Source organism: Urtica dioica, chromosome 1, assembly GCF_054948205.1.
Source record: "Urtica dioica subsp. dioica isolate 48M chromosome 1, U.dioica_male_clone48M_v1_H2, whole genome shotgun sequence".
Classification (NCBI taxonomy): Eukaryota; Viridiplantae; Streptophyta; class Magnoliopsida; order Rosales; family Urticaceae; genus Urtica; species Urtica dioica.
The window spans coordinates 40,217,670-40,506,027 of record NC_142756.1 but is presented as its reverse complement, the minus strand read 5'-3'; the positions used below and the strand labels follow the sequence as shown (position 1 = coordinate 40,506,027).

At 44.8% G+C, this 288,358-nt stretch overlaps 1 protein-coding gene across 1 annotated transcript; it reads right to left on the bottom strand.

The window, feature by feature from the left end:
* Positions 1 to 132,314: 132,314 nt before the first annotated feature.
* SCPL25 (serine carboxypeptidase-like 25) lies at positions 132,315 to 136,802 on the bottom strand. Its single transcript, XM_089616129.1, has 8 exons — positions 136,364 to 136,802; positions 135,149 to 135,352; positions 134,853 to 135,037; positions 134,503 to 134,784; positions 133,995 to 134,128; positions 133,824 to 133,919; positions 133,623 to 133,728; positions 132,315 to 132,818 (listed from the first exon to the last, which is right to left on the bottom strand). The coding sequence occupies exons 1-8, from the start codon at positions 136,629 to 136,631 to the stop codon at positions 132,675 to 132,677; spliced, it is 1,419 nt and encodes a 472-aa protein (XP_089472255.1). The 5' UTR covers positions 136,632 to 136,802; the 3' UTR covers positions 132,315 to 132,674.
* Positions 136,803 to 288,358: the final 151,556 nt, after the last annotated feature.

Below are 288,358 nucleotides of genomic sequence, written 5' to 3'. Positions count from 1 at the left end.
TACATGTACTTGCACTTGTCTAGGTTAGTAAAAACTGTTTTACTTATAAAAGAAAATTTTTAAAATTCCGCCGCTTACCGAAGCGTTAATTATTTTCTCAAACCCTAGATCGATTCCAACAGAAGAGACCTTACAGGGCCGATAAAAAGAACTGTCCTGCCTATCTCAAAGCAAAGGAACATAGTATTGTACTAGTTACCGAAGCATGCTTAGTAGCTGATAATGTATCAATGTGGATTCTTGACTCCGCTGCTACTAACCATATTTGTTGTTCCTTGAATGTTTTCAAGAAAACCAAAAGCTTAGAGGAAGGCGAGTTCTGTTTCAAATGGGGTGATGGGAGCCTGGTGTCTGCGAAGGCTGTGGGATCCGTGACGCTGTCTTTTGAAGACCGCACTTTAAACTTGAATAATGTTTATTTTGTTCCTACATTTGGGAAGAACTTAATATCCGTTGCTCGTCTTCTTGAGCAAGAATATTGTTTAAAGTTCATTAAGAATGGAATTCGTATTTCGTTTCCTGATAATTGTTTTGTCACTGATGCATGTATGAAGAATTCTCTTTTCTACATCTATCCCACTCAACCTTCTCTTTTAGATACCGAAATAGATAATGATCTAATTAGGGAGCCAAAGAGGATCAAACTTTCTGAATCCTCCAATCTAACAAAATCAACATACCTCTGGCACTTGAGACTTGGTCATATCAGTCTAGATAGGATTAAGAGACTTGTGAGGGACGGTCCACTCCAAGCCTCTGCAATAGGTTCACTACCTACTTGTGAATCCTGCATAGAAGGAAAAATGACTAAGCGACCTTTCTCTGATAAGGGTCGAAGATCCACTGAGTTGCTGGAACTAGTACATTCTGATGTATGTGGTCCGCTCAGCCAACATGCACGTGGAGGATACGAATACTTCGTTACCTTCACCGATGATTACTCACGATATGGTTTTGTCTATTTGCTCAAACACAAATCCGAGACCTTTAACGTATTTAAGGTCTTTAGGGCTTTAGTGGAAAAGCAAACTGGCAAAGTGATCAAAACACTTCGATCTGATCGAGGTGGTGAGTATATGTCTGGAGAGTTCGATGACTTTCTTAAAGAAGAAGGAATCGCTTCTCAGCTTACCACACCTGGCACACCTCAACAAAACGAATTGTCAGAGAGAAGAAACCGAACTCTTATGGAGATGGTTAGATCAATGAGTTACTCATCACTCCCTCTTTCCTTTTGGGGATATGCCCTCGAAACAGCCGCTTATATTCTGAACCAAGTTCCGTCCAAGACAGTTCCTGGTACTCCTTATGAACGATGGACTGGCCGTAAAGTGAATCTTGGCCGCATCAGAATTTGGGGTTGCCCTGCACACGTGCTAAGGCAAAAGACTAGCAAGTTGGCTAGTAGGTCAGAATTATGCTTGTTTGTGGGATATCCAAAGGAAACAAAGGGTTTCATCTTCTATAGTCCCGAGGATGATAAGACTTTCGTTAGCACAAATTCTCGTTTCCTTGAGGAGGACTTTATGAAGGATGCAAAACCTAGAAGCAAAATTGTGCTTGAAGAAAAGTTGGGTGAGGAAGCTTCTACCTCATCTGTAAGAACTGTTCTTACCCCAACTTAAACACAACCTAACTCATCAGAATCTCGTCAAGTAGTACTTCGACGTAGTGGGAGGGCTACTCAAAACCCTGCCAGGTACATGTCTTATGGAGACTCTCTCGTAGCCGTCTCTGACATGGATGATCCTGTTTCCTATAGCCAAGCGATGGCTTTTTCTGAATCAAACCTTTGGCTTGACGCCATGAAAGTTGAAATGCACTCGATGTGTGTCAACAAAGTCTGGAAACTTGTAGACCTTCCTGAAGGGATTAAACCAGTAGGGTGTAAGTGGATATACAAGAAGAAAAGGGGTCCTGATGGGAACGTCGAGACGTTCAAAGCACGACTTGTGGCGAAGGGTTATACCCAACAAGAAGGGATTGACTATGAAGAAACCTTCTCGCCAGTCGCGATGCTTAAATCCATCCGCATACTCCTATCCATAGCTGCAGCTCTCGACTATGAGATCTGGCAAATGGATGTCAAGACAGCCTTTCTGAATGGCAGTCTTGACGAGCGCATTTACATGGCTTAACCAGATGGTTTCATGGAAGAAGGTCAAGAGACCAAGGTTTGTGAGTTGCTTAAGTCCATTTATGGATTAAAGCAAGCATCTAGGTCATGGAATATCAGATTCGATGAAACTGTGAAAAGCTTCGGCTTTGAACAGTCAATAGATGAGCCTTGTGTTTACAAGTTAATACACGAAGGCAAAGTTGTGTTTTTGGTGCTATATGTCGATGATATACTACTCATTGGTAATGACGTGGGTAAGTTATCTAAGGTTAAGGTCTGGCTGGAAAAGCAATTCGATATGAAGGATCTAGGAGAAGCCGCGTACATTCTAGGGATCCAAATCTTTCGAGATAGGGAAAACCGGACCCTGTCGCTCTCTCAAGCATCTTATATTGATAAGGTGATGGATCGCTTCTCGATGCAAGACTCCAAGAAGGGTCAAACACCCTTTAGGCATGGAGTTTCACTCTCTAAGGACCAGTCTCCCAAGACTGCACAAGAGATTAAAGACATGAGGAAAATTCCTTACGCCTCTGCCGTAGGAAGCCTTATGTATGATATGCTTTGCACTAGACCTGACATCTGTTTCGTCGTTGGCGTAGTTAGCCGTTTCCAATCCAACCCTGGACCCGAGCACTGGATTGCTGTTAAGCATGTTCTTAAGTATCTTCGAAGAACTAGGAACTTGATGCTTACATACTCAGGTACTGACCTGACTATGATGGGATATACCGACTCCGATTTTTAAGTGGATAAGGATTCCAGGAAATCCACTTCAGGATCTGTGCTCATCCTTAATGGTGCAGCTGTTGTGTGGAGAATTATTAAGCAATCTTGCATTGCTGACTCCACAATGGAAGCAGAATATGTGGCTGCTTGTGAAGCATCCAAAGAGGCTGTATGGCTTAGAAAATTCCTTAAGTATTTGGAAGTTGTTCCAAACGTCGACGAGCCCATGACCCTTTATTGTGATAATAGTGGGGCTGTCGCTAACTCGAAGGAACCTCGAAGCCATAAGCGCTCTAAGCATATTGAGAGGAAATACCATTTGATTATAGAGATCGTGCAGCGCGGAGACGTGGAAGTGAAGAAGATCTCAACGGTGGACAACCTAGAAGATCCATTCACAAAGGCCCTAGCGAACAAGGTCTTCGACCAACATCTAGAGGAATTAGGCATGAAAGACTACACACATCTTCGTTGAGTCAAGTGGGAGTTTGTTGTCAATGGTGCCCACAAGAAGAGTTGTAATCTTTATATTCTGCATTTGATGTAATAAAGTCTCATGAAGACTCTTGCTTGTAATGGCTTATTCATTAATAAAAAAGTTGAAACGTTCATTCAATCTTCCTTGTTTGAAGCTTTATGATAAAACCTTAGTCTTTAGTCCATAAACAAACTAAACAACTTACGAAGAGACAAATGTAGATTTGCATGAACAAACTCTTCGTAGTTTGCTTAAAACGATATATTCGCAATCTAAGGGTCAAATGACTATTGACCTCGGTATGATTGAGAGTTGGAGACTCTATAGTTCTTCTAGGTATCTTCCGAAGGTACTGAATTGACCAGTGCACTTCTAGAGACAATATAAGAACAAACCATTTAACCTCTTATGTCTCGAAGTCACTTCGTATGAATTGCATCGTGCTTACCTTAATCCTGAAATGAGACATGTCATTTCACACCTTAGTATTCTCATTTGAGAAAGTCAGAGTTCGGACTCACTATGTGATTCCGAACAAGGCCTATTGGTGAAGTACTAAGTTGTGAGAATGTCATGAGTAACTTTGTGAAGTTCTCATAGATATGGAATTCATGTACAAGATTGCTGAAATGCAATGTATATCACCTCGTGCTTTGTTCCTTGGAGTGTGAATAAATGAACTGGCCAGTGTCCAAATTGAGTCTTGACTCTTTTGGATGAAACAATGTGACTTGTTAGCTCCTCGTCAATACATTGTTTCTAACTTATTCACAAGCGACAAAGGAGTTGAGGAAATAACAGCTAGAAGGGTAAAATGGTAATTTTGTAAATCCCGACTAGCTGATGATATTCATGAAGGGTAAACACTGATAATATTCTGTGGATCCGCTCATTACAATTACGTTGAATTCTTGAGTAGAAAATAAATTCATTTGAACCGAGAGATTTTCAGTGTCAACTCTTTAGTGGAGTCAGTTGACATTAAGCTAAACTTGGAAAAGGTTTGAGAACTTTTGAGTCCAAGTATTTTAGCTCAAGCTTTGTTCATTTGGATCCATGAGGTCACTGTCACGAATCACATCGATTAGGAATAGTTAAACTGGAAGCTAAGTTAAAACAAGAACGAAAATTGTCAAAAGGGTATTTTTGTCTTTTGAGACATAGGATGAAATGGATGTCAATAAATTTTTTGACAAGTTCATTTGATGACTTAATGTCAGTCGGCCATATTTAAATAATGGGCCTTTCTCATGTTGTCATGAACAAATGAAGAAGCTTCTAGAAGCTCCTTCTAGAATGAGTTTGGGCGCCTACCCTATAGATAAATAGGAGATATTATTTTGTGCATAAATGTATCAAGAATTTCGGCCAAGTTGAGAAAAAGGCAAGGCATGGAACAAAAAAGGAAACAAATCCAAAGTGTCTCAAGAGAAAAAAGGGGAAATTGGCTCATGAATATGTGATATTCTATAGAAGAGGAAACTACCTTATTGAAGGTGAGACCTCTCCTATAAATAGGAGCCCCTTTCTTCACATTTCATTCATTACAAGTTTTAGAGATTTGAGAGACTCTCTCTCTAGAACCTTGGCCGATCCTCTCTCTCTCTCTCTCTCTCTCTCTCTTCAATTTCGTTTTATTGTTTTGGCACCTAGGTCCTCATTTGACCTAGAGTTTAGCTCTGCGACTTCAAGACTCGTTCTTAAGTCGTAGTGTTTAAAAGTGCCCACTCACTGATTCCTTTTATTTCGAGTGATTTAGTGATAGAAACTTTCGTGGTTGCTCGAGTCGCCGAGGAAAGAAAGAGAGACGTGCTGCGAGGGAGACGAGTGTTGCAACTTTCCAAAACTTTCTCAAAGTTCAAGCTTCAAGAAAGGTTAGTAAACTTCTAAGCTCATAATAGTTTTTATTTATATGTACTTGATCTTTCTCTAGGTTAGTAAAAACTGTTTTTACTTGAAAAGAAAATTTTTAAAATTCCGCCGCTTAACGAAGCGTTAAACTTTTTCTTAAACCCTAGATCAATTCCAACATCAACTAGAGTCACCTACGCGTCTAACACGCTAGTCGCGTACGCGATCTCCAAAGTTCTAAGACGTCGCTGAGGACTCCTCCGCGCCCGGTCTCATTCGTCGAGCACACTTCTCCACCAAGGCTCTGCGCCTCACGCTGCGTAACATACGCTTGAACTACGTTCTGACCTGATCCCACGCACGGGTACGTAGGCAGCCGACACCCAAGGTACGGTCACTCCTCCTGCTCACCCCTTCCCTCATCCGAGATTACCTAGCTCGAGACTTTCGAGTTCACACTTTTGGCCCGGGTGCGATCACTTGGTCCGGCCTTGGATCAAACCGCCCGAGGTATTCAATCGTTGTTCATTTTCGTGCAACAACATGCGGCACACAACCGAAACACTTCATCTTTGGCTTCATCACGAATGCGGACTTCATTCTCCCACAGTTCTTTCAGCTCTTCAACAATAGGTTGCAAGAAAACGTCCATATCTTTTCCTGGTGAATGAGGCCCCGGGATCAGAAGCGTGAGCATCAGGTACTCTTTCTTCATGCACAACCAAACGGGTTGAATCCATCCGCAGCTAGCCCAAGCTGCACGTTTCGAGGCTCTGCAGCAAAGCGTGGGTATCTCTCGTCCAAATTCTTCCACGCTGTACCATCCGCAGGATGTCGTAGAACACCAGCTTCCCTGACGCGATCTCTTTCGTGCCCTTGCATCTGAAGCGCCGTGTGTCGATATGCGTCCAGTCGTTTCAATCGATCTTTCAAGGGAAAATATCACAATATCTTTTGCGGTATCTTATTACCAGTTGGCTTCCATCTACTCTCGTTACATATCGGGCACACGTCGACGTTCGCGAGATGTTTTCGAAATAAGAAACAGTCATTAGTGCACCCGTTGATCATCTCGTATCCCATGCCGAAACGCTTCAGCTTTGCTTTTGCCTCGTAGTGCTTCTCCGGAATTTGATTATCGGCTCGATGAGACCTCCTTAAGATCTGCAACAATTCTGTGAACGACTTGTTCGTCCAATGGTTCGTGACTTTAAGGTGCATCAACTGAACCAAGAATGACAAAGACGAAAACTCCTTGCATCCAGGGTACAATTCCGCTTCCAACTCGGCGAACAAGTCTTCCACTTGCTCCACCGCACGCACCTCGCTCGGAGCCGACTCCGTAACACTTTCGTAATCCTCGTGATCTCTTATATCCTCCACAGCAGCATGTATTTCTCCTACTCCTCTCTAGGCTGTTTCTCCGATGAGGACTTCTTCAAGATGACAGACGGAACGCAGGACCTCGCCATGATGATACCATTCTGTGTAGCCCGGGGTAAACCCTTTGTTTAGTAGATGATGCCTTACAACCCCAATGTCCTGCCATCTCACGTTGTTGCAAGGCTTGTACGGACACCGATATTCGCCATTATCATTCGGAAATCTTCTTGCAGCACGAATAAACTCGTTAACTCCGATTTATACTGCAAGGACAACCGATTGTTGTCATTGATCCAATCTCTACCTGGATTCGAAATTGATTGTGCTAAACGAAAGGAAAAATTAACAGTTACTAAGAGTTATTGGTAAGGGACGAAGACGACTGAAATCGATTACTTATGTTGGCGCTGATGCCCAATAGTGCGGCTTAAGAGTTATTGCTAAGGGACGAAGAACTATGAAGGTGAAATTATGAATTTTATATTATCTAATGTCAAATTGAAAAAATTAGGGTTTTGAGAATAATTGGTTGGAAACTCTACCGAAATTTCGGCAGAATTTCCCCTATAATTCTAACAAACCAAAAACCTGCAAACTCATTTAAAATACATATACAAATCATCCAAAACTATGCTCATAATCAACCAAACCCTAAACCGAACCTCTGTGGCTCGATTACAACAAAAATTCAATAATATCAACTCATTTATAAAAAAATATGTAAACTAAAACTAAATTATACAATAACTTAACTAAATTCAATTTCATGATTAACAATTGAACAAATAACTTAAATTATATCATATTAACTTAAAAAATTACTAACTAAATTAATTTTAACTACATTAACAATTTTACCAATTTTACTAATTATATCAAATTAATTTCAATTACATGACTAACAATTTTAATAATTATATCAAATTAATTTCAATTACATAAACAATTTTACTAATTTTACTAATTATATCAAATTAATTTCAATTACATAATTAACAATTTTAATAATTATATCAAATTAATTTGAATTACATAATTAACAATTTTACCAATTTTACTAATTATATCATATTTACCAATTTTAATAATTATATCATATTTAAGATTTACAATTATCAAACTAACTACATTATTAATTAATACAGACACACACACACACACATATATATATATATATATATATATATATATATAACTAAACTATTTAATTACCTAACTAATTAACTACTAGACTAATTATACTAATTACAATTAATCTAAAGTAATTAAACATACATAATTAAAAGGGCTACGAGAGGCTAACCTACAGGGCGGGGCTTGAGCACGGCGAGGCTGCGAGAGGCAGGAGGGAGAGAGGGCTGCGAGGCGATCGATGGCAGAGTTGCAAGAGGCAAACCAGGGAGACGTTTAGGTGAACCAAACAGGCTGAAAATCGTTAAAGCCATCGAGTCATACATAATCTTAACTTCAACCAATCAATATTTTTAATTTATCCCTTCAATTAATCAGCATTCAAAGTTTGCTATCAAAAGCTTTAGTCAATGCTCAGCAATAAATGCAACCTAGTGTCATAGACAAAATCCAAATTCAATTCAAACCGACAAGCATCGCAACAACCTCAATAAATCCCATTCCCATATAACTCGTTAATCGCACAACACAAACCAAACAGCTTACTAAATAAATAAAATAAAAACCTAAATTGAGAGATAGGTATTTGACTAACTTCCAAGGCCGAGGCTTCGGATCGGAGCCGACGGTAGGGCTGTGAGAGGCAAACCAGGTCTACAGACCTACAACAAGAAATAGAGGGAGACAAAGTTAGAGAGAGAGTCGGACAGAGAGAAAAAGAGAGAAGAAGAGGAAACTCACCTGAGGTCTGATGGCGGCGGCGGGGTCTCAGCTTGGTGACACCGCTCCAACTCGCGGCCTCCTTGCTTCTTCGGGGTCACAGCTCGCGCACGGACAAGAGAAGAAGAAGATGGGAAAAGAGAGGCTGTTGTGGCTGGACGTTTGCTCGAAGAAAAGGAGGGTTTTGTTCGGTGGTTTTGCTGGGTTCTGCCGAGAAAAAACGAAGAAGACGAGATGGAATGAAGGAGCGAGGAACGGTGGAGGAGGTCGGAGTGGAGTGGTGGTGGTCGGAGATAACGTAGGAGATAACTCAGAGAGGGAGAGGCTTGGGTTTAGAAGTGCAGATTAAATGAAAAATGAAGTGCAGATTTGTTTTATATCATGACCTAGAATTTGGATGCGACTTTTCGCACCCAATGATCCGTGTCAGTAGTTTTGGGTGCGAAAAGTCGCACCCAATGATATTTCTTAAAAAGAGGGGGAAAATTTGACCCCGATAAAATTTAAGACATTGGGTGCGACTTTTTCCCACCCAATATTCTGTCTCGACACTTTTGGGTGCGACAAAGTCGCACCCAATGATCCGTTTTAATACTTTTAGAGGCGACAACGTCGCACCTAATAGTTTTTCACCAAAAATAGGGGGAAAAGTTGACCGCTCAAATGTTTTAAGACTATAGGTGCGACTAAGTCGCACCTAATAGTTTTGACGAAGCATAGGGTACGACTAAGTCGCACCCAAAAGTTTTGACGGACTTTTGGGTGCGAAAAGTCGCACCCAATGTTTAAAAAATCAGCGAAAATTTTTATATCCTTGTTTGAGTTTTGGGTGCAAAAAGTCGCACCTGAAAGACTCATTTGGTGCGAATTTTGGGTGTGAAAAGTCGCACCCGAATGTCTTCCGCACCGGAAAATAGTATTTGTAGTAGTGCATGTTGGCTTTGCACATAACTCCTCGAGTCAAGTTCGCTCCTCGAGTCGAGTCCTGATCCACGAGTCGACTGACTAGTCCTCGTGTCGGCTTTGCGCCTAACTCCTCGAGTCGAGTCCTGAGTCCACGATTCGACTAACTAGTCCTCGTGTCGAATCTATGCATAACTCCTTGAGTTGAGCTTGCTCCTCGAGGCGTGTCCCAAGTCCACGAGTCGACTGACTAGTCCTCGTGTCGACTTTGCGCATAACTCCTCGAGTCGAGTTCGCTCATCGAGTCGAGTCTCGATCCACGAGTCGACTGACTAGTCCTCGTGTCGACTGTTACCGGTCGTTTTCGGGACACCGGAAATTCAAAAACGATTCGAGGCCGGCTGGGCTTTGCCGGCCGGAAGCCCAACGGGCCCTGGCCCACCAAGCCCGAGCGCCCTGACGCACCCGCGCCCCGGCCTCCCGATCCGCGAGCGCACTCCCGCGCTTCCTGGCCTCCCGTCCTGCACACACCTCGGCCGAGTGTCTTTACCACCTCGGCCGAGTGTCCTTGCCACTTCGGCCACCTCGGCCGAGCGTCTTTGCCACCTCGGCCACCTCAGCCGAGCGTCCTTGCCACCTCGGCCACCTCGGCCGAGCGTCCTTGCCACCTCGTCCACCTCGGCCGAGCGTCTTTTCCACCTCGGCCACCTCGGCCGAGCCTCTTTGCCACCTCGGCCGAGCGTCCTTGCCACCTCGGCCATCTCGGCCATCTCGGCCGAGCATTCTTGCCACCTCGGTCGAGCACTCGTGCCGCCTCGGCCAGGCACGCCGCGCCTAGCCAAATCCCGCGCCTGGCACGCCCCGCGCCCATCCAGGCGACATGTCCCGCGCGCCCTGCACCCTCTTGGGGGTGAAGCCTCGCGCTCAGCTCCCGGCCACCCGGTGGGCCTCAAGGGGCCGGCCCAAGGCCTCTCTCCACAACTATAAATACCCCCCCTTGGGGAAGGAAAAATGATCCCGGGTTTTTAGAAACAACTTACATCCTGGTTGACGCCAACAACACTTCTCTTCTCTCGAGAACTCTCTCTCGCCCTCTTGTGACATTTCCAAGAGCGCACACTCCTCCTCCCTCGGCTCAGAAACACAAGGACCCCCCTCCACGAGAGGGAGCGCGCTCCTCTTCTGTGACCCGAGCTTCTGCGGTACACACCGCTCCCCCGCTTCTTAGCCCTTGAGCTAGAACTCCGAGCTACGAGCACGCGACCCCTCTAAAGCCTTCACTAGAAGCTACGAGCCGGGTCCTACTCTAAAGCTTCGGATTCCCAAAGCCGCTGAGCCCAAGATAGCCCCCAATACACAAATTGAACTACGTTCTGACCTGATCCCGACTAAAGTGTACGTAGGCAGCCAACCTTTGGCACGGTCACACCCCCCAAAACACACCTCAGGGTCTGGAGGGTGGGGCTCGGTCTACGAGCTCCCATTTTTGGCCCGGGCGCGATCACTTGGTCCGGCCTTGGATTGAACCGCCCGAGGTATTTAATTGTTGTTCATTTTCGTGCGACAACATTTTGGCGCTAGAAGGAGGGGACTTCCCGACTTACACAGCCCGAAATCCCTTCTACAGCTCGACCCCTTTCTTCTCGACTCGAGAAAGACATGAGTGGTCAACCACCCGTTCATTCTGAGGGCGTGAATAACCCCAAAAACGCAACCGTGGTGAAGAAATACTTCCTGCGCTCCCAGACGCAAGGCGACGAGGAGTCTCTCAATGACGAGAGCCACACTCCCTCGCCCCCTCCTCTTCAGGACAGTCGGGACGACCGCATCCTTGAAATGGAGGAGAAAATCCGCCAACTGAAGATAGCCAATGCAAGGTACCACCGCCAACTGGCGGGCAAGGCACCGGCACACGGCGCCCCCCACGGGGAATCTGAGGACCTCATGGACGAGGGACATGATTATGACCCCGACTATGAAGGCTTGGAAATTTCGGCAGACGTCGAGACTTCTCTCACCAAAGACGGGGAACTCCCTGTTGAGATCGAAGCCGGTCCGTCGAAAACAAAAGCAATACCGGTCTCCTCTCAAGAAGAGACCTCCCGACATTCAGCCCATGACCGACTCGGTCAAAGAGGCAATGTTAGGGAAGGTACAACGACTCGGCGAGTAAGGCGTGTGGCTCGAAGCTCACGCCCCCATACCGCGGGCCGGATCTTAGAGATCGACTTACCGCCCAACGGAACGACCGTGGCGAAGACCTCCGGGAGAGGCTGAGCGCTTGTAAGGGTCATAACCCTACGGCCCCAATCAATGGGGATCCTCACACGGCTCAAGGGTCGAACGAAAGGCGACAGGTGACTCATCCTGAACAAGGAGTGACCCCTAACACTGGCCTCGACGTCGTCACCATGATTCACAATCTTCGTAATGAGGTGCGTGACCTGCGTGAAGGCGGCTTGGCCGGTGATACATACGGGGTCGTGGAAGAACATTCCTCTCCCTTCACCACCCAAATCCTTGCTGAGGTGTGCACGGGAAACTTCAAACTCCCGAATCTCCCTCCATACAATGGGAAATCTGATCCCACGTATCACATCCAACATTACGAAACTTGGATGACGATGCAAGGCATCTCACCTGGGGCTCTATGCCAAGCTTTTAGTCTTACCCTCACCGGACCCGGTTTCGAGTGGTTTAAGAATTTAAGACCAGGAAGCGTCCAATCATTCAAAGACCTGAAGGACTTGTTCCTAGCACGATTTGCTACATCCATGGTCCAAAAGAAGACCTAGATGTACTTATGGTCGATCAGGCAAGAGAATAATGAGTCCTTGAGACAGTATCTCACCCGATTTAACGCAGAATCAAATAAGGTTGACCGCTTTGACGACAGTGACGCAATTACAGCCATCATCGAGGGCTTGCGCACCGGAGACTTCTTAAAGTCCGTCGTCGGCAGAGTCCCTTCTACGATGGCCGAGTTAATGAACCGAGCCAAAACCTTTATGGGGGTAGAAGATTACCTCGACGGCCGCAGGAGCGGCAGCCAAAGCTCCCGCCGTCGGGATGAGTCCGGCGACGAGCCTGGCAACCCCCGTAAGAGGATAAACAAGGGAGGAAAAGCTATCGATAGCTGACCCCCTATGTCTCAAAAGCCGCGTCTTGCGAGCAAGTTTAGAGACTACTCGGGTCACACTCCCTTGAACGCCCAGGTAGAGCAAATCTACGCTATGGCGCGTGACAAGTTCGTCGCTCCGGCTCCAATAAGGGGCAACCTCGCATCTCGCTACCGGTCCCGTTATTGCGAGTTCCACCGGGATTACGGTCACACGACCGCTCAATGCTTCCATCTTAGGAAACAAATTGAGACATTAATCCAGAAGGGAGAGCTCAAAGAGTTCATCCTTCGCTTGGTAGGAGCGGCAGCCCCCGCCGACAACAGGCCACAGCCTGAGAAAGGTGGAGGGACCAATACAAACACCGACCGCACAGCGGTCACAGCTATGGCTGATGCGCAACTCCACGTCGTCACCACCATACTAGGTGGCTTGCAAGACGGGGACTCAGCCCGGCAAAGGAAAAAGCTCCTCAGAGCTGCCTCTCAAGAAGGCCTTGCCGGGCAGGTTAACCTCACCTACGAGGAACGTTCGTCCGTACCTCACGAGACGATACAATTCACCAATGAAGAGGCCAAGCGAGTTGTGCACCCGCACAATGACGCTATAGTCCTCAAGGCCCAGGTGGCCAACAACTTGGTAAAATGAGTTCTTATTGATAACGGCAGCGCAGCCGATATAATCTTTAAGACCACCCTCGAGCGCATGAAGCTCGGGGGGCTCCGCCTTGTCCCGACTCAAACCCCTCTGTTTGGGTTCACGGGAGAAAAGGTCATGACTGAAGGAATCATTAATTTACCAGTCACCTTCGGAACTACCGGAGGCATCGAGGTCGTTCACATGGTCCCCTTTCTTGTGGTCGACCAGGAGTCGCCCTACAATGTTATCATTGGGCGACCCACGTTGAACAGACTAAGGGCTATCACGTCCACTTATCACCTGCTAGTGAAATTCCATACCGAAGAGGGCATTGGCGTCATGGCTGGTGATCGAACCCAAGCGAGGATATGCTATGTCCAAGGCGTGGACGGCAAGCCCGCTGAAAAAAGGGTTAACACGATCTAACAACTGGAAGATGACTACCTGTGTGATCAGAAAGACGCACGGCAACTCGGGGAATTAGACCCCCGCGATGATATCGAGAGGTTGAAAGTTGACACCCCCGATGATCTCACTTCGATCGTTCTCGACGAAGCTAAACCTGACCAGGTGGTGAAGATCGGTGCACAACTCCCTCTCGCCATCAAAACTCAACTCGCGTCCTTCCTTCGGGAGTTTAAGGATGTCTTTGCATGGACACATGCAGACATGCCCGGCATAGACCCCGATGTGATTGTGCACCGATTGAATGATGATAAAACTATCGCTGAAAAGGTACAAGCTAGACGTGCGTTCAACCCCGAACGATACCTAGCGATAAACGAGGAAGTCGAAAAACTTCTCTCCGCTGGTTTCATACGAAAAGCCAAGTACCCAAAGTGGGTGGCGAATGTGGTCATGGTCAAAAAGCCTAACGGGAAGTGGCGCATTTGCATATATTACAAAGATCTTAACAAAGCCTGCCCGAAAGACTGCTTTCCACTCCCACGGCAGTGGTCGACGCCACGGCAGGACATGATCTCCTAAGTTTCATGGACGCCTACTCGGGCTATAACCAGATACGAATGCACGAGCCCGATCAGATCAAGACAACCTTTGTCGCTTATCGCGGCCTCTACTGCTACAAGGTCATGCCTTTCGGCCTTAAGAATGCAGGAGCTACTTACCAACGATTGGTAAACCGGATCTTCGCCGACCTAATCGGCAAGACGATGGAAGTATACGTGGACGACATGCTCGTTAAAAGCCTACTGGCCACCAATCACGTAGACAACCTGAGGAAGATATTCTTAATCCTCCGCCGGTACAAAATGAAGCTCAACCCCAACAAATGCGTGTTCGGGGTCGAGTCCGGGAAGTTCCTAGGCTACATAGTTAGCCGTCGAGGTATCGAAGCGAACCCCGAGAAAATCAAGGCACTCCTTGACATGAAGTCTCCGCGACGTGTCAAGGAAGTCCAAAGTCTGACCGGTCGGATTGCCGCCCTCTCGCGTTTTGTGGCCAAAGCAACCGACAAGTGTCAACCGTTCTTCAAAGCAATTAAGAAGACGGACGGCTTTGAATGGACGGACGAGTGCAAAAAGGCCTTTCAAGAAATGAAGGCCTACTTCGGGACACCTCCGTTCCTCTCCAAGCCAAAAGATGGCGAGACGCTTTACATCTACCTCGCCGTCTCCGAACGCTATGCTGATCCGTGAAGAAGATAGGGCTCAATGGCCCATCTTCTAAGTAAGCAAAGCCCTACTTGACGCCGAAACGCGTTATACAGAGATAGAGAAGCTCTCTCTCGCTCTCATCGTAGCCGCCAAAAAGCTACGCCCCTACTTCCAGGCTCACCCAATTGTTGTCCGAACAGGACACCCCATCGGTAAAGCTCTTCAAAAGGGAACATCGACTCGCATGGTGATCTGGTCCCAAGAATTGAGCGAGTACGGGATTGAGTTTCATCCGTGGTAGAATTCTCCTACACTCCTGACATGGGAAGAGCAGAAGACGACCCGACCGACGACTTGTCGGCTCGAAAGGGAAAGGCCGACCCTACAGGTCCTATCTGGGAACTACACGTAGACGGAGCATCTAATGCCCAGGGAGCAGGCGCCGGTGTGATTCTAACAAATCCCGACCGGGAAAAGTTACGCTACGCCCTCCACTACGGATTCCAGGCCTCCAATAATGAGGCCGAGTACGAAGCCCTCATAGTAGGGCTAGAGCTCGCCCGAAAGCTCAACGTACAGAATTTACGAATACACTGTGACTCGCAGCGGATCGTAAATCATGTTAAAGGCGACTACGTTGCCAAAGAACCTAACATGATCGCCTACTGGGCAAAGACAAATTCCAAGCTAGATGCCTTCTCCTGGTTCGAGATCATCCAAATCCCACGAGAAGAGAACTCCGAGGCTGACGCCTTAGCTCGCCTCGGATCCGGTATCACCGAAGACGGGTTGGGAACTATCCCAATCGAGTCTCTCTCGCGACCATCCGTCTCACGTGACGAGGTTGGAACGATTGAGAGCGCCATCCATCCAACTTGGATGACTCCACTTACGGACTTCTTGCGAAGAGGGGTACTTCCCGAAGACCGCAAAGAAGCCGAAAGGCTAAAAGCCCTCGCATCCAAATACGTGTTGAGAGGCGAAGCCTTATACAAGCGCGGGTATTCAACCCCGCTGCTCCGATGTCTCAACAGCGTCGAGTCGACCAAGGTCCTCCGTGAGATCCACGAAGGCCTCTGTGGGAACCACGCCGCTGGGAGGTCCCTCGCGCTCAAAGCGCTTCGACAACACTATTTCTGGCCAACGATGAAAAAATACGCCTACGACTGGGCAAGAAAGTGCGTGCGACAAGTGTCAACGTTTCTCCAACGTTCCACATCAGCCGCCATCTCCCCTGAGCAGCATCGTTGTTCCACGCCGCTTCGCAAAATGGGGCGTAGACATTATCGGCAAGCTTCCCAAAGCCCCGAGGCAATACGAATACGCCATCGTCGCTATTGACTACTTCACTAAGTGGGTCGAAGCCGAGCCTCTGGCCAGGATCACCGAGGCCAACACTACAAACTTCATCTAGAAGTCCATAATATGCCGCCATGGCATCCCCGCGTCGATCGTGACCGATAACGGCGCGCAGTTCGACAATGCGAGGGTTAGAGATATCTGCACCCAATTAGGGATAAGCAAGACATTCTCATCCCCGCGACATCCACAGGCTAATGACCAAGTGGAAGCCGTCAACAAGACAATTAAAAGCAACCTCAAGAAAAAGCTCGAAGCCAAAAAAGGTGCCTGGGCTGAGGAATTGCCTTTCATCCTATGGGCCTATCGAACGACCGTTCGAAACGCCACCGGAGAGACCCCCTTCTCCCTAGCCTTTGGGATTGAAGCAGTGGTCCCCGTGGAAACGGAAGTCCCCACCTACCGGGTCGACACTTTCGACGAAAAAGAAAATGATGAGGCCATGCGCCTCGAACTGGATCTAATCGACGAGAAAAGATCCGAGGCCCTCACCAGACTCGCTGCACAAAAGCGAAAGGTTGAGAGATACTACAACGCCAAAGTCAAAAGGCGGATCTTCGCCGTCGGCAGCCTTGTACTCAGGCGCGTGTTCCAAAACACCCAAGTACAAGGCACCGGGGTCCTGGGCCCAATTTGGGAAGGACTATATAGAGTTCGACAAGTCATACACGACGGAACCTACTACATCGAACACACGGACGGAACTCCAATCCGGTACCCGTGGAACACCGAGCACTTGAGGCAGTACCACCAGTGACCAAGTCTCCCCATTTATTTCTCTGATTTCCCTTATTCAATAAGGCCTACGCGCCACTGTTCAAGGATGTTCTCTGTTAGCAAAACGTAATAAAAAATAAAGTTTGCGGCCTTTTCACCCACTTTATCACAGTTTTTAGTCATTATGGCACGACCTGTAAACAAAAAACTCGGGGGGCTATGGGTCCTGAGACGTACACTCGAGAAATTACGGCATATAAAAAAAACCCTTAAGCCCCCCACTCACGGGATACAAAGGCTTAAGAAGCTTGGGCCCCGACGGCTCATCAGGCATACGGGTCCGAGAAAAGACGTCGGCCTAACCCGATGAAAAAATTCGGTCTCTCAACCCACGAGCTCAAAGACGTCGGCCTAACCCGACGCAAAAGGCCTAAGTCCCCCACGGGGATACAGACTTAGGAAGCTCGGACCCCGACGGCCCTTCTTGCATACGGGTTCGAGTAAAACGTCGTCCTTCCCGGCGTGCCGTAAGACGCGTAAAGGCGCAGGTGAAAGACGTCTTCCGAGACACATGTAAGTCGCGTAAAGGCGCTGCCTCAAACCCGAAAAAGGCCAAATTTAAGCCAAACAAAGGTTCGCTAGCCTCAGGGCACGAACACCAAAAGACGCCGGCCTAACCCGGCGCAATATGGTTTGAGTAAAAGATGCCGGCCTAACCCGGCGCAACCGCGTTCGCTTGCTCCAGGGTGAGCGGGCCCAAAAGACGTCGGCCTAACCCGACGCACCTGCGTTCGCTCACTCCAGGGTGAACGGGCCCAAAAGACGTCGGCCTAACCCGACGCACCCGCGTTCGCTCACTCCAGGGTGAGCGGGCCCAAAAGACGTCGGCCTAACCCGACGCACCCGCGTTCGCTCACTCCAGGGTGAGCGGGCCCAAAAGACGTCGGCCTAACCCGACGCACCCGTGTTCGCTCACTCCAGGGTGAGCGGGTGTTGGAATTGATCTAGGGTTTAAGAAAAATTTTAACGCTTCGCAAAGCGGCGGAATTTTAAAAATTTTATTTTCGAGTAAAAACGGTTTTTACTAACCTAGACAAAGAGCAAGTACATGTAATTAAAAACTATTATGAGCATAAAAGTTTACTAACCTTTCTTGAAGCTTGAACTTTGAGAAGCTTTTGGAAAGTTGCAACGCTCGTCTCCCTCGCAGCACGTCTCTCTTGCTTTCCTCGCCAACTCGAGCAACCACGAAAGTTTCTATCACATGAATCACTCGAGAATAAAGGAATTAGTGAGTGGGCACTTTTAAACACGACGACTCGAGAACAAGTCTCAAAGTGGAAGAGCTAAAACCACTAGGTCAAATGAGGACCTAGGTGCCAAAACAAAAACAAAAATAACTAGAGAGAGAGAGAGGAGAAATCGGCCACAAGGTCTAGAGAGAGAGTCTCTCAATCTCTAACTTATGTGGAATGAATCAAATGAGAGGAATGAGGTGGGGTATTTATAGGAGGAGGATTACCTTCAAAAGGTAGTTTCCTCATACCCCTTGCACGTCCAAATGAGCTTCTAGAAGCCTTTGGATTTGTTTCCTCATTTGCTTTCTCTCTTATTGGCCGAAAATGCACTTTCCTTCTAAAGGAAATTTGTTTCCTCTTTTTCTTTTGGCAAGTATCTTCATACATCAATGCACAAAATAAACTCTCTTTTTCTCTATGGGGCTGCACGGAATTAGTCTCCCATTCTCTTGGGTTGGACGGCCAAAGGGCTTCCAGAAAGCCTTTCTAGATTTTTCTTTACTTGTTCATGACAACATAAGAAAAGCCCATTGAGAATTTTCAAGTAAAATTCTATGAAATGAAATTAATCCACAGGGCCCAATGAACACATCATGGCCAAGTGATCTAGGCCATCATATGACCATGTCAAAAAAATTTATTGACATTCATTTCATGCTATGTCCAAAAAGACAAATTTACCCTTTTGACAATTTTCGTAAAACTTGTCTCGTTCTTGTTTTGACTTAGCTTCTAGTTTAACTATTCCTACTCGATATGATTTGTGACAGTGACCTCATGGATCCAAATGAACAAAGCTTGAGCTAAACACTTGGACTCAAAAGTTCACAAACCTTTTCCAAGTTTAGCTTAATGCCAACTGACTCCACTAAAGAGTTGACACTGAAAATCTCTCGGTTCAAATGAATTTATTTTCTACTCAAGAATTCAACCTAATTATGATGAGCGGATCCACTGAATATTATCTATGCTACCCTTCATGAATGTCATCATCTAGTCGGGATTTACTAAATTACCATTTTACCCTTCTAGCTGTTATTTCCTCAACTCCTTTGTCGCTTGTGAATAAGTTAGAAACAATGTATTGACGAGGAGCTAACAAGTCACATTGTTTCATCCAAAAGAGTCAGGACTCAATTTGGACACTGGCCAGTTCATTTATTCACACTCCAAGGAACAAAGCATGAGGTGACATACATTGCATTTCAGCAATCTTGTACATGAATTCCATATCTATGAGAACTTCACAAAGTTACTCATGACAGACTCACAACTTAGTACTTCACCAATAGGCCTTGTTCGGAATCACATAGTGAGTCCGAACTTTGACTTTCTCAAATGAGAATACTAAGGTGTGAAATGGCATGTCTCATTTCAGGATTAAGGTAAGCATGATGCAATTCATACATAGTGACTTCGAGACATAAGAGGTTAAATGGTTTGTTCTTATATTGTCTCTAGAAGTGCACTGATCAATTCAGTACCTTCGGAAGATACCTAGAAGAACTATAGAGTCCCCAACTCTCAATGCCTCATAACCAGACATCATAGATTCTTCTAACAATCATACTGAGGTCAATAGTCCTTTGACCCTAAGATTGCGAATATATCGTTTTAAGCAAACTACGAAGAGTTCGTTCATGCAAATCTACATTTGTCTCTTCGTAAGTTGTTAAGTTTGTTTATGGACTAAAAGACTAAGGTTTTATCATAAAGCTTCAAACAAAGAAAGAATGAATGAACGTTTCAACTTTATTACTGAATGAATAGGCAATTACAAGCAAGAGTCTTCGTAAGACTATATGACATCAAATGTATATAAATACACACTACTACTCTTCTTGTGGGCACCATTGACAACAAACTTCCACTTGACTCAAAGAAGATGTGAGTAGTCCTTTATTCCTAATCCCTCTAGATGTTGGTCGAAGACCAGGTTCGCTAGGGCCTTGGTGAATGGATCTTCCAGAGATCTACTTCACCTCCACGTCTCCGCGTTGCGCGATCTCTCGAGTCAAATGGTATTTGCTCTCAATATGCTTAGAGCGCTTATGGCTTCTAGGTTCCTTTGAGTTAGCGACAGCCCCACTATTATCACAATAAAGGGTCATGGGCTCGTCGATGTTTGGAACAACTTCCAAATACTTAAGGAATTTTCTAAGCCATACAGCCTCTTTGGATGCTTCACAAGCAGCCACATATTCTGCTTCCATTGTGGAGTCAGCAATGCAAGATTGCTTAATACTTCTCCACACAACAGCTCCACCATTAAGGATGAACACAGATCCCGAAGTGGATTTCCTGGAATCCTTATCCGCTTGAAAATCGGAGTCGGTATATCCCGTCATAGTCAGGTCAGTACCTGAGTATGTAAGCATCAAGTTCCTAGTTCTTCGAAGATACTTAAGAACATGCTTAACAGCAATCCAGTGCTCGGGTCCAGGGTTGGATTGGAAACGGCTAACTACGCCAACGGCGAAATAGATGTCAGGTCTAGTGCAAAGCATAGCATACATGAGGCTTCCTACGGCAGAGGCGTATGGAATCTTCCTCATGTCTTCAATCTCTTGTGCAGTCTTGGGAGACTGGTCCTTAGAGAGTGAAACTCCATGCCTAAAGGGTGTTTGACCCTTCTTGGAGTCTTGCATCGAGAAGCGATCCATCACCTTATCAATATAAGATGCTTGAGAGATCGACAGGGTCCGGTTTTTCCTATCTCGAAAGATTTGGATCCCCAGAATGTACGTGGTTTCTCCTAGATCCTTCATATCGAATTGCTTTGCCAGCCAGACCTTAACCTCAGATAACTTACCCACGTCATTACCAATGAGTAGTATATCATCGACATATAATACCAGAAACACAACTTTGCCTTCGTGTATTAACTTGTAAACACAAGGCTCATCTATTGACTGTTCAAAGCCAAAGCTCTTTACAGTTTCATCGAATCTAATATTCCATAACCTAGATGCTTGCTTTAGTCCATAAATGGATTTAAGCAACTCACAAACCTTGGTCTCTTGACCTTTATCCACGAAACCGTCTGGTTGAGCCATGTAAATGCGCTCGTCAAGATTGCCATTCAGAAAGGCTGTCTTGACATCCATTTGCCAGGACTCATAGTCGAGAGCTGCAGCTATGGATAGGAGTATGCGGATGGATTTAAGCATCGCGACTGGCGAGAAGGTTTCTTCATAGTCAATCCCTTCTTGTTGGGTATAACCCTTCGCCACAAGTCGTGCTTTGAACGTCTCAATGTTCCCATCAGGACCCCTTTTCTTCTTGTATATCCACTTACACCCTACGGGTTTAATCCCTTCAGGAAGGTCTACAAGTTTCCAGACATTGTTGACATACATCGAGTGCATTTCAACTTTCATGGCGTCAAGCCAAAGGTTTGATTCAGAACAAGCCATCGCTTGGCTATAGGAAACAGGGTCATCCATGTCGGAGACAGCTACAAGAGAGTCTCCATAAGACATGTACCTGTCAGGCTTTTGCGTAGCCCTCCCACTACGTCTAAGTACTACTTGACGAGATTCTGATGACTTAGGTTGTGTTTCAGTTGGGGTAAGAACAGTTCTTACAGATGAGGTAGAAGCTTCCTCACCCAACTTTTCTTCAAGCACAAGTTTGCTTCTAGGTTTTGCATCTTTCATAAAGTCCTCCTCAAGGAAACGAGCATTCGTGCTAACGAAAGTCTTATCGTCCTCGGGACTATAGAAAGTAAAACCTTTGGTTTCCTTTGGATATCCCACAAACAGGCACAATTCTGACCTACTAGCCAACTTGCTAGTCTTTTGCCTCAGCACGTGTGCAGGGCAACCCCAAATTCGGATACGGCCAAGATTCACTTTACGACCAGTCCATCGTTCATAAGGAGTACCAGGAACCGTTTTGGACGGAACTTGGATCAGAATATAGGCGGCTGTTTCAAGGGCATATCCCCAAAAGGAAAGAGGGAGTGATGAGTAACTCATCATTGATCTAACCATCTCCATAAGAGTTCGGTTTCTTCTCTCTGACACTCCATTTTGTTGAGGTGTGCCAGGTGCGGTAAGCTGAGAAGCGATACCTTCTTCTTTAAGAAAGTCATCGAACTCTCCAGACACATACTCACCACCTCGATCAGATCGAAGGGTTTTGATCACTTTGCCAGTTTGCTTTTCCACTAAAGCCCTAACGACCTTAAATACGTTAAAGGTCTCGAATTTGTGTTTGAGCAAATAGACACACCCATATCGTGAGTAGTCATCAGTGAAGGTAACGAAGTATTCGTATCCTCCACGTGCCTGTTGGCCGAGCGGACCACATACATCAGAATGTATTAGTTCAAGCAACTCAGTGTCTCTTCGACCTTTATCAGAGAAAGGTCGCTTAGTCATTTTTCCTTCTATGCACGATTCACAAGTAGGTAGTGAACGTATTGCAGAGGCTTGGAGTGGACCATCCCTCACAAGTCTCTTAATCCTTTCTAGACTGATATGACCAAGTCTTAAGTGCCATAGGTGTGTTGATTTTGTTAGATCGGAGGATTCAGAAAGTTTGATCCTCTTTGGCTCCCTAATTAGATCATTATCTATTTCGGTGTCTAAAAGAAAAGGTTGAGTGGGATAGATGTAGAAAAGAGCATTCTTCATACATGCATCAGTGACAAAAGAATTACCAGGAAACGAAATACGAATTCCATTCTTAATGAACTTTAAACAATAATCTTGCTCACGAAGACGAGCAACGGATATTGAGTTCTTCCCAAAGGTAGGAACAAAATAAACATTATTCAAGTTTAAAGTGCGGTCTTCAAAAGACAGCGTCACGGATCCCACAGCCTTTGCAGACACCAGGCACCCATCACCCCATTTGAAACAGAACTCGCCTTCGTCTAAGCTTTTGGTTTTCTTGAAACCATTCAAGGAACAACAAATATGGTTAGTAGCAGCGGAGTCAAGAATCCACGTTGATACATTATCAGCTACTAAGCATGCTTCGGTAACTAGTACAATACTATGTTCCTTTGCTTTGAGATTGGCAGGATAGTTCTTTTTATCGGCCTTGCGAGGTCTCTTCTTAGTTCCAGAGGCGGAGGCACTTTGCTCAGTAGCATGTGCCTCTCCTTGATTCCTCTTTCTCTTAGTGAGACCTACAGCAGTGTGAAGTCTCTTCATAAGCTTGGTAACAGTGTACTCTAGCTTGTTTATGAAGTAGTTCATCTTGGAGGTATCAAGAGATGCGGGGAGAGTTTCTAAGATCATATCTATGATATTCTTCCCATCAATCTCAGGTCCTAGGATTTCCATTTTATTCAGAAAACTAATGATCAGTATCATGAAGTCTCCAACAGGAGTCCTAGCCTGCATATGACAGTTCATAAACTGTCGGACTGCTTGTAGCCTTGTTTGACGCCTTTGCCCTCCAAACATCTCAAGGAGATTGTAGAGCATGTCAGCGGCAGTCTCGATGTCACGATGTTGTTCTTTCAACATATTGTTCATAGATGCCAAGATATAGCACCTCACAATCTCATCGGATCGAAGCCTGGCCGCTAAGGCGTCATTGTCCTCTTGAGTTGAATCATCATTCGTCAGAGGAGGACACGGGGTGGTGAGTACCCATTTGTGCTTGTTAACGGTAGGTATTATCTCGAGGTTACGTTTCGAATCTATGTAGTTTTCGTTTTCGAGTTTGATCGAGGAAAGAAAAATAGAGAGATGGTTGAGAGACATATTGCCTATATAAGTTGAAACAAGTTTATGATTAGTCTTTGGTTTAGGATTTAAGTTTTATTAAGACTTTTATAAAATCCAAAGGTGTTATAAACCAAACGATAATTTACTCCCTCAAGAGAAGGCCGCAAAAAATCTCCCTCATTAATGCTAAGCCAAGATGTCAATACATCTATTTTGACTAGCCACCTTGTAAATTGGTTTGATCACTCACATCCTTTCGCAGGGCCTCGAGGGAGGATTACTAGGGATTGAGCCTAAGTGTGCAACCAACCACTTAGTCCAAAAGATCAACTTTGAAAAACAATCCCCCAAGGGGAGGCCTTGCCATCATCGTCTCACTCTCGGACGTAGCTCATTGAGCAATGATCAGAGCAAAGCGCCCTTGAGTACTCTCATTTAAGAGAGGGCCACGAGGGTGACTCTTAGTCCGGCGACACTTGCACTTTTCATTAGTGTTGGGGATCATGGGTTACAAACAACAAGTATAACCCTCCCACTTAGTTTTTGGAGTTGGTTCATCGACTCTTATAAGTTCGGAAACAAATTTCCTAGTTAGAGAGCGACAGAGCGGACAACTAGAAGAGAATCCTAGATCGACATGTTCAGAGTAGTATTAGTGCATAAAGGCACAAGGTACATACTCGATCTTTTCCTATTTTCTATTTCGGGAAAGTGCATGAGGGAAGTGTGAACTTCAACTCACTCGAACACTTGAAAGTTTGAGATTACACATCTTTTTATTTTTCGGCTTGTCTACAAAGAGACCTCCCACTCAAATTTTCAAGAGCATATAGATTTTGAACATATGTGATATAGATATAGTTTTGAAAACATTTTGAAAACTTATTTGATTTGGATGACAAAATATTTTCAAGTTTGAAAGTGAAAACGGTTTTTCAAAATTCAAACTAGTTTTGTAAAAATTCAATTTCAATTAAACTTCCAAAAATCAAAACATTTTAATCTTACACATCATGTTTATAATCATATGAAAAACATTTTTGCTCAAGAAAATTTTCTCATTAGAGTTCTATAACTCATGGTAGTGGGGTTTGAAAATCCGGATTTCTAAAAAAACTGGAGTTTCAGACAGCCGCGCACCTCGGAGTAAAATCGCCATATCTGGCGGCTCCGATGTCCTTTTGAGCCGAAACCGGTGGCATTGGACAGAGGACAGACAGAGATTTAATTTGATTCAAGAATCATTAAATTTAAATTTCTGAGCAGAGAGTTATGCCACTTTTAATGCGGGTTTACTCCAGCTCGAAGAAAAAGAAATAAATTAAAGCTTGGTCCTTTTTAAGTGCGAAAAAGAATCGAGTGTAACGGAACGTTTTAAGATGTTGTTTAAAGCTTTTATTTGTGTTTTATTAGCAAGGTAATAACATGATATAAAAGAAATAACAACAAGCATAAAACGAATACGGTAAATAAAAGAAACTAGAAAGACAAGATAACTAGTCACAAAATTTACCGAAATTTCTCAAACCTTTAAAACACGTTTTTCAATATAAAAAATTAAAAACTTTTAGAACTGATTCTAATGTGTTTTAATATCATCCCAAACTCATAGAAAATCAACATGGTTTTTAATTTAAAGACAAGACCAATAAATTAAAAAAAAATCTAAGATTACAATTCTAACTTGTCACAAAATTAGTAAACTTTCGAAAACGATTTTCAAGCTCATAATTTTTAAAAAACATGTACATGCTAATCTTTGACCATAGCTCTGATACCATTTGTTGGAATTGATCTAGGGTTTAAGAAAAATTTTAACGCTTCGCAAAGCGGCGGAATTTTAAAAATTTTCTTTTCGAGTAAAAACGGTTTTTACTAACCTAGACAAAGAGCAAGTACATGTAATTAAAAACTATTATGAGCATAAAAGTTTACTAACCTTTCTTGAAGCTTGAACTTTGAGAAGCTTTTGGAAAGTTGCAACGCTCGTCTCCCTCGCAGCACGTCTCTCTTGCTTTCCTCGCCAACTCGAGCAACCACGAAAGTTTCTATCACATGAATCACTCGAGAATAAAGGAATTAGTGAGTGGGCACTTTTAAACACGACGACTCGAGAACAAGTCTCAAAGTGGAAGAGCTAAAACCACTAGGTCAAATGAGGACCTAGGTGCCAAAACAAAAACAAAAATAACTAGAGAGAGAGAGAGGAGAAATCGGCCACAAGGTCTAGAGAGAGAGTCTCTCAATCTCTAACTTATGTGGAATGAATCAAATGAGAGGAATGAGGTGGGGTATTTATAGGAGGAGGATTACCTTCAAAAGGTAGTTTCCTCATACCCCTTGCACGTCCAAATGAGCTTCTAGAAGCCTTTGGATTTGTTTCCTCATTTGCTTTCTCTCTTATTGGCCGAAAATGCACTTTCCTTCTAAAGGAAATTTGTTTCCTCTTTTTCTTTTGGCAAGTATCTTCATACATCAATGCACAAAATAAACTCTCTTTTTCTCTATGGGGCTGCACGGAATTAGTCTCCCATTCTCTTGGGTTGGACGGCCAAAGGGCTTCCAGAAAGCCTTTCTAGATTTTTCTTTACTTGTTCATGACAACATAAGAAAAGCCCATTGAGAATTTTCAAGTAAAATTCTATGAAATGAAATTAATCCACAAGGCCCAATGAACACATCATGGCCAAGTGATCTAGGCCATCATATGACCATGTCAAAAAAATTTATTGACATTCATTTCATGCTATGTCCAAAAAGACAAATTTACCCTTTTGACAATTTTCGTAAAACTTGTCTCGTTCTTGTTTTGACTTAGCTTCTAGTTTAACTATTCCTACTCGATATGATTTGTGACAGTGACCTCATGGATCCAAATGAACAAAGCTTGAGCTAAACACTTGGACTCAAAAGTTCACAAACCTTTTCCAAGTTTAGCTTAATGCCAACTGACTCCACTAAAGAGTTGACACTGAAAATCTCTCGGTTCAAATGAATTTATTTTCTACTCAAGAATTCAACCTAATTATGATGAGCGGATCCACTGAATATTATCTATGCTACCCTTCATGAATGTCATCATCTAGTCGGGATTTACTAAATTACCATTTTACCCTTCTAGCTGTTATTTCCTCAACTCCTTTGTCGCTTGTGAATAAGTTAGAAACAATGTATTGACGAGGAGCTAACAAGTCACATTGTTTCATCCAAAAGAGTCAGGACTCAATTTGGACACTGGCCAGTTCATTTATTCACACTCCAAGGAACAAAGCATGAGGTGACATACATTGCATTTCAGCAATCTTGTACATGAATTCCATATCTATGAGAACTTCACAAAGTTACTCATGACAGACTCACAACTTAGTACTTCACCAATAGGCCTTGTTCGGAATCACATAGTGAGTCCGAACTTTGACTTTCTCAAATGAGAATACTAAGGTGTGAAATGGCATGTCTCATTTCAGGATTAAGGTAAGCATGATGCAATTCATACATAGTGACTTCGAGACATAAGAGGTTAAATGGTTTGTTCTTATATTGTCTCTAGAAGTGCACTGATCAATTCAGTACCTTCGGAAGATACCTAGAAGAACTATAGAGTCCCCAACTCTCAATGCCTCATAACCAGACATCATAGATTCTTCTAACAATCATACTGAGGTCAATAGTCCTTTGACCCTAAGATTGCGAATATATCGTTTTAAGCAAACTACGAAGAGTTCGTTCATGCAAATCTACATTTGTCTCTTCGTAAGTTGTTAAGTTTGTTTATGGACTAAAAGACTAAGGTTTTATCATAAAGCTTCAAACAAAGAAAGAATGAATGAACGTTTCAACTTTATTACTGAATGAATAGGCAATTACAAGCAAGAGTCTTCGTAAGACTATATGACATCAAATGTATATAAATACACACTACTACTCTTCTTGTGGGCACCATTGACAACAAACTTCCACTTGACTCAAAGAAGATGTGAGTAGTCCTTTATTCCTAATCCCTCTAGATGTTGGTCGAAGACCAGGTTCGCTAGGGCCTTGGTGAATGGATCTTCCAGAGATCTACTTCACCTCCACGTCTCCGCGTTGCGCGATCTCTCGAGTCAAATGGTATTTGCTCTCAATATGCTTAGAGCGCTTATGGCTTCTAGGTTCCTTTGAGTTAGCGACAGCCCCACTATTATCACAATAAAGGGTCATGGGCTCGTCGATGTTTGGAACAACTTCCAAATACTTAAGGAATTTTCTAAGCCATACAGCCTCTTTGGATGCTTCACAAGCAGCCACATATTCTGCTTCCATTGTGGAGTCAGCAATGCAAGATTGCTTAATACTTCTCCACACAACAGCTCCACCATTAAGGATGAACATAGATCCCGAAGTGGATTTCCTGGAATCCTTATCCGCTTGAAAATCGGAGTCGGTATATCCCGTCATAGTCAGGTCAGTACCTGAGTATGTAAGCATCAAGTTCCTAGTTCTTCGAAGATACTTAAGAACATGCTTAACAGCAATCCAGTGCTCGGGTCCAGGGTTGGATTGGAAACGGCTAACTACGCCAACGGCGAAACAGATGTCAGGTCTAGTGCAAAGCATAGCATACATGAGGCTTCCTACGGCAGAGGCGTATGGAATCTTCCTCATGTCTTCAATCTCTTGTGCAGTCTTGGGAGACTGGTCCTTAGAGAGTGAAACTCCATGCCTAAAGGGTGTTTGACCCTTCTTGGAGTCTTGCATCGAGAAGCGATCCATCACCTTATCAATATAAGTTGTTAAGTTTGTTTATGGACTAAAAGACTAAGGTTTTATCATAAAGCTTCAAACAAAGAAAGAATGAATGAACGTTTCAACTTTATTAATGAATGAATAGGCAATTACAAGCAAGAGTCTTCGTAAGACTATATGACATCAAATGTACATAAATACACACTAGTACTCTTCTTGTGGGCACCATTGACAACAGCGGGCCCAAAAGACGTCGGCCTAACCCGGCGCACCCGCGTTCGCTCACTCCAGGGTGAGCGGGCCCAAAAGACGTCGGCCTAACCCGACGCACCACCCGCGTTCGCTCACTCCAGGGTGAGCGGGCCAAAAAGACGTCGGCCTAACCCGACGCACCCGCGTTCGCTCACTCCAGGGTGAGCGGGCCCAAAAAAGAAGTCGGCCTAACCCGGCGCACCTACGTTCCGACGCTCAAGGGCGCGAACACTAAAAAGACGCCGGCCTAACCCGGCGCGCCTACGTTCCAACGCTCAAGGGCGCGAACACTAAAAAGACGCCGGCCTAACCCGGCGCACCTACGTTCCGACGCTCAAGGGCGCGAACACTAAAAAGACGCCGGCCTAACCCGGCGCACCTACGTTCCGACGCTCAAGGGCGCGAACACTAAAAAGACGCCGGCCTAACCCGGCGCACCTATGTTCTGACGCTCAAGGGCGCGAACACTAAAAAGACGGCGGCCTAACCCGGCGCGCCTACGTTCCGACGCTCATGGGCGCGAACACTAAAGAGATGACGGCCTAACCCAGCCCACCTACGTTCCGACGCTCCAGAGCGCGAACACTAAAAAGACGTCGGCCTAACCGGACGCAAAGCGCCTTCGCTTGCTTCAGGGCACGAACCCTAAAAAGGTCAGGATCAGCCGCGCACCATAAACGCTCGGTCACTCGACAACACGAGCTCAAAGACGCCGGCCTAACCCGGCGAGCTCGGTCGCTCAAACAGCGCGAGCTTGAAGACACCGGCCTAACCCGGCGAGCTCGGTCGCTCAACAGCGCGAGCTCAAAGACGCCGACCTGACCCGGCGAGCTCGGTCGCTCAAACAAAGCGAGCTCGAAGACTCCGGCCTAACCCGGCAACTCGGTCGCTCAAACAGCGCGAGCTCAAAGACGCCGGCCTAACCCGGCGAGCTCGGTCGCTCAAACAGCGTGAGCTCGAAGACGCCGGCCTAACCCGGCGAGCTCGTCGCTTAAAAGCACGGGCTCGCGCCGACATGCACGTCCAGTCGCCGAAGGCACGGACGCAGAGCCCCCGAGAACTACCCGGTACGACTTCTTCGATCGTCGGAAGGCACAAAGTGAAGTCGCTGGGCCACGGACACATTAGGCACGCTGAATCGTCGGCCTAACCCGACAGGCCGATACCACCCTTCAAACACGGGTCGGCCAATCGCCTAGGTGGCCACAAACACCCCCTCACATCGAATGTTTAAATGACGACGAGTCGTAACAACAAAATGGGCGGAGGACAAATCCGAGCTAGAGGCGCAGAACCTGCCAAAACTATTGGCAAGGATACAAGCCCTTCGGGCCACGATTAGCCCGCAAAGAAGGCATATACGAGTGAAAATTACTCGAAAAATGAGATAGGCATTCAACATGAAAGCAACAAAAATATCTCATAAATAAAAAGAGCCACGGCTCTGATAAACACGTACTGAACAAAATGTGCGTGAAAAATAAATAAAATCCTAGAAAAAGGAAAAGAAACCAAAGCTCTAAACATACGCGCTGAAAAAGAAAGCCACTCGGCTCAAGGAGCACCCTCATCCAGCAGGGGGAACAAGGTGTCGAAGAAGTCAAAAGTGACCCCCCGGGCCTCGTTCTCGGTCGCGGTCGCGTCTTGACATTCCACTGCTCCGGCCCGACGGGCTTCCTCGGTCCCTATGTCGTAGTCATCCTACAAGTGGGACGCTCTTCGCTCCGCTTCAGCAAGCTGGGATGAGAGGCGAGCGTTTTCCTCCGCCAGAGAGTCGCGCTCGCGCTCCGCCCGAACACTGTTGTCAATGGTGCCCACAAGAAGAGTAGTAGTATCTATTTATGTACATTTGATGTCATATAGTCTTACGAAGACTCTTGCTTGTAATTGCTTATTCATTAATAAAGTTGAAACGTTCATTCATTCTTTCTTTGTTTGAAGCTTTATGCACTACTACAAATGTTGGATTATACAACCCACTTTCTACAACGCTTAACATAAGCGTTGTAGAAACTAGGGATTCTACAACGCTTAACATAAGCGTTGTAAAAACATAGTGTTTCTACAACGCTTATGGCTAAGCGTTGTAGAATCTCAGTGTTTCTACAACGCTTATGCATAAGCGTTGTAGGATATGATAGTTTCTACAACGCTTAAAGCTAAGCGTTGTAGAAGTACATAAATTTCAAATTTTCCACAACGTTTAAACTATCCGTTGTAGAATCCTCGCCGCGGCACCACGTGATTTATGCCTCGGCGAGAACTTTCTACAACGCTTTGTAAAAGCGTTGTAGAAGGATGGGTCTCGCCGCGGCACAATTTAAACATCGCCGCGGCGACTCTTTCTACAACGCTTGTTACAAGCGTTGTAGATTCATGTCGCCGCGGCGATAACTATTTCTCGCCGCCGCGAGATAATTTCGCCGCGGCTAGAAATATCCTCCGCCGCGGCGAGGTGGATACCGTGGCCAAGCAGTTTTTTAAGAAACTGTATCGCCGCGGCGAGGGAGGAATCTCGCCGCGGCGACCCGTTCCTACAACGGATATTATAACTGTTGTAGGGACGTTTCGCCGCGGCGAGAATTTTTAGGTTTTCACTATAAAAGGCCGTTTTCAGTTTTTTTCTCATTTTTTCCAATACCCACACACGAGACAACCATTTTCGGCCGCTTCTCTCCAGTTTTTTTCTTTCAAAATCCCTCGCCACGTCCTCGCCGCCCCAAAATCTCGCCGTCGCCTTGTCCTCGCCGCAAACTCTCTCTCGCCTTGTCCTCGCCGTCAATTTTCTCTCGCCGAGTCCTCGCCGTGCTTCCTCTCGCGCCTCTCTCTCTCTCTCTTGCCGCGTCATTGTAAGGTATGATTTTAAAAGTTTTTTAAGGTGTATATTGATTTAATTTGGTGTTGTTGATATGGATTTCTTGTTGTTTACCCGAATTGCATATAGTTTGATTTTTTGAATTCACAAATTTAGGGTTTTGTTTGATTTTCTCTTATTAGAACAAGAAATTAGGGTTTGGGTTAGTGGAATTTGAATGAGTGAATTTAGGTTAGTGGAATTTGAATGAGTGAATTTGAATGAGAATTTGAGTTAAATTGAAATGTCCGGATTGTGTTTGACATATTGTTACATAGGTTAGTGGTTAAAATGGTTATGTATATTAATGTTGAGATTGAATTGTTTATGAATTGGTGATTGATCGAATTGTTCATGAATTTGTGATTGGTCGAATTGTTTATGAATTATTTGTGATTGTTGGAATTGTTTTAATTTGTCATGTACTTAAATATATATTCTTGGAATTGATATATAATTTGTTCTATGTTAATTGTAGAATTGTTTATGATTATGTTTTGTAGGAGCTTGAAAATGCCTCGAACTAAAAACACGGCCTCCAAGGCTCCGAGCTCTTCCAGAGGTCAGAGTAAAGTAAAAAGCAAGCGACCTCGTCAACAGTCTCCCGAAGAGGAATACAACTCGAGTATCTTTACTAGCAAGGTCGCAGAGGAACGCTACGACAAAATCTTGCCGCGTAACATTATCCATGAGAGAGGATTCAATGTAAGCAATACGTCGGATATAGGAAAGCAAATCCGCAACAGCATAGTTGGTCATGATTGGGGGAGGTATTGTGTTGTACCCGAGTTCGATTCGAACGTCAACTTCGTGTATGAATTCTACGCAAACTTGCCGGACTCCCAAGGTGATGTTGTGACGGTCCGTGGGAAACGGGTCGATATGAGTATCGAAGCTATCAACGATCTTCTTGGGACCCCAGATGTGCCTTTCGAGAACGAGGGCTATCGAGAATGGCTAAGAAGTTGTAGCCATGAGGAGATGTCACGGGTGTTGTGCATTCCGGGAGAGGATTGGGTCACTGAAAAAGGAAAAAGGGTACTCAAGCGTGACCAACTCACCAGGATCGCTAAAGCGTGGATTTACTTTGTTTGCGCTCGTCTCTATCCAATCAAGCACTTCACCACTCTCGACGAGGATCGTATCCAGGTGTTGTTCTTCATTGTTAAAGGCCTTTCCATTAACGTCGGTCGATTCATCTATAATTGGATGAAGAAACTCGACTATACTAATGAACGACACGGTTTGCCATATCCGGTGATCATTACCGGCCTTTGTACAAATGCGGGGGTACCACGCTCAAAAAGGGATACGATATACAGTTCAATGGGGCCTATTACGGATTCCATTATCGAGCGGTACAAGATTAGGGAGGATCCACAAGCGGAGGAAGAGGAAGAAGCGGAGGAAGAGGGTGAAGAGGGGGAAGCGGAGCCCCTATTGCGCTTACCAGCGCCTCCGGTAATCGACCCCGCCACCATCGACTACATTGCTCATTGCTCCAACTATCTCGTCGGCGGGTTCCAACACACGCAACAGTACATGCACCAACAAGCGGAGTATGGCGCCTCTCACATCAATCAGTTGAACGATCTCTACTCTCGGTGGGACATCAACCAAGAGAATCAGGTGTTATTTCCTCCATATCCTCAGTACTTCGACTATCCGTACGCACCACCACAGTGGCCACCGCATATGGCACCTCCTCAATATCCGGCGAACCCACCACCACCACCACCGAATGACGAGTAAATTTCAAGAACCAACAACACCAACTCTTCCATATAAATTTCAAACTCTTTTTAAATTTAAGTTTCAGTTTAAGACTCGCTTGGTGTGTTTTATTTGTGTGTTTGAGACTCGTTTGGTTTGTTTTATTTGTGTGTTTGAGACTCGTTTGGTTTGTTTTATTTATTGTAGAAATTTTAATTGAATGATCATTTTTAGTTGGAGAATTGGTTAAATATTGCAAAAAAGTGAATGAGTACCTGGTAGAGTGCTTCTTCGCCGCGGCTAGGTACCTTTCTCGCCGCGGCGTGACTATTCTCGCCGCGGCACAGTATATTTTCCGCCGCGGCGAGTGATCTACGCCGCGGCTAAAATATCACCTCGCCGCGGCGAGAGTTTGATTTTTTTTATACCGAGAGTCTGTATTTTTTAAGAACTTGTCTCGCCGCAGCGAGTTGATATTCCCGCCGCGGCGTAATGACCTCGCCGCGGCATGGAATATACGTTGCCGCGGCGAGGTTTCTACAACGCTTTATTTAAGCGTTGTAGAAGTGTCCTCGCCGCGGCAGGATTTGTATTTCGCCGTGGCGAGAAATTGATTTTTTTATACCGAGAGTCTGTGTTTTTTAAGAACTTGTCTCGCCGCGGCGAGTTGATATTCCCGCCGCGGCGTAATGACCTCGCCGCGGCATGGAATATACGTTGCCGCGGCGAGGTTTCTACAACAGTTTAGTTCGGCCAGGCGAGGGGAGCTGATGAGCTCGGCCGGGCGAGGCGAGCTGATGAGCTCGGCCGGGCGAGGCGAGCTGATGAGCTCGGCCAGGCGAGGCGAGCTGGTGAGCTCGGCTGGGCGAGGCGAGCTGATGAGCTCGGCCAGGCGAGGCGAGCTGGTGAGCTCGGCCAGGCGAGGCGAGTCAAGACATTGTCTCGCCGCGGCGAGGTAATATTCCCGCCGCGGCGGGATACCCTCGCCGCGGCATGTAATATACGTTGCCGCGGTGAGGGTTCTACAACGCCTGTTTAAGCGTTGTAGAAGGGTCCTCGCCGCGGCAGGATTTATATGTCGCCGCGGCGAGATTTTCATTTTTTTATACCGAGAGTCTGTGTTTTTTAAGATCTAGTCTCGCCGCGGCGAGGTAATATTCCCGCCGCGGCGTGATATCCTCGCCGCGGCATGGAATATACGTTGCCGCGGCGAGGTTTCTACAACGCTTGTTTAAGCGTTGTAGAAGGGTCCTCGCCGCGGCAGGATTTGTATTTCGCCGCGGCGAGATGATCCTGCCACGGCGAGAGTTGTACTCAGCCGCGGCGATGTCGGAGAAATGTAATGTTAATGTAAATGACATTGTATAGAGAAATTTTGAATGGAAAATAACGTTGTCTACAGGAGAATAACATCAAATCCAAAATGAAAATACATTATCTAAATGTTCAATATTAAACAAAAATAGGATCTATATCCTTACGAAGTAGATGTGAAACATCGTCATTATCAAGATCATCCACCTCTTGATCAATTGGCGGTAATCCTGATGTGAACGGAGGAATGCTAGACATGTCTTCGTCTTCTTCTTCGTTACCGTTTCTCGCTTTCATATGAACCACTAACGATAACTCAGGATTTGCTGGATCCGAAACATAAAACACTTGACTTGCTTGCGAAGCCAAAATAAATGAATCATTCTCGTAGCCAATCCGTCTAAAGTCGACAATTGTAACTCCGTCATTATCAACTTTAACGTGATTATTGTCTGCCCATTTGCACTGGAATAATGCGACTCGCAACCCGCAATAATCAAGTTCCCAAATATCTTCAATGTATCCGTAATACTTCATAAAAGCATGTTTTGGATTCTTATCCTTTGCCGACGAAACATGTAAAGCTTCCGCAAACAATGTAACACCACTATTTTGTACGGGATGCTTATTGTCTCGTTCCTTTGTGTAAAATGTAAAACCATTAACAGACCAAGTAGTGTACCTTGTAACCATTGAGGAAGGCCCGCCAGATAGTTTACTCAACGTAGATGAATGTCATGCCTCTTTAAATATGCGTTTTCCAAGCCAGTTTTGAAACAAACGGTTGTGCTCTTCTTGCAACCATTTTTCATTTCTACCCTTCTTTGGATTATTCACTCTCAACTCATTCAAATGAATATCAACAAATGGCTTGACCTCGGAAACGTTGTGTAGCACATGGAGACTTGCTTGCTCCCATTCTTTTCGGTTGACGATCGAATAAGTACCTATAATGATACAAATACTTAAAAATAATGTTCATATATAATTTAAATAAACAAATAAAGTGTTAAAAAAATACCTTTAGATAGAGGTTTTGAATCAAAATTGGTATTCTTGGGTAACCCAATTTCGTCTGTTTTAGCTAAATACTCAGAACAAAACTCAACCGACTCTTCTGCTATGTAATTTTCAACTATGCTTCCTTCCGGCCTATTGTAGTTCTTCACGTAGCTTTTCAACACTTTCATATAACGTTCGATTGGATACATCCACCGTAAAAATACGGGCCCTCCTAATTTCACTTCACGTACCAAGTGGACGGTTAAGTGGATCATTATGTCGAAAAATGAAGGTGGAAAGATCTTTTCGAGCAAGCACAGAGTTTTCACCAATTCTGACTGCATTAAATCCAATCGAGTTGGATCGATGACCTTCGAGAAAATCGAGTTAAAGAATACACATATCTTTGATATTGCAAACCTCACATCTTTTGGCACAATTCCTCGCAAAGCAAGAGGCAACATTTGTTGTAGCAGCACATGACAGTCGTGCGTCTTCATTCCAGTAAGCCTCAAATCTTTCAAAGACACGAACCTCTTATAGTTTGACGAATGACCTTCGGGGACTTTAATAGAAGCAAACCAGTTACACAATTTCTTCTTCTCCTTTCGATCTAGAGTGTACTTTGCCGGTGGTAATTTTGTTTTTTTCCCACCCCCCTCCTCGGGATGCAAAATGCTTCTTATATTCATCTCTTTGAGATCCAATCGAGATTGTATTCCGTCTTTCGATTTATTTGGATCATCAAGAAGTGTACCAATAAGCGATTCACAAACATTTTTCTCGATGTGCATAACATCCAGACAATGCCGGACGTAGTGTGTCTTCCAATAAGGAAGGTCGTAGAAAATCGATTTCTTCTTCCAAGGATTCTCTTTGAACGATTCTTTAGTACTAGCACTCCGCTTTCTTTTCCCAAGCACTTCATTAACGTTTTTAACCATCTCATAGACATCTTCACCAGAGAAAATTCTAGGAGGGGGTCGTTCTTCTGAATTTCCATCAAACGCTTGTTTCAATCTTCTATACGAGTGATCTCTTGGTAAGAATCTTCTATGACCCAGAAAAACAGTTTTCTTACCATGCTTCAAACGGATGGAAGATGTGTCTTTCATGCAAATCGGACAACCAATCGAGCATTTCACAGAGTATCCTGACAAGTTTCCATAGGCCGGAAAATCGTTAATAGTCCACATTAACATTGCCCTTAAGTTGAACGAATCTCCACGGTAAGCGTCTTTAACTTCCATCCCTTTCTCCCATAACATCTTCAAATCATCGACCAACGGTGCCAAATAGACATCAATATCATTTCCTGGTTGATTTGGTACTGAAATCAAAAGCGTTAACATCAAGAACTTTCTCTTCATACATAGCTTTGGAGGGAGATTGTAGTTCACAAGTATAACCGGCCAAACACTGTATTTACTACTCATCATGCTGAACGGGTTCATTCCATCAGAAGCTAAACCAAGGCGCAAATTTCGAGTATCAACACTGAAATCCTTATACTCTAAATCGAATGATTTCCACTGTGCAGCATCAGCAGGATGTCTCAACATACCATCATCGATACGTTTTTCGGAGTGCCAAACCATGTTCTTCGCGTGTTTGACACTATTAAACATTCGACGAAAGCGCGACATTGGAGGAATGTACCATAACGACTGAAATATATTTAATGAAAATCAGTAATAAATAATGAATATGAGCTACATGTATTTCCTAATCAAGTGATGAAAATGTACGTACCTTAACTGGAACTCCTTTAACCCCGTTACATGGAATTTTACCCTTCTTCCACCGTGACTCTTTGCACGTCGGACATTCATCTAGATCTTCATACTCGTGTCTATATAAAACACAATCATTTGGGCACGCATGGAATTTCTCGTACTTCATGCCTAATGTACCCAAAGTCTTCTTTGCTTCATACATACTTAAAGGTACTTTATTGTCTTTCGGAAATGCATCTTTCAGTGTTTCCAACAATAGAGTAAAACTAGTGTTTGTCCAACCCCCCGACGCCTTCAAATGAAATAATGTAACTAAAAATGACAACTTCGAATAGCTTGTACACCCTTCATATAATGGTGTCTTCGCATCATTCATCATGGACTCAAACAATTCCGGTCGCTCAACAAAATCGTTGATACGAGGTCATTATTCCATATGCAAACAAATGGGTCCGAACGACATCAATCGAAAAATGTCTATGATTTCCACATTTAATACAAGGACAACGAATAGATTTCAAATCTACCATGTTCTCTCTAGCAAAATCACAAAACTCATCTACACCTTTCCGATATATCTCATTCAATCTATTCTCCCACATCCACTTCCTCATATTCATAGAAAAACCCTAATTATACAAAAAATTACCAATTCTAATTAGTAAACTATCAAGAGAACAACAATTAGAAGAAGTTAAAGAAGAACTTACAAGATTTGAATGTGTAGATGAGACTAGTAAACGAGGACGCTCTAGAATGAGTAGAAAAGGTACTGGAAATATTTTTTCGAGTGAGGTTATGAGAGAGTTCAAAGTGAAAAAGACCAGAAATGAGAATTTATATCACCAGTCTCGTGTCACTCGCCGCGGCGAACTTTCTACTTCGCCGCGGCGAGACATTCTACAACGCTTACCATAAGCGTTGTAGAATGTCCTCGCCGCGGCAAAAATATGCGTTCGCCGCGGCGACATATCACGCCGCGGCGAGGTACAAATCCCGCCGCGGCAGGAGTCCTGTGCCGCGGCGGGAACAAGTCGTCGCCGCGGCGAAAAACTTACCGAGAGCACCATGTTCCAGACATATACTCTCGCCGCGGCATCATACAATTCCCGCCGCGGCGAATGTATTCCTCGCCGCGGCGGGAATTAGCCTTCGCCGCGGCGAGGCTTCTACAACGCTTACTTAAGCGTTGTAGAAAGGTCTCGCCGCGGCGGAAATTGTATATTGCCGCAGCGAGGACATCTAGGGTTACCTCGCCGCGGCGATGCCACATTTTCGCCGCGACGAGACGTTTCTGGGTAACTCTCGCCGCAGCGAGAATTTGGTTTCGCCGCGGCGAGGATCCTACAACGCTTATTCTAAGCGTTGTAGAATCATCTCGCCGCGGCGAGATCCTACAACGCTTAGAATAAGCGTTGTAGGAGCGTTAAAAAATCTGAAATTTTCAAATTTTTTTAACTACCCGCGCCCATTCATATCTATACTTAGCGTTTTTTTTCCCTCTCATTTCTCATTCTCATTTCTTCTCATCTCCACTACTATCTCTCTCGTCCTTCTCTCTCTCCGCCCGTCCCTCTCTCTCTCCGCCACTCTCTTGCCGCCCGTCCCTCTCTCTCTCCGCCACGCTCTCTTTCTCGGCCCCTCTCTCTCTCTCCGTCCCTCACTTCGCTGAACTACCGCGCCCTCCCGCGCGTTCTCTCGACCCTCAACTCCATCTCCTCGCCGTGCGCCGCGCCCACGCTGCCCTCTCTCACCTCGCCGTGCGCCCACGCCGCCCTCCCTCGCCGCGCGCCCTCACCTTGCTCGTGCCCACCCTCGCCGCGCGCCCTCACCTCGCCTCACCACCTTCTCTTCGCCGCCCTTGTGCTCGTCCAACTCCAGGTAATGTTTTTGAACATTTTTACATGAACTTATTTAGTGTGAATTCGATATTGATTTGAAATTAGGAGATATTGTATTGGATTTGAATTTATTGAATTGAAGTTTGATATTGATTTGATTTGAGAAATATATTTGATAGTAGATTGAATTGGGATTGAAATTGTGTTTTTGTTTAGAATCGGATTGGATTTGAGTTTATATTGTGATTAGAGTTGAGTTTATATTTGATTTTTGTTACATTTGAGTTGAAATTTTGATAACATTTGAGTTGAAAATTGAAATTATGATTTGAATTTTGTTTATTAGATTCAATGTCGTCCACTACTACTACTTCTAGCGGTAGTGGTAAAAGAAAAATTAGAAGACAACTAGCGCTTAACTCCGATGAACAAGGAAAACGAAGAAACACTCTTATGGGTCGGGCTAATAAGGCTAAAACACTTGGTAAAAAAATCCCGGTACAATTTGATGATAAAGGGCAACCAATAGGTAAAGAGGGTGATGAGTTGTCGAGTTACTTTGGCGTGTTAGCAAGAGAACACGTTCCACTTTCGATGCGTGATTGGAGATGTAAAGACAACGCCCAAATTAAAGAACGGATTTGGAACGAAATGCAAGAAGGATTTACGATTCCTATCGAACAAAAACACGATTGCCTTATGAGAGTCGGAGAAGCCGCAAGGTTATTTCGTCATGAGATATACAACGATCTACTCAAAGACATAATCAACGAACCAATCGCCTTAAAGAGACCGGCTTGTATTTTGAAATACTATACAAGTATCACCGAAGAAGATTGGATAGCATTTGTTGAGTATAGGCGAACCGAAATGTTCAAACAAACATCGGAACATGGGAAATCAAATATCGGAAAAAGTGTGTACAAATCTCGAACGGGCCGAAATGGATATCGAAAGCTTGATCAAGAAAAGGTTAGATTCATTTTTTTCTTTTAGTTATTTCAAATGTTGCAATTCTTTTACTAGCATGACGAAACGGGGGAATGGCCTACGAAAGAGGAACTTTGGATTGACTCGCGAATGAAAGACGTAGATAACTACAAGGATGAGAAAGACAAATTGATGGGAGAAAAAATCGTAAGTTCTTTACCTTTGTTATAACAATTAACCTTGTAATTTTATTTTCAAATAATTTTATGTGTAGGAAACGTTATCCCAACAAGCATCGCAAGGGACATGGTTGCCGGAATCGGGAAAGAGTGTTTTGCAAGAAGCTTTGGGAACGTCGCGAGTTTGCGGTCAATTCAAACACACGTCGCGTCTTAAGTATTTTGTTCCTCCAACGCCCAACGAAGAAGTAATGAAGATGCGTCGGGAAATGAGCGAGTTAAAGTCTTTGGTGATGAAGGCCTTCGGTGGAAATGGTAGCATTAATGTCGAGTCGCCTAGTGTCGAGCAAGTGGAAGGGAATCTCAACGCGAAGGTTGTTGATGATAAAGAGATGGCAAATGTTGAAGAACACGTCAATGAAGCGGTCTCTTTAGGTATGTTTAATTTTTTTTATCTATTTATTAAAGATAAATGTTTTGGTATTAAGTTATTGATAAAATTCTTGATTCGCTTAGAACACGACGATGTTGATGATCGTCCGAAGATCGATCCTATCATTGTTGATGATCGTCCGAAGATCGATCCTATTGTTGTGGAAAAACCCAATAGTGTTCGTGCTATTTTCTCTTTGAATCCAACCACGCCGGTGACACCGAGTTCGGATGAAAGCGTCGAGTGTCTTCTTTTCATTGATGACACCGAGTTTGGAGGCACAATTCATGTTGCAAATGGGCGAGCGTACATGAATGGAGGCGTAGTTCATTTCTCACCTTTGGAGGAAGGAAATTTACGCGTGGCCGTTTTGGGGGTTTTGATTAAAAAAGCAAAATTGCCAATTCCCACCGAAGAAGCTCAAACCGTTGAAGATGCTATAGGCGGGTTTGTCTCGTGGCCAAAGAGACTCATGGAAATGGACTCGGGAATAGAGAGTCGCGGTCCGGTTGTCAAACAACTCTCAAAGCTCGGTTTTGAGAGTGAAGCTAGCATCGATGATGCTAAGAAGATTCCGTACAAGGTGATTAATCCCAAGTATCGATTGCTCGCTCAACATGCCAACAAAGTAATGTTACCGGAAGGGGATGTGATTATGGTCGATGTTAGTCCAAGTCTCGCGGCTATCCCGATTCCTGTGTCATTTGAAGACATTTCCGATTTTTTGCAATACTTGGAAATTGGCGCGGGGAGCATAACGGTTTATATGGAGTAAGAGTTTTCTTTATATGCGTTTTTTAATATCAATATTCAATATTTAGTGTTTTGATCAACTAAATATTTGTTTGTCATAGCTATCTACGCTCGAGGCTAGAAAAGGCGAAGAAGACTCGAAATTATTGTTTTAAAATCCGAGCTTAAGTTCGTATATCGAAAATGACGACGAGGAGGCTTATTTGTCAAAACGAGTCAAGGACGTTGGAAACGTGGTACGAGATTGCAAATTTGGTGAATTAGTTTTGATGCCGTATAACAAAGGTGCGCATTGGATGCTCGTTGTCCTCGACCTTTGGAGAAATAGCGCTATGTTCTTTGACCCGTTGAGAAATAAAATCCCAATCGATTTAAATCGATTGATAAAAAGGTAATATTTTGATTTCTTAAATAATTTTCATTATAAATCGTTCTAGATGTTTTTTCTCTTATAATCTCCGTGTTATATAGGGTTCTTGTTGATTTCAAGCTTGAGCATCAAAACGCCCATAGTAACGGGCAATCAACGTTCATCAAGGCTTGGGATGCTCCGAGACAAACGGGAAACACGGAATGCGGGTATTTTGTCATTTCTTATATGCGTGATATAGTCGTAGGAGGTGTAGGAAAATTAGAAAATAAGAAATCCTATACAAAGGAGGATTTAGAGAGAGTTAGGGAAGAATGGGTAAGTTATGTACAAACATTTATTAACTGTGATGATTAGCTAGTTTTTTTGAAGATGTATATATTAGATTTTGAATGTTTTGAAGATGAGGATATTTGAAGATGAATGTATATATTAGATATTTTTTGTATTGAAGATTATTTTCAGGTGCTAGTATCGTGTAAAAAACAGATTCTGGATGGAAAATAAATGATTCTCGCCGCGGCGAACTTTTTTTCTCGCCGCGGCAAGTAATTCGAGCCGCGGCGGGAAATATTATTCGCCGCGGCGAGACAAGATACCAAGAGCAGGCAAATTAGAAATCTTAGTCTCGCCGCGGCGAGATTTTTTCTTCGCCGCGGCGAGTTTTTAAAAAAAAATTCATCCCCTTCCTACAATGCATGATAATCCGTTGTAGAATAATCTCGCCGCGGCTAAGATTTGACTTCGCCGCGGCGAATTTCTCGCCGCGGCGAAGTGTATTATTCGCCGCGGCGAGTTGATTCTACAACGGATTATTTTCCGTTGTAGAATGTTCTCGCCGCGGCGTGGAACGTACCTCGCCGCGGCAAATAACTCGCCGCGGCGACGTATATTTCGCGCCGCGGCGACGTGCTTCTACAACGGATTGAAGATCCGTTGTAGAATATGTCGCCGCGGCGCGAATTATACGTCGCCGCGGCGAGATGTTTGAAAATGTTTAAAAATTACACAATGGATTCAACCCGTTGTAGAAGCTTCTACAACGCTTAAGAATCCGTTGTAGAAGCTTAGTTTCTACAATGGATAATTAAGCGTTGTAGAAAGCTTTTGGATTCTACAACGGATTTTTAAGCGTTGTAGAAGCTTCTACAACGCAGGATTCTACAACGCTTAAGAAGTGTTGTAGAATCATTCTACAACTGTTTTTAAGCGTTGTAGAATCCTATTTTTGTAGTAGTGATGATAAAACCTTAGTCTTTTAGTCCATAAACAAACTTAACAACTTACGAAGAGACAAATGTAGATTTGCATGAACAAACTCTTCGTAGTTTGCTTAAAACGATATATTCGCAATCTTAGGGTCAAAGGACTATTGACCTCAGTATGATTGTTAGAAGAATCTATGATGTCTGGTTATGAGGCATTGAGAGTTGGGGACTCTATAGTTCTTCTAGGTATCTTCCGAAGGTACTGAATTGACCAGTGCACTTCTAGAGACAATATAAGAACAAACCATTTAACCTCTTATGTCTCGAAGTCACTATGTATGAATTGCATCATGCTTACCTTAATCCTGAAATGAGACATGCCATTTCACACCTTAGTATTCTCATTTGAGAAAGTCAGAGTTCGGACTCACTATGTCATTCCGAACAGGGCCTATTGGTGAAATACTAAGTTGTGAGTATGTCATGAGTAACTTTGTGAAGTTCTCATAGATATGGAATTCATGTACAAGATTGCTGAAATGCAATGTATGTCACCTCATTCTTTGTTCCTTGGAGTGTGAATAAATGAACTGGCCAGTGTCCAAATTGAGTCCTGACTCTTTTGGATGAAACAATGTGACTTGTTAGCTCCTCGTCAATACATTGTTTCTAACTTATTCACAAGCGACAAAGGAGTTGAGGAAATAACAGCTAGAAGGGTAAAATGGTAATTTAGTAAATCCCGACTAGCTGATGACATTCATGAAGGGTAAACATAGATAATATTCAGTGGATCCGCTCATCATAATTAGGTCGAATTCTTGAGTAGAAAATAAATTCATTTGAACCGAGAGATTTTCAGTGTCAGCTCTTTAGTGGAGTCAGTTGACATTAAGCTAAACTTGGAAAAGGTTTGTGAACTTTTGAGTCCAAGTGTTTAGCTCAAGCTTTGTTTATTTGGGTCCATGAGGTCACTGTCACGAATCACATCGATAGGAATAGTTAAACTGGAAGCTAAGTCAAAACAAGAACGAAAATTGTCGAAAGGGTATTTTTGTCTTTTGAGACATAAGGATGAAATGGATGTCAATAAATTTTGACAAGTTCATTTGATGACTTGATGTCACTCGGCCATAATATGATTAACTGGGCCTTGTGAATTAATTTCATTTCATGAGAATTTTATTGAAAATTCTTAATGGGCCTTTCTCATGTTGTCATGAACAAATGAAGAAGCTTCTAGAAGCTCCTTCTAGAGAGACTTGGGCGCCTACCCTAATAGAGAAATAGGAGAGTTTATTTTGTGCATAAATGTATTTAGATACTTGCCAAAAGAAAAAGAGGAAACAAATTTCCTCCAAGAGGAAAGTGGGAATCGGCCAAGTGAGAGACAAGGCAAGGCCTTGAACAAAATTGGAAACAAATCAAGGCTTCTAGAAGCCTTGAGTTGGCCGAGTGTCTCAAAGGGAAAAAAGAGGAAATTGCTCATGAATATGTGATATTCTATAGAAGAGGAAACTACCTTATTGAAGGTGAGACCTCTCCTATAAATAGGAGCCTCATTTCCTCACATTTCGATCATCCAAGTTTAAGAGATTTGAGAGACTCTCTCTCTAGAACTTGGCCGAAAATCCTCTCTCTCTCTCTAGTTTATTTTCGATTATTTCTTGTCTTGGCACCTAGGTCCTCACTCGACCTAGTGTTTAGCTCTGCGACTTCGAGACTCGTTCTTAAGTCGTAGTGTTTAAAAGTGCCCACTCACTTGTTGTCGCAGTTTTTCGGACAACGATTTAGGAGTCGCAGACGGTTAGACCCAAGGCCAGACCAAGTGGTCTCGTCTCGACTCGAGCGTGTCGGGCTTGGTATCCCAAGCCGTCCCTTAGCTGTCTGTGGTCTCTGTCTCGTTCAGGCACCTGAAAAGCAAGTAAAGAAGGTGTGAACTACAAAGGGGAAACAGAGGGGTTGCCTCTGTTTACCTCTCCGACGCTCAACATTAGTAGGATTGAGGTGGTTTGTAGAGGGTTTAGTGTTTAGAGGTCGAGACTTGAGAGAAACGAGCGAGGTACGAGTTCGACAGCGTTTCGGTACTCAAATTCGGATTACCTGGGTCGAGGGAGAGACCCTCATATTTATAGGCGGCCAAGAGGTGTTTGAGGAACCCCTTGGCCGAGGGCCGGCCTTGGAGAGCCGGCCTTGGAGCGCCGGCCGTGGAGAGCCGGCCTTGGAGCGCCGGCCTTGGAGAGCCGGCCCTGGAGCGCCGGCCTTGGAGAGCCGGCCTTGGAGCGCCGGCCGTGGAGAGCCGGCCTTGGAGCGCCGGCCGTGGAGAGCCGGCCTTGGAGCGCCGGGCGTGGAGAGCCGGCCTTGGAGCGCCGGCCTTGGAGAGCCGGCCCTGGAGCGCCGGCCTTGGAGAGCCGGCCTTGGAACGCCGGCCGTGGAGAGCTGGCCTTGGAGCGCCGGCCGTGGAGAGCCGGCCTTGGAGCGCCGGCCTTGGAGAGCCGGCCTTGGAGCGCCGGCCGTGAAGAGCCGGCCTTGGAGCGCCGGCCTTGGAGAGCCGGCCTTGGAGCGCCGGCCGTGAAGAGCCGGCCTTGGAGCGCCGAATTATACGTCGCCGCGGCGAGATGTTTGAAAATGTTTAAAAATTACACAATGGATTCAACCCGTTGTAGAAGCTTCTACAACGCTTAAGAATCCGTTGTAGAAGCTTAGTTTCTACAACGGATAATTAAGCGTTGTAGAAAGCTGTTGGATTCTACAACGGATTTTTAAGCGTTGTAGAAGCTTCTACAACGCAGGATTCTACAACCCTTAAGAAGCGTTGTAGAATCATTCTACAACTGTTTTTAAGCGTTGTAGAATCCTATTTTTGTAGTAGTGATGATAAAACCTTAGTCTTTTAGTCCATAAACAAACTTAACAACTTACGAAGAGACAAATGTAGATTTGCATGAACAAACTCTTCGTAGTTTGCTTAAAACGATATATTCGCAATCTTAGGGTCAAAGGACTATTGACCTCAGTATGATTGTTAGAAGAATCTATGATGTCTGGTTATGAGGCATTGAGAGTTGGGGACTCTATAGTTCTTCTAGGTATCTTCCGAAGGTACTGAATTGACCAGTGCACTTCTAGAGACAATATAAGAACAAACCATTTAACCTCTTATGTCTCGAAGTCACTATGTATGAATTGCATCATGCTTACCTTAATCCTGAAATGAGACATGCCATTTCACACCTTAGTATTCTCATTTGAGAAAGTCAGAGTTCGGACTCACTATGTCATTCCGAACAGGGCCTATTGGTGAAATACTAAGTTGTGAGTATGTCATGAGTAACTTTGTGAAGTTCTCATAGATATGGAATTCATGTACAAGATTGCTGAAATGCAATGTATGTCACCTCATTCTTTGTTCCTTGGAGTGTGAATAAATGAACTGGCCAGTGTCCAAATTGAGTCCTGACTCTTTTGGATGAAACAATGTGACTTGTTAGCTCCTCGTCAATACATTGTTTCTAACTTATTCACAAGCGACAAAGGAGTTGAGGAAATAACAGCTAGAAGGGTAAAATGGTAATTTAGTAAATCCCGACTAGCTGATGACATTCATGAAGGGTAAACATAGATAATATTCAGTGGATCCGCTCATCATAATTAGGTCGAATTCTTGAGTAGAAAATAAATTCATTTGAACCGAGAGATTTTCAGTGTCAGCTCTTTAGTGGAGTCAGTTGACATTAAGCTAAACTTGGAAAAAAGGTTTGTGAACTTTTGAGTCCAAGTGTTTAGCTCAAGCTTTGTTTATTTGGGTCCATGAGGTCACTGTCACGAATCACATCGATAGGAATAGTTAAACTGGAAGCTAAGTCAAAACAAGAACGAAAATTGTCGAAAGGGTATTTTTGTCTTTTGAGACATAAGGATGAAATGGATGTCAATAAATTTTGACAAGTTCATTTGATGACTTGATGTCACTCGGCCATAATATGATTAACTGGGCCTTGTGAATTAATTTCATTTCATGAGAATTTTATTGAAAATTCTTAATGGGCCTTTCTCATGTTGTCATGAACAAATGAAGAAGCTTCTAGAAGCTCCTTCTAGAGAGACTTGGGCGCCTACCCTAATAGAGAAATAGGAGAGTTTATTTTGTGCATAAATGTATTTAGATACTTGCCAAAAGAAAAAGAGGAAACAAATTTCCTCCAAGAGGAAAGTGGGAATCGGCCAAGTGAGAGACAAGGCAAGGCCTTGAACAAAATTGGAAACAAATCAAGGCTTCTAGAAGCCTTGAGTTGGCCGAGTGTCTCAAAGGGAAAAAAGAGGAAATTGCTCATGAATATGTGATATTCTATAGAAGAGGAAACTACCTTATTGAAGGTGAGACCTCTCCTATAAATAGGAGCCTCATTTCCTCACATTTCGATCATCCAAGTTTAAGAGATTTGAGAGACTCTCTCTCTAGAACTTGGCCGAAAATCCTCTCTCTCTCTCTCTAGTTTATTTTCGATTATTTCTTGTCTTGGCACCTAGGTCCTCACTCGACCCAGTGTTTAGCTCTGCGACTTCGAGACTCGTTCTTAAGTCGTAGTGTTTAAAAGTGCCCACTCACTTGTTGTCGCAGTTTTTCGGACAACGATTTAGGAGTCGCAGACGGTTAGACCCAAGGCCAGACCAAGTGGTCTCGTCTCGACTCGAGCGTGTCGGGCTTGGTATCCCAAGCCGTCCCTTAGCTGTCTGTGGTCTCTGTCTCGTTCAGGCACCTGAAAAGCAAGTAAAGAAGGTGTGAACTACAAAGGGGAAACAAAGGGGTTGCCTCTGTTTACCTCTCCGACGCTCAACATTAGTAGGATTGAGGTGGTTTGTAGAGGGTTTAGTGTTTAGAGGTCGAGACTTGAGAGAAACGAGCGAGGTACGAGTTCGACAGCGTTTCGGTACTCAAATTCGGATTACCTGGGTCGAGGGAGAGACCCTCATATTTATAGGCGGCCAAGAGGTGTTTGAGGAACCCCTTGGCCGAGGGCCGGCCTTGGAGAGCCGGCCTTGGAGCGCCGGCCGTGGAGAGCCGGCCTTGGAGCGCCGGCCTTGGAGAGCCGGCCCTGGAGCGCCGGCCTTGGAGAGCCGGCCTTGGAGCGCCGGCCGTGGAGAGCCGGCCTTGGAGCGCCGGCCGTGGAGAGCCGGCCTTGGAGCGCCGGCCGTGGAGAGCCGGCCTTGGAGCGCCGGCCTTGGAGAGCCGGCCCTGGAGCGCCGGCCTTGGAGAGCCGGCCTTGGAACGCCGGCCGTGGAGAGCCGGCCTTGGAGCGCCGGCCGTGGAGAGCCGGCCTTGGAGCGCCGGCCTTGGAGAGCCGGCCTTGGAGCGCCGGCCGTGAAGAGCCGGCCTTGGAGCGCCGGCCTTGGAGAGCCGGCCTTGGAGCGCCGGCCGTGAAGAGCCGGCCTTGGAGCGCCGAATTATACGTCGCCGCGGCGAGATGTTTGAAAATGTTTAAAAATTACACAATGGATTCAACCCGTTGTAGAAGCTTCTACAACGCTTAAGAATCCGTTGTAGAAGCTTAGTTTCTACAACGGATAATTAAGCGTTGTAGAAAGCTGTTGGATTCTACAACGGATTTTTAAGCGTTGTAGAAGCTTCTACAACGCAGGATTCTACAACGCTTAAGAAGTGTTGTAGAATCATTCTACAACTGTTTTTAAGCGTTGTAGAATCCTATTTTTGTAGTAGTGATGATAAAACCTTAGTCTTTTAGTCCATAAACAAACTTAACAACTTACGAAGAGACAAATGTAGATTTGCATGAACAAACTCTTCGTAGTTTGCTTAAAACGATATATTCGCAATCTTAGGGTCAAAGGACTATTGACCTCAGTATGATTGTTAGAAGAATCTATGATGTCTGGTTATGAGGCATTGAGAGTTGGGGACTCTATAGTTCTTCTAGGTATCTTCCGAAGGTACTGAATTGACCAGTGCACTTCTAGAGACAATATAAGAACAAACCATTTAACCTCTTATGTCTCGAAGTCACTATGTATGAATTGCATCATGCTTACCTTAATCCTGAAATGAGACATGCCATTTCACACCTTAGTATTCTCATTTGAGAAAGTCAGAGTTCGGACTCACTATGTCATTCCGAACAGGGCCTATTGGTGAAATACTTGTTGTCAATGGTGCCCACAAGAAGAGTAGTAGTGTCTATTTATGTACATTTGATGTCATATAGTCTTACGAAGACTCTTGCTTGTAATTGCTTATTCATTAATAAAAAAGTTGAAACGTTCATTCAATCTTCCTTGTCTGAAGCTTTATGATAAAACCATAGTCTTTTAGTCCATAAACAAACTTAACAACTTACGAAGAGACAAATGTAGATTTGCATGAACAAACTCTTCGTAGTTTGCTTAAAACGATATATTCGCAATCTTAGGGTCAAAGGACTATTGACCTCAGTATGATTGTTAGAAGAATCTATGATGTCTGGTTATGAGGCATTGAGAGTTGGGGACTCTATAGTTCTTCTAGGTATCTTCCGAAGGTACTGAATTGACCAGTGCACTTCTAGAGACAAGATAAGAACAAACCATTTAACCTCTTATGTCTCGAAGTCACTATGTATGAATTGCATCATGCTTACCTTAATCCTGAAATGAGACATGCCATTTCACACCTTAGTATTCTCATTTGAGAAAGTCAGAGTTCGGACTCACTATGTCATTCCGAACAGGGCCTATTGGTGAAATACTAAGTTGTGAGTATGTCATGAGTAACTTTGTGAAGTTCTCATAGATATGGAATTCATGTACAAGATTGCTGAAATGCAATGTATGTCACCTCATGCTTTGTTCCTTGGAGTGTGAATAAATGAACTGGCCAGTGTCCAAATTGAGTCCTGACTCTTTTGGATGAAACAATGTGACTTGTTAGCTCCTCGTCAATACATTGTTTCTAACTTATTCACAAGCGACAAAGGAGTTGAGGAAATAACAGCTAGAAGGGTAAAATGGTAATTTAGTAAATCCCGACTAGCTGATGACATTCATGAAGGGTAGCATAGATAATATTCAGTGGATCCGCTCATCATAATTAGGTCGAATTCTTGAGTAGAAAATAAATTCATTTGAACCGAGAGATTTTCAGTGTCAGCTCTTTAGTGGAGTCAGTTGGCATTAAGCTAAACTTGGAAAAGGTTTGTGAACTTTTGAGTCCAAGTGTTTAGCTCAAGCTTTGTTCATTTGGGTCCATGAGGTCACTGTCACGAATCACATCGATAGGAATAGTTAAACTGGAAGCTAAGTCAAAACAAGAACGAAAATAGTTAAAAGGGTATTTTTGTCTTTTGAGACAAAGGATGAAATGAATGTCAATAAATTTTTTGACAAGTTCATTTGATGACTTAATGTCACTCGGCCATGACTTGATCATTGGGCCTTGTGAATTAATTTCATTTCATAAGAATTTTATTGAAAATTCTTAATGGGCCTTTTTCATGTTGTCATGAACAAAATGGAAAAGCTTCTAGAAGCCCCTTCTAGAAGGTGATAGGCGCCCATAATACCCATAGGAAGAGAGAATATTTTGTGCATAAATGTATCAAGATACTTGCCAAAAGAAAAAGAGGAAACAAATTTCCCCTAAGAGGAAACATGGTGGGCGCCCAAATGTGGTCAAGAGAGAAGCAAACAAAAGAGGAAACAAATCCAAGGACTTACTTGTTTTGTCTTGGACGTGCACCTCTTTGAAGGAAAAGGGAAATTGGCTCATGAATATGTGATATTCTATAGAAGAGGAAACTACCTTATTGAAGGTGAGACCTCTCCTATAAATAGGAGCCTCATTCCACACTTTTCATTCATGCAAAGTTTTAGAGATTGAGAGCTTCTCTCTCTAGACTTGGCCGCCCCTTCCTCTCTCTCTCTCTAGTTTATATTTTCGATTTTTCTTGTCTTGGCACCTAGGTCCTCACTCGACCTAGTGTTTAGCTCTGCGACTTCGAGACTCGTTCTTAAGTCGTAGTGTTTAAAAGTGCCCACTCACTGATTCCTTCTTTTCGAGTGATTTAGTGATAGAAACTTTCGTGGTTGCTCGAGGTGCCGAGGAAAGAAAGAGAGACGTGCTGCGAGGGGAGACGAGCGTTGCAACTTTCCAAAAGCTTCTACAAGGTTCAAGCTTCAAGAAAGGTTAGTAACTTTAATAGCTCATATTAGTTTTTATTTACATGTACATGCTCTTGTCTAGGTTAGTAAAAACTAGTTTTACTTAAAAAGAAAATTTTTAAAATTCCGCCGCTTAACGAAGCGTTAAACTTTTTCTTAAACCCTAGATCGATTCCAACAAATGGTATCAGAGCTATGGTCAAAGGAATGCATGTGCATGTTTTTAAATTATGAGCTTGAAAATCGTTTTCGAAAGTTTACTAATTTTGTGACAAGTTAGAATTGTAATCTTAGATTTTTTTTTAATTTATTGCTCATGCCTTTAAATTAAAAACCATGTTGATTTTCTATGAGTTTGGGATGATGTTAAAACACATTAGAATCAGTTCTAAAAGTTTTTAATTTTTTATATTGAAAAACGTGTTTTAAAGGTTTGAGAATTTTTCGAGTAAAATTTTGTGACTAGTTTTGTTATCTTGCTAGTTTCTTATTTTTACTTGAATCGTTTTATGCATGTTGTTATTTCTTTTATTCTATGTTATTACCCTGCTAATAAAACACAAATAAAAGCTTTAAACAACTTCATAAAACGTTCCGTTACACTCGATTCTTTTTCGCACCTAAAAGGACAAAGCTTTAATTTATTTCTTTTTCTTCGAGCTGGAATGTAAACCCGCATTAAAAGCGGCATAACTCTCTGCTCAGAAATCGAAATTTAATGATTCTTGAATCAAATTAAAGCTCTGTCTGTCCTCTGTCCAATGCCACCGGTTTCGGCTCAAAAGGACATCGGAGCCGCCAGTTATGGCGATTTTACTCCGAGGTGCGCGGCTGTCTGAAACTCCAGTTTTTTAGAAATCCGGATTTTCAAACCCCACTACCATGAGTTATAGAACTCTAATGAGAAAACTTTCTTGAGCAAAAATGTTTTTCATATGATTATAAACATGATGTGTAAAGATTAAAAAGTTTTGATTTTTGAAAGATTAATTGAAATTGAATTTTTACAAAACTAGTTTGAATTTTGAAAAACCGTTTTCACTTTCAAACTTGAAAATATTTTGTCATCCAAATCAAATAAATTTTCAAAATGTTTTCAAAACTATATCTATATCACATATGTTCAAAATCTATATGCTCTTGAAATTTTGAGTGGGAGGTCTCTTTGTAGACAAAGCCGAAAAATAAAAAGATGTGTAATCTCAAACTTTCAAGTGTTCGAGTGAGTTGAAGTTCACACTTCCCTCACGCACTTTCCCGAAATAGAAAATAGGAAAAGATCGAGTATGTCCCTTGTGCCTTTATGCACTAATACTGCTCTGAACATGTCGATCTAGGATTCTCTTCTAGTTGTCCGCTCTGTCGCTCTCTAACTAGGAAATTTGTTTCCGAACTTATAAGAGTCGATGAACCAACTCCAAAAACTAAGTGGGAGGGTTATACTTGTTGTTTGTAACCCACGATCCCCAACACTAATGAAAAGTGCAAGTGTCGCCGGACTAAGAGTCACCCTCGTGGCCCTCTCTTAAATGAGAGTACTCAAGGGCGCTTTGCTCTGATCATTGCTCAATGAGCTACGTTTGAGAGTGAGACGATGATGACAAGACCTCCCCTCGGCGGATTGTTTTTCAAAGTCAATCTTTTGGACTAAGTGGTTGGTTACACACTTAGACTCAATCCCTAGTAATCCTCCCTCGAGGCCCTGCGAAAGGATGTGAGTGATCAAACCATTTTACAAGGTGGCTAGTCAAAATTGATGTATTGACATCTTGGCTATGCATTGATGATGAGTCATTTACTTATGAAAGGAGACTCGTTGCGGCCTTCCCTCGAAGGAGTAAAGTGTCATTTCGTTCATAACACCTTTGGATTTTATAAAGTCTTAATGAAACTTAAATCCTGAACCAAAGACTAATCATAAACTTGTTTCAACTTATATAGGCAATATGTCTCTCAACCCTCTCTCTATCTTTCTTTCCTCGAACCAACTCGAAAACGAAAACTACATAGATTCGAAACATAACCTCGACATAATACCTACCGTTAACAAGCACAAATGGGTACTCACCGCCCCGTGTCCTCCTCTGACGAATGATGATTCAACTCAAGAGGACAATGACGCCTTAGCGGCCTGGCTTCGATCCGATGAGATTGTGAGGTGCTATATCTTAGCATCTATGAACAATATGCTGAACAAGCAACATCGTGACATCGAGACTGCCGCTGACATGCTCTACAATCTCCTTGAGAGTTTTGGAGGGCAAAGGCGTCAAGCAAGGCAAAAAGCAGTCCGACAGTTTATGAACTGTCATATGAAGGCTAGGACTCCTGTTAGAGACTTTATGATACTGATCATTAGTTTTCTAAATAAAATGGAAATCCTAGGATCTGAGACTGATGGGAAGAATCTCATAGATATGATCTTAGAAACTCTCCCCGCGTCTCTTGATACCTCCAAGATGAACTACTCCATAAACAAGCTAGAGTACACTGCTACCAAGCTTATGGAGGAACTTCACACTGCTGTAGGTTTCACTAAGAGAAAGAGGAATCAAGGAGAGGCACATGCTACTGAGCAAAAAGCCTCCGCCTCTGAAACTGTGAAGAGACCTTACAAGGCCGATAAAAAGAACTGTCCCGCCTATCTCAAAGCAAAGGAACATAGTATTGTACTAGTTACCGAAGCATGCTTAGTAGCTGATAATGTATCAACGTGGATTCTTGACTCCGCTGCTACTAACCATATTTGCTGTTCCTTGAATGGTTTCAAGAAAACCAAAAGCTTAGAGGAAGGCGAGTTCTGTTTCAAATGGGGTGATGGGAGCCTGGTGTCTGCAAAGGCTGTGGGATCCGTGACGCTATCTTTTGAAGACCGCACTTTAAACTTGAATAATGTTTATTTTGTTCCTACCTTTGGGAAGAACTTAATATCCGTTGCTCGTCTTCGTGAGCAAGATTATTGTTTAAAGTTCATTAAGAATGGAATTCGTATTTCGTTTCCTGATAATTCTTTTGTCACTGACGCATGTATGAAGAATGCTCTTTTCTACATCTATCCCACTCAACCTTCTCTTTTAGACACCGAAATAGATAATGATCTTATTAGGGAGCCAAAGAGGATCAAACTTTCTGAATCCTCCGATCTAACAAAATCAACACACCTATGGCACTTAAGACTTGGTCATATCAGTCTAGAAAGGATTAAGAGACTTGTGAGGGATGGTCCACTCCAAGCCTCTGCAATAGGTTCACTACCTACTTGTGAATCCTGCATAGAAGGAAAAATGACTAAGCGACCTTTCTCTGATAAAGGTCGAAGAGCCACTGAGTTGCTGGAACTAATACATTCTGATGTATGTGGTCCGCTCAGCCAACAGGCGCGTGGAGGATACGAATACTTCGTTACCTTCACTGATGATTACTCAAGATATGGGTTTGTCTATTTGCTTAAACACAAATCCGAGACCTTTAACGTATTTAAGGTCTTTAGGGCTTTAGTGGAAAAGCAAACTGGCAAAGTGATCAAAACCCTTCGATCTGATCGAGGTGGTGAGTATATGTCTGGAGAGTTCGATGACTTTCTTAAAGAAGAAGGTATCGCTTCTCAGCTTACCGCACCTGGCACACCTCAACAAAACGGAGTGTCAGAGAGAAGGAACCGAACTCTAATGGAGATGGTTAGATCAATGATGAGTTACTCATCACTCCCGCTTTCCTTTTGGGGATATGCCCTCGAAACAGCCGCTTACATTCTGAACCAAGTTCCGTCTAAAACGGTTCCTGGTACTCCTTATGAAAGATGGACTGGCCGTAAAGTAAGTTTGGGCCACATCCGAATTTGGGGTTGCCCTGCACATGTGCTAAGGCAAAAGACTAGCAAGTTGGCTAGTAGGTCAGAATTGTGCCTGTTTGTAGGATATCCGAAGGAAACCAAAGGTTTTACTTTCTATAGTCCCGAGGACGATAAGACTTTCGTTAGCACGAATGCTCGTTTCCTTGAGGAGGACTTTATGAAGGATGCGAAACCTAGAAGCAAAATTGTGCTTGAAGAAAAGTTGGGTGAGGAAGCTTCTACCTCATCTGTAAGAACTGTTCTTACCCCAACTGAAACACAACCTAACTCATCAGAATCTCGTCAAGTAGTACTTCGACGTAGTGGGAGGGCTACTCAAAAGCCTGACAGGTACATGTCTTATGGAGACTCTCTTGTAGCCGTCTCCGACATGGATGATCCTGTTTCCTATAGCCAAGCAATGGCTTGTTCTGAATCAAACCTTTGGCTTGACGCCATGAAAGTTGAGATGCACTCGATGTATGTCAACAAAGTCTGGAAACTTGTAGACCTTCCTGAAGGGATTAAACCCGTAGGGTGTAAGTGGATATACAAGAAGAAAAGGGGTCCTGATGGGAACGTTGAGACGTTCAAAGCACGACTTGTGGCGAAGGGTTATACCCAACAAGAAGGGATTGACTATGAAGAAACCTTCTCGCCAGTCGCGATGCTTAAATCCATCCGCATACTCCTATCCATAGCTGCAGCTCTCGACTATGAGATCTGGCAAATGGATGTCAAGACAGCCTTTCTGAATGGCAATCTTGACGAGCGCATTTACATGGCTCAACCAGACGGTTTCGTGGATAAAGGTCAAGAGACCAAGGTTTGTGAGTTGCTTAAATCCATTTATGGACTAAAGCAAGCATCTAGGTCATGGAATATTAGATTCGATGAAACTGTAAAGAGCTTCGGCTTTGAACAGTCAATAGATGAGCCTTGTGTTTACAAGTTAATACACGAAGGCAAAGTTGTGTTTCTGGTACTATATGTCGATGATATACTACTCATTGGTAATGACGTGGGTAAGTTATCTGAGGTTAAGGTCTGGCTAGCAAAGCAATTCGATATGAAGGATCTAGGAGAAGCCGCGTACATTCTGGGAATCCAAATCTTTCGAGATAGGAAAAACCGGACCCTGTCGCTCTCTCAAGCATCTTATATTGATAAGGTGATGGATCGCTTCTCGATGCAAGACTGCAAGAGGGGTCAAACACCCTTTAGGCATGGAGTTTCACTCTCTAAGGACCAGTCTCCCAAGACTGCACAAGAGATTGAAGACATGAGGAAAATTCCTTACGCCTCTGCCGTAGGAAGCCTCATGTATGCTATGCTTTGCACCCGACCTGATATATGTTTCGCCGTTGGCGTAGTTAGTCGTTTACAATCCAACCCTGGACCCGAGCACTGGATTGCTGTTAAGCATGTTCTTAAGTATCTTCGAAGAACTAGGAACTTGATGCTTACATACTCAGGTACTGACCTGACTATGACGGGATATACCGACTCCGATTTTCAAGCGGATAAGGATTCCAGGAAATCCACTTCAGGATATGTGTTCATCCTTAATGGTGGAGCTGTTGTGTGGAGAAGTATTAAGCAATCTTGCATTGCTGACTCCACAATGGAAGCAGAATATGTGGCTGCTTGTGAAGCATCCAAAGAGGCTGTATGGCTTAGAAAATTCCTTAAGTATTTGGAAGTTGTTCCAAACGTCGACGAGCCCATGACCCTTTATTGTGATAATAGTGGGGCTGTCGCTAACTCAAAGGAACCTAGAAGCCATAAGCGCTCTAAGCATATTAAGAGGAAATACCATTTGATTCGAGAGATCGCGCAACGCGGAGACGTGGAGTGAAGTAGATCTCTGGAAGATCCATTCACCAAGGCCCTAGCGAACATGGTCTTCGACCAACTTCGAGAGGGATTAGGCATGTAGGACTACTCACATCTTCTTTGAGTCAAGTGGGAGTTTGTTGTCAATGGTGCCCACAAGAAGAGTAGTAGTGTCTATTTATGTACATTTGATGTCATATAGTCTTACGAAGACTCTTGCTTGTAATTGCTTATTCATTAATAAAAAAGTTGAAACGTTCATTCAATCTTCCTTGTCTGAAGCTTTATGATAAAACCATAGTCTTTTAGTCCATAAACAAACTTAACAACTTACGAAGAGACAAATGTAGATTTGCATGAACAAACTCTTCGTAGTTTGCTTAAAACGATATATTCGCAATCTTAGGGTCAAAGGACTATTGACCTCAGTATGATTGTTAGAAGAATCTATGATGTCTGGTTATGAGGCATTGAGAGTTGGGGACTCTATAGTTCTTCTAGGTATCTTCCGAAGGTACTGAATTGACCAGTGCACTTCTAGAGACAAGATAAGAACAAACCATTTAACCTCTTATGTCTCGAAGTCACTATGTATGAATTGCATCATGCTTACCTTAATCCTGAAATGAGACATGCCATTTCACACCTTAGTATTCTCATTTGAGAAAGTCAGAGTTCGGACTCACTATGTCATTCCGAACAGGGCCTATTGGTGAAATACTAAGTTGTGAGTATGTCATGAGTAACTTTGTGAAGTTCTCATAGATATGGAATTCATGTACAAGATTGCTGAAATGCAATGTATGTCACCTCATGCTTTGTTCCTTGGAGTGTGAATAAATGAACTGGCCAGTGTCCAAATTGAGTCCTGACTCTTTTGGATGAAACAATGTGACTTGTTAGCTCCTCGTCAATACATTGTTTCTAACTTATTCACAAGCGACAAAGGAGTTGAGGAAATAACAGCTAGAAGGGTAAAATGGTAATTTAGTAAATCCCGACTAGCTGATGACATTCATGAAGGGTAGCATAGATAATATTCAGTGGATCCGCTCATCATAATTAGGTCGAATTCTTGAGTAGAAAATAAATTCATTTGAACCGAGAGATTTTCAGTGTCAGCTCTTTAGTGGAGTCAGTTGGCATTAAGCTAAACTTGGAAAAGGTTTGTGAACTTTTGAGTCCAAGTGTTTAGCTCAAGCTTTGTTCATTTGGGTCCATGAGGTCACTGTCACGAATCACATCGATAGGAATAGTTAAACTGGAAGCTAAGTCAAAACAAGAACGAAAATAGTTAAAAGGGTATTTTTGTCTTTTGAGACAAAGGATGAAATGAATGTCAATAAATTTTTTGACAAGTTCATTTGATGACTTAATGTCACTCGGCCATGACTTGATCATTGGGCCTTGTGAATTAATTTCATTTCATAAGAATTTTATTGAAAATTCTTAATGGGCCTTTTTCATGTTGTCATGAACAAAATGGAAAAGCTTCTAGAAGCCCCTTCTAGAAGGTGATAGGCGCCCATAATACCCATAGGAAGAGAGAATATTTTGTGCATAAATGTATCAAGATACTTGCCAAAAGAAAAAGAGGAAACAAATTTCCCCTAAGAGGAAACATGGTGGGCGCCCAAATGTGGTCAAGAGAGAAGCAAACAAAAGAGGAAACAAATCCAAGGACTTACTTGTTTTGTCTTGGACGTGCACCTCTTTGAAGGAAAAGGGAAATTGGCTCATGAATATGTGATATTCTATAGAAGAGGAAACTACCTTATTGAAGGTGAGACCTCTCCTATAAATAGGAGCCTCATTCCACACTTTTCATTCATGCAAAGTTTTAGAGATTGAGAGCTTCTCTCTCTAGACTTGGCCGCCCCTTCCTCTCTCTCTCTCTAGTTTATATTTTCGATTTTTCTTGTCTTGGCACCTAGGTCCTCACTCGACCTAGTGTTTAGCTCTGCGACTTCGAGACTCGTTCTTAAGTCGTAGTGTTTAAAAGTGCCCACTCACTGATTCCTTCTTTTCGAGTGATTTAGTGATAGAAACTTTCGTGGTTGCTCGAGGTGCCGAGGAAAGAAAGAGAGACGTGCTGCGAGGGGAGACGAGCGTTGCAACTTTCCAAAAGCTTCTACAAGGTTCAAGCTTCAAGAAAGGTTAGTAACTTTAATAGCTCATATTAGTTTTTATTTACATGTACATGCTCTTGTCTAGGTTAGTAAAAACTAGTTTTACTTAAAAAGAAAATTTTTAAAATTCCGCCGCTTAACGAAGCGTTAAACTTTTTCTTAAACCCTAGATCGATTCCAACAATACTAAGTTGTGAGTATGTCATGAGTAACTTTGTGAAGTTCTCATAGATATGGAATTCATGTACAAGATTGCTGAAATGCAATGTATGTCACCTCATTCTTTGTTCCTTGGAGTGTGAATAAATGAACTGGCCAGTGTCCAAATTGAGTCCTGACTCTTTTGGATGAAACAATGTGACTTGTTAGCTCCTCGTCAATACATTGTTTCTAACTTATTCACAAGCGACAAAGGAGTTGAGGAAATAACAGCTAGAAGGGTAAAATGGTAATTTAGTAAATCCCGACTAGCTGATGACATTCATGAAGGGTAAACATAGATAATATTCAGTGGATCCGCTCATCATAATTAGGTCGAATTCTTGAGTAGAAAATAAATTCATTTGAACCGAGAGATTTTCAGTGTCAGCTCTTTAGTGGAGTCAGTTGACATTAAGCTAAACTTGGAAAAGGTTTGTGAACTTTTGAGTCCAAGTGTTTAGCTCAAGCTTTGTTTATTTGGGTCCATGAGGTCACTGTCACGAATCACATCGATAGGAATAGTTAAACTGGAAGCTAAGTCAAAACAAGAACGAAAATTGTCGAAAGGGTATTTTTGTCTTTTGAGACATAAGGATGAAATGGATGTCAATAAATTTTGACAAGTTCATTTGATGACTTGATGTCACTCGGCCATAATATGATTAACTGGGCCTTGTGAATTAATTTCATTTCATGAGAATTTTATTGAAAATTCTTAATGGGCCTTTCTCATGTTGTCATGAACAAATGAAGAAGCTTCTAGAAGCTCCTTCTAGAGAGACTTGGGCGCCTACCCTAATAGAGAAATAGGAGAGTTTATTTTGTGCATAAATGTATTTAGATACTTGCCAAAAGAAAAAGAGGAAACAAATTTCCTCCAAGAGGAAAGTGGGAATCGGCCAAGTGAGAGACAAGGCAAGGCCTTGAACAAAATTGGAAACAAATCAAGGCTTCTAGAAGCCTTGAGTTGGCCGAGTGTCTCAAAGGGAAAAAAGAGGAAATTGCTCATGAATATGTGATATTCTATAGAAGAGGAAACTACCTTATTGAAGGTGAGACCTCTCCTATAAATAGGAGCCTCATTTCCTCACATTTCGATCATCCAAGTTTAAGAGATTTGAGAGACTCTCTCTCTAGAACTTGGCCGAAAATCCTCTCTCTCTCTCTCTAGTTTATTTTCGATTATTTCTTGTCTTGGCACCTAGGTCCTCACTCGACCCAGTGTTTAGCTCTGCGACTTCGAGACTCGTTCTTAAGTCGTAGTGTTTAAAAGTGCCCACTCACTTGTTGTCGCAGTTTTTCGGACAACGATTTAGGAGTCGCAGACGGTTAGACCCAAGGCCAGACCAAGTGGTCTCGTCTCGACTCGAGCGTGTCGGGCTTGGTATCCCAAGCCGTCCCTTAGCTGTCTGTGGTCTCTGTCTCGTTCAGGCACCTGAAAAGCAAGTAAAGAAGGTGTGAACTACAAAGGGGAAACAGAGGGGTTGCCTCTGTTTACCTCTCCGACGCTCAACATTAGTAGGATTGAGGTGGTTTGTAGAGGGTTTAGTGTTTAGAGGTCGAGACTTGAGAGAAACGAGCGAGGTACGAGTTCGACAGCGTTTCGGTACTCAAATTCGGATTACCTGGGTCGAGGGAGAGACCCTCATATTTATAGGCGGCCAAGAGGTGTTTGAGGAACCCCTTGGCCGAGGGCCGGCCTTGGAGAGCCGGCCTTGGAGCGCCGGCCGTGGAGAGCCGGCCTTGGAGCGCCGGCCTTGGAGAGCCGGCCCTGGAGCGCCGGCCTTGGAGAGCCGGCCTTGGAGCGCCGGCCGTGGAGAGCCGGCCTTGGAGCGCCGGCCGTGGAGAGCCGGCCTTGGAGCGCCGGCCGTGGAGAGCCGGCCTTGGAGCGCCGGCCTTGGAGAGCCGGCCTTGGAACGCCGGCCGTGGAGAGCCGGCCTTGGAGCGCCGGCCGTGGAGAGCCGGCCTTGGAGCGCCGGCCTTGGAGAGCCGGCCTTGGAGCGCCGGCCGTGAAGAGCCGGCGTTGGAGCGCCGGCCTTGGAGAGCCGGCCTTGGAGCGCCGGCCGTGAAGAGCCGGCCTTGGAGCGCCGAATTATACGTCGCCGCGGCGAGATGTTTGAAAATGTTTAAAAATTACACAATGGATTCAACCCGTTGTAGAAGCTTCTACAACGCTTAAGAATCCGTTGTAGAAGCTTAGTTTCTACAACGGATAATTAAGCGTTGTAGAAAGCTGTTGGATTCTACAACGGATTTTTAAGCGTTGTAGAAGCTTCTACAACGCAGGATTCTACAACGCTTAAGAAGTGTTGTAGAATCATTCTACAACTGTTTTTAAGCGTTGTAGAATCCTATTTTTGTAGTAGTGATGATAAAACCTTAGTCTTTTAGTCCATAAACAAACTTAACAACTTACGAAGAGACAAATGTAGATTTGCATGAACAAACTCTTCGTAGTTTGCTTAAAACGATATATTCGCAATCTTAGGGTCAAAGGACTATTGACCTCAGTATGATTGTTAGAAGAATCTATGATGTCTGGTTATGAGGCATTGAGAGTTGGGGACTCTATAGTTCTTCTAGGTATCTTCCGAAGGTACTGAATTGACCAGTGCACTTCTAGAGACAATATAAGAACAAACCATTTAACCTCTTATGTCTCGAAGTCACTATGTATGAATTGCATCATGCTTACCTTAATCCTGAAATGAGACATGCCATTTCACACCTTAGTATTCTCATTTGAGAAAGTCAGAGTTCGGACTCACTATGTCATTCCCAACAGGGCCTATTGGTGAAATACTAAGTTGTGAGTATGTCATGAGTAACTTTGTGAAGTTCTCATAGATATGGAATTCATGTACAAGATTGCTAAAATGCAATGTATGTCACCTCATTCTTTGTTCCTTGGAGTGTGAATAAATGAACTGGCCTGTGTCCAAATTGAGTCCTGACTCTTTTGGATGAAACAATGTGACTTGTTAGCTCCTCGTCAATACATTGTTTCTAACTTATTCACAAGCGACAAAGGAGTTGAGGAAATAACAGCTAGAAGGGTAAAATGGTAATTTAGTAAATCCCGACTAGCTGATGACATTCATGAAGGGTAAACATAGATAATATTCAGTGGATCCGCTCATCATAATTAGGTCGAATTCTTGAGTAGAAAATAAATTCATTTGAACCGAGAGATTTTCAGTGTCAGCTCTTTAGTGGAGTCAGTTGACATTAAGCTAAACTTGGAAAAGGTTTGTGAACTTTTGAGTCCAAGTGTTTAGCTCAAGCTTTGTTTATTTGGGTCCATGAGGTCACTGTCACGAATCACATCGATAGGAATAGTTAAACTGGAAGCTAAGTCAAAACAAGAACGAAAATTGTCGAAAGGGTATTTTTGTCTTTTGAGACATAAGGATGAAATGGATGTCAATAAATTTTGACAAGTTCATTTGATGACTTGATGTCACTCGGCCATAATATGATTAACTGGGCCTTGTGAATTAATTTCATTTCATGAGAATTTTATTGAAAATTCTTAATGGGCCTTTTCTCATGTTGTCATGAACAAATGAAGAAGCTTCTAGAAGCTCCTTCTAGAGAGACTTGGGCGCCTACCCTAATAGAGAAATAGGAGAGTTTATTTTGTGCATAAATGTATTTAGATACTTGCCAAAAGAAAAAGAGGAAACAAATTTCCTCCAAGAGGAAAGTGGGAATCGGCCAAGTGAGAGACAAGGCAAGGCCTTGAACAAAATTGGAAACAAATCAAGGCTTCTAGAAGCCTTGAGTTGGCCGAGTGTCTCAAAGGGAAAAAAGAGGAAATTGCTCATGAATATGTGATATTCTATAGAAGAGGAAACTACCTTATTGAAGGTGAGACCTCTCCTATAAATAGGAGCCTCATTTCCTCACATTTCGATCATCCAAGTTTAAGAGATTTGAGAGACTCTCTCTCTAGAACTTGGCCGAAAATCCTCTCTCTCTCTCTCTAGTTTATTTTCGATTATTTCTTGTCTTGGCACCTAGGTCCTCACGCGACCTAGTGTTTAGCTCTGCGACTTCGAGACTCGTTCTTAAGTCGTAGTGTTTAAAAGTGCCCACTCACTTGTTGTCGCAGTTTTTCGGACAACGATTTAGGAGTCGCAGACGGTTAGACCCAAGGCCAGACCAAGTGGTCTCGTCTCGACTCGAGCGTGTCGGGCTTGGTATCCCAAGCCGTCCCTTAGCTGTCTGTGGTCTCTGTCTCGTTCAGGCACCTGAAAAGCAAGTAAAGAAGGTGTGAACTACAAAGGGGAAACAGAGGGGTTGCCTCTGTTTACCTCTCCGACGCTCAACATTAGTAGGATTGAGGTGGTTTGTAGAGGGTTTAGTGTTTAGAGGTCGAGACTTGAGAGAAACGAGCGAGGTACGAGTTCGACAGCGTTTCGGTACTCAAATTCGGATTACCTGGGTCGAGGGAGAGACCCTCATATTTATAGGCGGCCAAGAGGTGTTTGAGGAACCCCTTGGCCGAGGGCTGGCCTTGGAGAGCCGGCCTTGGAGCGCCGGCCGTGGAGAGCCGGCCTTGGAGCGCCGGCCTTGGAGAGCCGGCCCTGGAGAGCCGGCCTTGGAGCGCCGGCCGTGGAGAGCCGGCCTTGGAGCGCCGGCCATGGAGAGCCGGCCTTGGAGCGCCGGCCGTGGAGAGCCGGCCTTGGAGCGCCGGCCTTGGAGAGCCGGCCCTGGAGCGCCGGCCTTGGAGAGCCGGCCTTGGAACGCCGGCCGTGGAGAGCCGGCCTTGGAGCGCCGGCCGTGGAGAGCCGGCCTTGGAGCGCCGGCCTTGGAGAGCCGGCCTTGGAGCGCCGGCCGTGGAGAGCTGGCCTTGGAGCGCCGGCCTTGGAGAGCCGGCCTTGGAGCGCCGGCCGTGGAGAGCCGGCCTTGGAGCGCCGGACTTGGAGAGCCGGCCCTGGAACGCCGGCCGTGGAGAGCCGGCCTTGGAGCGCCGGCCGTGGAGAGCCGGCCTTGGAGCGCCGGCCGTGGAGAGCCGGCCCTGGAGCGCCGGCCTTGGAGAGCCGGCCCTGGAGCGCCGGCCGTGGAGAGCCGGCCCTGGAGCGCCGGCCTTGGAGAGCCGGCCTTGGAGCGCCGGCCGTGGAGAGCCGGCCTTGGAGCGCCGGCCTTGGAGAGCCGGTCCTGGAGGGCCGGCCTTGGAGAGCCGGCCGTGGAGAGCCGGCCACGGCGAGTGCCGGCCCCGGACGAGCGCCGGGCTTAGGACGGCCGCCAGCGTGGCCGTCGTCGATCTACCGGACCGAGACGGACCGGTAACATTAGCCCCCCGAGTTTATCATCGATTGTAAATCGCGTGGTAAACTCAAAGTCCAACGTTGGCCCATCGGAGAAGCCCGCCGTCAAGAGGTATGCTCCGACGTCCTTTCATATTATTTTTTTTTATTATATTTTTTGTCGATCTGCTCGCTTCGTTATTCGCGCCCATGGACCCCATTGACCACCTATCGGGATGTGGGACCGTTGACGACGGCTTACACGACTTGTTTGAGGAGAACCACGTGGATTTGGATGCTCTTTGGGCTCAATTTTCGCCCCCATCAACACCACCCGACACACGACACTCGTCGCATTCGTTCAACGTTATTGAGATGACCAGAGAGGATCTTTCACTAGTGGAAGCGTGGCTGGCCGACGAGGGTGAGGGCGCGCGTGCCGGAGACGGCCAGCGCCGGCAGGAGAACGCCGGCCTGATGGCACCAGCCGCCGGGGACAGCCGGGCCGACCAGCACGAGGCTGGCTTGGCCGAGGGACGCGCTATGGAGGTCGCGCGCGCAGGGCCGACCACCCAGGAGACCGGCGGCGATCCATCCAGCGCCGGGAGGGGCGCCCTCGTCGATTCTGGCGTCGGAGGAGGCGGGCCGGCCACGGGCGGCGCTGTGCAGGCCGTCGCCGACGCCGGGGGAGTCGCGCCTAGCTGGGTCGGCGCCGTCTGCGCTGGGCCCAGCCCCGGGATCGCGCCAGAAGAGTCGCGCGCGACGATCCCGACGCCGGCGTGGAGGAGGCCGAGCTCGGCCGAGTCGGCGCCGTCTGGGGCGCACCCAGACCTGGGGGAGACGTCCCTCGTCTCGGGAGGGCCGAGCCGGTCGTAGAGGACGCGGGCGACGCGTCTGGCGAGGCCGACGCCGGCGATGACGCGCTGGCGCAGAGGAGCGCCGCCCGGGGCGGCGTTGGCATCAGGGAGGACCCCACCCTCTCGGGTGGGGTTGTGTTGCAGGTGGTCGGCGGCCATGGGAGCCCAGGTGGGTCGGGCCCAGCCGGGTTGGAGCGCGTCTATGACGGGGGAGCGCCGCCGGCGGCGCCGGACAGGAGGAGTGCCAGCCGCCCAACGCCGGAGAGGGAGGAAGCCGACCGCCCACAGCCGGAGAGGAAGAGGCGGCCATCCTGGTTGCCCTGCAAACCCTAAGGCCCAATGGGCCGGGTCTAGGTGAGGAGACTGCAGCCGGCCGGGAGTCGGGCCGGGCCGATGCGCGCGAGGAGGGCCCAACCGGCCGAAGGCCGGACAGGGCCGCTGGGCGACAGGCGCGCGAGGAGGACACAGCAACCCGCGAGCTGGGCTGGGCCGGCGGGCTGGACGCGTCTGGGCTGAACGCCGGGACGCCCGGGCAGGCCTCAAGCGCCGGAGACCCGACTTGCCGAGAGCCGGGCCGGGCCAACGGGCCTGGCGCGCGCGCCGAAGGCCGGAGGTCGCCGGGGCCGCGCGTGGAGGTGCCACCTAGCCAGGAGACGGGCTGGGTCCTCGGGCTTGACGCGCACGCAGGAGGGGACGTTGCCGGCCACAGGACGAGCCGGCCCGATGGCAGTGACCCGGCCGGCCGGCAGCCGGTCGAGCGCTCAGGCACCGCCCCGGATTCCGGGCACTCCGACGACTCGTCGAGCCATCGTGCAGCACCCGCGGCGAGGGGACTCTCCTCTACTACGCAGGAGGAAACGCGGACCTCGTCCTTCCCGGTAGGAGAGTCAGCCGTGCGGGGTAACCTTGACTGCTCGGGCGTCGATGTCCCGAGCCTGATCTCCATTGTCAGCTTCAAGAGCCTCAGGAAGCGCTACAGCATCCCGGACTCCGTGTCAATCCTCAGACCGTTGCCTGACGATCTTCCGTCCCGCCCTCGAAGGGGGTACGCCGCGGTCCACGAGGCGAGCCTCCGCGGTGGGCTAAGGTTGCCTTTTCAGCCGGTTATCCAGGAGTTGCTAGTTCGACTGGGGGTGCACGCCTTACAGATGTCTCCGGCCTTCTATCGGGTGGTCGCAGCGTGCCACATGATGCTTTACCGGGCGAAGAAGAGGGCTGTCACCGCCGACGACATCCAGGACCTCATGACGATACGAGGGGTGCCTGGGAAGCCGGGCTTCTACCTAGCGCTACACCGTAAGCGCTTCGTCATTGTCAGCAACGTTAATTCGAAGCACCGATATCCTTGGATATGGGTGTCCGAATCAGCCTTCGGGGTCGCGCCTCTCTTCTTCGGTCTTGCGGCTGATTTTCCACCTATGGGCGATATCGAAGGCTCTGAGCTTCACGCGGTGATCAGGGCGCTTCCGGAATCGAGACGGCAAGGACCGCACTTCGAGTCCCCAGACCTAATGGCAAGGACTGGGTGGTTCGCGCCTGGAGACGACGCCCTTCCGAGCTCGGGCCTCGTCGCGGAGGCTACGGAGGACCCCGAATCAGAGGCGGGGGGCTCGTCTGCTCCTCCCCCTGACGTGGGGGGTACCAACCACACACAAGCTTCTAGTTAATGTATATTCCATTGTATTGCACTCTAACCTGTCACCTCTTCATCTTTTTCAGATACGATGACCCGACGACACCGACCACGCACGCAGGCACCGAGGGTGGCGCCCGACGCCGAGGCCGTGATCGCGGCTCAACCACAAGCTGAGACCCGCCATGGGGGGCTTCCAACGCGGGCGAGGGCCGAGGCAAACTCCTCGAATAAGCGACCGTCGTCGACGATCCTTCCCGGCTCGTCCTACGGCCACAAGCGCACTCATACGTCGGCGACGTCAGATGGCATGGAGTCGATGCTCCTGGCGGAGGCGGCGGAGCTGAGGGACCGATGCTCTCGGGGGATCCTTGAAACCTCTCTACGGGATTTCAAGAGTCTCCTGACGGTGAGCGACCTTGAGCATTTCCAGAGCGGGATCGGCGACGCCCGAAAGGTATGACTCGCTTGTTTGCCTCATTTGTGATTTGTTGTGCTTATTTCGATTGCATGTACGTTGTTTGTTTCCACAGATGCTCGCGCGCCAAGAACGGAGCGACCGCATTCTCCGGGACTTGCTACGTCGCATGCAGATCATGGAAAAAGACAAGGAGGATGCAGCGGCCGCCCATGCCGCTGCCTTGGCGGGGGTCCGCACCGTCCAAGAGTTCCAAGCGCTTGAGGAGGAACTAAAGCGAGCCCGTGAGAAGGCGGCGGCCGAGAAGGCATCTCGGGAGAAGGCTGAGCAGGCGGCCGATACTTTCTTAGGGGAGACCAAGAAACTCCAGGCGGCCCTCTCGAGCCGAGACGAAGAGTTGAACATCGTCCACGCCCGATTGTCGGCAAGCGAGATCTCTCGGGTCAAGGCCGAGAGGGAGAGGGAAACCCTGCGAACGGAGGTGCAGACCCTCATCGAGGAGAAGGATGACGCCGTGCGATCGAAGACAGAGTTGGAGGAGGACTGGGATCTCTCACTAGAGGTGGCCCGTTATGAGGCGGCCATGCGGGTCAAAGATGCGACTGCGGAGGAGAACGCGTCTCGAGGGATCACATTTTCCTTCTTCGACGCCATGTTCCCTCCCTTGGAGGACGAGTTGCCGGAGGACGACCTGCCTCCCGAAGTCCCTGCGGAGGCCGCCCAGTCGTCAAACTGTCGGTCCGGTGGAGGAACCGTTGGCGGGTCGGGCGCCCCTCACCTTGAGGACGACGAAGAGCAGGTCGATTATGGCTCGGAGTAGCCAAGTTTTCTTTGGTTTTTTCGCGCACTTGTTTAGCGCTCGCTTTATGCTTTCTTTCGGATTCTTGTTGTGTTTGGGTCGTTTGTGCAACATTGTTTTGCTTTGATTGAAGCTTTTATTTTCGTTATGCGTCTTATTTCCTCGATCTATCATGCTTAGTATATAGGTTTGCGCAATTTGAATGGTGCGTGTCTTACGAGCCCGGCTTGCTATGCTTAGCGCGACCGGTTGGCACGGCTTACTGCCGCATTTGGCGGCGAAGTTTCCCGCGGACGCCGGCTAGACCAGTCTCGTCCGACGGGTGCGATTTTCGGCCATCCATCCATGACTCGCCGCCTATCGGCGTGCGCGAGCTGGGTGGCCGTCGCGCTCATCCTTTGGCGAGTACGCTACCTGTCGGCGTGCGCGTCGGGACGAGTTTGCAGTTCCCAGTGAGCGTGGTACTTGTTGGTACGCGTGTCACGTTTTGGGTTTTGACTGCCTGGATCGACAATCCGGTGCGCGGACGTGATCCATCGATGCCTTGCTGCCTATCGGTGTGCAAGGTGCATCGTCGCTCGAGAGGGTCGCAGCAAAAGACGTGCAAAGTCGGAGGTCCGGTGCGCGGATCCAACCTGTCGACGTTTCGCTATCTCTCGGCGTACGGCCTCAACCCATGCGAGGAGGGTACGAAGTCGGAGGTCCGGTGCGCGGATCCGATTTATGGGTGTTTTGTTACCGCTTGGTGCGTGGAAAGTGGAGTAAGTGAGCTTGTTACTCTCGCCTTATCCCCCTTAGCCCCCCGAGTTTCTTGGGTGCTCGTAGAGGAGGCTAGAAACGAAGATACAATGTCTTGAAGTGAAATGTAATTCATTAAATTATTGAAATGGTTCAAAAAATTACATCCCAGGCCGTTGGCCAAACTTGAAATTTAAAAATGACTTTGCTAGAATCGAAAATTACATGAGAACAACAAAGCGTAAAAATGGACGAATGAACATCTATTGATAATATTGCCGGAGGTGCTCCGCATTCCACGGGTGTGTGAACACGAGTCCCTCCATGTTCTCGAGCTCGTATGTGCCATTGTGGATGGCTCGGCGCACACGGTACGGGCCTTCCCAGGTGGGGCCTAGAACTCCCGCACCTTGCACTTTGGTGTTTTGGAACACCCTTCGAAGAACGAGGCTCCCGTCGGCGAACTTCCGCAGCTTGATCTTTGAGTTGTAGTACTTCTCGACCTTCCTCTTTTGCGCAGCAAGCCGGGTGAGTGCGTCCGCCCTCCTTTCGTCTATGAGGTCTAGCTCGAGCCTGATCGCGTCGTCGTTGGCGGCTTCGTCGTACTCCTCGACGCGCAAGGTTGGCAGCTTGGTTTCGACGGGTACCACAGCCTCGACGCCGAACGCGAGAGCGAAAGGGGTTTCGCCGGTCGCGTTTCGAGCGGTGGTGCGATATGCCCATAAGACCATGGGGAGCTCGTCGGCCCAAGCCCCTTTTCTTGCCTCCAACTTCTTCTTCAGGTTCTCCTTGATCGTCTTGTTCACCGCCTCGACCTGACCGTTGGCTTGAGGATGGCGGGGAGAGGAGAAAGTCTTGCTAATGCCGAGCTGTTCGCACATTTCTCGGAGGCGCGCATTGTCGAATTGTTTTCCGTTGTCGGTTACAATTGACGCAGGGATCCCGAAGCGGCAGATGATGCTTTTCCAAATGAAGCTTGTCGTGTTCGCCTCGGTGATCTTTGCTAGCGGCTCAGCCTCTACCCACTTCGTGAAGTAATCGATAGCCACGATCGCGTGCTTGTATTGTCTCGGGGCCGTAGGTAGCTCGCCGACGAGGTCGATTCCCCACTTCGCGAAAGGTCGCGGCACGATAATCGGACACAAAGGGGCCGGTGCTTGGCGCGGAATGTGGGCGAACCTTTGGCACTTGTCACACTTCTTGGCCCACTCGTGGGAGTCCTTTTTCAAGGTCGGCCAGAAATATCCAAGTCTCAGCAGCTTCAATGCCAAAGATTGCCCGGCGGCGTGGTTATCGCACACCCCCTCGTGCACCTCGTGGAGTGCTTTCCTCGCCTCCACCTCGGTCAGGCAACGGAGAAGGGGCATGGAGTAGCCTCTCTTGAACAAGCTATCCTCCCTCATTGTGTACTTTGGGGCTAGGCTTCTCAGCTTTCTGGCTTCTTCTTTATCCTCGGGGACGATGTTGGAATCGATCTAGGGTTTAAGAAAAGGTTTAACGCTTCGTTAAGCGGCGGAATTTTAAAAATTTTCTTTTTAAGTAAAACTAGTTTTTACTAACCTAGACAAGAGCATGTGCATGTAAATAAAAACTAATATGAGCTATTAAAGTTACTAACCTTTCTTGAAGCTTGAACCTTGTAGAAGCTTTTGGAAAGTTGCAACGCTCGTCTCCCCTCGCAGCACGTCTCTCTTTCTTTCCTCGGCACCTCGAGCAACCACGAAAGTTTCTATCACTAAATCACTCGAAAAGAAGGAATCAGTGAGTGGGCACTTTTAAACACTACGACTTAAGAACGAGTCTCGAAGTCGCAGAGCTAAACACTAGGTCGGGTGAGGACCTAGGTGCCAAGACAAGAAAAATCGAAAATATAAACTAGAGAGAGAGAGAGGAAGGGGCGGCCAAGTCTAGAGAGAGAAGCTCTCAATCTCTAAAACTTTGGATGAATGAAAAGTGTGGAATGAGGCTCCTATTTATAGGAGAGGTCTCACCTTCAATAAGGTAGTTTCCTCTTCTATAGAATATCACATATTCATGAGCCAATTTCCCTTTTCCTTCAAAGAGGTGCACGTCCAAGACAAAACAAGTAAGTCCTTGGATTTGTTTCCTCTTTTGTTTGCTTCTCTCTTGATCCTTTTGGGCGCCTACCATGCTTTCCCCTTAGGGGAAATTTGTTTCCTCTTTTCTTTTGGCAAGTATCTTGATACATTTATGCACAAAATATTCTCTCTTCCTATGGGTATTATGGGCGCCTATCACCTTCTAGAAGGGGCTTCTAGAAGCTTTTCCATTTTGTTCATGACAACATGAAAAAGGCCCATTAAGAATTTTCAATAAAATTCTTATGAAATGAAATTAATCCACAAGGCCCAATTAATCATATTATGGCCGAGAGACATTAAGTCATCAAATGAACTTGTCAAAAAATTTATTGACATTCATTTCATCCTTTGTCTCAAAAGACAAAAATACCCTTTTGACTATTTTCGTTCTTGTTTTGACTTAGCTTCCAGTTTAACTATTCATATCGATGTGATTCGTGACAGTGACCTCATGGACCCAAATGAACAAAGCTTTAGCTAAACACTTGGACTCAAAAGTTCACAAACCTTTTCCAAGTTTAGCTTAATGCCAGCTGACTCCACTAAAGAGCTGACACTGAAAATCTCTCGGTTCAAATGAATTTGTTTTCTACTCAAGAATTCGACCTAATTATAATGAGCGGATCCACTGAATATTATCTATGCTACCCTTCATGAATGTCATCAGCTAGTCGGGATTTACTAAATTACCATTTTACCCTTCTAGTTGTTATTTCCTCAACTCCTTTGTCGCTTGTGAATAAGTTAGAAACAATGTATTGACGAGGAGCTAACAAGTCACATTGTTTCATCCAAAAGAGTCAGGACTCAATTTGGACACTGGCCAGTTCATTTATTCACACTGCAAGGAACAAAGCATGAGGTGACATACATTGCATTTCAGCAATCTTGTACATGAATTCCATATCTATGAGAACTTCACAAAGTTACTCATGACAGACTCACAACTTAGTACCTCACCAATAGGCCTTGTTCGGAATCACATAGTGAGTCCGAAATTTGACTTTCTCAAATGAGAATACTAAGGTGTGAAATGACATGTCTCATTTCAGGATTAAGGTAAGCATGATGCAATTCATACATAGTGACTTCGAGACATAAGAGGTTAAATGGTTTGTTCTTATATTGTCTCTAGAAGTGCACTGGTCAATTCAGTATCTTCGGAAGATACCTAGAAGAACTATAGAGTCCCAAACTCTCAATGCCTCATAACCAGACATCATAGATTCTTCAAACAATCATACTGAGGTCAATAGTCCTTTGACCCTTAGATTGCGAATATATCGTTTTAAGCAAACTACGAAGAGTTTGTTCATGCAAATCTACATTTGTCTCTTCGTAAGTTGTTTAGTTTGTTTATGGACTAAAAGACTATGGTTTTATCATAAAGCTTCAGACAAGGAAGATTGAATGAACGTTTCAACTTTTTATTAATGAATAAGCAATTACAAGCAAGAGTCTTCGTAAGACTATATGACATCAAATGTACATAAATAGACACTACTACTCTTCTTGTGGGCACCATTGACAACAAACTCCCACTTGACTCAAAGAAGATGTGAGTAGTCCTACATGCCTAATCCCTCTCGAAGTTGGTCGAAGACCATGTTCGCTAGGGCCTTGGTGAATGGATCTTCCAGAGATCTACTTCACCTCCACGTCTCCGCGTTGCGTGATCTCTCGAATCAAATGGTATTTCCTCTCAATATGTTTAGAGTGCTTATGGCTTCTAGGTTCCTTTGAGTTAGCGACAGCCCCACTATTATCACAATAAAGGGTCATGGGCTCGTCGACGTTTGGAACAACTTCCAAATACTTAAGGAACTTTCTAAGCCATACAGCCTCTTTGGATGCTTCACAAGCAGCCACATATTCTGCTTCCATTGTGGAGTCAGCAATGCAAGATTGCTTAATACTCCTCCACACAACAGCTCCACCATTAAGGATGAACACAGATCCTGAAGTGGATTTCCTGGAATCCTTATCCGCTTGAAAATCGGAGTCGGTATATCCCGTCATAGTCAGGTCAGTACCTGAGTATGTAAGCATCAAGTTCCTAGTTCTTCGAAGATACTTAAGAACATGCTTAACAGCAATCCAGTGCTCGGGTCCAGGGTTGGATTGGAAATGACTAACTACGCCAACGGCGAAACATATATCAGGTCGGGTGCAAAGCATAGCATACATGAGGCTTCCTACGGCAGAGGCGTAAGGAATTTTCCTCATGTCTTCAATCTCTTGTGCAGTCTTGGGAGACTGGTCCTTAGAGAGTGAAACTCCATGCCTAAAGGGTGTTTGACCCCTCTTGCAGTCTTGCATCGAGAAGCGATCCATCACCATATCAATATAAGATGCTTGAGAGAGCGACAGGGTCCGGTTTTTCCTATCTCGAAAGATTTGGATCCCCAGAATGTACGCGGCTTCTCCTAGATCCTTCATATCGAATTGTTTTGCCAGCCAGACCTTAACCTCAGATAACTTACCCACGTCATTACCAATGAGTAGTATATCATCGACATATAGTACCAGAAACACAACTTTACCTTCGTGTATTAACTTGTAAACACAAGGCTCATCTATCGACTGTTCAAAGCCAAAGCTTTTTACAGTTTCATCGAATCTAATATTCCATGACCTAGATGCTTGCTTTAGTCCATAAATGGATTTAAGCAACTCACAAACCTTGGCCTCTTGACCTTTATCCACGAAACCGTCTGGTTGAGCCATGTAAATGCGCTCGTCAAGATTGCCATTCAGAAAGGCTGTCTTGACATCCATTTGCCAGATCTCATAGTCGAGAGCTGCAGCTATGGATAGGAGTATGCGGATGGATTTAAGCATCGCGACTGGCGAGAAGGTTTCTTCATAGTCAATCCCTTCTTGTTGGGTATAACCCTTCGCCACAAGCGTGCTTTGAACGTCTCGACGTTCCCATCAGGACCCCTTTTCTTCTTGTATATCCACTTACACCCTACGGGTTTAATCCCTTCAGGAAGGTCTACAAGTTTCCAGACTTTGTTGACATACATCGAGTGCATTTCAACTTTCATGGCGTCAAGCCAAAGGTTTGATTCAGAACAAGCCATCGCTTGGCTATAGGAAACAGGGTCATCCATGTCGGAGACGGCTACAAGAGAGTCTCCATAAGACATGTACCTGTCAGGCTTTTGAGTAGCCCTCCCACTACGTCGAAGTACTACTTGATGAGATTCTGATGAGTTAGGTTGTGTTTCAGTTGGGGTAAGAACAGTTCTTACAGATGAGGTAGAAGCTTCCTCACCCAACTTTTCTTCAAGCACAATTTTGCTTCTAGGTTTCGCATCCTTCATGAAGTCCTCCTCAAGGAAACGAGCATTCGTGCTAACGAAAGTCTTATCGTCCTCGGGACTATAGAAAATGAAACCTTTGGTTTCCTTTGGATATCCCACAAACAGACACAATTCTGACCTACTAGCCAACTTGCTAGTCTTTTGCCTTAGCACATGTGCAGGGCAACCCCAAATTCGGATGTGGCCCAAACTTACTTTACGGCCAGTCCATCTTTCATAAGGAGTACCAGGAACCGTTTTAGACGGAACTTGGTTCAGAATGTAAGCGGCTGTTTCGAGGGCATATCCCCAAAAGGAAAGCGGGAGTGATGAGTAACTCATCATCGATCTAACCATCTCCATAAGAGTTCGGTTTCTTCTCTCTGACACTCCGTTTTGTTGAGGTGTGCCAGGTGCGGTAAGCTGAGAAGCGATACCTTCTTCTTTAAGAAAGTCATCGAACTCTCCAGACATATACTCACCACCTCGATCAGATCGAAGGGTTTTGATCACTTTGCCAGTTTGCTTTTCCACTAAAGCCCTGAAGACCTTAAATACGTTAAAGGTCTCGGATTTGTGTTTGAGCAAATAGACAAACCCATATCGTGAGTAATCATCAGTGAAGGTAACGAAGTATTCGTATCCTCCACGTGCCTGTTGGATGAGCGGACCACATACATCAGAATGTATTAGTTCCAGCAACTCAGTGGCTCTTCGACCTTTATCAGAGAAAGGTCGCTTAGTCATTTTTCCTTCTATGCAGGATTCACAAGTAGGTAGTGAACCTATTGCAGAGGCTTGGAGTGGACCATCCCTCACAAGTCTCTTAATCCTTTCTAGACTGATATGACCAAGTCTTAAGTGCCATAGGTGTGTTGATTTTGTTAGATCGGAGGATTCAGAAAGTTTGATCCTCTTTGGCTCCCTAATTAGATCATTATCTATTTCGGTGTCTAAAAGAGAAGGTTGAGTGGGATAGATGTAGAAAAGAGCATTCTTCATACATGCATCAGTGACAAAAGAATTATCAGGAAACGAAATACGAATTCCATTCTTAATGAACTTTAAACAATAATCTTGCTCAAGAAGACGAGCAACGGATATTAAGTTCTTACCAAAGGTAGGAACAAAATAAACATTATTCAAGTTTATAGTACGGTCTTCAAAAGACAATGTCACGGATCCCACAGCCTTCGTAGACACCAGGCTCCCATCACCCCATTTGAAACAGAACTCGCCTTCCTCTAAGCTTTTGGTTTTCTTGAAACCATTCAAGGAACAACAAATATGGTTAGTAGCAGCGGAGTCAAGAATCCACGTTGATACATTATCAGCTACTAAGCATGCTTCGGTAACTAGTACAATACTATGTTCCTTTGCTTTGAGATAGGCGGGACAGTTCTCTTTATCGGCCTTGTGAGGTCTCTTCTTAGTTCCAGAGGCGGAGGCCTTTTGCTCAATAGCATGTGCCTCTCCTTGATTCCTCTTTCTCTTATTGAGACCTACAGCAGTGTGAAGCTCCTTTATAAGCTCGGTAACAGTGTACTTTAGCTTTGTAATGGAGTAGTTCAGCATGAAGGTATCAAGAGACTCGGGGAGAGTTTCTAAGATCATATCTATGATATTCTTCCCATTAATCTCAGATCCTAGGATTTCCATCTTATTTAGAAAACTAATGATCAGTATCATAAAGTCTCTAACAGGAGTCCTAGCCTTCATATGACAGTTCATAAACTCTCGGACTGCTTGTTGCCTTGCTTGACGCCTTTGCCCTCCAAAACTCTCAAGGAGATTGTAGAGCATGTCAGCGGCAGTCTCGATGTCACGATGTTGCTTGTTCAGCATATTGTTCATAGATGCTAAGATATAGCACCTCACAATCTCATCGGATCGAAGCCAGGCCGCTAAGGCGTCATTGTCCTCTTGAGTTGAATCATCATTCGTCAGAGGAGGACACGGGGTGGTGAGTACCCATTTGTGCTTGTTAACGGTAGGTATTATGTCGAGGTTATGTTTCGAATCTATGTAGTTTTCGTTTTCGAGTTGGTTCGAGGAAAGAAAGATAGAGAGAAGGTTGAGAGACATATTGCCTATATAAGTTGAAACAAGTTTATGATTAGTCTTTGGTTTAGGATTTAAGTTTCATTAAGACTTTTGTAAAATCCAAAGGTGTTATGAACGAAATGACACTTTACTCCTTCGAGGGAAGGCCGCAACGAGTCTCCTTTCATAAGTAAATGACTCATCATTAATGCATAGCCAAGATGTCAATACATCAATTTTGACTAGCCACCTTGTAAATTGGTTTGATCACTCACATCCTTTCGCAGGGCCTCGAGGGAGGATTACTAGGGATTGAGTCTAAGTGTGTAACCAACCACTTAGTCCAAAAGATTGACTTTGAAAAACAATCCGCCGAGGGGAGGTCTTGTCATCATCGTCTCACTCTCGAACGTAGCTCATTGAGCAATGATCAGAGCAAAGCGCCCTTGAGTACTCTCATTTAAGAGAGGGCCACGAGGGTGACTCTTAGTCCGGCGACACTTGCACTTTTCATTAGTGTTGGGGATCGTGGGTTACAAACAACAAGTATAACCCTCCCACTTAGTTTTTGGAGATGGTTCATCGACTCTTTTAAGTTCGGAAACAAATTTCCTAGTTAGAGAGCGACAGAGCGGACAACTAGAAGAGAATCCTAGATCGACATGTTCAGAGCAGTATTAGTGCATAAAGGCACAAGGGACATACTCGATCTTTTCCTATTTTCTATTTCGGGAAAGTGCGTGAGGGAAGTGTGAACTTCAACTCACTCGAACACTTGAAAGTTTGAGATTACACATCTTTTTATTTTTCGGCTTTGTCTACAAAGAGACCTCCCACTCAAAATTTCAAGAGCATATAGATTTTGAACATATGTGATATAGATATAGTTTTGAAAACATTTTGAAAACTTATTTGATTTGGATGACAAAATATTTTCAAGTTTGAAAGTGAAAACGGTTTTTCAAAATTCAAACTAGTTTTGTAAAAATTCAATTTCAATTAAACTTTCAAAAAACAAAACATTTTAATCTTACACATCATGTTTATAATCATATGAAAAACATTTTTGCTCAAGAAAGTTTTCTCATTAGAGTTCTATATCTCATGGTAGTGGGGTTTGAAAATCCGGATTTCTAAAAAACTGGAGTTTCAGACAGCCGCGCACCTCGGAGTAAAATCGCCATATCTGGCGGCTCCGATGTCCTTTTGAGCCGAAACAGGTGGCATTGGACAGAGGACAGATAGAGCTTTAATTTGATTCAAGAATCATTAAATTTCGATTTCTGAGCAGAGAGTTATGCCGCTTTTAATGCGGGTTTACATTCCAGCTCGAAGAAAAAGAAATAAATTAAAGCTTCGTCCTTTTAGGTGCGAAAAAGAATCGAGTGTAACGGAACGTTTTAAGATGTTGTTTAAAGCTTTTATTTGTGTTTTATTAGCAGGGTAATAACATAGAATAAAAGAAATAACAACATGCATAAAACGATTCAAGTAAATAAACGAAACTAGCAAGAAAATAAAACTAGTCACAAAATTTACTCGAAAATTCTCAAACCTTTAAAACACGTTTTTCAATATAAAAAATTAAAAACTTTTAGAACTGATTCTAATGTGTTTTAACATCATCCCAAAATCATAGAAAAACAACATGGTTTTTAATTTAAAGGCATGAGCAATAAATTAAAACAAAATCTAAGATTACAATTCTAACTTGTCACAAAATTAGTAAACTTTCGAAAACGATTTTCAAGCTCATAATTTAAAAACATGCACATGCATTCCTTTGACCATAGCTCTGATACCATTTGTTGGAATCGATCTAGGGTTTAAGAAAAGGTTTAACGCTTCGTTAAGCGGTGGAATTTTAAAAATTTTCTTTTTAAGTAAAACTAGTTTTTACTAACCTAGACAAGAGCATGTGCATGTAAATAAAAACTAATATGAGCTATTAAAGTTACTAACCTTTCTTGAAGCTTGATCCTTGTAGAAGCTTTTGGAAAGTTGCAACGCTCGTCTCCCCTCGCAGCACGTCTCTCTTTCTTTCCTCGGCACCTCGAGCAACCACGAAAGTTTCTATCACTAAATCACTCGAAAAGAAGGAATCAGTGAGTGGGCACTTTTAAACACTACGACTTAAGAACGAGTCTCGAAGTCGCAGAGCTAAACACTAGGTCGAGTGAGGACCTAGGTGCCAAGACAAGAAAAATCGAAAATATAAACTAGAGAGAGAGAGGAAGGGGCGGCCAAGTCTAGAGAGAGAAGCTCTCAATCTCTAAAACTTTGGATGAATGAAAAGTGTGGAATGAGGCTCCTATTTATAGGAGAGGTCTCACCTTCAATAAGGTAGTTTCCTCTTCTATAGAATATCACATATTCATGAGCCAATTTCCCTTTTCCTTCAAAGAGGTGCACGTCCAAGACAAAACAAGTAAGTCCTTGGATTTGTTTCCTCTTTTGTTTGCTTCTCTCTTGATCCTTTTGGGCGCCTACCATGCTTTCCCCTTAGGGGAAATTTGTTTCCTCTTTTCTTTTGGCAAGTATCTTGATACATTTATGCACAAAATATTCTCTCTTCCTATGGGTATTATGGGCGCCTATCACCTTCTAGAAGGGGCTTCTAGAAGCTTTTCCATTTTGTTCATGACAACATGAAAAAGGCCCATTAAGAATTTTCAATAAAATTCTTATGAAATGAAATTAATCCACAAGGCCCAATTAATCATATTATGGCCGAGAGACATTAAGTCATCAAATGAACTTGTCAAAAAATTTATTGACATTCATTTCATCCTTTGTCTCAAAAGACAAAAATACCCTTTTGACTATTTTCGTTCTTGTTTTGACTTAGCTTCCAGTTTAACTATTCATATCGATGTGATTCGTGACAGTGACCTCATGGACCCAAATGAACAAAGCTTTAGCTAAACACTTGGACTCAAAAGTTCACAAACCTTTTCCAAGTTTAGCTTAATGCCAGCTGACTCCACTAAAGAGCTGACACTGAAAATCTCTCGGTTCAAATGAATTTGTTTTCTACTCAAGAATTCGACCTAATTATAATGAGCGGATCCACTGAATATTATCTATGCTACCCTTCATGAATGTCATCAGCTAGTCGGGATTTACTAAATTACCATTTTACCCTTCTAGCTGTTATTTCCTCAACTCCTTTGTCGCTTGTGAATAAGTTAGAAACAATGTATTGACGAGGAGCTAACAAGTCACATTGTTTCATCCAAAAGAGTCAGGACTCAATTTGGACACTGGCTAGTTCATTTATTCACACTCCAAGGAACAAAGCATGAGGTGACATACATTGCATTTCAGCAATCTTGTACATGAATTCCATATCTATGAGAACTTCACAAAGTTACTCATGACAGACTCACAACTTAGTACCTCACCAATAGGCCTTGTTCGGAATCACATAGTGAGTCCGAAATTTGACTTTCTCAAATGAGAATACTAAGGTGTGAAATGACATGTCTCATTTCAGGATTAAGGTAAGCATGATGCAATTCATACATAGTGACTTCGAGACATAAGAGGTTAAATGGTTTGTTCTTATATTGTCTCTAGAAGTGCACTGGTCAATTCAGTATCTTCGGAAGATACCTAGAAGAACTATAGAGTCCCAAACTCTCAATGCCTCATAACCAGACATCATAGATTCTTCTAACAATCATACTGAGGTCAATAGTCCTTTGACCCTTAGATTGCGAATATATCGTTTTAAGCAAACTACGAAGAGTTTGTTCATGCAAATCTACATTTGTCTCTTCGTAAGTTGTTTAGTTTGTTTATGGACTAAAAGACTATGGTTTTATCATAAAGCTTCAGACAAGGAAGATTGAATGAACGTTTCAACTTTTTATTAATGAATAAGCAATTACAAGCAAGAGTCTTCGTAAGACTATATGACATCAAATGTACATAAATAGACACTACTACTCTTCTTGTGGGCACCATTGACAACAGACGACTCCTCGTTTAAAGAATTCCACGAACGGGGTCATCCATGAGGGAGGCGGAGTCTCATCAATGACCCCTACGTCGCCTCTCAAGACGTAGGGTCGGGTCAACACTTCGATTGGGACGCTGCCCTCGCCCTCCCTGTCTATCCCAGACGCGAGGCGAGCTAGGGCGTCGGCGTCAATGTTCGCCTCTCGAGGAACCTGGACGATCTCGAACCACAACAGGGCCTCCAAGTTCTTTTGGGCCTTGGACAAGTAGGCGATCATGTGTGGCTCCTTTGCGGCGTAGTCGCCCTTAACCTGATTCACGATCAATTGCGAGTCGCAATGGATGCGCAGGTTTTGGGCGCCCAACTTGTTCGCTAGCTCCAAGCCAACAATCAGAGCCTCGTACTCTGCCTCGTTGTTGGAAGCCTTGAACTCGAACCGCAGGGCGTATCTCAGCTTTTCCCTATCGGGATTTGTGAGCACAACGCCGGTGCCAGCCCCCCGGGCGTTTGACGCGCCATCCACGTGCAAGTCCCAGACCGGCCCTATCGGGTCGTTGGTTCTCTTCTTTGACGACTCGCTATGGTCGTCCTCCTTGTCTTCCGTGGTCTTACTACTCTCGTCGCCCTCGTTGGTTGGGGGCGCGCTCGTGAACTCGGCGATGAAGTCAGCGAGGGCCTGACCCTTAATGGCGGTTCTCGGTTGGAACTCGACCCCGTATTCGCCCAACTCTTGGGACCATATCGCCATTCGAGAGAAGGTCCCTTTTTGAAGGGCCTTCTCGATGGGATGCCCCGAGCGGACCACGATGGGGTGCGCTTGGAAGTAGGGCCGGAGCTTTCTCGCGCTCATGACGAGGGCGAGGGACAGTCTCTCGATTTCGGGGTATCGGGTTTCGGCGTCGAGGAGCGCCTTGCTAACGTAGTAGACCGGCCATTGTACCTTGTCCTCTTCGCGTATGAGGACCGCGCTCACGGCCCTATCGGAAACCGCAAGGTAGAGGTATAGGGTTTTGCCATTCTTTGGCTTCGCGAGGAATGGGGGGGAGGTGAAATAGGCTTTCATATCTCGGAATGCTTCCTCGCACTCCTCCGTCCATACGAACCCGTCGGTCTTTTTCAGTGCCTTGAAGAACGGTTGGCACCTATCAGTGGCTTTGGAAACGAATCGCGTCAGGGCGGCGATCCTTCCCGTCAAGCTTTGAACTTCTTTGACCTTTTGTGGCGACCTCATCTCTAAGATCACCTTAATCTTCTCAGGATTGGCCTCGATCCCGCGGCGGCTCACCATGTAGCCCAGAAACTTTCCAGACTCGACCCCGAAAGCGCACTTGTTGGGGTTGAGCTTCATTTTGTAGCGTCGCAGGATCGTGAACATTTCCCTAAGGTCTCGAACGTGGTCGTCGGCTTTGAGGCTCTTGACAAGCATGTCGTCCACGTAGACCTCCATAGTCTTGCCAATTTGATTGGCGAACATGCGGTTCACCAACCTTTGATACGTTGCTCCCGCGTTTTTGAGGCCAAAGGGCATGACCTTGTAACAATAGAGTCCGCGGTTCGTAACAAAGGTGGTCTTGATCTGATCCGGCTCGTGCATGCGGATCTGGTTGTAGCCCGAATAGGCGTCCATGAAGCTCAGCAACTCGTGGCCCGCCGTGGCGTCCACGAGCTGCTCGATCCTCGGGAGAGGGAAGCTGTCTTTCGGGCAGGCTTTGTTGAGATCTTTGTAATCGATACAGATCCGCCACTTCCCGTTTGGCTTCTTGACCATCACCACGTTGGACACCCACTTGGGGTGCTCCGCCTCCCTGATGAAGTCGGCAGCGAGAAGTTTGTCAACCTCTTCACCAATGGCTTGGTACCTCTCCCAACTGAACGCTCGCCGCGGCTGGACGCGCTCGGCCACTCTCTTGTCGTCTTTGAGACGATGAACCATGATCTCGGGGTCGATCCCCGGCATGTCGGCGTGTGTCCATGCGAAGACATCTTTGTGCTCTCGGAGGAAAGCGGCGAGCTCGGTTCGGACTTCAGATGAGAGTTGGGCGCCTACCTTGACCACTTGGTCAGGCTTGGCGTCGTCTAACACGACGGGAACGAGGTCGTCCGATGTCTCCACCTTTCGACGCTCGACTTCGTCCCTTTGGTCTAGCTCTCCGAAGGTGCCTCCTTCCTCTAACTTGCACGGGAATTTGTCTCCGAGTTGGAAGACGGTGCTCACCATCTTCCCTTTCCCTTTTCCGTCCACGCCCTGGATGTAGCACATCCTCGCCATGGATTGGTCTCCCAACATCACGGCGATCCCTTTCTCGGTCGGGAACTTCATCATCATGTGGTACGTGGACGTTATGGCCTTCAACCGATTGAGAGTCGGGAGGCCGACGATGATGTTGTAAGCCGAGGGCTGATCCACCACTAGGAACGACACGATGTGGGTAACCTCGAGCCCCCCGGCATACCGAAGGTAACTGGGAGGTCGATAGTTCCCTCCGTCATAACCCTCTCCCCAGAGAAGCCGAAGAGCGGGGTTGAGATCGGGGTCGGTCTTACCCCGGATAGCTTCATCCTGTCCAACGCCGATTTGAAGATTATGTCGGCGGAGCTCCCATTGTCGATCAGGATTCTCCGGACGAGGTTGTTGGCGACCGGGGCAGAGACGACTATCGCGTCGTTGTGTGGATGGAGAACTCGCGCCGCTTCTTGTCCGGTGAAGAACATGGACTCGAAGGGGGCCGGAGGAGGGACCTCGTACGTATGGTTGATGTAGTGCGCTATTTTCCCTTGGGAAACTTCGCGCACGTACTTCTTCCTTTGCGTAGCCGAGTCTCCGAACTCCGGGCCACCCAAGATTGCACCCACGACGTGAAGTTGCGAGCTCTCCGGCTCTTCGTTTGTCGCGCGGTCCGTGACAGTCACCGTCGCCGGACCTTTCTTCCCTTGCCGCGGGCGACCTCCGTGCGCCGCGACCGTCCCGATAGTTCTCAGGACGTACTCTTTCAGCTTCCCATCTTGAATCAGGGCCTCAATCTGACGCTTGAGTTGATAGCATTCGGATGTCAGGTGCCCGTGATCTTGATGGTAGTCACAGTACTTGCTTTGATCCCTCTTGGCGGGATCCTTCGTGAGAGGGGTTGGGCTCCCCAACTGTCACGGTGCAGAGCTAGGATTTGCTCCGGCGGGGTGTTCAGAGGAGTGAATGGCGAGAACTTTCGGAAGCTGTCGACATGTGGCGGCCTCGGCCCGGGGGGGGGGGGGAACGGCCGTTAGGGGCCTGGCTTCCCTTATTCCTCCTCTTTCGGGGATCGGGACGATCTTCATCTCGATCGTCGCGGCGGCGACTCCCCTGCCCTCCTGACTTTCGGCCATCTCGGCCATCGAGATAGTCCTCGACTCCCATGTATGTGCGGGCTCTTGTCATCAGCTCCGCCATGTCACGCGGGACTTGGCCAACAATAGACTTGAGGAAGTCGCTCGTGCGCACTCCCTCGGTGATCGCCATGATGGCGTCCCTGTCGTCGAACCCTTCGACCTTGTGAGACTCCTCGGTGAAGCGAGCGAGGTATTGTCTCAACGTCTCGTCTCTTCCTTGTCGGATAGAGAGGAGGTGGGTCTTCGGCTTCTTTTGCGCCACGAGGGTGGCGAATCGGGCGAGGAAAGCCTCTCGCAAGGCCCGGAAAGACAGGATGCTTCCTGGCCTCAAGCTTCGGAACCATTCAAACCCCGAGCCTGTGAGGGTCAGGCTGAAGGCTTGGCAGAGGGTGGCGTCCGCCTGCCCTTGCATAGTCATCCACGTCTCATAGTGTTGGACGTGGAAGTGGGGGTCAGTACGTCCATCGTAGGGGGGGATGGACGGTAACTTGAAGTTCCCCACGCATGGTTGCGCGAGGATTTGCGCGGCGAAGGGAGAGTATGACTCCTCGATCCCTCCGTACGGCCTTTGCCTCCCCGACTCCCTCATTTCGATGATTTGATTCTGGAGGCTTTGAATCATCGTGACCATGTCGAGCCCGTTAGCGGGGCCGACCGTCGGGGCCACGGGAGTCACCGGTTGGCGTTCGTTGGACGCTTGGTCCACGACATTGGCCTGCGGCCGGCCGAGAGTTGCGGCGGGAAGCGCGTCCCTTCGAGAGTTTAGCCTTTGGCGGAGATCCTCCCCTCGGGAGTTTCTCTGCGCCGTCAAGCGCTCTCTAAGGTCCACACTCGGTGCGGGGCGAGGTGACGTCGCCCTTGGTCGGACCGTCCGGCGGGCGCTTCGGCTGTCGGCCCCATCATCTACCGGAGTCACTCTCTCCTCGGCGAGGGGCCGTGTCCGGCCGCCTCTTGAAACCGAGGGGGCGAGTCCCCGGGAATGTGACCGTGCCTGCTGCCGCGCTAGGTGCGACGGCCCGGCCAAAGCGTCGTTGGACCTCTCGGGCCGCGAAGGGGCGAGGCTAGGCGTTGCCTCGTTGGTCCTCGACTCCCCCACATATTCGGACTCGGAGTAGTCTTTGGCGGACCTATCTTCGATGTCATAGCCGAGGAGATTAGCTATGAGCGTACCGTCGACGCCGGGACGGTCAAGAAGCTCCGCAAGCCGCCGGGCCGTGTCCTCTCGGAGCTCGGCCTCGGGGTCATCCATCGGGTCTTGGGGCTGGCTCTCGCTATCGCGAGGTTGCCCTTCAAGACGATGTGCGAGGCGTCGAAGACCGTACCTCGAGCATGTCGCTCGGGTACCCGCGGAGGTAGTGGGAATGTGACTCATCTCTCGAGAGTCGTGAGAACAAAGGGAGAAAACTGGTAGAGGGAATGCATCGTCAAGGTCGAGAGATGCCCTCCTTCTAGCGCCAAAATGTTGTCGCAGTTTTTCGGACAACGATTTAGGAGTCGCAGACGGTTAGACCCAAGGCCAGACCAAGTGGTCTCGTCTCGACTCGAGCGTGTCGGGCTTGGTATCCCAAGCCGTCCCTTAGCTGTCTGTGGTCTCTGTCTCGTTCAGGCACCTGAAAAGCAAGTAAAGAAGGTGTGAACTACAAAGGGGAAACAGAGGGGTTGCCTCTGTTTACCTCTCCGACGCTCAACATTAGTAGGATTGAGGTGGTTTGTAGAGGGTTTAGTGTTTAGAGGTCGAGACTTGAGAGAAACGAGCGAGGTACGAGTTCGACAGCATTTCGGTACTCAAATTCGGATTACCTGGGTCGAGGGAGAGACCCTCATATTTATAGGCGGCCAAGAGGTGTTTGAGGAACCCCTTGGCCGAGGGCCGGCCTTGGAGAGCCGGCCTTGGAGCGCCGGCCGTGGAGAGCCGGCCTTGGAGCGCCGGCCTTGGAGAGCTGGCCCTGGAGCGCCGGCCTTGGAGAGCCGGCCTTGGAGCGCCGGCCGTGGAGAGCCGGCCTTGGAGAACCGGCCGTGGAGAGCCGGCCTTGGAGCGCCGGCCTTGGAGAGCCGGCCTTGGAACGCCGGCCGTGGAGAGCCGGCCTTGGAGCGCCGGCCGTGGAGAGCCGGCCTTGGAGCGCCGGCCTTGGAGAGCCGGCCTTGGAACGCCGGCCGTGGAGAGCCGGCCTTGGAGCGCCAGCCGTGGAGAGCCGGCCTTGGAGCGCCGGCCTTGGAGAGCTGGCCCTGGAGCGCCGGCCGTGGAGAGCCGGCCCTGGAGCGCCGGCCGTGGAGAGCCGGCCCTGGAGCGCCGGCCGTGGAGAGCCGGCCTTGGAGCGCCGGCCGTGGAGAGCCGGCCTTGGAGCGCCGGCCGTGGAGAGCCGGCCTTGGAGCGCCGGCCTTGGAGAGCCGGTCCTGGAGGGCCGGCCTTCGAGAGCCGGCCGTGGAGAGCCGGCCACGGCGAGTGCCGGCCCCGGACGAGCGCCGGGCTCAGGACGGCCGCCAGCGTTGCCGTCGTCGATCTACCGGACCGAGACGGACCGGTAACATCACTGATTCCTTCTTTTCGAGTGATTTAGTGATAGAAACTTTCGTGGTTGCTCGAGGTGCCGAGGAAAGGAAGAGAGACGTGCTGCGAGGGGAGACGAGCGTTGCAACTTTCCAAAAGCTTCTACAAGGTTCAAGCTTCAAGAAAGGTTAGTAAACTTCATAGCTCATATTGGTTTTTAATTACATGTACTTGCACTTGTCTAGGTTAGTAAAAACCGTTTTTACTTGTAAAAGAAAATTTTTAAAATTCCGCCGCTTACCGAAGCGTTAATTATTTTCTCAAACCCTAGATCGATTCCAACAAATGGTATCAGAGCTATGGTCAAAGATTAGCATGTACATGTTTTTAAAATTATGAGCTTGAAAATCGTTTTCGAAAGTTTACTAATTTTGTGACAAGTTAGATTTGTAATCTTAGATTTTTTTTTAATTTAATGCTCTTGTCTTTAAATTAAAAAGCATGTTGATTTTCTATGAGTTTGGGATGGTTTTAAAACACATTAGAATCAGTTCTAAAAGTTTTTAATTTTTTTTGAAAAACGTGTTTTAAAGGTTTGAGAAATTTCGGTAAATTTTGTGACTAGTTACTTTGTCTTTCTAGATTCTTTTATTTACCGTATTCGTTTTATGCTTGTTGTTATTTCTTTTATTCTATGTTATTACCCTGCTAATAAAACACAAATAAAAGCTTTAAACAACATCTTAAAACGTTCCGTTACACTTGATTCTTTTTCGCACCTAAAAAGGACCAAAGTTTTAATTTATTTCTTTTTCTTTGAGCTGGAGTAAACCCGCATTAAAAGTGGCATAACTCTCTGCGCAGAAATCTAAATTTAATGATTCTTGAATCAAATTAAAGCTCTGTCTGTCGTCTGTCCAATGCCACCGGTTTCGGCTCAAAAGGACATCGGAGCCGCCAGATATGGCGATTTTACGCCGAGGTGCGCGGCTGTCTGAAACTCCAGTTTTTTTTAGAAATCCGGATTTTCAAACCCCACTACCATATGAGTTATAGAACTCTAATGAGAAAATTTTCTTGAGCAAAAATGTTTTTCATATGATTATAAACATGATGTGTAAGATTAAAATGTTTTGATTTTTGAAAGTTTAATTGAAATTGAATTTTTTACAAAACTAGTTTGATTTTTGAAAAACCGTTTTCACTTTCAAACTTGAAAATATTTTGTCATCCAAATCAAATAAATTTTCAAAATGTTTTCAAAACTATATCTATATCACATATGTTCAAAATCTATATGCTCTTGAAAATTTGAGTGGGAGGTCTCCTTGTAGACAAGCCGAAAAATAAAAAGATGTGTAATCTCAAACTTTCAAGTGTTCGAGTGAGTTGAAGTTCACACTTCCCTCACGCACTTTCCCGAAATAGAAAATAGGAAAAGATCGAGTATGTACCTTGTGCCTTTATGCACTAATACTGCTCTGAACATGTCGATCTAGGATTCTCTTCTAGTTGTCCGCTCTGTCGCTCTCTAACTAGGAAATTTGTTTCCGAACTTATAAGAGTCGATGAACCAACTCCAAAAACTAAGTGGGAGGGTTATATTCGTTGTTTGTAACCCGCGATCCCCAACACTAGTGAAAGATGCAATAACGTGGGACTAAGAGCCGCTCTTACGACCCTCACTTAAATGTGAGTACTCCAAGGCGTTATTGCTTCGATCATTGCTCAATGAGCTACGTCCGAGAGTGATGCAATGATGGCAAGGCCTCCCCTTGGGGGATTGTTTTTCAAAGCTGATCTTTTGGACTAAGTGGTTGGTTGCACGCTTAGGCTCAATCCCTAGTATCCTCCCTTGAGGCTCTGCGAAAGGATGTGAGTGATCAAACCAATTTACAAGGTGGCTAGTCAAAATAGATGTATTGACATCTTGGCTTAGCATTAATGATGTGTCATTTACTTATAAATGGAGATTTTTTGCGGCCTTCTCTTGAGGGAGTAAATTATCGTTTGGTTTATAACACCTTTGGATTTTACAAAAGTCTTAATGAAACTTAAATCCTAAACCAAAGACTAATCATAAACTTGTTTCAACTTTTTATAGGCAATATGTCTCTCAACCCTCTCTCTACAATTCTTTCCTCGAATAAACTCGAAGGCGACAATTACGTCGACTGGAAACGTAACCTCGACATAGTCCTTACTGTCGACAAGCACAAATGGGTTCTCACCACCCCCTGTCCTCAAACGAATGATGATTCGACGCAAGAGGAGAAAGACGTCCTGGCGGCCTGGCTTCGATCCGATGAGATTGCGAGATGCTACATTTTGGCATCGATGAACAATGTGTTGCAACAACAACATCGTGATTATGAAACTGCCACCGATATGCTCTACAATCTCCATGAGATGTTTGGAGGGCAAGGACGTCAAGCTGGGCAACAAGCGGTCCGACAATTCATGAACTGTCGTATGAAGGCTGGAACTCCCGTTAGAGATCATATGATGCTGATCATTAGCTATCTCAACGAGATGGAGATTCTTGGATCTGAGATTGATGGGGAGACTAAAATAGATATGATCTTGGAAACTCTCCCCGAAACCTTTGATACCTTCAAGTTGAATTATTCCATGAACAAGCTAGAGTACACTGTTACCGAGCTCATGAAGGAACTTCAAACCGCTGAGGCACTCACTAAGAAAAAGAGGGCTCAAGGAGAAGTACATGCTACTGCCTCCAACTCTGGATCTAAGAAGAGACCTCGCAACGCCGAGAAGAAGAACCAACCTAAGGTTCAAACGAAGAAGAAGGCACCAAAGGCTCCGAAGGTGGACAAGTCTAAAGACAAGTGCCACCACTGCAACGAGCCTGGTCACTGGCGTAGGAACTGTCCTGCCTACGTCAAAACCAAAGCAAAAGGTATTGTACTTGTTACTGAAGCCTGTTTAGTAGCTGATAATGTATCATCGTGGATTATTGACTCCGCTGCTACTAACCATATTTGCTGCTCCTTGACTGGTTTTAGGAAAAGCAAAAGCTTAGAGGATGGCGACTTCTGCTTCAAGTGGGGTGATGAGAGCGTGGTGTCTGCGAAGGCTGTGGGATCCGTGACGCTATCTTTTGATGATCGAACTTTAAATTTGAATGATGTTTATTATGTTCCTTCCTTTGGGAAAAACCTAGTATCTGTTGCTCAACTTTTCGAGCAAGATTATTATTTAAAGTTTATAAAGAATGGAATTCGTATTTCTTTTTCTGATTCTTTCGTCAATGATGCATGTATGAAGAATGGTCTTTTTTACATCTATCCCACTCAACCTTCTCTTTTAGACACCGAAATAGATAACGATCTAATTAGGGACCAAAGAGGATCAAACTTTCTGAATCCTCCGATCTAACAAAATCAACATACCTCTGGCACTTCAGACTTGGTCATATCAGTCTAGATAGGATTAAGAGACTTGTGAGGGATGGTCCACTCCAAGCCTCTGCAATAGGCTCACTACCTACTTGTGAATCCTGTATAGAAGGAAAAATGACTAAGCGACCTTTCTCTGATAAGGGTCGAAGAGCCACTGAGTTGCTGGAACTAATACATTCTGATGTATGTGGTCCGCTCAACCAACAGGCACGTGGAGGATACGAATACTTCGTTACCTTCACTGATGATTACTCAAGATATGGGTTTGTCTATTTTCTTAAACACAAATCCGAGACCTTTAACGTATTTAAGGTCTTTAGGGCTTTAGTGGAAAAGCAAACTGGCAAAGTGATCAAAACCCTTCGATCTGATCGAGGTGGTGAGTATATGTCTGGAGAGTTCGATGACTTTCTTAAAGAAGAAGGTATCGCTTCTCAGCTTACCGCACCTGGCACACCTCAACAAAACGGAGTGTCAGAGAGAAGAAACCGAACTCTTATGGAGATGGTTAGATCGATGATGAGTTACTCATCACTCCCGCTTTCCTTTTGGGGATATGCCCTCGAAACAGCCGCTTACATTCTGAACCAAGTTCCATCTAAAAACAGTTCCTGGTACTCCTTATGAAAGATGGACTGGCCGTAAAGTAAGTTTGGGCCACATCCGAATTTTGGGTTGCCCTGCACATGTGCTAAGGCAAAAGACTAGCAAGTTGGCTAGTAGGTCAGAATTGTGCCTGTTTGTGGGATATCCAAAGGAAACCAAAGGTTTCATTTTCTATAGTCCCGAGGACGATAAGACTTTCGTTAGCACGAATGCTCGTTTCCTTGAGGAGGACTTCATGAAGGATGCGAAACCTATAAGCAAAATTGTGCTTGAAGAAAAGTTGGGTGAGGAAGCTTCTACCTCATCTGTAAGAACTGTTCTTACCCCAACTGAAACACAACCTAACTCATCAGAATCTCGTCAAGTAGTACTTAGACGTAGTGGGAGGGCTACTCAAAAGCCTGACAGGTACGTGTCTTATGGAGACTCTCTTGTAGCCGTCTCCGACATGGATGACCCTGTTTCCTATAGCCAAGCGATGGCTTGTTCTGAATCAAACCTTTGGCTTGACGCCATGAAAGTTGAAATGCACTCGATGTATGTCAACAATGTCTGGAAACTTGTAGACCTTCCTGAAGGGATTAAACCCGTAGGGTGTAAGTGGATATACAAGAAGAAAAGGGGTCCTGATGGGAACGTCGAGACGTTCAAAGCACGACTTGTGGCGAAGGGTTATACCCAACAAGAAGGGATTGACTATGAAGAAACCTTCTCGCCAGTCGCAATGCTTAAATCCATCCGCATACTCCTATCCATAGCTGCAGCTCTCGACTATGAGATCTGGCAAATGGATGTCAGGACAACCTTTCTGAACGGCAATCTTGACGAGCGTATTTACATGGCTCAACCAGACGGTTTCGTGGATAAAGGTCAAGAGACCAAGGTTTGTGAGTTGCTTAAATCCATTTATGGACTAAAGCAAGCATCTAGGTCATGGAATATTAGATTCGATGAAACTGTAAAGAGCTTCGGCTTTGAACAGTCAATAGATGAGCCTTGTGTTTACAAGTTAATACACGAAGGCAAAGTTGTGTTTCTGGTACTATATGTCGATGATATACTACTCATTGGTAATGACGTGGGTAAGTTATCTGAGGTTAAGGTCTGGCTAGCAAAGCAATTCGATATGAAGGATCTTGGAGATGCCGCGTACATTCTGGGAATCCAAATCTTTCGAGATAGGAAAAACCGGACCCCGTCGCTCTCTCAAGCATCTTATATTGATAAGGTGATGGATCGCTTCTCGATGCAAGACTACAAGAGGGGTCAAACACCCTCTAGGCATGGAGTTTCACTCTCTAAGGACCAGTCTCCCAAGACTGCACAAGAGATTGAAGACATGAGGAAGATTCCTTATGCCTCTGCCGTAGGAAGCCTCATGTATGCTATGCTTTGCACTAGACCTGATATATGTTTCGCCGTTGGCGTAGTTAGCCGTTTCCAATCCAACCCTGGACCCGAGCACTGGATTGCTGTTAAGCATGTTCTTAAGTATCTTCGAAGAACTAGGAACTTGATGCTTACATACTCAGGTACTGACCTGACTATGACGGGATATACCGACTCCGATTTTCAAGTGGATAAGGATTCCAGGAAATCCACTTCGGGATCTGTGTTCATCCTTAATGGTGGAGCTGTTGTGTGGAGAAGTATTAAGCAATCTTGCATTGCTGACTCCACAATGGAAGCAGAATATGTGGCTGCTTGTGAAGCATCCAAAGAGGCTGTATGGCTTAGAAAGTTCCTTAAGTATTTGGAAGTTGTTCCAAACATCGACGAGCCCATGACCCTTTATTGTGATAATAGTGGGGCTGTCGCTAACTCAAAGGAACCTAGAAGCCATTAGCGCTCTAAACATATTGAGAGGAAATACCATTTGATTCGAGAGATCGCGCAACGCGGAGACGTGGAGGTGAAGTAGATCTCTGGAAGATCCATTCACCAAGGCCCTAGCGAACATGGTCTTCGACCAACTTCGAGAGGGATTAGGCATGTAGGACTACTCACATCTTCTTTGAGTCAAGTGGGAGTTTTTTGTCAATGGTGCCCACAAGAAGAGTAGTAGTATCTATTTATGTACATTTGATGTCATATAGTCTTACGAAGACTCTTGCTTGTAATTGCTTATTCATTAATAAAGTTGAAACGTTCATTCATTCTTTCTTTGTTTGAAGCTTTATGATAAAACCTTAGTCTTTTAGTCCATAAACAAACTTAACAACTTACGAAGAGACAAATGTAGATTTGCATGAACAAACTCTTCGTAGTTTGCTTAAAACGATATATTCGCAATCTTAGGGTCAAAGGACTATTGACCTCAGTATGATTGTTAGAAGAATCTATGATGTCTGGTTATGAGGCATTGAGAGTTGGGGACTCTATAGTTCTTCTAGGTATCTTCCGAAGGTACTGAATTGACCAGTGCACTTCTAGAGACAATATAAGAACAAACCATTTAACCTCTTATGTCTTGAAGTCACTATGTATGAATTGCATCATGCTTACCTTAATCCTGAAATGAGACATGCCATTTCACACCTTAGTATTCTCATTTGAGAAAGTCAGAGTTCGGACTCACTATGTCATTCCGAACAGGGCCTATTGGTGAAATACTAAGTTGTGAGTATGTCATGAGTAACTTTGTGAAGTTCTCATAGATATGGAATTCATGTACAAGATTGCTGAAATGCAATGTATGTCACCTCATGCTTTGTTCCTTGGAGTGTGAATAAATGAACTGGCCAGTGTCCAAATTGAGTCCTGACTCTTTTGGATGAAACAATGTGACTTGTTAGCTCCTCGTCAATACATTGTTTCTAACTTATTCACAAGCGACAAAGGAGTTGAGGAAATAACAGCTAGAAGGGTAAAATGGTAATTTAGTAAATCCCGACTAGCTGATGACATTCATGAAGGGTAAACATAGATAATATTCAGTGGATCCGCTCATCATAATTAGGTCAAATTCTTGAGTAGAAAATAAATTCATTTGAACCGAGAGATTTTCAGTGTCAGCTCTTTAGTGGAGTCAGTTGACATTAAGCTAAACTTGGAAAAGGTTTGTGAACTTTTGAGTCCAAGTGTTTAGCTCAAGCTTTGTTCATTTGGGTCCATGAGGTCACTGTCACGAATCACATCGATAGGAATAGTTAAACTGGAAGCTAAGTCAAAACAAGAACGAAAATTGTCGAAAGGGTATTTTTGTCTTTTGAGACATAAGGATGAAATGGATGTCAATAAATTTTGACAAGTTCATTTGATGACTTGATGTCACTCGGCCATAATATGATTAACTGGGCCTTGTGAATTAATTTCATTTCATGAGAATTTTATTGAAAATTCTTAATGGGCCTTTCTCATGTTGTCATGAACAAATGAAGAAGCTTCTAGAAGCTCCTTCTAGAGAGACTTGGGCGCCTACCCTAATAGAGAAATAGGAGAGTTTATTTTGTGCATAAATGTATTTAGATACTTGCCAAAAGAAAAAGAGGAAACAAATTTCCTCCAAGAGGAAAGTGGGAATCGGCCAAGTGAGAGACAAGGCAAGGCCTTGAACAAAATTGGAAACAAATCAAGGCTTCTAGAAGCCTTGAGTTGGCCGAGTGTCTCAAAGGGAAAAAAGAGGAAATTGCTCATGAATATGTGATATTCTATAGAAGAGGAAACTACCTTATTGAAGGTGAGACCTCTCCTATAAATAGGAGCCTCATTTCCTCACATTTCGATCATCCAAGTTTAAGAGATTTGAGAGACTCTCTCTCTAGAACTTGGCCGAAAATCCTCTCTCTCTCTCTAGTTTATTTTCGATTATTTCTTGTCTTGGCACCTAGGTCCTCACTCGACCTAGTGTTTAGCTCTGCGACTTCGAGACTCGTTCTTAAGTCGTAGTGTTTAAAAGTGCCCACTCACTGATTCCTTCTTTTCGAGTGATTTAGTGATAGAAACTTTCGTGGTTGCTCGAGGTGCCGAGGAAAGGAAGAGAGACGTGCTGCGAGGGGAGACGAGCGTTGCAACTTTCCAAAAGCTTCTACAAGGTTCAAGCTTCAAGAAAGGTTAGTAAACTTCATAGCTCATATTGGTTTTTAATTACATGTACTTGCACTTGTCTAGGTTAGTAAAAACCGTTTTTACTTGTAAAAGAAAATTTTTAAAATTCCGCCGCTTACCGAAGCGTTAATTATTTTCTCAAACCCTAGATCGATTCCAACAAACACGCGCCGCTTCGCTCGAAGTAAGCTGGCGGTGCGACGTCTCCAAGGCATCGGATCGAGTATCCAGTTGCCTCCGAAGGTCGGTAACCTCAGTGCGACTGATACGGTCGCCACCTCGCAAGCTCTCCGTTCTTTGGTGAGCTCCCCCGCCATCTTGGCCACCGACAGTTGGGCTCCGTCACGCTGATCTGGTGCGATTTGGAGTTCCACCCTGGCCTCACGAAGCTGGTCTCGAAGAGTCTCGGTCTCCGCCCCCGGGTGCGAATCTCGCTCGACCTGAGCCAGCCTAGCCTTCGTCCGAGCGAGCTCCTCCTGAGATGCCCCTAAGTGTCGGATGAAGTCATGCAAAATCATGTCGCTTCGCACGGCCCTCGCATACGCCTGCGATGAAAAAGAAGCAAGGGTTAAAACTAAAACCTACACTTACAACAAAATAAACAGAAATACTGACCCTCTGAGCGTCGGTAACCCCCGCCTGGAAGAAAGCAATGTCGCCCTTCGACACCACGCCCTTCCACCAGGATAGTGGGGATCCCTCGAGGTGGATGAAACAATCCCCTCGTGCCTCAATCGCCTCCAGCTCCACCGCCGAGTTCGCCCTCTTGGGTTCGGAACGCTCATCGGGAGGTGCCGATGTTGAAGCCCTCTTCAAAGAAACCCGACACTCCGGTTCGACTAGACCGGCAGTCTCGACGCGCTCTCCCTTCGCCTTGCGGTCAGCGACCCTAGAGCGAATCTCCGCCATTGACTCAGGGTCCCGAGAAGCGAGGGCCAGCCTCCTAGCTCGCCTCTTTGCAGCTACACAAAACAAAGCAACGAAGGTCAGGTCCCTGTCAAAACAAAAAGTTTTACAAAACCGTAAAGTTACCTCGAGAAGCAGGAGCGACTGGTTGAGCCACGGGACTCGGGGGCCTGCTCGCCCGGAGCGCCTCCTCGGTGCCCGGAGCAAAGGGCGGGAACCACCCGCTGAGCGCCATCAGCTAGGGGGAACGGAACCGCTCGCCAGCCTTGCGGGCTTCCGACATCCCCGATATTTCTCTCACAAAGGGGAGCTCCGCTGCCCCCTCGTCCGCTGGAAAGTTGGCCAGACGGCCGAAGCGAAGGGGCGCCTCGCCAAAGGCGTCCAAGGTGACCCACACCCACGCTCGGCGGCTAGGCGGGTCACAATCTTCGACCAGCCTCACGTTGCCCCGAGCACGGGCCATATGAAATCCCGGCTGCCCCGGTGCCGGGAAGACGGCAACCAGATTGCGGAAGTCGTCCAGGGTCATGGCACGCTGGGTCTGGAAATGCCACTCCATGAAGCATGTAGCCAACAGGCGGTAGAACGCCGGGCTCATCTGGCACGCATGGACCCCTAGTCGGGTCAGAATCTGCTGAACGATCGTCGGAAACGGGAGGCGCAAACAACTGGCGAGACTCCCGACCGCCACAGCCACGTACCTGTCCCTTGGACGAGAGGGCCTGTCCTCGGGGGCAGGTCTAAGCAACCCCACCGAGGGAGGGATGTTATACGTCTCCCAGAGCGTTCTGAAGACTCGGGAGGTAAGCGTGCTCGCGGCATCAACCCCCATGCAGTCTAAGCCGACGGGGGCAGCAGAGTCGCCCACTCCGTACATGCGGGTCCTCTCCAAAGACCTCGCATAGGTATAGCCCGAAGCCTCCGTGGACTCGAGGGCTGGCCAAGTCGGCACCAACACCTTCCCATTGCGTTTCTCCTTCCCCCTCGCGGGAGGAGCCTCCAAATCCTCTTCAGGGCCCTCTGAGTCCGACCCTTGGGGATCGTCGGAATAAATATCGTCCAAAAAAGATTCGGACGGCACTATCGCAAGCTCAACACCCGAGGCGTCCAAGTTAGACGCCCGGGGGAGCTCGGCGCTCACCACCGCTTCACCTCGTTGCTCGAGAAAGGGGGGTCAAAGGACGCCTCGCGGGAGACCAGGTTGATCACCAACCGTGACGAACGCGGGTCCTTGGACCCTTCTTCCTCCCCTCCGGGGCCACACCTGGTAGGTGGGCTGCTCCCGGGCCCCGCCAGCTCGGCTATCGCTGCGGCGTCGGTCTCCAACTCCGCGAGCCATTTGTTGGCCGCGCTAGAGTCTTCCTCGACAAAGATGGGAATCACGTCGAGTTCCTCAAAGGGACCCTTGGCCGCCCCCCCAAAATTTGGGAGAGGTCAGGTAGGGTCAACCTTGGGATCATCAACGTGGGAAACAAGCTCACTCCCCATTAAAAAGGGAAAAAAGTCGGCTGCCCAGGGGAAATTTCAAACTCAAAGGAATTTTCTGATTACCCACATGCTGCCAGTGTGAACGGAAAGGGCGGGGTCTCTCCTATTTATAGGAGAGGAAGGAGCAAACCCTGCTCCTTCCCCCCCTGCGCGCGCGACGCAAGGCCCGGCCCGCGGGCCGGCCTCGCGCGCGCGCCAGTCTCCCAGCGCTAGGCCGCGCGCGGGTCTTGCTGCCCGGCCGGCCCGGTCCGGCCCCCAGGGGTCCGACCATTAAAAAAAAAGAGAAAAAGAGAAATATATGCGTGCGTACGGTCACGCGTGATCGAAGGTGAAATCACCTCAACGCCCTTTTCTTTTCTAAAGTTCACGACTTACGTCCCGTAAGCCGTAAACTTGGGGGACTAATGTTACCGGTCGTTTTCGGGACACCAGAAATTCAAAAATGATTCAAGGCCGACCGGGCTTTGCCGGCAGGAAGCCCAACGGGCCCTGGCCCACCAAGCCCGAGCGCCCTGACGCACCCGCGCCCCGGCCTCCCGGTTCGCGCGCGCACTCCCGTGCGCCCTGGCCTCCCGTCCTGCACACACCTCGGCCGAGTGTCTTTCCCACCTCGGCCACCTCGGCCGAGTGTCCTTGCCACTTCGGCCACCTCGGCCGAGCGTCTTTGCCACCTCGGCCGAGCGTCTTTACCACCTCGGCCACCTCGGCCGAGCGTCCTTGCCACCTCGGCCACCTCGGCCGAGCGTCCTTGCCACCTCGTCCACCTCGGCCGAGCGTCTTTTCCACCTCGGCCGAGCCTCTTTGCCACCTCGGCCACCTCGGCCGAGCGTCCTTGCCACCTCGGCCACCTCGGCCAAGCATTCTTGCCACCTTGGCCACCTCGGTCGAGCACTCGTGCCGCCTCGGCCAGGCACGCCCGCTGCCGAGCACGCCGGGCCTAGCCAAATCCCGCGCCCGGCACGCCCCGCGCCCATCCAGGCGACATGTCCCGCGCGCCCTGCGCCCTCTTGGGGGTGAAGCCTCGCGCGCCCCGCTCCCGGCCACCCGGTGGGCCTCAAGGGGCCGGCCCAAGGCCTCTCTCCACAACTATAAATACCCCTCCTTGGGGAAGGAAAAATGATCCCGGGTTTTTTGACACAACTTACATCCTGGTTGACGCCAACAACACTTCTCTTCTCTCGAGAACTCTCTCTCGCCCTCTTGTGACATTTCCAAGAGCGCACACTCCTCCTCCCTCGGCTCAGAAACACAAGGACCTCCCTCCACGAGAGGGAGCGCGCTCCTCTTCTGTGACCCGAGCTTCTGCGGTACACACCGCTCCCCCGCTTCTTGGCCCTTGAGCTAGAACTCCGAGCTACGAGCACGCGACCCCTCTAAAGCATTCACTAGAAGCTACGAGCCGGGTCCTACTCTAAAGCCTCGGATTCCCGAAGCCGGCTGAGCCCAAGATAGCCCCCAATACACAAATTGAACTACGTTCTGACCTGATCCCGACTAAAGGGTACGTAGGCAGCCAACCTTTGGCACGGTCACACCCCCCAAAACACACCTCAGGGTCTGGAGGGTGCAGCTCGGTCTACGAGCTCCCATTTTTGGCCCGGGCGCGATCACTTGGTCCGGCCTTGGATCGAACCGCCCGAGGTATTTTATCGTTGTTCATTTTCGTGCGACAACATCGACTTCGCGCATAACTCCTCGAGTTGAGTCCTGAGTCCACGAGTCGACTAACTAGTCCTCGTGTCGACTCTATGCATAACTCCTTGAGTTGAGCTTGCTCCTCGAGGCGAGTCCCAAGTCCACGACTCGACTGACTAGTCCTCGTGTCGACTTTGCGCATAACTCCTCGAGTCGAGTTCGCTCATCGAGTCGAGTCCCGATCCACGAGTCGACTGACTAGTCCTCGTGTCGACTTTGCGCATATCTCCTCGAGTTAGGTGCAAAATCGCACCCGAATGTCTTCCGCACAGGAAAATAGTATTCGTAGTAGTGCATGTTGGCTTTGCACATAACTCCTCGAGTCGAGTTCGCTCCTCGAGTCGAGTCCTGATCCACGAGTCAACTGACTAGTCCTCGTGTAGACTTTGCGCTTAACTCCTCGAGTCGAGTTCTGAGTCCACGAGTCGACTAACTAGTCCTCGTGTCGACTCTATGCATAACTCCCTGAGTTGAGCTTGCTCCTAGAGGCAAGTCCCAAGTCCACGAGTCGACTGACTAGTCCTCGTGTCGACTTTGCACATAACTCCTCGAGTCGAGTTCGCTCATCGAGTCGAGTCCCGATCCACGAGTCGACTGACTAGTCCTCGTGTCGACTTCGTGCATAACCCCTCGAGTTGAGCTCGCTCCTCGAGTAGAGTCCCGATCCACGAGTCGACTGACCAGTCCTCGTGTCGACTTTGCGCCTAACTCCTCGAGTTGAGTCCTGAGTCCACGAGTCGACTAACTAGTCCTCGTGTCGACTCTATGCATAAATCCTCGAGTTGAGCTTGCTCCTCAAGGCGAGTCCCAAGTACACGAGTCGAATGGCTAGTCCTCGTGTCGACTTTACGCATAACTCCTCGATTCGAGTTCGCTCCTCGAGTCGAGTCCCGATCCACGAGTCGACTGACTAGTCCTAATGTTGACTTTGCGCCTATCTCCTCGAGTTGAGTTCACTCCTTGAGTCGAGTCCTGAATCCATGAGTCGACTAACTAGTCCTCGTGTCGACTCTATGCATAACTCCCTGAGTTGAGCTTGCTCCTCGAGCCTAGTCCCAAGTCCACGAGTCGACTGGCTAGTCCTCGTGTCGACTTTGCACATAACTCCTCGAGTCGAGTTCGCTCATCGAGTCGAGTCCCGATCCACGAGTCGACTGACTAGTCTTCATGTCGACTTCGCGCATAACTCCTCGAGTTGAGCTAGCTCCTCGAGTCGAGTTCCGATCCACATGTCGACTGACTAGTCCTCGTGTCGACTTTGCGCCTAACTACTCGAGTCGAGTTCGCTCCTCGAGTCGAGTCCCGATCCACGAGTCGACTGACTAGTCCTCGTGTCGACTTTGCGCCTAACTCCTTCAGTTGATTTCACTCCTTGAGTCGAGTTCTGAGTCAACGAGTCGACTAACTAGTCCTCGTGTCGACTCTATGCATAACTCCTCGAGTTGAGCTCCTCCAGGCGAGTCCCAAGTCCACGAGTCGCATGGCTAGTCCTCATGTCGACTTTGCGCATAACTCCTCGAGTCGAGTCCCGATCCACGAGTCAACTGACTAGTCCTAATGTCGACTTTGGGCCTAACTCCTCGAGTTGAGTTCACTCCTCGAGTCGAGTCCTGAATCCATGAGTCGACTAACTAGTCCTCGTGTCGACTCTATGCATAACTCCTCGAGTTGAGCTTGCTCCTCGAGGCGAGTCCCAAGTCCACGAGTCGACTGGCTAGTCCTCGTGTCGACTTTGTGCATAACTCCTCGAGTCGAATTCGCTCATCGAGTCGAGTCCCGATCCATGAGTCCACTGACTAGTCCTCGTGTCAACTTCGCGCATAACTCCTCGAGTTGAGCTTGCTCCTCGAGTCAAGTCCCGATCCAAGAGTCGATTGACTAGTCCTCGTCTAGACTTTGCACCTAACTCCTCGAGTTGAGTTCATCCCTCGATTCGAGTCCTGAATCCACGAGTTCACCAACTAGTCCTCGTGTCGACTCTACGCATAACTCCTCGAGTTGAGCTTGCTCCTCGAGGCGAGTCCCAAGTCCACGAGTCGACAGGCTAGTCCTCGTGTCGGCTTTACGCATAACTCCTAGAGTCGAGTTCGCGCCTCGACTCTAGTCCCAATCCACGAGGCGACTGACTAGTCCTCGTGTGGACTTCGGGCGTAACTCCTCGAGTTAAGTTCACACCTCGAGTCTAGTCCCGAGTCCACGAATTGGCTGACAAGTCCTCATGTCGACTCTACGTATAACTCCTCGAGTTGAGTTCACTCCTCGAGTAGAGTTTCGATTCGCGAGTCGATTGACAAGTCTTTGCGTCGATTTTACGCGTAACTCTTCAAGTTGAGTTCACTCCTCAAGTCGAGACCTGAATCCACGAGTCGACTAACTAGTCCTCGTGTCGACTTCGCGCATAACTCCTCGAGTCGAGTCCCGATCCACGAGTCGACTGACTAGTCCTCGTGTCGACTTTGCGCCTAACTCCTCGAGTTGAGTCCTGAGTCGACGAGAGTCGACTAACTAGTCCTCGTGTCGACTCTATGCATAACTCCTCGAGTTGAGCTTGTTCCTCAAGGCGAGTCCCAAGTCCACGAGTCGAATGGCTAGTCCTCGTGTCGACTTTACGCATAACTCCTCGAGTCGAGTTCGCTGTTCGAGTCAAGTCCCGATCCACGAGTAGACTGACTAGTCCTAATGTTGACTTTGTGCGTAACTCCTCGAGTTGAGTTCACTCCTTGAGTCGAGTCCTGAATCCATGAGTCGACTAACTAGTCCTCGTTTCGACTCTATGCATAACTCCTCGAGTTGAGCTTGCTCCTCGAGCCTAGTCCCAAGTCCACGAGTCGACTGACTAGTCCTCGTGTCGACTTTGCACATAACTCCTCGAGTCGAGTTCGCTCATCGAGTCGAGTCCCGATCCACGAGTCGACTGACTAGTCCTCGTGTCGACTTCGTGCATAACTCCTCGAGTTGAGCTAGCTCCTCGAGTCGAGTTCCGATCCACGAGTCGACTGACTAGTCCTCATGTCGACTTTGCGCCTAACCCCTCAAGTCGAGTTCGCTCCTCGAGTCGAGTCCCGATCCACGAATCGACTGACTAGTCCTCGTGTCGACTTTGCGCCTAACTCCTTGAGTTGATTTCACTCCTCGAGTCGAGTCCTGAGTCCACGAGTCGACTAACTAGTCCTCGTGTCGACTCTATGCATAACTCCTCGAGTTGAGCTTGCTCCTCGAGGTGAGTCCCAAGTCCACGAGTCGAATGGCTAGTCCTTGTGTCGACTTTGCGCATAACTCCTCGAGTCGAGTCCCGATCCACGAGTCGACTGACTAGTCCTAATGTTGACTTTGGGCCTAACTCCTCGAGTTGAGTTCACTCCTCGAGTCGAGTCCTGAATCCATGAGTCGACTAACTAGTCTTCGTGTCGACTCTATGCATAACTCCTCGAGTTGAGCTTGCTCCTCGAGGCGAGTCCCAAGTCCACGAGTCGACTGGCTAGTCCTCGTGTCGACTTTGTGCATAACTCCTCGAGTCGAGTTCGCTCATCGAGTCGAGTCCCGATTCACGAGTCGACTGACTAGTCCTCGTGTCAACTTCGCACATAATTCCTCGAGTTAAGCTTGCCCCTCGAGTCAAGTCTCGATCCATTAGTCAACTGAGTAGTCCTCGTGTCGACTTTGCTCCTAACTCCTCGAGTTGAGTTCATCCCTCGAGTCGAGTCCTGAATCCACAAGTTGACTAACTAGTCCTCGTGTCGACTCTACGCATAACTCCTCGAGTTGAGCTTGCTCCTCGAGGCGAGTCCCAAGTCCACGAGTCGACAGGCTAGTCCTCGTGTCGGGTTTTTGCATAACTCCTCGAGTCGAGTTCGCTCCTCAACTCGAGTCCCGCTCCACGAGGCGATTGACCTGTCCTCGTGTGGACTTCGTGCGTAACTCCTCGAGTTGAGTTCACACCTCGAGTCTAGTCCCGAGTCCAGGAATTGGCTGACAAGTCCTCGTGTCGACTCTACGCATAACTCCTCGAGTTGAGTTCACTCCTCGAGTTGAGTTTCGATTCGCGAGTCGACTGACATGTCTTTGCGTCGACTTTACGCGTAACTCTTCGAGTTCAGTTCATTCCTCAAGTCGAGTCCTGAATCCACGAGTCGGCTAACTAGTCCTCGTGTCGACTCTACGCATAACTCCTTGAGTTGAGCTTGCTCCTCGAGGCGAGTCCCAAGTCCACGAGTCGACTGGCTAGTCCTCGTGTCACTTTTGCGCATAATTCCTCTAGTCGAGTTCGCTCCTCGAGTCTAGTCCTGATCCATGAGTCGATGACTAGTCCTCGTGTCGCTTTTGCGCATAATTCCTCTAGTCGAGTTCGCTCCTCGAGTCTAGTCCTGATCCATGAGTCGGCTGACTAGTCCTCGTGTGAACTTCACGCGTAACTCCTTGAGTTGAGGTCACTCCTCGAGTCTAGTCCCGAGTCCACGAATCGGCTGACAAGTCCTCGTGTCGACTCTACGCATAACTCCTCGAGTTGAGTTCACTCCTCGAGTTGAGTTTGGATTCACGAGTCGACTGACAAGTCCTTGCGTCGACTTTACGCTTAACTCCTCGAGTTTAGTTCGCTCCTCGGATCGAGTCCCAATCCACGAGTCGAATGACTAGTCTTCGTGTCGAATTTGCGCATAACTCCTCAAGTTGAGTTCGCTCCTCGGGTCGAGTCCCGATCCACGATCAGACTAATTAGTCCTCATGTCGACCTTGCACGTAACTCCTCGAGTTGAGTTTGCTCCTCGAGTCGAGTCCTATGTTCACGATTCGACTGACAAGTCCTCGTGTCGACTCTACACGTAACTCCTCGAGTTGAGCTCACTCGAGTCGAGTCCCTAGTCCACAAATTGGCTGACAAGTCCTCGTGTCGATTCCACACGTAACTCCTCGAGTTGAGTTCATCCCTTGAGTTGAGTCCCGAGTCCACGTCGACTAACTATTCCTAGTGTCGCCTCTACGCATAACTCTTTGATTTATGTTTGCTCCTCGAGTCGAGTCCCAAACTCGCGATTCGACGCACGAGTCCTCATGTGGAATACGCGTGGCTCTCCGAGTTGAGCTTACTCCTCGAGTTAAGTCACAAGCCCACAAGTCAACTTACAAGTCCTCGTGTCAAACATGCACGACTCCTTGACTCGCCAATCAATGCTAGACTCACAAGTCTCGTTGATAAATCTACACCCTTTCCTACAAGCAACAGAAAAATCGTCTCTAACGACGTGCTTCAGTCGCCCCTAACGGTGCGCCGCGATTCGCTCTACGACGCTCTCGTGAGAGGAAGAATGGACAAATTGAGTCTTCAAACGTGAAACGCGTGCCCCGGGGCCACGCTCACAAGGGCACAAGACTCGACCCAAGAGACTCAACTCGGAAACGCGAGTAGCGCACTAAGGTGCCACACTCACCGAGGGATCAAGTCTACACCTAACGCCCGCCGGACGAAACTGGTCTAGCCAGCGTCCACGGAAAACCTGGTCACGCAATGTGGCACCGAGGCCCCTCGAGGCCCAAGCCGTGCAAATCGATTACGCCTTCATTGGTAAATCGAGAAAATAAGATGCGCATTAGCAAGAAGTGCGAATTGATTACTCCTTAATTGGTAAATCGAGAAAATAAGACGCGCATCAGCAAGACGTGCGAATTGATTACACCTTCGTTGGTAAAGAAAGAAGATGATACATGCATCAACAAAATTGTGCAAATCGATTACGATAGTAAGTCGAAAACGTAAGACACGTAAAACGAGAGACAATCGAAGCCGTCCCTCGCGACGCACAACAGCCGTCCCTCGTGACACCCCAAAGACGTCCCTCGCGACGCACCAAAGCCGTCCATCGCGATGCATTAAAGCCCATCTACGGTGCACTCACGAACTCGACAGTGTTCGTCCCATGTCCGCGCGCCGGTGCAACTATTGAATTTCCACTCGACCCACGCTCGACTGGAAACTCGGGGGGCTAATGTTGTCAGCCTGTCGATGATCGATAAGGGCAAAGAAGTCAATACACGTCGCAGTCCGAAGACCCACGAGGAGGCAAGGTGTTGTTGGCCCGTCCAGACCAACAAGGGAAAAATCGTCATGACACCTCCCGGCTGACCAAGTCCCGTCCGGCCAACTCCATGCCGGCCAACGCCCATCCGATCGATCCCCGGCCGGCCAAAGCTCGTCCGGTCGACTCCTGGTTGACCAAGGCCCGTCCAGCCTTCGCTCGGCCGATGGCCGGCCTCGGACCATCCCTCGGTGCATGGTCGGCCCTAGGCCTTCCCTCGGCCTATGGCCGGCCCTGGGCCTTCCCTCGGCCAATGGCCGGCCCTGAGCCTTCCCTCGGCCAATGGCCGGTCCTGTGCCTTCCCTCGGCCAAACGCCGGCCCTGGACCTTCCCTCGGCCAATGGCTAGCCCTGGACCTTCCCTAGACCGATGGCCGTCCCTGGGCATTCCCTCGGCCAATGGCCGGCCCTGGACCTTCCCTCGGCCGATGGCCGGCCCTGGACCTTCCCTCGCCCAATGGCAGGCCCTGGACCTTCCCTCGTCCAATGGCCGGCCCTGGGCCTTCCCTCGGCCAATGGCCGCCCGTGGGTCTTCCCTCGGCCGATGGCGACCCTTGACCTTCCCTCGGCCAATGGCCGGCCCTGGGCCTTCCCTCGGCCAATGGCCAGCCCTGGACCTTCCCTCGGCCAAGGAGTCTTTAAAAACTCCTTGGTCGCCTATAAATACGAGGCTCGACCCCTCGAGTCACATAATCCGAAATTGAGTACTGAAACGCTGCTGAACTCGTACTTCACTCGTTTCTCTCAATCTTCGACCCTCCAAACACTAAACCCTCTATATTCCACTTCAATCGTCCTAATGTTGAGCGTCGGAGAGGTAAATAGAGGCACCCCCTCTGTTTCCTCTTTGTAGTTCACCGTTTCCATCTTTTGCAGGACCAACGACGGACGAGGCAAAGATCACCCATAGCTAAGAGGGACTCGCGATACTGAGTCAAAGACGCTCGAGCCCGAACGCGAACACTTGGTCCGGCCTTGGGTCGAACCGTTTGAGGCTCCTAAATAGTTGTCCGAAAACGAGCGACAATAGTTGAGAAGCCTTAGGAAGGTTGAAACGTTCGTCTCCCCTCGCAGCACATCTCTTTTCTTTCCTCGGGAACTCAAGCAAGAACGAAAGTTTCTATCACAATAATCACTCAAGAAAGAAAGGAATTAGTGTGCGGGCACTTTTAAACACGACGACTCAAGAACAAGTCTAAGAGTCGAAGAGCTAAAACACTAGGTCAAATGTGGACCTAGATGCCAAAACAAAAAACGAAAGAAAACTAGAGAGAGTGAGAGAGAGAGAGAGAGAGAGAGAGGCGGCCAAGTCTAGAGCGAGAAGCTCTCAATCTCTAAAACTTTGGAATGAATAGAATAAAAGGAATGATGGCTCTATTTATTGGAGAGGTTTTACCTTCAATAAGGTAGTTTCCTCTTCTATAGAATATCACATATTAATGAGCAAAATTTTCTCTCCTTCCCTTTGTTTCACACGGCTAAGAGGGGCTTCTAGAAGCCTTGGATTTGTTTCATCTTTTGTTCTCTCCTTGCCTTGGCCGAAAATCCTCTTTCCTTATAGAGGAAATTTGTTTCCTCTTTTTCTTTTGGCAAGTATCTTCATACATCAATGCACAAAATAATCTCTCGTTTTCTAGCTATGTTGGGCGGCCAAGTCTATCTAGAAGGGGCTTCTAGATGTTTTTTCATTTGTTCATGACAACATAAGAAAGGACCATTAAGAATTTTCAAGTAAAATTCTATGAAATGAAATTAATCCACAAGGCCCAATAAACTTGTTATGGCCGAGTTATAATATGTCATCATATGACAACGTAAAAAAATTTATTGACATTCATTTCATCCTATGTCCAAAAAGACAAAAATACCCTTTTGACAATTTTCGTAAAATTATCTCGTTCTTGTTTTGACTTGGCTTCTAGTTTAACTATTCCTACTCGATATGATTTGTGACAGTGATCTCAGGGATACAAATGAACAAAGCCTGAGCTAAAATACTTGGACTCAAAGTTCACAAATCTTTTCCAAGTTTTGCTTAACGTCAACTTACTCCACTAAAGAGTTGACACTGAGAATCTCTCGGTCCAAATGAATTTATTTTCTACTCAAGAATTTAAGTAAATTGTGATGAGTGGATCCACTTAATATAATCTATGTTTACCCTTTCATGAATATCATATGCTAGTCGAGATTTACAAAATTACTATTTTATCCTTCTAGTTGTTATTTCCTCAACTCATTTGTCGCTTGTGAATAAGTTAGAAACAATGTATTGACGATGAGCTAACAAGTGGCATTGATTCATCCAAAAGAGTCATGACTCAATTTGGATACTGGCCAGTTCATTTATTCACATTCCAAGGAACAAAGCATGAGGTGATATACATTGCATTTCAGCAATGTTGTACATGAATTCCATATCTGTGAGAACTTCACAAAGTTACTCATGACATCTTCATAACTTAGTCCTTCACCAATAGGTCCTGTTAAGAATCACATAGTGAATCCGAGCACTTACTTTCTCAAATGAGAATACGTAATCTATGAAATGACATGTTTCATTTTAGGATTTAGGTAAGCATGATGTAATTCATACGTAGTGACTTCGATACATAAAAGGTTAAATGGTTTGTTTTTATGTTGTCTCTAGAAGTGCACTGGTCAATTCAGTACCTTCAGAAGATACCTAGAAGAACTATAGAGTCTCCAACTCACAATGTCCCATAACTAGACATCATAGATTCTCCTAACAATCGTACTGAGATCAATAGTCCTTTGATCCTTAGATTATGAATATATTGTTTTAAGCAAACCATGAAGAGTTTGTTCATGCAAATCTACATTTGTCTCTTCATATGTTGTTAGGTTAGTTTATGGACTAAAGACTAAGGTTTTATCATAAAGCTTCAGACACGGAAGAATGAATGAACGTTTTAACTTTTATTAATAAATAAGCAATTACAAGCAAGAGTGTTCGTGAGACTTTATTACATCAAATGTACTTAAGTAAAGACTACAACTCTTCTTGTGGGTGTTGTCGGTCGTTTTCGGAAAATCCGAAACGCCAAGAAGGCACGTCGCTCAAAGGGCTGATGGTCAGGCCGGAGGTCCTGAAGAGCGGCAAGTCTTCAAGGACCTCGCCCAAACTCTTGACTCCTTGAGTCGAGCTTAGCCCCTCTAGTTGAGACTTGAGTCGGCTCCCCGAGATGAGCTTCGCTCCTCGAGTTGAGACCTGATTCATTCTCCTCGAGTTGAGCTTCGCTCCTCGAGTCGAGCCTTGAGTCAGTCTCCTCGAGTCGAGCCTCGAGTTGAGTCACTCTCATCAAGAAGAGACCTTCATATTTCGCATGGCAAGCGTGGTATCCGAAGACCCCTAAGGCCCACTCAAGAGGCCGACCAGACGGACCATGCACCACACGCCACTAGGCGAAACCGCCGCGCAGCACGTCGCGCCGGCCAGCCAGGCACAGCAAGCCGCGCGCCGCGCCGGGAAGACCGCGCGCCGTGCCAGGCAGACCGCGCGCCGCGCCAAGACGCGCCCGCGCCGCGCGCCCCATGCACCGCGCACCTCACGCTGCGCGTCCCACGCCGCACATCCAGCGCCGCGCATCGCGCGCCGCGCCTGGTGACCCGCGTGCCGCGCCCTCTGCGTCGCGTGCCGCGCGCCGCGCGTTGTGCGCTGTACATTGTGCGCCGCGCGCTCCGTGCGCCTCCAATTGATGCCGCGCGCATTCCTAGTCCCACATGGATATCAAAGGACCTCTTTGGGGTCCTCAAACACCTATATAAACCCCCTCCCACTGAGGGGAAATCCATCTCTTCATCTCCTATTGACACGCTCGATTTCTTACTCTTCTCTGCTTCTTTTGATGCCATTTTTGGCCTGAAGCAGTCTCTCTACTCTCCCCCTCGTTCTCAGAGGTTCCGAAGCACTCACGGGAACTTCCCGGACGTCGCTCCCTCTAACCGAACATTCTCCGGTGCTCAAGCACGCCCCTAGGGTTCTCGACTAGAGTTCCCCTCGCGCGGCTAACACGCTAGACGCGTACGTGATCTCCGAGGTTCTGAGACGCTGCCGAGGACTCCTCGCGCCCCGTCTCCTTCGTCGAGCACGCTTCTTCACCGAGGTTCCACGCCTCATACTGCGTCACATACGCCTTGAACTACGTTCTGACCTGATCCCACACACGGGTACGTAGGCAGCCGACACCCAAGGCACGGTCACTCCTCCTCCTCACCCCCTACCTCTCCCGAGAGGCGGGTTGATTGGAGAAAACCCTAGCTCGAGACTTTCGAGTTCACACTCTTGGCCCGGGTGCGATCACTTGGTCCGGCCTTGGATCGAACATCCCGAGGTTTTAACTAGTTGTTCATTTTCGTGCGACAACATTTTGGCGCTAGAAGGAGGGGACTTCCCGACCTATTCAGCCTGAAATCCCTTCTGTTCATCTTCTTCTTTTCTTCTGCGAACTCAACCATCTCGAACTTGAGAAACGATGAGTAGCCAACGACCCGTACGTTTTGAGGGCATGAACAACCCCGAAAACGTCACTGGGACCAAGAAATACTTCTTGCGCTCCCGAGCGCATGGTGATGAAGAGTCGCTCCATGAAGAGAGCTCGACCCGCTCGCCATCTCCATCTCCAGATAGCAGGGACCACCGCATCATGGAGCTGGAGGAGAATGTCCGCCAACTAAAGGCGAAGAACGCGAGGTACCACAGCCGACTCGCTATGGAGCAACCCGCGCATAACACGGCGATCCCTAACGGGGATCCCGAGAACCTCAATGAAGAAAGTCGCGACCGCGACCCTGACTACGAGGGTACTGGCGATTCGGAGGGTATCGAGACTTCTCTCACGAAGGACGGGGGACTCCCTGCCGTGTTTGAAGCCGGTCCTTCAAATCCCCTACCCCGGGTAGGAGACGCGCCGACAGCTTCTCAAGAGGGGAATTCCCGACGCTCAGCCCTCGACCGACTAGGTCAAAGGGAGAACGTTGCGGAAAGTCAAGGCACGCGGAGAGCGCGCCGTCGCAGACGAAGCCTGCGCCTCCGTATGACAAGCCCTGATATTAGGGACCATTTCACTGCTCAACGCATCAAGCGTGGCGATGACCTAAGAGAGCGACTAAGCTCTCGGCCAAATGTTCCCGTAGCAGCCCCAACTAACGGGAACCGCCGCACGGGTCAAGGGTCATATGAAAGGCAACAGTTGACTCCTCCCGAACAGGGAGTTACTTCGACTACCGGTCTCGATGTGGTCACTATGATCCACAATCTTCGAAATGAAGTACGAGACCTCCGCGAACACGGAATAGGCGGGAGTGCCTATGGGATCGTCAAGGAGAGTTCATCGCCTTTCATTCCGGCCGTCTCAGCCATCGAGATAGTCCTCGATTCCCATATACGAGCGGGCTCTCGACATGAGCTCCGCCATGTCTCGTGGTACTTTTCCAACAATAGACTTGAGGAAGTCTCTCGTGCGAACTCCCTCGGTGATTGCCGTGATGGCATCCTTGTCGTCGAAACCTTCGACCTTGTGAGATTCCTCGGTGAAGCGAGCGAGGTATTGCCTCAATGTCTCGTCTCTCCCTTGCCGGACGGAGAGGAGGTGGGTCTTTGATTTCTTTTGCGCGACGAGAGTGGCGAATCGCGCAAGGAAAGCCTCTCGCAGAGCCCGGAAGGACGAGATGCTCCCCGGTCTAAAACTTCGGAACTATTCGAATCCCGACCCTGTAAGGGTCAGGCTGAAGGCTTGACAGAGAGTCGCGTTCTACTGTCCTTGCATTGTCATCCACGTCTCATAGTGTTGGATGTGGAAGTTCGGGTCCGTCCGCCCATCGTAGGGGGGAATGGACGGTAGCTTGAAGTTCCCCACGCAAGGTTGTGCGAGGATTTGAGCGGCGAAGGGAGAGTATGACTCCTCAATCCCTCCGTACGGCCTCTGCCTCCCTGACTCCCTCATCTCGATGATTTGGTTTTGGAGGCTTTGAATCATCGTGACCATGTCAAGCCCGTTAGTTGAACTGACCACCGGGACCGCGTGAGTCGCCTGTTGGTGCTCGTTGGACGCTTGGTCCCCGGTGTTGTCCTGAGGTCGGCCGAGAGTCACGGTGGGGAGAGCGTCCCTCCGAGAATTAAGCCTTTGGCGGAGATCATCCCCTCGGGAGTTTCTCTGCGCCGTCAGGGGTTCTCTAAGGTCCACGCTCGGCGCTCGGCAGGGCGAGGTCGCCCTTGGTCGGACTGTCCGACGAGCGCTTCGGCTATCGGCCCCATCGTCCACCAGAGTCGTTCTCTCCTCGGCAAGGGGCCGTGTCCGGCCGCCTCTTGAAACCGAAGGGGCGAGTACCCGGGAATATGAGCGTGCCTGCTGCCGCGCCGGTCCGGCCAAGTCGCCGTTCGCCCTCTCGAACCGCGACGGGGCGAGGCTTGGTGTTGCCTCATCGCTCCTTGACTCCCCCACATAGTCGGGGTCGGAGTCATCTCGGGCGGACCTATCCTCGACATCGTAGCCGAGGAGATTGGCGATGAGCGAGCCGTCTACGCCGGGACGGTCTAGAAGCTCCGCGAGCCGCCGGGCCGTGTCCTCTCGGAGCGCGGCCTTGGGGTCGTTCGCCGGGTCTTGGGTCGTTATCACGACGTTACCCTTCAAGACGGTGAGCGAGGCTTCGGAGACCGTACCTCGAGCTCGTCGCTCGAGTGCCAACGGAGGTCGTAGGAATGTGACTCATCTTTCGAGAGTCGTAGATGTAGTGAAGGTGAGGAATGGAAAGGAGAGCGTGCTAAGGTCGGAGGTTCGACCCCTCCTTCTAGTGCCAAAATGTTGTCGCTGTTTTTCGGACAACTATTTAGAAGCCCCAAACGGTTCGACCCAAGGCCGAACCAAGTCGTCGCGTTCGGGCTTGAGCGTGTCGGAATCGGTATCCCGAGTCTTCCCTTAGATGTGGTTGGTGTTTACCTCGTCCATCATTTGTCCTGCAAGAGAAGGTAACGATAAACTACAAAGGGGAAACAGAGGGGTTGCCTTTGTTTACCTCTCCGACGCTCAACATTAGTATCATTGAGGTGGATATAGAGGGTTTAGGTGTTTAGAGGCCGAGACTTGAGAGAAATGAGCGAGGTACGAGTTCGACAGCGTTTCAGTACTCAAATTCGGATTACCTGGACCAGGGGAGGGACCCCGGTATTTATAGGCGACCAAGGGGCGTTTCAGGCATCCCCTTGGTCAAGGGCCAGCTCTGAGCCGGCCATGGAGGCGAGGGCCGGCTCTGAGGCGGCCGTGGAGGCGAGGGCCGGCTCTGAGGCGGCCATGGAGGCGAGGGCCGGCTCTGAGGCGGCCGTGGAGGCGAGGGCTCCCTCTGAGCCGGCCGTGGAGGCAAGGGCCGGCTCTGAGCCGGCCGTGGAGGCGAGGTCTCCCTCTAAGACGGCCGTGGAGGCAAGGGCCGGCTCTGAGCCGGCCGTGGAGGCGAGGGCTCCCTCTGAGCCCGCCGTGGAGGCAAGGGCTCCCTCTGAGCCGGCCGTGGAGGCAAGGGCCGGCTCTAAGCCGGCTGTGGAAGCGAGGGCTCCCTCGGAGCCGGCCGTGGAGGCAAGGGCCCTCTCTGAGCCGGCCGTGGAGGCGAGGGCTCCCTCTGAGCCGGCCGTGGAGGCGAGGGCTCCCTCTGAGCCGGCCGTGGAGGAAAGGGCCGGCTCTGAGCCGGCCGTGGAGGCGAGGGCTCCCTCTGAGCCGGCCGTGGAGGCAAGGGCTCCCTTTGAGCCGGCCGTGGAGGCAAGGGCCGGCTATGAGCCGGCCGTGGAGGCGAGGGCTCCCTCTGAGCCGGCCGTGGAGGCAAGGGCCCTCTCTGAGCCGGCCGTGGAGGCGAGGGCTCCCTCTGAGCCGGCCGTGGAGGCAAGGGCTCCCTCTGAGCCGGCCGTGGAGGCAAGGGCCGGCTCCGACCCGGCCGTGGAGGCGAGGGCTCCCTCTGAGCCGGCCGTGGAGGCAAGGGCCCTCTATGAGCCGGCCGTGGAGGCGAGGGCTCCTTCTGAGCCGGCCGTGTGTCGGGAGAGTCCCGGGGCGACCGCTATCGCGGCCGTCGTCGTTCTACCTGGCCGGGACGGACCGGTAACACTTTCCAAAAGCTTCTCAACGCTCAAGCTTCAATCAAGGTTGTTACCGAGTGAAAACACATAATAGTTTTTAAATTTTAAATTATACGCTCATGCACTTTGTCTAGGTAGTAAAATTGTTTTACATGTTTTAAAGAACTTTGTATATTCCGTCGGCCGCTAGAAGCGATAAATTATTCTTAATCCTAGATCTTTTCCGACAGGAATGCATTTGAAGTTTTTATGACAAATTTTATGCATAAATGCCTTATGATGTAGATGTTATACACTATGAAGGACTTAGTGTTTCGTTCATACACTATTAGTGAGGGTTATGATGTTCTATTAGTTACATCTCTGTTAGAAATTAGCATTTGATTGCTTTATTTCTTATAATTGAATATGTTTGTATATTTAAGAACTCTTTAGAGCTCTGAGACCGTATAAAGAAAAGTTACATTGTTTCGACAATGACTGGTGCAAATAAGAGGTAATAATGAAACACAACAAAAAGTTAGTGTTGATGATGATGAGTTAGTGGGAGCATCTTTGATCCTAGCCACTAATGTTGTCGCACGAAAATGAACAACTATTTAAAACCTCGGGCGGTTCGATCCAAGGCCGGACCAAGTGATCGCACCCGGGCCAAGAGTGTGAACTCGATAGTCTCGAGCTAGGGTTCTCTCCGATCAACCCGCCTCTCGGGAGAGGTAGGGGGTGAGGAGGATGAGTGACCGTGCCTTGGTTGTCGGCTGCCTACGTACCCGTGCGTGGGATCAGGTCAGAACGTAGTTCAAGCGTGTGTGACGCAGTATGAGGCGTGGAGCCTTGGTGAAGAGGTGTGCTCGACGAAGGAAACGGGGCGCGAGAAGTCCTCGGCAGCGTCTCAGAACTTCGGAGATCGCGTACGCGTCTAGCGTGTTAGACGCGCAAGGGTAGCTCTAGTTGAGAACCCTAGGGCCGTGCTTGAGCACCGGAGAACGTTCGGTCAAAGGGAGCGACGTCCGGGAAGTTCCCGTGAGTGCTTCGGGACCTTTGAGAACGAGGGAGAGAGAAGAGAACCTGCTTCAGGCCAAATATGGCATCCAGAGAAGCAGAGAAATCGAACGTGTCGATAAGAGATGAAGAGAATTATTGGATATTTTTGGATATCTTGGGATGGCTTTCCCCTCAATGAGAGAGGATATTTATAGGTGTTTGGGAGCCTTAGAAGGTCCCTTTTTCGTCCATGTGGGACTAGGAATGCGTGTGGCATCAAGAGGAGGCGCACGGCGCGCGCGGCGCACAAAGGGCGGCGCACAACGCGCGGCGCGCGGCGCAGGGGGCGCGGCGCGTGGGTCACCGGGCGCGGTGCGGGACGCGCGGCGCAGGACGCGCGGCGCAGGGTGCCTTGACTGGCGCGGCGCGCTGCCTGGCCGGCGCGGCGCGCTGCTTGCTTCTCGGCTGGCCGGCGCAGCGCGTTGCGTGCGTAGTGGGCGGCTCGTCTTGCCGGGTTCTTGCGGGCCTTCGAATGTCATTCTTCTCATGTGAAATATGAAGCTCTCTACTTGATGAGAGTGACTCGATTCGAGGAGCAAGGCTCGGCCCGGCGAGAGCGACTAACGACTTGATTCGAGGAGTGACTCGAGGATGACTCGAGGCTCGACTCGAAAATGACTCGAGGCTCGACTCGAGGAACAATTAAAGGCTCGACTCGAGGAACCATTCAAGGCTCGACTCAAGGAGCGAAGCTCGACTCGAGGAGATTGACTCAAGGCTCGACTCGAGGAGCGAAGCTCGACTCGAGGAGTCAGGAGTTTGGGCGAGGGCTTGAAGATTTGCCGCTCTTCAGGACCTCCGGCCTGACCATCGGCCCTTTGAGCGACGTGCCTTCTTGGCGTCTCGGGTTTTCCGAAAACGACCGACAACATTAGCCCCCCAAGTTCGTCGTTCGGGAGGCGTCCCAGCGATGAACTTTTTGTTCTTCTAGTTGGGTGTTTGAGGAAAATGTTTCCCGTGCCTTGTGGCCCCGAGGAAAGTTTTTTCCTCTTCTCTTTTTTCTTTCTTTTTTTTTTTTTTTTTTTTTTTTTTAGGGGGTGGCCGCGCGGCGCGCGCCCTGGACGGCGCGACGCGCGGTCTGTGCTGCACGACCCGCGCGGCGCGCGGGCTTGGCGCGCGGCGCGCCCCGTGCGCGGGGCTGGTTCGCTTCGCGCGGGAGAACTCCGACTTTTTGGAGTTTCTACTCCGATTTTGCTCCTTGTGGGAGTAGGATTTCGACTCCTACCCCCCTAGAAGTCTATAAATAGACCTCCCCCCTTCCCTTTACTCCTCACTTTATTTTTTCTCTTTTCTTACGCTTGTTTTCTTTTTTTTACGCTTGCATTATGGGTGCGACCGTGCCCGCTGCTCAGCCTCTCGAAGGGTGCGCGCCAACTGGGCGCGGTACAGGCGGGGAGTTTGATCGTCCCGCGTCCGGGGAGCCTGCCCCTCGCCTCGTGATCAACTTAGTTGGCGGGGGGGTCCGCGACAAAGTTCGCCTCGACGTGCCGCAGTCCGACTTGGGCTTTCAAGGCGTGCCGGGAGATGTTACGGACGCGGATGCGGTGACTCCGCTAGAGTCGGTTCTCGACGAGATAGACTGCGTGGACGACTTTGGTCCCGAGTCTGAAGATCCCGGAGGTGAGTCAGAGACATGTCCGGGGGCCGAAGGCCTCGCATCGGAGTGTCCCGAGGTACCGTCGGCAGCTGCCACGGTCGTGTCGGAGGGCAGGGACCCTTCCGTGGAGCCAGGGGATTCTCAGCCCGAGACCCCTGACGCGGAGGCGTTGGTATCGGCGAGGTCGCTTGCCAGGACGGAGTGGTATCCCGAGGAGGGCCTTGCTGCTCCCGAGGACTTCGATTGTTCGGGGGTCGATGCTTCGAGCACGCTTACCTACCGGACATTCGTCGGTCTCCGGGAGGCTTTTGCCATTCCGTCATCCGTGGCGCTTCTCCGTCCTTTAAAGGACGACCGTCCTTTCCGGCCTCGTCGTGGTTTCGCCGCAGTTTCAGTTGCGAGTCTTAACTGCGGGTTGCGGTTGCCGTTTCAACCCATCGTTCAGCAGCTTCTCGCCCGTCTGGGGGTGCACGCATGTCAGATGAGCCCGGCGTTCTACCGCATAGTGGCGATGTGCCATATGGAGTGGCATTGCCAGACCGAGCGGGTGATGACCGTGAGTGATTTTCGCAATCTCATCGCGGTCTTCCCTGCGCCCGGGCAACCCAGTTTCTTTGTGGCCCGCGATCGACGGAATACTAAGCTGATCATCGATTCAGAGAAGTACAATCGACGACCGTGGGTGTGGGTCTCGGCGGAGGCTTTTGGTGACGCGCCGCTCCGGTTCGGCCCCTTGTCCGAGTTTCCTGCTAACGAGGGGGCCGACGATCTCGACTTTGTGAAGGAGATCCGGGGAATGTCGGAGGCTCGGAAAGCCGTTGAACGATTTCGTTCTCCTGAGCTGATGGCTTCCACTGGGTGGTTCCCGCCGTTTCCTCAACGGACCGAGGGTGCCCCGAGTGCCGCATCATCTCTCTCGAGCGGCGATCCTCAAGGTATGTTGGCGTTTCGTACTTTTGCTTTTGTTTTTAGCTCAAGGTTTTGACTTTGTCGCTTTTGCAGTCTCTTCGGCTAGGGCGAGGGCTCGGGCTCGTCTAGCGAAGGCTTCCCGGGACCCGAAGTCGTTGGCGGCGGTTCGTCGTCGGATTGCTGCGCGGGATGGTCGGGAGAAACTCGATACCTATCATCGGGCGGAGAGCGGTCCTCGCGCTTCTTTGAAGCGACCTTCCTCCTCGGCTTTGCCAGACACGTCTTCGGACTCTAAGCACGTGAATTCGATGGTCGACGTGGAGGCCGCGGAGGTTAGGGGGGAGTGTTCCCTGGGCCTTGCTCGATCTTCGATGAAGATGTGGAAGAGCGTTGTGGCCAGCAGTGACGTGGAGTTCTTTCGTCACGGCGTTTCCGATGCACAGAGAGTGAGTTTCCCTTGCCTCGTTTGCGATGAATCTGTCTTTTGCTAAACTGTCTTTTTGCCTTCTCAGGTGCTTGCTCGAGCGACCCGGGGCGAGAAGATCCTTCACGACCTCATCAGGCGGATGAGTCGCGCCCAGGAGGAGCTTGCTCAAGCGAAGTCTCAGCTGGCTCACGCCGAGCGAGGTTCTCACTCAAAGGCGGAGTTTGCGAATCTCCGCGAGCAGCTTCAGGAGGCTCGCGTGGAATTGGGAGTTACCCGCGGCAAGTGCGACCGTGCTTAGGCAGCGGTGGCGAGGATGGCTGAGGAGTTAACGACGGAACGTCAAGCCCTTGAAGTGGCGACTCGATCGACGGAGGTCTTCCGGAGCGAAGCGCGGGACCTTCGACGTCAGTTGGAATCGCGCACGGAAGAAGTTGGCATTCTTCAGGGCCAGCTTACATCGAGTGAGGCTGCCCGTGTTCGTGCGGAGCGTAAGCGCGACTCCTTGGCGGAGGAGGTGGTTCGGGTCACCGAGGAGAAAGCCGCGGCGGAGCAGCTTGCGTCCGACCTTCAGGACGACTTTGATGTCGGAGTCGAGGAGGCAAGGCACGCGGCGGCGGTGGAGTGTCGGGACGCCACAGCTGCCGAGAATGTTTCTCGGGGGGTCACCTTCGACTTCTTCGACTCGCTTTTCCCACCACTTGACGGGGCCGACCCTGTGGGCGATGATCCCGCTGAGTGACCGTTTTCTTTCTTTATTTTTCCTGCGCAAATGTTTTAGCGCGTGCTTTTTAGGTTTTTTCCGTTCGGCGCACTTGTCTTAGCGCTTGCTTACTAGGATATTTCCCTTTAGCGCACTTGTCTTAGCGCATGCTTTCTTGGTTTTGTGGCAGTTGCCCCTTTCTTTTATGAGGAGTTATTCATTTATTTTTATGAGTGTTTTCGCACATTTATCTTCTATGGCATGCATGGACGGTCACTTGTTTGCGTCAATGATTTTGTCCATCCTTTTGTCTCGGCAGGATACTTTTTCAAACACGCCACTCACTTGGATGGTTTGCGTTCTTAAGTATTTTCAACTGCGAGTCAGCCAAGTTACGTAGGTGTGTTACGTGTGCCGGATTGTGCCACGTGGGCGTCTCAAATCGCGCCATGTAGGCATCTTGGGTTGCGCCATGTAAGCGACTTACGTGCGCCATGTAGGCGTCTTAGGTTGCGCCATGTAGGCGTCTTACGGGCTGCGCCTTTACGCGACTTACGTGCGCCATGTAGGCGTCTTAGGTTGCGCCATGTAGGCGTCTTACGGGCTGCGCCTTTACGCGACTTACGTGCGCCATGTAGGCGTCTTAGGTTGCGCCATGTAGGCGTCTTACGGGCTGCGCCTTTACGCGACTTACGTGCGCCATGTAGGCGTCTTAGGTTGCGCCATGTAGGCGTCTTACGGGCTGCGCCTTTACGCGACTTACGTGCGCCATGTAGGCGTCTCGGGTTGCGCCATGTAGGCGTCTTACGGGTTGTGCCTTTACGCGACTTACGTGCGCCATGTAGGCGTCTTAGGTTGCGCAATGTAGGCGTCTTACGGGTTGCGCCTTTACGCGACTTACGTGCGCCATGTAGGCGTCTTAGGTTGCGCCATGTAGGCGTCTTACGGGCTGCGCCTTTACGCGACTTACGTGCGCCATGTAGGCGTCTTGGGTTGCGCCATGTAGGCGTCTTACGGGCTGCGCCTTTACGCGACTTACGTGCGCCATGTAGGCGTCTTAGGTTGCGCCATGTAGGCGTCTTACGGGCTGCGCCTTTACGCGACTTACGTGCGCCATGTAGGCGTCTTAGGTTGCGCCATGTAGGCGTCTTACGGGTTGCGCCTTTACGCGACTTACGTGCGCCATGTAGGCGTCTTAGGTTGCGCCATGTAGGCGTCTTACGGGTTGCGCCTTTACGCGACTTACGTGCGCCATGTAGGCGTCTTAGGTTGCGCCATGTAGGCGTCTTACGGGTTGCGCCTTTACGCGACTTACGTGCGCCATGTAGGCGTCTTAGGTTGCGCCATGTAGGCGTCTTACGGGCTGCGCCTTTACGCGACTTACGTGCGCCATGTAGGCGTCTTAGGTTGCGCCATGTAGGCGTCTTACGGGCTGCGCCTTTACGCGACTTACGTGTGCCATGTAGGCGTCTTAGGTTGCGCCATGTAGGCGTCTTACGGGCTGCGCCTTTACGCGACTTACGTGCGCCATGTAGGCGTCTTACGATTTTTTTTTTGGTGGAGCGTGTTCTTTTGAGAGTTTCCTTACCATAGCTAGCCCCCCCAAGTTTTTTGGGTTATAAGTTAATTGTTCATAACCAGAAAACTTGCATAAAACAAAATTGAAATGGAAAACTTGAGTTTTATTACTTTTGCGAAAAAAAACTTGCGAGAAAATTTAAATCCTAAAACATTGGCTCGTAGGCCTTATTGAAAATGGAAATAAAAGCGATAAAAAAGCGGGGGACGCTAGCTACTGATAGTACTGCCTCAAGTGCTCCGCGTTCCACGGGTGGCGAATCGGAGTCCCGTCCGTGTGCTCGATGTAATATGTCCCGTCGTGAATGACTTTGCGGACTCTGTAAGGGCCTTCCCAGTTTGGGCCTAGGACGCCGGCGCCTTGGACTTGTGTGTTTTGGAATACCCGTCTGAGGACTAGGCTTCCGACGGCAAAGGTTCGCCTTTTGATTTTGGAGTTGTAGTATTTTTCGACCTTGCGCTTCTGTGCGGCGAGGCGTCGGAATGCTTCCGCCCTCTTTTCGTCGATCAGGTCCAACTCAAGGCGCATGGCCTCGTTGTTTTCCGCTTCGTCGAACGTGTCGACTCGGAACGTGGGTATCTCGGTTTCAATTGGAACCACGGCCTCGACCCCATATGCAAGGGAGAATGGCGTCTCGCCGGTGGCGTTACGCGCGGTTGTCCTATACGCCCATAGGACGAATGGTAACTCATCGGCCCAGGCGCCTTTCTTGTCTTCGAGCTTCTTTTTCAGGTTGCTCTTGATAGTCTTGTTGACTGCCTCGACTTGGCCGTTGGCCTGAGGATGTCGCGGCGAGGAGAAGGTCTTGCTGATCTTCAGTTGATCGCAGATATCTCTTACTCGCGCGTTGTCAAATTGTGCCCCGTTGTCGGTCACAATCGAGGCGGGGATACCGTGCCTCCATATGATGTTCTTCCAGATGAAGTTCGTCGTGTTTGCTTCAGTTATTCTGGCAAGCGGCTCGGCCTCTACCCACTTAGTGAAGTAGTCGATGGCGATAATGGCGTACTTGTATTGCCTTGGCGCTCTAGGGAGCTTGCCAATGATGTCCACGCCCCACTTAGCAAAGGGACGTGGGACAACGATGCTGCTTAACGGGGTCGGGGGCTGTCGCGGAATTTCCGCGAAGCGCTGGCATTTATCGCAACGCCTTGCCCATTCGCAAGCATCTCGCTTCATGGAAGGCCAGAAATAGCCCTGCTTAAGCGCTTTGAGCGCAAGGGAAGTTCCAGCGGCGTGGTTTCCGCAGATGCCCTCATGGATTTCGCGGAGGACCTTGGTCGACTCAACGCTATCGAGGCATCGGAGCAGCGGTGTCGAGTAACCGCGCTTATAAAGCGTGCCCTCTCGGAGCGTGTATTTGGATGCTAAGGCCCTCAGTTTATCGGCTTCCTTGCGGTCTTCGGGGAGTTCCCCTCTTCGCAAAAACTCGACAATTGAGTCCATCCAAGTGGGCTGAGTTGCCACTTCTATGGTCCCGACTTCGTCTCGGGAGACGGATGGTCGTGGGAGAGATTCAATGGGCACGGTCCCCAATCCGTCTTCGTCGATGCCAGATCCGAGGCGAGCAAGCGCGTCAGCCTCCGAATTTTGTTCTCTCGGGATTTGGTGAATCTCGAACCAAGAGAAGGCATCTAGTTTGGAATTCGTCTTAGCCAGGTACGCGACCATGTTGGGCTCCTTGGCGATGTAATCTCCTTTAACCTGGTTTACGATCAACTGCGAGTCGCAGTGTATTCGCAGGTTATGGGAGCCGAGCTTCTGTGCTAGCTCTATCCCTACAATGAGCGCTTCGTATTCAGCTTCATTGTTGGAGGCTTGGAAGCCGTAGTGGAGGGCATATCGCAGCTTTTCCCCATCGGGGTTAATTAGGATTATTCCGGCGCCAGCCCCCCGAGCATTAGATGCTCCGTCTACGTATAACTCCCAGATGGGACCCGTTGGGTCTACCTTCCTTTTCCGAGTTAGCTCGTTATCGTTTAAGTCAGTTTCCGCTCTTCCCATATCGGGAGCGTAGGAGAATTCTGCCACGAAGTCGGCTAAGGCCTGCCCCTTTATAGCCGTTCTTGGGTGGAACTCAATCCCGTACTCGCTCAATTCTTGGGACCAGATCGCCATGCGAGTCGACGTTCCCTTTTGAAGAGCTTTACCGATTGGATGCTCAGTTCGCACCGCGATTGGGTGAGCTTGGAAGTACGGTCGTAGCTTCTTAGCTGCCGTTACGAGAGCCAGAGAAAGTTTCTCAATCTCGGTATAGCGTGTTTCCGCGTCGAGTAAGGCCTTGCTTACGTAGTAGATTGGCCATTGGACCTTGTTCTCTTCGCGGACAAGGACGGCGCTTACAGCTCTTTCAGAGACGGCGAGATACACGTACAGCGTCTCGCCCTCTTTTGGTTTAGAGAGGAATGGTGGGGACCCAAAGTAAGCCTTCATTTCTTGGAAGGCACTTTCGCATTCGTCCGTCCACTCAAAGCCGTCTGTCTTCTTCAGAGCTTTGAAGAACGGTTGACACTTGTCGGTGGCTTTAGACACGAAGCGTGTCAGAGCGGCAATCCGACCGGTCAGGCTTTGCACTTCTTTGACTCGTCTTGGCGACTTCATTTCAAGGAGTGCCTTGATTTTTTCCGGGTTCGCTTCTATGCCTCGTCGGCTGACGATATAACCGAGGAACTTTCCGGATTCAACCCCGAATACGCATTTGTTGGGGTTGAGCTTCATTTTATATCGGCGGAGGATTGTGAACATCTCCCTAAGGTCGCGTACGTGATTAGTTGCCAGCAGGCTTTTAACGAGCATGTCGTCCACGTATACTTCCATTGTCTTGCCGATTTGATCAGCGAAGATCCGATTTACCAAGCGTTGGTATGTTGCTCCCGCGTTCTTAAGGCCGAAAGGCATGACCTTGTAACAGTAGAGACCTCGATCAGTGACAAAGGTTGTCTTAATTTGATCGGGCTCGTGCATTCGAATTTCGTTGTAGCCTGAATAGGCGTCCATGAAGCTTAGGAGTTCACGGCCGGCCGTGGCGTCCACCAGTTGTTCGATGCGCGGGAGTGGAAAGCAATCCTTAGGGCAGGCTTTGTTAAGATCTTTGTAGTCTATACAAATTTGCCACTTCCCGTTGGGCTTTTTTACCATTACCACGTTGGCGACCCACTTGGGGTACTTAGCCTCTCGAATGAAGTTTGCGGTGAGGAGTTTCTCGACCTCTTCATTTATGGCCAGGTATCGTTCTGGGTTGAACGTTCGTCTAGCCTGCACTTTTTCGGCGACCTTTGGGTCATCGTTCAGTCGGTGCACTATTACCTCGGGATCGATTCCGGGCATGTCCGCATGAGTCCATGCAAAAACATCCTTGAACTCCCTAAGGAAGGCGGTAAGCTGAGTTTTGATGGCGAGTGGAAGTCGGGTGCCGATTTTTACAACTTGATCAGGCTTCGACTCGTCCAGGACGATTGGCACAAGATCATCGGAGGTTTCCACTTTGAGTCTTTCGATTTCATCACGGGGGTCAAGTTCTCCGAACTTCCTTGCATCCCTTAGGTTTCATGGGTAATCGTCTTCCAGTTGGAAGATTGTGTTGACCGCTTTTCCCGCGGACTTGCCATCAACTCCTTGCACGTAGCATATTCTGGCTTGGGATTGGTCTCCAGCCATGATGCCAATTCCCCCTTCGGTGGGGAACTTCACCAGTAGATGATACGTGGAAGTGATTGCCCTTAGCCGGTTCAACGTGGGTCGCCCGATGATTAAGTTGTAGGGCGACTCTTGATCGACCACTAGGAATGGGACCATGTGAACGGCTTCGATTCCTCCAGGGGTCCCAAAGGTGACCGGCAGGTCGATGATGCCCTCGGTCATAACCTTTTCCCCATTGAACCCAAACAATGGCGTTTGGGTCGGAGTCGGGCGCAGCCCCCCGAGCTTCATGCGCTCTAGGGTGGACTTGAAGATTATGTCGGCAGCGCTGCCGTTATCGATGAGAACCCTTTTCACCAAGTTATTGGCCACTTGGGCTTTGAGCACGATCGCGTCATTGTGCGGATGCACAACTCGCTTGGCCTCTTCATTGGTGAAATACATCGTCTCGTGAGGCACGGACGGAGGTTCTTCATATGTGAAGTTGACGTGCATAGCAGCGTCTTCCTGAGACACGGCCCTAGGGAATTTCTTCCGTTGACGGGCTGAATCCCCATCTTGTGGACCTCCCAGTATGGTGGTTACCACGTGCAGTTGTGGGTTGGCGTTGGCAGTAGCCGGGGTTTGGTTGGCAGAGGCGGCCGCTCCTCCTCCTTGACCAGACTGCTGTCTGTTCGCGGTGGGGCCCGCAGCGCCAATCATGCGCAACACGAACTCCTTCAGCTCGCCCCGTTGGATCAGAGCCTCGATTTGCCTTTTGAGGTTGTAGCATTCCGAGGTCAAATGACCATATTCCCGATGGAACTCACAATACCGGGACCGATCGCGAGTTGCGGGGTCCTTCTTCATTGGAGCCGGGGGCGTGAACTTGTCACGTGCCAGAGCCAAGATCCTTTCCGGCGCCGTGTTCAGCGGCGTGAACGACGAGTACCCTTTGAAATTTTCCGCAAGTCGCGGTTTCTGAGGTACGGGGGGTTGGTTGCTAGAAACCTGGTTCCCCTTGTTTCGCCTCTTACGAGGTTCGTTCTGCTCGCGGATAGGTTCTTCTCGACGGCGAGAGCTTTGAGTAGTGCTCTTGCGTCCGTCGAGGTAATCTTCGACTCCCATGAAGGTCTTAGCTCGAGTCATTAACTCGGCCATGGTGGAAGGGACACGGCCGACGACAGACTTGAGGAAGTCACTCGTGCGCAAGCCTTCTATGATAGCGGCGATCGCGTCACTGTCGTCAAAGCGGTCGACCTTGTTTGACTCTTCTGTGAATCGGGCGAGGTATCGTCTAAGAGACTCGCCACTCTCTTGCCTGATTGACCACAGGTACATCTTGGTCTTCTTTTGGACCATAGACGTAGCGAACCGTGCCAGGAACATGTCCTTCAGGTCTTTGAACGAGTGGATGCTTCCTGGTCTTAAGTTTTTGAACCACTCAAAGCCGGGTCCGGCGAGGGTCAAACTAAAGGCTTGGCACATGGCACCAGGAGAAACACCCTGCATCGTCATCCAGGTTTCATAGTGCTGGATGTGGTAAGCAGGATCTGCTTTACCATCATAGGGAGCGAGGTTCGGGAGCTTGAAATTCCCCGTACAAACCTCAGCCAATATCTGAGTAGTGAAAGGTGATGAGTTCTCCTCAACGACTCCGTAGGCAATTCCACCTATTCCGTATTCTCGGAGATCTCGTACCTCATTTCGAAGGTTGTGGATCATAGTGACCACATCGAGACCGGTCGTTGGAGTAACCCCTTGATCGGGAGGAGTCACCTGCAGCCTCTCGTTAGACCCCTGTCCTGCGCGGCGGTTCCCGTTAGTTGGGGCTGCCAGCGGGATGTTGGGTCTAGAGCTTAGTCGCTCTCTCAGATCATTGCCACGCCCAATGCGTTGAGCAGTGAGGTGGTCCCTAAGATCAGGGCTGGCCGTACGGAAGCGCCGGCTCTGCTTGCGGCGGTGCGCTCTCCGCGCGCCCTGACTTTCCGTAACATTCTCCCTCGGACCTAGTCGGTCGAGGGCCGAACGTCGGGAATTCCCCTCTTGAGAAGCTACCGGCGCATCGCCTGTTCGGGGTAAGGGATTCGACGGACCGGCTTCAAACACGGCGGGGAGTCCCCCGTCCTTCGTGAGAGAAGTCTCGACATCCTCCGAGTCACCAGTATCCTCATAATCAGGGTCGCGGCTTTCCTCGTTGAGGTTCTCAGGATCCCCGTTGGGGATCGTCGTGTCACGCATAGGTTGCTTCGCAGCCAGTCGGCTGTGGTACCTTGCGTTCTTCGCCTTCAGTCGGCGGATACTCTCCTCTAACTCCACGATGCGGTTGTCCCTGCTATCAGAAGATGGAGATGGTGAGCGGGTCGAGCTCTCTTCATGGAGCGACTCTTCGTCACCATGCGCTCGGGAGCGCAAGAAGTATTTCTTGGTCTTAGCGACGTTTTCGGGGTTGTTTGCGCCCTCAGAACGTACGGGTGGTTGGCTACTCATCGTTTCTCAAGTTCGAGAAAGTTGAGTTCGCAGAAGAAAAGAAGATGAATAGAAGGGATTTCGGGCTGAATAGGTCGGGAAGTCCCCTCCTTCTAGCGCCAAAATGTTGTCGCACGAAAATGAACAACTATTTAAAACCTCGGGCGGTTCGATCCAAGGCCGGACCAAGTGATCGCACCCGGGCCAAGAGTGTGAACTCGATAGTCTCGAGCTAGGGTTCTCTCCGATCAACCCGCCTCTCGGGAGAGGTAGGGGGTGAGGAGGATGAGTGACCGTGCCTTGGTTGTCGGCTGCCTACGTACCCGTGCGTGGAATCAGGTCAGAACGTAGTTCAAGCGTGTGTGACGCAGTATGAGGCGTGGAGCCTTGGTGAAGAGGCGTGCTCGACGAAGGAAACGGGGCGCGAGAAGTCCTCGGCAGCGTCTCAGAACTTCGGAGATCGCGTACGCGTCTAGCGTGTTAGACGCGCAAGGGTAGCTCTAGTTGAGAACCCTAGGGCCGTGCTTGAGCACCGGAGAACGTTCGGTCAAAGGGAGCGACGTCCGGGAAGTTCCCGTGAGTGCTTCGGGACCTTTGAGAACGAGGGAGAGAGAAGAGAACCTGCTTCAGGCCAAATATGGCATCCAGAGAAGCAGAGAAATCGAACGTGTCGATAAGAGATGAAGAGAATTATTGGATATTTTTGGATATCTTGGGATGGCTTTCCCCTCAATGAGAGAGGGTATTTATAGGTGTTTGGGAGCCTTAGAAGGTCCCTTTTTCGTCCATGTGGGACTAGGAATGCGTGTGGCATCAAGTGGAGGCGCACGGCGCGCGCGGCGCGCGGCGCAGGGGGCGCGGCGCGCGGGTCACCGGGCGCGGCGCGGGACGCGCGGCGCAGGACGCGCGGCGCAGGGTGCCTTGACTGGCGCGGCGCGCTGCCTGGCCGGCGCAGCGCGCTGCTTGCTGCTCGGCTGGCCGGCGCAGCGCGTTGCGTGCGTAGTGGGCGGCTCGTCTTGCCGGGTTCTTGCGGGCCTTCGAATGTCATTCTTCTCATGTGAAATATGAAGCTCTCTACTTGATGAGAGTGACTCGATTCGAGGAGCAAGGCTCGGCCCGGCGAGAGCGACTAACGACTTGATTCGAGGAGTGACTCGAGGATGACTCGAGGCTCGACTCGAAAATGACTCGAGGCTCGACTCGAGGAACAATTAAAGGCTCGACTCGAGGAACCATTCAAGGCTCGACTCAAGGAGCGAAGCTCGACTCGAGGAGATTGACTCAAGGCTCGACTCGAGGAGCTAAGCTCGACTCGAGGAGTCAGGAGTTTGGGCGAGGGCTTGAAGATTTGCCGCTCTTCAGGACCTCCGGCCTGACCATCGGCCCTTTGAGCGACGTGCCTTCTTGGCGTCTCGGGTTTTCCGAAAACGACCGACAACAACTAATACTTCATTAATTGAGTAGGAGCTTCCTTAATTGGAACCTAGCTACTCTAGTTCACTAAATGAGTGGGAGCTTCCTTAATTGGAACCTAGCTACTCTAGTACTCTAAATGAGTGAGATCTTTCTTAATGGGAATCTAGCTACTCTAGTTCACTAAATAAGTGGGAGCATCCTTTAAAGGACCCTAGCCACTATGTTTTCAAATCATTGAGTGGGAGCATCCTTAATTGGATCCTAGTCACTGTTGTTCGTCGATTAAGTGGGAGGTTCTTAATCTAGCCACTTGTTGTTCAATGCATAGCAACATCCTTCACAGGATCAAGCTCATCATTAATGATGACGTTTTGCTATCATTAAATAATTTGAGTGAAAGGTTAATTGAAAATTACCTTACCACATGGTTCGATAAATCGATAAATAGAACTTAAGAAAAAATGACACTTTCCATATGAACAGAATTAATGAAATAGTGGGAGCATCCTCGCAAGAATCCTCGTCACCTCAATATCATCAACAATATCTTTCACTCAATGAAAGATATGATCATGAAGATCATAATACCTGAAAAGATGTCATAAACCCAATTTAGTATATCTGCCAGTTAAGTCTTCGACTTAATGGATTAGAAGGGATCTATAAATTATTAATGAAAGCGTTCAAGCTTAAACAAGCTTAATGGTGTAAAAGGGGTTTGAACCCTTGATTAGAGACATTGACAATGATGATGCTCTTCTGATACCACGAAACAATTCATTGGGTTTTCCAATTGGAAGTTATTGAACTGTCCTTATGGATAAAGTTGTGAAAAACTTATGACGTGGAACAAAGTAGTGTAACTACTAAAACCTTCACAAAGGTTGATCTAAGAATGAAATAAACTAAGTACAATTGTACTTAAGAGTTTATTGAATAAAATTCGATATTACAAGAATGATCGATGAGTGTAACTCCTTAAACACGTGTTAACTATTGACACAAGGAAATTGAATGAGCTGACCGTTTTTAGAACCTAAGTTTTAGAAAAAACTAACTTTTTCCATAATATCTCAAGTATACCTATTGACATAAGGTATATAGCTTGACAGACGAGGCTGAAGACATTGTTATTATAAGGGCTAACCATTAGTCATTTGAAAATTCTCAATTTCCGAGAAATCTAGCAAATGTTTGAAACACGATGATTTCTGTAAATAGTGAGATACTTAGTTATTATAGATATAGTATAACCTTGAGTCCTGTGTATATTGAATATGAACACAACCAATAAGGATACATTATGTAATAACCAAGTAATGGAAACAGGTCAATAAAAGTTCTTAAAAATATGTTCAATGATATCACACTATAGTTAGTGGCGATGAGATTGAAACATGATATGGTACAACTAGTCTTGGTACCAAATGGGTGTACAACTGTGATAGGGGACTTGTTATCAAGTAGATATAAAGTAGGGTGTATGATCTAACCGTATGCGAAGTGTTAATGTGTTCTATAGTAAATTAATTTACTAATGGACAACTTGACTTGACCTAATAAAGGTAAGTCAAGGATCACTTGCAAAGTAGCATGAGCTAAAGAATGTTAAAACGAGAAATACGTTGATGAGACAAAATCGATAGAGTAATAGATTAAGGTGAGACTCCATATCAATGAGAATCACAATGCTGGTCAAATTTCTAGTTGTCTGTATGACATGGTTGAGAATAGAATGGCTAAAAGGAATTGCCTTATCTTTATGGCCAAAGTGGGAGATTATTAGGAATTCTTGCCCATGAGAGATAATGAATAAATCATAAATGATTACTAAATAGAATAATGGTTTACGTTACTAGCATCATATGATTAGTGGGTTGAGCGCAGAATATCAGAATCAATAGCAACTATCACCCGTAGCCTCCGAGTTAAGCTGAGTCACGTGTTGGGCACCTGAGTTTGGGAGGTGAGCTAAAACATGGTCGATGACGATACATTCCTGGATAGCTGTATCTAAAGTCATATATGCGGAACACTAGTGAAATTTGATGACGACGTGCGAGCATTTTGCACTTGTGGTAAGTGCACGACCTGGACAACCTTTGGTTGTAGATGTGTCGTTTAAGTACCGTTACGACACACTAACAGGGGTCGCTATGATGGTCATAGTGAGACTTGATCTAAATCCTGAAGTGATCATGGACATTGGATCATGTTACCGCACTCTTTGACTCATTCGCTAAAAGGCTATTATCATGCTAATCACAACTTATGTCTTGGGAGTTTCAGAGCATGATTTGTGTGGGAAGTGGTTGACAGATACGGAATCTAGCCTTCCTAAAAGAAGGTCAATGTTCACTCACCCAAGGGTTGATTCTAGAACCGATAGATTGCCGGCACTTCCAAAGTCTGTACGTTTGGAAGAATCTTTCGTTGGGGAAGTAACAGTGCTTAGGGTATAAAAGTATCAAGAAAGGTATAATGGATTATTGACCTTTCTCGATACGGGTTGAATCTGGAGGATCTTGATCACGAACTGACTAGATCAGTGGACACTCGTCATGTTGAGTAAATATAATTCTAGTATAAAGGAGAGTTTAGTCTTGGCGTACCTAGGTGGAATCTGAGCAAGATTAGACAAATCAATGTGATAAAGAGAAATGACTTTTTTCGTCTTTTTATGGTTTTGTTAAGCTTCTATTCCTAGGTCTATAGTCCCCAAGTTGGCTTCGATGAGACGAATAAAGAACCTTTAATAATAATGTGTTTATTATTATAGATCTCACAAGCTGTAAAGGTGATTGTTCGTGTCTCATACCCGCTTGGTTCACCAAAAAAATGGTGTCATAGAGATTGTTCGTATCCGATACCAACCGTGATTAGCCAACAAGTGGTATCGGAGCAATTGTTCGTGTCTGATACCAACCGTGATTAACCAACAAGTGGTATCGGAGGGATTGTGTGTGTCTAATACCCTACGTGCTTCACCAACAAGTAGTATCACAGTGGTTGTTCGTGTCCGATGCTTACTTACTTTTTCCCACAAGCGGGCTATCATAATTTGAGACATTTTACTTCTTTGCATGACGTTTGTACTTTAGAATGAAGTTATTTTGGAATCTAATAAGTTTGTTGATAGGGGAAATTTTTCCTATTAAATTAGTAAAGTGCAATTGAGCAAATAAGACCTATAAACTCATAGATTATGTCTACGGTGGGAATAGCAATGGATATGGGTTCAGCCAAGTCCACTTGTTCCTTTACCCGGATCCAATTTAAAAATGGATTCGTTTACCCGAATTTTGAAATGAGCCGAGTAATGAGTATATTCTTCGGATAAACGGATAGAGAAATGTCGGACACGTTACCCGTTCAAATTTTTCGGGTACAGGATCGGATAGATCAAAGGTTTCAAATATCGACGATATGACGCTACCGGAGACACTTCGGTAAAGAGAACCTGAAAATATCATTTCGTTTTATAAAATATCGTTTGAAAATGGAGATATATCGACATATTGTCAAAATATCGCAATATTTTAAACGTTATAAAACACAAAATATTGTCCAATTTTTGGAAAAAATCGGCCAAAAATAGGAATAAAAAAGAAAATTTAAAACTTTATTAGACCCATTAGGAGTGAGCCCAATCTGAACTAAAGCCCAATTTATAAGGCCTTAAGCTTTTGTGATTGTGCAAATCGTTTTTATGGTTTTATAAAGGTTTTAAAACCACATTTTCCTATTTGTAACCGATGTGGGACATTTGAAAAGAGGAATCATAAAAGTGAGCCTAATAAGTAACAAAATATCAAAGTTAGACCCATTAGTTTGAAAAGATCTAAAATTGGACTTTTGACCTAAAATCGGACAAAAATACCATTTCAGCCCATTACACCATCTTTCTCTCATTCTCTCTCTAATTTTCATCATTTCTTGTATTATTTCTCTCTCTTTAACTCTCAAAGAGATTTCTAATGATCTCTCCATTGAGTGATTTCGGTGAATAATGATGAACATTGATTTAGTGATCAGGCGTAAAAAAAATTTGGAATTTCACATAATTTATGATGGAATACGATATATTAGGATGAAATTTAACCATTTTATACGATGAAATCATGATAAATTAAGATAGTTTACAATAATATACGACGATATACAATGGTTTACATACACTACGAGAAAATGAGGTTTTGCGCAACAATTATTTTTGTCGCGCAAAACCTTGATTTTTTTTGTAGTGATGATATACGATGATAAACGCTTAAATGCGAAAAATTTATACTTTTTTTAGTCATTTTGAATAATTAAGATTGATGATATGCAATAATTTACGATGATATACGATAGAATACGATAATTTCCCATAAAATTCATATTTTTGGGGCATTTTGAGTGGTGAAGGTCAAATTCATGTGAAATTTGTCCACCATAAGCTGTCATAGTTCGTCGGATTCCCTCGCATCTCGTTGGATTTTGTTGTATTTTCGTCGGAATCGAGTGTTGGAGACATCGAGTGAGGGATTGGGAGGAAAGATAGTAAGAGTGAAATCGATTTATTTGATTTGAGAGACATTTTTATCCGATTTTATGTCAAATAATATTGGATATTTTACAAGTAATAAATCTAACCTTAATATTTACCACTTGTTAGGGAAATTTCTTTTGATTGTCTTCACGCTGATATTGCTTGTTGATGTTTGTATGTTTTTATTATTATTATTATTATTATTAAATGTACCTACCTTATTTGACATTCCCTCGAATTACATTTCCTTATTTATAGTTTTATTTATATATGACCAAGATTGTATATGACAATGTACCTTTTTTTGTTTATATATATATATATATATATATATATATATATATATATCCGTGTTTATATTTTATAATACATGTAAGTATATATATATATATATAAATACTTATTTATATATCTATATATTTATTACAATTAAATTATATACATTTGTAAAATAAAATAAAATAAAAATCAAGTTTTTTAATGTGTGTGTCTATATATATATATACCTATATATTTTAATATGTAGCATATAGGAACTATTTTATATTTTAAATTTGAAGACATATATATTTGGGTGATGTAGTGAAATAACCAAAATGTGCACCAATCTGATTTAAAAAAAAAAAATTGACCCCAAGATTAATTTTTTTGAAAGTGATAAATTGCATATAATAATCGTCAAAAATTTTAATCTTGGTTGTCAAAAATTTTTTTGAAAACGTAAATTTGGTTACTTTACTGAAAAGTTGAAACTTTGTTTTTTAAAATTCTATTTTATTTTAAGATTTTTGTCGATATATCTATTGGTTATCGATATATCATCGGTAATCAGTATTGTAAATGTTAAAGGATACCCGTCGATATATCCGTCGGTAGTCGATATATCAGTAAAATCACAACCTCGGTATCAGTATTTGAAATGTTAGGTAGACCTATTTACCCATTTGAATTTAATAAATAAAAGTAATTAAAAAAATTAAAAACATATTATCAAATGCCAATTTTCTTTTTTCTTGCATGGTCAAACACATAATTAAACACTCTAAAAAAATAAATAATATTTTACCAATACAAAACACATTAGTACAATATTATAAAATGTAAACAATAATACGTAATACTACACTTATAATACTAATATCAAACTCACAATAGAAAGAAAATTAAAATTCAAAGTTTAAGAACAACAAAGTTTATGCTTTTTGTTTATTTATTTTTCTAATTATAAAAAATAATATTATAATATTATCAACATAAGAATATTAATCAAGTGTAATTGATGCTAGAAATAACTTATAATATTATCAACATAAGACTATTAATCAAGTGTAATTAATGCTAGAAATAACTTAATGGACCTCATATCCATTCTTAATAAAAGCATTGTTTGTAGAGTTAACGGGTAAAGTAACAGATACACAAGTACGAGTCCATCTATTCTATTACTGGACCTTCTAAATTCTTTACGGGGGTCTTACTCGTTTATCCGATAAAAACGAGTATTATCCGTTCCGTTATAATCGGATAACGAGTCAGATTTCTGTCTTATTTGAAGGACCGATGATAATAAAAATATACACATTTAAAGAAACATATTTATATCCAGAAAATAATTAATTGCTGATAACACATATGCATAACTTTGATTTCCTTTTTTTCCTTTTAGGGAAAGGTTACAAAATGCATGCATAATTAGTACATCTAACAATACTTTTTTTGGGACTAATTTGATGCACTTCTCCCTTTGTCTCTATATCAAACCCTTCTCTACTTAGAAACAACAACAATATTTCAGATGCAATTAGCAATCGAACTTTCATGGGAAATATAATTTTTTTCCTTTATCCCCCAAATTATAAAAAAAAATTGTTTCTTCTTCAAGGATTCACAATGAAATGTTTCACTTCTTTGGGAGGTGATTCCCTTCAATAAATGACTTGAATAATTGAAGAGCTGCTCTTGGCTTGAAAAGTGGAACTTCATGCCCAGCTCCTCTCACCGTTGCAAATGTCAATCCTTCATAAACTTCGGTCCAACCTCCAACCTTATAAAAAGAATATAATTAGCATACATATACACACAACATTGCTTACATAAGTAAAATTAAGAAGAAAAAAAATTGATTGGGACCAGCCACATCCAACTAATCATAGGATATGTTCAAAGATCCTTTATTAGATAATGGTATTTCAATAGACTAGTTATTTGATATTATATTATTCAAGATTTTTGTTTTTGGATTATTCATGGTACACGTGGCATAGTTTCCAATGATGTTACGTGCAAGTGATTCGCTGAATTTCCGTTCTTACCAATAAAAAATCAATACCTAAATTATACACATTGCATTTGGAAATAAAACCAAAAGGCTTAGCGTTGAAATGAATAATTATATACTAGGTAGACGATATGAACTCTAAATACGGTTGGTTAATGTTGACCATATAAAAATCCAAAGCTCAATTATATGATATATATATATATATATATATATATATATATATATATCATAAAAGCTGAGCTAGCAGGGAAGAAGACATAAATAGGCAAAAGAAAATCAAAGCAAAACTAGTCTTGATGGGCATTGTTACCGGACCTCACATCACATCACAAGCACTTGATTTATCTCAACATCTAGTATATTCTAATGATAACAATATATATGTACAATAATATTTTTTGTTTTTGTTTTTTTTTTTAGGGAAAGCAACTTCATTAGAACGGGCAAATGGACTGAACGTCAGAAGTTACACTATCAACCAGCGCAGGGCAAACATCGATCCAAAAACAGGAAGTAGAAAACGCCGCACATATATACGTACAATATTGAGGGTATATGAATACTAACCTGTTTTTTGACATACCAAGGGTACCACGGAACTTTTGTAGCTAAATTGAGGCGTGCGAGCGAAAACCTTGTTGCCGTGACAGGCACGACTGAGTCCACATCACCGCTGGCATTAATACAGTTAACATCATTATTAATTTGATTTTATGATCAATAGCCATAAAAAATCATCTGAAAATTAAAATGTTGATGATTAATAACCTGAAAACCCAAACCCTCATGCCAGCGGCGATCATCTCCTTGTAGATCGGGAGAACGGAAATCTCTGTGTCGTTCCAATTCCGATTCAAAACCTCACTGCGAATGATTGATTATAAGCTCTATAAAATTGATTGATATTGATTAACCTAATTGAAATATAAATATATATACCTGCAAGCAGTCCACTTGTAAGGGATTGTTGTAACGTTGGCATGTAGTGCCTTTTGAACGTCAGGTCTGTTGTAGTAAACCTCCGCATGCCTCTCCGTACATGGATCATATCCTTCTAGCTTCTGGAACGTCATCTTTTATTTCAAAAAACAAAAAAACAAATTTTAGATTATGAAAGAAATAACAATAAGAAAAACAAAATATTAAGCAACTAAACCACCAAAATTTGAAAATTCACTAAATACATAATCTTTTGTAAATTCTAAATACATAATTATTATGATAACGTGACATTGTTGGGACGTTTTTAATATTTATGCTTTTATAGTCAAGATGATTTATTTACGATTATTAATATTTTTTGGCTTTGTTAATAAAATCTCTCGTAGTTATTTATTTAAAATTTAACGAAGATTGATTATATGGAAAAATTTGAGTTTTCCTATACCTATATATATAATGGACCCTAATAAAAAAAAATAAAAAAAGAGCAGGAATTGGTACGGACAGGGAAAGGGCGGCGGTGGGGGAGGCGCATGTTGCGGCGGTGGGTGGAGTCAGAGGTGGCATCACAGGGAGGGGAGTAGATGTTGTACTGATCGATGTTGCCGAATTCGTTGTCCATTGCGTAGCTGTACGACATCTCGCACTCCTCCGACTCCTTCTGTTGCCGGAACGAGCACCTGTGGATCAGCTGCTTGTACGTCTTGTCCGATATCATCGCGTGGCTCCACCAATACGTCACCGTCCCCACGTTGTCATAGTAGTTGTCCGTTACCGCGTTCCCCACCTACAAACAAAACACACGTCAATAACACCATAGTATTTGTATTCGCCATTGATTTCATTATATCTTACCATAATCCCTCGGAGATTAATGTGCTTCTTTTTGTTGGAAGAGTGTTTGTTGTACATCAGGATCTCTCTGGCCAGCTGTGGCACGTAATGCCCCGCGTAACTCTCTCCCGTGAGATAAACCTCTCGCCCTTTGTACCTCGGATACCGATCCAGCCACCGGATCAGGAACTCCAGAGAGTCCTTTGCTGATTCATTCATAAAGTGCACATATTATATATATATATATATATATATATATATATATATATATATATGAGTGAGTTTTATGAATGGCGCGTGTAGAATAAAGTAGGTACCGGTGCGTCGATCGCCGGTGTTGCGGAGATCGGTGGAGCGGTTGGAGTAGGAGAAGCCGACTCCAGCGGGGGCTTCCAAGAAGAGGAGATTAGCGATGGTGTTCCACGAGAACTTGTTTAGGGTTAGCCCTGTCCCAGTCTTGTTTATCCTAAACGGTCCGATTTCTTCTGACGCTCCGTATGCCACGGATGAACAACCGGGTCCTATATACACCCAACCACCACAAATTAATCATAATGAAATAAAAGAATCATTGCGATATATGGAATACAGCTTCTTCTGAATCTCGTTTCATTGAATCTTCTGCTTAGAGATCCTACTACGCGACTGACAGATAAGCGGAATCAAACGTGTATTTATTATCTATGTATATCCCATTGCTACTCTAGTTGCATTACGTATTATAGTAAGTGATTGTTTTGAGTATTGTCATTATTTTGCTTTTTGCGAGTGATGCGATGACTTTTTCCACTGCTTGTCCAAACGTGGAAGTGCCTTGGTGTTATTTGGTTTTGTAGCGTTTTTTATGGAATTTCGTAGCACTCTAGTCGTAGTTATATTCATCACTCCGCTGGCCAATATATGTTTCTGGTAGGCTCTACCATTTTTCGTCTATCTCCCACTCCACATAACTCTACTTTTCCTTTCTTATCCCCTAGGTTGTACATTATTTTCTACCCTTATAGGAAAAGGAAAAGAAAAAAAAATGTATATTTATAAACAATATAGTCTATACAGCTTTTACAATTCTAAATTTGAATTCAACGAAACAAGAGTCGTTTGGCTAAAAAAAAAAACGGTAAATTTAATTCCTCTTGGTTTTTATCTATTTATTTTCCTTTGGACAGAGATTATTAAATGCTAACAGAATGTTATGATAAATTACATGTATTTATGAGGCCCTTTGTTAGGTCAACAACCTGTAAGTTATTAAAGGACGATACCCTACCCAATGGGCAAAAGGCGAAATAAATAACACCTTAATATTGGAGCAAAAAATAACACCTTAATAATAAAATAAAATAAATAAAAGTCAATATAACAGTAAGAAAATAAATACTATAACAAAATGTAAAAATCACAAATTAGTTTTAAATCACGCGCACAAATTTTTACACTACAAAAATAAAACCAACCAAAACTGTCCCAGATTTGGAGTATAAAACATGAGATGAAATGAGAGTAGAAAGGGTTAAAGTGGTAATTTTGGTTACCTCCGTTGAGCCAAACGACAAGAGGTTTTGAGGAAGGTTTGTGAAGAGCCTCAGTGAGCCAGTAAAAGAGGGCTCTGCCAGCGACACGGCTAACAGTGACATAGCCCGAGAATTGGTCAAAAGTGACTTTTGGTTGCCCAGGAAGAGACACAATCCTATCTTCTTCTTCTTCTTCTCTGTCATAGCCCCCCTTCGTGGTGGAACTAGCCTGAAGCCCTGTAGCCAGAATTGAGGCCATGAAAATGGCCAAGATCTCCCTCTTGGCCATGGCTTTGTGCTGTGATATTGATGGACTGAATGGAATAGAGACTGAATGAAGAAAGAAGAAAGCGATAAAAAATAAAAGGAAGCTGCGCCGCTAGTTGAATGTGTTGTATGTGTTTTAATGGAAGTAACGAGTGTGCTATTCAACATGGATTAAATAGGTGAGAGAGAGAGAGAGAGAGAGAGAGAGAGAGAGAACGTCATCACGAAAAATTTATTAATTCTCATATTATTTTTTGCATATGAAAATATATATATATATATATATATATATATATATATATATATATATATATAACATAGATAATAAAGAGCAGAGCATTTTCAACTTTCACCCACACGCCGCCACGTGGCGTCGCCAGACGGCGATACGTGGCGGATTTTGATTTTTTTTCTTTTTTTTTTGCCTGCCTTTTTTTTTTCTTTGCCTTTTCCGGTGGGTTTTTTTTTTTTTTTTTTCATTTTTACCCTGTCAACCTCCCTTTTAGGTTTGGTTTTTTTTTTTTTTTTTCTTTTCGCCTTTGCCTTTTTGGGGTTTCTTTTTTTTTTCCAATCTATTTTGTAAAAAAAAAGTTATGTATATTATTTTTTTCCTCCATCTCTCATCAATATATTTTGTATAATTTTTTTAATTTTATAATCATAATTACTGATGCTATATTATACTATATCAATAACATACATTATTTTGAGTGTATATTAGTATATTGTTTTTTTTTTCTCCCTCTCTCATCAATATATTTTGTATAATTTTTTTTATTTTATAATCATAATTACTGATGCTATATTATACTATATCAATAACATACATTATTTTGAGTGTATATTAGTTTTATATTTTCTTTATTAGATTATCTTTCTTTTTCTCTTTGATATTTATTTCCCTTCACCTTATATGTGTCTCCATATTTCATTAGTTCGTTTTTTTCGTTTTTTTTTTTTATATATATTGTTTTTTCCTCCCTCTCTCATCAATATATTTTGTGTAATTTTTTTTATGTATTTTATAATCATAATTACTAATGCTATATTATACTATAGCCCCGTTTGACATAGCTTTGTTTTTTAAAAAAATGCTTTTATAAAAAACTTTTTTTTTTGAAAAATGACAAAGTGTTTGGTAAACTGTTTATAAAACAGTTGTTGCTGGTAACAAAAACTGATTTAGCGTTTGGTAAATAAATATATTATAGTAAAAAAACTAAAATAGACATGTTCTTAATAATTAAATAATAATTATTGATATGCTTATTTATATACATATATATAAATAATATTTTGTACGATGATATTGCAGTAATTTATATAGCAAACTTAAAAACACTTTTTCTAAAAGCTAAGAATCCTAGCTTTTCTATCTCATGTACAAAATCTAAAAATATTTTTGAAATTTTTTGTAAAAGCAGTTTTGCCAATCACCGGATAAACAGTTTTGTTTTTTCTAAAAACAAAAACAAGGCTTTTTAATCCCAACCAAACGTAATATATATCAATAACATACATTATTTTGAGTGTATGTTAGTTTTATATTTTCTTTATTAGTTTCTCTTTAATATTTATTTTCCTTCACCTTATATGTGTCTCCATATTTCATTGGAAAGCGAACGCAAGTCTTATTTACCCATGAAAGTCTAATCAATGTACAAAATAAATTTTTTCATTTTATTATTCGTTTATGATTTTTAAGGGTTTTTTCTTGATTGCCGGTTTCTTTGGTGTCCATTGTTTACAAATCTTGATAACACAAATTAACCTCTACAAATTTTACTTGTTATTATCATTTATAATATGCTAAAATCATTCGCGCGTAGCGCGATGCTAAAAAACTAGTATATATATATTTCGCACCCGAAATTAATTATTTTGCTAAGTTGGGCAACTACGTAACGAAAGACAATAACGCCCTCTGTTCGGGAAAAAAAAATAGGAGAAGATAATAATGCCCAAACAAGCTATTCATAATTTATACAAGGAATTTCTTTATTTATTCTTATTATTATTTTGATTAATTTATTTCTTGTTATTATCATTTTGCTTTTCCCTCTTCATTTTCCCATTAAGGATTAGAGATATTTATTAAGTGGTTAGTCCGTTATGTCTATTTTTTTCATAGTATTTTTTTAGGTTTTTTCATAGTGTCTACATGTCGAAATCAAGCCTCGAACAGAACTTTTGAATGTGTGTCTTTTAAACTTATTATAAGTGGATCTTAAAAAATCGTCGTATAGGAACACAAATAAATTTGTAAAATAAAATATGACAAGTAAATTGGAAATAAATGCGATTTTGTTAAAAGAGAGATCTTGATTACAAGAGCTCAAACTCGGCTTGTCAACAAATATGAAAGGACGAGATCAAAAGTACAACAGAGAATGATTTGAATAATAATTACAATAAGGAAAAAGGACATGCATTTATTCTTAGAATAAACGGATTAATATGGAGGACGAGGTGCGTAATCTTCAGGGAAACGTGCCGATTCTTCTCTTGTCGTCCCACGTCGCGCTGGTCGGTCGAACGGCACAAGGGAATTCGTCAAAATGTCCGAATCTTAGGGCGTATAACATGTCTTTCTCTGACGTGGCTGCTCGTCGCTCCTTGAAGACAAGTGGGCCAAGTTCATCCCAAGAGATGGGCCGGGACCAACATAACGCTCTCAAATCAGTCCATGTTTGAGAATAAAATACAATATACTTGTCGTTTTAATTGCTTTGTGTATATTAGACCGCGTGGGGCTGGTTTCATCATTGGGCTTGTGATTCAATGACATTTATTTTGAGGTGATCGAACTCTACACTCACTGTGTCCGGACTAGACCCAACTAAATTTTACAAGGCCCTATCGAATAGGAGACTATTTCCCGGCCCCGATGATTGAGTCTAGGAACATCAAATCTAGAATTAAAGGCCTCAAGAATTGCCATTATTACTATACCAACTTCTTTAGGTCATTTTCTGTAAATTTTTGCAAGTACACTATTTTTACCTTTCATGTGCATTATTTTTTAATGATTAATGACATGCGTAAAGAAAATTAAAGTATATATAATTAAATGCAGGTAAAGTTATTCATTTAACGGATTTTTAATGCAGATAATAATGTTGAAGTAAAATGATAATCAAATTTTGTTTTTGTAATATGTAAGTTATTTTCTAGAGGATTAATTACACTATTGTCCCCATCAATTATAACATGTGAAACGGCATGCTCCTCCAAATTCGAAAAGTAGTATATGTGTCCTTTTAATCCTGCATTGATGATATTGTGCCCCTTCTATTAACTTTTCTTAACGGATGTCCAATATTTAGTCATGTTTTGGTCATGTGACACACTTAATGTTGGAATAGATCTAGGATTAAGAAAAGATTTATCGCTTCTAGCAAGCGGCGGAATATAAAAATTTCTATAAACAAGTTGAGAAGCTATTGAAGAGCATGTTATTTTAAATTAAAACTATTGAAGAGCAATTACTCGTTTACTAACCTTTACGTAGCATGATCGTTGAGAAGCTTGTGGAGGTTGAATCTCTCGTCTCCCCACGTAGCTCGCCTTTCTTCGTTCTTCGGGAAATTGAGTAACCACGAAAGTTTCTATCATATGAATCACTCGAGAGAAGAAGGATTTAGTGTATGTGCACTTTTAAACACGACGACTTGAGAACAAGTCTTAGAGTCGAAGAGCTAAAACAAAACGCTAGGTCAAATGTGGACCTAGGTGCCAAAACAAAAATGAAAAGGGAATTCTAGAGAGAGGCCACAATGAAGAGAGAGAGGCTCTTAATCTCAAAATTGTCTGTTGTGAGTTTGAATGAGGTGGGTATTTATATGAGGAGGATTAGTCAAAAGTTAGTTTCCTCTTTTCCATAGAATATCACATATTAATGAGCAAATATTTGCTTCCTCTTTTCGCATCCCACACGTCCAATCTTCCTTCCAGAAGGCCTTGGATTTGTTTCGTCTTTTGTTTACTCCCTCCTTGGCCGCCCACTTGCTTTCCGTGTAGAGGAAATTTGTTTCCTCTTTTTCTTTTGGCAAGTATCTTCATACATCAATGCAAAAAATAAATCTCTTATTTTCTCTATGTACCACTACCAGAAATATGTGATACAACTACAGTTTTTTTTTAACTCCAGTTTAGCCTTTTAATGGAGCTTTTGAATACAGACTACGGTCACTTTTTTTTATGCTTATATTAGACTCCAGTCGAATATAAAGCTGTAGAGAATGGTCTATTTTTCTCTACAGCTAATATAAAAAAGTAGTGGTAATACCCAAAAAATTAAAAATGATCAAAATTTCACCATTTTTAGATGGAGGGAAATTTCCCACAAAATTTTGGTACATTTACACTACAGTCAAAGGTAAAGAAGGAGTTGTAATACTTAAAATATAAAAAATTAACAAAATTTTACTATTTGAGTGTGGGAGGGAAATTTCCCACTACCAAAATTGGTTTCCCACCCATATGAAAAGTAAGAAAAAATGACTAAGTATTGGAAATATTCACATATACTTGTACACAACACGAGGAACTAAAACACCTGAAACATTTATTACCATATCTAATATTGCTCCAAAAAAAAAAACATTCGAACAAGAACTTGACTCTCGTTGACCACCATCACTGACACCACCCAACATTGACCACCGTCGCAGCTTTGCCGGCGACACATCACAACCCAATAAAAACTTCTTCGACATCACATCACTGTTGGAATCGATCTAGGGTTTGAGAAAATAATTAACGCTTCGGTAAGCGGCGGAATTTTAAAAATTTTCTTTTACAAGTAAAACAGTTTTTACTAACCTAGACAAGTGCAAGTACATGTAATTAAAAACCAATATGAGCTAGAAGTTTACTAACCTTTCTTGAAGCTTGAACTTTGAAGAAGCTTGTGGAAAGTTTGCAACGCTCGTCTCCCCTCGCAGCACGTCTCTCTTTCTTTCCTCGGCACCTCAAGCAACCACGAAAGTTTCTATCACTAAATCACTCGAAAAGAAGGAATTAGTGAGTGGGCACTTTTAAACACTACGACTTAAGAACGAGTCTCGAAGTCGCAGAGCTAAACACTAGGTCGAGTGAGGACCTAGGTGCCAAGACAAGAAAAATCGAAAATAAACTTAGAGAGAGAAAGAGAAGAAGGGCGGCAACCACAAGTTCTAGAGAGAGAAGCTCTCAATCTCTAACTTATGTGGAATGAATGGAATGAAGGGAATGAGGCCTCTATTTATAGGGGAGGTTTTACCTTCAATAAGGTAGTTTCCTCTTTCATTGAATATCACATATTCATGAGCAAATATTGCTCTCCTTCCCTTAGAGTCACTCGGCCAAATAAGCTTCTAGAAGCCCTTGGATTTGTTTCCTTTTTTATTCCATTCCTTGCTTGTTTCTTGTGTTGGGCGCCTACCTCTTATTTCCCTTAGAGGAAATTTGTTTCCTCTTTTTCTTTTGGCAAGTATCTTCATACATTTATGCACAAAATATTCTCTCTTGTCTCTTGGGTATTTGGGCGCCTATAGTGATGCTAGAAAGGCCTTCAAGAAGCTTCTCCACTTGTTCATGACAACATGAAAAAGGCCCATTAAGAATTTTCAATAAAATTCTTATGAAATGAAATTAATTCACAAGGCCCAATTAATCATATTATGGCCGAGTGACATTAAGTCATCAAATGAACTTGTCAAAATTTATTGACATCCATTTCATCCTTATGTCTCAAAAGACAAAAATACCCTTTCGACAATTTTCGTTCTTGTTTTGACTTAGCTTCCAGTTTAACAATTCCTATCGATGTGATTCGTGACAGTGACCTCATGGACCCAAATGAACAAAGCTTGAGCTAAACACTTGGACTCAAAAGTTCACAAACCTTTTCCAAGTTTAGCTTAATGCCAACTAACTCCACTAAAGAGCTGACACTGAAAATCTCTCGGTTCAAATGAATTTATTTTCTACTCAAGAATTCGACCTAATAATGATGAGCGGATCCACTGAATATTATCTATGTTTACCCTTCATGAATGTCATCAGCTAGTCGGGATTTACTAAATTACCATTTTACCCTTCTAGCTGTTATTTCCTCAACTCCTTTGTCGCTTGTGAATAAGTTAGAAACAATGTATTGACGAGGAGCTAACAAGTCACATTGTTTCATCCAAAAGAGTGAGGACTCAATTTGGACACTGGCCAGTTCATTTATTCACACTCCAAGGAACAAAGCATGAGGTGACATACATTGCATTTCAGCAATCTTGTACATGAATTCCATATCTATGAGAACTTCACAAAGTTACTCATGACAGACTCACAACTTAGTACTTCACCAATAGGCCTTGTTCGGAATCACATAGTGAGTCCGAACTTTGACTTTCTCAAATGAGAATACTAAGGTGTGAAATGGCATGTCTCATTTCAGGATTAAGGTAAGCATGATGCAATTCATACATAGTGACTTCGAGACATAAGAGGTTAAATGGTTTGTTCTTATATTGTCTCTAGAAGTGCACTGGTCAATTCAGTACCTTCGGAAGATACCTAGAAGAACTATAGAGTCTCCAACTCTCAATGCCTCATAACCAGACATCATAGATTCTTCTAACAATCATACTGAGGTCAATAGTCCTTTGACCCTTAGATTGCGAATATAACGTTTTAAGCAAACTACGAAGAGTTTGTTCATGCAAATCTACATTTGTCTCTTCGTAAGTTGTTAAGTTTGTTTATGGACTAAAAGACTAAGGTTTTATCATAAAGCTTCAAACAAAGAAAGAATGAATGAACGTTTCAACTTTATTAATGAATAGATAGGCAATTACAAGCAAGAGTCTTTATGAGACTTTATTACATCAAATGTACAAAATAAAGACTACAACTCTTCTTGTGGGCACCATTGACAACAATCACAACCCTAAAAACCTTGTTCTAGGTCTTCCAGTCATAATCCTAACGTCGTCGTCTTCGATCGGTATGAGCTTTTTTTCCGTTCTTCATCAGTTTTGTTGCTCAATTCGGGGTTATTTGTGAGTTGAGAAATTTAGGGTAAAATGTCATAGAAATTTGGGGTTTATTTAAGGTTTCATAGTTTGTTGCTCGATTTGGGGTTATTTAGTAACGGATTTGAGAAATTTAGGGTTAATGTCTTAGAAATTTGTGGTTTATTTGAGGTCTCATTGCTTTGTTGCTCGATTTGGGGTTATTTGGGGTCTCATTGCCTGTTCTTACCTATTTGTAGATTAAGAATGCAAATTATCTAGTTTATTCAGTTTTGTGTATGTTTTCTTATATACAGAGATTAAACTTAGTCAACAATGGTTCGCGTGAGTAAGTAAACTGAACTCTATGTGTGTGCTTGTGATTGCTAATTGAACTCTGTGTGTGTGCTTGTGGTTGCTAATTGAACTCTGTGTGTTTGGTTTATTATGTTTTAGAGGTTGGTCATGCTCATTCAAAGGTCTCAGGAGTGACAAAACGGATATTAGAAGCCGTTAAAAAGACTTCGAGATCTTCTGGTCGTGGGGATAGTTCCCGAGAAGCACACGTTGGTGATCCTAGTACAAAGTAAGTACTTTTATGCTTCATATGTCATTTACACATTTACAAAGTACAAAGTAAGTTCTTGTTGATCTGGTTGTAGAAATATTAGACTATTAGTTCATTTAATAAATTGATTTAAATAACACATTTTCACAGAATTAACAAGTCATGGTTAAATTCCGATAGATGCTCAAAAGAATTTGAAGATGGTGTTGAATCTTTCTTACAGTTTTGTAAAATTTGTTGTCAGTGGTGCCCACAAGAAGAGTAGTAGTGTCTATTTATGTACATTTGATGTCATATAGTCTTACGAAGACTCTTGCTTGTAATTGCTTATTCATTTAATAATAAAGTTGAAACGTTCATTCATTCTTTCTTTGTTTGAAGCTTTATGATAAAACCTTAGTCTTTTAGTCCATAAACAAACTTAACAACTTACGAAGAGACAAATGTAGATTTGCATGAACAAACTCTTCGTAGTTTGCTTAAAACGATATATTCGCAATCTTAGGGTCAAAGGACTATTGACCTCAGTATGATTGTTAGAAGAATCTATGATGTCTGGTTATGAGGCATTGAGAGTTGGGGACTCTATAGTTCTTCTAGGTATCTTCCGAAGGTACTGAATTGACCAGTGCACTTCTAGAGACAATATAAGAACAAACCATTTAACCTCTTATGTCTCGAAGTCACTATGTATGAATTGCATCATGCTTACCTTAATCCTGAAATGAGACATGCCATTTCACACCTTAGTATTCTCATTTGAGAAAGTCAAAGTTCGGACTCACTATGTGATTCCGAACAAGGCCTATTGGTGAAGTACTAAGTTGTGAGTCTGTCATGAGTAACTTTGTGAAGTTCTCATAGATATGGAATTCATGTACAAGATTGCTGAAATGCAATGTATGTCACCTCATGCTTTGTTCCTTGGAGTGTGAATAAATGAACTGGCCAGTGTCCAAATTGAGTCCTCACTCTTTTGGATGAAACAATGTGACTTGTTAGCTCCTCGTCAATACATTGTTTCTAACTTATTCACAAGCGACAAAGGAGTTGAGGAAATAACAGCTAGAAGGGTAAAATGGTAATTTAGTAAATCCCGACTAGCTGATGACATTCATGAAGGGTAAACATAGATAATATTCAGTGGATCCGCTCATCATTATTAGGTCGAATTCTTGAGTAGAAAATAAATTCATTTGAACCGAGAGATTTTCAGTGTCAGCTCTTTAGTGGAGTCAGTTGGCATTAAGCTAAACTTGGAAAAGGTTTGTGAACTTTTGAGTCCAAGTGTTTAGCTCAAGCTTTGTTCATTTGGGTCCATGAGGTCACTGTCACGAATCACATCGATAGGAATTGTTAAACTGGAAGCTAAGTCAAAACAAGAACGAAAATTGTCGAAAGGGTATTTTTGTCTTTTGAGACATAAGGATGAAATGGATGTCAATAAATTTTGACAAGTTCATTTGATGACTTAATGTCACTCGGCCATAATATGATTAATTGGGCCTTGTGAATTAATTTCATTTCATAAGAATTTTATTGAAAATTCTTATTGGGCCTTTTTTCATGTTGTCATGAACAAATGGAAAAGCTTCTAGAAGCCTTTTCTAGAAGGCTATAGGCGCCCAACATACCCAAGAGATAGAGAGAATATTTTGTGCATAAATGTATGAAGATACTTGCCAAAAGAAAAAGAGGAAACAAATTTCCTCTAAGGGAAACAAGAGGTAGGCGCCCAAGTTGAGAAAGAAGCAAGGCAAGAAACAAAAAAGGAAACAAATCCAAGGCTTAATGAAGCCTACCTTGGCCGAGTGCATCATAGAGGAAAAGAGGAAATTGGCTCATGAATATGTGATATTCTATAGAAGAGGAAACTACCTTATTGAAGGTGAGACCTCTCCTATAAATAGGAGCCTCATTCTTCTCATTTTTCTCATTCCACATAAGTTAGAGATTGAGAGCTTCTCTCTCTAGACCTTGTGGTGGCCGAACTCCTCTCTCTCTCTCTTTCTAGTTTATTTTCGATTTTTCTTGTCTTGGCACCTAGGTCCTCACTCGACCTAGTGTTTAGCTCTGCGACTTCGAGACTCGTTCTTAAGTCGTAGTGTTTAAAAGTGCCCACTCACTGATTCCTTCTTTTCGAGTGATTTAGTGATAGAAACTTTCGTGGTTGCTCGAGGTGCCGAGGAAAGAAAGAGAGACGTGCTGCGAGGGGAGACGAGCGTTGCAAACTTTCCACAAGCTTCTTCAAAGTTCAAGCTTCAAGAAAGGTTAGTAAACTTCTAGCTCATATTGGTTTTTAATTACATGTACTTGCACTTGTCTAGGTTAGTAAAAACTGTTTTACTTGTAAAAGAAAATTTTTAAAATTCCGCCGCTTACCGAAGCGTTAATTATTTTCTCAAACCCTAGATCGATTCCAACAAATGGTATCAGAGCTATGGTCAAAGATTAGCATGTACATGTTTTTAAAATTATGAGCTTGAAAATCGTTTTCGAAAGTTTACTAATTTTGTGACAAGTTAGAATTGTAATCTTAGTTTTTTTTTTAATTTAATGCTCTTGTCTTTAAATTAAAAAGCATGTTGATTTTCTATGAGTTTGGGATGTTTTTAAAACACATTAGAATCAGTTCTAAAATTTTTTAATTTTTTTTATTGAAAAACGTGTTTTAAAGGTTTGAGAAATTTCGAGTAAATTTTTGTGACTAGTTTTGATATCTTGCTAGTTTCTTATTTTTACTTGAATCGTTTTATGCATGTTGTTATTTCTTTTATTCTATGTTATTACCCTGCTAATAAAACACAAATAAAAGCTTTAAACAACATCTTAAAACGTTCCGTTAGACTCGATTCTTTTTCGCACTTAAAAAGGACCATGCTTTAATTTATTTCTTTTTCGTCGAGCTGGAGTAAACCCGCATTAAAAGTGGCATAACTCTCTGCTCAGAAATCTAAATTTAATGATTCTTGAACCAAATTAAAGCTCTGTCTGTCCTCTGTCCAATTCCACTGGTTTCGGCTGAAAAGGACATGGGAGCCGCCAGATATGGCGATTTTACTCCGAGGTGCGCGGCTGTCTGAAACTCCAGTTTTTTAGAAATCCGGATTTTCAAACCCCACTACCATTAGTTATAGAACTCTAATGAGAAAATTTTCTTGAGAAAAAATGTTTTTCATATGATTATAAACATGATGTGTAAGATTAAAATGTTTTGATTTTTGAAAGTTTAATTGAAATTGAGTTTTTACAAAACTAGTTTGAATTTTGAAAAACCGTTTTCACTTTCAAACTTGAAAATATTTTGTCATCCAAATCAAATAAATTTTCAAAATGTTTTCAAAACTATATCTATATCACATATGTTCAAAATCTATATGCTCTTGAAATTTTGAGTGGGAGGTCTCCTTGTAGACAAGCCGAAAAATAAAAAGATGTGTAATCTCAAACTTTCAAGTGTTCGAGTGAGTTGAAGTTCACACTTCCCTCACGCACTTTCCCGAAATAGAAAATAGGAAAAGATCGAGTATGTACCTTGTGCCTTTATGCACTAATACTGCTCTGAACATGTCGATCTAGGATTCTCTTCTAGTTGTCCGCTCTGTCGCTCTCTAACTAGGAAATTTGTTTCCAAACTTATAAGAGTCGATGAACCATCTCCAAAAACTAAGTGGGAGGGTTATATTCGTTGTTTGTAACCCACGATCCCCAACACTAATGAAAAGTGCAAGTGTCGCCGGACTAAGAGTCACCCTCGTGGCCCTCTCTTAAATGAGAGTACTCAAGGGCGCTTTGCTCTGATCATTGCTCAATGAGCTACGTCCGAGAGTGAGACGATGATGACAAGGCCTCCCCTCGGCGGATTGTTTTTCAAAGTCAATCTTTTGGACTAAGTGGTTGGTTACACACTTAGACTCAATCCCTAGTAATCCTCCCTCGAGGCCCTGCGAAAGGATGTGAGTGATCAAACCAATTTACAAGGTGGCTAGTCAAAATTGATGTATTGACATCTTGGCTATGCATTAATGATGAGTCATTTACTTATGAAAGGAGACTCGTTGCGGCCTTCCCTCGAAGGAGTAAAGTGTCATTTCGTTCATAACACCTTTGGATTTTATAAAGTCTTAAACAAACTTAAATCCTAAACCAAAGACTAATCATAAACTTGTTTCAACTTTTCTAGGCAATATGTCTCCCAACTCTCTTTCTTTCATTCTTTCCTCGAACAAACTCGAAAACGAAAACTACATAGATTCGAAACGTAACCTCGACATAATACCTACCGTTAACAAGCACAAATGGGTACTCACCACCCCATGTCCTCCTCTGACGAATAATGATTCAACTCAAGAGGACAATGACGCCTTAGCGGCCTGGCTTCGATCCAATGAGATTGTGAGGTGCTATATCTTGGCATCTATGAACAATATGCTGAAAGAGCAACATCGTGACTTCGAGACTGCCGCTGACATGCTCTACAATCTCCTTGAGATGTTTGGAGGGCAAAGGCGTCAAACAAGGCTACAAGCAGTCCGACAGTTTATGAACTGTCATATGCAGGCTAGGACTCCTGTTGGAGACTTTATGATATTGATCATTAGTCATCTGAGTAAAATGGAAATCCTAGAGATTGATGGGAAGAATGTCATAGATGTGATCTTAGAAACTCTCCCCGCATCTCTTGATACCTCCAAGATGAACTACTCCATCAACAAGCTAAAGTACACTGTTACCAAGCTTATGGAGGAACTTCACACTGCTGTAGGTCTCACTAAGAGAAAGAGGAATCAAGGAGAGGCACATGCTACTGAACAAAAAGCCTCCGCCTCTGGAACTGTGAAGAGACCTTACAAGGCCGATAAAAAGAACTGTCCCGCCTATCTCAAAGCAAAGGAACATAGTATTGTACTAGTTACCGAAGCATGCTTAGTAGCTGATAATGTATCAACGTGGATTCTTGACTCCGCTGCTACTAACCATATTTGTTGTTCCTTGAATGGTTTCAAGAAAACAAAAAGCTTAGAGGAAGGCGAGTTCTGTTTCAAATGGGGATATGGGAGCCTAGTGTCTGCAAAGGCTGTGGGATCCGTGACGCTGTCTTTTGAAGACCGCACTTTAAACTTGAATAATGTATATTTTGTTCCTACCTTTGGGAAGAACTTAATATCCGTTGCTCGTCTTCGTGAGCAAGATTATTGTTTAAAGTTCATTAAGAATGGAATTCGTATTTCGTTTCCTGATAATTCTTTTGTCACTGATGCATGTATGAAGAATGCTCTTTTCTACATCTATCCCACTCAACCTTCTCTTTTAGACACCGAAATAGATAACGATCTAATTAGGGAGCCAAAGAGGATCAAACTTTCTGAATCCTCCGATCTAACAAAATCAACATACCTCTGGCACTTAAGACTTGGTCATATCAGTCTAGATAGGATTAAGAGACTTGTGAGGGATGGTCCACTCCAAGCCTCTGCAATAGGTTCACTACCTACTTGTGAATCCTGTATAGAAGGAAAAATGACTAAGCGACCTTTCTCCGATAAGGGTCGAAGAGCCACTGAGTTGCTGGAACTAAAACATTCTGATGTATGTGGTCCGCTCAACCAACAGGCACGTGGAGGATACGAATACTTCGTTACCTTCACTGATGATTACTCAAGATATGGGTTTGTCTATTTGCTTAAACACAAATCCGAGACCTTTAACGTATTTAAGGTCTTTAGGGCTTTAGTGGAAAAGCAAACTGGCAAAGTGATCAAAACCCTTCGATTTGATCGAGGTGATGAGTATATGTCTGGAGAGTTTGATGACTTTCTTAAAGAAGAAGGTATCGCTTCTCAGCTTACCGCACCTGGCACACCTCAACAAAACGGAGTGTCAGAGAGAGGAAACTGAACTCTTATGGAGATGGTTAGATCGATGATGAGTTACTCATCACTCCCGCTTTCCTTTTGGGGATATGCCCTCGAAACAGCCGCTTACATTCTGAACCAAGTTCCGTCTAAAATGGTTCCTGGTACTCCTTATGAAAGATGGACTGGCCGTAAAGTAAGTTTGGGCTACATCCGAATTTTGGGTTGCCCTGCACATGTCCTAAGGCAAAAGACTAGCAAGTTGGCTAGTAGGTCAGAATTGTGCCTGTTTGTGGGATATCCAAAGGAAACTAAAGGTTTCATTTTCTATAGTCCCGAGGACGATAAGACTTTCGTTAGCACGAATGCTCGTTTCCTCGAGGAGGACTTTATGAAGGATGCGAAACCTAGAAGCAAAATTGTGCTTGAAGAAAAGTTGGGTGAGGAAGCTTCTACCTCATCTGTAAGAACTGTTCTTACCTCAACTGAAACACAACCTAACTCATCAGAATCTCGTCAAGTAGTACTTCGACGTAGTGGGAGGGCTACTCAAAAGCCTGACAGGTACATGTCTTATGGAGACTCTCTTGTAGCCGTCTCCGACATGGATGACCCTGTTTCCTATAGCCAAGCGATGGCTTGTTCTGAATCAAACCTTTGGCTTGACGCCATGAAAGTTGAAATGCACTCGATGTATGTCAACAAAGTCTGGAAACTTGTAGACCTTCCTGAAGGGATTAAACCCGTAGGGTGTAAGTGGATATACAAGAAGAAAAGGGGTCCTGATGGGAACGTCGAGACGTTCAAAGCACGACTTGTGGCAAAGGGTTATACCCAACAAGAAGGGATTGACTATGAAGAAACCTTCTCGCCAGTCGCGATGCTTAAATCCATCCGCATACTCCTATCCATAGCTGCAGCTCTCGACTATGAGATCTGGCAAATGGATGTCAAGACAGCCTTTCTGAATGGAAATCTTGACGAGCGCATTTACATGGCTCAACCAGACGGTTTCGTGGATAAAGGTCAAGAGACCAAGGTTTGTGAGTTGCTTAAATCCATTTATGGACTAAAGCAAGCATCTAGGTCATGGAATATTAGATTCGATGAAACTGTAAAGAGCTTCGGCTTTGAACAGTCAATAGATGAGCCTTGTGTTTACAAATTAATACACGAAGGCAAGGTTGTGTTTCTGGTACTATATGTCGATGATATACTACTCATTGGTAATGACGTGGGGAAGTTATCTGAGGTTAAGGTCTGGCTGGCAAAGCAATTCGATATGAAGGATCTAAGAGAAGCCGCATACATTCTGGGAATCCAAATCTTTCGAGATAGGAAAACCGGACACTGTCGCTCTCTCAAGCATCTTATATTGATAAGGTGATGGATCGCTTCTCGATGCAAGACTGCAAGAGGGTTCAAACACCCTTTAGGCATGGAGTTTCACTCTCTAAGGACCAGTCTCCCAAGACTGCACAAGAGATCGAAGACATGAGGAAGATTCCTTACGCCTCTGCCGTAGGAAGCCTCATGTATGCTATGCTTTGCACTAGACCTGACATCTGTTTCGCCGTTGGCGTAGTTAGCCGTTTCCAATCCAACCCTGGACCCGAGCATTGGATTGCTGTTAAGCATGTTCTTAAGTATCTTCGAAGAACTAGGAACTTGATGCTTACATACTAAGGTACTGACCTGACTATGACGGGATATACCGACTCCGATTTTCAAGCGGATAAGGATTCCAGGAAATCCACTTCGGGATCTGTGTTCATCCTTAAATGGTGGAGCTGTTGTGTGGAGAAGTATTAAGCAATCTTGCATTGCTGACTCCACAATGGAAGCAGAATATGTGGTTTCTTGTGAAGCATCCAAAGAGGCTGTATGGCTTAGAAAATTCCTTAAGTATTTGGAAGTTGTTCCAAACGTCGACGAGCCCATGACCCTTTATTGTGATAATAGTGGGGCTCTCGCTTACTCAAAGTAACCTCGAAGCCATAAGCGTTCTAAGCATATTGAGAGGAAATACCATTTGATTCGAGAGATCGCGCAGCGCGGAGACGTGGAGGTGAAGTAGATCTCTGGCAGATCCATTCACCAAGGCCCTAGCGAACATGGTCTTCGACCAACTTCGAGAGGGATTAGACATGTAGGACTACTCACATCTTCTTTGAGTCAAGTGGGAGTTTGTTGTCAGTGGTGCCCACAAGAAGAGTAGTAGTGTCTATTTATGTACATTTGATGTCATATAGTCTTACGAAGACTCTTGCTTGTAATTGCTTATTCATTAAATAATAAAGTTGAAACGTTCATTCATTCTTTCTTTGTTTGAAGCTTTATGATAAAACCTTAGTCTTTTAGTCCATAAACAAACTAAACAACTTACGAAGAGACAAATGTAGATTTGCATGAACAAACTCTTCGTATTTTGCTTAAAACGATATATTCGCAATCTTAGGGTCAAAGGACTATTGACCTCAGTATGATTGTTAGAAGAATCTATGATGTCTGGTTATGAGGCATTGAGAGTTGGGGACTCTAGGTCTTCTAGGTATCTTCCGAAGGTACTGAATTGACCAGTGCACTTCTAGAGACAATATAAGAACAAACCATTTAACCTCTTATGTCTCGAAGTCACTACGTATGAATTGCATCATGCTTACCTTAATCCTGAAATGAGACATGCCATTTCACACCTTAGTATTCTCATTTGAAAAAGTCAGAGTTCGGACTCACTATGTGATTCCTAACAGGGCCTATTGGTGAAGTACTAAGTTGTGAGTATGTCATGAGTAACTTTGTGAAGTTCTCATAGATATGGAATTCATGTACAAGATTGCTGAAATGCAATGTATGTCACCTCATGCTTTGTTCCTTGGAGTGTGAATAAATGAACTGGCCAGTGTCCAAATTGAGTCCTGACTCTTTTGGATGAAACAATGTGACTTGTTAGCTCCTCGTCAATACATTGTTTCTAACTTATTCACAAGCGACAAAGGAGTTGAGGAAATAACAGCTAGAAGGGTAAAATGGTAATTTAGTAAATCCCGACTAGCTGATGACATTCATGAAGGGTAGCATAGATAATATTCAGTGGATCCGCTCATCATAATTAGGTTGAATTCTTGAGTAGAAAATAAATTCATTTGAACCGAGAGATTTTCAGTGTCAACTCTTTAGTGGAGTCAGTTGGCATTAAGCTAAACTTGGAAAAGGTTTGTGAACTTTTGAGTCCAAGTGTTTAGCTCAAGCTTTGTTCATTTGGGTCCATGAGGTCACTGTCACGAATCACTTCGATAGGAATAGTTAAACTGGAAGCTAAGTCAAAACGAGAACGAAAATAGTCAAAAGGGTATTTTTGTCTTTTGAGACAAAGGATGAAATGAATGTCAATAAATTTGTTGACAAGTTCATTTGATGATTTAATGTCACTCGGCCATGACTTGATCATTGGGCCTCGTGAATTAATTTCATTTCATAAGACTTTTATTGAAAATTCTTAATGGGCATTTTTCATGTTCTCATGAATAAATGAAGAAGCTTCTAGAAGCTCCTTCTAGAGACATGTTGGGCGCCTACCCTATAGAGAAATAGGAGAGTTTATTTTGTGCATGAATGTATTTAGATACTTGCCAAAAGTGCCCACTCACTAATTCCTTTATTTCGAGTGATTTAGTGATAGAAACTTTCGTGGTTGCTCGAGGTGCCGAGGAAAGGAAGAGAGAAGTGCTGCGAGGGGAGACGAGCGTTGCAACTTTCTAAGAGCTTCTCAAAGATCAAGCTTCAAGAAAGGTTAGTAAACTTCTTAGCTCATATTAGTTTTTAATTACATGTACTTGCACTTGTCTAGGTTAGTAAAAACTGTTTTTACTTGAAAAAGAAAATTTTTAAAATTCCGCCGCTTACCTAAGCGTTAATTATTTTCTTAAACCCTAGATCTATTCCAACAAAGAAAAGGCAGATCCGATACTCCCTTGGAAAAAAAGGTCAATCTTCTTTGATCTTGAATATTTGGAGTTTCTTCCTGTGCGTCATATTTTGGACGTAATGCATGTCGAGAAGAATGTGTGTGAAAGTATTATAGGAACATTGCTTGATGTCTCGCACAAGTCAAAGGATGGTCTTAAAAGTCGTTTAGATCTTCAGGATATGGGCATCCGGACCAAGCTTCATCCAAAGGTTTGTGACAAGAAAACATATTTGCCTCAATCAACCTACACATTGACGAAGGAATAGAAGAAAAGGTTCTGCAATCTGTTGTCAGTGCTCAAAGTGCCCGATGGCGCTACGGTTCCAACCTTAGAAACTGTGTCTCGATGGAGGAGTTAAAACTGTTTGGATTGTAATCACACGATTATCATACGCTTATGCAACAAATTCTTCCAGTCGCATTACGAGGATTGCTGGATAAGAAGGTCCGAACCACAATAACAAGAGTCTCTCGCTTCTTCAATGCGATATGCAGCAAAGTTGTCGATGCTTCCAAACTGGCAAGCCTTCAAGAAGAATTTACAACAACTATGTGCCTCTTGGAAAAGTATTTTCCACCATCTTTTTCTGACATAACGGTTCATCTAATGATACATCTAGTACGAGAAGTTCAATTTTGTGGACCGGTTCGTCTAACTTGGATGTATCCACATGAACGGAACATGACAGTTATGAAAGGTTACGTGCGCAATCGCAGCCGACCAGAAGGTTGTATTGCAGAATGTTATGTTGTCGGTCGTTTTCGGAAAATCCGAGACGCCAAGAAGGCACGTCGCTCAAAGGGCCGATGGTCAGGTCGGAGTTCCTGAAGAGCGGCAAGTCTTCAAGACCTCGCCCAAACTCTTGACTCCTTGAGTCGAGCCTAGCCCCTCGAGTTGAGACTTGAGTCGGCTCCCCGAGTTGAGCTTCGCTCCTCGAGTTGAGACTTGATTCAGTCTCCTCGAGTCGAGCTTCGCTCCTCGAGTCGAGCCTTGAGTCAGTCTCCTCGAGTCGAGCTTCGCTCCTCGAGTCGAGCCTTGAGTCAGTCTCCTCGAGTCGAGCCTCGAGTTGAGTCACTCTCATCAAGAAGAGACCTTCATATTTCGCATGGCAAGTGTGGTATCCGAAGACCCCTAAGGCCCACTCAAGAGGCCGACAAGACGGACCATGCACCACGCGCCCCTCGGCAAAACCGCCGTGCAGCACGTCGCGCCGGCCAGCCAGGCACAGCAAGCCGCGCGCCGCGCCAAGATGCGCCCGCGCCGCACATCCAGCGCCGCGCCTGGTGACCCGCGCGCCGCGCGTTGTGCGCCGCGCGCTCTGTGCGCCTCCAATTGATGCCGCGCGCGTTCCTAGTCCCACATGGACGCCAAAGGACCTCTTTGGGGTCCTCAAACACCTATATAAACCCCCTCCCACTGAGGGGAAATCCATCTCTTCATCTCCTATCGACACGCTCGATTTCTTACTCTTCTCTGCTTCTCTTGATGCCATTTTTGGCCTGAAGGAGTCTCTCTACTCTCCCTCTCGTTCTCAGAGGCTCCGAAGCACTCACGGGAACTTCCCGGACGTCGCTCCCTTTGACCGAACGTTATCCGGTGCTCAAGCACGCCTCTAGGGTTCTCGACTAGAGTTCCCCTCGCGCGTCTAACACGCTAGACACGTACGCGATCTCCGAGGTTCTGAGACGCTGCCGAGGACTCCTCGCGCCCTGTCTCCTTCGTCGAGCACGCTTCTCCACCGAGGTTCCACGCCTCATACAGCGTCTTACACGCTTGAACCACGTTCTGACCTGATCCCACACACGGGTACGTAGGCAGCCGACACACAAGGCACGGTCACTCCTCCTCCTCACCCCCTACCTCTCCCGAGAGGCGGGTTGATCGGAGAAAACCCTAGCTCGAGACTATCGAGTTCACACTCTTGGCCCGGGGGGTGCGATCACTTGGTCCGGCCTTGGATCGAACCGCCCGAGGTTTTAAATAGTTGTTCATTTTCGTGCGACAACATTTTGGCGCTAGAAGGAGGGGACTTCCGGACCTGTTCAGCCCGAAATCCCTTCTGTTCATCTTCTTCTTTTCTTCTACGAACTCAACCTTCTCGAACTTGAGAAAATATGTGAATTCAACCACCCGTACGTTCTGAGGGCGTTAACAACCCCGATAACGTCGCTGGGACCAAAAAATATTTCTTGCGCTCTCACGTGCATGGTGACGAAGAGTCGCTCCACGAAGAGAGCTCGACCCGCTCACCATCTCCATCTCCAAACAGCAGGGACAACCGCATCATGGAGTTGGAGGAGAATATCCGCCAACTAAAGGCGAAGAACGCGAGGTACCACAGCCGACTGGCTGCGAAGCAACCCGCGCATAACACAATGACCCCCAACGGGGATCTTGAGAACCTCAACGAGGAAAGCCGTGACCGCAACCGTGATTACGAGGGTACTGGCGATTCGAAGGATATCGAGACTTCTCTCACGAAGGACGGGGAACACCCCGCCGAGTTTGAAGCCGGTCCTTCGAATCCCCTACCCCGGACAGGCTACGCGCCGGCTGCTTCTCAAGAGGGAAATTCCCGACGTTCGGCCCTCGACCGACTAGGTCAAAGGGAGAATGTTACGGAGAGTCAGGGCACGCGGAGAGCGCGCCATCGCAGACGAAGCCTGGGCCTCCGTACGACCAGCCGTGATCTTAGGGATCACCTCACCGCCCAACGCATCAAGCGTGGTGATGACCTAAGGGAGCGACTAAGCTCTCGGCCAAACATCCCCGTAGCAGCCCCAACTAACGGGAACCGCCGAACGGGTCAAGGGTCAAATGAAAGACGACATGTGACTCCTCCCGAATAGGGAGTTACTCCGACTACCGATCTCGATGTGATCACAATGATCCACAATCTTCGAAATGAAGTACGAGATCTCCGAGAACACGGAATAGGCGGAAGTGCCTATGGTGTCGTTGAGGAGAAGTCCTCGCCTTTCATGGCTCAGATATTGGCCGAAGTATGCACGGGAAATTTCAAACTCCCGAACCTCGCTCCCTATGATGGAAAAGCGGATCCCGCTTACCATATCCAGCACTATGAAACCTGGATGACGATGCAGGGTGTCGCTCCCGGCGCCATGTACCATGCTTTTAGTCTTACCCTCACCGGACCCGGCTTCGATTGGTTCAAGAACTTAAGACCAGGAAGCATCCACTCATTCAAAGACCTGAAGGACATGTTCCTAGCACGGTTCGCTACATCTATGGTCCAAAAGAAGACCAAGATGTACCTGTGGTCAATCAGGCAAGAGGATGGCGAGTCTCTTAGACGATACCTCGCCCGATTCACTGAAGAATCGAATAAGGTCGACCGCTTCGACGACAAAGACGCAATCACTGCCATCATTGAAGGCTTGCGCACAAGTGACTTCCTTAAGTCCATCGTCGGCCGTGTCCCTTCTACCATGGCCGAGTTGATTACTCGAGCCAAGACCTTCATGGGAGTCGAAGATTACCTCGATGGCCGCAAGGGCAATAATCAAAGCCCTCACCGCCGAGACGAGCCTAGCAACGAGCAAGGCCACTCCCGTAAAAGACGAAACAGAGGGGGTCAGACTTCCAATAGCCGACCTCTGATGCCCCAAAAGCCGCGACTTGCGGAAAACTTCAAAGGGTACTCGTCGTTCACGCCATTGAACACGCCGCCAGAGCGGATCCTGGCTTTGGCACGTGACAAGTTCACTCCCCCGGCTCCAATAAGCAAAGATCCCGCGACTCGCGATGGATCTAAATATTGTGAGTTCCATCAGGAATACGGTCACTTGACCTCCGAATGCTACAGTCTTAAAAGGCAGATCGAGGCATTGATCCAACGGGGTGAGCTAAAAGAGTTCGTGTTACGCATGATTAGCGCTGCGGGCCCCACCTCGAACAGACCACAGTCTGGCAAGGGAGGAGGAACAGCCGCTTTTGCCGACCGAACCACGGCTACTGCCGATGCCAATCCACAACTCCACATTGTAACCACCATACTAGGTGGCCCACAAGATAGAGATTCGGCTCGACAACGGAAAAAATTCCTAAGGGCCGTGGCTCAAGAAGACGCTGCTATGCACGTCAACCTTATGTATGAAGAACTCCGTCCGTGCCTCACGAGACGATGTATTTCACCAATGAAGAGGCCAAGCGAGTTGTGCATCCGCACAATGACGCGATCGTGCTCAAAGCCCAAGTGGCTAATAACCTGGTGAAAAGGGTTCTCATCGATAACGGCAGCGCTGCCGACATAGTTTTCAAGTCCACCCTAGAGCGCATGAAGCTCGGGGGGCTACGTCCAACTTCGACCCAAACGCCTCTATTCGGGTTCACTGGGGAGAGAGTCATGACCGAAGGCATCATCGATTTGCCGGTCACCTTCGGAACTCCCGGAGGCATTGAAGTCTTCACATGGTCCCATTCCTAGTGGTCGATCAAGAGTCGCCCTACAATGTAATCATTGGGCGACCCACGCTGAACCGACTAAGGTCCATTACTTCAACATACCACCTACTGGTGAAATTCCCCACCGAGGATGGAATCGGCACCACGGCTGGAGATCAATCCCAAGCCAGAATATGCTACATCCAAGGAATCGATGGAAAAACCGCTAGAAAGACGGTTAACACGATCTCCCGAATCAGAGATAGCGTCGAGTCGACCAAGGTCCTCCGCGAAATCCACGAAGACCTCTGCATGACACTCAAGTGCAAGGCGTCGACGTCTTCATCCCAAACAGGGAGGGACCCCACAAAGTCTGCCAAGTCATACATGACGAGACACGCTACATCAAATACACGGACACCGATCCGTCGCCTGTGGAATACGGAACACTTGAGAAAGTACTACCAGTAGCCAGCGCTTCCCCCCATTTTATTTCTTTGCTTTCCAACATTCGATAAGGCCTACGAGCCAATGTTTTAGGATTTCCTATTTTTGCAATATTAATAAAGTTCGATGTTTTTCTTTCAAAATCCACTTTATCAAAGATTTTCAATCATCAAAGATTACACTTGTAAACCCAAAACTCGGGGGGCTAGTGACATAGGCAATGGTAAGTACGCTCAAAATCCTCAAGAAAGTACGCTCCACAAAAAGAAAGAACGCTCCATCAAAACAAAACACCCGAACATAAAACGAGAACAAGCGTGCACGTAAGACGCCTCAGTGGCGCACCGTAAGACATCCCCGAGATGCAGGCTAAAGACGCCTCCGCGGCGCGCCGTAAGACATCCCAGGGATGCAGGAAAAGACGCATCTGCGGCGTGCCATAAGCCATCCCCGAGATGCAGGCTAAAGACGCCTCCGCGGCGCGCCGTAAGCCATCCCCGAGATGCAGGCTAAGACGCCTCCGCGGCGCGCCATAAGCCATCCCAGAGATGCAGGCTAAGACGCCTCCGCGGCGCACCATAAGCCATCCCAGAGATGCCGGCTAAGACGCCTCCGCGGCGCGCCACAAGCCATCCCAGAGATGCAGGCCATGACGCCTCCGCGGCGCGCCATAAGCCATCCCAGAGATGCAGGCTAAGACGCCTACATGGCGCACCTAAGACGCCTACATGGCGCAACCAAGACGTCACTCGTGACGCACCTAAGACGCCTACATGGCGCAACCAAGCCGTCACTCGTGACGCACCTAAGACGCCTACATGGCCCACGTAAGACGCCTACATGGCGCAACCAAGTCATCCCTCGCGACGCACCTAAGACGCCTACATGGTGCACCTAAGATGCCTACTTAGGCGCACCTAAGACGCCTACATGGCGCACTTAAGACGCCCACATGGCGCAACCAAGTCGTCCCTCGCGACACACCTAAGACGCCTACATGGCGCCAAGTCGTCCCTCGCGACGCACCTAAGTAGCCTACATGCCGCATCTAGGCCATCCCTTACGACGTGCCTACGATGCCTAATCGCAACGCACTAGAAGCCGCCATAAGGCGCACCTGAACCGCCACACTAGGCACAGTTCAAGCTATCTCCGCCACCGCCGACTGAGCACGATCACACCCGCCTTGGGAGACTCTCCATTCCGTGCGAGCTAATCAAAGCTTCTCGTAAAAACTCGCAAACTCCGCCTCTGAGCGATAACCTCGCTCGGCCTGAGCTAGCTGAGACTTCACTCGAGCAAGCTCCTCCTGGAAGAGTCCCAGGCAATAAATGAGGTCGTGTAGAACCTCCTCGAGTCGAGTCATTCTCCTCGAGTCGAATCTCGCTCCTTGAAACGAGTTAATCTCCTCGAGTCGAGACGCGCTCCTCGAGTCTAGTCATTCTCCTCGAGTCAAGCTTCGCTCCTCGAGTCGAGGCACGCTCTCCTTAAGTCAAGCCTTGCTGCTTGAGTCAAGTCATTATCCTCGAGCTGAGCCTTGCTCCTCGAGTTGAGTCACTCTCACCGAGTCAGTCTCCTCAAGTCGAGCATCGCCCCTTAAGTCGAGTCGCCCTCCTTGGGTCGAGCCTTGCCCCTCGAGTCGAGTCATTCTCCTCAAGTCGAGCATCGCTCCTCAAAGTCGAGTCGCTCTCCTTGAGTCGAGTCTTGCTCCTCGAGTCAAATCATTCTCCCCGAGTCGAGCATCGCTCCTTAAGTCGAGTCGCTCTCCTTGAGTTGAGCCTTGCTCCTCGAGTCAAGTCGTTCTCCCGGAGTCGAGCATCGCTCCTTAAGTCGAGTAGCCCTCCTTGAGTCGAGTCTTGCCCCTCGAGTCGAGTCATTCTCCTTGAGTCGAGCATCGCTCCTTAAAGTCGAGTCGCTCTCCTTGAGTCGAGCCTTGCTCCTCGAGTCAAGACATCCTCCTCGAATCAAGCCTTGCTCCTCAAGTCGAGTCACGGCCTCCTCGAGTCGAGCCTTGCGCCTCGAGTCGAGTCACCCTCCTCAAATCAAGCCATGCTCCTCGAGTCGAGTCACTCTCCTCGAGTCATCCCCCTCGAGTCGAGCATCACTCATCAAGTCATTCTCCCCTAGTTGAGTCTTGCTCCTCAAATCGAGTCATACTCCTCGAGTCGAGCATCACTCCTCGAGTAGAGTCATATTCTTTAAAGTCCAACCAATCTCCTTGAGTCGAGCCTAGCCCCTCGAGTTGAGACTTGAGTCGGCTCCCCGAGTCGAGCCTAGCCCCTCGAGTTGAGACTTGAGTCGTCTCCCCGAGTTGAGCTTCGCTCCTCGAGTTGAGACTTGATTCAGTCTCCTCGAGTCGAGCTTCGCTCCTCGAGTCGAGCCTTGAGTCAGTCTCCTCGAGTCGAGCTTCACTCCTCGAATCGAGCCTTGAGTCAGTCTCCCGCTCCTCGAGCAAGCACCTGGAGCGACGTGAAGAACAGGTTAGCCAAAACAGAGACCCGCACTCACGTCTGGGGAATAAGGGCCGATCTCCCGAGCGCAGACGGAGAAGCATCGCCAGGGCTGGGATGGCGGATGCCCCGTGAGACCGACTTATGCTTGGTGCGCGGTCAAACTTTGAGTGTTGACCCCCGAGTAGTCGAAGCCCTCCGGTGTGGCAGAGCCTTCCGCCAGGTACCACTCCAGCTTCTCAGAGCATCGGCCCACAGCATCAGCCTCCGTCTCCGGGACCTCGGAACGAGCACGCCTTTGCGAATGCAAAAGTGCAGTCGCCTTCCAAGCTGGCCGAGATGGGCGCCATGATCTTCCCCTGATTGGTCACGATTACACGATCGTCGCCCTGCTATTTACCATCGAGTCCCACGGACTCCGCTTGAAAATATCCTTAAACAAAACGCGACTTCACCAAAAGACCAACTGACCGCGACACGCCGGTACGCCTCTACACAAATGCACGCCCTACTTGCGCGTGCATATCCCCTTTGCTCCGGGGCTAGAGCGACGGACGCAAGCGCATTCGCCTCGCCCACGTTGAGCTACGCCTCCTATCCGCTTGGATCCTCCTCCACGTGTCGATCACACACTCGTGTCGAGAAAGACGGAAAAGCGAGAAAGAGCACTTACAATTGTGAGAGTATTCTTTATAATCACAAAGGCTTCGCAACAGTGAAGCTCTGGGAAGTCTATTTTCCTCAAACACCCGGCGAAAACAACTAAAAGTTCACCGCACGGGGCCTCCCGAGCAATGAACTTGGGGGGCTAATGTTGTCGGTCGTTTTCGGAAAATCCGAGACGCCAAGAAGGCACGTCGCTCAAAGGGCCGATGGTCAGGCCGGAGGTCCTGAAGAGCGGCAAGTCTTCAAGACCTCGCCCAAACTCTTGACTCCTTGAGTCGAGCCTAGCCCCTCGAGTTGAGACTTGAGTCGGCTCCCCGAGTTGAGCTTCGCTCCTCGAGTTGAGACTTGATTCAGTCTCCTCGAGTCGAGCTTCGCTCCTCGAGTCGAGCCTTGAGTCAGTCTCCTCGAGTCGAGCTTCGCTCCTCGAGTTGAGCCTTGAGTCAGTCTCCTCGAGTCGAGCCTCGAGTTGAGTCACTCTCATCAAGAAGAGACCTTCATATTTCGCATGGCAAGCGTGGTATCCGAAGACCCCTAAGGCCCACTCAAGAGGCCGACAAGACGGACCATGCACCACGCGCCCCTCGGCGAAACCGCCGCGCAGCACGTCGCGCCGGCCAGCCAGGCACAGCAAGCCGCGCGCCGCGCCGAGAAGACCGCGCGCCACGCCAGGCAGACCGCGCGCCGTGCCAAGACGCGCCCGCGCCGCACATCCAGCGCCGCGCCTGGTGACCCGCGCGCCGCGCCCCCTGCGCCGCGCGCCGCGCGTTGGGCGCCGCGCGCTCCGTGCGCCTCCAATTGATGCCGCGCGCGTTCCTAGTCCCACATGGACGCCAAAGGACATCTTTGGGGTCCTCAAACACCTATATAAACCCCCACCCACTGAGGGGAAATCCATCTCTTCATCTCCTATCGACACGCTCGATTTCTTACTCTTCTCTGCTTCTCTTGATGCCATTTTTGGCCTGAAGGAGTCTCTCTACTCTCCCTCTCGTTCTCAGAGGCTCCGAAGCACTCACGGGAACTTCCCGGACGTCGCTCCCTCTGACCGAACGTTATCCGGTGCTCAAGCACGCCTCTAGGGTTCTCGACTAGAGTTCCCCTCGCGCGTCTAACACGCTAGACGCGTACGCGATCTCCGAGGTTCTGAGACGCTGCCGAGGACTCCTCGCGCCCCGTCTCCTTCGTCGAGCACGCTTCTCCACCGAGGTTCAACGCCTCATACTGCGTCCTACATGCTTGAACTACGTTCTGACCTGATCCCACACACGGGTACGTAGGCAGCCGACACACAAGGCACGGTCACTCCTCCTGCTCACCCCCTACCTCTCCCGAGAGGCGGGTTGATCGGAGAAAACCCTAGCTCGAGACTATTGAGTTCACACTCTTGGCCCGGGTGCGATCACTTGGTCCGGCCTTGGATCGAACCGCCCGAGGTTTTAAATAGTTGTTCATTTTCGTGCGACAACATGTTACATAGTTGAAGAAGGTAAGGAATATTGCTCGGAGTACTTGACTTCTGTAGAATCTGTTGGTGTTCCGTCCATGAGAAATGAATCGGGTGTAGATGTTGGCAAACCATTCTCTTCTGGAAGAGTGCATACACCTAAACAGATAGAATTGGAGCAAGCACAACTTTTTGTGGTGGAGAACACTACTGAAATCAATCCGTATATCAAGTAAGTAAATAATTTTTTTTACTTCATATGATATATGTTTTAAGACAAATGGTGACTTGTTGATATGCTACTTAGGAAGCATATGGAGTACTTGCTTGAATGTAATCCAAGTAAAGTGAAGGACCAGAAATGGCTTCAAGATGAGCACAATCGATCATTTACCAATTGGCTCCGTGACAAAGTATATGTTCATTATACAAGAACTAGTAACACAAAATCAATAAGTATGTTATATTTTTTTAAATTTCTATAGGTTGCTCTTGATTTGGAAGAGTCTAGAGTTTCGGTATCACAAACATTAAGGTGGATGTCACATGGACCGAAAGCACACGTTCTTTCCTACAGTGGATATATCATCAACGGATTTCGTTTTTTCACAAAGGACCGTGATTACACAAGTTCTGTTCAAAATAGCGGTGTCGCAGTAATGGCTGAGACAATGCAAGTGTGCAGCTCAAAGGACAAGAAACCAATTTTTCCAGACATGACATTCTTTGGGAGTATTCAACAAATATGGGAGTTAGACTATTTCGTATCCAAAGTGGTGGTCTTCAAATGTAAATGGGTTGACAGTTCAAGGGGTGTTAAGGTAGATGATGGATTCACAGTGGTTGATCTTTCAAAGACTGGTCACAAGTCAGATCCATTCATTTTGGCAGACCAAGTCAAACAAGTTTTCTATGTAGAAGACGGAATGGATACGTCGTGGTCAATTGTGATACCAAATTTGAAAAATGACTTTGCCAGTCCAATACCAGACGATGATGTTGATTATGAAGCTCCTGCCACCGAACTATTCTCTGATGCAGAAAACTGACTAGGGTTTAAGAAAATAATTAACGCTTCGGGAAGCGGTGGAATTTTAAAAATTTTCTTTTACAAGTAAAACAGTTTTTACTAACCTAGACAAGTGCAAGTACATGTAATTAAAAACTAATATGAGCTAGAAGTTTACTAACCTTTCTTGAAGCTTGAACTTTGAAGAAGCTTTTGGAAAGTTTGCAACGCTCGTCTCCCCTCGCAGTACGTCTCTCTTTCTTTCCTCGGCACCTCGAGCAACTACGAAAGTTTCTATCACCAAATCACTCGAAATAAAGGAATTAGTGAGTGGGCACTTTTAAACACTACGACTTAAGAACGAGTCTTGAAGTCGCAGAGCTAAACACTAGGTCGAGTGAGGACCTAGGTGCCAAAACAAGAAAAATCGAAAATAAACTAGAGAGAGAGAGAAGAGGGGCGGCAACCACAAGTTCTAGAGAGAGAAGCTCTCTATCTCTAACTTATGTGGAATGAGAAAAATGAGAAGAATGAGGCTCCTATTTATAGGAGAGGTCTTACCTTCAATAAGGGAGTTTCCTCTTCAATAGAATATCACATATTCATGAGCCAATTTCCTCTTTTCCTCTAAGACATACTCGGCCAAGGTAGGCTTCATTAAGCCTTGGATTTGTTTCCTTTTTTGTTCCTTGCCTTGCTTCTTTCTCAACTTGGGCGCCTACCTCTTATTTCCCTTAGAGGAAATTAGTTTCCTCTTTTTCTTTTGGCAAGTATCTTCATACATTTATGCACAAAAAAATCTCTCTATCTCTTGGGTATGTTGGGCGCCTATAGCCTTCTAGAAAAGGCTTCCAGAATTTTCTTCACTTGTTCATGACAACATAAGAAAAGGCCCATTTAGAATTTTCAATAAAATTCTTATGAAACGAAATTAATTCACAAGGCCCAATGATTAAGTCATGGCCGAGTGACATTAAGTCATCAAATGAACTTGTCAAAAAATTTATTGACATTCATTTCATCCTTTGTCTCAAAAGACAAAAATACCCTTTTAACTATTTTCGTTCTTGTTTTGACTTATCTTCCAGTTTAACTATTTTTATCGATGTGATTCGTGACAGTGACCTCATGGACCCAAATGAACAAAGCTTGAGCTAAACACTTGGACTCAAAAGTTCACAAACCTTTTCCAAGTTTAGCTTAATGCCAACTGACTCCACTAAAGAGCTGACACTGAAAATCTCTCGGTTCAAATGAATTTATTTTCTACTCAAGAATTCACCTAATTATAATGAGCGGATCCACTGAATATTATCTATGTTTACCCTTCATGAATGTCATCAGCTAGTCGGGATTTACTAAATTACTATTTTACCCTTCTAGCTGTTATTTCCTCAACTCCTTTGTCGCTTGTGAATAAGTTAGAAACAATGTATATGACGAGGAGCTAACAAGTCACATTGTTTCATCCAAAAGAGTTAGGACTCAATTTGGACACTGGCCAGTTCATTTATTCACACTCCAAGGAACAAAGCATGAGGTGACATACATTGCATTTCAGCAATCTTGTACATGAATTCCATATCTATGAGAACTTCACAAAGTTACTCATGACATTCTCACAACTTAGTACTTCACCAATAGGCCCTGTTCGGAATCACATAGTGAGTCAGAACTCTGACTTTCTCAAATGAGAATACTAAGTTGTGAAATGGCATGTCTCATTTCAGGATTAAGGTAAGCATGATGCAATTCATACATAGTGACTTCGAGACATAAGAGGTTAAATGGTTTGTTCTTATCTTGTCTCTAGAAGTGCACTGGTCAATTCAGTACCTTCGAAAGATACGTAGAAGAACTATAGAGTCTCCAACTCTCAATGCCTCATAACCAGACATCATAGATTCTTCTAACAATCATACTGAGGTCAATAGTCCTTCGACCCTTAGATTGCGAATATATCGTTTTAAGCAAACTACGAAGAGTTTGTTCATGCAAATCTACATTTGTCTCTTCGTAAGTTGTTTAGTTTGTTTATGGACTAAAGACTAAGGTTTCATCATAAAGCTTCAAACAAGGAAGATTGAATGAATGTTTCAACTTTTTATTAATGAATAAGCAATTACAAGCAAGAGTCTTCGTAAGACTATATGACATCAAATGTACATAAATACACACTACAACTCTTCTTGTGGGCACCATTGACAACAAACTCCCACTTGACTCAAAGAAGATGTGTGTAGTCGTTCATGCCTAATCCCTTTCGATGTTGGTTGAAGACCTTGTTCGCTAGGGCCTTGGTGAATGGATCTGCCAGAGATCTACTTCACCTCCACGTCTCCGCGCTGCGCGATCTCTCGAATCAAATGGTATTTCCTCTCAATATGCTTAGAGCGCTTATGGCTTCATGGTTCGTTTGAGTTAGCGACAGCCCCACTATTATCACAATAAAGGGTCACGGGCTCGTCGACGTTTGGAACAACTTCCAAATACTTAAGGAATTTTCTAAGCCATATAGCCTCTTTGGATGCTTCACAAGCAGCCACATATTCTGCTTCCATTGTGGAGTCAGCAATGCAAGATTGCTTAATACTCCTCCACACAACAGCTCCACCATTAAGGATGAACACAGATCCCGAAGTGGATTTCTTGGAATCCTTATCCGCTTGAAAATCGGAGTCGGTATATCCCGTCATAGTCAGGTCAGTACCTGAGTATGTAAGCATCAAATTCCTAGTTCTTCGAAGATACTTAAGAATATGCTTAACAGCAATCCAGTGCTCGGGTCCAGGGTTGGATTGGAAACGGCTAACTACGCCAACGGCGAAACAGATGTCAGGTCTAGTGCAAAGCATAGCATACATGAGCCTTCCTACGGCAGAGGCGTAAGGAATTTTCCTCATGTCTTCAATCTCTTGTGCAGTCTTGGGAGACTGGTCCTTAGAGAGTGAAACTCCATGCCTAAAGGGTGTTTGACCCCTCTTGCAGTCTTGCATCGAGAAGCGATCCATCACCTTATCAATATAAGATGCTTGAGAGAGCGATAGGGTCCGGTTTTTCCTATCTCGAAAGATTTGGATCCCCAGTATGTACGCGGCTTCTCCTAGATCCTTCATATCGAATTGCTTTGCCAGCCAGACCTTAACCTCAGATAACTTACCCACGTCATTACCAATGAGTAGTATATCATCGACATATAGTACCAGAAACACAACTTTGCCTTCGTGTATTAACTTGTAAACACAAGGCTCATCTATTGATTGTTCAAAGCCAAAGCTCTTTACAGTTTCATCGAATCTAATATTCCATGACCTAGATGCTTGCTTTAATCCATAAATGGACTTAAGAAACTCACAAACCTTGGTCTCTTGACCTTCTTCCACGAAACCGTCTGGTTGAGCCATGTAAATGCGCTCGTCAAGATTGCCATTCAGAAAGGCTGTCTTGACATCCATTTGCCAGATCTCATAGTCGAGAGCTGCAGCTATGGATAGGAGTATGCGGATGGATTTAAGCATCACGACTGGCGAGAAGGTTTCTTCATATTCAATCCCTTCTTGTTGGGTATAACCCTTCGCCACAAGTCGTGCTTTGAACGTCTCGACGTTCCCATCAGGACCCCTTTTCTTCTTGTATATCCACTTATACCCTACGGGTTTAATCCCTTCAGGAAGGTCTACAAGTTTCCATACATTGTTGACATACATTGAGTGCATTTTAACTTTCATGGCGTCAAGCCAAAGGTTTGATTCAGAACAAGCCATCGCTTGGCTATAGTAAACAGGATCATCCATGTCAGAGACGGCTACAAGAGAGTCTCCATAAGACATGTACCTATCAGGCTTTTGAGTAGCCCTCCCACTACGTCGAAGTACTACTTGACGAGATTCTGATGAGTTAGGTTGTGTTTCAGTTGGGGTAAGAACAGTTCTTACAGATGAGGTAGAAGCTTCCTCACCCAACTTTTCTTCAAGCACAATTTTGCTTCTAGGTTTTGCATCCTTCATAAAGTCCTCCTCAAGGAAACGAGCATTCGTGCTAACGAAAGTCTTATCGTCCTTGGGACTATAGAAAATGAAACCTTTGGTTTCCTTTGGATATCCCAAAAACAGGCACAATTCTGACCTACTAGCCAACTTGCTAGTCTTTTGCCTTAGCACATGTGCAGGGCAACCCCAAATTCGGATGTGGCCCAAACTTACTTTACGGCCAATCCATCTATCATAAGGAGTACCAGGAACCGTTTTAGACGGAACTTGGTTCAGAATGTAAGCGGCTGTTTCGAGGGCATATCCCCAAAAGGAAAGAGGGAGTGATGAGTAAGTCATCATTGATCTAACCATCTCCATAAGAGTTTGGTTTCTTCTCTCTGACACTCCGTTTTGTTGAGGTGTGCCAGGTGTGGTAAGCTGAGAAGCGATACCTTCTTCTTTAAGAAAGTCATCGAACTCTCCAGACATATACTCACCACCTCGATCAGATCGAAGGGTTTTGATCACTTTGCCAGTTTGCTTTTCCACTAAAGCCCTAAAGACCTTAAATACCTTAAAGGTCTCGGATTTGTGTTTGAGCAAGTAGACAAACCCATATCGTGAGTAATCATCAGTGAAGGTAACGAAGTATTCGTATCCTCTACGTGCCTGTTGGTTGAGCGGACCACATACATCAGAATGTACTAGTTCCAGCAACTCAGTGGCTCTTCGACCCTTATCGGAGAAAGGTCGCTTAGTCATTTTTCCTTCTATGCAGGATTCACAAGTAGGTAGTGAACCTATTGCAGAGTCTTGGAGTGGACCATCCCTCACAAGTCTCTTAATCCTATCTAGACTGATATGACCAAGTCTCAAGTGCCAGAGGTATGTTAATTTTGTTAGATCGGAGGATTCAGAAAGTTTGATCCTCTTTGGCTCGCTAATTAGATCATTATCTATTTCGGTGTCTAAAAGAGAAGGTTTAGTGGGATAGATGTAGAAAAGAGCATTCTTCATACATGCATCAGTGACAAAAGAATTATCAGGAAACGAAATACGAATTCCATTCTTAATGAACTTTAAACAATAATCTTGCTTAAGAAGACGAACAACGGATATTAAGTTCTTCCCAAAGGTAGGAACAAAATAAACATTATTCAAGTTTAAAGTGCGGTCTTCAAAAGACAGCGTCACGGATCCCACAGCCTTCGCAGACACCAGGCTCCCATCACCCCATTTGAAACAGAACTCGCCTTCCTCTAAGCTTTTGGTTTTCTTGAAACCATTCAAGGAACAACAAATATGGTTAGTAGCAGTGGAGTCAAGAATCCACGTTGATACATTATCAGCTACTAAGCATGCTTCGGTAACTAGTACAATACTATGTTCCTTTGCTTTGAGATTGGCAGGACTGTTCTTTTTATCGGTCTTGTGAGGTCTCTTCTCAGTTCCCGAGGCGGAGGCTTTGTGCTCAGTAGTATGTGCCTCTCCTTGATTCCTCTTTCTCTTAGTGAGACCTACAGCAGTGTGAAGTTCCTCCATAAGCTTGGTAACAATGTACTCTAGCTTGTTAAATGGAGTAGTTCATCTTGGAGGTATCAAGAGATGCGGGGAGAGTTTCTAAGATCATATCTATGACATTCTTCCCATTAATCTCAGATCCAAGGATTTCCATTTTACTCAGATGACTAATGATCAATATCATAAAGTCTCCAACAGGAGTCCTAGCCTTCATGCGACAGTTCATAAACTGTCGGACTGCTTTTTGCCTTGCTTGATGCCTTTGCCCTCCAAACATCTCATGGAGATTGGTGAGCATGTCGGTGGCAGTCTCGATGTCACGATGTTGTTGTTGCAACACATTGTTCATTGATGCTAAGATATAGCACCTCACAATCTCATCGGAGCAGAGCCAGGCCGCCAAGGCGTCTTTGTCCTCTTGAGTTGAATCATTATTCGTCAGAGGAGGACACGGGGTGGTGAGTACCCATTTGTGCTTGGTAAGGACTATGTCGAGGTTATGTTTTGAATCTACGTAGTTTTGGTTTCGAGTTTGTTCGAGGACAGGATGATCCAGAGAGTGTTGAGAGACATGTTGCTTATTTAAGTTGAAACAAGTTTATGATTAGTCTTTGGTTTAGGATTTAAGTTTTATTAAGACTTTTATAAAATCCAAAGGTGTTATAAACCAAACGATAATTTACTCCCTCAAGAGAAGGCCGCAAAAAATCTCCTTTTATAAGTAAATGACACATCATTAATGCTAAGCCAAGATGTCAATACATCTATTTTGACTAGCCACCTTGTAAATTGGTTTGATCACTCACATCCTTTTGCAGGGCCTCGAGGGAGGATTACTAGGGATTGAGCCTAAGTGTGCAACCAACCACTTAGTCCAAAAGATCAACTTTGAAAAACAATCCCCCAAGGGGAGGCCTTGCCATCATCGTCTCACTCTCGGACGTAGCTCATTGAGCAATGATCAGAGCAAAGCGCCCTTGAGTACTCTCATTTAAGAGAGGGCCACGAGGGTGACTCTTAGTCCGACGACACTTGCACTTTTCATTAGTGTTTGGGGATCGTGGGTTACAAACAACAAGTATAACCCTCCCACTTAGTTTTCGGAGTTGGTTCATCGACTATTATATGTTCGGAAACAGATTTCCTAGTTAGAGAGCGACAGAGCGGACAACTAGAAGAGAATTCTAGATCGACATGTTCAGAGTAGTATTAGTGCATAAAGGCACAAGGTACATACTAGATCTTTTCCTATTTTCTATTTCGGGAAAGTGCGTGAGGGAAGTGTGAACTTCAACTCACTCGAACACTTGAAAGTTTGAGATTACACATCCTTTTATTTTTCGGCTTGTCTACAAGGAGACCTCCGACTCAAATTTTCAAGAGCATATAGATTTTGAACATATGTGATATAGATATAGTTTTGAAAACATTTTGAAACCTTATTTGATTTGGATGACAAAATATTTTCAAGTTTGAAAGTGAAAACGGTTTTTCAAAATTCAAACTAGTTTTGTAAAAACTAAATTTCAATTAAACTTTTCAAAAATCAAAACATTTTAATCTTACACATCATGTTTATAATCATATGAAAAACATTTTTGCTCAAGAAAATTTTCTGATTAAAGTTCTATAACTCATGGTAGTGGGGTTTGAAAATCCGGATTTCTAAAAAAACTGGAGTTTCAGCACAGCCGCACACCTCGGAGTAAAATCGCCATATCTGGCGGCTCCAATGTCTTTTTGAGCCGAAAACGGTGGCATTGGACAGAGGACAGACAGAGCTTTAATTTTCTTTAAGAATCATTAAATTTCGATTTCTGAGAAGAGAGTTATGCCACTTTTAATGCGGGTTTACTCCAGCTCGAAGAAAAAGAAATAATTAAAGCTTGGTCCTTTCTAGGTGCGAAAAAGAATCGAGTGTAACAGAACGTTTTATGAAGGTTGTTAAAGCTTTTATTTGTGTTTTATTAGCAAGGTAATAACAAGGCATAAAAGAAATAACAACAAGCATAAAACGATTCAAGTAAAAATAAGAAACTAGTAAGACAAGAAAACTAGTCACAAAATTTTACTCGAAATTTCTCAAACCTTTAAAACACGTTTTTCAATATAAAAAATTAAAAACTTTTAGAACTGATTCTAATGTGTTTTAAAACCATCCCAAACTCATAGAAAATCAACATGATTTTTAATTTAAAGGCATGAGCAATAAATTAAAAAAAAATCTAAGATAACAATTCTAACTTGTCACAAAATTAGTAAACTTTCGAAAATGATTTTCAAGCTCATATTTTTAAATACATGTCTTGAAGGAATTAGTGAGTGGACACTTTTAAAGACTACGACTTAAGAACGAGTCTTGAAGTCGCAGAGCTAAACACTAGGTCGAGTGAGGACCTAGGTGCCAAAACAAGAAAAATCGAAAATAAACTAGAGAGAGAGAGAAGAGGGGTGGCAACCACAAGTTCTAGAGAGAGAAGCTCTCAATCTCTAACTTATGTGGAATGAGAAAAATGAGAAGAATGAGGCTCCTATTTATAGGAGAGGTCTTACCTTCAATAAGGTAGTTTCCTCTTCAATAGAATATCACATATTCATGAGCCAATTTCCTCTTTTCCTCTAAGACATACTCGGCCAAGGTAGGCTTCATTAAGCCTTGGATTTGTTTCCTTTTTTGTTCCTTGCCTTGCTTCTTTCTCAACTTGGGCGCCTACCTCTTATTTCCCTTAGAGGAAATTTGTTTCCTCTTTTTCTTTTGGCAAGTATCTTCATACATTTATGCACAAAAAATTCTCTCTATCTCTGGGGTATGTTGGGCGCCTATAGCCTTCTAGAAAAGGCTTCCAGAATTTTCTTCCCTTGTTCATGACAACATAAGAAAAGGCCCATTTAGAATTTTCAATAAAATTCTTATGAAACAAAATTAATTCACAAGGCCCAATGATCAAGTCATGGCCGAGTGACATTAAGTCATCAAATGAACTTTTCAAAAAATTTATTGACATTCATTTCATCCTTTGTCTCAAAAGACAAAAATACCCTTTTAACTATTTTCGTTCTTGTTTTGACTTAGCTTCCAGTTTAACTATTCCTATCGATGTGATTCGTGACAGTGACCTTATGGACCCAAATGAACAAAGCTTGAGCTAAACACTTGGACTAAAAAGTTCACAAACCTTTTCCAAGTTTAGCTTAATGCCAACTGACTCCACTAAAGAGCTGACACTGAAAATCTGTCGGTTCAAATGAATTTATTTTATACTCAAGAATTCACCTAATTATAATGAGCGGATCCACTGAATATTATCTATGTTTACCCTTCATGAATGTCATCAGCTAGTCGGGATTTACTACATTACCATTTTACCCTTCTAGCTGTTATTTCCTCAACTCCTTTGTCGCTTGTGAATAAGTTAGAAACAATGTATATGACGAGGAGCTAACAAGTCACATTGTTTCATCCAAAAGAGTCAGGACTCAATTTGGACACTGGCCAGTTCATTTATTCACACTCCAAGGAACAAAGCATGAGGTGACATACATTGCATTTCAACAATCTTGTACATGAATTCCATATCTATGAGAACTTCACAAAGTTACTCAGGACATTCTCACAACTTAGTACTTCACCAATAGACCCTGTTCGGAATCACAGAGTGAGTCCGAACTCTGACTTTCTCAAATGAGAATACTAAGTTGTGAAATGGCATGTCTCATTTCAGGATTAAGGTAAGCATGATGCACTTCATACATAGTGACTTCGAGACATAAGAGGTTAAATGGTTTGTTCTTATCTTGTCTCTAGAAGTGCACTGGTCAATTCAGTACCTTCGAAAGATACCTAGAAGAACTATAGAGTCTCCAACTCTCAATGCCTCATAACCAGACATCATAGATTCTTCTAACAATCATACTGAGGTCAATAGCCCTTTGACCCTTAGATTGCGAATATATCGTTTTAAGCAAACTACGAAGAGTTTGTTCATGCAAATCTACATTTGTCTCTTCGTAAGTTGTTTAGTTTGTTTATGGACTAAAGACTAAGGTTTTATCATAAAGCTTCAAACAAGGAAGATTGAATGAACGTGTCAACTTTTTATTAATGAATAAGCAATTACAAGCAAGAGTCTTCGTAAGACTATATGACATTAAATGTACATAAATACACACTACAACTCTTCTTGTGGGCACCATTGACAAGAATTCAGATTCGACAGATGACGAAACATGTTTGCAAATAGATGAAGAGGGTACTTGGATCGATAATGACTCTTGCAAGGAAGAAGTGAGAAAACTTAATTAACATGTTTATGTGTGTGTGTGTGGGACTGTTTCATAATTAATACTGATGTATATTGTTTGTGTATGTCTGTACGTGTATAATTCTGATTCATAACCTTATTGTGTGTAGGTGTAGTGTACCTGTGGTTGATGCAAAAGATGAAGACAAATCACACACATCTCCACCAAAAAAAAAGGACAAGAAGGGCATGTATAGTTGAGGAAAAAAACACTGGCAAATCACAGGCACTGGGACGTTTAGAGGAGGAAAAGAATGACGACACAGCAGTGGCACCGCAACCAAAAAAGAAGAAAAAATCTGGACCTGTAGTTCAGGAAAAGGAAAAACAAACATCAGTGCCAAATGACTGTACAACGGTGGAACCAAAAGAAAAAAAAGGACATCAAGGGGACCTACTCTTCTTACCAAGGTTGTTATAGCTAGAGCAAATGGTGTGGTGAAGCCAATAACTTACAATGACCTTGGACAAAGTATCGGTGACACAAACTCAGAAATGCAAAGCTATGTAGGTGTTGTTGTGCGATCAACTGTACCCATTGAGATCGAAAATTGGCGTTCGGTATCAACTGAGCTCAAGGAGAAAGTGTGGGATCAAATCAAGGTAAAGCCATGTTCTGATTCCATTTAAAAACTATGGTGTCGTATTCCATATGTAATACCCGTGCTTTTTTTATGCAGACATCGTATGACGTGCCTTTTGAGGGTAAGAAAGCTATATTAGCATCTGCGTGTACAAAGTGGAGACAGTTCAAGTACAAGCTGGCAACCAATTACATCAACAACTATGTTAACAAGCCACACATGTTTGCAAAACCGCCACCGGCGTATCCTTTTATTACGCAGAAATCTTGGAAGATTTTTGTTGCGAAACGTCTCTCCGATGACTTTAGAACTTTGAGTATAGAATAGTCTAACAAGTCAAAGAAGATCAAGTATCGGCAGCACCTTTCTAGGCGTGGATTCGCAAACGTAGCAGCTGACTTGGTGAGTATTGAAGTTGATATATGTGCATCAGACTGTTTTTTATATTGATATTGTGAAGTTGTTTTAGTATGTGGATTGTTTCATTTCCTGCTCTATTATAGTCTAAGGAAAGGGGTGGCACTGGTAAACCATCTCGAAGTGAGCTTTGGAAGATCGCTTATTCAAAATGCAGTGCCGCAGAGGATGAAGAGATTAGCTCATTTATAGACAATCTGGTTAGAATAAATAATTGAACTATTTTTTTGTCTATCTGGTTAGTTAAACTTAACTTACCTATATGTTTGTATACTTGTACGATGATTGTACCAAAAAGATTACGGATGGGGCTGTTTGTTTAAACCCGAAGGAAGACGCTCTCACATTAGCGTTGGGAAATAAAGACCGTGGTGGTTTAGTAAGGTGTATTGGGCATGGCGTTACTCCTTCAAAGTACTTCAACACTCCAAGGCAGACAAAAACAAGCGTTGTCCTACAACTCGTCTTAGAGGAGCAAAAGAAACTGACAGAGGCACATCAACGAGACGCCGATGAAAGGCGAATTTTACTATTACAAATCAAGGAACTTCAAGAGGAAAACATGAAGTTAAAGGCAGGCGATAACTACTTCAAAAGCTCTCTTCTTCAATCAGATAAGGGTAGTTGCACAGCCAAAAAACCAAATCTACACTTCTCCGATGACAAGGAAAATTTAAGTGACGAACAAAAACTCTACCAGGAAGAATGCGATGATATCGAACTGATCGGGCGTAGAGATTTCGCCAACGGAAAGGTAAAAATGACCCCTGTTTTGGTTCTTAATTAGTTAATTGTTATAATTTACTAAACTAAATTCTGTTTTTTTAAGGAACAACCATGTAAACTAGCTGTGGACAGCATTTCTAATGTTGTTGCTTATGGTAAAATTTGTTCTGAAACTGCGACCAAAGGAACAGTTTGGGGAATCAAATTGGGGGATGAAGTTGTACGTGTCCATGTAGATATGTGCGTTGATGAGAAGGCTATATCTCCAATGCGAATGGGTAAACATGAATTGACTGTCAAAGACGTAGTTGGTAATCAAGTTCCGTGGCCTAAGAATATGGTTACAATTGAGAAATCCAAGGTAATCACTCAACTAATTCTTACGTGTTGCTCATTTTTTTTTTAAATTATGGAGTCTAGAATATCCAATATGTGTTTCTTTTCAGGTGGTAACACCCGTTCGTAGGTCTCCCAGGAAAAAAACCAAACAGATATGGAGTCTAGAATATCTCAAGACTAATGTTGCTAAAGTCATGGGGAATGACAACTCAATATCTTTTCCCTTGGACGAGAATATTTTTGGCAAAAATCGAGTTCTATATATTCTTCGTGATGATATTATGGCATTTTGTAGCATGGAGTGGATCACGTCGAGCTGCATTGTTCTGTACATGAGGTAATCTTTTCAATACTCATTGATCTATTTCAAATATATGTATATTTTAGCCACATCATAATGAATCTTTGCTTTATGTGAATTAGCCACTTGTATCAGAAGATCATGAGCATGAAAATTGGATCTATGTATGCGTTCATAGATCCAGTGTCTTTGAATATGGGGACCAGTGGACAAAAATCTGACCTTATTGCCAACAGAATGGAGGGTTGTGGTGTTGGTCAACTATTCTTAGCTCCTTTCAATCCCGTGGAAGTATATTTATATGAGTATATTGTTATATGTTTTGAGTATTTATATGATTTCATTTTTCGTTGGACGGTGCTTAGACGGTTAATACATTGTTTACGTGGATTCAGAAATCATTGGACGTTGCTTGCACTCGATCCGCATAATGACCGAGTTTATTACTTTGATTCCCTTGCTCGTAAAACTGGAAATGATATCAAAGCTGTTATTAATACGTGAGTTCACACATTGATCAACTTCTTCATATTTATGGATCTTACATAGTTATACATTACATATATATCATGACATGTGTATTTCTGTACGTAGTGCTATAAAATTATTCAACTCGAAAGCCAACAAAACTATGAAGAAACAAGCTACATGGGAAGTTGTTAAGGTATGTTTAAATTTTGTAGCTAGTCTGATTTTGTGCTTGGGATTGAATCTGAAATTGGGTTGAGCTACTGTGTGGATTGAATCTGAATTTTGTAGCTAACTCAATCATTGCTTGTTAACTTACTTTTTTCTGTTTGTCTAGTGTCCTCGACAACCGGGCGGAACAGAGTGTGGATATTATGTGATTAAGTACATGGAAGATATCATTAGCCATCACCTAATCTCGACTGAAGCTAAAGTAATTGCTTAGCCTTAATCTTTTTTTTTTTTTTTTTTTTTTTTTTTTTTTTTTTTTTCTGGAAAAATACAGCCTTAATATAGTTATAAGCTTGTTTGTTTACTTGATGTGGTTAAGTAATTTTCATTTTTTTCATCGTTAATATAGTTCGATGGAAAACGTAGCTATACTCGAGACGAGCTCGATGTGATGCGCCAAGAATGGGCTGCCTACCTTCAAACTTTGTATTAGGTAGTGTTCTGGAGACTATCAAACTGTTTTGTATTTTATGTAGAATCATGATATCACTTGGATGGATTTGCTGTAGAATTGTGTGATATTTGGCACTTAGTATGCATGAAGCAGATACTGTAGATTGTGTGATGAAGCAGGGACGTCTTTGGATTTAGGTATTGTGGTTTTGTAGCATTACAATGCCTATACTCGTATGGATATGTTGATGAATTTGGTACTTGGTATGATTGGTATGAATTTGGTACTCTTATAGGATTATTCAGGATATATGGTTGGATGTAAATCTGGTACTTATGTGGATGTGTTTTTCGTACCATTTGGATGTGTTTTTATGCATGTTTGTGTTTTGGTACAAATATAGGTACAAATTATACAAATTAGAAGATTGAACCATTTTAATTCAATATATATTTTTATACAAAATATTGCATTCACAGATATTTTACTACAGAATTCAAATGTAGTTAAATGATGACGTTAAGTTCAACTCCAATTAAAAGAAAGTAGTCTAAGCTAAATCACACAAGAGACTACAAACGTAAACTAGAGTCTTAAGTGCGTAAACTGAAAACTACAATTTATAAATGTAGTCTTAATGCTAAATATAAATATCTATCTTCCTAGACTACAACAATACGCAGTAGTCTAAGATAAAAACATGAACCACCTCAATTTTTCAACTACACCTAAAAGATGTAGTCTTCAACAAAAAAGACTGAAGTCATAGACAAAGAGATAAGACTCCAGTGCAATAGATGCCACAAAAACGCCGTAGTCTGTCCCACTCAATTAATTATACTACTCTTTAAAGCTGTAGTGTTTATTGACTCAAAATTTGAACAACTACATTATAAAAATGTAGTCTTCAACAGAAAACACTGGAGTCATAGGCAAAGAGATAAGACTCCAGTGCAATAGATGCCACAAAAACGCCGTAGTCTGTCGAATTGACTCAATTAAGACTACTTGTTAAAACTGTAGTTTTTTTATCTTATGTAATTGAGTTCTATATAACTACGGCATAACGATGTAGTATTTATAGATGAAACTAGTAAGACTACATCTAAACAATGTAGTTATATATTTTAACTACAGTCTTATAAAACAGATACACTACGGCCAAACACTGGAGTCATAATCAAAGAGATAAGACTCAAGTGCAATAGACGACAATCAGTAAACTGTAGTGGATTTAAAATGACTACAGCGTTCGGCAATAGTTAGAGGCCAAATTTCTGGTAGTGGTTGGACGGTTTCTTAGGGCTTCTAGAACATGTTTCTAGATGTCTTACTTGTTCAGGACAACATAAGAAAATTCTATTATGAATTTTCACATAAAATCCATGAAATGAAATTCAAACCTCAAGGCCCAATATTTCTCAATATGCTCGAGTGTTTTAATTCAATTGTCATCATATGACAATGTCAAAAAACTTATTTATTGACATTCATATCATCCCATGTCCAAAAGGACAAAAATACCCTTTAGACAATTTTCGTAAAACTTGTCTAGTTCTTGTTTTGACTTAGCTTCTAGTTTAACTAATCCTATTCAAAATGACTTGTGACAGTGACCTCATGGATCCAAATGAACAAAGCTCGAGCTAACATACATGGACTCAAAAGTTCACAAACTTTTACCAAGTTTAGCTTAATGCCACTGACTCCACTAAAGTGTTGACACTGAGAATCTCTCGGTTCAAATGAATTTATTTTATACTCAAGAATTCAACTTAATTGTGATGAGTGGATCCATTGAATATTATCTATGTTTACCCTTCATGAATATCATCAGCTAGATGAGATTTACAAAATTACCATTTTACCCTTCTAGCTGTTATTTCCTCAACTCCTTTGTCGCTTGTGAATAAGTTAGAAACAATGTATTGACAAGGAGCTAAAAGGTCACACTGATTCATCCAAAATAGTCATGACTCAATTTGGAAACTGCCCAGTTCATTTATCACATTCCAAGGAACAAAGCATGAGGTGATATACATTGCATTTCAGCAATCTTGTACATGAATTCCATATCCATGAAATCTTCACAAAGTTATTCATGACATCTTCATAACTTAATACTTAACCAATACGTCATGTTCAGAATCACATAGTGAGTCTGGACTCTGACTTTCTCAAATTAGAATACGTAAGGTATGAAATGACATGTCTCATTTCACGATTGAGGTAAACATGATGCAATTCATACATAGTGACTTCGAGACATAAGAGGTTAAATGGTTTGTTCTTATTCTGTCTCTAGAAGTGCAATCGTCAATTCAGTACCTTTAGAAGATACCTAGAAGAGCTATAGAGTCTCCAACTCTCAATGCCCCATAACCAAACATCATAGATTCTCCTAAAAATCGTACTGAGATCAATAGTCCTTTGATCCTTAGATTGCAAATATATTGTTTTAAGCAAACCATGAAGAATTTGTTCATGCAAATCTATATTTGACTCTTCATTTGTTGTTAGGTTTGTTTAAGGACTAAAGACTATAGTTTATCATAAAGCTTCAAACATACGAGGAAGAATGAATGAATGTTTCAACTTTTTTTAATGATTCCGCAGTTACAAGCAAGAGTCTTCGTGAGACTTTACTACATCAAATGTACATAGATATAGACTACTACTCTTCTTGTGGACACCATTGACAACACTTAATTTGTTATATTACATAATTACCCTTATAAAAATAAAATAAAATTAATAAACTAAAGAGAATAACCAAAATAAAATAAAACTCATTTACTTCTCTCTTCCAAAGAGTCTTCTTCTTCAATATCACATTATCGCTTTCTACAGACAAACTTGTAGTGCGTACTTTTGAATTAATAGTTAAATAAAATTTAAAATACCGTTTAAAATTTAAGATAAATTTTTTTTGTAAAATATATATATATATATTTTTTTCTTTTTCAAAATGCTAAAATTCGAGGAGACCTCCCACTCAAATTTTCAAGAGCACATAGATTTTGAACATATTTGATATAGATATACTTTTGAAAACATTTTAAAAACTTATTTGATTTGGATGACAAAATATTTTAAAGTTTGAAACCGAAAACGGTTTTTCAAAATTCAAACTAGTTTTGTAAAAAATTAATTTCAATTAAATTTTAAAAAATCAGAACATTTTGATCTTTCAAATTATGTTTATTATCATATAAAAAACAATTTTTCTCAAGGAAATTTTCTCATTAGAGGTCTATAACTCATGGAGTGCGGTCCGAAATACGAAATTCTAAAATTCTAAAAAAATTGGACATTCGGAACAGCCGCGCACCGCGGAGTAAAATCGTCAAAACTGGCGGCTCCGAGGTCCGTTTGACCTAAAACTAATTACATTGGAAAGAGGACAAACAGACCTTTAATTTGATTTAAGAATCATTAAATTTTGAATTCTGAGCAGAGAGCTACGCCACTTTTACTGCTGATTTTTCTCGAACTCGAAGAAAACTGTAAATAATTAAAGTTCGTACTTGAGTGCAAAAGAATCTAGTGTAACGGAATGTTTTAGAAATTTGTTAAAGCTTTTATATGTGTTTTATCAACATGGTAATAACATGGTATAAAATCAAATAACAACAAACGTAAAACGATACGAGTAAATAAACGAAACTAGCAAGACAATATAACTAATAATTAAATTACCAGAAATATCTCAAACTTTAAAAACATGTTTTTCATTATAAAAAATTAAAAAGTTTTAGAACTGATTTTAATGTGTTTTAATAACATCCCAAAGTCATAGAAAATCAACTTGATTTTTAATTTAAAGGCATGAGCAATAAATTAAAAAAATCTAAGAAAACAATTCTAACTTGTAAAAAAACGAGTAATCTTTCGAAAACGATTTTCAAGCTCATAGTTTTAATTACATGTACATGCTTATCTTTGACCATAGCTCTGATATCATTTATAGGAATTGATCTAGGGTTAAGAAAAGATTTAACGCTTCCTGCAAGCGGCGGAAAATAAAATTTTTCTTTTAAACAAGTAAAACGATATTTACTAACCTAGACAAAGAGCAATCATATGTTATTATTAAAACTATCTGAAAGCGATTACTCGTTTACTAACCTTTATGAAGCTTGATCGTTGAGAAGCTCGTGGAGGTTGAATCGTTCGTCTCCCCACGCAGCTCGTCTTTCTTTGTTCTTCGGGAACTCGAGTAACCACGAAAGTTTCTATCACATAAATCACTCGAGGTAAGAAGGAATAAGTGTGTTGGCACTTTTAAACACAACGAGTCACGAAAGAGTCTTAGAGTCGAAGAGCTAAAACGCTAGATCAAATGTGGACCTAGGTGCCAAAACAAAAATGAAAGGAGCTAGAGAAAGAGAGAGAGATGGGCGGCCACAATGTCCAGAGAGTGAAGCTCTCAATCTCTAAATTATGTGGAATAAGAAACAATGAGAATGAGGGCCCTATTTATAGGAGAGGAATTACCTTCAACAAGGCAGTTTCCTCTTCTATAGAATATCACATATTCATGAGCAAATATTGACTCTTTCTCCTTCCATTTGGACGTGCAACCTTTTGATGCGAGTCCTTGGATTTGTTTCCTCTTTTATCTTGCTTCTCCCTTGCCTATTGTTGCCGCCCACTCTAGTTTCCACATAGAGGATATTTGTTTCCTCTTTTTCTTTTGGCAAGTATCTTCATACATTAGTGCACAAAATTGGTCTCTCTTTCTTTGCTATGTTGGACGGCCAAAAGAGCTTCTAGAAGGTGTTTCTAGATTTTTCTTCATTTGTTCATAACAACATAAGAAAAGCCCATTAAGAATTTTCAAGTAAAATTCCATGAAATGAAATTAATCCTCAAGGCCCAAATACTTAGATTTGGCCATGTGGATGAATTGCTTGTCATCATATGACAATGTCAAAAAACTTATTTATTGACATTCATTTCATCACATGTCCAAAACGGAAAAAATACCCTTTAGATGATTTTCGTAAAACTTGTCCAGGTCTTGTTTTGACTTAGCTTCTAGTGTAACTAATCCTACTCGATATGACTTGTGACAGTGACCTCATGGATCCAAATGAACGAAGCTTGAGCTAACATACTTGGACTCAAAAGTTCATAAACCTTTTACAAGTTTAGCTTAATGTCAACTGACTCCACTAAAGAGTTGACACAGAGAATCTCTCGGTTCAAATGAATTTATTTTCTACTCAAGAGTTCAACTTAATTGTGATGAGTGGATCCGCTGAATATTATCTATGTTTACCCTTCATGAATATCATTTTTGTCAATGGTGCCCACAAGAAGAGTAGTAGTATCTATTTATGTACATTCGATGTAATATAGTCTCACGAAGACTCTTGCTTGTAATTGCTTATTTATTAATAAAAGTTGAAACGTTCATTCATTCTTCCTTGTCTGTTTGTTTATGATAAAAGCTTCGTCTATCGTCCATAAACAAACATAACAACTTACGAAGAGACAAATGTAGATTTGCATGAACAAACTCTTCGTAGTTTGCTTAAAACGATATATTCGCAATCTAAGGGTCAACGGACTATTTACCCCAGTAGTATTGTTAGGAGAATCTATGATGTCTGGTTATGGGGCATTGAGAGTTGGAGACTCTATAGTTCTTCTAGGTATCTTCCGAAGGTATTGAATTGACCAGTGCACTTCTAGAGAGAAGATAAGAACAAACCATTTAACCTCTTATGTCTCGAAGTCACTACGTATGAATTGTATCATGCTTACCTTAATCCTAAAATGAGACATGCCATTTCACAGCTTACGTATTCTCATTTGAGAAAGTCAGAGATCGGACTCACTATGTGATTCTGAACATGACTTATTGGTGAAGTACTAAGTTGTGAAGATGTATTTAAGGTTTTCCGGGCTTTAGTGGAAAAGAAAACTGGCAAACAGATCAAAACCCTTCGATCCGATCGAGGTGGTGAGTATTTGTCTAGAGAATTCGATGACTTTCTTAAAGAAGAAGGTATCGCTTCGCAACTTACAGCACCTGACACACCTCAACAAAACGGAGTGTCAGAGAGAAGGAACCGAACTCTGACGGAGATGGTTAGATCAATGATGAGTTACACATCACTCCCTCTTTCCTTGGGGATATGTCTTCGAACAGCAGCTTACATTCTGAACCAAGTTCCATCTAAAACGGTTCCTGATACTCCTTATGAACGATGGACTGACCGTAAAGTAAATCTAGGCCACATCCGAATTTGGGGTTGCCGTGCACATGTGCTAAGGCAAAATACTAGCAAGTTGGCTAGTAGGTCAAAATTGTGTCTGTTTGTTGGATATCCAAAAGAAACCAAAAGTTTCACGTTCTACAGCCCCGAAGGCGACAAAACTTTCGTTAGCACGAATGCTCGTTTCCTTGAGGAGGACTTTATGAAAGATGTAAAACCTAGAAGAAAAATTGTGCTTGAAGAAAAGTTGGGTGAGGAAACTTCTACCTCATCTGTAAGAATTGTTATTACCCCAACTGAAACACAACCTAACTCAACAGAACCTTGTCAAGTAGTACTTTGACGTAATGGGGGGCTTCTCAAAAGCCTAATAGGTACATGTCTTACGGAGATACTCTCGTAGCTGTCTCTGACATGGATGACCTTGTTTCCTACAGCCATGCAATGGCTGGTTCCAAATCAAACCATTAGTTTGACGCAATGAAAGTTGAAATGCACACAATGTATGTAAGCAAAGTCTAGAAACTTGTAGATCTTCTCGAAGGGATTAAACCCGTAGTGTGTTAGTGGATAAAAAAGAATAAAAGGAGTTCGGAAGGGAACGTCGAGACGTTCAAAGCATGACTAGTGCCTAAGGTAAATCCACCCACATACTTAAATCCATAGCTACAGCTCTCGACTATGAGATCTGGCAAATGGATGTTAAGACTGTCTTCCTGAATGGCAATATTGAAGAGCGCAATTATATGGCTCAACCAGACGGTTTCGTGGAAGAAGGTCAAGAGACCAAGGTTTGTGAGTTGCTTAAGTCCATTTATGGATTAAGGCAAGCATCTAGGTCATGGAATATTAGATTTGATGAGCCTGTAAAGAGCTTCGGTTTTGAGCAGTCACTAGATGAGCCATGTCTTTACTTTTGTACATTTGATGTAATAAAGTCTCACGAAGACTCTTGCTTGTAATTGCTTATTCATTAATAAAAAGTTGAAACGTTCATTCAATATTCCTTGTGTGAAGCTTTATGATAAAACCTTAGTCTTTAGTTTCCTGATAATTCTTTTATCACTGGTGGATGTATGAAGAATGCTGTTTTTTACATTTATCCCACTGAACTTTCTCTTTTAGACACTGAAATAGATAAGGATCTAGTTAGGGAGCCAAAGAGGATCAAACTATCTGAATCCTCGATCTAATAAAATCAACATATCTCTGGCACTTAAGACTTGGTCATATCAATCTAGACAGGATTAAGAGACTTGTGAGGGACGATCCGCTCCAAGCCCCTGTAATATGTTCACTACCTACTTGTGAATCATGCATAGAAGGAAAAATGACCAAGCAACCTTTCTTTGATAAGGGTCGAAGAGCTAGTGAGTTTTTGGAACTAGTACATTCTGATGTATGTGGTCCGCTCAGTCAATAGGCACGTGGTGGATACGAATACTTCGTTACCTTCACTGATGATTACTCAAGATACGGTTTTGTCTATTTTCTCAAACACAAATCCGAGACCTTTAACGTATTTAAGGTCTTTAGGGCTTTAGTGGAAAAGCAAACTGGCAAAGTGATCTAAACCCTTCGATCCGATCGAGGTGGTGAGTATATGTCTGGAGAGTTCGATGACTTTCTTAAAAAAGAAGGTATCGCTTCTCAGCTTACCCCACCTGGCACACATCAACAAATTGGAGTGTTAGAGAGAAGAAACCGAACTCTTATGGAGATGGTTAGATCAATGATGAGTTACTCATCACTCCCTCTTTCGTTTTGGGGATATGCCCTCGAAACAGCCGCTTATATTCTGAACTAAGTTCTGTCTAAAACGGTTCCTGGTACTCCTTATGAACAATGGACTGGCCGTAAAGTAAAAGACGTGTTGAGGCAAAATACTAGCAAGCTGGCTAGTAGGTCAGAATTATGTCTGTTCGTTGGATATCCAAAGGAAACCAAAGGTTTCACATTCTATAGTCCCGAGGACGATAAGACTTTCGTTAGCACGAATGCTCATTTCCTTGAGTAGGACTTTATGAAGGATGCAAAACCTAGAAGCAAAATTATGCTTGAAGAAAAGCTGGGTGAGGAAGCTTATACCTCATTTGTAAGAACTGTTCTTACCCCAACTGAGACACAACCTAACTCATAAGAATCTCGTCAAATATTACTTCGACGTAGTGGGAGGGCTACTTAAATGCCTGACACTCTCGTAGCCGTCTCCGAGATGGATGACCCTGTTTCCTATAGCCAAGCGATGGCTTGTTCTGAATCAAACCTTTGGCTTGACGCCATGAAAGTTGAAATGCACTCGATGTATGTCAACAAAGCCCGACTTGTGGCTAAGAGTTATACCCAACAAGAAGGGATTGACTATTAAGAAACCTTCTCATCAGTCGCGATATTTAAATCCATCCGCATACTTCTATCCATAGCTGCTGCTCTCGACTATGAGATCTAGCAAAAGGATGCCAAGACTGCCATCTTGAATGGCAATCTCGACGAGCGCATTTATATGGCTTAAGTCCATTTATGGATTAAACCAAGCATCTAGGTCATGGAATATTAGATTCGATGAAACTATAAAGAGCTTCAGCTTTTGAGAAGTCAATAGATGAGCCGTGTGTTTACAAGTTAATGCACGAAGGTAAAGTTTTGTTTCAGGTACTATATGTCGATGATGTAGTAGTCATAGGTAATGATGTGGGTAAATTATCTGAGGTTAAGGTCTGGCTGGCAAAGCAATTTGATATGAAGGATCTAGGAGAAGCCGCATACATTATTGGGATCCAAATATTTCAAGATCAGAAGAATCGGAGTCTGTCGCTCTCTCAAACATCTTATGTTGATAAGGTGATGGATCTCTTCTCGATGCAATACTCCAAGAAGGGCCAAACACCCTTTAGCCATGGAGTCACACTCTCTAAGGACTAGTCTCCCAAGACTGCACACGAGATTGAAGAACTAGATTGCTGTTAAGCATGTCCTCAGGTATCTTTGAAGAACTAGATTGCTGTTAAGCATGTCCTTGAGGATTAATTTCATTTCATAGAATTTTACTTGAAAATTCTTAATGGGCTTTTCTTATGTTTTCATGAACAAGTGAAAAAAAATCTAGAAGGCCCTTCTAGAAGGTCTTACACGCCCAAACCCAAGAGAAGAGAACCAATTTTGTGCATTAATGTATGAAGATACTTGCCAAAAGAAAAAGAGGAAATAAATTTCCTCTAAAAGGAAAGTGAGGTGGGCGGCCAACATGGGTCAAGGGAGAAGCAAGATAAAAGAGGAAACAAATCCAAGGCTTCTAGAAGACCGTGTGACATAAGTGAGAAGGAGGGAATATTTGCTCATGAATATGTGATATTCTATAGAAGAGGAAACTACCTTATTGTAGGTAATCCCTCTCCTATAAATAGACCCCTCATTCCTCTCATTTCATTCATTCCACATAAATTAGTGATTGAGAGCTTCTCTCTCTAGACCTTGTAGTTGCCGATCCTCTCTCTCTCTCTCTAAGTTTTCTTTCGTTTTTGGTTTGGCACCTAGGTCCACATTTGACCTAGTGTTTTATCTCTTCGACTTTGAGACTTGTTCTTGAGTCGTCGTGTTTAAAAGTGCCCACACACTAATTCCTTTCTTTCTCGAGTGATTATTGTGATAGAAACTTTCGTGGTTGCTCGAGTTCCCGAGGAAAGAAGAGAGACGTACTGCGAGGGGAGACGAACGTTTCAACCATCCTAAGGCTTCTCAACGTTCAAGCTTCACAAAGGTTAGTAAACATATAATGCTCATTAATAGTTTTTATTTATATGTACTTGCTCTTTGTCTAGGTTAGGAAAAACGTTTTACTTGTTTTAAAGAAAATTTTTAAATTCTGCCGCTTGCTTGAAGTGTTAAATGTTTTCTTAACCCTAGATCAATTCCAACATTTAAACCACACGGCCAAGTTAAGTGAATTGGGGCTTGAGGATTGAATTTCATTGCATGGAATTTTACTTGAAAATTCTTAATGGGCTTATCTTATGTTGTCATGAACAAATAAAGAAACATCTAGAAGGCTCAAATTTCGTGCACCATCTATAGAGGAAGAGAGTTTATTTTGTGCATTAATGTATGAAGATACTTGCCAAAAGAAAAAGAGGAAACAAATTTGCTTCTAGAAGCAAAATGTTGGACGGCCAAGAGGGAGAGAACAAATAAGGAAACAAATCCAAGGACTTGTATGGCAAGGGTTGCACGTCCAAGGCAAGGAAGGGGAAACCAAATATTTGCTCATGAATATGTGATATTCAATAGAGAAGAGGAAACTACCTTTTGAAGATAATCCTTCTCCTATAAGGACCCCACCTCATTCACAATTCAAAACACAAAATTTGGAGATTGAGAGTCTCTCTCTCTAAGTTGCCCCCCCCCTTCTCTCTCTCTCTAGAATCCCCTATCGTTCTTTTGTTTTGGCACCTAGGTCCTCATTAGACCTAGCATTTGTTTTAGGTTTTTGGCTCCAAGACTTGTTCTTGAGTCATCGTGTTTAAAATTGCCCACACACTAAATCCAACCATTCTCTTAAGACTCTAGTGGTAGAAACTTTCGTGGTTGCTCACAGGTTCAAGAAGACTAATGGGAGAGGCGTGCTGCATAGGGAGACTAACGTTTCAACCTTCCAAAAGCTTCTCAACTTTCAAGCTCCATTTGAGGTTGGTACCGAGTAAAAACTAAATGTGGTTTTAAAATTTTAAATTATATGTTCATGCTCTTTTTCTAGGTTGTAAAAATGTTTTACGTGTTTTAATGAAATTTTTATATTCCGCCGCTGGCTAGAAGCAATAAATCTTTTCTTAACCCTAGATCTATTCCAACAAGCCTTATCTAAAGTCATATATGTAGAACATGAGTGAAGGTTCATCACTCAGTGGGAGCATTCTACACTTTTGGTAAGTGTACGACCCGGGCAAACATTGGTTTAAATATATGTGTCGTTTAAGAACCGTTACAACCCACTAGCCGTGGTCGCTTATGAATGGTCATAGTGATGCTTGATCTAAATCCTGAAGTAATCATGGACTTATAGGTCATGTTACCAGGTTCTTTGATCACCACGTTAAAGGCTAATGATGTTGTCAATGGTGCCCACGAGAAGAGTTGTAGTCTTTATTTTGTACTTTTGATGTAATAAAGTCTCACGAAGACTCTTGCTTGTAATTGCTTTTTCATTAATAAAAAGTTGTAACGTTCATTCATTCCTCCTTGTCTATTTGAAGCTTTATGATAAAACATTAGTCTTTAGTCCATAAACAAACTTAACAACTTGCGAAGAGACAAATATAGATTTGCATGAACAAACTCTTCGTAGTTTGCTTAAAACGATATATTCGCAATCTAAGGGTCAAAGGACTATTGACCTCAGTACGATTGTTAGGAGAATCTATGATATCTGGTTATGGGGCTTTGAGAGTTGGAGACTCTATAGTTCTTCTAGGTATCTTCCGAAGGTACTGAATTGACCAGTGCACTTCTAGAGACAAAATAAGAACAAACCATTTAACCTCTTATGTCTTGAAGTCACTACGTATGAATTGCATCATGCTTACCCTAATCCTGAAATGAGACATGTCATTTCATAGCTTACGTATTCTCATTTGAGAAAGTCAGAGTTTGGACTCACTATGTGATTCCGAACAAGACCTATTGGTGAAGTACTAAGTTAAGAAGATGTCATGAGTAACTTTGTGAAGTTCTCATAGATATGGAATTCATGTACAAGATTGCTGAAATGCAATGCATATCACCTCATGCTTTGTTCCTTGGAGTGTGAATAAATGAACTGGCCAGTGTCCAAATTGAGTCTTGACTCTTTTGGATAAAACAATGTGACTTGTTAGCTCCTCGTCAATACATTGTTTCTAACTTATTCACAAGCGACAAAGGAGTTGAGGAAATAACATCTAGAAGGGTAAAATGGTAATTTTGTAAATCCCGACTAGCTTATGATATTCATGAAGGGTAAACATAGATAATATTCAGTGGATCCGCTCATCGTAATTTGGTTGAATTCTTGAGTAGAAAATAAATTCATTTGAACCGAGAGATTTTCAGTGTCAACTCTTTAGTGGAGTCAGTTGACATTAAGCTAAACTTGGAAAAAGTTTGTGAACTTTTGAGTCCAAGTGTTTAGCTCAAGCTTTGTTCATTTGGATCCATGAGGTCACTGTCACAAATCACATCGAGTAGGAATAGTTAAACTAGAAGCTAAGTCAAAACAAGAATGAGATAAGGTTTACGAAAATTGTCAAAAGGGTAAATTTGTCTTTTTGGACATAGCATGAAATGAATGTCAATAAATTTTTTGACATGGTCATATGATGGCCTAGATCACTTGGCCATGATGTGTTCATTGGGCCTTGTGGATTAATTTCATTTCATAGAATTTTACTTGAAAATTCTCAATGGGCTTTTGTTATGTTGTCATGAACAAGTAAAGAAAAATCTAGAAAGGCTTTCTAGAAGCCCTTTGGCCATCCAACCTAAGAGAATGGGAGACTAATTTCGTGCAGCCCAATAGAGAAAAAGAGAGTTTATTTTGTGCATTAATGTATGAAGATACTTGCCAAAAGAAAAAAGAGGAAACAAATTTCCTCTAGAAGGAAAGTTCAATTTCGGCCAACTAAGAGAGAAAGCAAATGAGGAAACAAATCCAAAGGCTTCGAGAAGCTCATTTGGATGTGCAAGAGGTATGAGGAAACTACGTTTTTAAGGTAATCCTCCTCCTATAAATACCCCACCTCATTCCTCTCATTTCATTCATCCAACATAAGTTAGAGATTGAGAGACTCTCTCTCTAGACATTGTTGGCCGACTCATCTCTCTCTCTCTAGTCAATTTCGTTTTTGTTTTGGCACCTAGGTCCTCATTTGACCTAGTATTTTAGCTCTTCGACTCTAAGACTTTTTCTTGAGTCGTCATGTTTAAAAGTGCCCACACACTAATTCCTTTCTTTCTCGAGCGATTCTTGTGATAGAAACTTTCGTGGTTGCTCGAGTTTGCGAGGAAAGAGGAGAGACGTGCTGCGAGGGGAGACGAACGTTATCAACCTTCCGAAGGCTCATCAACATTCAAGCGTATAAAAAGGTTTGTAAACTTCTATGCTCATAATAGTTTTTATTTACATGTGCTTGCTCTTTGTCTAGGTTAGTAAAAACGTTTTAATTGTGAAAAGAAAATTTTTAAAATTCCGCCGCTTACCGAAGCGTTAAACTTTTTCTTAAACCTAGATCAATTTCAACAAATGAAACACTGACTAAATTGTTTTGGGAAGTCGGGACATGATCGTAGAAGAAAGTGATTTACAAATACGGAATCCAGCCTTCCTGAAAGAAGGTAAATGTTCTCTAACCTAAGGGTTGATTCAAGAACCGATAGATTGCTAGCACTTCCGAAGTTTGCTTACGTTGGTAAGAATCTTTTGCTGGGGAAGTAACTGTGCTTAGGGTATATATGTAACGAGAAAGGTATAATGGAACAAGTTGACCTATCTCGATATGGGTTGAACCTAGAGGATCATTGATCATGTAATGACTAAATCAGTGGACACTCGTCACAATGAATAAATATTATTCTAGTATTATGGGAGAGTTCACTCTTAGCTTACACGGTGGAGTACTGACCAAGATTAGACAAAACGATACGTAAAAGAGAGAGAATTGTTTCGTCCTTTGATCAATTTGTTAAGCTTCAAATACTCGGTCCGTAGTCCCCGATTCGGCTTCGATAAAGGCGGATAAGAACGTTCATATAATAATGGTTTCAATGTTATAGTCCCCGATTCGGCTTCAATAAAGGCGGATAAGAATTGTTTCGTTCTTCTTTTTTTTTGTGGTCGCGCGGCACGCGCCCCGGGCGGCGTGGCGCGCGGTCTGTGCGGCGCGCAGAACAGTTGCACGACGCACGCCTCGTGCGCGTTGCTGACGCGTTTGCATGGGGAAATCCGACTTTTGGAGGTCTTATCTTCCTTTTCACTCCTCGTGGGAGTAGGATTTGGACTCCTACCCCCCAGGAGTCTATAAATAGAGGGCCTCCCTTCTCCTATTCTCCCACTTTATTTTTTTTCTCTTTCTCTACACTTTTTCTCTCTCTCTACACTTTTTCATCATGGATATTCCCTCTCCCTTCTCAACCGAGGATCCCGAGATTGACTTCTCTCTCTTGTTTCAAGACTCTGAGCATGTAGAGGATGACCTCTTCTCGGGATTAGGGGAGTTTCCTTTGCACGTGGAGGAGAATCCAAGTGGAGTGGAGTAGTGGTTGGAAGAAGGCGAGCTGGGCGCGACTGCGCCCGTTCCTCAGCCTCGAGAGGAGTGCGCGCTGACTGGGCGTGGCGCGGACGGGAGTGCTGGTCAACCTACGTCCGAGGAAGCTGTGCCTCGCCTCGTGATTAACTTGGTTGGCGAGGGGGCATGCGACGTACCCCGGCCTGACGCACCAAAGTCCGACTTGGATGGTCACGGCGCACCGGGAGAGGTTGTTAGCGTGGCCACGACCTCGACGAGATTGACTGCGTGGACGACTTTGGGCTAGAGTCAGAAGATCCCGGAGGCGACTCAGAGACATGCCGGGAGCCGAAGGCCCTATAACGGAGCATCCCGATGGGCCACTGGCGACCGCCGCAGCTGTTTTGAAGGACGGAGGCACTCCTTGGAGCCAGGAGGTGCTAAGTCCGAGACCCTTGATGCGGAAACCATAGTGTCGGCGAGGTCTCTCGCTAGGACGGATTGGTATCCCGTGGAAGGCTTTGCTGCTCCCGAGGGCTTCGATTGTTCGGGGATCGATGCTTCAAGCTCGCTCATCTATCGAACATTCATCAACCTCATGGAGGCATACACCATTCCGTCGTTTGTCGCGCTCCTCCGTCCCATGCCGAACGACCGTCCCTTCCATCCATGTCATGGATTTGCCGCAGTTTCGGTTGCAAGTCTCTACTGCGGGTTGCGGTTGTCGTTTCAGCCCATCATCCAGCAGTTCCTCACGTGACTGGGGGTGCATGCTTGCCAGATGAGCCCGGCATTTTACCGCATGGTGGCGATGTGTCACATGGAATGGCATTACCAGACTGAGCGGGCGATGACTGTGAGCGATTTCCGAAATCTTGTCGCGGTCATCCCCGCACCCAGGCAACCTAGTTTCTTCATGGCCCGCGATCGCCGGAACACCAACCTGATCACGGACTCGGAGAAGTATAACCAAAGAGCGTGGGTGTGGGTCTCAGTCGAGGCCTTTGGAGATGCGCCACTTCGGTTCGGTCCCTTGATCAACTTCTTTGTCGATGCGGGAGCTGACGATCTCGACTTTGTGAAGGAGATCCGGGAATGTCGGAGGCTCGGAAAGCTGGGGAGCGATTCTGTTTGCCTGAGCTGATGGCGTCTACCGGGTGGTTCCTGCCTTTTCCTCTCGGACGTGATGATAGTTAGCGCGCGGAGAGTGCCCCTAGCGCTGTGTCATCTCCCTCGAGCAGCGGTCTTCTAGGTACACTGGGCGTTTGCTCTTTTTTAGTTTTAATCTTTTTTTCAACTATAGTTTTGACTTTGTTGTTTTTGTAGCTTCCTCGGCTAGAGCGAGGGCGAGGGTGCGCCTGGTGAAATCTTCTCGAGACCCGAAGTTGTTGGCGGCAATCCGTTCCCGGATCGCGGCGCGGAACATCCGGGAGAAGTCCGACGTTGGTCATTCGGTGGAGAGTGGTCCCCGCACTTCCTTGAAGCGACCCTCTTCCTCAGCTCTTCCGGACACGTCCTCGGATTCGAAGCGTGCGAACTCGATGATCGAGGTAGAGGCTGTGGAGGTCAGAGGGGAATGTTCCCAGGGGCCTGCGCAATCTTCAATGAAGATGTGGAAGGGCATCGTGAGCAGCAGCGATGTGGAGTTTTTCCGTAATGGCGTCTTCGACGCTCATAGAGTAAGCTCCATCTGTTTTATCCTTTCGCTTTGTTTCGCTAGGATCTTATTTTTTTGCTGACTTGCCTTTTCACCCTCTAAGTTGCTCGCACGTGCGACCCGAGGCTAGAATATTCTTCACGTCCTCATTTGACGCATGGGCCTCGCCCAGGAGGAGCTTGCCCAAGTGAAATCTCAGCTAGCCCGCGCCGAGCGAGGTTCTCACTCATAGGCAGAGTTTGCGAGTCTCCGCGAATAGCTTCAAGAGGCTCATGTGGAACTGGGAGTCACCCAAGGCAAATGTGACCGCACTCAGTCAGCAGTGGCGAAGATGGACGAGGAGTTAACGATGGAACGTCAAGCCCTCGAAGTGGCGACTTGATCGACGGAAGTTTTCCGGAGCGAGGTACGGGACCTTTGACGCCAGTTGGAATCGCGTACAGAAGAAGTGGGTATTCTTCAGGGTCAGCTCTAATCGAGCGAGGCGGCCCGTGTCAGGGCAGAGCCCGAGCGCGACTCCTTGGAGGAGGAAGTGGCTCGGGTCACCACAGAGAAGGTTGCGGCGGAACAGCTCGCGTCTAACCTACAGGACGACTTCGATGTCCGGATTGAGGAGGCGAGGCATGTTAGCGCATCGCTTTCTTTTAGGAGTTTCCTTTCAGCGCACTTGTTTTAGCGCTTGCTTTCTAGAATTTTTGGGGCGGTTGCCCTCTTTTTACGAAACATTACTTTCTTTTATGAACACATTTGCCAATTTTTTTATCTTGAGTTCTTATCCTGAATGAATATGGCACGTTTTCATGGACATGCATCCTTTACCAGTGGTCTTGGCAGGTCTTTTATCTTAGCAAGGTTTTTCCTCAGATACGTCGACCGTTTGTATGGTTTGCATTCTGTACGCATTTCAACTGCGAATTGGTCGCGCCATGAAGGCGTCTTACGCGCGCCATGTAGGCGTCTTTAGTGCACCATGTAGGCGTCTTAAGTGCGCCATGTAGGCGTCTTAGGTGCGCCATGTAGGCGTCTTTAGTGCGTCACGAAGGACAACATAGTTTCGCCATCTCGGCGTCTTACATGCGCCATGTAGGCGTCTTAGGTGCGCCATGTAGCCGTCTTTGGTGCGTCGCGGGGGACCACTTGGTTGCGCCATGTAGGCGTCTTACGTGTGCCATGTAGGCGTCTTTGGTGCGTCGCGGGGGACAACATGGTTGTTGTTGGAATTGATCTAGGGTTTAAGAAAAAGTTTAACGCTTCGGTAAGCGGCGGACTTTTAAAACTTTTTTTTACAAGTAAAACAGTTTTTACTAACCTAGACAAAGAGCAAGCACATGTAAATAAAAACTATTATGAGCATAATAAATTTACTAACCTCTTTAGAAGCTTGAACGTTGATGAGTCTTCAGAAGATTGAAAACGTTCGTCTCCCTCGTTGCACGTCTCTCTTCCTTTCCTCCCTAACTCGAGTAACCACGAAAGTTTCTATCACTAAATCACTCAAGATAAAAAGGAATTAGTGTGTGGGCACTTTCAAGCACTACGAGTTAAGAACAAGTCTTGAAGTCGGAGAGCTAAACACCAGGTCAAATGAGGACATAGGTGCCAAAACAATAAAACGAAATTGAATAGAGAGAGAGAGAAGAGGGGAGGCCAAGTCTAGAGAGGGAAGCTCTCAATCTCTAAAACTTTGGATGAATGAAATGTGGAGAATGAGGCTCCTATTTATAGGAGAGGTCTCACCTTCAATAAGGTAGTTTCCTCGTCTATAGAATATCACATATTCATGGGCAAATATTTGCCTATTTCCTCTTTGATTCACACGGTCAAGAAGGCTTCACGAAGCCCTTGGATTTCTTTCCTATTTTGTTCTTGTTATTGGCCCAACGAGGTCCGATGACGCGACCGACATTTCGGGCGGACGGACAAGCTCACCCGGCCAATGGCCGGCCCAGTTCACTCGGCCATCGGCCGACCCAAGCAATTCACTCGGCCAATGGCCAAGTGAGCCCACAGCCGGCCCACCAAGCGATTCACTGGGCTAATGGCCGACTGAGCCCACAGCCGGCCCACCATGCTCACTCGGCCAATGGCCGAGTGAGGCCTGAGACGTCCCAACATGTTCGCTCGGCCAAGGGCCGAGGGAAGTCTCCAGCCGGCCCACCATGCTCGCTCGGCCAATGGCCGATTGAAGCCCCAAGCGGCCCAATATGTTCGTTCGGCCGAAGGCCGAGTGAAGACTCCTGCCGGCCCAATAGCTCATTCGGCCAACCGCCGAGTGAGTCTTCTCTCGGCCCAGACTCTTCACTCGGCCAATGGCCGAGTAAGACTCACCCGGCGTCAGCCCCGCCAGACGCACCGCCCCGAGGCTCGCCCACTTCCCCAGCGTCCTCCACGGCCGGCTCGACCCTCTCTGGGCGAGGGACGTCCCCCCCAGGCCTAGATTCGCCCCAGACGGCGCCGACCCGGCCAGGCGCGGCCTCCTCCATGCCGGCGTCGGCCTCCTCGGCTCTGTCGGCGTGCTCCTGCGTCGGGCTCGTCGCGCGCGACCCTTCAGGCGCGATCCCAGGGCTGGGTCCAGCACAGACAGCGCCGACCCAGCCAGGCGCTGCTCCCCCGACGTCGGCGGTGGCCTGCGCGGCGCCGCCCATGGCCGGCCCATCTCCTCCGGTGCCAGACTCGACGAAGGCGCCCCTCCCAGCGCTGGATGGATCGCCGGCGGCTTCCTGAGGGGCCGACCCTGCGCGTGACCTCCCCGGCGTGTCCCCCCGCTAAACCAGCCTCGCGCTGGTCGTCCCGGCCGTCCCCAGCACCTAGCGCCATCAGGCCGGCGCTCCCCTGTTGGTCTGGGTAGTCTCCAGCGCGCGTGTCCCCGTCCCCGTCGGCCAACCACGTCTCGATCAAGGAAAAGTCGCCACCCGCCGTCTCTACCACGTTCCTGCTCGGGACGAACGAAGACGATTGGTTGTAGCTGGCAGGGGTGGGCGAAAATTGTTCCCAGAAATTATCCAATTCGGCGTCTTGATTCTAGAGAAGAGGGAAAAGGTCGCCCTTGGCGGACCCACACCCCGACAGGTGGTCGGTGGGATCCATGAACACGTGTAACGAGGAAACACGTCGGAAGAAAATAAAATAATATTAAAACAAGGAATGGCTTACCACTTGACGACGAGACGGCCCGGCAAGGTGACGGAGGTCGGGATTTGCTTGAGTTTACCACACGGGCTACGCCCGACGCCATACTCAGGGGGCTAATGTTATCGGCCCAACGAGGTCCGATGACGCGACCGACGTTTCGGGCGGACAGACAAGCTCACCCGGCCAATGGCCGGCCCAGTTCACTCGGGCATTGGCCGACCCAAGAAATTCACTCGGCCAATGGCCGAGTGAGCCCACAGCCGGCCCACCAAGCGATTCACTCGGCCAATGGCCGAGTGAGCCCACAGCCGGCCCACCATGCTCACTCGGCCAATGGCCGAGTGAGGTCTCAGACGTCCCAACATGTTCGCTCGGCCAAGGGCCGAGTGAAGTCTCCAGCCGGCCCACCATGCTCACTCGGCCAATGGCCGAGTGAAGCCCCAAGCGGCCCAATATGTTCGTTCGGCCGAAGGCCGAGTGAAGACTCCTGCTGGCCCAATAGCTCGTTCGGCCAACCGCCGAGTGAGTCTTCTCTCGGCCCAGACTCTTCACTCGGCCAATGGCCGAGTGAATCTCCCTCGGCGGCCATCATCTCACTCGGCCATCGGCCGGCCGGGCCTCACTCGGCCGATGGCCGACTCAGCCTCACTCGGCCAAGGGACCCTCAAAACGTCCCTTGGTCACCTATAAATACAAGGGTCCCTCCCTTGACCCAGGTAATCCGATCTTGAGTGCTGAAACGCTGTCGAACTCGTACCTCGCTCGTTTCTCTCAAGTCTCGGCCCCTAAACACTAAACCCTCTACAAACCACCTCAATCTTACTAATGTTGAGCGTCGGAGAGGTAAACAGAGGCAACCCCCCTGTTTCCCCTTTGTAGTTCACACCTTTTCTTCTCGCTTTTCAGGTGCTTGGACGAGATAGATACCAGAGACAGCTAAGGGACGACTTGGGATACCAAGTCCGACACGCTCGAGCCGAAGTGAGACCACTTGGTCTGGCCTTGGGTCTAACCACTTTGGGCTCCTAAATCGTTGTCCGAAAAACTGCGACAACAGTTCTCTCCCTCTTTGGCCGAAATTCTCTATGCCATGCATAGGAAATTTGTTTCCTCTTTATCTCTTGGCAAGTATCTTGATACATTTATGCACAAAATATTCTCTCTTTCTCTTGGGTATTTGGGCGCCTATCGCCTTCTAGAAAGGGCTTCTAGAAGCTTTTCCATTTGTTCATGACAACATGAAAAAGGCCCATTAAGAATTTTCAATAAAATTCTTATGAAATGAAATTTAATCCACAAGGCCCAATAAATCTAATTTTGGCCGAGTGATACATGTCATTAAATGACCTTGTCAAAAAAATTATTGACATTCATTTCATCCTATGTCTCAAAAGACAAAAATACCCTTTTGACAATTTTCGTTCTTGTTTTGACTTAGCTTCTAGTTTAACTATTCCTACTCGATGTGACTCGTGACAGTGACCTCATGGATCCAAATGAACACTTGGACTCAAAATTTCACAAACCTTTTCCAAGTTTAGCTTAATGCCAACTGACTCCACTAAAGAGTTTACACTAAAAATCTCTCGGTTCAAATGAATTTATTTTCTACTTAAGAATTCAACCAAATTATGATGAGCGGATCCACTGAATATTATCTATGTTTACCCTTCATGAATATCATCAGCTAGTCGGGATTTACGAAATTACCATTTTACCCTTCTAACTGTTATTTCCTCAACTCCTTTGTCGCTTGTGAATAAGTTAGAAACAATGTATTGACGAGGAGCTAACAAGTCACATTGTTTCATCCAAAAGAGTCAAAACTCATTTATTCACACTCCAAGGAACAAAGCATGAGGTGATATACATTACATTTCAGCAATCTAGTACATGAATTCCATGTCTATGAGAACTTCACAAAGTTACTCATGACATTCTCACAACTTAGTACTTCACCAATAGGCCCTATTCGGAATCACATAGTGAGTCCGAACTCTGACATTCTCAAATGAGAATACGTAAGCTGTGAAATGGCATGTCTCATTTCAGGATTAAAGTAAGCATGATGCAATTCATACATAGTGACTTCGAGACATAAGAGGTTAAATGGTTTGTTCTTATCTTGTCTCTAGAAGTGCACTGGTCAATTCAGTACCTACGGAAGATACCTAGAAGAACTATAGAGTCTCCAACTCTCAATGCCCCATAACCAGACATCATAGATTCTTCTAACAATCATACTGAGGTCAACAGTCCTTTGACCCTTAGATTGGGAATATATCGTTTTAAGCAAACTAGGAAGAGTTTGTTCATGCAAATCTACATTTGTCCCTTCGTAAGTTGTTAAGATTGTTTATGGACTAAAGACTAATGTTTTATCATAAAGCTTCAAACAGACAAGGAAGAATGAATGAACGTTTCAACTTTTTATTAATGAATAAGAAATTACAGGCAAATGTACAAAATAAAGACTACGACTCTTCTTATGGGCACCATTGACAACAGGTGCGCCGTGTAGGCATCTTACATTCGCCATCTAGTCATGTAAGGTGCGCCATGTAGGCGTCTTAGTTGCGCCATGTAGGTGTCTTACGTGTGCCATGTAGGCGTCTTAGGTGCGCCATGTAGGTTTCTTTCGTGCGCCATGTAGGCGTCTTTTGTGCAACATGTAGGCGTCTTTCGTGCGCGATGTAGGCGTCTTTCGTGCGACGCAGGGGAGGACGTGGTTGCACCATGTAGGCGTCTTAGTTGCACAATGTTGGCGTCTTAGGTGCGTCGCGGGGGACCACTTGGTTGCGCCATGTAGGCATCTTACGTGCGCCATGTAGGCGTCTTAGGTGCGCCATGTAGGCGTCTTAGGTGCATCGCGGTGGACAACTTGGTTGCACGATGTAGGCGTCTTACTGTCGCCATGTACGCGTCTTAGGTTCGTCGCGGGGGACGATGTGGTTGCACCATGTAGGCATCTTACGTGAGCCATGTAGGCGTCTCAGGTGCGCCATCTAGGCGTCTTGAGTGCGCCATGTAGGCGTCTTTCGTGCGTCGCATGGGATGACTTGGTTGCGCCATGTAGGCGTCTTAGTTGCACAATGTAGGTGTCTTAGGTGCGTCGCGGATGACCACTTGGTTGCACCACGTAGGCGTCCTACGTGTGCCATGTAGGCATCTTAGGTGCGCCATGTACGCGTCTTAGGTGCATCGCGGTGGTCGACTTGGTTGCGCGATGTAGGCCTCTTAGTGTTGCCATGTAGGCGTCTTAGGTGCATCGCGGGGGACGACGTGGTTGCACCATGTAGGCATCTTACGTGCGCAATGTAGGCGTGTCAGGTGCGCCATCTAGGCATCTTAAGTGCGCCATGTAGGTGTCTTAGATGCGTTACGAGGGACGACTTAGTTGTTCCATGTAGGCGTCTTACGTGCGCCCTTTAGACGTCTTTGGTACACCATGTCGACGTCTTACGTGTGCCATGTAGGAGTCATAGATGCGTCATAGTGCACTGGTCAATTCAGTACCTTCGGAAGATACCTAGAAGAATTATAGAGTCTCCAACTCTCAATGCCCCATAACCAGACATCATAGATTCTACTAAAAATTGTACTGAGGTCAATAGTCCTTTGACCCTTAGATTGCGAATATATCGTTTTAAGCAAACTACGAAGAGTTTGTTCATGCAAGTCTACATTTGTCTCTTCGTAAGTTGTTAAGATTGTTTATGGGCTAAAGACTAATGTTTTATCATAAAGCTTCAAACCGACAAGGAAGAATGAATGAACGTTTCAACTTTTCATTAATGAATAAGCAATTACAAGCAAATGTACAAAATAAAGACTACGACTCTTTTGTGGGCACCATTGAAAATAGGTGCGCATTGTAGGCGTCTTACATTCGCCATCTAGGCGTCTAAGGTGCACCATGTAGGCGTCTTAGTTGCGCCATGTAGGTGTCTTACGTGTTCCATGTAGGCATCTTAGGTGCGCCATGTACGTTTCTTTCTTGCGCCATGTAGGCGTCTTTCGTGCAACATGTAGGCGTCTTTCGTGCGCCATGTAGGCGTCTTTCATGCGTCGTGGGGGAGGACTTGGTTGCGCCATGCAGGCGTCTTAGTTACGCAATGTAGGCATCTTAGGTGCATCTCGGGGGACCACTTGGTTGTGCCATGTAGGCGTGTTACGTGCATCGCGGGGGACGACTTGGTTGCGCCATGTAGGCGTCTTACGTGCGCCATCTAGGCGTCTTAGGTGCGCCATGTAGGCATCTTTCGTTAGCTATGTAGGCGTCTTTGGTGCTCCATGTAGGCGTCATTGGTGCGTCACGGGGAACGACTTGGTTGCGCCATGTAGGTGTCTTAATTGCGCCGCGGGGGACGACTTGGTTGCGCCATGTGGGCGTCTTACATGCGCCATGTAGGCATCTTAGGTGCACCATGTAGGCGTCATAGCTGCGCCATGTAGGCGTCTTTCGTGCGCTATGTAGGCGTCTTTGGTGCGCCATGTAGGCGTCATTGGTGCGTCCCGGGGAACGACTTGGTTGTGCCATGTAGGTGTCTTGCGTGCCTCATGTATGCGTCTTAGGTGCACCATGTAGGTGTCTTACGTGTGCCATGTAGGTGTCTTAGGTGCGCCATGTAGGTTTGTTTCGTGCCCCATGTAGGCGTCTTTCGTGCGTCGCAGGGGAGGACTTGGTTGCGCCATGTAGGTGTCTTAGTTGCACAATGTAGGCGTCTTAGGTGCGTCGCGGGGGACCACTTGGTTGCGCCATGTAGGAGTCTTACGTTCGCCATGTAGGCGTCTTAGGTCCATCACGGTGGACGACTTGGTTGTGTGATGTAGGTGTCTTAGTGTCGCCATGTAGGCGTCTTAGGTGCGTCGCGGGGGAAGACATTGTTGCGGCATGTAGGTATCTTACGTGCGCCATGTAGGCGTCTCTAGTGCGCCATCTAGGCGTCTTGAGTGCGCCATTTAGGCGTCTTAGATGCGTCACGAGGGATGACTTAGTTGTGCCATGTAGGCGTCTTTGGTGCACCATGTAGGCATCTTATGCGTGCCATGTAGGCATCATAGATGCGTCATAGTGCACTGGTCAATTCAATACCTTCGGAAGATACCTAGAAGAATTATAGAGTCTCCAACTCTCAATGCCCCATAACCAGACATCATAGATTCTCCTAAAAATCGTACTGAGGTCAATAGTCCTTTGACCCTTAGATTGCGAATATATCGTTTTAAGCAAACTACGAAGAGTTTGTTCCTGCAAATCTACATTTGTCTCTTCGTAAGTTGTTAAGATTGTTTATGGACTAAAGACTAATGTTTTATCATAAAGCTTCAAACAGACAAGGAAGAATGAATGAACGTTTCAACTTTATATTAATGAATAAGCAATTACAAGCAAATGTACAGAATAAAGACTACGACTCTTCTTGTGGGCACCATTGACAACAGGTGCGCCATGTAGGCGTCTTACATTCGCCATGTAGGCATCTTAGTTGCGCCATGTAGGTGTCTTACGTGTGCCATGTAGTCGTCTTAGGTGCGGAATGTAGGTTTCTTTCGTGCGCCATGTAGGCATCTTTCGTGCAACATGTAGGCGTCTTTCGTGCGCCATGTAGGCGTCTTTCGTGCGTCGCGGGGGAGGACTTGGTTACGCCATGTAGGCGTCTTAGTTGCGCAATGTAGGCGTCTAAGGTGCGTCTCGGGGGACTACTTGGGTGCGCCATGTAGGCGTCTTACGTGCAGCATGTAGGCATCTTAAATCGCCATATAGGCGTCTTAGGTGCATCGCGGGGGACGACTTGGTTGCGCCATGAAGGCGTCTTACGTGCGCCATGTAGGTGTCTTAGGTGCGCCATGTAGGCGTCTTTGGTGCGTCGTGGGGGACGAAATGGTTATGCCATGTAGGCATCTTAGGTGCACCATGTAGGCGTCTTAGTTGCGCCATGTAGGCATCTTACGTGCGCCATCTAGGCGTCGTACGTGCGCCATGTAGGCGTTTTCGTTCGCTATGTAGGCGTCTTTGGTGCAGCATGTAGGCGTCATTGGTGCGTCGCGGGGAACGACTTGGTTGCGCCATGTAGGCGTGTTATATGTGCCGCGGGGGACGACTTGGTTGCGCCATGTGGGCTTCTTACGTGCGCCATGTAGGCATCTTAGGTGCGCCATGTAGGCGTCTTAGGTGCACCATGTAGGCATCTTTCGTGCGCTATGTAGGCGTCTTTGGTGCGCCATGTAGGCGTCATTGGTGTGTCGCCGGGAATGACTTATTTACACCATGTAGGCGTCTTGCGTGCCCCATGTAAGCGTCTTAGGTGCGCCATGTAGGCGTCTTAGTTGCGTCATGTAAGCGTCTTAGGTGCCTCGCGGGGGAAGACTTGGTTGCGCCATGTAGGCGTCTTAGTTGCACCATGTAGGTGTCTTAGGTGCGTTGCGGGGGATGACTTGGTTGCGCCATGTAGGCGTCTTAACTGCGCCATGTAGGCGTCTTTGGTGCGCCATGTAGCTGTCTTTGGTGCGTCGCGGGGGCAACTCGGGTGTGCCATGTAGACGTCTTACATTCGCCATTTTGGCGTCTAAGGTGCGCCATGTAGGTGTCTTACGTGTGCCATGTAGGTGTCTTAGCTGGGCCATGTAGGTTTTTTTTGTGCGCCATGTAGGCATCTTTCGTGCACCATGTAGGCGTCTTTTGTGCGCCATATAGGCGTCTTTAGTGCGCCATGTTTGCGTATTACGCGTGACATGTAGGCGTAATAGGTGCGCCATGTAGTTGTCTTAAGTACACCATGTAGGCGTCTTGGATGTGTCGCGAGGGACGACTTAGTTGCGCCATGTAGGCGTCTTTAGTGCATCGTGGGGGACGAATTGGTCGTGCCATGTAGGCATCTTATGCGTGCCATGTAGGCGTCTTAGGTGCGCCACTAGGCATCTTAGGTGCATCGCGGGGGACGACTTGGTTGCGCCATGTAGGCGTCTTACGTGCGCCATGTAGGCGTCTTAGGAGCGCGATGTAGTCGTCTTTGGTGCGTCGCGGGGGACGAAATGGTTATGCCATGTAGGCATCTTAAGTGCGCTATGTAGGCGTCTTTGGTGCGTCATGTAGGGGTCATTGGTGCGTCGCGGGGAACGACTTAGTTGCACCATGTAGGCGTCTTACGTGTCCCATGTAGGCGTCTTAGGTGCACCATGTAGGCTTCTTAGTTGCGTCATCTGGCGTCTTAGGTGCCTCGCGAGGGAAGACTTGGTTGCGCCATGTAGGCGTCTTAGTTGCACCATGTAGGCATCTAAGGTGCGTTGCGGGGGATGACTTGGTTGCGCCATGTAGGCGTCTTACGTGCGCCATGTAGGCGTCTTAGGTGCGCCATGTAGGTGTCTTTGGTGCGTCGCGGGGGATGACTTGGGTGCGCCATGTAGGCATCTTACATTCGCCATGTAGGCGTCTAAGGTGCGCCATGTAGGTGTCTTACGTGGGCCATGTAGGTGTCTTATGTGCGCCATGTAGGTTTCTTTCGTGCGCCATGTAGGCGTCTTTCGTGCAGCATGTAGGCGTCTTTAGTGCGCCATGTAGGCGTCTTTCGTGCGTCGCAGGGGAGGACTTGGTTGCGCCATTTAGGCGTCTTAGTTGCACAATGTAGGCGTCTTAGGTGCGTCGCGGGGGACCACTTGGTTGCACCATGTAGGCGTCTTACGTGCGCCATGTAGGCGTCTTTCGTGCACCATGTAGGCGTCTTACGCGTGCCATGTAGGCGTCAAAGATGCGTCATAGTGCACTGGTCAATTCAGTAGCTTCGGAAGATACTTAGAAGAAATATAGAGTCTCCAACTCTCAATGCCCCATAACCAGACATCATAGATTCTCCTATAAATCGTACTGAGGTCAATAGTCCTTTGACCCTTAGATTGCGAATATATCGTTTTAAGCAAACTACGATAAGGTTGTTCCTGCAAATCTACAGTTGTCTCTTCGTAAGTTGTTAAGACTGTTTATGGACTAATGTTTTATCATAAAGCTTCAAACAGACAAGGAAGAATGAATGAACGTTTCAACTTTATATTAATGAATAAGCAATTACAAGCAAATGTACAAAATAAAGACTACGACTCTTCTTGTGGGCACCATTGACAACTGGTGCGCCATGTAGGCGTCTTACATTCGCCATGTAGGCATCTTAGTTGCGCCATGTAGGTGTCTTACGTGTGCCATGTAGGCGTCTTAGGTGCGCCATGTAGGTTTCTTTTGTGCGCCATGTAGGCGTCTTTCGTGCAACATGTAGTCGTCTTTCGTGCGCCATGTAGGCGTCTTTCGTGCGTCGCGGGGGAGGACTTGGTTGCGCCATGTAGGCGTCTTAGTTGCGCAATATAGGCGTCTATGGTGCATCTCGGGGGACCACTTGGGTGCGCCATGTAGGCATCTTTCGTGCACCATGTAGGCGTCTTAAATCGCCATATAGGCGTCATAGGTGCATCGCGGGGGATGACTTGGTTGCGCCATGTAGGAGTCTTACGTGTGCCATGTAGGGTTGGTTGATCTAGGGTTTAAGAAAAAGATTAAACGCTTCGGGTGTTGGAATCGATCAAGGGTTTAAGAAAATAATTAACGCTTCGGTAAGCGGCGGAATTTTAAAAAATTTCTTTTACAAGTAAAACAGTTTTTACTAACCTAGACAAGTGCAAGTACATGTAATTAAAAACCAATATGAGCTAGAAGTTTACTAACCTTTCTTGAAGCTTGAACTTTGAAGAAGCTTGTGGAAAGTTTGCAACGCTCGTCTCCCCTCGCAGCACGTCTCTCTTTCTTTCCTCGGCACCTCGAGCAACCACGAAAGTTTCTATCACTAAATCACTCGAAAAGAAGGAATCAGTGAGTGGGCACTTTTAAACACTACGACTTAAGAACGAGTCTCGAAGTCGCAGAGATAAACACTAGGTCGAGTGAGGACCTAGGTGCCAAGACAAGAAAAATCGAAAATAAACTTAGAGAGAGAGAGAAGAGGGGCGGCAACCACAAGTTCTAGAGAGAGAAGCTCTCAATCTCTAACTTATGTGGAATGAATGGAATGAAGGGAATGAGGCCTCTATTTATAGGGGAGGTTTTACCTTCAATAAGGTAGTTTCCTCTTTCATTGAATATCACATATTCATGAGCAAATATTGCTCTCCTTCCCTTAGAGTCACTCGGCCAAATAGGCTTCTAGAAGCCCTTGGATTTGTTTCCTTTTTTGTTCCATTCCTTGCTTGTTTCTTGTGTTGGGCGCCTACCTCTTATTTCCCTTAGAGGAAATTTGTTTCCTCTTTTTCTTTTAGCAAGTATCTTCATACATTTATGCACAAAATATTCTCTATTGTCTCTTGGGTATTTGGGCGCCTATAGTGATGCTAGAAAGGCCTTCTAGAAGCTTTTCCACTTGTTCATGACAACATGAAAAAGGCCCATTAAGAATTTTCAATAAAATTCTTATGAAATGAAATTAATTCACAAGGCCCAATAAACAAGTTATGGCCGAGTGACATTAAGTCATCAAATGAACTTGTCAAAAAATTTATTGACATTCATTTCATCCTTTGTCTCAAAAGACAAAAATACCATTTTAACTATTTTCGTTCTTGTTTTGACTTAGCTTCCAGTTTAACTATTCCTATCGATGTGATTCGTGACAGTGACCTCATGGACCCAAATGAACAAAGCTTGAGCTAAACACTTGGACTCAAAAGTTCACAAACCTTTTCCAAGGTTACCTTAATGCCAACTGACTCCACTAAAGAGCTAACACTGAAAATCTCTCGGTTCAAATGAATTTATTTTCTACTCAAGAATTCGACTGAATTATGATGAGCGGATCCACTGAATATTATCTATGTTTACCCTTCATGAATGTCATCAGCTAGTCGGGATTTACTAAATTACCATTTTACCCTTCAAGCTGTTATTTCCTCAACTCCTTTGTCGCTTGTGAATAAGTTAGAAACAATGTATTGACGAGGAGCTAACAAGTCACATTGTTTCATCCAAAAGAGTCAGGACTCAATTTGGACACTGGCCAGTTCATTTATTCACACTCCAAGGAACAAAGCATGAGGTGACATACATTGCATTTCAGCAATCTTGTACATGAATTCCATATCTATGAGAACTTCACAAAGTTACTCATGACAGACTCACAACTTAGTACCTCACCAATAGGCCTTGTTCGGAATCACATAGTGAGTCCGAAATTTGACTTTCTCAAATGAGAATACTAAGGTGTGAAATGGCATGTCTCATTTCAGGATTAAGGTAAGCATGATGCAATTCATACATAGTGACTTCGAGACATAAGAGGTTAAATGGTTTGTTCTTATATTGTCTCTAGAAGTGCACTGGTCAATTCAGTACCTTCGGAAGATACCTAGAAGAACTATAGAGTCTCCAACTCTCAATGCCTCATAACCAGACATCATAGATTCTTCTAACAATCATACTGAGGTCAATAGTCCTTTGACCCTAAGATTGCGAATATATCGTTTTAAGCAAACTACGAAGAGTTTGTTCATGCAAATCTACATTTGTCTCTTCGTAAGTTGTTTAGTTTGTTTATGGACTAAAAGACTATGGTTTTATCATAAAGCTTCAGACAAGGAAGATTGAATGAACGTTTCAACTTTTTATTAATGAATAAGCAATTACAAGCAAGAGTCTTCGTAAGACTATATGACATCAAATGTACATAAATAGACACTACTACTCTTCTTGTGGGCACCATTGACAACATCGGGAAGCGGCGGAATTTTAAAAAATTTCTTTCCAAGTAAAAACAGTTTTTACTAACCTAGACAAAGAGCAAGTACATGTAATTAAAAACTAATATGAGTATAGAAGTTTACTAACCTTTCTTGAAGCTTGAACTTTGTAGAAGCTTTTGGAAAGTTTGCAATGCTAATCTCCTCGCAGCAGGTCTCTCTTTCTTTCCTCGGCACCTCGAGCAACCACGAAAGTTTCTATCACTAAATCACTCGAAATAAAGGAATTAGTGAGTGGGCACTTTTAAACACTACGACTTAAGAACGAGTCTTGAAGTCGCAGAGCTAAACACTAGGTCGAGTGAGGACCTAGGTGCCAAAACAAGAAAAAACGAAAATAAACTAGAAAGAGAGAGAGAGAGGAGTTCGGCCACAAGTTCTAGAGAGAGAGTCTCTCAAATCTCTTAAACTTGGATGAATGAATTGTGAGGAAATGAGGCTCCTATTTATAGGAGAGGTCTCACCTTCAATAAGGTAGTTTCCTCTTCTGTAGAATATCACATATTCATGAGCCAATTTCTTCTTTTCCCTATTGAGACACTCGGCCAACAAGGGCTTCTAGAAGCCTTGATTTGTTTCCAATTTTGTTCATGGCTTGCCTTTTCTCTCAACATGGCCGAAATTCCTTATGCATCCTTATGCAAATTTGTTTCCTCTTTTTCTTTTGGAAAGTATCTAAATACATTTATGCACAAAATAAACTCTCCTATTTCTCTATAGGGTAGGCGCCCAACATGTCTCTAGAAGGAGCTTCTAGAAGCTTCTTCATTTATTCATGAGAACATGAAAAAGGCCCATTAAGAATTTTCAATAAAACTCTTACGAAATGAAATTAATTCACGAGGCCCAATGATCAAGTCATGGCCGAGTGACATTAAGTCATCATATGAACTTGTCAAAAAATTTATTGACATTCATTTCATCCTTTGTCTCAAAAGACAAAAATACCCTTTTGACTATTTTCGTTCTCGTTTTGACTTAGCTTCTAGTTTAACTATTCCTATCGATGTGATTCGTGACAGTGACCTCATGGACCCAAATGAACAAAGCTTGTGCTAAACACTTGGACTCAAAAGTTCACAAACCTTTTCCAAGTTTAGCTTAATGCCAACTGACTCCACTAAAGAGCTGACACTGAAAATCTCTCGGTTCAAATGAATTTGTTTTCTACTCAAGAATTCGACCTAATTATGATGAGCGGATCCACTGAATATTATCTATGTTTACTCTTCATGAATGTCATCAGGTAGTCGGGATTTACTAAATTACCATTTTACCCTTCTAGCTGTTATTTCCTCAACTCCTTTGTCGCTTGTGAATAAGTTAGAAACAATGTATTGACGAGGAGCTAACAAGTCACATTGTTTCATCCAAAAGAGTCAGGACTCAATTTGGACACTGGCCAGTTCATTTATTCACACTCCAAGGAACAAAGCTTGAGGTGACATACATTGCATTTCAACAATCTTGTACATGAATTCCATATCTATGAGAACTTCACAAAGTTACTCATGACATTCTCACAACTTAGTACTTCACCAATAGGCCCTGTTCGGAATCACAAGTGAGTCTGAACTCTGACTTTCTCAAATGAGAATACTAAGCTGTGAAATGGCATGTCTCATTTAAGGATTAAGGCAAGCATGATGCAATTCATACATAGTGACTTCGAGACATAAGAGGTTAAATGGTTTGTTCTTATCTTGTCTCTAGAAGTGCACTGGTCAATTCAGTACCTTCGAAAGATACCTAGAAGAACTATAGAGTCTCCAACTCTCAATGCCTCATAACCAGACATCATAGATTCTTCTAACAATCGTACTGAGGTCAATAGTCCTTTGACCCTAAGATTGCGAATATATCGTTTTAAGCAAACTACGAAGAGTTTGTTCATGCAAATCTACATTTGTCTCTTCGTAAGTCGTTAAATTTGTTTATGGACTAAAAGACTAAGGTTTTATCATAAAGCTTCAGACAAGGAAGATTGAATGAACGTTTCAACTTTTATTAATAAATAAGCAGTTACAAGCAAGAGTCTTCGTAAGACTATATGACATCAAATGTTCATAAATACACACTACAACTCTTCTTGTGGGCACCATTGACAATACCATGTAGGCGTCTTGGATGTGTCGCGAGGGACGACTTAGTTGCGCCATGTAGGCGTCTTTAGTGCATCGTGGGGGACGAATTGGTCGTGCCTTGTAGGCGTCTTATGCGTGCCATGTAGGCGTCTTAGGTGCGCCATGTTGGCATCTTAGGTGCATCGCGGGGGACGACTTGGTTGCGCCATGTAGGCGTCTTAAGTGCGCCATGTAGGCGTCTTAGGTGCGCAATGTAGGCGTCTTTGGTGCGTCGGGGGGGACGAAATGGTTATGCCATGTAGGCATCTTAAGTGCGCAATGTAGGCATCTTTCGTGCGCTATGTAGGCGTCTTTGGTGCGCCATGTAGGCGTCATTGGTGCGTCGCGGCGAACGACTTAGTTGCACCATGTAGACGTCTTACGTGCCCCATGTAGGTGTCTTAGGTGCACCATGTAGGCTTCTTAGTTGCGTCATGTAGGCGTCTTAGGTGCCTCGCGAGGGAAGACTTGGTTGCGCCATGTAGGCGTCTTAGTTGCACCATGTAGGCGTCTAAGGTGCGTTGCGGGGGATGACTTGGTTGCGCCATGTAGGCGTCTTACGTGCGCCATGTAGGTGTCTTTGGTGCGTCGCGGGGGACGACTTGGTTGCGCCAAGGCATCTTACATTCGCCATGTAGGCGTCTAAGGTGCGCCATGTAGGTGTCTTACGTGGGCCATGTAGGTGTCTTAGGTGCGCCATGTAGGTTTCTTTCATGCGCCATGTAGGCGTCTTTCTTGCAGCATGTAGGCGTCTTTAGTGCGCCATGTAGGCATCTTTCGTGCGTCGCAGGGGAGGACTTGGTTGCGCCATTTAGGCGTCTTAGTTGCACAATGTAGGCATCTTAGGTGCGTTGCGGGGGACCACTTGGTTGCACCATGTAGGCGTCTTACGTGCGCCATGTAGGCGTCTTTCGTGCGCCATGTAGGCGTCTTAGATACGTCATAGTGCACTGGTCAATTCAGTAGCTTCGGAAGATACCTAGAAGAAATATAGAGTCTCCAACTCTCAATGCCCCATAACCAGACATCATAGATTCTCCTAAAAATCGTACTGAGGTCAATAATCCTTTGACCCTTAGATTGCGAATATATCGTTTTAAGGAAACTACGAAGAGTTTGTGCATGCAAATCTATATTTTTCTCTTCGTAAGTTGTTGAGATTGTTTATGGACTAAAGACTAATGTTTTATCTTAAAGCTTCAAACAGACAAGGAAGAATGAATGAACGTTTCAAATTTTTATTAATGAATAAGCAATTACAAGCAAATGTACAAAATAAAGACTACGACTCTTCTTGTGGGCACCATTGACAACAGGTGCGCCATGTAGGCGTCTTACAATCGCCATGTAGGCGTCTTAGTTGCGCCATGTAGGTGTCTTACGTGCGCCATGTAGGCGTCTTAGGTGCGCCATGTAGGTTTCTTTCGTGCACCATGTAGGCGTCTTTCGTGCAACATGTAGTCGTCTTTCGTGCGCCATGTATGCGTCTTTCGTGCGTCGCGGGGGAGGACTTGGTTGCGCCATGTAGGCGTCTTAGTTGCGCAATATAGGCGTCTATGGTGCATCTCGGGGGACCACTTGGGTGCGCCATGTAGGCATCTTTCGTGCACCATGTAGGCGTCATAGATACGTCATAGTGCACTGGTCAATTCAGTAGCTTCGGAAGATACCTAGAAGAAATATAGAGTCTCCAACTCTCAATGCCCCATAACCAGACATCATAGATTCTCCTAAAAATCGTACTGAGGTCAATAATCCTTTGACCCTTAGATTGCGAATATATCGTTTTAAGGAAACTACGAAGAGTTTGTGCATGCAAATCTATATTTTTCTCTTCGTAAGTTGTTGAGATTGTTTATGGACTAAAGACTAATGTTTTATCTTAAAGCTTCAAACAGACAAGGAAGAATGAATGAACGTTTCAAATTTTTATTAATGAATAAGCAATTACAAGCAAATGTACAAAATAAAGACTACGACTCTTCTTGTGGGCACCATTGACAACAGGTGCGCCATGTAGGCGTCTTACAATCGCCATGTAGGCGTCTTAGTTGCGCCATGTAGGTGTCTTACGTGCGCCATGTAGGTGTCTTAGGTGCGCCATGTAGGTTTCTTTCGTGCACCATGTAGGCGTCTTTCGTGCAACATGTAGTCGTCTTTCGTGCGCCATGTATGCGTCTTTCGTACGTCGCGGGGGAGGACTTGGTTGCGCCATGTAGGCGTCTTAGTTGCGCAATATAGGCGTCTATGGTGCATCTCGGGGGACCACTTGGGTGCGCCATGTAGGCATCTTTCGTGCACCATGTAGGCGTCTTAAATCGCCATATAGGCGTCTTAGGTGCATCGCGGGGGACGACTTGGTTGCGCCATGTAGGAGTCTTACGTGTGCCATGTAGGCGTCTTAGGTGCGCCATGTAGGCGTCTTTGGTGCATCGCGGGGGACGAAATGGTTATGCCATGTAGGCATCTTAGGTGCGCCATGTAGGCGTCTTAGTTGCGCCATGTAGGAGTCTTACGTGCGCCATATAGGCGTCATACGTGCGCCATGTAGGTGTCTTTCGTTCGCTATGTAGGCGTCTTTGGTGCGCCATGTAGGCGTCATTGGTGCGCCGCGGGGAACGACTTGGTTGCGCCATGTAGGTGTCTTAATTGCGCGGTGGGTGATGACTTGGTTGCGCCATGTGGGCGTCGTACGTGCGCCATGTAGGCATCTTAGGTGCGCCATGTAGGCGTCTTAGGTGCGCCATGTAGGAATTTTCGTGCGCTATGTAGGCGTCTTTGGTGCGCCATGTAGGCGTCATTCGTGCATCGCGGGGAACGACTTAGTTGCACCATGTAGGCGTCTTGCGTGCCCCATGTAAGCGTCTTAGGTGCGCCATGTAGGTATCTTAGTTGCGTCATGTAAGCGTCTTAGGTGCCTCGCGAGGGAAGACTTGGTTGCGCTATGTAGGCATCTTAGTTGCACCATGTAGGCGTCTTAGGTGCGTTGTAGGGGATGACTTGGTTGCGCCATGTAGGCGTGTTACGTGCGCCATGTAGGCGTCTTAGGTGCGCCATGTAGGTGTCTTTGGTGCGTTGCGGGGGACGACTCGGGTGCACCATGTAGGTGTCTTACATTCGCCACGTACGCGTCTAAGGTGCGCCATGTAGGTGTCTTACGTGTGCCATGTAGGTGTCTTAGCTGCGCCATGTAGGTTTCTTACGTGCGCCATGTAGGCGTCTTTCGTGCACCATGTAGGCGTCTTTCGTGCGCCATATAGGTGTCTTTAGTGCGCCATGTTGGCGTCTTACGCGTGCCATGTAGGCGTCATAGGTGCGCCATGTAGTTGTCTTAAGTGCGCCATGTAGGCGTCTTGGATGTGTCGCGAGGGAAGACTTAGTTGCGCCATGTAGGCGTCTTTAGTGCATCGTGGGGGACGAATTGGTCGTGCCATGTAGGCATCTTATGGGTGCCATGTAGGCGTCTTAGGTGCGCCATGTAGGCATCTTAGGTGCATCACGGGGGACGACTTGGTTGCGCCATGTAGGCGTCTTAAGTGCGCAGTGTAGGCGTCTTAGGTGCGCCATGTAGGCGTCTTTGGTGCGTCGGGGGGGACGAAATGGTTATGCCATGTAGGCATCTTAAGTGCGCAATGTAGGCATCTTTCGTGCGCTATGTAGGCGTCTTTGGTGCGCCATGTAGGCGTCATTGGTGCGTCGCGGGGAACGACTTAGTTGCACCATGTAGGCGTCTTACGTGCCCCATGTAGGTGTCTTAGGTGCACCATGTAGGCTTCTTAGTTGCGTCATGTAGGCGTCTTAGGTGCCTCGCGAGGGAAGACTTGGTTGCGCCATGTAGGCGTCTTAGTTGCACCATGTAGGCGTCTAAGGTGCGTTGCAGGGGATGACTTGGTTGCGCCATGTAGGCGTCTTACGTGCGCCATGTAGGCGTCTTAGGTGCGCCATGTAGGTGTCTTTGGTGCGTCGCGGGGGAGGACTTGGGTGCGCCATGTAGGCATCTTACATTCGCCATGTAGGCGTCTAAGGTGCGCCATATAGGTTTCTTACGTGTGCCATGTAAGTGGCTTAGGTGCGCCATGTAGGTTTCTTTCGTGCGCTATGTAGGCGTCTTTCGTGCAGCATGTAGGCGTCTTTAGTGCACCATGTAGGCGTCTTTCGTGCGTCGCAGGGGAGGACTTGGTAGCGCCATTTAGGCGTCTTAGTTGCACAATGTAGGCGTCTTAGGTACGTCGCGGGGGACCACTTGGTTGCGCCATGTAGGCGTCTTGTGTGCGCCATGTAGGCGTCTTTGGTGCGCCATGTAGGCATCTTACGCGTGCCATGTAGGCGTCATAGATGCGTCATAGTGCACTGGTCAATTCAGTACCTTCGGAAGATACCTAGAAGAAATATAGAGTCTCCAACTCTCAATGCCCCATAACCAGACATCATAGATTCTCCTAAAAATCGTACTGAGGTCAATAATCCTTTGACCCTTAGATTGCGAATATATCGTTTTAAGGAAACTACGAAGATTTTGTGCATGCAAATCTATATTTTTCTCTTCGTAAGTTGTTGAGATTGTTTATGGACTAAAGACTAATGTTTTATCTTAAAGCTTCAAACAGACAAGGAATAATGAATGAACGTTTCAAATTTTTATTAATGAATAAGCAATTACAAGCAAATGTACAAAATAAAGACTACGACTCTTCTTGTGGGCACCATTGACAACAGGTGCTCCATGTAGGCGTCTTACCTTCGCCATCTAGGCATCTAAGGTGCGCCATGTAGGTGTTTTACGTGTTTCATGTAGGCGTCTTAGTTGCGCCATGTAGGTGTTTTACGTGTTTCATGTAGGCGTCTTAGGTGCGCCATGTAGGTTTCTTTCGTGCGCCGTGTAGGCGTCTTTCGTGCGTCGCGGGGGAGGACTTGGTTGCGCCATATAGGCGTCTTAGTTGCGCAATGTAGGCGTCTAAGGTGCGTCTCGGGTGACCACTTGGTTGCGCTATGTAGGCGTCTTACGAGCACCATGTAGGCGTCTTAAATCGCCATATAGGCGTCTTAGGTGCATCGCGGGGGACGACTTGGTTGCGCCATGTAGGCGTCTTACGTGCGCCATGTAGGCGTCTTAGGTGTGCCATGTAGGCGTCTTTGGTGCGTTGCGGGGGACGAAATCGTTATGCCATGTAGGCATCTTTCGTGCGTCATGTAGGCGTCTTAGTTGCACCATGTAGGCGTCTTACGTGCGCCATCTAGGCGTGTTAGGTGCGCCATGTAGGCGTCTTTCGTTCGCTATGTAGGCGTCTTTGGTGCGCCATGTAGGTGTCATTGGTGCGTCGCGGGGAACGACTTGGTTGCTGTTGTCAATGGTGCCCACAAGAAGAGTTGTAATCTTTATATCATACATTTGATGTAATCAAGTGTCATGAAGACTCTTGCTTGTAATTGCTTATTCATTAATAAAAAGTTGAAACGTTCATTCATTCTTCCGTGTCTGTCACTAGTACAATTGATAGCATCAGGTGCGACAAAAGTCGCACTTGAAAGCATAAATGTCGCACCTGAAAGTATCATCAGGTGCGACTTTAGATGCGATAAAGTCGCATCTGAAAGTGCGCACCTGATGATATTAGGTGCGACTAGTCGCACCTGAAAGTCATCAGTATCAGGTGCGACATTTTAGGTGCGACAAGTCGCACCAAACGTCGCACCTAAATATCCCTCAAAATAAGAAATTAAAGCATGAATTATAGTATCAGATGCGACTAGTCGCATCTGATACTTTCGCGGGAAGAGTATCAGATGCGACTAGTCGCATCTGATAGTAATTCCCCGCGAAATATTTGGCGGGTGTTAGTACAATCAGATGCGACTAGTCGCATCTGATACTCTTCCCGCGAAAGTATCAGATGCGACTAGTCGCATCCGATTGTCTGTAGTTATTTTTTTTTTAAATGCTGATTCTAATAGAATCAGCCATTTAAATATATAAAAATTATAATTTAAAAAATTAATTAAATAATTTTTTTGTTAAATTAAATAAATAATTTGAATAATATTAATTAGAATAAGTATATAAATAATAATATTAAATTTATAAAATTTGATAATTTACATTCAATAAATTAATAAAATTACAATTTATTCTTTTTTTTTCCCTTTTTCATTCGAAGTCTGCCAATTCTGGAATGCACGGCCTCCTCTTCCGCCAGATCTTGCTCGTGCGCCTTGGCGGCCTGATGCACTGCCGCTCGAACGATGTCGCTGAAATTCTACCGAACCTGGCGTGTGATCAGCATTTGGCATGGAAGCGGATGGCGGCGTCTGAACATTCGGCATTGAAGCGGATGCCGGCGTCTGAACATTCGGCATTGAAGCTGATGGCAGCGTCGTGCCAGGGTGCATCATCGCGGGGGGATGTCTGCATGGGAGACGGATGCTGCTGTGTGTAGGCAAAGAACTGTCGCTGAAACGCCTCCATCTGAGCTTGTTGTGCGGCCAACGCTGCTTGTAGCTCGCTAATCACTGGATCTGGAACGCGCGTCGATGAAGAACCTGAGGACGAGCTGTCTTCATGAGCCTGAGCCAAGAGATACGAGGATCTCGGGATCGAGGGACCTATCCCGACATACCAATCTCGACGTTGCCCGAGAATAGTATCCATCGCGTACTGCTCCGCCTGGTCTATGTCAAACATTTGGCCTGACTCCGCTGCTTGTCGCTGCATATCCTCGACTTGAGTCATAATTCGCGCCTTCAAACATATGTTAAAAAAATTATTAAGATTATCGAAACTTGATTATTAAGTAATTAACACAAGTAACTTACAAATGCTTGTTGCGCCCAAGCTGTCGTCCAATTGCCTTGATCGTCTTGATGTTTTTTCTCCCACGTGTTTAACGCCGAGGCCAAAGTCTCATCTTCCCTACTCTGCAGTTCTTCTGAAAATATGAGTAATGTATTTATTGCAAAAAAAAGATTACAAAATTAGAATAAACTTACGTTCAAATGTCGATGAGGCAAAAAAGAAATCGACCCTTCTGTGGACTTCGTTTTCTTGTTCTTGGAATTGTCTCTGTTGCGAGTAGACTTTTTCTGCACATATTAAATTGCGTTATAATTCGATTTCATAGAAGATAACATAATTTTTAGAATTATACATTACCTTCCAATCGTCAGTTGCGAACTCCTCTATCACCTTCTCCCAATCGTCTTTTTGATATCCTTTTGGGATTTCTTTCTTGGCGACATTCATTTGCCCACAACATTTTCCTAAAAAAGTCCCTGATAATCTAGACTTTTGGTTGCGCCTCATACGCTTTGCATCGCGAATGATAGTCTGGTCAATCTGATGACGATAGCAATCCGCCGGAAGCAGCTCATCGGTCTCATCATCCTTGCACACGAAAGTGTACTCGGAATGAAGTGCGCTCAGAATATTGCCCAACATCTGGGGCGTCACTTCGTTCCAATCACGAAGTGTGACCGGGATATGGACTTTCACCAAAGCGCCGACGCGGTTGTTGAATACTCCTACCTTTTTTATTGTTTTTCTTACGTCCTGGTAGAAAGTTTGGTTGATTGGGTCGTACCTAACAACTTTCGCACCGGGTACCCCATGCGCTGCTTTTGCCGAAGTAGACCCGGTTGTTGGTCCCCTTGTTTTCTTAGGACCTTGGGAACCCGGTGTCTCTAGCGGAGACTCATCTCCACCTGCTCCTGAACGGTGTAGCGGAGACTCATCTCCACCTGCTCCACCTGCATCTGACATCCTGTAAGATGTGAACAATATTAGTAAATAAAATATTAGTTTTCTGTTAAAAAAAAACGTGGACGGCACCATGGATTTTATTATTAACAAACCTCACATATGGCGGAGGAAAACCGTGGTTACATTATATAGTTAATAAACATACAAAAAAGATATTAATCATTCATCATCATCTATGCGTATAATGTTAATATCATCTTCTATATCGACATCAACATATTCTCCCTCAAAAACGACATGTCTCTCATTTTCATCATCGTCTTCTTCATCATCGTCAACGACAGTCACTAACTCAGCTTCATCGATTTCGTGTCGATGATTCAAACGCTCGATGTTTGACAACTCTATAGTCAATGGGATCGAGGCTGAGTTGGAGGGGTCAACTTCAGGAATGTCCCAAATCCCTCGATGATTGCATTCCTGGACGATTTCCCAGTCACCGCCTTTAATAAGATCTTCTATGTAAAAAACTTGTTTCACTTGAGTCGCGAGTACGTACGGCTCCTCTTTAAACCACTGTTTCGCAGTATAAGCACTCGTTTCTCCAGTAGTCTTATCGGTGTGCACTAGTCGGTTTGCATGATACTTGTCACCGTACCAAATGCATTTGAACAATACAACACTACAGTTATGCCTATAGTTCACGACGATGACGTCTTCCATTCGACCATAGTAAGTGAAATCATCCACAAGTACACATACACCGCTATTTTGAGTGACTCGTTGATTATCAAAAAAGAAATCGACCCTTGTGTGGACTTCGTTTTCTTGTTCTTGGAATTGTCTCTGTTGCGAGTAGACTTTTTCTGCACATATTAAATTGCGTTATAATTCGATTTCATAGAAGATAACATAATTTTTAGAATTATACATTACCTTCCAATCGTCAGTTGCGAACTCCTCTATCACCTTCTCCCAATCGTCTTTTTGATATCCTTTTGGGATTTCTTTCTTGGCGACATTCATTTGCCCACAACATTTTCCTAAAAAAGTCCCTGATAATCTAGACTTTTGGTTGCGCCTCATACGCTTTGCATCGCGAATGATAGTCTGGTCAATCTGATGACGATAGCAATCCGCCGGAAGCAGCTCATCGGTCTCATCATCCTTGTACACAAAAGTGTACTCATAATGAAGTGCGCTCAGAATATTGCCCAACATCTGGGGCGTCACTTCGTTCCAATCACGAAGTGTGACCGGGATATGGACTTTCACCGAAGCGCCGACGCGGTTGTTGAATACTCCTACCTTTTTTTATTGTTTTTCTTACGTCCTGGTAGAAAGTTTGGTTGATTGGGTCGTACCTAACAACTTTCGCACCGGGTACCCCATGCGCTGCTTTTGCCGAAGTAGACCCGGTTGTTGGTCCCCTTGTTTTCTTAGGACCTTGGGAACCCGGTGTCTCTAGCGGAGACTCATCTCCACCTGCTCCTGAACGGTGTAGCGGAGACTCATCTCCACCTGCTCCACCTGCATCTGACATCCTGTAAGATGTGAACAATATTAGTAAATAAATATTAGTTTTCTGTTTAAAAAAAACGTGGACGGCACCATGGATTTTATGATTAACAAACCTCACATATGGCGGAGGAAAACCGTGGTTACATTATATAGTAAATAAACATACAAAAAAGATATTAATCATTCATCATCATCTATGCGTATAATGTTAATATCATCTTCTATATCGACATCAACATCTTCTCCCTCAAAAACGACATGTCTCTCATTTTCATCATCGTCTTCTTCATCATCGTCAACGACAGTCATTAACTCAGCTTCATCGATTTCGTGTCGATGATTCAAACGCTCGATGTTTGACAACTCTATAGTCAATGGGATCGAGGCTGAGTTGGAGGGGTCAACTTCAGGAATGTCCCAAATCCCTCGATGATTGCATTCCTGGACGATTTCCCAGTCGCCGCCTTTAATAAGATCTTCGATGTAAAAAACTTGTTTCACTTGAGTCGCGAGTACGTACGGCTCCTCTTTAAACCACTGTTTCGCAGTATAAGCACTCGTTTCTCCAGTAGTCTTATCGGTGTGCACTAGTCGGTTTGCATGATACTTGTCACCGTACCAAATGCATTTGAACAATACAACACTACAGTTATGCCTATAGTTCACGACGATGACGTCTTCCATTCGACCATAGTAAGTGAAATCATCCACAAGTACACATACACCGCTATTTTGAGTGACTCGTTGATTATCGCGACGACGAGTGATGAACTTCACGCCATTTACAAAGCAGCTCGGATATTGATAGGCGACTTGAAGGGAACCGATAGAAAGCGAATAGAGCTCGTCAGACACGTCAGAACCACTAGCTTTCATATCAAAAATCTGATTACGAAAGAAAGCATTGATTAGCACTTGTGCGTTTATCAAAAAATTGCATTGATATTGTGTTATTACCTTCTTCTCAAACCAAATTTTGAACCTCTTTCTATGCTCCGCTTCAATATCGCGAACTCCAGATTCGCTCAAGAGATCCAAATGCTCGCTGTTATTAAAAACATTACTTCAATAGCAATATATAAAAAAGAATGAATTGAAACACATTCCCAACGATAACTTACGTCAAATATGGATCCACTTCAGGACAGTTGGTATAGATGTACCACTCCGCGTTCTCTTTCTGTTCATCGTCTAATACTATCGGTTTCATCATCCCATCAGGCACACACATCTCGGATCGAAAAACAGAGAGCTCTTGCACTTGAACTTCATCTACACTTTTTTTATCTTCAAGATACCTTGCAACGAACGTCAGAGCTTCTTCTACAACATAAGCTTCCGCAATAGAGCCTTCTGGTCTAGCTCTATTTTTGACAAAATGTTTTAATGTCCCAAGGTATCTCTCAAATGGGTACATCCACCGCATATGCACCGGGCCGCCATACAACGCTTCATCTGGTAGATGAATCGCCACGTGAATCATGATCGTGAAAAAAGCTGGTGGAAATATCATCTCAAGCTTACACAAGATCTCGATGATAGACTCTTGCGCATTTTCAAGATCTTCTACTCTCAAGGTTCTCGAACTTATCAGCTTGAAAAAGTTGCAAAGCTCGGAGATCGTCTGATGTATTTCTTTTGGCACAAAAGGACGAATACCAACAGCCAACAACCTCTGCAAGATCACGTGGCAATCATGCGACTTCAAACCTGTGAGTTTTCCATCAGCAGTCACATTTTTCTTCAAATTCCCAGCAACCCCATCTGGAAATTTGACAGATTGGAGGAACTCGGTAAATCGCTGCCTCTGAACAAGGGTTAAGGTGTACGATGCTCGCGGTTTGTACCACGAATCCCCTTGTTTTTTTCAAGTGGAGAGCGGTCTTGATGCCCAAGTCCATCAAATCAAACCTCGCCTTATCTGTGTCGTAGTTCTTCTTTTCTAAGCTGAGCAAGGTTCCGAGAAGATTCTCGCACACGTTCTTCTCTATGTGCATGAAGTCCATGTTATGCTTCAACTCCAAATCTGACCAGTACGGCAACTCGTAAAAGATGCTTTTCTTGGCCCAATTTAGTTCGCACTCGGCTCGCTTTCGTTTTCTGCCCACGGAGCCAGCATGTTTGCCAGTTGTCGTGCAAGAGACACTAGCCAACTGAGCGAGTATGTCTTGCGGAGTCAACTTCTCGGGTTTACTGCGTTTCTCGTGGCGATCCTTGTAGTGATCGGTGCTTTTTCTCAATCGGTGACGCATACGCAAGAATCGACGATGGTCGTAGTAGACGATCCTGTTTCTGACTTTCAAAGACGGCGTGTCAAGGTTGCACGTCGGGCAAGCGAGATACCCTTGGCCACTCCATCCCGATAAATAGGATCGAGCTGGAAAATCGTTAATCGTCCAAAGTAGCGCAGCACGCAATCAAAACACTTCATCGTTGGCGCCATCTCGAACGCGGAATCCGGTCTCCCACAGTTCTTTCTGCTCTTCGACAATTGGCTGCAAAAACACGTCCATGTCCTTTCCTGGTGAGTGAGGCCCCGGGATCAAAAGCGTCAGCATCAAGTACTCTTTCTTCATGCATAACCAAGGCGGCAAGTTGTACGCAGTTAGTACCACAGGCCACATGTTGTACGATAAACTCATTTCTCCGAACGGATTGAATCCATCCGCAGCTAGTCCAAGCCGCACGTTTCGAGGCTCTGCAGCAAAGCCTGGGTATCTCTCGTCCAGGTTTTTCCACGTCGTACCATCCGCAGGATGTCGTAGAACACCAACGATAGGACACAATCGTTAATACACGCATCGATCATCTCGTATCCCATGCCAAAATGCTTCAGCTTCGTCTTTGCCTCGTAATGCTTCTCCGGAATTCGATTACCAGCTGGTTCAAGAGCTGCAAGAATTCTGTAAAAGACTTGTTCGTCCAATGGTTCGTTACTTTGAGGTGCATCAACGAAACCAAGAACGACAAAGAAGAAAACTCTTTGCATCCAGGGTACAATTCTGCTTCCAACTCGGCGAAGAGGTCTTCCACTTGCTCCTCTACACGCACCTCGCTCTGGGTCGGCTCCGTAGCATCGTCGAAATCATCGTGATCCCTGATATCCTCCACAGCACCGTGCAATCCTCCTATTCCTCTCTGATCTGTTCCTCCGATGGAATCTTCTTCATGAGGAAGTACGACACGCTCGAGCTCGCCGTGATGATACCATTTTGTGTAGCCCGGGGTAAACCCCTTGTTCAGCAAATGATTCCTGACAACCCCGATGTCGTGCCATCTCACGTTGTTGCAAGGTTTGCAAGGACACCGATATTTGCCAATTTCGTTAGGGAATCTTCTTGCAGCGCGAATAAACTCGTTAACACCGGTTTTGTACTGCAATGTCACCCGATTATTCTCCGTGATCCAATCTCTACTTGGATTGGACATTTCGCTGAATGAGAGCGAGAAATGAAAGTTTGGAAGAGTTATTGATAAAGGACGACGGAGATCAAAATGAAAGAGAGATTATGAATTCTATGTTATTTTGAGCTCGGATTGAATAAGTTGGGAGGTTTTAAACTAATTAATTCGAAACTCTACCGAAATTTCGGCAGAGTTTCCCCTATTATACTGACAAACCAAAAACGTGCAAAATTATTTAAAAACATACACAAACCATCCAGAACTATCCTATAAATTAGCTCAGCCCTAAACCGAACCTCCGTGGTTCGATCACAACATTTATAAATGAAAAATCGAAATAAACAAAATATCACAAACTATCAAGCATGTCACAAACTATGAAAGCATGTCACAAAACTATTTTTCTTATTTAAATTACAATTTAATTACATGTTAAATCAACTACGCAAACTTATCACAAATTAATTAACTAATTATAAACTAAGCAACATAAATGTAATTATTAAACTAATTACAATTTCTAGGTAATAATTTACTTACAATTAATCTAAATTAATTAAAAGCAAAAAATTTAAAAATGTCACAAACTATATTTCAAAACATGTCAAAAAACAACTAAAACTTAATTTTAACCTAATATAAACTAATCACATTATTAAACTTAATTATCAAAATCAAACTTATTTTAACCATATATCATATTAATACTAACTAATTTACAATCAATTATCAAAATTAATTATCAAATTACTAAACATGTTAAATTAATTATCAAATTAATACTAATTAAGTTACACATTATTATTAACTTACATACTTCACATTAATTAACTAACCTAACATATTATATTATATATACACTAACCTAACTAACTAATATATACACTAATATATATATACACTAACCTAGGACGGCCGGCCGGGGACTCGGGGACAGCGGCTCGGAGGCTGGGACTCGGGGACAGAGGGTCGGTGTGGCTGGGACTCGGAGGCAGCGGGGTCGGGGCTGAGCGCACGGTGAGGTCCGGAGGCACGAGACGACGGCTGTGAGTTTAAACCGAGTTAGAGAGAGCGAGGCAGAGAGGGAGCGAGGCAGAGAGGGAGTGAGAGAGAGAAATACCGAGTGAGAGAGAGAGTCGGTGGTGACTAGGAGGCAGCGGGGCCGGGGCTGAGCGCACGGCGAGGTCCGGAGGCACGAGACGACGTACGGCTGTGAGTTTAAAACGAGCTGTGAGAGAGCGAGGCAGAGAGGGAGCGAGGCAGAGAAGGAGTGAGAGAGAGAAATACCGAGTGAGAGAGAGAGGCAGTGGTGACTGGCGAGGTCCGGTGGCCGGATGAGGCGGAGGTCCGGTGGCCGGGTACGGGTACGTGGCGTGGTGGTCGGCGAAGGAAGAGGCCGAGAAGAGAGGGACGGAGGAGATGGAGCAGCGACAGCGACGGAGCTCGGTGTGGCTGGGACTCGGAGGCAGCGGAACTTGAGACTCGGCGGCGGAGCTCGGTGTGGCTGGGACTCGGCAGAGCTCGGTGTAGTGGTCCGGTGGTGGTCGGCGAAGTGTTCTTAGGCGAAGGATTAGTCGGAGAAGAGAGGGACGGAGGAGATGGATGTGGGCTAATGAGTTTACAACCGGAGAAGAAGAGAAGTTCGCAGGGAGAGAGAGCGTTTTTTTTTAACAGAGTTTGAGCGGCTGGAGAAGAAAGGATCGCGACCTGGGTTTTTAAACAAAACCCTAATAATATGGTGCGACAGAATCGCACCTGATGCGACTAGTCGCATCTGATGAGTTATCAGGTGCGACTAGTCGTACCTGATTATAAAAATAAAAAAAAAATTCATTCGCCACGTCAGACTAATGAAATAAAAGAGGGGGAGATGAGGCCCGCTCAAAAATTTCAAACTATCTGATGGGACATAGTCGCACCTGAAAGTTTCAACATATTTTCAAGTGCGACTAGTCGTATCGGATTGTCAAAATCAAAAGACAATTTGAGCGAATTTTTTCGGCTTCTGGAAGACTATCAGATGCGACTAGTCGCACCTGAAAGTCATTTAGATGCGACTTTTAGGTGCGACTAGTCGCATCTGATAGTCTTGCGCATCAGAAAATCAATTTTGTAGTAGTGTGTTTGAAACTTTATGATAAAACATTAGTCTTTAGTCCATAAACAAACTAAACAACTTACGAAGAGACAAATGTAGATTTGCATGAACAAACTCTTCGTAGTTTGCTTAAAACGATATATTCGCAATCTAAGGGTCAAAGGACTATTGACCTCAGTATGATTGTTAGAAGAATCTATGATGTCTGGTTATGAGGCATTGAGAGTTGGAGACTCTATAGTTCTTCTAGGTATCTTCCGAAGGTACTGAATTGACCAGTGCACTTCTAGAGACAAGATAAGAACAAACCATTTAACCTCTTATGTCTCGAAGTCATTACGTATGAATTGCATCGTGCTTACCTTAATCCTGAAATGAGACATGTCATTTCACACCTTAGTATTCTCATTTGAGAAAGTCAGAGTTGTTGGAATCGATCTAGGGTTTGAGAAAATAATTAACTCTTCGGTCAGCGGCGGAATTTTAAAAATTTTCTTTTACAAGTAAAACAGTTTTTACTAACCTAGACAAGTGCAAGTACATGTAATTAAAAACCAATATGAGCTAAGAGTTTACTAACCTTTCGTGAAGCTTGAACTTTGAAGAAGCTTTTGGAAAGTTTGCAACGCTCGTCTTCCCTCGCAGCACGTCTCTCTTTCTTTCCTCGGCACCTCGAGCAACCACGAAAGTTTCTATCACTAAATCACTCGAAATAAAGGAATCAGTGAGTGGGCACTTTTAAACACTACGACTTAAGAACGAGTCTTGAAGTCGCAGAGCTAAACTCTAGGTCAAATGAGGACCTAGGTGCCAAAACAAAAAACGAAATTGAATAGAGAGAGAGAGGAGAGGGGCGGCCAAGCTAGAGAGAGAAGCTCTCAATCTCTAAAACTTGGAATGAATGAAATGTGAAGAATAAGGCTCCTATTTATAGGAGAGGTCTCACCTTCAATAAGGTAGTTTCCTCTTCTATAGAATATCACATATTCATGAGCCAATTTCCTTTTCTTCTCCTTACTTCACACGGCCAAAGAGGATCCAAGATATCCTCATATTTGTTTCATCTTTTGACTCTACTTGGGCGCCCATCTTGATTCCTCTTAGAGGAAATTTGTTTCCTCTTTTTCTTTTGGCAAGTATCTAAATACATTAATGCACAAAATAATCTCTCTTTCACACTAAGGGCTGCACGAAATTTGGTCTCCCATTCACTTGGGTTGGACGGCCAAAAGCCTTCTAAAAAGGCTTTCTAGGTTTTTCTTTAATTGTTCATGACAACATAAGAAAAGCCCATTAAGAATTTTCAAGTAAAATTCTATGAAATGAAATTAATTCACAAGGCCCAATAAACATGTTATGGCCATGTGATATAATATGTCATCATATGACATTGTCAAAAAAATTTATTGACATTCATTTCATGCCATGTCCAAAAAGACAAAATTACCCTTTTGACAATTTTCGTTCTTGTTTTGACTTAGCTTCCAGTTTAACTATTCCTATCGATGTGATTCGTGTTAGTGACCTCATGGACCCAAATGAACAAAGCTTGAGCTAAACACTTGGACTCAAAAGTTCACAAACCTTTTCCAAGTTTAGCTTAATGCCAACTGACTCCACTAAAGAGTTGACACTGAAAATCTCTCGGTTCAAATGAATTTATTTTCTACTCAAGAATTCAACCTAATTATGATGAGCGGATCCACTGAATATTATCTATGTTTACCCTTCATGAATGTCATCAGCTAGTCGGGATTTACTAAATTACCATTTTACCCTTCTAGCTGTTATTTCCTCAACTCCTTTGTCGCTTGTGAATAAGTTAGAAACAATGTATTGACGAGGAGCTAACAAGTCACATTGTTTCATCCAAAAGAGTCAGGACTCAATTTGGACACTGGCCAGTTCATTTCTTCACACTCCAAGGAACAAAGCATGAGGTGACATACATTGCATTTCAGCAATCTTGTACATGAATTCCATATCTATGAGAACTTCACAAAGTTACTCATGACAGACTCACAACTTAGTACTTCACCAATAGGCCTTGTTCGGAATCACATAGTGAGTCCGAACTTTGACTTTCTCAAATGAGAATACTAAGGTGTGAAATGGCATGTCTCATTTCAGGATTAAGGTAAGCATGATGCAATTCATACATAGTGACTTCGAGACATAAGAGGTTAAATGGTTTGTTCTTATATTGTCTCTAGAAGTGCACTGGTCAATTCAGTACCTTCGGAAGATACCTAGAAGAACTATAGAGTCCCCAACTCTCAACGCCTCATAACCAGACATCATAGATTCTTCTAACAATCATACTGAGGTCAATAGTCCTTTGACCCTAAGATTGCGAATATATCGTTTTAAACAAACTACGAAGAGTTTGTTCATGCAAATCTACATTTGTCTCTTCGTAAGTTGTTAAGTTTGTTTATGGACTAAAAGACTAAGGTTTTATCATAAAGCTTCAAACAAAGAAAGAATGAATGAACGTTTCAACTTTATTAATAATGAATAAGCAATTACAAGCAAGAGTCTTCGTAAGACTATATGACATCAAATGTACATAAATAGATACTACTACTCTTCTTGTGGGCACCATTGACAACAAACTCCCACTTGACTCAAAGAAGATGTGAGTAGTCCTACATGCCTAATCCCTCACGATGTTGGTCGAAGACCTTGTTCGCTAGGGCCTTGGTGAATGGATCTGCCAGAGATCTACTTCACCTCCACGTCTCCGCGCTGCGCAATCTCTCGAATCAAATGGTATTTCCTCTCTATATGCTTAGAGCGCTTATGGCTTCGAGGTTCCTTTGACTTAGCGACAGCGCCACTATTATCACAATAAAGGGTCATGGGCTCGTCGACGTTTGGAACAATTTCCAAATACTTAAGGAACTTTCTAAGCCATACAGCCTCTTTGGATGCTTCACAAGCAGCCACATATTCTGCTTCCATTGTGGAGTCAGCAATGCAAGATTGCTTAATACTTCTCCACACAACAGCTCCACCATTAAGGATGAACACAGATCCCGAAGTGGATTTCCTGGAATCCTTATCCGCTTGAAAATCGGAGTCGGTATATCCCGTCATAGTCAGGTCAGTACCTGAGTATGTAAGCATCAAGTTCCTAGTTCTTCGAAGATACTTAAGAACATGCTTAACAACAATCCAGTGCTCGGGTCCAGGGTTGGATTGGAAACGGCTAACTACGCCAACGGCGAAACATATATCAGGTCTAGTGCAAAGCATAGCATACATGAGGCTTCCTACGGCAGAGGCGTAAGGAATCTTCCTCATGTCTTCAATCTCTTGTGCAGTCTTGGGAGACTGGTCCTTAGAGAGTGAAACTCCATGCCTAAAGGGTGTTTGACCCCTCTTGCAGTCTTGCATCGAGAAGCGATCCATCACCTTATCAATATAAGATGCTTGAGAGAGCGACAGGGTCCGGTTTTTCCTATCTCGAAAGATTTGGATTCCCAGAATGTACGCGGCTTCTCCTAGATCCTTCATATCGAATTGCTTTGCCAGCCAGACCTTAACCTCAGATAACTTACCCACGTCATTACCAATGAGTAGTATATCATCGACATATAGTACCAGAAACACAACTTTGCCTTCGTGTATTAACTTGTAAACACAAGGCTCATCTATTGACTGTTCAAAGCTGAAGCTCTTTACAGTTTCATCGAATCTAATATTCCATGACCTAGATGCTTGCTTTAGTCCATCAATGGATTTAAGCAACTCACAAACCTTGGTCTCTTGACCTTTATCCACGAAACCGTCTGGTTGAGCCATGTAAATGCGCTCGTCAAGATTGCCATTCAGAAAGGCTGTCTTGACATCCATTTGCCAGATCTTCATAGTCAATCCCTTCTTGTTGGGTATAACCCTTTGCCACAAGTCATGCTTTGAACGTCTCAACGTTCCCATCAGGACACCTTTTCTTCTTGTATATCCACTTACACCCTACGGGTTTAATCCCTTCAGGAAGGTCTACAAGTTTCCAGACTTTGTTGACATACATCGAGTGCATTTCAACTTTCATGGCGTCAAGCCAAAGGTTTGATTCAGAACAAGCCATCGCTTGGCTATAGGAAACAGGGTCATCCATGTCGGAGACGGCTACAAGAGAGTCTCCATAAGACATGTACCTGTCAGGCTGTTGAACAGCCCTCCCACTACGTCAAAGTACTACTTGACGAGATTCTGATGAGTTAGGTTGTGTTTCAGTTGGGGTAAGAACAGTTCTTACAGATGAGGTAGAAGCTTCCTCACCCAACTTTTCTTCAAGCACAATTTTGCTTCTAGGTTTTGCATCCTTCACAAAGTCCTCCTCAAGGAAACGAGCATTCGTGCTAACGAAAGTCTTATCGTCCTCGGGACTATAGAAAGTAAAACCTTTGGTTTCCTTTGGATATCCCACAAACAGGCACAATTCTGACCTACTAGCCAACTTGCTAGTCTTTTGCCTCAGCACGTGTGCAGGGCAACCCCAAATTCGGATGCGGCCAAGATTCACTTTACGGCCAGTCTATTGTTCATAAGGAGTACCAGGAACCGTTTTGGACGGAACTTGGTTCAGAATATAGGCGGCTGTTTCAAGGGCATATCCCCAAAAGGAAAGCGGGAGTGATGAGTAACTCATCATTGATCTAACCATCTCCATAAGAGTTCGGTTTCTTCTCTCTGACACTCCGTTTTGTTGAGGTGTGCCAGGTGCGGTAAGCTGAGAAGCGATACCTTCTTCTTTAAGAAAGTCATCGAACTCTCCAGACATATACTCACCACCTCGATCAGATCGAAGGGTTTTGATCACTTTGCCAGTTTGCTTTTCCACTAAAGCCCTAAAGACCTTAAATACGTTAAAGGTCTCGGATTTGTGTTTAAGCAAATATACAAACCCATATCTTGAGTAATCATCAGTGAAGGTAACGAAGAATTCGTATCCTCCACGTGCCTGTTGGTTGAGCGGACCACATACATCAGAATGTATTAGTTCCAGCAACTCAGTGGCTCTTCGACCCTTATCGGAGAAAGGTCGCTTAGTCATTTTTCCTTCTATGCAGGATTCACAAGTAGGTAGTGAACCTATTGCAGAGGCTTGGAGTGGACCATCCCTCACAAGTCTCTTAATCCTATCTAGACTGATATGACCAAGTCTTAAGTGCCAGAGGTATGTTGATTTTGTTAGATCGGAGGATTCAGAAAGTTTGATCCTCTTTGGCTCCCTAATTAGATCGTTATCTATTTCGGTGTCTAAAAGAGAAGGTTGAGTGGGATAGATGTAAAAAAGACCATTCTTCATACATGCATCAGTGACAAAAGAATTAGAAAAAGAAATACGAATTCCATTCTTTATAAACTTTAAACAATAATCTTGCTCAAGAAGTCGAGCAACGGATATTAAGTTCTTCCCAAAGGTAGGAACAAAATAAACATTATTCAGGTTTAAAGTGCGGTCTTCAAAAGACAGCGTCACGGATCCCACAGCCTTCGCAGACACCAGGCTCCCATCACCCCATTTGAAACAGAACTCGCCTTCCTCTAAGCTTTTGGTTTTCTTGAAACCATTCAAGGAACAACAAATATGGTTAGTAGCAGCGGAGTCAAGAATCCACGTTGATACGTTATCAGCTAATAAGCATGCTTCGGTAACTAGTACAATACTATGTTCCTTTGCTTTGAGATAGGCAGGACAGTTCTTTTTATCGGCTTTGTAAGGTCTGTTCTTAGTTCCAGAGGCGGAGGCCTTTTGCTCAGTAGCATGTGCCTCTCCTTGATTCCTCTTTCTCTTAGTGAGACCTACAGCAGTGTGAAGTTCCTCCATAATCTTGGTAACAGTATACTCTAGCTTGATAATGGAGAAGTTCATCTTGGAGGTATCGAGAGATGCGGGGAGAGTTTCTTAGATCACATCTATGACATTCTTCCCATCAATCTCACATCCTAGGATTTCCATTTTATTTAGATAACTAATGATCAGTATCATAAAGTCTCTAACAGGAGTCCTAGCCTGCATATGACAGTTCATAAACTGTCGGACTGCTTGTAGCCTTGTTTGACGCCTTTGCCCTCCAAACATCTCAAGGAGATTGTAGAGCATGGCAGCGGCAGTCTCGAAGTCACGATGTTGCTCTTTCAGCATATTATTCATAGATGCCAAGATATAGCACCTCACAATCTCATTGGATCGAAGCCAGGCCGCTAAGGCGTCATTGTCCTCTTGAGTTGAATCATCATTAGTCAGAGGAGGACACGGGGTGGTGAGTACCCATTTGTGCTTGTTAATGGTAGGTATTATGTCGAGGTTACGTTTCGAATCTACGTAGTTTTCGTTTTCGAGTTTAATCGAGGAAAGAAAGATAGAGAGATGGTTGAGAGACATATTGCCTATATAAGTTGAAACAAGTTTATGATTAGTCTTTGGTTTAGGATTTAAGTTTTATTAAGACTTTTGTAAAATCCAAAGGTGTTATAAACCAAACGATAATTTACTCCCTCAAGAGAAGGCCGCAAAAAATCTCCATTTATAAGTAAATGACACATCATTAATGCTAAGCCAAGATGTCAATACATCTATTTTGACTAGCCACCTTTTAAATTGGTTTGATCACTCACATCCTTTCGCAGAGCCTCAAGGGAGGATACTAGGGATTGAGCCTAAGTGTACAACCAACCACTTAGTCCAAAAGATCAGCTTTGAAAAACAATCCCCCAAGGGGAGGCCTTGCCATCATTGCATCACTCTCGGACGTAGCTCTTTGAGCAATGATCGAAGCAATAACGCCTTGGAGTACTCACATTTAAGTGAGGGTCGCAAGAGCGGCTCTTAGTCCCACGTTATTGCATCTTTCACTAGTGTTGGGGATCGCGGGTTACAAACAACGAATATAACACTCCCACTTAGTTTTTGGAGATGGTTCATCGACTCTTATAAGTTCGGAAACAAATTTCCTAGTTAGAGAGCGACAGAGCGGACAACTAGAAGAAAATCCTAGATCGACATGTTCAGAGCAGTATTAGTGCATAAATGCACAAGGTACATACTCGATCTTTTCCTATTTTCTATTTCAGGAAAGTGCGTGAGGGAAGTGTGAACTTCAACTCACTCGAACACTTGAAAGTTTGAGATTACACATCTTTTATATTTCAGCTTGTCTACAAGGAGACCTCCCACTTAAATTTTCAAGAGCATATAGATTTTGAACATATGTGATATAGATATAGTTTTGAAAACATTTTGAAAATTTATTTGATTTGGATGACAAAATATTTTCAAGTTTGAAAGTGAAAACGGTTTTTCAAAATTCAAACTAGTTTTGTAAAAATTCAATTTCAATTAAACTTTCAAAAATCAAAACATTTTAATCTTACACATCATGTTTATAATCATATGAAAAACTTTTTTGCTCAAGAAAATTTTCTCATTAGAGTTCTATAACTCATGGTAGTGGGGTTTGAAAATCCGGATTTCTAAAAAACTGGAGTTTCAGACAGCCGCGCACCTCGGAGTAAAATCGCCATATCTGGCGGCTCCGATGTCCTTTTCAGCCGAAACCGGTGGCATTGGACAGACGGTTTCTGAGCAGAGAGTTATGCCACTTTTAATGCGGGTTTACTCCAGCTCGAAGAAAAAGAAATAAATTAAAGCTAGGTCCTACTTAGGTGCGAAAAAGAATCAAGTGTAACGGAACGTTTTAAGATGTTGTTTAAAGCTTTTATTTGTTTTTTATTAGCAGGGTAATAACATAGAATAAAAGAAATAACAACAAGCATAAAACGAATACGGTAAATAAAAGAAACTAGAAAGACAAAGTAACTAGTCACAAAATTTACCGAAATTTCTCAAACCTTTAAAACACGTTTTTCAATATAAAAAATTAAAAACTTTTAGAACTGATTCTAATGTGTTTTAAAAACATCCCAAACTCATAGAAAATCAACATGCTTTTTAATTTAAAGACAAGAGCATTAAATTAAAAAAAAATCTAAGATAACAATTCTAACTTGTCACAAAATTAGTAAACTTTCGAAAACGATTTTCAAGCTCATAATTTTAAAAACATGTACATGCTAATCTTTGACCATAGCTCTGATACCATTTGTTGGAATCGATCTAGGGTTTGAGAAAATAATTAACGCTTCGGTAAGCGGCGGAATTTTAAAAATTTTCTTTTACAAGTAAAACAGTTTTTACTAACCTAGACAAGTGCAAGTACATGTAATTAAAAACCAATATGAGCTAAGAGTTTACGAACCTTTCTTGAAGCTTGAACTTTGAAGAAGCTTTTGGAAAGTTTGCAATGCTCGTCTCCCCTCGCAGCACGTCTCTCTTTCTTTCCTCGGCACCTCGAGCAACCACGAAAGTTTCTATCACTAAATCACTCGAAATAAAGGAATCAGTGAGTGGGCACTTTTAAACACTACGACTTAAGAACGAGTCTTGAAGTCGCAGAGCTAAACTCTAGGTCAAATGAGGACCTAGGTGCCAAAACAAAAAACGAAATTGAATAGAGAGAGAGAGGAGAGGGGCGGCCAAGCTAGAGAGAGAAGCTCTCAATCTCTAAAACTTGGAATGAATGAAATGTGAAGAATAAGGCTCCTATTTATAGGAGAGGTCTCACCTTCAATAAGGTAGTTTCCTCTTCTATAGAATATCACATATTCATGAGCCAATTTCCTTTTCTTCTCCTTATTTCACACGGCCAAAGAGGATCCAAGATATCCTCATATTTGTTTCCTCTTTTGACTCTACTTGGGCGCCCATCTTGATTCCTCTTAGAGGAAATTTGTTTCCTCTTTTTCTTTTGGCAAGTATCTAAATACATTAATACACAAAATAATCTCTCTTTCACACTAAGGGCTGCACGAAATTTGGTCTCCCATTCACTTGGGTTGGACGGCCAAAAGCCTTCTAAAAAGGCTTTCTAGGTTTTTCTTTAATTGTTCATGACAACATAAGAAAAGCCCATTAAGAATTTTCAAGTAAAATTCTATGAAATGAAATTAATTCACAAGGCCCAATAAACATGTTATGGCCATGTGATATAATATGTCATCATATGACATTGTCAAAAAAATTTATTGACATTCAAAAAGACAAAAAGACAAAAAGACAAAAATTCATGCCATGTCCAAAAAGACAAAATTACCCTTTTGACAATTTTCGTTCTTGTTTTGACTTAGCTTCCAGTTTAACTATTCCTATCGATGTGATTCGTGACAGTGACCTCATGGACCCAAATGAACAAAGCTTGAGTTAAACACTTGGACTCAAAAGTTCATAAACCTTTTCCAAGGTTAGCTTAATGCCAACTGACTCCACTAAAGAGTTGACACTGAAAATCTCTCGGTTCAAATGAATTTATTTTCTACTCAAGAATTCAACCTAATTATGATGAGCGGATCCACTGAATATTATCTATGTTTACCCTTCATGAATGTCATCAGCTAGTCGGGATTTACTAAATTACCATTTTACCCTTCTAGCTGTTATTTCCTCAACTCCTTTGTCGCTTGTGAATAAGTTAGAAACAATGTATTGACGAGGAGCTAACAAGTCACATTGTTTCATCCAAAAGAGTCAGGACTCAATTTGGACACTGGCCAGTTCATTTATTCACACTCCAAGGAACAAAGCATGAGGTGACATACATTGCATTTCAGCAATCTTGTACATGAATTCCATATCTATGAGAACTTCACAAAGTTACTCATGACAGACTCACAACTTAGTACTTCACCAATAGGCCTTGTTCGGAATCACATAGTGAGTCCGAACTTTGACTTTCTCAAATGAGAATACTAAGGTGTGAAATGGCATGTCTCATTTCAGGATTAAGGTAAGCATGATGCAATTCATACATAGTGACTTCGAGACATAAGAGGTTAAATGGTTTGTTCTTATATTGTCTCTAGAAGTGCACTGGTCAATTCAGTACCTTCGGAAGATACCTAGAAGAACTATAGAGTCCCCAACTCTCAATGCCTCATAACCAGACATCATAGATTCTTCTAACAATCATACTGAGGTCAATAGTCCTTTGACCCTAAGATTGCGAATATATCGTTTTAAGCAAACTACGAAGAGTTTGTTCATGCAAATCTACATTTGTCTCTTCGTAAGTTGTTAAGTTTGTTTATGGACTAAAAGACTAAGGTTTTATCATAAAGCTTCAAACAAAGAAAGAATGAATGAACGTTTCAACTTTATTAATAATGAATAATCAATTACAAGCAAGAGTCTTCGTAAGACTATATGACATCAAATGTACATAAATAGATACTACTACTCTTCTTGTGGGCACCATTGACAACAAGAGTTCGGACTCACTATGTGATTCCGAACAAGGCCTATTGGTGAAGTACTAAGTTGTGAGAATGTCATGAGTAACTTTGTGAAGTTCTCATAGATATGGAATTCATGTACAAGATTGCTGAAATGCAATGTATATCACCTCATGCTTTGTTCCTTGGAGTGTGAATAAATGAACTGGCCAGTGTCCAAATTGAGTCTTGAAACTTTTGGATGAAACAATGTGACTTGTTAGCTCCTCGTATATACATTGTTTCTAACTTATTCGCAAGCGACAAAGGAGTTGAGGAAATAACAGCTAGAAGGGTAAAATGGTAATTTTTTAAATGTTGTCGCAGTTTTTCGGACAACGATTTAGGAGTCGCAGACGGTTAGACCCAAGGCCGGACCAAGTGGTCTCGTCTCGACTCGAGCGTGTCGGGATTGGTATCCCAAGCCGCCCCGTAGCTGTAGGTGATCTCTATCTCGTCCAAGCACCTGAAATGTGAACAAAAAGGTGTGAACTACAAAGGGGAAATAGAGGGGTTGCCTCTGTTTACCTCTCCGACGCTCAAAATTAGTAGGATTGAGGTGGTTTGTAGAGGGTTTAGTGTTTAGAGGGCGAGACTTGAGAGAAACGAGCGAGGTACGAGTTCGACAGCGTTTCAGTACTCAAATTCGGATTACCTGGACTAGGGGAGCGGCCCCTCAATTTATAGGTGACCAAGGGGCGTTATGGGAAACCCCTTGGCCGAGAATTGTCTTGGCCCGGCCATTGGCCGAGACTAGCCCTTGGGCCGGCCAATGGCCGAGGCTATTTGGGCCGGCCATTGGCCGAGGCTGGCCTCTGGGCCGGCCAATGGCCGAGGCTGTTTGGGCCGGCCATTGGCCGAGGCTGGCCCTAGGGCCGGCCAATGGCCGGGAGTAGCTTGAGTCGGCCTTTGGCCGAGGCTGTTTGGGCCGGCCATCGGCCGAGGCTGGCCCTAGGGCGGGCCAATTGCCGGGAGTAGTCTTGAGTCGGCCATTGGCGGAGGCTGGCCTCTGGGCCGGCCAATGGCCGAGGCTGTTTGGGCCGGCCAATGGCCGGGGCGAGCTGGCGAGACGCGTTTGACGTCGCTTCGCCTCCGTTCGGCCGCGATCGGGGTCGGGCCGACAACAGTAAATCCCGACTAGCTGATGATATTCATGAAGGGTAAACACTGATAATATTATGTGGATCCGCTCAATACAATTAGGTTGAATTCTTGAGTAGAAAATAAATTCATTTGAACCGAAAGATTTTCAGTGTCAACTCTTTAGTGGAGTCAGTTGGCATTAAGCTAAACTTGGAAAAGGTTTGTGAACTTTTGAGTCCAAGTATTTTAGCTCAAGCTTTGTTCATTTGGGTCCATGAGGTCACTGTCACGAATCACATCGATTAGGAATAGTTAAACTGGAAGCTAAGTCAAAACAATAACGAAAATTGTCGAAAGGGTAATTTTGTCTTTTTGGACATGGCATGAAATGAATGTCAATAAATTTTTTGCCAATGTCATATGATGACATATTATATCACACGGCCATAACATGTTTATTGGGCCTTGTGAATTAATTTCATTTCATAGAATTTTACTTGAAAATTCTTAATGGGCTTTTCTTATGTTGTCATGAACAATTAAAGAAAAACCTAGAAATCCCTTTTAGAAGGCTTTTGGCCGTCCAACCCAAGTGAATGGGAGACCAAATTTCGTGCAGCCCTTAGTGTGAAAGAGAGATTATTTTGTGCATTAATGTATTTATATACTAGCCAAAAGAAAAAGAGGAAACAAATTTCCTATACATGGTAATGGGAATTTCGGCCAAGTAAGGAAGGGAACAAAAGAGGAAACAAATCCAAAGGCTTCTAGAAGCTTGTTTGGCCGTGTGACTCTAAGGGAAGGAGAGCAATATTTGCTCATGAATATGTGATATTCAATGAAAGAGGAAACTACCTTATTGAAGGTAAAACCTCCCCTATAAATAGAGGCCTCATTCCCTCCATTTCATTCATCCAAGTTTAAGAGATTTGAGAGACTCTCTCTCTAGAACTTTGCCGCCCCTCTCCTATCTCTCTCTAGTCAATTTCGTTTTATTGTTTTGGCACCTAGGTCCTCATTTGACCTAGAGTTTAGCTCTGCGACTTCAAGACTCGTTCTTAAGTCGTAGTGTTTAAAAGTGCCCACTCACTGATTTCTTTATTTCGAGTGATTTAGTGATAGAAACTTTCGTGGTTGCTCGAGGTGCCGAGGAAAGAAAGAGAGACGTGCTGCGAGGGGAGACGAGCGTTGCAAACTTTCCAAAAGCTTCTCAAAGTTCAAGCTTCAAGAAAGGTTAATAAACTTCTTAGCTCATAATAGTTTTTATTTATATGTACTTGCTCTTTGTCTAGGTTAGTAAAAACTATTTTTACTTGAAAATAAATTTTTTAAAATTCCGCCGCTTTGCGAAGCGTTAAACTTTTTCTTAAACCCTAGATCAATTCCAACAGTTGCGCCATGTAGGCGTCTTAATTGCGCCGAGGGGGACGACTTGGTTGCGCCATGTTGGCGTCTTACGTGCGCCATGTAGGCATCTTAGGTGCGCCATGTAGGCATCTTAGGTGTGCCATGTAGGCATCTTTCGTGCGCTATGTAGGCGTCTTTGGTACGCCATGTAGGCGTCATTGGTGCGTCATGGGGAACGACTTAGTTGCACCATGTAGGCGTCTTGCGTGCCCCATGTAAGTGTCTTAGGTGCGCCATGTAGGCGTCTTAGTTGCGTCATGTTAGCGTCTTAGGTTCCTCGCGGGGGAAGACTTGGTTGCACCATGTAGGTGTCTTAGTTGCACCATGTAGGTGTCTTAGTTGCGCCATGTAGGCGTCTTACGTGCCCCATGTAGGCGTCTTAGGTGCGCCATATAGGTGTCTTTGGTGCGTCGCGGGGGACGACTCGGGTGCGCCATGTAGGCGTCTTACATTCGCCATGTAGGCGTCTAAGGTGCGCCATGTAGGTGTCTTACGTGTGCCATGTAGGTGTCTTAGGTGCGCCATGTAGGCGTCTTTCGTGCGCCGTATAGGCGTCTTTGGTGCGCCATGTTGGTGTCTTACGCGTGCCATGTAGGCGTCATAGGTGCGCCATGTAGTTGTGTTAAGTGCGCCATGTAGGCGTCTTTAGTGCATCGTGGGGGACGAATTGGTCGTGCCATGTAGGCGTCTTACGCGCGCCATGTAGGCATCTTAGGTACGCCATGTAGGCATCTTAGGTGCATCGTGGGGGACGACTTGGTTGCGCCATGTAGGCGTCTTGCGTGCGCCATGTAGGCGGCTTAGGTGCGCCATTTAGGCGTGTTTGGTGCGTCGTGGGGGACGAAATGGTTAGGCCATGTAGGCATCTTAAGTGTGCCATGTAGGAGTCTTAGTTGCGCCATGCAATCGTCTTACGTGCGCCATGTAGGTGTCTTAGGTGCGCCATACAGGCGTCTTTCGTGCGGTATGTAGGCGTCTTTGGTGCGCCATGTAGGCGTCATTGGTGCGTCGCGGGGAACGGCTTGGTTGTGCCATGTAGGCGTCTTAATTGCGCCGCGGGGGACGACTTGGTTGCGCCATGTAGGCATCTTACGTGCGCCATGTTGGCATCTTAGGTGCGCCATGTAGGCGTTTTAGGTGCGCAATTTAGGCATCTTTCGTGCGCTATGTAGGCGTCATTGGTGCGCCATGTAGGCGTCATTGGTGCGTCACGGGGAACGACTTAGTTGCGCCATGTAGGCGTCTTACGTGCCCCATGTAGGCATCTTAGGTGCACCATATAGGCTTCTTAGTTGCGCCATGTAGGCGTCTTACGTGCGCCATGTAGGCGTCTTAGGTGCGCCATGTAGGTGTCTTTGGTGCGTTGCGGGGGACGACTTGTGTGCACAATGTAGGCGTCTTACATTTGCTATGTAGGCGTCTAAGGTGCGCCATGTAGGTGTCTTATGTGTGCCATGTAGGTGTCTTAGGTGCGCCATGTAGGTTTCTTTCATGCGCCATGTACGCGTCTTTCGTGCACCATGTAGGCGTCTTTAGTGCGCCATGTAGGCGTCTTTCGTGCGTCGCAGGGGAGGACTTGGTTGCGCCATGTAGGCATCTTAGTTGCACAATGTAGGCATCTTAGGTGCGTCGCGGGGGACCACTTGGTTGCGCCATGTAGGCGTCTTACGTGCGCCATGTAGGCGTCTTAGGTGCATCGCGGTGGACGACTTGGTTGCGCGATGTACGTGTCTTAGTGTCGCCATGTAGGCGTCTTAGGTGCGTCGCGGGGACGACGTGGTTGCGCCATGTAGGCGTCTTACGTGTGCCATATAGGCGTCTCAGGTGCGCCATCTAGGCATCTTGAGTGCGTCATGTAGGCGTCTTAGATGCGTCACGAGGGATGACTTAGTTGTGCCATGTAGGCGTCTTACGTTCGCCATGTAGGCGTCTTTGGTGCGCCATGTAGGCGTCTTACGCGTGCCATGTAGGCGTCATAGTGCGCTGGTTAATTCAGTACCTTCGGAAGATACCTAGAAGAAATATAGAGTCTCCAACTCCCAATGCCCCATGACCAGACATCATAGATTCTCCTAAAAATCGTACAGAGGTCAATAGTCCTTTGACCCTTAGATTGCGAATATATCGTTTTAAGCAAACTACGAAGAGTTTGTTTATGCAAATCTACATTTGTCTCTTCGTAAGTTGTTAAGATTGTTTATGGACTAAAGACTAATGTTTTATCATAAAGCTTCAAACAGACAAGGAAGAATGAATGAACGTTTCAACTTTTTATTAATGAATAAGCAATTACAAACAAATGTACAAAATAAAGACTACGACTCTTCTTGTGGGCACCACTGACAACAGGTGCGCCATGTAGGCGTCTTACATTCGCCATCTAGGCGTCTAAGGTGCGCCATGTAGGCGTCTTAGTTGCCCCATGTAGGTGTCTTACGTGTGCCATGTAGGCGTATTAGGTGCGCCATGTAGGTTACTTTCCTGCGCCATGTAGGCGTCTTTTGTGCAACATGTAGGCGTCTTTCGTGCGCCATGTAGGCGTCTTTCGTGCGTCGTGGGGGAGGACTTGGTTGCGCCATGTAGGCGTTTTAGTTGTGCAATGTAGGCGTCTAAGGTGCATCTCGGGGGACCACTTGGTTGCGCCATGTAGGCGTCTTACGTGAACCATGTAGGCGTCTTAAATCGCCATATAGGCGTCTTAGATGGATCGCGGGGGATGACTTGGTTGCGCCATGTAGGCGTCTTAGGTGCGCCATGTAGGCGTCTTTGGTGGGTTGCAGGGGACGAAATGGATATGCCATGTAGGCATCTTAGATGCGCCATGTAGGCGTCTTAGTTGCGCCATGTAGGCGTCTTACGTGCGCCATGTAGGCGTCTTTCGTTCGCTATGTGTTGTCGCACGAAAATGAACAACTATTATATACCTCGGGCGGTTCGATCCAAGGCCGGACCAAGTGATCGCACCCGGGCCAAAAGTGTGAACTCGAAAGTCTCGAGCTAGGTTTTCTCCGATCAACCCGCCTCTCGGGAGAGGTAGGGGGTGAGGAGGAGGAGTGACCGTGCCTTGGGTGTCGGCTGCCTACGTACCCGTGTGTGGGATCAGGTAAGAACGTAGTTCAAGCGTATGTAACACGGTGTGAGGCGCGGAGCCTTGGTGGAGTAACGTGCTCGACGAAGGAGACGGGGCACGAGGGGTCCTCGGCGGCGTCTCAGAACTTCGGAGATCGCGTGCGCGTCTAGCGTATTAGACGCGCAGGGGGACTCTAGTCGAGAACCCTAGGGGCGTACTTGAGCACCGGGGGGCGTTCGGTCAGAGGGAGCAACGTCCGGGAAGTCCCCGTGAGTGCTTCAGAACCTTAGAGAACGAGAAATCGAGGAGAATCTGCTTCAGGCCAAGGATGGCATCCAGAGAAGCAGAGAGAAGTCTCAAGTTCCTTGAGAATGAATTCGGATGCTTTTCCCCTCAGTGGGAGGGGGTTTATATAGGTGTTTGAGGCCATTAGAAGGTCCCTTTTTCGTCCATGTGGGACTAGGGGCGCGCGCGCCGTCAAGTGGAGGCGCACGGCACGCGCGGCGCACAACGCGCGGCGCGCGGGTCACCAGGCGCGGCGCGGGACGTGCGGCGCGGGATCCACGGTGCGGGACGTGCGGCGCGGGATGCTCGGCGCAGGGGGCGCGCGGCGCGGGCTTGTCTTGGCGCGGCGCGTGGCTGTCTGGAGTGGCGCGCGGGAAGGCCGTCGTGGCGCGTGGTTTGTTGTGCGTTGCTGGCCGGCGCGGCTGCGCGCGCGGTGCATGGCCCGTCTCATCGGACTCTTGTAGGCCTTTAGGGGTCTTCGAATACCATTCTTGCCACGTGAAATATGAATGTTTCCACTTGACGAGAGTGACTCGATTTGAGGAGCAACTCGAGGCTCGACTTGAGGAGGATGACTCGAGGCACGACTCGAGGAGGACGACTCGAGGCTCGGCCCGAGGAGGACGACTCGAGGCTCGACTCGAGGAGCGACTCGAGGCTCGACTCGAGGAACGACTCGAGGCTCGACTCGAGGAGAACGACTCGAGGCTCGACTCGAGGAACGACTCGAGGAGAACGACTCAAGGCTCGACTCGAGGAGCGACTCGAGGAACGACTCGAGGAGAACGACTTGAGGCTCGACTCGAGGAACGACTCGAGGCTCGACTCGAGGAGAACGACTCAAGGCTCGACTCGAGGGACGTGAGGATTTGGCACGAGGATTTGCCAGTCTGCTCGTGACAGAAGGCTTGCCGCTCTTCAAGACCTCCGGCCTGACCATCGGCCCTTTGAACGGCGTGTCTTCTTGGCGTCTCGGGTTTCCCGAAAACGGCCGACAACATTAGCCCCCCAAGTTTATTGCTCGGGAGGCCCCGGGCGGTGAACTTTTAGTTGTTTCCGCCGGGTGTTTGAGGAAAATAGACTTCCCAGAGCTTCACTGCCACGAAGCTTTTGTGGTTATAAAGAATATTCTCACAATTGCTAGTGCTCTCTCTCGCTTTTCTGTCTCTCTCGACACGAGTGTATGATCAATACGTGGAAGAGGATCCAAGCGGATGAGAGGCGTAGCTCAACGCGGGCGAGGTGGACGCGATTGCATCCATCGCTCTAGCCCCGGAGCGTCAGGGACATGCATGCACAAGTAGGACGTGTGCGTGTGTAGAGGCGTACCGGCGTGTCGCGGCTTGTCGAACTTTTGGCAAAGTTACGCCCAAGTCTTTCTTCGATCGCGTTTTGTTTGACGATACCTTCGACCCGGAGTCCATGGGACTCGACGGTGACTAGCAGGGTGACGATTGTGTAACCGTGACCTGTTAGGGGAAGATCATGGCGTCCATCTGGGCCAGCATGGAAGGCGACTGCACTTTTGCGTTTCGCAAAGGCGTGCTCATTCCGAGGTCTCGAAGACGGAGGTTGATGCTGCGGGCTGATACTTCGAGAAGACGGAGTGGCACCTAGTGAAAGGCTCTACCGCACCGGAGGGCTTCGACTGCTTGGGGATCAACGCTAAAAGTTTGACCACGCATCGAGCATAAGTCGGTCTCACGGGGCATCCGCCATTCCAGCTTTGGTGACGCTTCCCCGTCTGCATTCGGAAGATCGGCCCTTATTCCCCAGGCGTGAGTGTGAGTCTCTGTTAAAGATGCAGAGGGGCGTCGTAACAAGTAGTGACGCGGAATTCTTTTGCCATGGCGTTTTTGACGCTCAGAGGGGCAAGTTTTCCTTTGTTTGTCTTTTTGCTTTATTTTGCAATTGTCTTGCTTTGGCTAGCCTGTTCTTCAAATTGTTACAGGTGCTTGCTCAAGGAGCGGGACTCGACTTGAGGAGAATGGCTCGACTCGAGGAGCAAGGATCGACTTTGAGGAGAATGAATCGACTCAAGGAGCGAATCTCGACTAGAAGAGAATGACTCGACTCGAGGAGCAAAGCTCGACTTTAGGAGAATTACTCGACTCGAAGAGCGAGGCTCGACTTTGAGGAGAATGACTCGACTCAAGGAGCGAAGCTCGACTTCGAGGAGAATGACGCGACTCAAGGAGCGAAGCTCGACTTCGAGGAGAATGACGCGACTCGAGGAGAATGACTCGACTCGAGGAGCGAGGCTCGACTTCGAGGAGAATGACTCGACTCAAGGAGCGAAGCTCAACTTCGAGGAGAATGACTCGACTCGAGGAGCGAAGCTCGACTCGAGGAGAATGACTCGACTCGAGGGGTAAAGCTCGACTTTAGGAGAATGACTCGACTTCGAGGAGAATGACTCGACTCAAGGAGCGAAGCTCGACTCGTGGAGAATGACACGACTCGAGGAGCAAAGCTCGTCTTGAGGAGAAAGACTCAACTCAAGGAGCGAAGCTCGACTTGAGGAGAATGACTCGACTCGAGGAGCGGGGCTCGACTCGAGGAGAATGATTCGACTCGAGGAGCGAGGCTCGACTTCGAGGAGAATGACTCGACTCAAGGAGCGAAGCTCGACTCGAGGAGAATGACTCGACTCGAGGAGCAAAGCTCGACTTGAGGAGAATGACTCGACTCAAGGAGCAAAGCTCGACTCGAGGAGAATGACTCGATTCGAGGAGCGAGGCTCGACTTGAGGAGAATGACTCGACTCCAGGAGCGGGGCTCGACTCGAGGAGAATGCTTTGACTCGAGGAGCGAAGCTCGACTTGAGGAGAATGACTCGACTCGAGGAGCGAGGCTCGACTTCGAGGAGAATGACTCGTCTCGAGGAGCAAGGCTCGACTCGAGGATAGTGATTTGACTCGAGGAGCGAAGCTCGACTTCGAGGAGAATAACTCGACTCAAGGAGTGAAGCTCGACTCGAGGAGAATGACTCGACTCGAGGAGCAAAGCTCGACTTGAGGAGATTCTACACGACCTCATTCGTTGTCTGGGACTCTTCCAGGTGGTGCTTGCTCGAGCAAAGTCTCAGCTAGCTCGGGCCGAACGAGGTTCTTGCTCAGAGGCGGAGTTCGCGAGTCTTTGCGAGCAGCTTCAATTAGTTCGCATGGAATGGGGAGTCTCCCAAGGCGAGCGTGATCATGCCCGGTTGGCGGTGGCGAAGATGGCAAGACCTATGCCTTGTACGGCGGTTTAGGTGCGCCTTGATGCGGCTCCAAGTGCGTTGCGATTGGTCATCGTACGCAATGCCTTGCGGCGACTCAGAGCGCGTCGTGAGAGTAGGTTCTGTGCGTCGTTTAGCCGTCTAGGCAAGTCGCGAGGGATGGCCTAGATATGCCATGTATGCTTCTTAGGTGCGTCGCGAAGGACGACGTGGTTGCGCCATGTAGGCGTCTTACGTGTGCCACGTAGGCGTCTTAGGTGTGTGACGAGGGACGACATGGTAGCGCCACGTAGGCGTCTTACGTGCGCCATGTAGGCGTCTTTGGTGCGCCATGTAGGCGTCTTAAGTGCGTCGCGAGGAACGACTTGGTGCGCCATGTAGGCGTCCTAGGTGCGTCGTGAGGGACGACTTCAGCCTGCATCTCTGGGATGTCTTATGGCGCGCCGCGGAGGCGTCTTAGCCTGCATCTCTGGGATGTCTTATGGCGCGCCGCGGAGGCGTCTTAGCCTGCATCGCGGGGATGTCTTACGGCGCGCCGCGGAGGCGTCTTAGCCTGCATCTCTGGGATGTCTTATGGCGCGCCGCGGAGGCGTCTTAGCCTGCATCTCTGGGATGTCTTATGGCGCGCCGCGGAGGCGTCTTAGCCTGCATCGCGGGGATGTCTTACGGTGCGCCGCGGAGGCGTCTTAGCCTGCATCTCTGAGATGTCTTATGGCGCGCCGCGGAGGCGTCTTAGCCTGCATTGCGGGGATGTCTTACGGCGTGCCGCGGAGGCGTCTTCAGCCTGCACCTCTGGGATGTCTTATGGCGCGCAGCGGAGGCGTCTTAGCCTGCATCTCTAGGATGTCTTATGGCGCGCCGCGGAGGCATCTTAGGTGAACGCTCGTTCCCGTTTATGTTTGGGTGTCTTGTTTTGGTGGAGCGTTCTTTCTTTTTGTGGAGCGTACTTTCTTGAGGGTTTTGAGTGTACTTGTCGTTGCCTATGTCTGTAGCCCCCCGAGTTTTTGGGTTTCCAATTGTATTTTGATGACTGAAAATCTTTGATAAAGTGGATTTTGAAAAAACCTCGAACTTTATTAATATTGCAAAAATTTGAAATCCTAAAACATTGGCTCGTAGGCCTTATTGAATGTTGGAAAGCAAAGAAGTAAAATGGGGGAAGCGCTGGCTACTGGTAGTACCGTCTCAAGTGTTCCGCATTCCACAGGCGACAGATCGATGTTTTGTTTGTGTATTTGATGTAGTAGGTCCCGTCATGTATGACTTGGAGGACTCTGTAGGGTCCCTCTCTGCTTGGGATGAGGACGCCGGCACCTTGCACTTGAGTGTCATGCAGAGGTCTTCGTGGATTTCGCGGAGGACCTTGGTCGACTCGACGCTATCTCTGAATTGGGAGATCGTGTTAACCGTCTTTCTAGCGGTCTTTCCATCGATTCCTTGGATGTAGCATACTCTGGCTTGGGATTGGTCTCCAGCCATGATGCCGATTCCATCCTCGGTGGGGAACTTCACCAGTAGGTGGTATGTTGAAGTAATGGCCCTTAGTCGGTTCAGCGTGGGTCGCCCAATGATTACATTGTAGGGCGACTCTTGATCGACCACTAGGAATGGGACCATGTGAACGACTTTAATGCCTCCGGGAGTTCCGAAGGTGACCGGAAAATCGATGATGCCTTCGGTCATGACTCTCTCCCCAGTGAACCCGAATAGAGGCGTTTGGGTCGGAGTTGGGCGTAGCCCCCCGAGCTTCATGCGCTCTAAGGTCGACTTGAAAACTATGTCGGCAGCACTGCCGTTGTCGATGAGAACTCTTTTCACCAAGTTATTAGCTACTTGGGCTTTGAGCACTATTGCGTTATTGTGCGGATGCACAACTCGCTTGGCCTCTTCGTTGGTGAAGTACATCGTCTCGTGAGGCACGGACGGAGGTTCTTCATAGGTGAGGTTGACGTGCATAGCAGCGTCTTCTTGAGCCACGGCCCTTAGGAATCTTTTCTGTTGTCGGGCTGAATCTCCATCTTGTGGGCCACCTAGTATGGTGGTTACAATGTGGAGTTGTGGATTGGAATTGGCAGTAGCCGTGGTTCGGTCGGCAGAAGCGGCTGTTCCTCCTCCCTTGCCAGACTGTGGTCTGTTCGAGGTGGGGCCCGCAGTGCTAATCATGCGTAACACGAACTCTTTTAGCTCACCCCGTTGGATCAATGCCTCGATCTGCCGTTTAAGACTGTAGCATTCGGAGGTCAAGTGACCGTATTCCTGATGGAACTCACAATATTTAGATCTATCGCGAGTCGCGGGATCTTTGCTCATTGGAGCCGGGGGAGTGAATTTGTCACGTTCCAAAGCCAGGATCCGCTCTGGCGGCGTGTTCAGCGGCGTGAACGACGAGTAGCCCTTAAAGTCTTCCGCAAGTCGCGGCTTTTGGGGCACCGGAGGTCGGCTATTAGAAGTCTGACCCCCTCTATTTCGTCATTTACGGGAGTTACCTTGCTCGTTGCTAGGCTCGTCTCGGCGGTGAGGGCTTTGATTATCGCCCTTGCGGCCATCAAGGTAATCTTCGACTCCCATGAAGGTCTTGGCTCGAGTCATTAACTCGGCCATGGTAGAAGGGACACGGCCGACGATGGACTTAAGGAAGTCACTTATGCGCAAGCCTTAAATGATGGTAGTGATTGCGTCTTTGTCGTCAAAGCGGTCGACCTTATTCGATTCTTCAGTGAATCGGGCGAGGTATCGTCTAAGAGACTCGCCATTCTCTAGCCTGATTGACCACAGGTACATCTTGGTCTTCTTTTGGACCATAGATGTAGCAAACCGTGCTAGGAACATGTCCTTCAGGTCTTTGAACGAGTTGATGCTTCCCGGCCTTAAGTTCTTGAACCACTCGAAGCCGGGCCCGGCGAGGGTAAGACTAAAAGCTTGGCACATAGCATCAGGATAGACACCCTGCATCGTCATCCAGGTTTCATAGTGCTGGATATGGTAAGCGGGATCTGCTTTTCCATCATAAGGAGCGAGGTTTAGGAGTTTGAAATTTCCCGTGCAAACCTCGGCCAACATCTGAGCCGTGAAAGGCGATGAATTCTCCTCGACGACCCCATAGGCACTTCCGCCTATTCCGTGTTCTCGGAGATCTCGTACTTCATTTCGAAGATTGTGAATCATTGTGATCACATCGAGACCGGTAGTCGGAGTAACTCCCTGTTCGGGAGGAGTCACCTGTCGCCTTTCATTTGACCCTTGACCCGTGCGGCGGTTCCCGTTAGTTGGGGCTGCTACGTGAGATGGTCCCTAAGATCATGGCTTGTCGTACGGAGGCGCGGGCTTCATCTGTGACGGCGCGCTCTCCGCGTGCCCTGACTCTCCGTAACATTCTCCCTTTGACCTAGTCGGTCGAGGGCCGAACGTCGGGAATTTCCCTCTTGAGAAGCAGCCGGCGCGTCGCCTGTCCGGGGTAGGGGATTCGAAGGACCGGCTTCAAACACAGTGGGGTGTTCCCCGTCCTTCGTGAGAGAAGTCTCGATATCCTCCGAATTGCCAGTACCCTCATAATCAGGGTTGCGGTCGTGGCTTTCCTCGTTGAGGTTCTCAGGATCCCCGTTGTGGGCCATTGTGTTGTCAATGGTGCCCACAAGAAGAGTTGTAGTCTTTATTTTGTACATTTGATGTAATAAAGTCTCATGAAGACTCTTGCTTGTAATTGCCTATTCATTCATTAATAAAGTTGAAACGTCCATTCATTCTTTCTTTGTTTGAAGCTTTATGATAAAACCTTAGTCTTTTAGTCCATAAACAAACTTAACAACTTACGAAGAGACAAATGTAGATTTGCATAAACAAACTCTTCGTAGTTTGCTTAAAACGATATATTCGCAATCTTAGGGTCAAATGTACGATTGTTAGAAGAATCTATGATGTCTGGTTATGAGCCATTGAGAGTTGGAGACTCTATAGTTCTTCTAGGTATCTTCCGAAGGTACTGAATTGACCAGTGCACTTCTAGAGACAATATAAGAACAAACCATTTAACCTCTTGTGTCTCGAAGTCACTATGTATGAATTGCATCATGCTTACCTTAATCCTGAAATGAGACATGCCATTTCACACCTTAGTATTCTCATTTGAGAAAGTCAAAGTTCGGACTCACTATGTGATTCCGAACAAGGCCTATTGGTGAAGTACTAAGTTGTGAGTATGTCATGAGTAACTTTGTGAAGTTCTCATAGATATGGAATTCATGTACAAGATTGCTGAAATGCAATGTATGTCACCTCATGCTTTGTTCCTTGGAGTGTGAATAAATGAACTGGCCAGTGTCCAAATTGAGTCCTGACTCTTTTGGATGAAACAATGTGACTTGTTAGCTCCTCGTCAATACATTGTTTCTAACTTATTCACAAGCGACAAAGGAGTTGAGAAAATAACAGCTAGAAGGGTAAAATGGTAATTTAGTAAATCCCGACTAGCTGATGACATTCATGAAGGGTAAACATAGATAATATTCAGTGGATCCGTTCATCATAATTAGGTCGAATTCTTGAGTAGAAAATAAATTCATTTGAACCGAGAGATTTTCAGTGTCAGCTCTTTAGTGGAGTCACTTGGCATTAAGCTAAACTTGGAAAAGGTTTGTGAACTTTTGAGTCCAAGTGTTTAGCTCAAGCTTTGTTCATTTGGATCCATGAGGTCACTGTCACGAATCACATCGATAGGAATAGTTAAACTGGAAGCTAAGTCAAAACAAGAACGAAAATAGTCAAAAGGGTATTTTTGTCTTTTGAGACATATGATGAAATGAATGTCAATAAATTTTTTGACAAGTTCATTTGATGACTTAATGTCACTCGGCCATAACTTGATTATTGGGCCTTGTGAATTAATTTCATTTCATAAGAATTTTATTGAAAATTCTTAATGGGCTTTTCTCATGTTGTCATGAACAAATGAAGAAGCTTCTAGAAGCTCCTTCTAGATGAGAATAGGCGCCCATAATACCCAAGGAAAGAGAGTTTATTTTGTGCATAAATGTATCAAGATACTTGCCAAAAGAAAAAGAGGAAACAAATTTCCTCTAGAAGGAAAGCATAACTTCGGCCAAGAGAGAGACAAAGCAAGGCTTGGAACAAAATAGGAAACAAATCCAAGGCTTATTGAAGCATATGTTGGCCGAGCATCTCAAGTGGGAAAAGAGGTAATTGGCTCATGAATATGTGATATTCTATAGAAGATGAAACTACCTTATAGAAGGTGAGACCTCTCCTATAAATAGGAGCCTCATTTCCTCACTTTTCATTCATCCAAGTTTAAGAGATTTGAGAGACTCTCTCTCTAGAACTTGTGGCCGAAAATCCTCTCTCTCTCTCTCTAGTTTATTTTCGATTTTTCTTGTCTTGGCACCTAGGTCCTCACTCGACCTAGTGTTTAGCTTTGCGACTTCAAGACTTGTTCTTAAGTCGTAGTGTTTAAAAGTGCCCACTTACTAATTCCTTTATTTCGAGTGATTTAGTGATAGAAACTTTCGTGGTTGCTCGAGGTGCCGAGGAAAGAAAGAGGGACGTGCTGCGAGGGGAGACGAGCGTTGCAAACTTTCCAAAAGCTTCTTCAAAGTTCAAGCTTCAAGAAAGGTTAGTAAACTCTTAGCTCATATTGATTTTTAATTACATGTACTTGCTTCTTTGTCTAGGTTAGTAAAAACTGTTTTTACTTGAAAATAAATTTTTTAAAATTCCGCCGCTTCCCGAAGCGTTTAATCTTTTTCTTAAACCCTAGATCAATTCCAACACACTGTGTTATGCGCGGGTTGCTTCACAGCCAGTCGGCTGTGGTACCTTGCGTTCTTCGCCTTTAGTTGGCGGATATTCTCCTCCAACTCCATGATGCGGTCGTCCCTGCTATCTGGAGATGGAGATGGTGAGCGGGTCGAGCTCTCTTCGTGGAGCGACACTTCGTCACCATGCGCTCGGGAGCGCAAGAAGTATTTTTTGGTCCCAGTGACGTTATCGGGGTTGTTAACGCCCTCAGAACGTACGGGTAGCTGAGTACTCATCTTTCCTCAAGTTCAAGGAAGTCGAGTTTTCAGAAGAAAAGAAGAAGATGGATAGAAGGGATTTCGGGCTGAACAGGTCGGGAAGTCCCCTCCTTCTAGCGCCAAAATGTTGTCGCACGAAAATGAACAACTATTATATACCTCGGGCGGTTCGATCCAAGGCCGGACCAAGTGATCGCACCCGGGCCAAAAGTGTGAACTCGAAAGTCTCGAGCTAGGTTTTCCTCGATCAACCCGCCTCTCGGGAGAGGTAGGGGTGAGGAGTTTTGGAATTGATCTAGGGTTTAAGAAAAAGATTAAACGCTTCGGGAAGCGGCGGAATTTAAAAAAATTTATTTTCAAGTAAAAACAGTTTTTACTAACCTAGACAAAGAGCAAGTACATGTAATTAAAAAACTAATATGAGCTAGAAGTTTACAAACCTTTCTTGAAGCTTGAACCTTGAAGAAGCTTTTGGAAAGTTTGCAACGCTCGTCTCCCCTCGCAGCACGTCTCTCTTTCTTTCCTCGGCACCTCGAGCAACCACGAAAGTTTCTATCACTAAATCACTCGAAATAAAGGAATTAGTGAGTGGGCACTTTTAAACACTACGACTTAAGAAACGAGTCTTGAAGTCACAGAGCTAAACACTAGGTCGAGTGAGGACCTAGGTGCCAAAACAAGAAAAATCGAAAATAAACTAGAAAGAGAGAGAGAGAGGAGTTCGGCCAAGTTCTAGAGAGAGAGTCTCTCAAATCTCTTAAACTTGGATGAATTGAAATGTGAAGAAATGAGGCTCCTATTTATAGGAGAGGTCTCACCTTCAATAAGGTAGTTTCCTCTTCTATAGAATATCACATATTCATTAGCCAATTTCCTCTTTTTCCCTTTGAGACACTCGGCCAACACAAGGCTTCTAGAAGCCTTGATTTGTTTCCAATTCTGTTCATGGCTTGCCTTTTCTCTCAACATGGCCGAAGTTCCTTATGCATCCTTATGCATATTTGTTTCCTCTTTTTCTTTTTGCAAGTATCTAAATACATTTATGCACAAAATAAACTCTCCTATTTCTCTATAGGGTAGGCGCCCAACTTGTCTCTAGAAGGAGCTTCTAGACGCTTCTTCATTTATTCATGAGAACATGAAAAAGGCCCATTAAGATTTTTCAATAAAACTCTTATGAAATGAAATTAATTCACAAGGCCCAATGATCAAGTCATGGCCGAGTGACATTAAGTCATCAAATGAACTTGTCAAAAAATTTATTGACATTCATTTCATCCTTTGTCTCAAAAGACAAAAATACCCTTTTGACTATTTTCGTTCTTGTTTTGACTTAGCTTCCAGTTTAACTATTCCTATCGATGTGATTCGTGACAGTGACCTCATGGACCCAAATGAACAAAGCTTGAGCTAAACACTTGGACTCAAAAGTTCACAAACCTTTTCCAAGTTTAGCTTAATGCCAACTTACTCCACTAAAGAGCTGACACAGAAAATCTCTCGGTTCAAATGAATTTATTTTCTACTCAAGAATTCGACCTAATTATGATGAGCGGATCCACTGAATATTATCTATGTTTACCCTTCATGAATGTCATCAGCTAGTCGGGATTTACTAAATTACCATTTTACCCTTCTAGCTGTTATTTCCTCAACTCCTTTGTCGCTTGTGAATAAGTTAGAAACAATGTATTGACGAGGAGCTAACAAGTCACATTGTTTCATCCAAAAGAGTTAGGACTCAATTTGGACACTGGCCAGTTCATTTATTCACACTTCAGGGAACAAAGCATGAGGTGACATACATTGCATTTTAGCAATCTTGTACATGAATTCCATATCTATGAGAACTTCGCAAAGTTACTCATGACATTCTCACAACTTAGTACTTCACCAATAGGCCCTGTTCGGAATCACATAGTGAGTCCGAACTCTGACTTTCTCAAATGAGAATACTAAGCTGTGAAATGGCATGTCTAATTTTAGGATTAAGGTAAGCATGATGCAATTCATACATAGTGACTTCGAGACATAAGAGGTTAAATGGTTTGTTCTTATCTTGTCTCTATAAGTGCACTGGTCAATTCAGTACCTTCGAAAGATACCTAGAAGAACTATAGAGTCTCCAACTCTCAATGCCTCATAACCAGACATCATAGATTCTTCTAACAATCGTACTGAGGTCAATAGTCCTTTGACCCTAAGATTGCGAATATATCGTTTTAAGAAAACTACGAAGAGTTTGTTCATGCAAATCTACATTTGTCTCTTCGTAAGTTGTTAAGTTTGTTTATGGACTAAAAGACTAAGGTTTTATCATAAAGATTTAAACAAAGAAAGAATGAATGAACGTTTCAACTTTATTAATGAATGAATAGGAAATTACAAGCAAGAGTCTTCGTAAGACTATATGACATCAATTGTACATAAATAGACACTACTAGTCTTCTTGTGGGCACCATTGACAACAAACTCCCCCTTGACTCAAAGAAGATGTGAGTAGTCCTACATGCCTAATCCCTCTCGAAGTTGGTCGAAGACCATGTTCGCTAGGGCCTTGGTGAATAGATCTGCCAGAGATCTACTTCACCTCCACGTCTCCGCGTTGCGCGATCTCTCGAATCAAATGGTATTTCCTCTCAATATATTTAGAGCGCTTATGGCTTCTAGGTTCCTTTGAGTTAGCGACAGCCCCACTATTATCACAATAAAGGGTCATGGGCTCGTCGACGTTTGGAACAACTTCCAAATACTTAAGGAATTTTCTAAGCCATACAGCCTCTTTGGATGCTTCACAAGCAGCCACATATTCTGCTTCCATTGTGGAGTCAGCAATGCAAGATTGCTCAATACTTCTCCACACAACAGCTCCACCATTAAGGATGAACACAGATCCCGAAGTGGATTTCCTGGAATCCCTATCCGCTTGAAAATCGGAGTCGGTATATCCCGTCATAGTCAGGTCAGTACCTGAGTATGTAAGCATCAAGTTCCTAGTTCTTCGAAGATACTTAAGAACATGCTTAACAGCAATCCAGTGCTCGGGTCCAGGGTTCGATTGGAAACGGCTAACTACGCCAACGACGAAACATATATCAGGTCTAGTGCAAAGCATAGCATACATGAGGCTTCCTACGGCAGAGGCGTAAGGAATTTTCCTCATGTCTTCAATCTCTTGTGCAGTCTTGGGAGACTGGTCCTTAGAGAGTGAAACTCCATGCCTAAAGGGTGTTTGGCCCTTCTTGGAGTCTTGCATCGAGAAGCGATCCTTCACCTTATCAATATAAGATGCTTGAGAGAGCGACAGGGTCCGGTTTTTCCTATCTCGAAAGATTTGGATCCCTAGAATGTACGCGGCTTCTCCTAGATCTTTCATATCGAATTGCTTTGCCAGCCAGACCTTAACCTCAGATAACTTACCCACGTCTTTACCAATGAGTAGTATATCATCGACATATAGTACCAGAAACACAACTTTACCTTCGTGTATTAACTTGTAAACACAAGGCTCATCTATTGACTGTTCAAAGCCAAAGATCTTTACAGTTTCATCGAATCTAATATTCCATGACCTAGATGCTTGCTTTAATCCATAAATGGACTTAAGCAACTCACAAACCTTGGTCTCTTGACCTTCTTCCATGAAACCGTCTGGTTGAGCCATGTAAATGCGCTCGTCAAGATTGCCATTCAGAAAGGCTGTCTTGACATCCATTTGCCAGATCTCATAGTCGAGAGCTGCAGCTATGGATAGGAGTATGCGGATGGATTTAAGCATCGCGACTGGAGAGAAGGTTTCTTCATAGTCAATCCCTTCTTGTTGGGTATAACCCTTCGCCACAAGTCGTGCTTTGAACGTCTCGACGTTCCCATCAGGACCCCTTTTCTTCTTGTATATCCACTTACACCCTACGGGTTTAATCCCTTCAGGAAGGTCTACAAGTTTCCAGACATTGTTGACATACATCGAGTGCATTTCAACTTTCATGGCGTCAAGCCAAAAGTTTGATTCAGAACAAGCCATCGCTTGGCTATAGGAAACAGGATCATCCATGTCGGAGACGGCTACAAGAGAGTCTCCATAAGACATGTACCTGTCAGGCTTTTGAGTAGCCCTCCCACTACGTCGAAGTACTACTTGACGAGATTCTGATGAGTTAGGTTGTGTTTCAGTTGGGGTAAGAGCAGTTCTTACAGATGAGGTAGAAGCTTCCTCACCCAACTTTTCTTCAAGCACAATTTTGCTTCTAGGTTTTGCATCCTTCATAAAGTCCTCCTCAAGGAAACGAGCATTCGTGCTAACGAAAGTCTTATCGTCCTCGGGAATATAGAAGATGAAACCCTTGGTTTCCTTTGGATATCCCACAAACAAGCACAATTCTGACCTACTAGCCAACTTGTTAGTCTTTTGCCTTAGCACGTGTGCAGGGCAACCCCAAATTCTGATGCGGCCAAGATTCACTTTACGGCCAGTCCATCGTTCATAAGGAGTACCAGGAACCGTTTTGGACGGAACTTGGTTCAGAATATAAGCGGTTGTTTCGAGGGCGTATCCCCAAAAGGAAAGAGGGAGTGATGAGTAGCTCATCATTGATCTAACCATCTCCGTAAGAGTTCGGTTTCTTCTCTCTGACACTCCGTTTTGTTGAGGTGTGCCAGGTGCGGTAAGCTGAGAAGCGATACCTTCTTCTTTAAGAAAGTCATCGAACTCTCCAGACATATACTCACCACCTCGATCAGATCGAAGGGTTTTGATCACTTTGCCAGTTTGCTTTTCCACTAAAGCCCTAAAGACCTTAAATACGTTAAAGGTCTCGGATTTGTGTTTGAGCAAATAGACAAACCCATATCTTGAGTAATCATCAGTGAAGGTAACGAAGTATTCGTATCCTCCACGTGCCTGTTGGTTGAGCTGACCACATACATCAGAATGTATTAGTTCCAGCAACTCAGTGGCTCTTCGACCCTTATCGGAGAAAGGTCGCTTAGTCATTTTTCCTTCTATGCAGGATTCACAAGTAGGTAGTGAACCTATTGCAGAGGCTTGGAGTGGACCGTCCCTCACAAGTCTCTTAATCCTATCTAGACTGATATGACCAAGTCTTAAGTGCCAGAGGTATGTTGATTTTGTTAGATCGGAGGATTCATAAAGTTTGATCCTCTTTGGCTCCCTAATTAGATCGTTATCTATTTCGGTGTCTAAAAGAGAAGGTTGAGTGGGATAGATGTAAAAAAGAGCATTCTTCATACATGCATCAGTGACTAAAGAATTATTAGGAAACGAAATACGAATTCAATTCTTAATGAACTTTAAACAATAATCTTGCTCACGAAGACGAGCAACGGATATTAAGTTCTTCCCAAAGGTAGGAACAAAATAAACATTATTCAAGTTTAAAGTGCGGTCTTCAAAAGATAGCGTCACGGATCCCACAGCCTTCGCGGACACCAGGCTCCCATCACCCCATTTGAAACAGAACTCGCCTTCTTCTAAGCGTTTGGTTTTCTTGAAACCATTCAAGGAACAACAAATATGGTTAGTAGCAGCGGAGTCAAGAATCCACGTTGATACATTATCAGCTACTAAGCATGCTTCGGTAACTAGTACAATACTATGCTCCTTTGCTTTGAGATAGGCAGGACAGTTCTTTTTATTGGCCTTGTGAGGTCTCTTCTTAGTTCCAGAGGCGGAGGCTTTGTGCTCAGTAGCATGTGCCTCTCCTTGATTCCTCTTTCTCTTAGTGAGACCTACAGCAGTGTAATGTCCCTTCATAAGCTTGGTAACAGTGTACTCTAGCTTGTTTATGAAGTAGTTCATCTTGGAGGTATCAAGAGATGCGGGGAGGGTTTCTAAGATCATATCTATGATATTCTTCCCATCAATCTCAGATCCTAGGATTTCCATTTTATTTAGAAAACTAATGATCAGTATCATAAAGTCTCTAACAAGAGTCCTAGCCTTCATATGACAGTTCATAAACTGTCGGACTACTTGTTGGCTTGTTTGACGCCTTTGCCCTCCAAACATCTCAAGGAGATTGTAGAGCATGTCGGCGGCAGTCTCGATGTCACGATGTTGCTTTTTCAGCATATTGTTCATAGATGCTAAAATATAGCACCTCACAATCTCATCGGATCGAAGCCAGGCCGCTAAGGCGTCATTGTCCTCTTGAGTTGAATCATAATTCGTCAGAGGAGGACACGGGGTGGTGAGTACCCATTTGTGCTTGGTAAGGATTATGTCGAGGTTTAGTTTCGAATCTACGTAGTTTTCGTTTTCGAGTTTGATCGAGGAAAGAAAGATAGAGAGATGGTTGAGAGACATATTGCCTATATAAGTTGAAACAAGTTTATGATTAGTCTTTGGTTAAGGATTTAAGTTTTATTAAGACTTTTGTAAAATCCAAAGGTGTTATAAACCAAACGATAATTTACTCCCTCAAAAGAAGGCCGCAAAAAATCTCCATTTATAAGTAAATGACACATCATTAATGCTTATCCAAGATGTCAATACATCAGCTTTGACTAGCCACCTTTTAAATTGGTTTGATCACTCACATCCTTTCGCAGAGCCTCAAGGGAGGATTACTAGGGATTGAGCCTAAGTGTGTAACCAACCACTTAGTCCAAAAGATCAGCTTTGAAAAACAATCCCCCAAGGGGAGGTCTTGTCATCATTGCATCACTCTCGGACGTAGCTCATTGAGCAATGATCGAAGCAATAACGCCTTGGAGTACTCACATTTAAGTGAGGGTCGCAAGAGCGGCTCTTAGTCCCACGTTATTGCATCTTTCATTAGTGTTGGGGATCGTGGGTTACAAACAACGAATATAACCCTCCCACTTAGTTTTTGGAGTTGGTTCATCGACTCTTATAAGTTCGGAAACAGATTTCCTAGTTAGAGAGCGACAGAGCGGACAACTAGAAGAGAATCCTAGATCGACATGTTCAGAGCAGTATTACTGCATAAAGGCACAAGGTACATACTCGATCTTTTCCTATTTTCTATTTCGGGAAAGTGCGTGAGGGAAGTGTGAACTTCAACTCACTCGAACACTTGAAAGTTTGAGATTACACATCTTTTTATTTTTCGGCTTGTCTACAAGGAGACCTCCCACTCAAATTTTCAAGAGCATATAGATTTTGAACATATGTGATATAGATATAGTTTTGAAAATATTTTGAAAATTTATTTGATTTTGATGACAAAATATTTTTCAAGTTTGAAAGTGAAAACGATTTTTCGAAATTCAAACTAGTTTTGTAAAAATTCAATTTCAATTAAACTTTCAAAAATCAAAACATTTTAATCTTACACATCATGTTTATAATCATATGAAAAACATTTTTGCTCAAGAAAATTTTCTCATTAGAGTTCTCTAACTCATGGTAGTGGGGTTTGAAAATCCGGATTTCTAAAAAACTGGAGTTTCAGACAGCCGCGCACCTCGGAGTAAAATCGCCATATCTGGTTGTTCCAATGTCCTTTTGAGCCAAAACCGGTGGCATTGGACAGAGGACAGACAGAGCTTTAATTTGATTCAAGAAACATTAAATTTAGATTTCTGAGCAGAGAGTTATACCACTTTTAATGCGGGTTTACTCCAGCTCGAAGAAAAAGAAATAAATTAAAGCTTGGTCCTATTTAGGTGCGAAAAAGAATCAAGTGTAACAGAACGTTTTAAGATGTTGTTTAAAGCTTTTATTTGTGTTTTATTAGCAGGGTAATAACATAGAATAAAAGAAATAACAACAAGCATAAAACGAATACGGTAAATAAAAGAAACTAGAAAGACAAAGTAACTAGTTACAAAATTTACCGAAATTTCTCAAACCTTTAAAACACGTTTTTCAATATAAAAAAATTAAAAACTTTTAGAACTGATTCTAATGTGTTTTAAAAATATCCCAAACTCATAGAAAATCAACATGCTTTTTAATTTAAAGACAAGAGTAATAAATTAAAAAAAAAAATCTAAGATAACAATTCTAACTTGTCACAAAATTAGTAAACTTTCGAAAACGATTTTCAAGCTCATAATTTTAAAAACATGTACATGCTAATCTTTGACCATAGCTCTGATACCATTTGTTGGAATTGATCTAGGGTTTAAGAAAAAGATTAAACGCTTCAGGAAGCGGTGGAATTTTAAAAAAATTCTTTTCAAGTAAAAACAGTTTTTACTAACCTAGACAAAGAAGCAAGTACATGTAATTAAAAACCAATATGAGCTAAGAGTTTACTAACTGTTATGCCGTCATTTTCACAAGATAAAAATGATACCCCGAGAGCAAAAACGACAAGAATTGGCAAAGTTCAATACCTAACTATCGACGTGTTGAAACCATCGTCATGCAAACCATCGACAAAGTTCAAGACCAAACTATCGGCATCCTAAAGCCTTTAGCAAACCAAGACTATCGGCGAAGAGAAGAATCATTGAACTATCGGCGGCCATACCATCGGCGAGGTTCAAGACCAAACTATCGGCGTCCTAAAATCTTCGGCAAAGCAAAACCATCGGCGTTAGACCATCGGCGAACTTCATGGCCGAGATTATCGGCATAAAACTATCGGCGAGCTTCATGGCCGAGACTATCGGCGTGAAACTATCGGCATGAAACTATCGGAGAGCTTCGTGGCCGAGACTATCGGCATGAAACTATCGGCGAGCTTCATGGCCGAGACTATCGGCATGAAACTATCGGCGAGCTTCATGGCCGAGACTATCAGCATGACACTACAACAAATCTCACCATTATCGACGATTTTTTTCGTCGCTAATGACCCCATAATCGTCGCTTAATCTCTTTAGCGACGATTTTAGCGACGATTTTTATCGTCGCTAAATGCCCGTGCCTAAATATATTCAGCGACGAATTAATCGTCGCTAAATATTTACCGACGATATTACCGACGATTAAATCGTCCCTAAATGTTTAAACTATGATTTTTTTTTAATTATTTAGCGACGATTTAATCGTCGCTAATTCCCGCGGGTGAATTTCGCGCGCGAATTAGCGACGATTAAGTCGTCGCTAATACGTTAATTTTTTAATAATTAGCGACGACTTTGTCGTCGCTAATTACAATCTTTTTTTTTTCAATTTCTAAAATTATTAATTTTTATCGTCGTTAATTATTTATTTTTTATTTTGTTTTTCGTTTATGAAATTCTAACATTAAAAATCAAATTATATTATCGAAATGAACTTATATATAAAATACGATTACGATTTCGATTATCGACAAATATGCAAATAAAAATCTACTATATACAAAATATGTAATAAAACACTAGTCGCGACCTTTGCTTCGTCGTCCCGCCACTCGTTTTCCCCCGCCTCGACGTGAAACGCTCTTCTGCTGGCGCTGAAACTCTGCATGGTGCGGCACAAAATCCTTGTCAAGACAAGTCACACAACCAAACACGAATCAAACTATAACTTGTCACAAAATCCTTAGACTTGTCATAAAAATTTCTAGACTTGTCATTAAAATTTTCTAACTCGTCATAAAATTTAAATTTCAACTTCAAGATTAACTAGCAAAAAGCCGAGCCCGAACAAAAAAAAATCAATCTCAAATCATTATTCATTGATTTCAAAACTCAACTGTCAAATCCATTTTCAAATTAATTTCTAATCCAATCACAACTTCAAAAATCGAACGCGAAACGGAATAATCACATTTCATCAATCTCATCAAAATCACAAACAAGCGAATCCTCATCAAAATCACCAAAATAAATAACCCGCGGCTCAGAATCACAAAACGCAATCGGTCAAGACAAGTCCTCGGCCAAAAATAACAACACGGCTAACTCATCCTCGGCCAAGATAACACATGGCAAAAACGAGCACTCGGCCAAGACAACAAACAAGTCTCAATAATTCGAAATTCACAACAATCATCACAGCCTCATAATCAACAGAATTTTAAATAGCATTCCAAACAAAACATCAAAATTCACATGTCCAACACAATTCCAAACCAAAATTCGTCCAAAAAAATTCAACAAAAATTAAAACATGCCCTACAATCATCACCCAACCATTAAACACTCTCATAAACGTCTCAAGATCACAAACAAGCCTTAAGAAATAAAAAAGCCCCAAAAATTAACAAATATTTATAAAACTAATTTCAATATTTATAAAATTTATAACAAATATATAATTCATTTATAACTAATTACTTCATTTATAATTTATAAAATTTATAACAAATATATAATTCTAAAAATATAAATTATGTAAATATAACTAATCAAAATAAATTTATAACTAATATATAACTAAAGTTATATATATATATATAAATAACTAATATATATAACTAATTAATATATTAATCCTATATATATATATATATAAAGTTTTTTAAAAAAAAACTTACCGATCACGTACGGCGAGGGAGAGCGCGCGCGGCCAAAGAAGAGGAAGCGGCCAAGGACGGCGTCGGCGGGGAAGTGGCTATGGCGTCGGCGGCGGAGCGGCGGAGCGCGGCGGAGGAGCTGCAATGGGAGAGAGAGAGGCCGGTAAGGAGAGAGATGTGAGGAGAGAGAGAGAAGTGAGGAGAGAGAGAGAGTTACCGGGTACGACGAGGTCGGCGTCGGCGGCACACGGCGGAGGAGGGCACGGCGACGGCGGGAGAGAGAAAAAGAGAGAGAAATCGATTTAGGTTTGAGAAAGAGAAATGGGGAAGCTGGGTCACGATCTGGTATTTAAAGACATTTAGCGACGATTTTGTCGTCGCTAAATGATTTCATTTCGTCGCTAAAAGAACTTAAATCGATATTTCATTCAGCGACGATAAATTCGTCGCTAAATCATTTCGTTGTAATTAAATGTGAGGGATTTTTCCCTCTTTAAAATTCGTCAAAATTCAAAAACATTTAGCAACGATTAAATCGTCGCTAAATGATTAAAATTCGTCGCTAAATCATTTCGTTGTAATTAAATGTGAGGGATTTTTCCCTCTTTAAAATTCGTCAAAATTCAAAAACATTTAGCGACGATTTTATCGTCGCTAATTGTATAGCGACGACAAAAAAACATTTAGCGACGATATTATCGTCGCTAATTATTTTCCCGGGAACTTAGCGACGAAAAAAAAGAATTAGCGACGATAAATTCGTCGCTAATTATCTTTGCCGCCAAACTTTAATATTTTTGGCACCAAAAAATTAGCGACGATAAAATCGTCGCTAAAATGGTGATTAGCGACGAATTATTAGCGACGATTAAGTCGTCGCTAATAGTTTCGTCGCTAAATGTGGTATTTCTTGTAGTGTGAAACTATCGGCGAGCTTCATGGCCGAGACTATCGGCATGAAACTATCTGCGAGCTTCATGGCCGAGACTATCGGCATGAAACTATCGGCGAGCTTCATGGCCGAGACTATCGGCATGAAACTATCGGCATAGAACTATCGGCGTGGAACTATCGGCATCCAAGGGACAGCACGGCCAAAAATGACATCTAAGGCTCAATTGCCTCCAAAACCAACTCAAACTCCAATATGAAAAACTATAAATACCCCCTCTTCATCAACTCTCAAGGGAAGTTTTCTCAAACTTAAAAAACCTCTACTTCACTCCCGATCCACTATATTTTCCTCTCTCGACACTCGAGACGAGATAAGCCCCCCACCTAGACTAATGTTGAGCGTCGGAGCGCGCGCCAGGGGAAACCCCTCCGCGTCCCTCTAGTTCACGTTTCTTGTCTTTTCAGGCGAAGAACACGAAGAACACGAAGAGTCCGAAGATTGCAAAGAACACGACAGACTCGAAGGACTCGACGAACATAAAGAACGTGAAGAACTCGGTGAATCTAAAAATCGCGAAGAACCCGAAGAACACGAGGAACTCGACGGACTCGAAGGACTCGTTGAACCCGAAGAACGCGAAGGTGAACTAATCACGGAGTGACGGAAAACCGGAAACCTCTTTCCGGCGAGGCAAAGACTACGAGACGAGAAGATTTTACCACACCCAACCTACGTGCGATCATAGGGTCCGGCCCTAGACCGAACCACGGACGGTTCTAAGTGTTGACCCGAAAACGGCGTTAACACTAACCTTTCTTGAAGCTTGAACTTTGAAGAAGCTTTTGGAAAGTTCGCAACGCTCGTCTCCCCTCGCAGCACGTCTCTCTTTCTTTCCTCGGCACCTCGAGCAACCACGAAAGTTTCTATCACTAAATCACTCGAAAAGAAGGAATCAGTGAGTGGGCACTTTTAAACACTACGACTTAAGAACGAGTCTCGAAGTCGCAGAGCTAAACACTAGGTCGAGTGAGGACCTAGGTACCAAGACAAGAAAAAATCGAAAATAAACTAGAGAGAGAGAGAGAGAGAGGATTTTCGGCCAAAGTTCTAGAGAGAGAGTCTCTCAAATCTCTTAAACTTGGATGAATGAAATGTGAGGAAATGAGGCTCCTATTTATAGGAGAGGTCTCACCTTCAATAAGGTAGTTTCCTCTTCTATAGAATATCACATATTCATGAGCAATTTCCTCTTTTTCCCTTTGAGACACTTGGCCAACACAAGGCTTTTAGAAGCCTTGATTTGTTTCCTATTTTGTTCAAGGCCTTGCCTTGTCTCTCACTTGGCCGATTCCCACTTTCCTCTTCGAGGAAATTTGTTTCCTCTTTTTCTTTTGGCAAGTATCTAAATACACTTATGCACAAAATAAACTCTCTTTCTCTAAGGTATTTGGGCACCCATTATGTCTAGAAAAAGGCTTCTAGAATTTTCTTCACTTGTTCAAGACAACATAAGAAAAGGCCCATTTAGAATTTTCAATAAAATTCTTATGAAATGAAATTAATTCACAAGGCCCAATGATCAAGTCATGGCCGAGTAAAACATGTCATAAAATGACCTTGTCAAAAAAATTTATTGACATTCATTTCATCCTTTGTCTCAAAAGACAAAAATACTCTTTTGACTATTTTCGTTCTTGTTTTGACTTAGCTTCCAGTTTAACTATTCCTATCGATGTGATTCGTGACAGTGACCTCATGGACCCAAATGAACAAAGCTTGACCTAAACACTTGGACTCAAAAGTTCACAAACCTTTTCCAAGTTTAGCTTAATGCCAACTGACTCCACTAAAGAGCTGACACTGAAAATCTCTCGGTTCAAATGAATTTGTTTTCTACTCAAGAATACGACCTAATTATGATGAGCGGATCCACTGAATATTATCTATGTTTACCCTTCATAAATGTCATCAGCTAGTCGGGATTTACTAAAATACCATTTTACCCTTCTAGCTGTTATTTCCTCAACTCCTTTGTCGCTTGTGAATAAGTTAGAAACAATGTATTGACGAGGAGCTAACAAGTCACATTGTTTCATCCAAAAGAGTCGGGACTCAATTTGGACACTGGCCAGTTCATTTATTCACACTCCAAGGAACAAAGCATGAGGTGACATACATTGCATTGCAGCAATCTTGTACATGAATTCCATATCTATGAGAACTTCACAAAGTTACTCATGACATTCTCACAACTTAGTACTTCACCAATAGGCCCTGTTCGGAATCACATAGTGAGTCCGAACTCTGACTTTCTCAAATGAGAATACTAAGCTGTGAAATGGCATGTCTCATTTCAGGATTAAGGTATGCATGATGCAATTCATACATAGTGACTTCAAGACATAAGAGGTTAAATGGTTTGTTCTTATATTGTCTCTAGAAGTACACTGGTCAATTCAGTACCTTCGGAAGATACCTAGAAGAACTATAGAGTCCCCAACTCTCAATGCCTCATAACCAGACATCATAGATTCTTCTAACAATCATACTTAGGTCAATAGTCCTTTGACCCTAAGATTGCGAATATATCGTTTTAAGCAAACTACGAAGAGTTTGTTCATGAAAATCTACATTTGTCTCTTCGTAAGTTGTTAAGTTTGTTTATGGACTAAAAGACTAAGGTTTTATCATAAAGCTTCAAACAAAGAAAGAATGAATGAACATTTCAACTTTATTAATGAATAGATAGGCAATTACAAGCAAGAGTCTTCATGAGACTTTATTACATCAAATGTACAAAATAAAGACTACAACTCTTCGTGCCGAGGAGTGAACTAAACTCGAGGAGTAATGTAGAGTCGGCACGAGGAGTGGCTTGTCGACACGTGGACTCGGTACTCGACTCGAGGAGTGAACTCAACTCGAGGAGAAATGTAGACTCGACACGAGGAGTAGCTAGTCGACTCGTGGACTCGGTACTCAACTCAAGGAGTGAACTCAACTCGAGGAGAAATGTAGAGTCGACACGAGGAGTAGCTAGTCGACTCGTGGACTCGGTACTCGACTCGAGGAGTGAACTCAACTCGAGGAGAAATGTAGAGTCGGCACGAGGATTGGCTTGTCGACTCGTGGACTTGGTACTCGACTCGAGGAGTGAACTCAACTCGAGGAGAAATGTAGAGTCGGCACGACGAGTAGCTAGTTGACTCGTGGACTTGGTACTCGACTCGAGGAGCGACGTAGAGTCGGCACAAGGAGTAGCTTGTCGACTCGTGGACTCGAAACTCAACTCGAGGAGTGAACTCAACTCGAGGAGTAATGTAGAGTCGGCACGAGGAGTGGCTTGTCAACTCGTGGACTCGGTACTCGACTCGAGGAGTGAACTCAACTCGAGGAGAAATGTAGAGTCGACTCGAGGAGTAGCTAGTCGACTCGTGGACTCGGCACTCGACTCGAGGAGTGAACTCAACTCGAGGAGAAATGTAGAGTCGACACGAGGATTGGCTTGACGACTCGTGGACTCGGTACGCGACTCGAGTAGCGAACTCAAATCGAGGAGAAATGTAGAGTCAGCACGAGGAGTAGCTAGTCGACTCGTGGACTCGGTACTCAACTTGAGGAGTAAACTCAACTCGAGGAGAAATGTAGAGTCGGCACGAGGAGTAGTTAGTTGACTCGTGGACTCGGTACTCGACTCGATGAGTGAACTCAACTCGAGGAGAAACGTAGAGTCGGCACGAGGAGTAGCTTGTCGACTCGTGGACTCGGTGCTCGACTCGAGGAGTGAACTCAACTCGAGGAGAAACGTAGAGTCGGCATGAGGAGTAGCTTGTCGAGTCGTGGACTCGGTACTCGACTCGAGGAGTGAACTCAACTCGAGGAGAAACGTAGAGTCGACACGAGGAGTAGCTTGTCGACTCGTGGACTCGGTACTCGACTCGAGAAGTGAACTCAACTCGAGGTGAAACGTAGAGGCGACACGAGGAGTAGCTTGTCGACTCATGGCCTCGGTACTCGACTCGAGGAGTGAACTCAACTCGAGGAGAAACGTAGAGTCGGCACGAGGAGTAGCTTGTCGACTCGTGGACTAGGTACTCGACTCGAGGAGAGACGAAGAGTCGGCACAAGGAGTAGCTTGTCGACTCGTGGACTCGGTACTCGACTCGAGGAGTAAACTCAACTCGAGGAGAAACGTAGAGTCCGCACGAGGAGTTGCTTGTCGACTCGTGGACTCGGTACTCGACTTGAGGAGTGAACTCAACTCGAGGAGAGACGTAGAGTCGGCACGAGGAGTAGCTTGTCGACTCGTGGACTCGGTACTCGACTTGAGGAGTGAACTCAACTCGAGGAGAAACGTAGAGTCGGCAGGAGGAGTAGCTTGTCGACTCGTGGACTCGGTATTCGACTCGAGGAGTGAACTCAACTCGAGGAGAAACGTAGAGTCGGCACGAGGAGTAGCTTGTCGACTCGAGGCCTCGGTACTCGACTCGAGGAGTGAACTCAACACGAGGAGAAACGTAGAGTCGGCACGAGGAGTAGCTTGTCGACTCGTGGACTCGGTACTCGACTCGAGGAGTGAACTCAACTCGAGGAGAGACGAAGAGTCGACACAAGGAGTAGCTTGTCGAAACGTGGACTCGGTACTCGATTCGAGGAGTGAACTCAACTCGAGGAGAAACGTAGAGTCGGCATGAGGAGTTGCTTGTCGACTCGTGGACTCGGTACTCGACTCGAGGAGTGAACTCAACTCGAGGAGAGACGTAGAGTCGGCACGAGGAGTAGCTTGTCGACCCGTGGACTCGGTACTCGACTCGAGGAGTGAACTCAACTCGAGGAGAAACGTAGAGTCGGCACGAGGAGTAGCTTGTCGACTGGTGGACTCGGTACTCGACTCGAGGAATGAACTCAACTCGAGGAGAAACGTAGAGTCGGCACGAGGAGTAGCTTGTCGACTCGTGGCCTCGGTACTTGACTCGAGGACTGAACTCGACTCGAGGAGGAACGTAGAGTCGGCACGAGGAGTAGCTTGTCGACTCGTGGACTCGGTACTCGACTCGAGGAGTGAACTCAACTCGAGGAGAAATGTAGAGTCGACTCGAGGAGTAGCTAGTCGACTCGTGGACTCGGCACTCGACTCGAGGAGTGAACTCAACTCGAGGAGAAATGTAGAGTCGACACGAGGATTGGCTTGTCGACTCGTGGACTCGGTACGCGACTCGAGTAGCGAACTCAAATCGAGGAGAAATGTAGAGTCAGCACGAGGAGTAGCTAGTCGACTCGTGGACTCGGTACTCGACTTGAGGAGTAAACTCAACTCGAGGAGAAATGTAGAGTCGGCACGAGGAGTAGTTAGTTGACTCGTGGACTCGGTACTCGACTCGATGAGTGAACTCAACTCGAGGAGAAACGTAGAGTCGGCACGAGGAGTAGCTTGTCGACTCGTGGACTCGGTGCTCGACTCGAGGAGTGAACTCAACTCGAGGAGAAACGTAGAGTCGGCATGAGGAGTAGCTTGTCGAGTCGTGGACTCGGTACTCGACTCGAGGAGTGAACTCAACTCGAGGAGAAACGTAGAGTCGACACGAGGAGTAGCTTGTCGACTCGTGGACTCGGTACTCGACTCGAGAAGTGAACTCAACTCGAGGTGAAACGTAGAGGCGACACGAGGAGTAGCTTGTCGACTCATGGCCTCGGTACTCGACTCGAGGAGTGAACTCAACTCGAGGAGAAACGTAGAGTCGGCACGAGGAGTAGCTTGTCGACTCGTGGACTAGGTACTCGACTCGAGGAGAGACGAAGAGTCGGCACAAGGAGTAGCTTGTCGACTCGTGGACTCGGTACTCGACTCGAGGAGTAAACTCAACTCGAGGAGAAACGTAGAGTCCGCACGAGGAGTTGCTTGTCGACTCGTGGACTCGGTACTCGACTTGAGGAGTGAACTCAACTCGAGGAGAGACGTAGAGTCGGCACGAGGAGTAGCTTGTCGACTCGTGGACTCAGTACTCGACTTGAGGAGTGAACTCAACTCGAGGAGAAACGTAGAGTCGGCAGGAGGAGTAGCTTGTCGACTCGTGGACTCGGTATTCGACTCGAGGAGTGAACTCAACTCGAGGAGAAACGTAGAGTCGGCACGAGGAGTAGCTTGTCGACTCGAGGCCTCGGTACTCGACTCGAGGAGTGAACTCAACACGAGGAGAAACGTAGAGTCGGCACGAGGAGTAGCTTGTCGACTCGTGGACTCGGTACTCGACTCGAGGAGTGAACTCAACTCGAGGAGAGACGAAGAGTCGACACAAGGAGTAGCTTGTCGAAACGTGGACTCGGTACTCGATTCGAGGAGTGAACTCAACTCGAGGAGAAACGTAGAGTCGGCATGAGGAGTTGCTTGTCGACTCGTGGACTCGGTACTCGACTCGAGGAGTGAACTCAACTCGAGGAGAGACGTAGAGTCGGCACGAGGAGTAGCTTGTCGACCCGTGGACTCGGTACTCGACTCGAGGAGTGAACTCAACTCGAGGAGAAACGTAGAGTCGGCACGAGGAGTAGCTTGTCGACTGGTGGACTCGGTACTCGACTCGAGGAATGAACTCAACTCGAGGAGAAACGTAGAGTCGGCACGAGGAGTAGCTTGTCGACTCGTGGCCTCGGTACTTGACTCGAGGACTGAACTCGACTCGAGGAGGAACGTAGAGTCGGCACGAGGAGTAGCTTGTCGACTCGTGGACTCGGTACTCGACTCGAGGAGTGAACTCGACTCGAGGAGGAACGTAGAGTCGGCACGAGGAGTAGCTTGTCGACTGGTGGACTCGGTACTCGACTCGAGGAGTGAACTCAACTCGAGGAGATATGTAGAGTCGACACGAGGAGTAGCTAGTCGACTCGTGGACTCGGCACTCGACTCGAGGAGTGAACTCAACTCGAGGAGAAATGTAGAGTCGGCACGAGGATTGGCTTGTCGACTCGTGGACTCGGTACTCGACTCGAGTAGCGAACTCATAGCGAGGAGAAATGTAGAGTTGGTACGAGGAGTAGCTAGTCGACTCGTGGACTCGGTACTCGACTTGAGGAGTGAACTCAACTCGAGGAGAAATGTAGAGTCGGCACGAGGAGTAGTTAGTCGACTCGTGGACTCGGTACGTAAATTGATTGCTCCTAAACAAGTGTCATGAATAAAGTCATTACTATTTTAGTTCTAGACCTCATTATGACACAAGTAAATTGATTGAGCTAACTGTTTCTAAAATTAAATTTAGAAACGACATGCTCGTTCCATTATGTCTCAAACATACTTATTGATATAAGGTATGAGCTCAATGTTCAGGCTATTGACATTGTCTTTAAAAGGACTAATAATTAGACCTTAAACAATGTCGTATTTCCGAGAATAACTACATGTGTTGTAAACACTATAATTTCAGGAAATAGTGAGATACTTAGTTATTTAAATATAGTAGATCCTTAAAGTCCTGTGTATATATTGAATATGAACACGACAAACAAGGATGAACTATAAATAACCAAGTAATGGAAATAGGTCAATAAAGTTCTTATTTAAACACGTTCAATAAATCACACTATAGTAAGTGGTGATGAGATCAAACCATGCAATGGTGCAACCTGTTTTGACACCAAAGGGATGTACACCTTGATAGGGAGACTTGTTATCTTTAGATATAAAGTCTGGTGTATAATCTAAAGGTATGCGAAGTGTTAATTTGTTCTAAACTAAATTTATTTACTGTGAACAAATTGACTTGACCTTAAATGGTAAGTCAAAGATCACTTGCAAAAATGCATGAACTAGAATGATATGAAAATGGGACATATGTCAGATCGACATAAATGATAGAGTATAGATAAAAGTTGGAATCCATATGATGGGAATCTCAATCCTGGGTCAAAGTCTAAACCGTCTATAATGATGGCAAAGAATTAAATTGGCTAAAGGAAACTTATCTTCTCTGGTCAAAGTGGGAGATTGTTAGGAATATTGCCCACTTGAAGATAATGAATAAATGATTACTAAATTCGATAATAAGATTACTTTATTAGCATTATATGATTAGTGGGTTGAGTTCTAAACAATTAGAATCAATAACAACTATCTTCCATAGCCTCCGTATCAAACTGAGTCACGTGCTGGGCACCTGAGTTCGGGCGGTGTGCTAAAACATGGTTGATGACTGATATACGCCTGGAAAGCTATATCTAAAGTCATATATGTGGAACACATAGGTGAAGGTTGATCACTATGTGGGAGCATTCTACACTTGTGGTAAGTGTACGACCTGGACAGGTCTTGGTGTAGATGTGTCGTTTAAGGACCGTTACGACACACTAACCGAGGTCACTATGATGGTCACAGTGAGACTTGATCTAAATCCTGAAGTGATCATGGACACTGGGTTATGTTACTGGGCTCTTTGACTCATTCGCTAAAAGGCTATTCATGCTAATCACAGCTTATGTCTTGGGAGTTTTCTCAGAGCATGATTCGAGTGGGAAGTGATTTACAGATACGGAATCCAGCCTTCCTGAAAGAAGGTTAATGTTCACTCACCTAAGGGTTGATTCCAAAACCGATAGATTGCTAGCACTTTCGAAGTAAGTAACGTTCGAAAGAATCTTTCGCTGGGGAAGCAACAATGCTTAGGGCTGATATGTATCAAGAGAAGTATAACGGAAAAATTGACTTCTCTTGACACGGGTTGAACCTGGAGGATGTTGATCACGAACTGACTATATCAGTGGACACTCGTCACGATGAGTAAATATAATTCTAGTATAAAGGAGAGTTCAGTCTTGGCTTACAAGGTGGAGTATTTGACCAAGATTAGACGTATCGATGGACAAAAGAGAAAGGACTATTTCGTCTTTTTCATCGGATTTGTTAAGCTCCTATGACTAGGTCCATAGTCCCCGATTCGGCTCTGATAAATGCGGATAAGAACTTTCGTATAATAATGTTAATCATTATTAATCTCACTTGCTGTAATTGTGATTGACATCATTAATTCTGGAAAACGGGTATTCGCAGAATTAAATAAATATTTATGGTAGAATTGTTTATTTATTGTTTGATCAAGTAAATAAACAATTATTAATTATTTGTTTATTGTTGGACCAAGTAAATAAATGATTAAGTGGGTTTTAAGCAATTGGGCCTTGCACACATGAAAAATTCGAATTAGGGTTTTTGGCACTAGGAATTTGCGCAAATCCCCTTGGCCGTGTGCCATCAAGTTCGAAATTTTCATAATTGGTATTTACTAATAGTTTCTCTTTAGTTGTTTAAATAAAGGAGAGAGAATAATATAAGATATTTTCCTATATTTTCTCCTTATTTAAAGGAGAGTATTTAGGAGAATATTTAGGGGAAAATTTAGGAGAATAATATATTCTCCTTTATTATCTCACTAAATAAATTATTCTCTATTTAAATAAAAGAATAATATCCCATAGATATTGATCTGATGGATGAGAGAAAAAGTAGGATTCACTTGTTGAGATCCAAGGGCCTAGATTAAATCCTATAGTGTGAACACAATAAAAGGAAATAAAATATTCTGGAAGATTCTATGAATATCTCCTTTTACTACTATAAATAGGGGTTCATGAGAAGGCAAAAATAAGCAATTATTTGAAGTAATTTTTGGTAAAAATTTCGTGCTCCCTAGCCTACCTTGGCCGAGCAGTTCTGCCTCTCTTCCCCTCGGAAATTCGTTTCCATTCTTAGTAAAATAAGAGAGAGATATCGAAACACCTAGTTTCGTGATCTAGTGAGATAAAGACTGTCCCCACTCATCTTTCTTATTCGTCTCGGAGATTACGTTTCGGAAGACTAAGGTGTCATCCTCGAGTCCTTCATCAAGACGACTCAAGACGAAGACGGATTGTGAAAGCTTTCAGTTCGTGAGCCAAAAACTGTAAGTATTCATTTTTCGCTCTATATCGGTTGCTTGACTTATATGCTCTCGTGAATTAAATTAATTTAACATATCTTGTTAATTATAACCATAATTTAATTATCTTATGATCAGCGTAATTAATTATTTTTCCGCATTAATATGGTTATATGGTGGAATCATCTCAAACGAGTCGCATCGGAGCGATCGTTCGTGTCCGATGTGAGCTCGATCCACCAACAAGTGGTATCAGAGCCAGGTTGTTCGTGTTTGATACCCACTTGATTCCCCAACATGAAGTTTCTCGTGCACACCTCAGCATGGATTGGGGCAGTGAAGGGCGAGGAATGTTCTTCTACGACCCCGTATGTGTCACCGGCCAAGCCGCCTTTGCGTAGATCACGTACTTCGTTACGAAGGTTGTGAATCATGGTGACGACATCGAGGCCAGTGTTGGGGGTCACTTCTTGTTAAGGAGGAGTCACCTGGCACCTTTCATTCGACCCTTGAGCCGTACGAGGGTCCCCATTGATTGGGGCCGCAGGGTTGTGACTCTTGCGAGGACTTAGCCTCTCTCGGAGGTCCTCGTCACGGTCGTTCCATTGGGCGGTAAGCTGATCTCTTAGATCCGGCCTGGTGGTATGGGGGCGTGAGCTTCGAGCCACACGCCTCACTCGCTGAGTCGTTGGACCTTCCCTGACATTACCTCTTTGACCAAGTCGGTCATGGGCTGATCGTCGGGAGGTTTCCTCTTGAGAGGAGATTTGTATTGCCTTTGTCTTAGGCGGTGGGTTTTACGGACCGGCTTCGATCTCAACGTGGAGTACCCCGTCTTTGGTGAGAGAAGTCTCGACGTCCACCGAAATCTCCAAAGCCTTCATAGTCGGGGTCATAGTCATGTCCCTCGTCTATGAGGTCCTCGGATTCCCCGTGGGGGACACCTTGCATAGGCGCCTTGCCCGCCAGTTGGCGGTGGTACCTTGCATTGGCTATCTTTAGTTGGCGGATCTTCTCCTCCATCTCGAGGATGCGATCGTCCCGACAGTCCTGAGGCGGAGCGGGCGAGGGAGTGTGGCTCTCGTCGTTGAGATACTTCTCATCGCCTTGCGCTTGGGAGCGCAAGAAGTATCTCTTCACTCCAATTGCGTTTTCGGGGTTATTCACGCCCTCAGAAAGAACGGGTGGTTGACCACTCATGTCTTTCTAGAGTCGAGGAAGAAGGGGTCGAGCTGTAGAAGGGATTTCGGGCTGTATAAGTCGGAAAGTCCCCTCATTCTAGCGCCAAAATGTCGTCTCACAAAAATGAACAAAGATTAATCTCTATTTAAATAAAAGAATAATATCCCATAGATATTGATCTGATGGATGAGAGAAAAAGTAGGATTCACTTGTTGAGATCCAAGGGCCTAGATTAAATCCTCTAGTGTGAACACAATAAAAGGAAATAAAATATTCTGGAAGATTCCATGAATATCTCCTTTTTTATTACTATAAATAGGGGTTCATGAGAAGGCAAAAATTAAGGATTTTGACCTAATAATTTCGTGCACTCTAGGCTACCTTGGCCGTGCAAAACAGCCTCTCCCTCCCCTCGGAAATTCGTTTCCATTCTTAGTAAAATAAGAGAGAGATCTTGAAACACCTAGTTTCGTGATCTAGTGAGATAAAGACTATGCCCACTCATCTTTCTTATTCGCCTCGGAGATTACGTTTCGGAAGACTAAGGTGTCATCCTTGAGTCCTTCATCAAGACGACTCAAGACGAAGACGGATTGTGAAAGCTTTCAGTTCGTGAGCCAAAAACTGTAAGTATTCGTTTTTCGTTCAAATCGGTTGCTTGATAAATATGCTCTCGTGAATTAAATTAATTAAACATAACTAGATCTTGTTAATTATAACAATAATTTAATTAGCTTATGATCAGCGTAATTAATTATTTTTCCGCATTAATATGGTTATATGGTGGAATCATCTCAGACTAGTCGCCTCGGAGCGATCGGTCGTGTCCGATGCGCGCCCGATCCACCAACAAGTGGTATCAGAGCTAGATGTTATGATTAATTAATCGATTCGTTCTTGTAATTAATTTAAATATGGTTTGAATGAAATTATATGTGGATGTGAATTTCATGCAATTCAATATATGATATGTGAATTGTGATTCGTGGTTTGATCGTAGAATATTTGATTCTCGCTTTTCTAGATTTTTTGTAAACCCGAAATTCAAAGGGTATAGGTTTTATGTAATTATTATTATTATTGTTGTAATCTGATGGTGCGACGTTCTTGATCACGACGATCGGCGAGAGACGGACACAAAACGGAGAAGCATGACGGACGAAGAAAGCCTCCATGACTACGCCACAAGAAAACTTGTCACAAAATTTTGTGACAAGTCTCGGTGGTCCTCTTCGTGCCGGGCCGCACCCTCGTGGCGGCGGCGGTCCGGTGCAGCCTCAAGTCTAATATTGACCTAGGTCAAGATTAGAGGATTCGTCCGGGCCTCAGCCCGGAAACCCTAGTGGGCCCACGGGCCCACTCATTAAAAAAAATTAAAAATTTACCGAAAAAAAAAAATTTAAGTTTTTAAATGTTTTATTTAATTAATTGTATGGGCTGAGCCCTAATGATTTTTTATTTAAAACATTACAAAATAAATTATTATGATATCGATTTATTTTAATGGGACATTGGAATGGGCCCTTACTTAATTAATTTTTTCGATAAAAATTAGAAAAATTAAATAATTTGATATTGATTTATTTTTCTAAGGGACATAAGAATGGGCCCAATTGAATCCATGGGCCAATGTGATTGGGCTAATCTTGATTTACTTTATAGAATCAAATAGGAAACGACCAATCCGAATCAAACCATTCTTGCATGCTCTTGCTTGTTTATTTAATTACTATGTCATGCTTGTATGCTATAACTTAGATCATGTATCGTATGTTAATGGTTATCATGGGCTTTCATTCATTAAAATTGTCTAATTGGATTAGGATATTTAATTAATGAATGAGTTGAACGGATCGGAGAGCTTTGTCACCAAGCCGATAAGAGGCTAAGCTGAGAGGTACTTAAGAAGACCTAGTGTCCCACCTTCTCTACTGGGAGCTTTTCCGTGATGGTATACTTTTAGGATAATCAAGACTAGATGTCACGAATTCCTAATCACTAAGCTATATCGAAACATCTGTTTTTAAGGGTAGCTTAGAAACACTCGAGTTTTTAATATGACTTAGTTAACTTGAGTGGATCACCTAGATTAAAGTTAATGCTAGGAAAATTAAAATACTGAAAGTATATTGAGTCGTAGGTCTCCAACATTGACACAACACCGTGAGGATGAAAGATCCCCTCGTGACCGGCGGTTTTCTAAACATGGTGGTCAGTTCCATTCGGAAGGGCTTTTCTGATTCCAATACCAAGGTTGTGTCTCTGACGATAAGTGGGAGGGTTGATCTCTGCGTGTACTAGTTACGCTAGTGCGTATGAGCTAGATTTCTTTCACTGAAATGTTGGGTTGACTCATGCATGAACCAACCGATGGTTGCTCATGTGGCCAAAGATTCCTATTAAATTGGTAGTTAGTGAGCATAGTTATGAAGGTGCATGTACTATGATTGCTCACTAATCTGAGATGGTTCTCATTTTCACTAGGTGCACTCCGTTACGTCACCAGAGTGAAACATGAGCAATACCAAGGTTGTGTCTCTGACGATAGGTGGGAGGGTTGATCTCTGCGTGTACTAGTTACGCTAGTGCGTATGAGCTAGATTTCTTTCACTGAAATATTGCGTTGACTCATGCATGAACCAACCGGTGGTTGCTCATGTGGCCAAATATTCCTATAAAATTGGTAGTTAGTGAGCATAGTTATGAACGTGCATGTACTATGATTGCTCACTAATCTGAGATGGTTCTCATTTTCACTAGGTGCACTCCGTTACGTCACCAGAGTGAAACGGACTGTGGCTATTAGTCGAATTACCTTGGAATATAAAAACTGGGTTCTTTTGTTTTAGTATTTTATCCCGTGCATGTTTGCATTATATTTTTTATTTCCTAAATTATATTGATGGTTGTTTCTTTTCATATTGTTAATAAATGTACTTTTATGTTTTAGTAATCATGTCGAACCCTATTATGGCCCTGTTGTCGAAAGACGTCCTGACTAGAGATAACTTCCCTAAGTGGAAGTCGAATCTCAACATTGTGCTTGTGAGTGAAAGCATTCGCTTTATCCTCACTGAAGACAGACCTCCTCTTCCTGCTCATGGTGCCTCCAAGAACTTGAGGGAGGACTATGACAAGTGGACTACTGCCAATAACAAGGCGGTGGCCTACATGCTCGCAAGCATATCTAATGCGTTGCGAACTAAGATGGAAGGGAAGGAGACCGTTGTGGAGATCCTTGACTCGTTGCAACAAATGTTTGGGATGCAAAGCGAGCAAGCCCGCATTGAGCTCACCCGTAAGTGCACTAGCACTAGGATGACTGCGGGAACTCCGGTGAGGGATCATGTCATGAAGATGACTAACTAATTCACCGAAGCTGAACTCCATGGGGCACATATGGATGAGGTTACTCAGGTGGGAATAATCCTAAATTCCCTTTCGAGTGACTTCATACAGTTTACGTCCAACTACATCATGAACAAGTTGACGTATGGACTGTCTCAGCTGTTGAATGAACTACAGACTTTCGAGTCTATCACTCGACATGGGATAAACAAAGGGTCAGCTCTCTATGCTGACAAGAGTTCTTCGCCTAAAACCAAGAAGAAGTTGACTTCTGGTGCTGAGTCATCTAAGGCACGTCCGAATACTTCAAAGGGGAAAGGTCCCGCTAAGAAGGAAAGGAAGAACTTCAAGAGAAGTGGAAAAGGAAAAGAAAAGAAGCGAGAAAGCATTGGTAAATGTCACCACTGCAAGACTAAAGGCCATTGGAAGAGGCATTGTCCTTTGTACTTGGCTGAGCTTGAGAAAAACAAGAAGAATGCTGGTATGGTACCTTAAAATTCATGATTAAAGATATCCTAAAAATGTTTTGAGGATAATTATTCATGAGCATACTTTTTTCTTGTTGCAGAGCAGATCTGATGGAGCACACATGTGTAGACGAGCTTGCTGAACAATGTCGGATTCAAGCCCGAATTGTTGAGAAGCTTATGCTCCGTTTGAAGATCTAATTTCCCGCTAGTTTTATTACTTTCATTTTTGGATTTATTTTTTGAACATGGGATGTGTCATTTAATAATCCGAGGTTTTCTGGATTGTAGCCTTTATGGCTATTCCAGAAAGGATGAATCTTTCTTTCTTTATGTTTTATTACATTATTTATGAACACATGGTTGTGTCTTTAAATATTTCCTTCTATTGAATGCCTTGATTGCTTTTATGATATTTGAATATGCATGAATGCTTATGTCCTTATGAAAAAGATATAGAATATGAAGGTCACGTTTTTCCGTTCATATGCTATATAGAAGCATAATAAATAAATATAAATATTTTCTAAGTTATTATCTCTGTTAGAATTTAATTAGCTTTCATTGCTTCATTAAATTCTTATGTTGAATATGTTTTATTGTTTAAGAACTATTTAGAGCTTTGAAAGCGTCTAAATAAATATTATCATTATTCGACAATGACTTGTGCGAATAATAAGTAATAAAGGAGACACAACTAAAAGTTAGTGTTGATGATGAATTAAATTAGTGGGAGCTTCCTTAATTGGAACCTAGTCACTAATATTCGTATTGATTGAGTGGGAGCATCCTTGAATGGAACCTAGTCACTCTAGATTTATTGATTGAGTGGGAGCATCCTTAATTGGAACCTAGCCACTCTAAAATTCAATAATCGAGTAGGAGCATCCTTAGCTGGAACCTAGCTACTCTTATTCATTGACATAGTGGGAGCATCCATAAATAGAACCTAGCCACTAAATAACCAATATTATTGAGTGGGAGCATCCTTAATTGGATTCTAGTCACTATTGTTCAATAAAAGAGTGAGAGCTTTCTTTAATGAAATCTAGCCACTTGTTGTTCAATAAATAGCAACATCCTTCACAGGATTAAACCCATCATTGAAGATGGCATCCTTAACCGGAATGTATATGCTATTATTCAATAATTAAAGTGAAAGAGTAATCAATGATTACCTTGCCACATAAATCAATGAATTGAAAGGAATGATAATTTTGAATTATCTTGTCGTTAAAATCAATAACCTAGTGGGAGCATCCTAGAATGGATCCTTGTCACTCTCATCAACAATAAACTTTCCTTAAATGGAAAGACATGATCTTGAGATATCACTCTCGATCATACTAACTTGTCTGAAAGTTATTAGCCCATATTTAATAGATCTACCTGTTAAGCTATTAACTTAAAGGAATATAGAGATCTATAAAAGGATTAATGAAATGGTTTAAGCTTTAATAAGCTAAAAGGTAAGGGATTGAGCCATTAAGTAGAGACATTATCATCAATGATACTCTTCTTTCTGATACCACGAACCACTTCATTAGGGATCTTCAAAATTGAAGATGAACTGTCCTTTGAGGATGAAGTTCCAATAACATAAAGACATGGATCGAAGTAGTTATACTACTAAACCTTTTGAAATATGAAAGGTAGATCCTAAGTACTTAACCAACTAGTCATGATTGTACATGGATGTTTGTTATAATCGATATTTTGAGAATGATCGATAAGTATAGCTCCTAAACAAGTGTCATGAATAAAGTCATTACTATTATAGTTCTAGACCTCATTATGACACAAATAAATTGACTGAGCTAACTATTTCTAAAAGTAAATTTAGAAACGACATGCTCGTTCCATTATGTCTCAAACATACTTATTGATATAAGGTATGAGCTCAATGTTGAGGCTATCAACATTGTCTTTAAAAGGACTAATAATTAGACCTTAGACAATGTCGTATTTCCGAGAATAACTACATGTGTTGTAAACACTGTAATTTCTGGAAATAGTGAGATACTTAGTTATTTAAATATAGTAAATCCTTAAAGTCCTGTGTATATATTGAATATGAACACGACAAACAAGGATGAACTATAAATAACCAAGTAATGGAAATAGGTCAGTAAAGTTCTTATTTAAACACGTTCAATAAATCACACTATAGTAAGTCGTGATGAGATCAAACCATGCAATGGTGCAACCTGTTTTGGCACCAAAGGGATGTACACCTTGATAGGGAGACTTGTTATCTTTAGATATAAAGTCTGGTGTATAATCTAAAGGTATGCGAAGTTTTAATTTGTTCTAATGTAAATTTATTTACTGTGAACAAATTAACTTGACCTTAAATGGTAAGTCAAAGATTACATGCAAAAATGCATGAACTAGAATAATATGAAAATGGGACATATGTCAAATCGATATAAATGATAGAGTATAGATAAAGTGGGAATCCATATGATGGGAATCTCAATCCTGGGTCAAATTCTAAACCGTCTATAATGATGGCAAAGAATTAAATTGGCTGAAGGAAACTTATCTTCTGTGGTCAAAGTGGGAGATTGTTGGGAATATTGCCCACTTAAAGATAATGAATGAATGATTACTAAATTCGATAATAAGATTACTTTATTAGCATTATATGATTAGTGGGTTGAGTTCTAAACAATTAGAATCAATAACAACTATCTTCCATAGCCTCCGTATTAAAGTGAGTCACGTGCTGGGCACCTGAGTTCGGACAGTGAGCTAAAACGAGGTCGATGACTGATATACGCCTGGAAAGCTATATCTAAAGTCATATATGTGGAACACATGGGTGAAGGTTGATCACTATGTGGGAGTATTCTACACTTGTGGTAAGTGTACGACTTGGACAGGTCTTGGTTGTAGATGTGTCGTTTAAGGACCGTTACGACACACTAACCGAGGCCACTATGATAGTCACAGTGAGACTTGATATAAATCTTGAAGTGATCATGGACATTGGGTTATGTTACTGAGCTCTTTGACTCATTCGCTAAAAGGCTATTCATGCTAATCACAGCTTATGTCTTGGGAGTTTTCTCAGAGCATGATTCGAGTGGGAAGTGATTTACAGATACGGAATCCAGCCTTCCTGAAAGAAGGTTAATGTTTACTCACCTATGGGTTGATTCCAGAACCGATAGATTGCTAGCACTTTCGAAGTAAGTAACGTTCGAAAGAATCTTTCGCTGGGGAAACAACAATGCTTAAGGCTGGTATGTATCAAGAGAAGTATAACGGAAAAATTGACTTCTCTTGACACAGGTTGAACCTGGAGGATCTTGATCACGAACTGACTATATCAGTGGACACTCGTCACGATGAGTAAATATAATTCTAGTATAAAGGAGAGTTCAGTCTTGGCTTACAAGGTGGAGTATTTGACCAAGATTAGACGAATCGATGGAAAAAGAGAAAGGACTATTTCGTCTTTTTCATCGGATTTGTTAAGCTTCTATTACTAGGTTCATAGTCCCCGATTCGGCTCTGATAAAGGCGGATAAGAACTTTCGTATAATAATGTTTATCATTATTAATCTCACTTGCTGTAATTGTGATTGACAGCATTAATTCTGGAAAACGGGTATTCGCAGAATTAAATAAATATTTATGGTAGAATTGTTTATTTATTGTTTGATCAAGTAAATAAATAATTATTAATTATTTATTTATTGTTGGACCAAGTAAATAAATAATTAATTGGGTTTTAAGCAATTGGGCCTTGCACAAAATATGAAAATCGGATTTGGGAATTTTTGGCACTAGGGTTTGCGGAAATTCCCCCTTGGCCGTGTGCCTAAAATTCGAATTTTGTAATATTGGTATTTACCAATATTTTCTCTTTAGTTGTTTAAATAAAGGAGAGAGGAAAATATAAGATATTGTCCTATATTTTCTCCTTATTTAAAGGAAAGTATTTAGGAGAATATTTAGGAGAATATTTAGGAGAATAATATATTCTCCTTTATTATCTCACTAAATAAATTATTCTCTATTTAAATAAAAGAATAATATCCCATAGATATTGATCTAATGGATGAGAGAAAAAGTAGGATTCACTTGTTGAGATCCAAGGGCCTAGATTAAATCCTTTAGTGTGAACACAATAAAAAGAAATAAAATATTCTGGAAGATTCCATGAATATCTCCTTTTTACTACTATAAATAGGGGTTCATGAAAAGGCAAAAATTAAGGATTTTGACCTAATAATTTCGTGCACTCTAGGCTACCTTGGCCGTGCAAAACAGCCTCTCCCTCCCCTCGGAAATTCGTTTCCATTCTTAGTAAAATAAGAGAGAGATCTTGAAACACCTAGTTTCGTGATCTAGTGAGATAAAGACTGTGCCCACTCATCTTTCTTATTCGCCTCGGAGATTACGTTTCGGAAGACTAAGGTGTCATCCTCGAGTCCTTCATCAAGACGACTCAAGACGAAGACGGATTGTGAAAGCTTTCAGTTCGTGAGCCAAAAACTGTAAGTATTCGTTTTTCGTTCAAATCGGTTGCTTGATAAATATGCTCTCGTGAATTAAATTAATTAAACATAACTAGATCTTGTTAATTATAACCATAATTTAATTAGCTTATGATCAGCGTAATTAATTATTTTTCCGCATTAATATGGTTATATGGTGGAATCATCTCAGACGAGTCGCATCGGAGCGATCGTTCGTGTCCGATGCGCGCCCGATCCACCAACAACTCCTCGAGTTGAGTTCACTGCTCGGGTTGAATTCCGAGTCCACGAGTCGACCAATAATTCCTTGTGCCGAGTCTACACTAGATTCCTCGAGTTGAGGTCACTCCTCGAGTTGAGTTCCGAGTCCACGAGTCGACTGATGACTTCTCATGTTGACTCTACACATGAATCCCCGAGTTGAGTTCAGTCCTCAAGTTGAGTTTCGAGTCCACAAGTCAACTGATGACTCCTCGTGTTGAGTCTACACATGACTCCCTGAGTTGAGTTCCGAGTCCACGGGTTGACTGACAAGTCATCGTGCCGACTCTACACATGACTCCTCGAGTTGAGTTTACTCATGGAGTTGAGTTCCGAGCCCACGAGTCGATTTGAAAGTCCTCGTGTCAAACATGCACAACTTCTTGAGTCGCCAGTCAACGGTAGAATCACAAGACTCAATGATAAATCTAAATGCGCTCCCACAAGCAACAAAAATCGTCCCTAACGACACGCTTAAGTCGCCCCTAACGGCGCTCCAAAATTTGCTCCACGACGCTCTCGTGAGAGAAAGAATGGGCCAATTGAGTCCCAAACGTGACACGCGTGCCGTGACGACACGCTCACAAGGGCACAAGACTCGACCCAAGAGACTCAACCCGAAAATGCGACCAGTGCACTAAGGTGCCACACTCGCCGGGGGATCAAGTCTATGCCCAACCCCGCCTATCACATGACACGCGGACCCAAGGGTGCCACGCTCATGAGGTGGTATAGTCACGCTCGCCGCCCAGCTCGTGCGCCAATAGGCAGCGAGTCACATATGGGTTTCATAGGCCTGCGCCCGCCGGGCGAAACTGGTCTACCCAGCGTCCACGGAAAACCTGGTCACGCAATGTGGCACCGAGGCCCCTTGAGGCCCAAGACGTGAAAATCAATTACGCCTTCATTGGTAAGTCAAGAAAATAAGTCTCGCACCCCCAAGCCATGCAAATCGATTATGCCTTCATTGGTAAGTCGAGAAAATAAGACCCGCATCAACATGACGTGCAAATCGATTACGCCTTCATTGGTAAATCGAGAAAATAAGACACGTATCAAGATGACGTGTGAATCGATTACGCCTTCATTGGTAAATCGAGAAAATAAGACACGCATCGACAAAATCGTGAAAATTGATTACGATAGTAAGTCGAGAACCTAAGACACAAAAAACGAAAGATAACCAAGACTGTCCCTCGTGATGCACTAAAGCCTTTCTACGGCGCACTCACAAACACGAGAGTGATCGGTATGACTCTTGAGTTTCCACTCGACCTACGCTCGACCAGAAACTCGGCTGGCTAATGTTGTCGATCCGTCCTAGACCGACATTGGCAAAACCGTCACAACGCCTCCCGACCGGCCAATGACCGTTCGGCTTTCTCTCGGCCGGCCAAAGCCCATCCCGACCCGGTGAGGTGATGACGCGAGTGGCAACGGCCGGCCCTAGGTTGTTACTCGGACAATGGCAAATGCAGGGCCATAACTCGGCCGACGGCCGGCCATGGGTTGTCACTCGGCCAATGGCCGGCCCAAGGCCGTCACTCGGCCGATGGCCTGCCCTTGGTCATCACTCGGCCGGCCCAGGGTCGTCACTCGGCCAATGGTCGGCCCAGGGCCGTAGCTCGGCCAATAGATGGTCTTGGGTCATCACTAGGCCGCCCCTGGGTCGTCACTCGGCCAATGGCCGGCCCAAGGCTGTAACTCTGCCGATGGCCTGCCCTAGGTCGTCACTCGGCCTGCCAGGGCTGTCACTCGGCCGATGGCTTGCCCTGGGTCGTCACTCGACCTGCCCAGGGCCGTCACTCGGCAGATGGCCTTCCCTGGGTTGTCACTCGGCCTACCTAGGGCCGTGACTCGGCCGATGGCCTGCCCTAGGTCATCACTCGGCCTGCCCAGGGCCGTCACTACGCCGATAGCCTGTCCTGGGTCGTAACTCGGCCTGCCCAGGGCCGTCACTCAGCCTTCCCAAGGCCGTCAATCGGCCGATGGCCAGCCCAGGGCCGTCACTCGGCCAATGGCCGGCCCTGGGTCGTCACTCGGACGGTCCTGGATCGTCACTCGGCCAATGGCCGGCCCAGGGCCGTCACTCGGCCGATGGCCTGCCCTGCGTCGTCACTCGGCCTGCCCAGGGCCGTCACTCGGCCGATCGCCTGCCCTTGGTCATCACTCGGCATGCCCAGGGCCGTCACTCGGCCTGCCCTGGGTCGTCACTCGGCCTGCCCAGGGCCGTCACTCGGCCGATGGCCTGCCCTGGGTCATCACTCGGCATGCCCTGGGTCATCACTCCGCCTGCCCAGGGCCGTCAATCGGCCGATGGCCTGCCCTGGGTCGTCACTCGGCCTGCCTAGGGCCGTCACTCGGCCGATGGCCTGTCCTGGGTCATTACTCGGCCTGCCAATGGCCGTCACTCGGCCTTCCCAGGGCCGTAACTCGACCAATGGCTGACGATGGGTAGTCACTCGGCCGGCCCTGGGTTGTCACTCAGCCAATGGCCGGCCCAGGGCTATCACTTAGCCGATGGCCTACCCTGGGTCATCACTTGGCCTATCCAGGGTCGTCACTCGGCCGATGGCCTACCCTGGGTCATCACTCGGCTTGTCCAGGGCCGTCACTCGGCCGATGGCCTGCCCTGGGTCATCACTCGGCCGACGGCCGGCCCTGGGTCGTCACTCGCCCAATGGCCGGCCCAGGGGCGTCACTCAGCCAAGGGACCTTCAAAACGTCCCTTGGTCCCCTATAAATACAGAGGCCCGTCCTCTCCAAAAGGTAATCCTAAATTGAGTACTAAAACGCTGCTGAACTCGTACTTCACTCGTTTCTCTCAAAATTAGGCCCTCTAAACACTAAACCCTCTATATTCCACCTTAATCCAACTAATGTTGAGTGTCAGAGAATTAAACATAGGCACCCCCTCTGTTTCCCCTTTGTAGTTCATCGTTTCGTTCTCTCGCATGAGTGATGAAGGACGAGGCAAACACCACCGACAGCTAAGGGACGACTTGGGATACCATGTCCGACACGCTTGAGCCGAAGCGAGACCACTTGGTCTGGCCCTGGGTCTGACCGCTTTGGTCTCCGAAATAGTTGTCTGAAAACGAGCGACAACACAAATCTACATTTGTCTCTTCATAAGTTGTGAAGTTTGTTTATGGACTATAGACTAATGTTTTATCATAAAACTTCAAACAGACAAGGAAGAATGAATGAACGTTTCAACTTTTTATTAAATGAATAAGCAATTACAAGCAAGGGTCTTCGTGAGACTTTATTACATCAAATGTACAAAATAAAGACTACAACTCTTCTTCTGGGCACCATTGACAACAAACTGTGCTTCTAGTGAGCTCCTTACGTACCCACGTTGCGAGATGAAGTTCAAACATAGTCCAAGGTGTATATAATGTTGTATGAGGCGCGGAGCCTGGAGGATGTGCTCAACAGTGGAGACGGAGCACGGAGGAGTTCTCGGCGACGTCTCAAAACTCGAGGATAGAGCAACCCGAGAGAGAATGTATGTTTTCTCTCTTTTGGAGATGTAGGAGATTCTCAGTGGAGAATTTCAGGTGCATTGGACGTGTAGGGGATTTTTAGTGGAAAATCGTTGACATGGTTTGTGTGTTGGACGCGCAGGGGATTTTCAGTAGAAAATCCCTGGAGCGGCTTGCGCTCTAGATCAAGCACTCAATCAGAGGAAATTGTGCTCAGAAAGTCTTCGCCAGCGTTTCAAAACTCTAAGAGTGAGTAATCTTGGGGAAGAATGACTGTGTCTCTCCCCCTCAATGAGAGGGAGTATTTATTGTGAATGATGAGGCCAAGGAGGCCCCAAGGACGCACCTCAAGGAGTGGGGCGTGGGTTCCGACCATGCACGGCTTCAAGGAGCGCAACACGGGCAAACCTGGGCCCCGTGCGCTACCTGACCGGCGTGGCGCACCGTGTGCCGTGCGAGGGCTCTTTTCCAAGGAGCGCGCTCGTGCGTTCTTTTTGATGGGCACGCAGAGCATGTGCTCCTTTGGAGGAGTGCACAATGGCAACTACATGCTCCATGTGGGAGCATGATCTTGGACTTTTCGGGTCATTTTCATGAGCCTTAGCCGTTGTGGGCCTTAGCGGTTTTTAGCGACTCGGCCCGTTACGCTTTCAGAGTTCGTGATTTCGGAAAAGTCGCGCAATATAAGTGAGAGATTCTTCTCGAGGAATTAGAGTCAACAAAAGGACTTGTCAATTGACTCGTGGACTAAAATTCGACTCAATTAGCAAGACTCGACTCGAGGAGAGAGACTCGACTTGATGAGTTACGTAATTTTGACGCAATGACTTGTCTGTCGGCTCGTGGAGGAAAGCTACCACTCTTTAGGACCTCCGGCTTGACCATCGGTCCTTTGAGAAGCGTGGGCCTTCTTGATGTTTTGTGTTTTCTGATAATGATCGATAATAGGTATCATTATAATAATCATTAGCAACTTCAGAATTCTGTGAGGTGGAGTAAGAATTTACTACTTTAAAGGAAACTCTCTTGCGTTTCCTACCAGATTGATAAGCTTCAAGGCACATTTCATAAGTGAGAAGAGAGCCAATGAGCTCATCTACTTTCATCTTTAAAGTTATTGTCGCACAAAAATGAACAACGATTTAAAGCTTCGGGCGGTTCAACCCATGGCCGAACCAAGTGGCCACACCCGAGCCAAAGTTGTGAACTCAAAGATGTCGAATTGGGTTTCCTCCAATCGGAGGATTTCTCAAAGCGAGAAGGGGAGAGTAGGGGGGAGTGACCATGCTTTTTGTGTAAGCTGTCTACGTACCCGTGTGAATAGGGACCAAGTCATAATGTAGTTCAAGGCGTACGGAACGCTGTATGAGGTGCAGAGCCTAGAGGGCATGCTCGATAGAGGAGACGGAGCGTGGCAACATCTCAAAATTCTAGGATCGAGTGACTCGAGGGAGAATGTGTGTTTTCTCTCTTTTGGAGACGTGGGGGACTCTAAGTCGAGAGTTCCTTGTCGTGGCGGGCATGCAGGAGTCATAGGCGATTTTCTGTCGAAAATGGTGAATACGTCTAGTGTTTTAGACGCTAAGGGGATTTTAAGTGAATACTCTAGATTAAGCGTTCGATCAGAAGAAGCAACGCCCGGGAGTCCCCGGGAGCGTTTCAGAGTCTCTGAGAGCAAGAAATCTTGCAAAGGGTGTTTCGGGTCAAAGATGGCATCCAGAGAAGCAGAGAGAAGAGTGATTTTGCAAAGGAATGAAAAAGATTTATTACCCTTCACTAGGGGTATTTATAGTAGTTAGAGAGACCTAAGAGGCCTTTAGGTCGTCCATGTGGGACTAGAGTGTGCGCTCTCCTCAAGAAGAGGAGCAGGTGTTGGAATTGATCTAGGGTTTAAGAAAAAGTTTAACGCTTCGGTAAGCGGCGGAATTTTAAAAATTTTCTTTTACAAGTAAAACAGTTTTTACTAACCTAGACAAAGAGCAAGCACATGTAAATAAAACTAATATGAGCATAATAAATTTACTAACCTCTTTAGAAGCTTGAACGTTGATGAGCCTTCGGAAGGTTGAAAACGTTCGTCTCCCTCGTTGCACGTCTCTCTTCCTCTCCTCGCTAACTCGAGTAACCACGAAAGTTTCTATCACTAAATCACTCAAGATAAAAAGGAATTAGTGTGTGGGCACTTTTAAACACTACGACTTAAGAACGAGTCTTGAAGTCGCAGAGCTAAACACTAGGTCAAATGAGGACATAGGTGCCAAAACAATAAAACGAAATTGAATAGAGAGAGAGAGAAGAGGGGCGGCCAAGTCTAGAGAGAGAAGCTCTCAATCTCTAAAACTTTGGATGAATCAAATGTGGAGAATGAGGCTCCTATTTATAGGAGAGGTCTCACCTTCAATAAGGTAGTTTCCTCTTCTATAGAATATCACATATTCATGAGCAAATATTGCCCATTTCCCCTTTGATTCACACGGCCAACAAGGCTTCTAGAAGCCTTGGATTTGTTTCCTCTTTTGCTTCTCTTATGCCTTGGCCGAATTTCCTTATGGCATGTGTTACCGGTCCGTCTCGGCCCGGTAGAGTGGCGACGGCCGAAAACATTTTGAAAACTTATTTGATTTGGATGACAAAATATTTTCAAGTTTGAAAATGAAAACGGTTTTTCAAAATTCAAACTAGTTTTGTAAAAATTCAATTTCAATTAAACTTTCAAAAATCAAAACATTTTAATCTTACACATCATGTTTATAATCTTATAAAAAATAATTTTGCTCAAGAAAATTTTCTCATTAGAGTTTTATAACTCATGGTAGTGGGGCTGAAAATCCGGATTTCTAAAAAACTGGACTTTCGGAACAGCCACGTACCTTGGAGTAAAATCACCATAACTGGTGGCTCCGATGTCCTTTTGACCCAAAACCGGTGGCACTGGAAAGAAGATAGACAGAACTTTAATTTATTCATGAATCATTACATTTAGATTTTTGAGCAGAGAGTTATGCCACTTTTACTGCGGGTTTTACTCCAGCTTGAAGAAAAAGAAATAATTAAAGTTCGGTCTTTTAAGGTGCGAAAAAGAATCGAGTGTAACGGAACGTTTTAGGAAGTTGTTAAAGCTTTTATTTTTTTTTTTATTAACATGGTAATAACATGATATAAAAGAAATAACAACAAGCATAAACCGATTCAAGTAAATACAAGAAACTAGTAAGACAAGAAAACTAGTCACAAAATTTTACTCGAAATTTCTCAAACCTTTAAAACACGTTTTTCAATATAAAAAATTAAAAACTTTTAGAACTGATTCTAATGTGTTTTAATATCATCCCAAACTCATAGAAAATCAACATGATTTTTAATTTAAAGGCATGAGCAATAAATAAATAAAAAATCTAACAAAACAATTCTAACTTGTCACAAAATTAGTAAACTTTCGAAAACGATTTTCAAGCTCATAATTTTAAATACATGTACATGCATATCTTTGACCATAGCTCTGATACCATTTGTTGGAATTGATCTATGGTTTAAGAAAAAGTTTAACGCTTCGTTAAGCGGTGGAATTTCAAAAAAAAAAATTCAAGTAAATTAGTTTTTACTAACCTAGACAAAGTGCAAGCACATGTAAATAAAACTAATATGAGCATAATAAATTTACTAACCTCTTTAGAAGCTTGAACGTTTGATGAGCCTTCGGAAGGTTGAAAACGTTCGTCTCCCTCGTAGGACGTCTCTCTTTCTTTCCTCGGCAACTCGAGCAACCACGAAAGTTTCTATCACTAAATCACTCGAAATAAAAGGAATTAGTGTGTGGGCACTTTTAAACACTACGACTTAAGAACGAGTCTTGAAGTCATAGAGCTAAACACTAGGTCAAATGAGGACCTAGGTGGCAAAACAATAAAACGAAATTGAATAGAGAGAGAGAGAAGAGGGGGGGCCAAGTCTAGAGAGAGAAGCTCTCA

Bases quoted from the DNA above. Each gene is read 5' to 3' on its own strand.
- SCPL25 (XM_089616129.1), bottom strand. From the start codon at position 136,631: ATGGCCAAGAGGGAGATCTTGGCCATTTTCATGGCCTCAATTCTGGCT. The intron at 135,038-135,148 runs GTACCTACTTTA...TGAATGAATCAG, and splicing joins CACCGGCGATCGACGCACCG to CAAAGGACTCTCTGGAGTTC. The intron at 132,819-133,622 runs GTTAGTATTCAT...TCTTTTTATAAG, and splicing joins CTTGGTATGTCAAAAAACAG to GTTGGAGGTTGGACCGAAGT.